The sequence below is a fragment of the Orbicella faveolata genome, unplaced genomic scaffold (assembly GCF_042242905.1).
Source record: "Orbicella faveolata isolate gen_17 unplaced genomic scaffold, um_ofav_v1 contig_26, whole genome shotgun sequence".
NCBI lineage: Eukaryota > Metazoa > Cnidaria > Anthozoa > Scleractinia > Merulinidae > Orbicella > Orbicella faveolata.
In genome coordinates this window covers 18,495,073-18,781,301 of record NW_028301554.1, presented here as the reverse complement: position 1 = coordinate 18,781,301, position 286,229 = coordinate 18,495,073, and the positions used below count along the sequence as shown (strand labels likewise).

At 39.0% G+C, this 286,229-nt stretch overlaps 19 protein-coding genes, 3 long non-coding RNA genes and 1 pseudogene across 31 annotated transcripts; 11 read left to right on the top strand and 12 right to left on the bottom strand.

Annotated features, from left to right (window-relative positions):
• Positions 1–336: 336 nt before the first annotated feature.
• On the top strand, positions 337–14,373 carry LOC110042126 (uncharacterized). Of its 4 annotated transcripts, none has more exons than XM_020747472.2 (6): positions 337–979; positions 8,946–9,218; positions 9,538–9,807; positions 11,055–11,159; positions 11,443–11,621; positions 11,950–14,373. In XM_020747472.2, exons 2-6 carry the CDS (start codon positions 8,981–8,983, stop codon positions 12,319–12,321), a joined length of 1,164 nt encoding a protein of 387 aa, XP_020603131.2. In that variant the 5' UTR covers positions 337–979; positions 8,946–8,980; the 3' UTR covers positions 12,322–14,373. The 4 variants fall into 4 exon arrangements, with proteins under 4 accessions (XP_020603131.2, XP_020603130.2, XP_020603128.2 ...); XM_020747471.2 differs by having other exon boundaries at positions 337–3,283; positions 9,715–9,807; XM_020747469.2 differs by having other exon boundaries at positions 337–3,283.
• Positions 14,374–20,066: 5,693 nt separating this feature from the next.
• Positions 20,067–36,145, bottom strand: LOC149108417 (uncharacterized). Its single transcript, XM_089295240.1, has 6 exons — positions 35,902–36,145; positions 35,015–35,266; positions 32,503–32,757; positions 31,570–31,692; positions 21,886–22,073; positions 20,067–20,900 (listed from the first exon to the last, which is right to left on the bottom strand). Exons 1-6 carry the CDS (start codon positions 36,089–36,091, stop codon positions 20,559–20,561), a joined length of 1,350 nt encoding a protein of 449 aa, XP_089151366.1. The 5' UTR covers positions 36,092–36,145; the 3' UTR covers positions 20,067–20,558.
• Positions 36,146–36,926: 781 nt separating this feature from the next.
• On the top strand, positions 36,927–38,458 carry LOC149108416 (uncharacterized). Its single transcript, XM_089295241.1, has one exon. The coding sequence runs from the start codon at positions 37,031–37,033 to the stop codon at positions 38,180–38,182; it is 1,152 nt and encodes a 383-aa protein (XP_089151367.1). The 5' UTR covers positions 36,927–37,030; the 3' UTR covers positions 38,183–38,458.
• A 2,281-nt stretch (positions 38,459–40,739) lies between these two features.
• LOC110042171 (uncharacterized) lies at positions 40,740–49,096 on the bottom strand. The gene is made up of 6 exons (XM_020747530.2): positions 48,161–49,096; positions 47,044–47,295; positions 45,770–46,027; positions 44,296–44,418; positions 43,063–43,250; positions 40,740–42,064 (listed from the first exon to the last, which is right to left on the bottom strand). Exons 1-6 carry the CDS (start codon positions 48,348–48,350, stop codon positions 41,723–41,725), a joined length of 1,353 nt encoding a protein of 450 aa, XP_020603189.1. The 5' UTR covers positions 48,351–49,096; the 3' UTR covers positions 40,740–41,722.
• Positions 49,097–52,232: 3,136 nt separating this feature from the next.
• LOC110042145 (uncharacterized) lies at positions 52,233–57,265 on the bottom strand. The gene is made up of 6 exons (XM_020747495.2): positions 56,920–57,265; positions 56,199–56,453; positions 55,796–56,047; positions 55,091–55,198; positions 54,306–54,493; positions 52,233–53,750 (listed from the first exon to the last, which is right to left on the bottom strand). The coding sequence occupies exons 1-6, from the start codon at positions 57,164–57,166 to the stop codon at positions 53,403–53,405; spliced, it is 1,398 nt and encodes a 465-aa protein (XP_020603154.1). The 5' UTR covers positions 57,167–57,265; the 3' UTR covers positions 52,233–53,402.
• Positions 57,266–65,203: 7,938 nt separating this feature from the next.
• LOC110042142 (uncharacterized) lies at positions 65,204–84,487 on the top strand. The gene is made up of 12 exons (XM_020747493.2): positions 65,204–65,538; positions 66,933–67,232; positions 68,471–68,722; positions 69,350–69,403; positions 70,142–70,201; positions 72,986–73,033; positions 79,439–79,729; positions 80,372–80,719; positions 81,556–81,719; positions 82,565–82,652; positions 83,240–83,463; positions 84,117–84,487. Exons 1-11 carry the CDS (start codon positions 65,463–65,465, stop codon positions 83,431–83,433), a joined length of 1,875 nt encoding a protein of 624 aa, XP_020603152.2. The 5' UTR covers positions 65,204–65,462; the 3' UTR covers positions 83,434–83,463; positions 84,117–84,487.
• A 1,212-nt stretch (positions 84,488–85,699) lies between these two features.
• LOC110042159 (uncharacterized) lies at positions 85,700–97,313 on the bottom strand. 3 transcript variants are annotated; one of them, XM_089295235.1, is made up of 11 exons: positions 97,073–97,309; positions 96,621–96,958; positions 92,624–92,796; positions 91,609–91,918; positions 91,161–91,235; positions 90,734–90,790; positions 89,938–90,243; positions 89,245–89,583; positions 88,818–88,981; positions 87,869–87,953; positions 85,700–87,473 (listed from the first exon to the last, which is right to left on the bottom strand). In XM_089295235.1, exons 2-11 carry the CDS (start codon positions 96,772–96,774, stop codon positions 87,274–87,276), a joined length of 1,863 nt encoding a protein of 620 aa, XP_089151361.1. In that variant the 5' UTR covers positions 96,775–96,958; positions 97,073–97,309; the 3' UTR covers positions 85,700–87,273. The 3 variants fall into 3 exon arrangements, with proteins under 3 accessions (XP_089151361.1, XP_089151363.1, XP_089151362.1); XM_089295236.1 differs by having other exon boundaries at positions 87,279–87,473; positions 87,805–87,953; positions 97,073–97,313; XM_089295237.1 differs by lacking the exons at positions 96,621–96,958; positions 97,073–97,309 and adding an exon at positions 93,360–93,457.
• A 2,308-nt stretch (positions 97,314–99,621) lies between these two features.
• LOC110040016 (threonine--tRNA ligase 1, cytoplasmic-like) lies at positions 99,622–118,335 on the bottom strand. Of its 2 annotated transcripts, XM_089295232.1 has the most exons (23): positions 118,184–118,335; positions 117,830–118,086; positions 116,358–116,439; positions 116,167–116,266; positions 115,713–115,746; positions 112,809–112,890; positions 111,903–112,032; positions 111,471–111,588; positions 109,030–109,094; positions 108,662–108,740; positions 108,501–108,584; positions 108,151–108,213; positions 107,299–107,397; positions 106,641–106,736; positions 106,086–106,156; positions 105,387–105,549; positions 105,045–105,182; positions 103,758–103,835; positions 102,943–103,043; positions 102,359–102,463; positions 102,187–102,259; positions 101,235–101,349; positions 99,622–100,706 (listed from the first exon to the last, which is right to left on the bottom strand). In XM_089295232.1, the coding sequence occupies exons 2-23, from the start codon at positions 118,022–118,024 to the stop codon at positions 100,558–100,560; spliced, it is 2,220 nt and encodes a 739-aa protein (XP_089151358.1). In that variant the 5' UTR covers positions 118,025–118,086; positions 118,184–118,335; the 3' UTR covers positions 99,622–100,557. The 2 variants fall into 2 exon arrangements, with proteins under 2 accessions (XP_089151358.1, XP_089151360.1); XM_089295234.1 differs by lacking the exons at positions 117,830–118,086; positions 118,184–118,335 and adding an exon at positions 117,498–117,714.
• Positions 118,336–119,558: 1,223 nt separating this feature from the next.
• LOC110039982 (uncharacterized) lies at positions 119,559–133,731 on the bottom strand. The gene is made up of 7 exons (XM_020745167.2): positions 133,513–133,731; positions 133,222–133,351; positions 133,032–133,132; positions 130,505–130,632; positions 129,952–130,078; positions 124,051–124,226; positions 119,559–123,354 (listed from the first exon to the last, which is right to left on the bottom strand). Exons 1-7 carry the CDS (start codon positions 133,661–133,663, stop codon positions 120,418–120,420), a joined length of 3,750 nt encoding a protein of 1,249 aa, XP_020600826.2. The 5' UTR covers positions 133,664–133,731; the 3' UTR covers positions 119,559–120,417.
• Positions 128,257–129,067, top strand: LOC149108415 (uncharacterized). Its single transcript, XM_089295242.1, has one exon. The coding sequence runs from the start codon at positions 128,278–128,280 to the stop codon at positions 129,061–129,063; it is 786 nt and encodes a 261-aa protein (XP_089151368.1). The 5' UTR covers positions 128,257–128,277; the 3' UTR covers positions 129,064–129,067.
• A 104-nt stretch (positions 133,732–133,835) lies between the features above and the next one.
• Positions 133,836–154,327, top strand: LOC110039983 (galactose-1-phosphate uridylyltransferase-like). The gene is made up of 15 exons (XM_020745168.2): positions 133,836–134,278; positions 134,728–134,806; positions 140,425–140,473; positions 140,608–140,737; positions 141,690–141,746; positions 142,335–142,376; positions 142,911–142,991; positions 147,117–147,166; positions 148,485–148,567; positions 148,976–149,059; positions 150,091–150,124; positions 150,610–150,661; positions 151,314–151,379; positions 152,014–152,055; positions 153,053–154,327. The coding sequence occupies exons 1-15, from the start codon at positions 134,027–134,029 to the stop codon at positions 153,059–153,061; spliced, it is 1,110 nt and encodes a 369-aa protein (XP_020600827.2). The 5' UTR covers positions 133,836–134,026; the 3' UTR covers positions 153,062–154,327.
• Positions 135,335–136,890, bottom strand: LOC149108414 (uncharacterized; annotated as a pseudogene).
• On the bottom strand, positions 154,316–161,506 carry LOC110039984 (ubiquitin-conjugating enzyme E2 R2-like). The gene is made up of 5 exons (XM_020745170.2): positions 161,185–161,506; positions 161,008–161,094; positions 160,815–160,912; positions 155,437–155,571; positions 154,316–154,962 (listed from the first exon to the last, which is right to left on the bottom strand). Exons 1-5 carry the CDS (start codon positions 161,359–161,361, stop codon positions 154,746–154,748), a joined length of 714 nt encoding a protein of 237 aa, XP_020600829.1. The 5' UTR covers positions 161,362–161,506; the 3' UTR covers positions 154,316–154,745.
• A 2,600-nt stretch (positions 161,507–164,106) lies between these two features.
• On the top strand, positions 164,107–182,855 carry LOC110040009 (E3 ubiquitin-protein ligase arih1-like). The gene is made up of 18 exons (XM_089295295.1): positions 164,107–164,473; positions 165,901–165,968; positions 169,260–169,350; positions 170,996–171,067; positions 173,029–173,121; positions 173,234–173,289; positions 174,236–174,302; positions 175,088–175,194; positions 175,902–175,944; positions 176,610–176,681; positions 177,323–177,400; positions 178,304–178,356; positions 179,174–179,231; positions 179,316–179,399; positions 180,165–180,227; positions 180,314–180,427; positions 181,155–181,271; positions 181,728–182,855. The coding sequence occupies exons 1-18, from the start codon at positions 164,246–164,248 to the stop codon at positions 181,809–181,811; spliced, it is 1,548 nt and encodes a 515-aa protein (XP_089151421.1). The 5' UTR covers positions 164,107–164,245; the 3' UTR covers positions 181,812–182,855.
• LOC149108413 (uncharacterized) lies at positions 180,964–181,863 on the bottom strand. The gene is made up of 2 exons (XR_016208924.1): positions 181,728–181,863; positions 180,964–181,271 (listed from the first exon to the last, which is right to left on the bottom strand). It is a non-coding gene; the product is annotated as an uncharacterized LOC149108413 (long non-coding RNA).
• A 2,404-nt stretch (positions 182,856–185,259) lies between the features above and the next one.
• On the top strand, positions 185,260–189,124 carry LOC110040038 (macrophage-expressed gene 1 protein-like). The gene is made up of 3 exons (XM_020745226.2): positions 185,260–187,156; positions 187,505–187,796; positions 188,349–189,124. Exons 1-3 carry the CDS (start codon positions 185,395–185,397, stop codon positions 188,653–188,655), a joined length of 2,361 nt encoding a protein of 786 aa, XP_020600885.2. The 5' UTR covers positions 185,260–185,394; the 3' UTR covers positions 188,656–189,124.
• A 5,041-nt stretch (positions 189,125–194,165) lies between these two features.
• LOC110039988 (macrophage-expressed gene 1 protein-like) lies at positions 194,166–197,696 on the top strand. Its single transcript, XM_089295789.1, has 3 exons — positions 194,166–195,873; positions 196,237–196,528; positions 196,889–197,696. Exons 1-3 carry the CDS (start codon positions 194,199–194,201, stop codon positions 197,193–197,195), a joined length of 2,274 nt encoding a protein of 757 aa, XP_089151915.1. The 5' UTR covers positions 194,166–194,198; the 3' UTR covers positions 197,196–197,696.
• Positions 197,697–200,231: 2,535 nt separating this feature from the next.
• Positions 200,232–202,306, top strand: LOC110040017 (uncharacterized). Its single transcript, XM_020745204.2, has one exon. The coding sequence runs from the start codon at positions 200,306–200,308 to the stop codon at positions 202,304–202,306; it is 2,001 nt and encodes a 666-aa protein (XP_020600863.1). The 5' UTR covers positions 200,232–200,305.
• A 2,443-nt stretch (positions 202,307–204,749) lies between these two features.
• LOC110067654 (betaine--homocysteine S-methyltransferase 1-like) lies at positions 204,750–210,175 on the bottom strand. Its single transcript, XM_020775010.2, has 9 exons — positions 210,042–210,175; positions 209,816–209,954; positions 208,246–208,361; positions 207,885–208,076; positions 207,334–207,481; positions 206,675–206,857; positions 206,344–206,474; positions 206,065–206,162; positions 204,750–205,519 (listed from the first exon to the last, which is right to left on the bottom strand). Exons 1-9 carry the CDS (start codon positions 210,048–210,050, stop codon positions 205,318–205,320), a joined length of 1,218 nt encoding a protein of 405 aa, XP_020630669.1. The 5' UTR covers positions 210,051–210,175; the 3' UTR covers positions 204,750–205,317.
• A 1,912-nt stretch (positions 210,176–212,087) lies between these two features.
• LOC110039993 (uncharacterized) lies at positions 212,088–215,363 on the bottom strand. The gene is made up of 4 exons (XM_020745175.2): positions 215,163–215,363; positions 213,713–214,075; positions 213,044–213,205; positions 212,088–212,556 (listed from the first exon to the last, which is right to left on the bottom strand). The coding sequence occupies exons 1-4, from the start codon at positions 215,242–215,244 to the stop codon at positions 212,426–212,428; spliced, it is 738 nt and encodes a 245-aa protein (XP_020600834.2). The 5' UTR covers positions 215,245–215,363; the 3' UTR covers positions 212,088–212,425.
• A 48-nt stretch (positions 215,364–215,411) lies between these two features.
• Positions 215,412–264,335, top strand: LOC110040003 (NBAS subunit of NRZ tethering complex-like). Its single transcript, XM_020745187.2, has 63 exons — positions 215,412–215,518; positions 216,861–216,930; positions 217,480–217,522; positions 217,961–218,044; positions 218,414–218,461; positions 221,820–221,863; positions 222,351–222,426; positions 222,528–222,585; positions 222,696–222,775; positions 222,942–222,998; positions 224,303–224,445; positions 225,215–225,318; positions 225,455–225,520; positions 226,049–226,177; positions 226,508–226,574; positions 226,924–226,970; positions 227,427–227,482; positions 230,275–230,365; positions 230,835–231,008; positions 232,525–232,580; positions 233,245–233,314; positions 233,491–233,616; positions 234,137–234,381; positions 235,229–235,412; positions 235,852–235,988; positions 237,466–237,627; positions 238,434–238,509; positions 239,118–239,168; positions 239,285–239,338; positions 240,023–240,103; positions 241,820–241,945; positions 242,878–242,925; positions 243,248–243,321; positions 243,431–243,490; positions 245,225–245,287; positions 245,409–245,472; positions 246,011–246,069; positions 246,312–246,414; positions 246,855–247,191; positions 247,726–247,805; positions 247,969–248,144; positions 248,918–248,959; positions 249,413–249,500; positions 249,801–249,845; positions 250,844–251,083; positions 251,661–251,796; positions 252,072–252,148; positions 252,770–253,070; positions 253,784–253,850; positions 254,118–254,228; positions 254,730–254,805; positions 254,944–255,060; positions 255,151–255,211; positions 255,968–256,083; positions 256,322–256,423; positions 256,894–257,114; positions 257,620–257,734; positions 258,032–258,240; positions 258,743–259,034; positions 259,742–259,884; positions 259,972–260,095; positions 261,220–261,345; positions 262,279–264,335. Exons 1-63 carry the CDS (start codon positions 215,438–215,440, stop codon positions 262,597–262,599), a joined length of 7,080 nt encoding a protein of 2,359 aa, XP_020600846.2. The 5' UTR covers positions 215,412–215,437; the 3' UTR covers positions 262,600–264,335.
• Positions 264,336–265,175: 840 nt separating this feature from the next.
• LOC110039989 (uncharacterized) lies at positions 265,176–271,774 on the top strand. The gene is made up of 4 exons (XR_016208981.1): positions 265,176–265,963; positions 267,513–267,694; positions 268,186–268,389; positions 270,603–271,774. It is a non-coding gene; the product is annotated as an uncharacterized LOC110039989 (long non-coding RNA).
• A 7,053-nt stretch (positions 271,775–278,827) lies between these two features.
• Positions 278,828–285,833, bottom strand: LOC110040037 (uncharacterized). Of its 4 annotated transcripts, XR_002295610.2 has the most exons (6): positions 285,750–285,833; positions 285,599–285,670; positions 285,494–285,518; positions 283,988–284,094; positions 281,692–281,731; positions 278,828–281,403 (listed from the first exon to the last, which is right to left on the bottom strand). It is a non-coding gene; the product is annotated as an uncharacterized LOC110040037 (long non-coding RNA). The 4 variants fall into 4 exon arrangements; XR_016208980.1 differs by lacking the exon at positions 285,494–285,518 and having other exon boundaries at positions 283,974–284,094; XR_002295609.2 differs by lacking the exon at positions 285,494–285,518.
• Between the last annotated feature and the right edge of the window lie 396 nt (positions 285,834–286,229).

The following is a 286,229-nucleotide window of genomic DNA, read 5'->3' as shown; positions in this document are numbered from 1 at the left end:
TTAGTTCAATAAAGAACAACAATTCTTCGACATTAAGCTGTCCAATCTAGCCAACATCAGAGTATAGACGGCGTACGTTTTGAAGAAGGAAAATATATCCCTGGTACTAGTTTGGAAGTTTATTTTAATTGAATTTTAAGTTCGATGTTTGAAGAAATAAGTTTAACCCTGAAGTCGCTTTACTCAGAGCCTGAATATTCCAACCCTGAAGTCACTTTACTCAGAGCCTGAATATTCCAGAAGATATTATATTCTACCCTTCCTGTTTTGAAATTAATGTAAAGAATTTTCTAGAATACCACCGGTACATAATAAAAAGCGGTTCGACAAACGTACCGAGAAGACGAACAAATTTCGGGAAGTCAGTTAAGAGTTGAGTATTTCGTGTCAAAATGGTGTTAAAAAGCGAAATGGATGATGTGCGAGGGCTGATGTTGGAAGTCGAGGCCATGGACGCTGAGTTACTCTTAAGGTATCTGAAATGAAGCCGCTTGAACAGTGCTGGCTCGATTCGCTGATGAAAGGGTTCAACTCACAGTTTGGATACAAAATCACGTGGATGAAAAAACTAAACGTTTTTCACCGTCATCTTCTCAATCAATTGACAAATGGACGAGATAAATTATCGCATGGAAGTTTAAGTGAAGACACCAGGCGATTTTCCGTTTAAGTATGGATCCGGGTTCTGCTAAATCCGATGCAGAGCCATTAATCACTACGAAATCCACAAACTAAATGTCCACAAACTATTAGTCACGTTTCCCGAGTTCGGCAAGGATAGCGAAAACAGAGCTGAAGCCTACGCTTCTCTCACGTGCGAAAATTTATCCCACTTACTACATAAGGCATGTAAAATAAAATTAACTGAAGGACACGAAACGTCACAGAAAGGTTTGATTACATGCTGGGTTAAAAAGGAGATCATCATTGGAAGCACGGAAATGAACAGACCACAAATATGTGTATGCATCCATCTTTGGTAAGAAACCCTACTGCCATTTTAATCAAAGGAAACACCTCTGAAAGCATAAGTGATAAAGCTGAGTATATCCTGACTCGAGAACATGGGTTGAATTTCGCGTCATCCGAATGTAACACAGGGGTAATTCTGGACATCAAAAGTGAGTTTTGGAGGAAATTAAATCTTTTTGATTTTCGTTGCTATCGTAATTAAGCGATCGTAAACAGTCAGCCATGGGTCACACTCCTCAAATTTTACGGCGGCGTTTTCCTTGTTATTTGTCTCTTTTATCTCCTACCTGTCAAGGATTAAGATCTGGAAAAGATCCGCTCAGTTGTGTTAAAAACTGGCTTAGAAATTGAAACGTGTCTTAACTAAGGATGACCTCTCAGATTAGCGACACGCACAGCGTATCTGTTGTAAGATGCCACTAAGAGATCCCTGATTAGTTTGGTTATAAATGGGTCCACGTGTTACAGAACAAGCTTCATGTCTCCGTCTAAACTGTTTGGACACCCCAACCTGCCTTTGATTATGAAATTGAAGTGCGCGTTTGCTCAGACTCAGCTAACCCATCATGTCATGAAGTAGCCCGGTTTAGAGGTTGTCGGAACAAACGAAACATGTTGACGAGCACGGGCAAGCGAGAATAATAAGCTCCGAGGGTCAAGAAAGTCGTAAATAATCTCCATGATCACATCCATTGGAAGGACAAAAAAACATCAGCATATCCTCGAGTTTCTTTCACATTGATTTAGATGACAATAGTGGTACACTGTGAAATATATGTGCGAGTAAATTTGTTTTGACTGCATACCCGACATGACGTTACTCCATGCAGAGACGTGACTTACAAAATATGCTATGGGTTTCGCAATATGCTGCATTGCGTGGAAGGTGTGACATGCTTACGTCATTGCGGTTCAACATTGTGCAAGGTTTGTAGTGAGTAGACGTCAACAAGGTAACGCGACGTGACTGAGAGACGAGGACCCAAACATGCCTCTTGAAACTGGATTTCGGATACAAGGCTAACTCTGAATGTAGCGAGAGCATTACTACCTTCACTTTAATCTTTTCACTTTTACGAAGGAAGACTGACGGTACGGATGAAATTGTAAATAGAGGCAAAGATGGATTTTCTGACTCGAAACAGTGGGAGCGGTGGGTCACTTAATTGGAGAGGTCAGCAAGGCGCGCCAATTTCGAAGAGCTGACATGTACACAACGCTCTTCCACCCACACTGATTTAAGTATATTTGAATAACGATTATTATTTAACGCTATTTAAGTTTCAGTATGAGATCACTAAATTTATGGACGAGTGTTCATATATTAGCGTTGAACGCTTGAAGTCATTCATAGTAATGACTTACTCGTGACCAATTAAGCCTACACGGTACTTGATTTTGTCCAAGGATAGATCTGACTTAGTTATATCATAACAAAACTGTATTACTAGTATTATGGCGGAGCTCATTCCACCATTAGTGAAAGGTTTAAGGGCAAAAGACATCGGCAATCAAGCGAAGTGGAAAATTCAAAATAGTAACTTAATATAATAGAATATAAAGTGAAATCATGAAAGTGATGAAAAATGTTTCGCTAGCTAGAATTGAAGAGGATTTGTTTTATGTTTGGTTTGGTGAACGGGATTGTTGTCTAAAGTTCTTATTCAGCTTCTGACAATAGAAACACATGTTATCCAACCAATATGCACAACCTATATGAGACTTATAACGTCACGCCATATGTACCTGAGAGCTGCTGGCAAAAATTTAACAATTGAAATGGCAATTGTCGTAAAAGGTGTAATCAAATATGGCTTTTTTTTATAACGAAACATCTGTGTACAAAGTGGCAAATAATGAAGTCGAGATTAAGTCTCAAACATAGTTAGTCACTGAAACAGTACTGGCTAGATAAACAATCACCCGGAAACCACGCTTGAGGCTGGAAACAAAGGCCACATACGTCATATTTTTCCCGTTTGTTTGACATTTATACCGGAAACGCCTCCCACTCTTTGTGAGACATTTGAACTACTCTTGCAAAAAGATTTAAGGAACGACTTCCTCCCAGGGCATAGAAGCTAGCCGTGCAGAGTTTCTATCGGTCCGCTCACCTGACTGGCGTTGGAGAAAATGAGTCAATTCGCCTTCGATCCCGAACTTGAGCAACAGCTAAATGACATAGATGAGTTTATTAGAGCACAGTGCGGAGACGATTTATCTGTTGGATTCAATCAAAGCGAATGGCTTTTGCCTTCACAAACCGGGGAAGCCCCAGCACAGACCATGTCTAGCTCCTGGAATGTAAGAGGTAGGTCTGGAAATTTCATTCTTATTAGACACAAGCGGAACGAAAAGGTACGCCGGTCTACAAACACGACAACTTGAACCTTGTACGTGGCAAGCAACTATAAAATAATCTCCTTATGAGGCAGCGCCATTTTGCCGCTTGCGATTCCAAACTCGCTCGCTTATCAGCAAATAGATTAACTATATACACACATTTCTCTGATAGGACATTATCACCTCAAAAGGTACCACGTATTTTACCCAGGCATAGAGTAGACAAAATAATTACCAAGAGAGAATGATTGCGTTATTTCATTACTGCCTGAAGAAAACTGTTTTATTACTGCCGTCGAACTGTAACCAAATCTGCAAGGCTACAAATATTCTGGACAACTACGTTTCAAGTAATAACAGAAAAAGGAGTATTTAACTCTATTCTAAAGTAACTAGTTTTTAGAGTAAACAAAGGCAGTAAGCTTCTGCCTTTTTAGATGCGTTTTTCTAATTTATTGCGGCATCCATGTGTAAAAGTTCAGTAATTTATGGAGGCTGCTTTTTAAAATGGTTCATCACACTTATTCTCGTCCACGTGCTCTTTAATGTCCGGTTTAGATATTGTTTTTCCTCTTATAAGCAAACTGATGAACTGACATTAATTTTTCCGTGTGTGTTTTTTTAACTGACAATCCCATCTTATTGTTTGACGCACGCGACAACGACCGGTGGGACAAGAAGAGTAGCAAGCAACGTCGAGGTTTAAACCGAGTGACTACTGAATAGCAACATACATGGACATTCTCTCAACATCATGTTAAGTGCCATTGCAATTATACGGTGTTTCCACGGAACAAAAAATGACATTTGTATGTAGTGAACGATCCTGTGTCTTTCCTGTTCCTGTGCTTATCAGTTTAGCAACAACACTGAAAACATAACAAGCTATAACAAACTGGTTCTTGTGTGTTATATACGAATGCCACACTTTCGAGCCTCTCGATAATCAATATAACTAATGGTAACACCTGATCATGAACATTTTCCACTTTTCACTGATTTTACTTGTTTACCTTTCCATGGAAACTTATTGTTGTCATTAAAAATGTACCCTGATTTCGCCAGTTTCTACCGCACCCACTAGCAGGATTAAAAAGATGGCAGCTGACGTATATCACACGTTCAGATAAGTCTAGATCAACCGACTCATTTCGAATAGATGATAATGTCGGAAACCAAGAAATGAACAAAATCCCGCCACCAAGCAGAACAAGAATCATCTACCGAAGTAACTCGAAGGGATTTGTGATTCTGTGCAATGTCAAGGCGTCAGATCATCAGCGGAAGAACTTTCCTCTGAAGCTGGCTGAACCGGGCTCTGGCTGGCAAATCAGTTCAGCTGATCGACTGTTCCGAATTTACCAAACAAAGCAAAATATCAACATAAATGACACAACTAATCGTAGTCATGATGTCAGGAAACTTCAACGTCAAAATTGAATGTTTTCCTTCCCTACAGGTTTGAGCGTGGGACGGTCATACATTCGATAAATATTTTAGTTGGGTTTTGTAACAGTTAAACATTCCTCCCTGGTAATTGTACATCGGGTTGGCAGTGGACAGGCTCTTACTGCCACCATCCTGATTTTGGCTATATTTTTATCACTAATCCCAACGCATTTACGAGGACACCAACAGACTATACTGACAAGACGAATTTTTCCTGAAAGGTATGCACTTCCCTCCTTCTTTAATCGAAATGACTTCACCCTCATAAGAAACATTCAATTCTTATTGATAAATAACAACATTTGTACTTAATAACGTTTCTTTTAATGATAAACTTCTAACTGTTTTATTACTCGACGAATCAAAACCCAGAAGGGAAAACTAGACTCAAAAACTGAAGAGTCAATTCTGCAGATGGGCCACTAAATAATCAGTTTTACATTCTACCCAGCACAAAAACCAGTTTCGTTAAATTATTCAAAAACAGTAGACTCCACACATCGAAGCAGTTTTCAGGGAGGTTTATCTATCTATCTTCATTCACTTCTATTGCATCAACTTGTTGCTATCGGAAAAAAAAATCGTGCAACATATAAAGATCCCTTTGATAAAAGTTCAGAGCAAAGAGAAACATGTAATGGAAGGACTCTACTTTGGCCAAGAAAATAATATAGTCTTACTACAAAATTTCTGAGGACTTTCTTTCGTCCAAATGTCTTAAATTACCACTCTTATTACCGTCCGTTCAGATTTAGAAGTAAGTTATTTTAGATCAAAAGCAGCAGAGTTCTGCTTGCTTTAACTAAAGCAACCACTTGACGGGATAAAGGTATGGAAGTAAATGCAACGAAACTTGAAAAACAGCCACTATTTGGTTTACCTGAACTTTCAATATCATGGCTAAGAAAAAAAAAATTATTTCCATCGTTCTTTTTACAGTTCAACTTAATTCTCATTCACAACAAGAGAGCGTTTGCTCTGTGCATAAACCTAATAAACAACAGTCGTTTTCAACTAACTGATCTTCGGAAAAGAGACAATTGACAATTCAGCAGGACTGACGTTGTCCCAAAACTACGTAAGTACTTGTACAGATGATTATTTTGTTAAACTTCGCCGTTAATACACCACCAGTTCCTCAGCAAGAACACAATGCGATCAAGTAGAACAACAGACGACCTAACTTTATCTTCTGATAAAGTCAGTGGACTTTGGAACTAGCTGAAATGTCCATCGTTCACTCGAGATCATGTAATCCACTAAACAGTCACTTAAATCAGCAAAAATATCACCAATGTAGTTTTCCACTAGTTTTGTGATTCAAGACCAAGTAAAACGATTTTTCATTTTATATTTAGTGCACAACTGATTCGGAGAGTATTGGAAAGGCTAACAAAGGTCCCAGCGCCATAGACTAGCAACCTTTCGTGGCATTCACATTTTTCACCTTCCATATTATACAACATTTAGTTAGAAATTGCACCAACCTTTCCTTATGTCTTTCATCTGCGAAAAATAACTAGTTCAACTTCCATGGGAATCAGTGTAAGTGAAAAAATTACCTCGGTAGCTCAGACAAAGAACCTAAGGCAGAAGACGTGTAAGACAGTAAAGCGTTGTCATCCTGACTATCAAGGGCGTGACAAACTGGATTACTATCAGATTTTTCGTAGCTTTTCGTGGTCCTCTGTTAAGATTTTTACTCATTTTAAAAGGCTACAGCATTTAAATTCCAGTGAGGAATGCTAGGACAAGCTTTAAACTTGGGTTTAATTTGTTAGCTGACATTCAGTCGAGAGTACAAAAGTACAAAGCAGCTCAGTCGTGAAAACATATGCCGGAAAGGATAAAGCACGATTGTCTTAGATTTAAGCACGATTTTGCTTAGAACTTGGACAACTAATGAAATTCAGCATGGTGTTTTCTCAGTCACAGAGGTCGTATTTAACTTCTTACGTATTAATTTCAGCAGGTCCTACATAGCTCAAAAAAAGGAAAGACAGTAAAGCGTTGTCGTCTGTTATCAAGGGCATGACATGACTGATTTCGTAGCATTTCACGGTTCTTCGTTAAATTGAAATAGAACTTCTCGTTTCAGAAGGCGACCGCACTTAACTTCTAAGAAGAAACGGCTAGTACAAATTTTAAACTTGGGTCGAATATTAAGTTATTCAGTCGAGAGAAGAAAATACAACGCGGCTAATAATAACATGTGATGGAAAAAATGACACGATTGCCTTCGGAGAGGGTTAAGCACGACTTTTGCTTACAACGCGACCATCTAATAAAATTCGACAAGGTGCTTTACCAGTCGTAGGTCGTATTTCAATTTCTCCGCTACAGGTACCGTGTATTTCAACAAAGACTTTTAACTATAGCATAATCTACTAACATTACATCTGCCAAATCCTCGCTGTTTTCAATTATGCCAATATGGCTATTGCTTGTGATATGCAAACTACGGCTTTAGTCTGTAACAAACAGGAAGTATGTCAAGTAGTCTTCTCCACCCTTAAAGTCAAAACTATTTATCCGCTTGTTCCATTCGCCCACGTATACTTTGAAGTCAAATCAGAAAAGATTTAATCCATGAATTCTCGGTACAAAGAGCACACACTCGAAGTAACCACCTAATAAATTCAGTTAAAGCGTCTCAGTTCTTGTCGTAATTCGCCTTTGAAATACATTACAAGTGGATTTAATTAATGAATTAACATAACAACAGAGCAGTAGGCAGCGTGCGTTCGACATGCATCGAGCTAGCATATATCAAGCCGCCATATTGTTAAAGCATACCGCCAGCAGCAGCAGAGTGTCTTCGACATCAAATCAGCTTTCATCAAGCCGCCATATTGTCAAAGAGTACGTTTAGCCGCTAACAACAAGTACATTTAGAAAATCCAAATTAGCATTTTTTTACATTTACTAGTGGTACTTAAAAGTCATTAACCGTTTAAACATCAGAAGGAGCCAACCACTCAAATTTTGAAAACAATTTTAACGACTTGAGAAGCTTTGTAACACCGAAATGCGTTTCTGTGATTATTTTTATTGCAGCAGCATTTGTACTTCTTTAATATCAAGTCTACAAAGTTGTGCATCACTATACACCATACTCAGACTATACTCAGAGCGTTTCCGCCGCATTTTCATAAGAAAGGAAAATATTCAACGATATTTTTGTGGACTGACGTGTTCTAATGAAATTTCGAAAACATGTTCTGAGCAGAAATGATGCATTTTGCCCACGCCAAGCGGAAAATAACACCATTACTGCAGATAATGCTTGACTTCAATAACCTGTTCGCTACGAACTGCAGGTGATAGAATTCAAGGTGTTTGTACAGAACGACTGAATATCTCACCGCGCTAATCGACTTCACACGAGAAATCGCACTATACATCTATTAAAGAAAAGTTACAGCTACCACGGACATTAATATCTCTATACTAGATTACAATCGTTTTCGTTGCTTTGAATGTTACTACATCTTCATGCGTGTGCTAAGATCCAAACAATTTTAAATTACATCCGGTTTTAAGGGAGTAGAGTTGTTTTCACTTTGTTTTTTTCCGCTTAATCTAGCGACCTATGATAGAAAGTAGTGTCAGAATATGTGTCGACAAACGTATCTTATGTTATTACTTCAAGTTCCTTCTTGTAAAGCGGAATCGAGAATTGCGCTGGTAATTGCAGTTTCCAAACCGCAAACCCCTTTGCACGCTTCAACTGCAATTACAATATAATTTCATACCAATATAGCTTTGCCCGAGGAAGCAAGCGAAAATAACCCTGACTCAATTGTTACCGGCTTCAGATACGCGTGATGAACACAGCGTTCATTTTGAATAGCCAGGGTCAAGGTTTATATCAACATTCCCGCATAATCCATTTCCAGGCAATATTCGATTCTACAAAAAGATCATTCGAAAGACAAAAGTTGTACTAAATAATTTAAAAGTATCACGTAGAAAGCAGAAGCGGAAAATCCGCTCTGACCGTGATCTGAATTATGTATGCATGGTTACCTTTTCAAAGTAGCAAAAAATAATCTTTTGTTGGACTCATGGATAATCACATAATCTCTTACAGACGAACTATTTGTTTTTGAGTTCTTAGCTGCTATAATGGCTTCCAGGATTTTCAGAGTGCTAAACTTTTCATCTTCTTCTGCCAACAGCCGACCAGAGTTTTCCATCCTCTTGTGGTGCCAAGATGGAAGGGCTCTCTAAGGACCCTCCTCCAAAAGATTTACAGCCTGAGGTAGGGGTTCAAATAATGAACCTTATGGACACCTATGATAAGCGAACAAAGAAGTTGTCTGGAAAGTACGAATATCGACTGGGATCTTCAGAGGTGACTATTGTGGCCCGTGCATCCGATGAAATAAAAAGAGTCCGAGTTTACGTTCAGAGATGTCCTGAAGCAGCAGTTAGAACACAAGACACAGTGGGTAAGTCGACTTCAAAAGCCCATCGCCTTAACATAGGCTTACAAAAGAACCACCACATAGACAAGTTCTCCGATACAACGAGCAATGGGGTGGGCCCCACCCACAATTGTAAACAATTCACTCTGCTCTATCAACAACTGCACTACAACTAGTTCCCGTTGTCCAAGTTTAAGAGAACTCAGAATCTTGCATAAAGATAAAGATAAAGACCCACTGATGCACGACGTTTTTTTACTTGCCGTTTAAAAAAGTCAAGATAATCAAAGCTCGATATAAAATTGCACGCATAAACATTATTACACTATTGCGTTTTCTCCAGGTCCTGTTGAGCTACAGGTAAACTTGCAGCAGCACGACCACTCGCAGACGGTCGTGTCAGTTGATTTAGGCTCAGTGCACAGAACTGACGACGGCAATGCGGTATACCGACTAGAAAAGGCGGATGTCTTGGAGAGAAATAAGTGGGAGCTGATTATTATGATGGGTTTTCATGCAGGAGTCGTCACTACTGTCAAGTCAAAACCTTTCAGAATCACCACAAGGGCTAGCCACAAGACCAGGAGTCCGGAACTACCACTAGAGAAGTCAAGTAAGTAAAACCTTTACTCAGCACGAACGAATCGACCATTGGTGGAGCTTCCAAATGCCATGTTCCAGTACCATCACAGCTTGGTAAAAATAAGTCATGAAAATAAAAACGATTTCCTCTTGGTATGCTAAAGAAATGTACCACATAGGAGAGTATACCAAGAGTTTGGCGCGGAAAAGATAGGGCAAACTGCACGCAGCATAGAGTGCAAGACTACTAATAAAATTTGTGCAAAGATCGTACTGGAGAATGTTTCACTCATGCGCTTATCACGACATATGTGCTAAGTAGTAACAGGTGTCTACATCCCAACCAGAGATTTTCTATGTACGGCCAGCCCGACTTAGTCAGCCAGTGATCATGTTTTGTCGTACTATCTTTTCTTCAGTCCGATTTCGTTACAAAGCTGCCTACTAATGGCAAACCAAAACACGTCCGAGCTGAATTTGGTACGAGGCTGAGTGGTTTCCACCGGATTTACTTCAGTGAGTGGCAAAGTTCCCAATAGAATGACGCAAAACGCATGCAAACCAAAAAAGGTGCGAGCTGAAATTTGGCTGAGTTTTTATTTCTGGATCTATTCCAGTGAGTGTGAACGTTCCTTGTAGAATGACGAAAAACTCATGGTTGTAAACTCGTGACAAAAAAACCCTGCGGGCTGAAAAGTACGAAGCTAGGTTTCTTTCAGACTGAGATCTATTTTACTGAGTGGGAAATTCCCCACAGAATGTCATTAAACTCATGGCATTTTAACTCATGGCAAGCCAAGAAACGTGAGAGCCAAATGGAATGCAAACCAGAAAAATCATGGCAAACCAGAAAACGTGCAAGCTGAAATGTACGAGGCTATGTTTTTCTTTTTTGTATATACGTTTTTTAATTTTGGGGAGGATCTATTTCAGTGAGTGGGCAATGGAATGACGTCAAAGCGGGGGCCTACGATTAGTGCTCTGTAAAACCAGCACGCTTTAGTAATTACCAGGTATCCAGGTTGCTATCGTTAGATGTTAGAATGTTGCCAGTGATGTAAAATTTTCTTAGGCTACTCAGTAGTAGAACTGAAAGCCACTGCATTGCAAACTGTACACTGAGGTACGAATACAACAGCTGTAGCTACCAACGCTAGTAATCATAGAAGTATTTGACAGGTACGCTGGCTTCACTCTCAAAACGTTACAACTATATAAGGGAAGGTCTTTTTCTTAGAGATTCGAGTAACTAGTTAATTGTTCTTTGCCCTTTGTTAGGTGTCGCTGGAAATGACATTCAGAGAATACCCTCGCAACATTGTGAAGTCCAGAATCACTCGTTCAAAGGCTCCAATTTCACAGAAGTTGACGAAATTGCGATAGGTAGGTTATTACCAAGTACTAGTCAAGCAACGCACGACAAAAGAGAAGGTGAAAACACTGTAGCTGTTTAAGCTGTTTGAAAATAGTTCCAGATAGGTAAGCGACTGAGGAGTGCGAGATAACCGAGTTCGAAATAACGAGGTTCACTGAGCTTCAAGGATAAGAAGAGCGAGACACTAAGGCAAAACTCTTTATAGTGCTACATTCGTAGCAACAAGATTGGCGTAGTAATGTAGTACCATAGAGTTTAAAGTTACAACTGACCTATTAAACATTTCTTCAGCAGAATCCCTCAATTCAAACGCTGTTGTTAACAGAGTAGCCTCGAAGCTTCGTCAAGAGCTTTCAAAGCTTCATCTTAATGACGAGAACCCCAGCTCAACTCCAACATGTTTGAAGACAAATCCACTTGTTTTTGGCAAAGTTGTTCTGCGACCAGATACGAAACTTGACAAAAGAAAGGTGAGTCGTCGACACAATGATGTCATGTCACTCTTATATGAAAAGTATCGATCAAGTTGATAGATCATCAAGTTTTTAAACCTGACTGAATTAATTGCAGTACTATTTATCCTCATTTTGATGAGCATCAGTATTTCTTAGTTTTATAAACGCAGGTTCGGGACCCCACGGTTACTCCTACTCCTCCTCCTCCTCCTCCTCCTCCTCACCCACCTTTACAACCCGTCATTGACCAGCTGAAACCAGTCAGTCTCTGCAGATCTGCTAATACATTTATGTGCAATGAAACGCTTATCGTTTGTTTTGTGGACTTCTTTTGTTTCTCCAGGTCTCAATGCACTACAATCGTGATGTTCGCGCTCGGTACGTTGTCGAACAACCTGACCTTCCTGATCTGTTAAAACTTATGAGCCGCCGAACGACTTGCACAAGTGGCGGAAGAAGACGAGCAAATGGCTTCAAAACCGCCGAGGAAGACTTTTGGTGGGCGTGCGGGCTATGTTTCTTTGAGAGGCGAAAGAAATCTACAGTTAAAGCCCACGTAACACAAAGAGTTTGCCAGAAAACATCTTTGAGGAAAGAAATGAGACAGAGAAGAAAGGCGTTAGGTCACTTAAAACGATACGCTAGCTGTGAATTTAGCACTGAAGGATTTGAAGACATTGAGCCACTGGCATGGAACAGTCCTCTTTCCGTCTAGCTGAATCAAATGGTACTTTTAGAACCATCCACTTCGGATTGTGTCCCAACACTTTACAGCAGCAAGACTGTGGTTTCAAACAAAGTGCAGGATCGAAGCCGAAGTGCAAAAAAGTAGATGCAGATTATACTTCGTGTAATTACGGATTTAGATCTGTCGAAACGTAGTCGGCTAACAGCAAAGATGTTCCAACTGCATATGATTTACTGCACTATCTTAATATTCCTACCCAACACCAGAATCGTTGCGTATTGCAGCATCGTGCATCAACATATTACTGAGACGTGATCTACAGACATTTCAGTCTTCTTATGGATTCAAGAGCCCAACTCGTATACTGAAAGCGCGTTTCCAATAAAGGCGAAAAGGAAAATATTAAGAACATGCAGTAAAATCAAATAGCATAGTACATAGACAGAAAAGAAATATATCTAAGAACTACCCCGGAACATATGGCACATAAACATATGTCTATATTATTTAGTAACAATAATTATACTAGTATTTTATCGCAGATGTGGTCACCTTATGGCCCATATTCATATTTATATCGATCGAACTAAATAACCCACTAGCATCGCTTTTGAAGAGCAAATCGGTAATGTTTCTCATCAAAGAAATCACGGCTCAAGGCTGCAAGGATGAAAACATTGCCCATGCCAAAACGGTGGGATGATACCCAAGGTTTAGAAGGAATTGCCCTTTTAACCGGAGTCTTGGGAGTGACTTTAAATCAACTAACCCAATATGCATAAGCTCTGTTGTACTTAACACTATGCCGTACTAGCGCCCACCGCAGGCAGGGTAAGTTTTTCCTCGGGCTTCTAAAGTTCGTCAAGAATCAAACTTTGAAGCACATGCTACTTAATTATCATTCTAGAAGGGAAAATAAGACTAGATAACTAACTAGGCGCTGTGAAAGCGCTATCAGTGCAATAAAAGACAGCCTGCTTACTAGGGTTATCGCTAGTTTCCGACCAAAAGTATATCAAAAGTGCAAAGTAAGCCCATCTCAATATCCCGACAAGCCCTGAGTTTATAATTGCGCAAAAGGTGTTTTAGTGGGCTTATTACCGAAAAGAGTTCCGCATCTAAGGTTGTTTGAGAGAGGAGAGACGTTTCAGAATGACTTAAGGAGAGAGATCTTATATTATTGATGGAGTACTTCCCTAAAATTAAAAATGTTTCGCTCTGAGAATGCATGCCAACTGATTCAATACATAAATTATTAAATGCAGATTTCTCACAGGCGAAGGAAATGTTAAGAACTTTTGACCCTTATGAGACCTAAAAACTGGTTCAACTTCGTTAAACAAATGGTGACGAGCAAATTGACAATAAAGGCCCGCGCAATTTTATGCAACTATTCTGAAGCGTGAGGTTCAAATACAAGTTCAGTTTGGTTTGTAAAGAACGAAACGTTCGACACAAGTTTAATTTCTAATTTTTCACCTAAGTGGAACAGTTATACAGATTTCTAGATTAACCAAAACAGTCAGAACGTGCACTCTTAATTTAGTAAATATTTTGAGCTCATAACACTACACAACTATCATATATAAGTTAGTACTTATTTCGACCACACGAAATGGAAAAAATCTCGTTCACACTAACTCAGCAGGGTTAGGTTTACCACGGGGTTTCAATAAATTAACTTGTACTTGTAATAATGGGAGCTTTGATGTCTATGAACATAGGTAGTAAATGATCTAAAGGCACAAACTTAAGAATTTAAACCACTTTATCTAATGCGAGCAGGGTATTAGCCAAGGTAATGGCAAAAAAGTAGTATTTATTAATAATCAAATAGTTTATCTGGTAGATGATAGATATGCTTACAAAAAAGGTAGTTAGACTATGAAAGGGGTGGTATTGTTATTATAAAAGGTGTCGGGGTACTAATAGTTTTTCCATGTATAAGGTCATCAATAGTCTATCACGATTACAAATTGTCTATTATACCTGACTTCTCATGGCCAACTCATGGAGTTCTTGGACTTTGTTTTACTGAAGTGAGGAGGAAACATTATTCAATAAACCACAAGAGAACAATTTCGTAAGGACATGATCATTACTATAAAAATCAGTTCTCTCCTTCCTGAGCAGAGAGAGAGAAGACAGCCACTAATCATATGTCTGCAGCAAGAAAGTTCAGAAAATCCTAAAGACCTGCTTAATTCATGAAGATTCTTTTATACAGTCATGATATACCTTTGGCGCAGAATACTTAGTTCAGCTTTCCCATCTCCCCATTATCATCCTCCATGATTAAACCAGCTAAAATTCAAAAAATTTACTGCTGGTAATTCGTATGGACAAACATCACCTTCTCTTATGATTTAGTATGACCCCGCTAATTCGAACTTGGTTACTTTGAAATTCCCGTTATATCGAACGCAAATGCATTTCCCTTGGATTTTCCCTTGTTTTCCAGTAATTTACAATCGGTTATTACGAACTCGGCTATTTTGAACTCCCCGCTATCATGAACTGATTTCTCTTTCCTTTGGCCTAAAATAAACCCCACTTATTTCGAGCTCAGTTCCTAGAGTTTGAAAAATAAACATCATCATGGTGTCAGACCACGTTAGAACAAGCTGCAAATTGGGCTTTTCATTGCACTTTAATCTTGTACTGTAATGAACTTCGTCCTCGGGTGTTTCTCTTACGGTCTCTGTGTCAATACAAAAATGTACTCCATCGTGTTGATTACATATTAATTACTATTAATTGTTATTTTAATATTTAATGCTGAGCCGGTTATTTCGAAACCCCGCTAGTTCGAAGAATTTTTTTTTACAACCTTCGAGTTTGAAATAGCGGGGTTCAACTTAAGCTGAAAATTATATATTCTGTGTGGCTGTTTTTATGGAGATTAATGATATCATTAGTGAAGTTAATTCCTATAATAAATCATTTGATGAAATGTTTTGAAAACCTTTATGGAACGACAAGGATCAACAGACAGGATAACATTACTCATGTTTATCTCTTGTAATAATCTTTATCTCTAGTATTAAGACGGGTTCCGCTCAAAGTTCGAGCAATATGTGCAAAAATTAATTACTAAAAATCTACTCACAGCACGGTAGTTTTTGAATAATATTTCAAACATCTCACTTTAATTAATTTCTTTAAAGAAGTGATCCCGCGATTAAATTCTCGAGTGTTCTCGAAAAAGTTAATGTCCAACCTCGTAAGAATGCTCCATTCCTGTGTTATTGTGTTTTCAACTAACGCGAAACGTCCGTTTTAATTGAAATATGGATAACTTCAAGTTCAATTTACTCTCGCGGGGTCAGCTTGAGAGCTTTTTGGTAACTTTATTTTTGCCATTATTGCTCGAATGTTCTGCAGAAATGATCTTAAATAGTCTTTACCTCTTGTAATAGCCTCAGGCACTTTATTTCTTGGAATGGTTTTTATCTCTTGTAATAACCAAGTACAACAAACGTCTAAAATGAACATAAAAATGACATGAATTATTCAATTAATTATAGAATAATGAGAACGCTACATTAACGCAGCTGCGTGGAATTCACTGCCATGATAGCGATAGACTAAAACTTCTGTTTCAAACAATCTACGCGTTTCAAACAATGTCATATTGTAGTTTCAAAAATGGGAGCTTTCAAGTCTATAAATCTAAATACGGAATCAAAATCCAAAAATCAACGAATGTTTAACGGAACTACGTCACGATTTGCGCATTTTGAAAAGTTTAGCCTAGATTTTCCTCGTTCATTGCTTGTAATCCATGTCAATCGTCTCTATCATCAACTCTCTGGTGTTCTTCTATCTTAGCAAACTATTATCATTTTCAGGTTTGCTTCAATTTAAAGATAATTTTGCGCGAGGCAAAAATAACTCGAAATGCCGTGACTAAGCTCCCTCAACTAATATGAACTGGGTGCTAGCCAAGTTAACGGCTTATGGCTCATTATTTATTAACTATCAAATAGTTTGTATGGTAGGCCTGGCTAATAAAAGTAGTTAATTCGGAACAAGGATATGCTTTGCACGGATGTGCAGAATGACCTTGTGTATGTTTTTATGTAAAATATTGGTGCTCCGGCTAAACTGAGTTTATTAACATGACACATGTCAAGTTATCAAGATTTCGCTTCGTGTTGCTTGCGTTTTCCTCGCTCTCCACTGTATCATGTATTATCTCTAGTTTAACATATGCTGAATAGTTGTAACGAGAACAGCGCGATCCTGCATTCCGAACAATTAATCAGTGTCCTGCAGAAAACTCTCCTCAACCCATCGAGCCACCCAGAACGTACGAATATATTCTATACTCGAAAAATAAACTCTCGTTTACTGACTGATATTCATATATTTTAGCGCTCGTTCTCATTAATGGTCTTTCCTCAAACAATGCCCTGAAGGTGTCGGAAACAAGAGAACCTATTGAAAATACCGTCTTGATTTTAAAGTTTTAAAGGATGAAAGTTAAATGGACAGGGCATTTCAGATATCAATTCAATACTTGTATTGCAGTGAAAACAATAATACTTCAATACAAACATCTGCCCACTACAGATTCTGAAAAACAAAAATGATCAACTGAAGTCAAGACCATTGACTAGCGATTAGCACATTTTGATGGTAAGTTATTTAGCCAGTCATTACATTAAAAACAATATTTTCTAAGCATATTTTCTTGCAAAGCCACCTTACATTACGGAACGGGTAAAGGCATCAATGGAGAATGCTTGTTTTCTGGGTGTGATGTGATTTTCATAATTTATGCCACGTGCTATTACACAATTAGATTTTGAGTTCGAGATTTCTATGACGTCAGTGATGGCTGGCGAGGACGAAGGCGGAAACTACTTTCACCGAGAGCGAAAAATGTACTTGATTTGGTATAATTTCCGTCAAAAATTATTTCAATAAATTTATCTAAATATGTAGTAGTGCGACACCTCACGCTCGAGTTTTAATGCTTGGAGGATGACAGATTAATGGATCAGGCAATAAGGATATCTTCTAAGGCTTACGTCAGATTGGAAACAATACTTGCGATGCGTACCTGCTCATTACATACATGAACTCTGAATAAACAGTCAAGAAAGCACCTGTGACCACCGTTCGACGCAGTTCGGACGTCATTTAACCGTTTTATATCTTTCCGTCCTTGTGTGGCATTGTAAGCAATGTTAAGTACATCTTACCACATCTGCTCACAAAGACCTACACATGGTAGCATCACGTCATACCAACTTTGCAAATACTTAGCTATTTACCAATTTTGAAGTTGTTAAAAGTAATTTAGCCCTTCATCAGAACATTTTTCTATGCAGTCTACCATGTGGTGGAGTGAAAACATCACCGTTCTACCATCACCTAAAACCCAATACACACATGCGCAAGCCTCGGCGGAATTAATACAAATGTCGCGTAAGGCGTGCTTGGAAGGCGAAAAATGTCTGCGACGCTCAAAACTTGAGCGGGAAGGGCGCGTGAGGTAGAGAAGCGCAAGCTAAACTAGTTTAGCTCGCAAGAAACGGCATTAAGTGACGTCATTATGGCGCGAAATTTTCTGGCCGTCGTGTGTCAGTAGAGCAGGTTATAAAATTTGTTTACTTTCTATCAAAGAAATTCACAACGTAGAACCGGTGATACAGGTTTTTGCTCTCGCGGTGACGCTTGTGAAGGAACCAATAATCGACTCGCCGCCGAAACAAAAAGTCAGTGTTTCGCCGCTGTCGGCAGTGTTCAACACAGGCCGTGAGTTATTTCAAAGCAAACTACACGTATTGTACTGAGAAACGAGTTAAATTTGAAAAACTTATATTCATTAATCGTCTGCATTACAGATGTCAAAACAGAACATAATGTGTTGAACAAAGCTGTTTACAAACGCATTTTTTCACCGGCTTCTCCGACATGACGTAGTCACAGCTCTGCATGAGGTAGATTTGGGCTTCCAAAACCTCAGGGATATTTTTCGTTGCGAAATTAAACTTCTTTCACTTCGTCAGTTTAAATGAAAGCCAAGTAAAAGTTTCCCTGGCTATTTAAAAGCGGTATAGTGGACCCCGGTTGTTACGGACACTAAATTGACCTGTAAAATTGTCGGTATCATACGTAAGTCCATATTAGCGGGCTCTAAGAATAAACGTCACGACATGCGCTTTATCTGTAAAAGCTTGGAACTAAAGCACCCAATATAAACAGAGACAAAACGACACTTAAGGCCTGGTAACTGCAACTTAAATTGTAACTTAAGCTTGTGCTCATTTAAATAGTCAGATGTCTCGCACTTGCATTAATACTCTCCTGTCCGTTTCAAAAGCGGCAAAATAATCAGTTATTTAAATTGTCTCAAATACCCACGTTATTTAATATAGAGTGCAAAGATATTTTGCTTCCTAAAGGGTTAAAATGGCAAAATGATCCGGCTTGAAAAATGAAAATCTACGGAGCGAAGCGCAAAGCCAGAGTCCGTAAAGGTTACTTAGTATGAGCGTATGTCACTCGTCCGTGGAAAACTTCCGTTATCCATATTAACCGGTTTCCGTATTTAGCGGCTATTAAAAATAAGAGAAAACATGTCAGCCTTTTGTCGGGACAAACAAGACTGTCCGTTATTGGCAGGTTACCGCATTAAGCGAGTGTCCGTAGAGCGGGGTTTTACAGCAGCATCTTTGCTTGTCTTGTTTGAATTCCCCCGGTAAATTTGGCGCGCAAAAGGGATGAAAGTCCACCGCGCCATCCCTTGTAAATTCGCTCAAGGGAATCAAAAGAAGAGGAATCAGTGCGTTCGGGAACAAGTAAATACACTCGCTCGTCATATGCATTTTTCTAATCTCTTCCAGCTGCCTGGGCCAGGCAGTGAAGGACGGATAAGTGCTAGACTTGAACTGGGCCGGGCAGTGAAGAAACGATGTGTAGAGAGTGCAGTGGGCTTTTCATCGCCATGAACAAAAGGAAAAATAAAAGTAACGAATAGTATGAGGTGAAGGAAACGAAAGGAGGATGCATGATGATGATACAAATTAAGGATTAACAAATGTTTCTTTAGAATAGATTCTTGGTTTCAAAAGGTGACAATGCTTAACTGAGTAAAACGTTCCGGTCTTTATTAAAGGGTTTTCTATTGTGTATTTTGAAACCATAACCATATACTACATTTCATACAAGCATTTTAACATAGCATGCATCTAACTCTCGAAAACTGGCCACCTCTGTTCTCATCCCTACGGTACGGTGGCTGCAGTGGAGAGGTTCAACTGCATGATTTATATCTCACATCTCTGGTACAAAAGTGAACGTTTTAGCCACTCTTTATCAGTTGATGCTACAATCAAGGAATCAAAAAACTCCCCAATCATGTTTGTGATAAGATAGGTTACCATTGTAACAGAATGACCTGCTAAAAACACCCTTAACTTTAGATTTAATTACTTATATCACAAAAACGGCATGGTGAAACTCATTTTTCATAGTCCAATTTTGAGTAGCAGGGTAAGATACAACTTTTGGCAAAGTTTAAAAATCATCTGCACATAGGTTTCAAAGCCACCTTAAACTTTTTTCTAAAAACTTGTTCACCAGGTGGCTGGTTTAAACGAGATGGAGGCTAACTCGATAACCACGCGGTTCTATTAGCCTCCATGCACAAACCATATACCATTGTCACCTTTAATTGTTATATATCTATCTTTTTTTTTTCTTTTTTCTCTTTTTTATGCTAATATTGTAATTTCAAAATGTAAGTGCAAAATAAAGTGAACTCGAAGTTGAAGTTGAAGTTGAAGTTGAAGGCAGTGGTAGCCAGAGCTTTCCACCTCTTATCCTTTGATGCATCAGTAGTACCACTCTTTATGAGCTGTTGCTACATAAACAATTTCCCAAGCATTGGTGAATAAATTGTACTCAAAACTTATCTTTAGTGGTTATCATAGCAATGGTATTACTATGCTACAACACATTATTGTATGCAATTATAATTTCTATAGGTTTGTTACTGTCTTCGTGGACCTCCTACTATCTACTAAACAGCTTCATGCGTACAGAGCTTGTAGATATGTTCGTCAATGCGTCATAAATTTCAAATCAAAGCTAACCACAAATACTTTACATTTTTAGAACACCAGCGCCTTTAACACATGCGCGCTTATTGTCATATTTACAACAGCAAAAAAAATGCTGCTGTATAACTAGTCTACACCAGGAAAGTATATATTAATTTCACATATTTTACCAACCAATAAGAAATAACATTATACAGAAAGAGGGCCCTCCCACCAATATCCTTCGAACGTGTCTTCCTGCAACTCGCTCTGACTCAAGCTTGTCGATTTTCTCCTTGGCGCTTTAACGTTTATCGGCCTTTGACAAACCCTTTGAATGATGTGAGCTTTTATACTCGATTTCTTCTGACGTTCGAAGAAACAACGCCCACAGGCCCACCAGAAAACTTGCTTAGTGCTCTTGCGACAATCTGTCTTGTGACCCGCGCTGACCTGCAAAGAGCGTTTTCCAACCAGCTTCAACATACCAGGGAGGTCAGACTGCTCTATAACATGGCGAATCTTTGGGTTATGACCGTAATACGTTGTGATCTGGAATAAATTAATTGATTCATTAGTTCTTTTCAACAGTGCAAAACTAATGGAGAAAAGTATCTTAAGTTTACTTGGGTCTTGTGAGCAAAGATTCTCTACCATGAAAACATTTAAGGTCGAATATGAGGCAAATGGCCTACACCGCCTGAGACCACTATGCAGGCTTTCTTTAGGCTAGTAACGCAGCCATTCCTCTCCGGCTAGTTCAAAGAGCGTCGGTTTAAGAGGCTAACACCCCTACCACTTTCTGTGTAAAGAAGTGAGATGGAGTATTTTTACTCTCTAACCAGTTCATCGGCAGAAAGAGGTAACGACCAGGACCGGTTTTCAAACCCGCTCCTCACTCTCAGGAGTCCACAATAAGCCTCCAGAGAGATATTAAGACGTTAAGTGCTACAAGGTTACATTTCATCCATTCGGCAATGGATTTCAGTTCCTGGTTTTGGAATTTTTCAAGGTCGCTAAAGATTTTACTCGAGAGATGAACGTTAGTATCATCAGAAAATAAATGAAATATTAGAGAGCTGGAGGTATTGGGTTAATCATTACTGTTTGATACCTCCTTGAGGTACACCACAACTCACTGGGAGGGAAGATGAGTTATGACCAATAAAATTTACAAATTGCTCCCTAAGGGATAGATAAGATTTAAACTAGTCATGCACAATGCCTCGTATTCCATAATGGTTACATTTATCTGATGTAATTACATGATTAAAAGTATGAAAGGTTTTTTTCAAATCAATAAATATACCACAACAAAACTCATTATTATCAATAGATTGGCGAATAGATTCATTGATATAAATAAATGCATGGGTAATCAAGCGTTTTTCCCTGAAACCAAACTGAAATGGATAAAGTCATTGAACATATTTGGCCGAACCTGATGGGTGGCTTGAGTCTTACTTGCCACAGGGTTCGAGCATTTTACTGACAGCATACTTTGTCAAGCTACAGACAAGTCATCCTTACCACTTACCATGTGTCTATCTAAAACTGTGTGGTGTTGCAACAAGATCTTCTCTTCAGCCGAAGAGCCTGATCTAGACTTAAAGTCAGTCCCAGAATCGTCAGCAAACTGGCATCGTGCTTCACAATGATCCTCCTCCATTAAGTTAAATGCCATTAATTCGCGATTCAAAGCACACGTTTCATCATTCGGGAACTCTAACAGGAAGATACAAATAATTCAGCAAACTAAGGGTTTCTCTAACGGGCAAACGGGATTCATGCTACTGAAGCCGGGATAAGCTCCGGCCTGATCAGCCACTTGGCTCGTATGCAGACTTGACCTTGACCTTTATCTTTCTGTTTTTGTTTCCACAACAAACATAAACAAAACCCTTATAAAACAAAAAAAATACGCCTTAAGCCATACTTCTATAACGCGATGGCAACACGGAATTAGTAGCTCGAGAAGTGAAGGTTATGGTGGTGCGAGCAACGAGAATGCACTTTTTGATAATCAAAATAAACGAGTGACTCTTCTTTCTTTCTGTCGCAGTGTTTTCTTTAAGAGATAAAAACCGACCATTGCTCCAAGTTTCTATCAAGTTGAAATTGGCTTTAAACAGCTTTTAAGCACATTTTTTTCAACGCACTCGTCTCCTGTTCCCGCAAAATTTCTTATTCTCCCAGACTCCCATTCAAGAATTTGTAACTAAATAGAAACACGGAAAATGTTTTCTCCTTCTTTAAAAAAAGAGGAAGAGGGGAAGGAGGAGGAGAGGGAAGAAGAGTGAGAGGAGAAGGAGGGGGAGGAGGAAGAGGAAGTGAAATACTTTCATGATAAAATCTGCAAGCAAGGCTTGGTGGTGAAATTAGCTGGTCTGATGCCACCATGCAATTGAGCTTTCAACAAGGAATTTGAAAGTACTCCTCGCTTGTTTACAGTAGCTTTACTGGGGTGTAACAAAATTTCCTCTCTGTGGAAGTGAGAATTTTCTCACGTAGCCAATCATCACTTGGACGCTTTGAGCGCTTGAATACTGAAAATTCGATATATTTTGGATCATCCACAAAAATAATACAAATTATCATATGACCCGTACGGCCCCGCGCGCAATTTCCTTGGAAAACCATAACAAAAAAGGTCCCGTATGAGGGCCGTAAGCGTCGAAGTGATAGGGCCGGAAAAACACGTACGGTCCTATTAGAAATGCGTACGGCCCTACTATAAACTCAATGCGAGCTAATGACAAAACAATTTTGTCGCTGCAAAATTTTGTTTTCTTCAAAATGAGTGATAAAAGTGAACATTCTGAGAGCGAAGTTTACTATCCAGGCGAACTGTCTGATGCAGAATTACTTCAGTCTCTAACTCACTCCGAAAGCACAGAAAGAAAGTCAACAGTCCTCACAACTGAAGAAGTTCACAACTTTCTCAGAAGCCAACAACAAGCAAACAGGCAGTCAAGAAAACAACTTTTCCGGATAAATTTTCCGATAATTAACCTTCGGAATAAGCAAACAGTCTTGAGACGAAACTTCTTTCAGTGGAAAGTATCAAAGAATTCATCGTGGGTCAAAAGCAAGAAAACCGGCAAGTCGCGAAGAAAACAAAGTAAATAAAAAAAACAAATTTTTTCTTCGAGTTTCCAGAGTTGGGAGAAGAGAAATCACAAACATACCTTGTGTACAGTAGGATAAATTGTTTCTACATCAGTGTTGTTTGAAGAGAAAAAACTGAGTACGAACACAAGTTCATTACCGTACAGTTCATCCAGAAAATAAAACTCGCTTCAATTTCCACTACACAGCAAATTCATTAATATTCAGTTGGTGGTTCTCCCTTGTTCAAGAGAATCTAAGAAGTCTACAAATAGCTTGAAACGACGCCGACATTTTCTTGAGTCTTCAGATGAAGAAAATTTGTGAACAATTTCAGTGAAGCGTGAAGCAAACTTTTATCACTCGCTAAGTTTTTGATGGTTTTGACATATTTTTGACAGCTTTATGTCAACTTTCTGTTGGCTTTTTAGCATGAATTGTAATTGTAGACTTACATTGAAAAACAACGATAGGGTCTAAAAGTACTTACGAGTGACCACGAGTGACCACGAATGACCACGAGTGACCACGAATGACCACGAATGACCACGAGTGACCACGAGTGACCACGAGTGACCACGAGTGACCACGGGTGACCACGAGTGACCACGAGTGACCTCGAGTGACCATGGGTGACCATGAGTGAGATTACTTCAAAAACTGTCAATAATGTTATTATTACGTCATTATGACGTCGTTGTAAGATCATTTCATCACGATTAGGACATATGCATCAAACTGAAACTATTTACTGGTGTAGTAATCAAAGATTACAGCAGTGGCTGTGCGTTCATGATTCCATTGTTTAGTTCCTTTACAAATATTGGCTGTTGAGCTTATGTTCTTTCAGGCTGAAAGCGAAGAAAAATCCGAGCGGTTTTATCAAACGAAGTGAGGCGCGGACTATGTATATATTTTCTGAACGCCGAGCTACAAAGCATTCATGCTCAGTTACTTGTGGTCGAAAATCACAGCGCCAGACTGTAGCTAGCACTTTGCGTTATTCACACGCAGTGCCATCGGATCTAACTCGTGACTGCGTGCACGCACTCATGTTGTTATTTGCCCCTGCTACAGTACAAGGAGGACAAATCGATGAACACGGTCGTCCCAAAAAATTTTGAACGGACTAGACTAGGATTGCGTTACACCACGTGAACGCCACTAGTTTAACTAGAACACGTCCGATAATTTTTAGCGACTCAGTTTAGAAGAGGTGCATCTCCTCTATGTCTTCCCCCTACTCCTTTGGAGCTGTTCACAATTGTGGCATGTGGACTATAGATTGCAGATTGCATATCATGGAATGAAAGGGAAACCCAAAATATGAATTGAAAAATAAATTTTGCGAGTTGTAGCTCGGCAAATGGCTATGATAAGTGGTCAGGAGTGAAACATTCTTCCGAGTTGTGTAGCTTGCCCAAAAGGCCGTGATTTGTGGTCAGAATGGTTTATTCATTACTAATTTAACAGTTTTCATTTTTGAAAACAAGACGTCGAAAATTCGAACAATTTAAAAAAAATACAAATGCAAAGTAAAATTTTTGGCTATGCGCCCTTTGACTATAAACTTTGTCAAGAAATATTTGTTACAAGCGTTGGCGTTCTGAAATTGAACGGTCAGTTTCGAAAAAAAAGTTTATTAAGGAATGCTTCTCCTGGAAGTTTAGAGTTTCTTACAAGTTTATAGTTTTGCAAGTTTTTAATCTATTCATTGCTAGTTCAACTTCACTTGCAGATCGTTAACTGTTATTCAATCAAACAAAACATGCAAAAGTTTTGAGCCTAACTTCGTTTCGTAAAATCTCGGATTTTTCTTCGCTTTCAAAAATGAAAAAGGTCACGTAATAAGCATCAAATACATAATTTCAACAGCCAATATTTGTATAGGTAATCATACGGTTTCGAGTTCAATTTGGAATTAATTTGCTCGAGTGAGTTTTTCAAAAAGCTGAAATTGCACGAGCCGCTTCGGCGAGTGTAATTTCAGCTTTTTGAAAAACTCACAAGTGCAAATTAATTCCAAATTGAAGGAGAAAAACCGTATGATTACTCATTAATAATATAAACATGAAAAAAATTCGCGCGGAGGAAGTGCCGGAAGATCTTTCTTGAAGCTATTTTTTCTCATTTGAGAAAACTTTTTTCAAAGTTTCGGCACAAAATTTTCGTCATCAGTTTACGTGATATCATTTTCTTAGAAAAGTTCGTATTGTCTTTCGGTCAATCATAATCCAGAATGTCGATGTGTAATTTGCACTGGTGTTACACTTTTTGCACTGATGTTACACTTTTTGCACTGGTGTTACACTTGAACTGCACTGCTCTTAGCCAATCAGAATCGAGTAATTTTTTCATGTGTATTATTAGTAAAGGAACTGAACAATCGAACTGTGAACGCACAGCCACTGCTGTAATATCTGATTACTACACCAGTAAATAGCCTCAGTTTGGTGGATATGTCATTATTTGATGAAACGACCTTACAATGACTTTGAAATTTACGTTTTAATAACATCACTGACATTTATCGATGTAACCTTACTCGTGGTCACTCGTGGTCACTCGTGGTCATTCGCGGTCACTCGTGGTCACTCGTGGTCACTTGTGGTCACTCGTGAGTACTTTCAGACCCTATCGAAAAACAACTATGAGAAAATGAGTCGTGTTTTTCGATGAATTGTGAGTTTCTTGTTCGAGCGAAGAAACAAATGACACTGAGTTTTTATAGTAGAATCTTTTCCGTAGTTTTTCCACGCACGGCCGTCTTATGTTATATAATCGTGTCCTATTTAGAGAAAAGGCGAGTGAGCAGCATGGAGTAAGACGTGCCGTGCTGAGCTCCGCAAAAACGTTTTTGGTTCTAACACATACTGTCCAAAATTATCTTGGTTTTTGATAACTATGCTTCATGTCAGGAAAACGACTTCGGTCGGGAAAAAACTTAGCGCTTGAAAGAAGCGATAAGCAGCATAAATATTCGAAAGCTTTAAATCTTAGCAAGTCGAACATGGCCGCCGCCGAATTACTTGAAGAGTTGAAATCGATGAGACTTGACCTCACAGGTCAAATAACCAAGCTTAGCGATGACCTAAAGGACTTTCAAAGAAACACTAACGAGAGGCTGCAAAAAATTGAAAGCGTCATGTCCAAAGTAGATGAAATAGACGGCTTGAAGACCAAGCAACAGCAACTAGAAGCCGATGTTGACAACATAACGAAATCTCAGCTAAACCTGGTGAGCAACAACGCTGAAGAAGTAGAAGCCCTTCGTAGAAATAATGATGAACTTAAGAAAAGACTGGAACATCTAGAACGATATTCCAGGGATTTTAATAATCGAGTGCTTGGATTTAATGAAGATGAAGGAGAAGAGTGTATGACAATAATTACGGATCTTATCACCTCTCTTGGCTTCGAGAATGCAACTGCGGAAATAGAGAATGCCCACCGCACCGGGAAAAAACGAAACGACAAGCCAAGACCTATCATCATAAGGCTCTACAGCAGGCCTTTTAAAAGAAGTCTATTTCAAGCAGCAAAGAGTGCAGATGGAAAGGCAATACTACAAAGGGTAAGAATTGTAGAGGACTTTACACCTAGTGACTTGAACGCCCGCAAGAAAGCACCTCCACTTATGAAACAAGCTTATGACGAAGGTAAAAAAGTACGCTTCACTAGAGGAAAACTCTTCATTGATGGAAGTACGCTAACAGCTCCGCCTAGCCTAAATTCCTTATTATCTATAGCTTTGAGAAGCGACAGTGAAATGATGAGATCTTTTTGCCACTTTTGCGAAGCCAAGCGCTAAAGACACCCGCGCGATGTCTTCATGTCTGCTGGGATTGCTTGTGCAGAGCTGCACAAGAGCGAATTTTACGCAAAACTTGCTTTTAATGATTTTGTTTATGTAGGCTATAGTTTTAACAGCAATTCTTCACAAACCATATATTTTGCTTACCGCAAAAATTTCTTGTATTAGTATAATTCATTTAAAGGACTTGAAGCGTTCAATTATTGTAATTGTGTGTCTATTAAGCACCGGGAATATAAAGATCCATCTTCTACCAAATTTAGACTTTTTCACATATCCAACAATCACAAATGGTGACAGGTAAATTTATTTCTTTAAATACGAGAGGCATAAGCAACTATCGTAAACGACGGACAATATTTACTTGGCTCAGAAAACAAAAACCCGACGTTGTTTTCCTTCAGGAAACACATTCTACCCAAGGGAATGAAGTTTTCTGGCGAAGAGAATGGGGTGCCACACTAATCTGCTCTCATGGGGCTAATAATACAAGAGGTGTCGCAATCTTAATTAGGAATAACTTTGATTGTGTTGTTGAAGAATCGGTCATTGACACAAACGGTAGATTTATAATATTAAAAGTACTCCTGAGCGGAGAACCCACGTTTTTAGTTAATATATACGGCCCTAATCGAGACAATGAACTGGTTGCCTTTTACCACACAGTCCTGCAAACCATCGTGAATAAAAACTTTGACGATATCGAGAACATTATCATGGGAGGAGACTTAAACTGTGCTTTAAATCCCATTATTGACAAAAGAGGTGGCAATCTAATTCCAAGGCAAGCTGTAATTAAAACAATTGAGCTGCTACAGTCCGAGCTGGATTTGCATGATATTTGGCGAGTAAAGAACCCAACAAAACGCAGCTATACTTGGAGTCAATCAAATCCTTTAATATTTTCTAGTTTGGATTATTGGCTCATTTCAAATTCTCTATCTGATAATGTCTGTCACGTTGACATGATTTCAGCCATAAAAACTGATCGCTCTGCAATAGTAATAGAATTGTAGGATGTTGAAGCTAAGGTGAAAGGTCCAGGGTTTTGGAAATTAAATTGTTACCTCCTAAATGATAAGGAATATGTCAACGAACTAAATCTTCTCCTACCTACTTGGATACAGGAAGGGAAGCACGATCTAGGTGATCCGCGATCCGTATGGGACTGGGTAAAGTACAAGGTTAAGAAATAGTCTAGATGGTATTCGATAAACAAATGTAAACAACAAAATCTAGAGGAACAACAGCTAAACAGACAATTTCAAGAGGCTACAGCAACCTACCAAAACTGCCCAAGTTAAGAAAATTTATCAGCTTTAAATGTTTTGAAAGAAAAACTGGAACATCTGTATGAAAAAAAGGTGGAAGGCGTAATCATCAGATCGCGTGCACGGTGGCATGAACACGGGGAAAGGAATTCAAAGTACTTTTTAAATTTAGAAAAACGAAACCATGTTAGGAAGCATATCAGAAAGCTTCGCCTGGCAGAGTGGAGTTATCTCAACAAACCCTTTCGAGATCTTAGAAGCGGAGCGCGTATTTTATGAAAATCTTTATAAATCTAGACGAGATGGTTCAGAAGTAAATAAACCTAATTTTCACTTTGAAGACTTACCTGTACCAACACTTTCAAACGATTCTTCTTATCTTGGTGAAGGTTTAATAAGCATAGAGGAATGCAAAAAAGTTCTAAACTCCTTTCCGTTAAATAGGGAATTCTACAAGACTTTTTGGGATTTTATAGGTGATCCTTTAGTTGCAAGTTTTAATGAATCTTTTGCTAAAGGAACAATGAGTCCATCACGAAGACAGGCGGTTATTACACTCATCGAGAAAAAAGACCAAAATCGCTGTGATCTTAAGAACTGGAGGCCAATTTCCCTACTGAACGTCGATGCGAAGATAGCTTCAAAAGTTATCGCCAAAAGAATGAAGCGTCTTTTACCTGGATTAATTCACCATAATCAATCAGGATATATTCCAGGCAGAAATATTAGCAAAAATATACGTTCAATTTTGGATATAATGAAATATACGAAAGTTAAGAAACTACCTGGTCTTTTATTATTTATTGATTTCGAAAAAGCCTTCGATAACTTAGAATGGGACTTCCTTCAAAAATGTTTAGAAAAATTCAATTTTGGACCAGATTTTAGAAGATGGGTTCATATCTTCTACAATGACGTTCAAAGTTGCGCAATGAACAACGGCTTATGTTCTCACTACTTCCATATAAAACGTGGAGTAAGGCAAGGGGACCCCCTCTCGCCTTACCTTTTTGTCACCGCGGTGGAAATCCTAGCGATTGCTATACGAAATCAAGAAAATATTAAAGGAATAACTATAGCTGGTTTAGAAACTAAATTGTTGCAATTTGCCGATGACACAACTGCTGTTCTATCAGACTTGGACTCAGCGCGCACCTTGTTTGCATTGCTTGAACTTTTTGAGAAAGCATCTAGACTTAAACTAAATGTAACGAAAACAGAAGCAATGTGGATTGGGTCACTTTAGAAAAAAACTTCAAACAGAGGTTGGAAAAAAATTAAAAACACAATAAATCTATGGAAGTCAAGAGGATTATCAATTTACGGGAAGGTAAATATTATTAAAACACTTTCATTTCCAAAAATGATCTATCCTAGTTCGGTGATATGTACTCCGTATGAAGTCATAAAAGAATTCAATAGTCTGATTTCTCGATTTTTGTGGAATGGTAACGACAAGGTTACCGACTTTCGACATTTGCACCCTATGACCAAGGTGGCCTTAAAATGTTAGATTATGATAATATGGTTAAGGCTTTGAGGCTAAGCTGGTTAAAACGAATAGTCGATCCAGATTACTTTGGTTTCTGGAAGTCTTATCTTGATCATCTTTTGGTGAACGAAGGGGGGTTATTTTTAATTCAGTGCAATTACGATATCAACCGATTAACAATCTCAGCAACTTTCTATCGAGAACTATTGGATTGGTGGTCAAAATTAAGAGAAGTCAAGGATCCCGAAAATATACATAGGTATATATTATGGAACGACAAAGAAATAAGGATTGACGGCAAAAGTGTCTTCTATAAACATTTCTTTGATAATAATATCATATACACAACTCATCTGCTCTATGAGATGACAAATATTGAGTCTTTCAATGTCGTCAGGGGTGCAGGACTGAAGAACTCCAACTTCTTAGTATGGACAGGTCTAAGGAAATCAGTTCCACTGAAACTGCGTGTTCATGAGCCCAATTTCGAGAATATCCTTGATTTAGAAAAATTTAAGTGTCGTGATCATTATCATCTTTTTATAAGGCAAAAATACCAAAAACCAAATAAATGGGCTAAGTTGAAAGAAGAATTTAATCTAGAGGATAAGCAACTTTCGGAGGCATTCGTGATGCCACTGAGAGTTGCAAATGAACCTTTCTTTTCAGTATAAAGTGCTGAATTCTATTCTATATACAAATGAATTACTTTGTAAGATAGGCTATATTTCTGACCCCAAGTGTTCCTTCTGTTATCAGACTACTGAGACCATATCTCATATTTTCTTTGGCTGTTCTTTTTCTACTTCCTTTTGGAATGAGATACGTGAAAAAATTTTAAATAAACTTAATAGTTACGTTTGCCTCTCTTCAGAGTATCGCGAGATTATTTTAGGATTTTTAACGGGGGAGATGGATCTGCAAAACTATATAATCATTTTAGGAAAAACGTACTTGTGGACTTGCCGGTGTAAAGAAACGAAACCATCTTTCAGCCACTTTGAAAGAATTTTATTAAATAAATATCAAATCGAAAAGTATATTTCCTTGAAATCAAATAACATCAATCTGTTTAAGAAAAAGTGGAGAATTTTTGAGGAATCGTTTCTTTTAAACACTTAAGGAAAAGAAAAATTGTACAAGTAGTGTAAGTATAAGTAGTATAAGTAGCATGTATATTGTAAGTGTAAATGTAATTATAACATCGGTAATGTAAGTAGTATAAGTGCTCAGGCTGTAAATAAAATTCGATTCAAAAAAAAAAAAAAGATATATAGGAGTAAAATACCGTAATGTTTGTTTCCAAGAAAAAAAAAACAGGTTCAACCGTTAAGTGGTCATATGATAAAATGCTTATTGACTGAGTAAGGTCGGGCCGGACGGGAAAATATTTGTCTCTCGATCAGGACGCACGGACCTCGCTGCGCTCGCTCCTTACGTCCCGACCTCGAGCCAAATATTTTCCCGTCCGGCCCTCCCACTCAGTCAATAAGTACATATTATGAAAGCCCCCCACACACGCACTTAGCAACAAACCTTGATTCATTCCTCGCTTTGGAAGAAAGTTATTCCCTCTCGAAAGATAAGTCACGTTGTTGTTATTGTCAGACCACGTGAACTTGCCGAAAAACTGCTGTGTCGTACAATTACTAGACGAATCTGAGAAAATAAGCGATAATCGTAATTTATTATTACCATTTATAATATAGATAGGACCCTGAGCGCGCTCTGATTGTTCGAAAACCAATGTTTCATCAGAGTATAAAACATAGAAAAAGTGTGTTTTATCGTTTTTTGTCACATTACCTCTATATCATAAAGCAAATGAAGAAGCCTAACCTGTGTATTACACTGTGATAAAACACTCCGAACATTTGAGAACGCTCCAGAAATGTGGAAAACACTCGCCTGCGTCTCCTGTTTTCTACATTTCCCTCGTGTTCTCAAATGCCCGTCGTGTTTTATCACAGTGTAATACACGGCTTAGGGTTCTTTATTTGTTAAATAATTCGTATGGGTTCATCGAGCGCATTTTATGCTGTTACACAGTGAGATTTAAGGCCCGGTTTAAACGCCGCTCTACCCGTGTGCCGGACCTACTCATAGCTTAAGAGCGGCGTCTAAATTAGTTCGGCAAGTCCCTTCCTGAAGAGTTGGTGCATGAGAATTCCTGTCACCTCAACAGTTCGATTTCCCCATTTTATTTACTCTCCGTTATATATTTTGTCTCATGAGTTCACCTCTACGTTCGCAAATTAAGTCGCTCTCGAAGAGTCGGACAAACCAGTGGACGCAAGCGTCCATGGCAACTTCAGAGACACACGTAAGTAACTTCCCCCGGCCTTTCAATTTCAGATTTGCAACCGTTTTAAGTTACAGTTCGTTATCTACTGCATTTACAGTTCACCCAAACAAAACCATTAAGTTCTACTTATCAGTCTTTCCTGAACAAACTCTGAAGCTACTAACCTCCAACGTTGCTTTTCATCTTGTACTTTGCTTTAGTCGTTACTCTAAATGCTCCTGAGTTAATAGTTCCTTTCAAGCCTGAACTGAACTCCATTGCAATTAACATTTCCCATTTGTTCCTTTCCATGACATCAGCCTTTTCTAACCTGTAGACTACATCACCCTCTCGTGTCTTGAACACCGACCCAAGATCTACGACGACAACTCGACATCCTGGGTCACTTTGAAGAATATTTACATCTAGTTCAACTGGGCCTGTAGGTTCAAAAACGTGTGTTAATGAACTATAGCTATTTCAGTCATTTAATAAGCGAGAAGTGTCCTTAATGACGACCACCAAATACATTATAAGTTAACAACAACAACAACAACAACAACAACAACAACCATTTATTTGTACTCACAATTTATAAGATAATTACAATAAACATTAAATTAGTATAGAGTACTGCCTGCCCAAAATAACCATAAGGGTTAAAAAGAATGGGCAGACATTAAGTTACATAGATTATTTATACAGTTATCGGTCGGTAACACACTTACACACACACACTCACAAATATGAAGATACAAACAGAATGGAAACTTACAGCGGAACAGAATATATCCTTATGAATTAATTAAAATAATTGTAATATTTAATATGAATCAATAAAGTGTATTTTTAATTTCTTCTTTAATTGAAAATCAAGTAATTTTTTGTCAGACTCATCAAGAGAATTCCAGATTTTATGTCCCTGATATCTAATGTTGAAGATCCCGAAATTAGTTCTGGTTTTGGGCAATGAATAGGATTGTTTGGAAGCAAGTCTCGTATTATAGGCATGAATTTCATTAACTGTAGTAAAATAATGATTAAAAGGAGATGGCAATTTCTGACGATGGAATTTATGCATAAAGATTGCAATATTTAAGACATAAAGATCAGGGAGTTTGATTATAGTAAGATATTTAAAAATTGGACTAGAGTGAGCATCAAATTTAGAGAAGGTTATTATGCGCATGGCTTTTTTCTGTAGAATATGTAAAGGTTTCTGGGAGGTTGGATAAGAACTGCCCCAGGCGATAATGCCATAGATAAGGAAAGGATAAATTAAGGTATAGTATAGATTAATTAAAATATTTAGATTTGTAAAATAACGGATTTTAGACAGAATACCTATACTTCTTTTGATCTTTTTAGCAATGTAATTCACATGACTTTTCCAATTTAGATGGGAATCAATAAAAATACCAAGATATTTGGTTGAGTATTCTCTTGTCAATTCTTTTCTATTAATTGTCAACTTAACATCCTGTATTAACTTCTTTTGTGGAGGATGAAATATAACACAATTTGATTTATCTATACTTAAAGACAGTTTATTAGCGCATAACCATATATAAATGTTATTTAATTCCATGTTTATATTAGACTGGAGGGTGAGAAGATTTTTATGTTTATAAAACAAGTTAGAATCATCCGCAAAAAGGTGGAAGTCTAATAGTTTTGAACATTTATTGAAATCATTTATATACAAAAGAAAAAGTAATGGCCCGAGGACTGAGCCTTGAGGGATTCCACAGGATACTGGATGCAAGTCTAATTTTATGTTATTCAATGAAACAAATTGTTGTCTATTGCTAAGGTATGAAACAAACCACTCTTTAGCAATTCCTCGGACTCCATACTGTTCTAGCTTTTTAACTAGGATATTATGGTTAACAGTGTCAAAGGCTTTGCTAAAATCAAGAAATATCCCACAAGAATAGCTCCTTTCCTCGACTGCTAATTGGATTTTATCAATGATACTTAATATTGCATGATCTGTGGAATAATGTGCACGAAATCCAAATTGTTTGTCATAGAGGATATTTTTCTTTTGTATAAAATTGATAAGTCTATTGCACATTAGTTTTTCTAATAGCTTATTAAATATTGATAAAAGGGAAATTGGTCGATAATTATTCAAACTAGTATGGGAGCCTTTTTTAAACACTGGAATAACTCTAGCTATCTTGAAGCTACTTGGTACTATCCCTGATGAAAAAGAGGCATTAAATAATATTTCTAATGGTTTAGATATTACTTGCTTTATAAGCTCCAGTGCTGTAATTGGTATGCTGGAGGGTTCACAGGCCTTACCAGCTTTAAGGCTTGCGATTTCAATTTCAATTTCTGTAGCTGTTACAGGAAAAATAAAGAAACTATCGGGATTTAATACTATTATACTTCTGAAACTTTTAATAATGACAATGACATTATTGAATGCTTTAATGGAAAAAATTCCTTTTCAGCACTAAATTGTAATATTAGGAGCCTTTCTGCCAATTATGACAATCTTGTAAATCTGTTATCTGAATTAGCCTTTACATTTTCCTTAATAGGTCTCACTGAAACCAAAATTAAACTTAATCAAGATCCTATAGTAAACATTAAGTTATCTGGTTATCATTATTTATCACAACCTACTTATTCTAATGCCGGTGGTGTAGGTTTTTATATAAAGGAGGATTTAGAATTTTATCCTACCAACAGTGTCGTGTGTCCTAATCGCAGCCTCGACACATCTTTGAGTAAAAGCACGAATTCTAGTGATTTCATCAGATGCTTGAGCCACGACAGTTACTTTCGAGTCTTCCAAACAGTACTTTAATCCTTTATTAGTTTTCTTCGTCTTTTTATTGTAAACATCTTTGAGGTCAATTACTTGGATTTCTACTTCAACTTCTGAAATCTTGTTTGACGACTCTTGACCAGAGAGGGGGCTGCCTGCATCGTTTCCTGAAACCAACACTAGAACTGTAATATATTTTGATAGTCGAAATGTACTGGTCTAGAACACAACTCCACAGAAAATGGTTGTAGATTTAGTTTGGTATTAATGTTCTTGGTTTGCGGGAATTTTTCTAAGCGATAAGACTTTGTGGAACATACGCCGGGGCAGTGACTTTCGCATTGCAGGTCAGTGAGTTCTTCAGTGCGAGAAGTTTGTTTCTTCTTGGCCACGAACGAAAGAGGAACCTTCCGCGAGAAACCGTTCGTTTCTTCGAGTGAGCCACCGTTCAGCGCCTTGAACGAATAAAAAAGCCGGCAATTGCAAACGGTTGCTTGTAATGCGGGTTTCTATCTCGTTCGTGGCGGGGTAGAATCCAACTTCTCGCAGGGTAGGCGTGTTTAGAATCGCTTCATTACGTTCACAAAATTACTACAGTACTTATTTATGCCGTTTGACAACGCTCTTTATAACACTACAAGGAATAGAGGAAAACAAGTTACGTGAACTGACAATATTTCGCAAAATGCAAAGAGTATGACTGCTCTAATTTGCCAACATAACTTAGCCTTCGTTCTGCACTAAGAATGGTATACTCCACAATATGAGAATTTGAGATACGATAAACAAGAAGTGTACTCACCTAGTATAGCGTTCGAGAGTAATCCGCTCGACGCTCCTTCTGTTTCCAGCATGGAGCTTAAGTTGTGGATTTCTGGGGCAGTAAGTGGTTCTGTGACATTTAGAGGTGCATGGCCCAGCTCAGACTGAATAAACTCGTCAATATCGTTAAGTCTTTCCTCAAGGAAAGCGTCGATCTCGTGGCCACTCATTTGGATTAAAACAAATAGACTCGTGCGTTGAGTCCTTGAAATTAGATTTAGGATGATTTCTTATCTGAAGTTGTCCTTTTGGTCGGCTGCACTGAAAGGAAGTGTTAACCAGTTCGCCTAACGTGTTTTCATCGCCCTCGTGCTTGAGTAGTAGTGCGAGGGCGAGACAGGATAAACAAGCCTAGGAGTTGAGGGGGCGGAAAAATGGAAGCCACACATCTTGACAACGGAAGTGCTACCGGTCAGTTGATTCAAATTTCCCTCTTTGCTTTATTACAACACCTTATCGAAAGAATAGTCTCAATGTCCAATTCTGATGTTAAATACTTTAGAACTTACCGCGCGACTTCCCCGTCTACATTATATAAAATTCTGCATAACTGTATGTAGATAAATGAAGCGTGAAGCCTCAATAGTTACACAGACTGACACAATATCAGTTAATATCATCCCCTGTACACCACAGCTTAGGTTTGTTCGTTTCCCTTTGTACAGTCTTTGAATACACGCGGCCTCACAAGTTAAGTGATTGTGGTATAAATAAAGACGTCAGCGCAGGGGCATAGCGACCTCCAGATCCAGTAAAGTATATGTATATATATATATATATATATATATATATATATATATATATATATATATATATATAATATAAATCTATTGGCGAAACGCGTCTTTAATAATGAAATCGGCTAGTTCGACAGTCTCTAGTCTCGTTACTAAATAATCACCGTTTTAATATTTACTCAGTGTTTCGATTTATGAGATTGTTTCCCGGAAAACGTAGGAAATGTTATTTCCGGACCCCGTAAAATAAATATTTCCTGTTGCAGGGGGTGGCATGAGCATGCCCCAAAACCGCTCCTTGGCGGCGGGCGCCTTCGACGCTCTATAACTTCCACTTTGTTGTTTAAAGGTAAAGTAACGTCTGCCAAGAGCATGAATGCGGAAGAGCTTGCTCAAAGGCTGATTCAGTGCCTGGCTGTGGAGTATGGAATGCAACCAAACCATCTTCTAGCAGCAATGAGAGATGGTGCATCAGTAAATGAAGCTGGATTGCGTCAAGTCATGTTTTTCTTCCCCAATATTCTTAATGTCATCTGTTTCTCACACACAATCGATAATGTTGGGAAACACTTTGAATTTAGTGTCCTAGACGCATTTTCTAGGTGTTGGAACACCATGTTTTCTCTCAGTCCAGCTGCTCGGCTGTTGTGGAAGACAAGAACTGGCACAGCAATGCGACTTCATTCCAAAACCAGATGGTGGAGCAAATGGGAAGTCCTCAATCAGGTCATGGAGTTTTATGGAGATGTTGAGCCCTTTCTAAGAGAAAATGATAACCTGTCTCCTGTTTGCCGTGCAAGCCTGTTGCAGATTTTTGATGATCCAGCTACTGCTAGAGACTTAGACATTGAGCTTGCTGCTATGATTGATGCGGGCAAGCACTTTGTTCAAGCAACTTATTATCTTGAGGGGGATGGTCCCTTAGCATTTACTTGCTATGAGCGTTTGTCCGCATTAGCACATGCAATAGCCATTGAATCTTATCCAAACACTGAGGCCAAAGCTCGCCAACATGCAGGTAGAAATATGGCATTGTACAACCAGTTAGTTGCTCAAGCAAAGGCATGTATCAATCCAGGCTTCCGCTTTTACCAACAGAAATTCAGTGTGCAATTCCATAATACTGTCCGTGCATTTAAGGCTGCACGCGTATGCTGCCCAATACAGGTGCAAGCACTACATCCAACTGCTGCATCAGTCCAGGAACTAAAGCAATTTAGTTTCATTACTGATGCAGAAGTTGTACAGCTTGTGGAAGAGCTGCCAAACTATCTGGCCATTGCTGATGGTGCAGCCATTGAAACAGAGGAAGGCAAAGTACAGTGGAGGGCTACACATGCCGATGCTCTCCCAAATTGGTCTGCTGCAGTCAAAAAGATCTTTTTGGTGCAGCCTAGTTCAGCATCAGCTGAACGAGTGTTTAGCCTGCTGCAAAATGCATTTAGTAAGCAGCAAGAGGCAGCATTAGAAGAAACAGTGGAAACATCGGTCATGTTACGTTACAATGACAATAAGCGCACATGAAATCTTGAATTATATGTCTGTAGAAGACTAGCTGGTGGTGCAAAACATTGACCAACAGGGACAGTGCTCTCTACTACATCCGCAAAGAAGTAAATATTGAAAGACTATGGTTTTATACCACATACAGTCATACACTCGTGTATCTCAGAGAAACTTTATATATTTAATAAGCATATTAGCAAAGTTTGTTTTGTTCGAATACAATCACGTGCTTATCGTAATAGAAAGCCAATACAGAGAATCAGATTTTTATGATTTGGGTTGAAAGAGACTCAGTCTTACAATATTGATGAGTCAGTATGATATAATTATGTATATAATATCTATGCAAAGTTAAATCTATTCATTAAATCTTTATTTAAGTTGTTAATCAATCTCTTACACTAAAAAATTGAAAGCAACTTTTGAGCAACGTTTGGATTTTGGGGCAACTTTTGAGCAACTTATTAGAGTTTTGGAGCAACTTTTGAGCAACTTTTTGAGAAAATTGGAGCAACTTGTGGACAACCCTAGATGGGATGCTAGTCCATCGCAGGGTTACCCCCAGTATTAAGTTCGCCGGTACCCATTTATACACGTGGGTGGAGAGAGGCACTGTGAGAGTGAAGTGTCTTGCCCAAGAACACAACACAATGTCCCCGGCCAGGGCTCGAACCCGGACCACTCGATCCGGAGACGAGCGCACTAACCATGAGGCCACCGCGTCTCACCGCGTCTCTTTGTTGTTTACTCCATAAAAAAAATGCATGCTATACCTCTGCACCAGTTTTGCAGTGCACTTCTTCAACTGTCTTCGTTTGACGTTATTTAACGTTATTCAATCGAGTTAACATTGGCCTTTAGAGCTGTAAATGTACGTGTGCTCGGGCGCGATTCGTTCCAAATCTTATCTTGATTGTTTAACCACTCCAAACCCCTTCACACTACAATCTGGGTTTGTTTGAAGCGTATCAGTATCGTTATGTACAGTCTCGAGTGAAAGTGGCCGCACAAAGAGTCCTACTGTGGAGAGTATAAATGTGGACACTTTTTTAGTCTACTTTTGAACTCTTTCAATGGTTTTCGTCGAGTCTCGGAGCGGATGCAATAATAGTGCTGCGTGAATCACGTGAAAGAAACTTATTTGTCACGTAGTCGGCGCGCGATCACGTAGGTTTCCAATTACACTGTTACTGGAGCGGGATTCCACAGTAACATCTTTACTTGTCTTGTTTGAATACCTCCAGTAAATTTGGCGCTCAAAAGGGATAAAAGTCCCCCGCGTCAGCCCTTGTACATTCGCTCAATGAGAGAAATCACTACGTTCGGGAACAAGTAAATACACCCGCTCTACATTGAATAGATTTTCGCACGAACGTTTTTATACATAGCTCATTTCCCGAAGGTGTCCGCTTATACAGGTTAACCGTATTCGATTGCCGAAAACTGAGATATTGAAAATCAAAACATTGATGAGCTGTAAGAATTTTCGAATTATTATTCAAGCCGTGATTAAAAGTTTTGGACGATCAACAGACAAGTGAATTGAGGAGAATTCGAACGAAGCGTTTCGCTATTATTTATACAATATTGTCAGGGGCACCCAACGGATGGTTTCGGTAAATTATCTGTTCGGAGGTCCTTTAATCCCCTCTGATTTTCTGAAGAGAATTGTCACCTTGAACTTTCGTGATATGAGAAATTTAATGTCTGTTGTTCTCGGATCGTAAAAAAATGTTGTTTTGGGTACCGAAAAAAGGTCAGCTATCATTTTCGGAAAGGCGATAAGACCTAAGGTTTTCGGGGAATGGACAAAAAAGCCCTAATAAATTCGACAATACCCAAGTTCCCCTAGAATAACCGAACAGATAAAAACTTTTTAGCGCAACCTAAAATTAACCTGCAGAGCTTCAAAAGTACTCCAGATAGCCTAAAACAGCGTTTAAAAGCATTTGAGAGAAAACGGTCGTTGGGTGCCCCTGTATTGTAAATAAATGCTATAAAGATGAATACAGACATGGCGAAATGATTTGAACAAAGTAGTTGATAAATAGAAACAAGAGACATTACACAAAACTGGGAGTTCAGCAGTTACTAATATCGCCTTGGAAAGGGACGAAAAAAGAAAAAAAAAAGAAGTTATTACAACTCGGGGTATTCGTATTTGGTAACAAATCCAAGCATGAGCCCACCGAACAGGGCTTAACTTTGTTGAGCGGACGAGACGCGGTGCTGTCCTTGTGGTATTATGACTCTAAAAGTAAAGTCTGCATACGCGACAAGTGGCTCATCAGGCCGGAGCTTATCCCGGTTTCAGTAGCATGAAGCGACTAGGAGTATTTCTATTCCCCCCTGGATGTGATGCTAGTCCATCGCAGGGTTACCCATTCATGGCTTCTCATCGCCATGAACAAAGGAAAGATAAAAGTAAAGAATGGTATGAGGTGAAGGAAACGAAAGGATTCATAATAAATCATTGTCTTGAGATTTTTCAAAGGATTAACAAACGTTTCTCTACAATAGATTCTTGGTTTCCAATGGTGACTATGCTTAACTGAGTAAAACGTCCCAGTCCTCATTAGAAGGGTTTCTATAGTGTATTTTGAAACCATAAGCACATACCACATTTTATACAAGCATTTAAGCATAACATTGATCGAAAACTGGCCACCGCTGTTCTCATCCCTAAGTTACGGTGGCCGCTGTGGAGAAGTTCAACTGTATTCAGTTTTAAGCCTCACAGCTCTGGTTCCAAAGTGAACTTTACTCAGTTACTGTTGCTTTTCGATACTCCTTGAGCGCCCTAAATGATTTAAACTGAACCATCCTACTGTCAGTATTTTGCTTCACTATTTAAATTAAGGAACATTGTTCAGCAGATGGCTGGTAATCGTAGCCAGAGGTTTCCAGCTCTTATCGTTTGATGGAACAGCATTACCACTCTTTAGGAGACGTTGCTACATAAACAATTTCCCAAGCATTAGTGAATAAATTGTACTCATCTACTTAGGGTTACTGTAGCAATAGTATTACACATTTCTGTATGCAAAATTCAAGATGTTAACCATATATTTTCAAAAGCATTATTTTGTTTTTCGACTCAAATGAGTAAGTTTAGTTACACTCCAAGAAATGGAGAATGAATTGAAACCATGATACACTGGGAACCCACAGGAACCGGGCTGGGTGACTTAGAATCGGCTTTACAGTCCTTTACCCACTATTTACATTCTGTGACTGCATTTTTTTTTAAAAAGTCCAAAGTCGTTTGCAGTAAAATGCATATATACTTCCACAATTATTATCTTGTGGACCACCTACTATCTACTAGACAGCTTCATGTGTGCAGCTTGTAGAGATGTTCTTCAATGCGTCATAAATTACAAATCAAAGCTAACCACAAATACTATAAATTTTTAGAACACCAGTGCATAAAGACATGTATGCTTAACTTATTTTCATATTTACAACAACAAAAAAACACATGCTGCTATGTAACTAGTCTACACCAGGAAAGTATATATTAATTGCACACATTTTACCGGCCGATAAGCAATAACCTTAGGCAAAAAGAGAGTCCGTCAACGAATATCCTTCGAACGTGTCTTCCTCCAACTCGCTCTGACTCAAACTTGTTGATTTTCTCCTTGGCGCTTTAACTTTTATCGGCCTTTGACAAACCCTTTGAATGATGTGAGCTTTTATACTCGATTTCTTCTGACGTTCGAAGAAACAACGCCCACAGGCCCACCAGAAAACTTGCTTAGTGCTCTTGCGACAATCTGTCTTGTGACCCGCGCTGACCTGCAAAGAGCGTTTTCCAACCAGCTTCAACATACCAGGGAGGTCAGACTGCTCTATAACATAGCGAATCTTTGGGTTGTGACGGTAATACGTTGTGACCTGGAATATATTAATTAATTCATTAATTTTCTTTAACAGTGCAAAACTAAAGGAGAAAAGTATTTGGAGTTTACTTGGATCTTGTGAGCGAAGATTTCTCTACCACGAAAACATTTAAGGTCGAATATAAGGCAAATAACCTACGCCGCCTTAGACCCCTATGCAGGCTTTCTTTAGCCTAGTAACGCAGGCATCCATCTCCGGCTAGTCCAAAGAGCGTCAGTTTAAGAGGCTAACACCCTTACCACTTTCTGTATAATGAAATGAGATGGAGTATTGCTACTCTCTAACCAGTTCACCGGCAGAAAGAGGTACACCGGCAGAAAGAGGTACGCAACACAACGACCAGGGCAGGTTTTCAAACCCGCTCCTCACTATCAGGAGTCCAACATAAGCCTCCAGATAGCCATTAAGATATTGAGTGTTAGGAGGTTACATTTCATCCATTTGGCAATGGTTTAGGATTTTTTCAAGGTGACTAATGATTTTACTTGAGAAATGAAGGTTAGTATCATCCGCAAATAAATGAAATATTGGAGAGCTGGAGGTGTTGGGTAAATCATTACTACATAATACCTCCTTGAGGTACACCACAACTCACTGAGAGGGAAGATGAGTTATGACCATTAAAATTTACAAATTGCTCTCTGTGGGTTAGATAAGATCTATACCATTCATGCACATTGCCTCTTATGCCATAATGATTAAGTCTATCTAATAGAATTACATGATTAACAGTATGAAAGACTTTCTTCGAATCAATAAATATACCACAACCAAATTCATTATTATCAATAGATTGGCGAATAGATTCGTGATACAGATAAGTGCATGGCTAATCAAGCATTTTTCCCTGAAATAAAACTATAATGGATACAGTCACTGGACGTATCTTGCAGAACCTGATGGGTGGCTTGAGTCTAACTTCCCATTAGGTTCGAGCATTTTACCGTCAGCACACTTTGTCAAGCTTAAAACAAGGCGTCCTTACCACTTACCATGTGTCTATCTAAAACTGTGTGGTGTTGCAACGAGATCTTCTCGTCAGCCGAAGAGCCTGATCTAGACTTAAAGTCAGTCCTAGAATCGTCAGCAAACTGGCATCGTGCTTCAGGATGATCCTCCTCCATTAAGTTAAATGCCATTAATTCGCGATTCAAAGCACAAGTTTCATAATTCGGGAATTCTAAAAGGAAGATACAAATAATTCAGCAAACTAAGGGTTTCTCTAACGGGCAAACAAAAAACTGAAATTTTCCAGTTTTTTGTTTTCTTGGTTTCTTTTGTTGTTGTAGTTGTTGTTGTTCTCTTCTGCTTTTTGCGCGGTGGCCATTAAGTTAAATGCCATTAATTCACGATTCAAAGCACAAGTTTCATCAGTCGGGAATTCTAAAACGAAAATACATATAATTAAGGAAGCTAAGGGTTTCTTCAACGAACAAACAATACACTTTCACTTTTTTGTTTGTTTGCTTAGTTTCTTTCGTTGTTGCTGTTGTCGCCGTTATCGTTGCTGCCGTTCTTTCTGCCTTTGTTTTCTGTTTTTTAAAAGAATAAAAAAGACACTTTAAGAAAGTTCGTCTAAAAGGCGTACTTCTATAACCCGATGGGAACACAGAATTAGTAGCTCGAGGAGTGAAGGTTATGATGGCGCGAGCAAGAAGAATGAACTATTTGACAATCCAAATAAACGAGTGATTCCTCTTTCTTTTTCTCGCAGTGTTTCCTATAAGAGATTAAAACTGACCACTGCGCTGCGTTTCTATCGAGTTGTAGAATTAAGTTAGCTTTAAACAGTTTTCCGCAGTTTTTCAGCGCACTCGTCCCCTGTTCCCACAGCATTTCTTATTCTCCCACACTCCCATTCAAGTTTCTTTAAATCAAAAGAAACGCGGAAGATGTCTTCTCCTTCTTAAAGAAGAGGGGGAGGAGACGGAAGAGGAGAGGGAGGAAGGGATAAAGGAGAAGAACGAGAAGGGGGAGGACGAGGAGGTGAAATATTTTCATGATAAAAGCTACAAGCAAGGCTTGGTAGTGATATTAGCTGGTCTGATGTCACCATGCAATCGGGCTTTCTTTTGAGCAGAATAGACCTCTTTAGCTTGGGCGGTTTTTTACTCATTGTAGACCACGTGATATTTTCCAGAGAATTTTTCTTTTATCATATTAAAATTATTCATTCATGTACATGCGAAAATGAAAGCTACCCACACACGCACTTGGCAACAAACCTTGATTAATTCCTCGCTTTGGAAGAAAGTTATTCCCTCCCGAAAGGTCAGTCACGTTGTTTTTATTGTCAGACCACGTGAACTTGCCGAATAGCCGCTGTGTCGTAAAATTACTAGACGAATCTGAGAAAATAAACGATAATCTTCATTTACTATTATTATCATATAATTCTTATGGGATCATCGGGTTGAACACCGCTCTGCCCGAGTGCCGAAACTACTCATAGATAAAGAGCGGCGTTTGAATCAGTTTGGTTCGGCAGATTAACTTCAGTAATAGGTATAGGTCAAAAGGTTTTGTTTAAAGTGCCTATGAAGTAATAAATAATTGCTGCTTATTTGAAAGGCTTTTCAAAGTAAAGAGGAATGGCGTTTTCCTATTTGGAATATATTTTTTCGTTTTAGAGATATCTACATTTTTGTACTATGCAAATGAGGAAAGTGATGACGTCTTAGGTGGTTCCACCAAAACAGCACAACACTCTTTATTAAAGCAGTGTTCTTAAACTTAGCACCAGAAATGGACATCACAAAAGAAGCATGAGACCCATCGTGCCGTTGCCATGACAACAGTTATGCCGCTGGCTTTGCTTTAATTTAGACTAAAATTCCCGGATTTTATCTTAAACAAGGATCGTCAACTCCCACCAATCTAATGGCGAGAGTTAAGACAACATGGGAACCATGTGTGTTCCGAGCAAGACCCTCTGTCCCACTTTAAAAGGTTGCAAATAGGGATATTTGGTTTTTCACAGAAAGAGACTGGAGCCACGAGTGTTACCATGGCAACAACCTAGTAGGTGTCATACTGTTTCTTTTGTAATGTACATTACTGGTGGCAAGTTTGAAGAATACTGCTTTAATCTTTCTAGAGTTACTCTCGATTGCATGTTGTGCTGTTTTAGTGGAACCACCTATGACGTCATCACTTTCCTCATTTGCATAATACAAAAACGTGAATAGCTCTAAAACGACAAAACATATTCCAAAAAGGAAAACGCCATTCTTCTTTACTTTAAAAAGCCTTTCAAATAAGCAGCAATTATTGTTTACTTCATAGGCACTTTAGAGTCCGCGGTTAGCAGCTGAGTTACACAGTTTTCTCTCATGTACGTCGTGTGATTAGCCGTCCCTCTCCGTCTCAAGTCCTTTCTTGAAGAGTTAACGCATGAGAATTCCTGTCGCCTCAACAGTCCGATTTCCCCATTTTATTTGGGCTTCGTTATGTTTTTTTTGTCTCATTAGTTCACTTCTACGTTCGCAAATTAAGTCGCTCTCGAAGAGTCGGACAAACCAGTGGACGCAAGCGTCCATGGCAACTTCAGAGGCAAATGTAAGTAACTTCCACTTTCTCCGCCTTTCAATTTCAGGTTTGCAACCGTTTTAGTTCTTTTCTACTGCATTTACAGTCCACACAAACAAAACCTTTTAGTGCTACTTGTCACTTTCCTGAACATGCTCTAAAGCTACTAACCTTCGACGTTTCGTTTCATCTTGTACTTTGCTTTGGTCGTTACTCTAAATGCTCCCGTCTTAACAGTGCCTTTCAAGCCTGAACTGAATTCCATAGCAATTAACATTTCCCATTTGTTCCTTTCCATGACATCAGCCTTTTCCAGCCTGTAGACTGCATCACCCTCTCGTGTCTTGTACACCGACCCAAGATCTACGGCGACAACTCGGCGACATCTTGAGTCACTTTGAAGAACATTTATATCTAGTTCAACTGGGCCTATAGGTTTAAAAACGTGTAATAATGAACTATAGCTATTTCAGTCATTTAATAGCATTACAACCCTCTAAGGTTAACTTTTGTCCTTGGTGGCCATTTGGCCACTGAAAGTTTATTTTCGGTCGCCGCACCAGTGAAAAAATTTAGTCACCAAAGTATAAAAATTAATTTATCAATAAATCATTAATTAATCAAAATCAATTAACTAATTAATAGATCAAATAATAAATAATTAATAATTAATAATTAATATGCCATCCCTGAGTTAGATCAATTAAAATTGATTCAGATAACGTATTTTTATTATTGATGATCATATAATGCTGGGCCTCAAAGTAGCTGAAGCACAATCAGAATTCTATTATTGTTACACGAAGAATTCACTAGTTGGTCTTGGCCCTAAATATATAAAAATACCAAAGTCATTAAAAGCGAAGACCAAGACCAATTAGTGAATTCGGAGTGCAACATGCTATAGAATCGCAATCAATTCGTTCAAAGGTAAAATCATCACACGCTAAAGTTCAGTCAAGTGAAACGAAGTTCGTTCAATTTTACTGAGTTAAAAATGGCAGAAGAAGTGAATTATCAACGCTCAGAGCATTTTTTCAGTCTGGATGATAATCCGTTCAAGCTTTCGATTTTAGTCGCCGGGCTGGCGACTTCCGTGACAAGTTAACGGTTGCAACTTCGAGGATTGAGCAAGAAGTGTCTCGGTTTCGTGACGATCATTAAATACATGCGTTGTCTCGCGTTCAAGGGTAAAATCATCACACGCTAAAGTTCAGTCAAGTGAAACGAAGTTCGTTCAATTTTACTGAGTTAAAAATGGCAGGAGAAGTGAATTATCAACGCTCAGAGCATTTTTTCAGTCTGGATGATAATCCGTTCAAGCTTTCGATTTTAGTCGCCGGGTTGGCGACTTCCGTTACAAGTTAATAGTTGCAACTTCGAGGATTGAGCAAGAAGTGTCTTGGTTTCATGACGATCATTAGATACATTATAAGTTATCCTACCAACAGTATCGTGTGTCCTAATAGCAGCCTCGATACATCTTTGAGTATAAGCACGAATACTGGTGATTTCATCAGATGCTTGAGCCACAAGAGTTACTTCCGAGTCTTCTAAACAATACTTTAATCCTTTATCAGTTTTCTTCGTCTTTTTATTGTAAACATCTTTGAGGTCAATTAATTGGATTTCTACTTCAACATCTGAAACCTTGTTTGACGACTCTTGACCGGAGATGGAGCTGGCTGCGTCGTTCCCTGCAACCAACACTACACTCCATTAAAACTGTAAAGATATTTTAATAGCTCGTATATACTTGTCTAGGACCCGACTCCACAGAAAATGGTTGTGGAGTTCGTGATTATTAATGTTTTAAGTTTGTTGGAATTATTTTGACGCGTTGGAGACTTTGTAGAACATACGCCAAGGCAGTGAGTCCCGCACTGCACCCCAGTTTGTCCTACGCTGCTACGAACAAGAGGGAAACCACTGCGAGAAACCGTTCGTTTCTTCGAGTGAGCCAACGTTCAGAATAACCGTTTTCGATATATTAAAATTCAGCTTGGCAGTGAGGCTTAGAGGACACAAACAAAGGAAATTGAATGATCATTTTTATTCATTTCTTTTGTTTGTGTCCTCTATGCCTCACTACATGTATCAAGCTGAATTTTAATATATCGAAAGTGGCCTATTGCATCACTACGTTCATTAAATCACTACAGTACTTATTTATCCCGTTTAACGACCTTCTGTATAACACAAAAAGGAATGGAGGATAGGAAGTTGCGTGAAATGACAATATTTCACAAAATGCAAAGAGTCTGACTGCTTTAATCGGGAACATACCTTAGCCTTCGTATTGCACTAAGAATGGTATACTTTGCGTTCTTTATAACATAGCATGCGTTCTTCATACTATACGCTCTTTGTAACACAACAAGGAATGGGTTTATAACCCAACAAGGAATGCAGGAAAGCAAATTGCGTGAAATGACAATATTTCACAAAATGCAAAGAGTATGACTACTTTAATTGGGAACATAACTTAGCCCTCGTTCGGCACTAAGAATGGTATATTCCACAATATCAGGAGAAGACAACAAACACAAGAAGTGTACTCACCCAGAATATTGTCCGTCAGTAATCCAATCGACGTTCCTTCTGTTTCCAGCAGGAAGCTTAAGTTGTGGATTTCTGGGGCAGTAAGTGGTACTGTGATATTTAAAGGTGCAAAGCCGAGCTCAGACTGAATAAGCTCGTCAATATCGTTGAGTCTTTCCTCAAGGAAAGCGTCGATCTCGCAGCCACTCATTTGGAGAAAAGCAAATAGACTTGTGCGTTGAGTCCTTGAAATTAGATTTGGAATGATTTCGATCTGAAGTTATCCTTATGGTTGGCTGCAAAGGAAGTGTTAAACAGTTCGCCAAACGTGTTTTTATAGCGCTCATGGTAGACGAGTGGGAGGGTGAAATACAAATAAACCCAGGAATTGAGGAGGGGAAATAAAAAAGGTCGCTCAACTTGGCAGCGGAAGTGCTAACGGTCGGTTAATTAAAATTTCCTTCAATGCTTTCTTACCTCAATACTCTGTGAAAGGAATAGTAGTTACCTGAAAGTCCAGTTCTGATGTTAAATACTTTAGAACTCACCGCACTACTCCCCAGCCCACATTAAGTAAAATTCAGCGGTTCGGCCTGCTTTTCAGCATTTAGGCGGATGGATAACCAGTTACCTCTTTAATCTCAAAGGGAAAGTATGTAGATAAATGGAGCGTGAAGTGTCCATAATTGAAAACACTGACATTTGTTCGTTTCCGTTTGTACAGTCCTTACATACACACGGCCTCACAAGTAGAGTGAGTGTGGTATAGATAGAGAAGTCAGCGCAAGGGCATCGCGACCTCCCGATCTAGTAAAGTTATGATATATAAATGAATGAATGAATGAATTAATTAATTAATTAATTAATTAACTTTATTTAAGTGTCTGAGTATTTAACCCCTTTTTCACCTGAGTATTTAGCTTAGAGAACTGATTGTGGACACTCTAATTATTATAATAATAATAATAAAATAAAATAAAAATAAATGAATGAATGGATAAATTATTGGCGAAACGCGTCTTTAATTATCAAATCGGCTGCTTCGACAGTCTCCAGTCCCGCTCCAATTGAAACTACTATCCATTATCCCGAAGGTTGACATACATACAACATAGATTTAAGTTACTAAATAATCACCGTTTTAATGTTTACTCAGTGTTTTGATTTATGAAATTGTTTCCCGGAAAACGTGGGAAATGTCATTTCCGGGCCCCTTAAAATAAACATTTCCTGTTGCAGGGGGTGGCGTAAGCATGCCCAAAAACCGCACCTTGGCAGCTGGCGCCTTCGGCGCTCTACATCTTCCCTTCGTTGTGTACCCCATGAAAAAATGCACGTTATGCCTCTGCACCGGTTTTACAGTGCGCCTCGTTAACTTTCTTCTTTTGAAGTTATTTAGCGTTATTTTGGCCTTTAATGCTATCAATGTTCGTGTACTTGGGCGCGATTCGTTCCAAATCTTATGTTGACTGTTAAACCACCCCAAACCCATTCACACTACAATCTCGGTTTGTTTGAGGCGTATCAGTATCGTTCTGTACAGTCCTCACGTGAAAGTGGCCTCAAAAAGAGTCTCACTATAGAGTGTAAATGTGGACACTTTCTCAGTCCACTTTTGCACTGTTTCAGTGTTTTTTGTTATTTCAATTTAGTCGAGTCTCGGAGTGGATGCACTAATAGTGCTATTGGCCACTATTATCATAAATGTTGGTGCGTTTTAGCGGCAGACAGCTTTCTTGTCTGTCTATCGAAACAATAAACTACGAGTCGTCCCTCTTTCGCTTAGTCCGTCGAGCGTAACCGTAAATAAACCTTGAGGAAACTATGACCGCGCGGAATGGCCAGCTATGCCGGGGAAACCACCAGACAATTTGGTATCAGAGATCGTGAAAATGTACTTCTGGATCATCATCCCATATTTACAAACGTTTGCAGGTTTCAAAGTCTCGTAAGAATCGATAAAAAGAAAGAAAATGAGCTTTTAGTATTTTAGCGTTCTAGTTATGTATTGTATTACTAATTGATTGATGAATTTTTCTTTCTGGAAGATTTTAACTCAATAGAGCTACTCTGATTATTCGAGTTGAAATAAAGAGTATGTATGTATGTTTGTTTGTTCTGCGGTACTTTTTTTATCATGTACTCGCTCCTACTAGCTTCCAACTTAGGACCAAAGACGCCTTCCCTATTGAATGGGAACGCCCCGGGCTGAATAATCACCATCAGACTTGCTCGTTTTCCGTTTCATCATGTGGTTTGTTGTAAACATTGGACATTACAAAATATTTTCACAGTGTTATATTCGTTTCAGGTCTTTTGTAATTCGTTATTTCGTTGCACTCGTCTTGTATGGCAGTACTGACTCTTTTACGATGCTAGGGGACACGCAAAGCCACACTTGTTAGAGAATTTTGATGCCACAAGTTGTTCTGGGCGTGAACAAACGTAAACTGATCATATTATCTTTATCAACCTTTATGCTAGACTACGAGTAGTCCCTCTTTCGCTTAGTCCGTCGTGCGTGACGCGAAAGAAAACCGCGAGAAAAAAATGGCCGCGCGAAATCCTGGAGGCGAGGAGCACGCGAAAGGAGGAACTACCGCCTAAGCCCAAGGGTTTGAATTATGCGTTGCTCTCACAACGCAAAAATATGATTGGCTTATGTTAGGAGCGTTGAAAACGTGTTGTCAACATTCGAGATACCGGTGACGTCCTGCAGGAATGTTTCGGAACCAGAGCAAATCGAAGCGGTACCAGAGCAAATCGAAGCGTTGGAATCACGCTTCGCAAGCCGTGATGTTCTTGCGAATCTGCCAACAGGCGCTTTGGAAAGATTTAAATTTATCCAGTGTTTTGTTTGGCAAAGTTTTCTGCCTCCACCCCGACTGCGAGCGTGTTAGTGATTTCGCCGCTCAACAGCATCGTGTAAGTCAGCGAATATAAATTCACTGAGCTTGGCCTTTCTGCCGTCCATTTGAAAGATTGAACCGGACTCTCACTTGACGCCGGACATTCACCTGAAATTTTCCGCTGCTATCGGCAAACATTTCACCACAGTTGGATGATCTCCTATGTATAATGTATAATGTATAATGTAAATTCTCGGTTGAAACTCTGTTGAAATTTTCGCAATAACTTTTAGACGCAGCGAAAATCGTTACAAGAGGCCTCATTCGCCGTCTTCTTTTTAAAACTTCTTTGACAGTTTCGCTGAACGAACACTGAACGAAGATATACTTCACACGGCATATGTTTTTGCCTGGCTACTTGAAGAGTAGAGTAGAGCAATTTTATTCCGATCTCCCGAGACTATTGATAACAGGCGATAATAAGAGGACGTCAAGATGAGAAATCCTACACCGAAAAATCACTCGGCCGTGAAAGGGCAAACTCTTGGGCTTAGGCGGTAGTCCCTCCTTTCGCGCGCTCCTAGCTCCCAGGATTTCGCGCGGCCATTTTTTTCTCGCGAATTTCTTTCGCGTCACGCACGACGGACTAAGCGAAAGAGGCACTATTCGTAGTCTACCTTTATGCTCGCGGATACATTGTACCCTTCACCAGAGAAAGGTTGCTCAAATAACTAATTGATTGAGCCCGATGTTGCGTTTATAATGGTGAAACGGCACATTGTGGAAAGGTGTATCATCCAAAAAAATTAACAAGATCTAGAAGTACTCATCTCTTCAAAAATGACGTAAACGTAGAATGGCTTTCAAACACCTTTCATATCACCTTTTCCAAATATTTCGAAAACTTATGGCAGCTCTGAATACACAATAACAGTTTTTTTAAACTTTCTTCACGTGTTGATTACTGAAAAATAAAAGTAGTAGCGATTCATCAGAGTTAAGATGCTGAAAAAAATGCTGCTACCAGTCATTACCTCGGCAATTTCTTAAGAAGAAGGTCTCGATGGATCCTATCGTGAACCTATAAAACATCGTTAGGGCTGCATGCTGGGACTGCGAACAGCCAAAGCCATTTCTAGCGAGGTCCAAAGATGAATCAATAATTAACCAAAAGTACATTTTAGGAGCTAAATCATTTTCCCCTCCTCGGCTTCCCTAACACGTTTAAACCAAACACAAGTATCTGAGTTTCATTACTAAACTTTAATTTATAGCTCAATTTGACTTCATGGCCCATAGATATATTAATTAAACAATGGACTCATTTAGTTTTAAGTCGTCAGTATGTTTAGCTCGTTTACATCAATGTAATCAGCCAGTATACAGGTGCGCTACCCGAGTAAAAATGTAGAAAATAGCAATGGAAAATACACAACACTGCTAATGCACGTATGAAATACACAAAAACATAATCTGGTATAAGCTACGGTATATATTTTTTCCAAGTTTAAAGCAATAGCATTTTCTTCCAGCGCACACTTTTTAAAAGCGGCGATCTTCAGGTTGAGCTTCCTGTACATTTTCATGTTAGAGTTCAAAGTAAGTACTGTTCAAATAGACCAGCGATTAAAAATCGCTACAGAAATCGAGAAGCATGCATAACAATGGCGTCCAAATCAATGGTTCGTCTTAAAATGTGGTATCCAATTTTACTAAAAATAATACGTATATCGACGAAATTTATCTGTCTTATTTATATACATACTTTCTTCAAATATACATAAACATTATGTAACTTCTTACGTGGACCAGCCACACACAACGTCTTTACATGTATATGTACAAAACGTTTAAAGACGCGTTTTCCATTGCGTCATAAATTAAAATTCAAAAATTGACCACAAACACTGTAAAACATATACATGGGTTATTGACCAAGCGTTTTCGGTCAAGATGGCTGGATTTTGGCCAAGTTGTTTTTTTTTTTTTCTCTTTTTTTTTTTTTGGCGTGTTTATGAAACGAGACGGAGCCGAGGTCCATAGCCACGCAAAAAAGAACGAGGCCAGTGCTAGGTCAATTGAGGATTTATTGCATGGGATGGAGAGCAAATTTTTCTTGCGGGACACAGTGCGTAATCCCGAGCAGGCAAGATATCGCCATCCTGCCTCTTCGGCTAGCCAATCACAGTGCAGGATTTGGTTTACCTTACCCGCTCAAGGAGCTAGTCATATCATAATACTTCATATCACTTATGTCATTTCAATGCGCACTTAACTAAATTTCAGCTTTGGTAATTTCAAAGAAAGACAAAGTACCAAAAGTTTAACTACCGTATGGTGACAGTGCTGGCAGTGCTCTCCAGAAGGCCCAGGCGAACATTTAACATAACGATAACCTCCCATCTGGCATTATCTTAGACAGAAAGAGAGCTCTTCCACGAATAACCTTCAAAGCTATGCTCCTCTAGGTCGCTCTGACTAAAGTGGCGGGCTGTCAACTTTCTTCTTGATTTTTTATTCTCCACCGACTTTTGACAAACCCTTTGAATGACGTGAGCTTTTATGGTAGATTTCTTGCGACGTTCGAAGAAGCAATGCCCGCAAGCCCACCAGAAATCTTCTTCAGCGTTCTTGTGTCCATTTGCCTTTCGACGCGCGTTGACCAACACAGCTTGTTTCCCGACCAGCTTCAGCATACCTGGAAGCTCAGGCTGTTCAACAACATAGCGAACCTTTGGGTTATGGCCATAATACTTTGTGACCTAGAATAAATCCATTCATTTATTAGTTCCCTTCAAAAAGTTAGACTCCCTTACAGAAAAAGAATTGTCTATTCCTAGGTCAAAAACAGCCCCATTGATGGCTGTCTACAACAATCTTCTAGGGAATCTCGGCAGTTCTTCCAGTGACACTACGAGCAGGACAGGACAGCTGAAATAAAATTTTCTGATGCTTTTCTAAGTTGATATAGAGTTAATTGCACTATTTGCATCGCATTATCACTTGGCACAACAGCTATGTTGGCTTTTATTTAGCGACAACCACTAATTATCTAACTCTTTATACAACATGTGGGCAAAAGTGTGTCCAAGAACCCTAACATCTACTGTAACTCTACTTGTTACAACGGCAACGAATTGATGATGAAAATATCAGATATCCAAAGGGAGATGATTACACTCGGAGCGAGTCTCTTTTACAAGACTATTGGAGCTTAAATGACACCTGCTGGGGCTCCTGTGCCAGGGTTTTACTCTAAGAAAGCCTTGTCAAAATGGATTGATAACAAATGTACGCTAACTCTGATTGCCACTTACCATTTGTTTATCTAAAACGGTGTGATGTTGAAGCAAGATCTTCCTGTCAGTCGAAAGAGCTGAACTAGACTTCAAATCTGATCCAGAATTTCCAGCAGATTGGTCCTCTTTTGCCCAATCATCTTCCTCCTTCAAGCTAAATCCAAATAGCTCTCGACTCAAAGCACAAGCGTCGCGATCAGCAAATTCTGCGGGTGAATACAAATACTAAGCTTGGGATTTTCCCAATAAAAACAATCACAAACCTTTAAACGTCCTCTGTTGTTATAAAGTACGCCAAAAATTGCCATCGCCGAAAACGAAGCACACAGGAAATATCGAAAGATTATACATCTTAGCGGAGTTTATGACTCCTAAAAGATCCAAATGCAAAACGGACATAGCATCTTGAAGTTGTCAAAAGCGATTGTGTTTGTAGACTGGATCGTCACGCGACACTGTTTTCCATCTGTCTCATGGCCGAAATAACGGCTGCCGAAGACAGCCTGCTCTATTCTGGGCATGCTGACAATCGAAACACAGATCCCTTGAACCGAAAATTTTCGCCTTCAGCCTTTTAAAACGACAAATTAGTTACCTTCTTACGGGAGCAGGCGTGACGCGAGCAAAATGCTGTAAAGTGAGATATATACGAAGCTATAATGGTGTCTATATACGAAATGTATACTTCATTTCAACGGGCTTTCACGTTCAGTCGCACCTACGATCATCACTGCCGAGATGTTCAATGACACATTCACAAACACACAACAAAATACAAAATCAAACCACATTCATCAACAAACCTTTTTTAATTCCACGGTTTAGATGAAAAGGAATACCCGTGTCCTCATGGCTAGTGGACGAATTGATTTTACGGAATAAACGCTGCACGTTACCGCAACTTGGCACATCTGAAAAGAAAACAAAGTTTATCTTACTAAGAGCAATTCATACTAACACATTTCAACTAGTTATACGACCAAATTGTACTACAATCTATGAGCGAGGTGCACGTCAAACGCTTAAAAAACAAAATCGATAGAAAATGCAGTGCCAGAAAATTTGAGTTGGACGTTGGAGCAACTTCAGTGCAAAAGCCGGGGCTGGTACCCGTCTCTACGAACGTCTGGAGCGATCAAGCTTTAAATTTTCTACTTACTATGTTACACCAATTACCTTCCTTGCGGCATTTCAAACTACAGTTCGGTTATATCAGATTGATTCTTGATCCCATCAGTTCATCACAATCATGATTTCGAAAAGCGTGAATTGAAGACTGGAGATGCAAGCGTTTACGTTGCTGTTCGCATGTATTTGTATGACATTGTATCAACAATGCGCTCAAATCTTGCCCCTCCAGAAATAACCTCTCCTTTAGCATTACAACATACTTTCTCTACTTTTTACTACTGCATTCTTTAGACTCAGTTGCACTATCGACATTGCATATATTCTGTGGCTCTTAAATGCGATCTATCACTCGTTCCTGTATTAAGTACTACACAAACCTCCATTTCGTCTCATCTTATAACTTGCTTTGGTCGTAACTCTGAACGCTTCTGACGTAACAGTTCCTTTGAAGCCTGAACTAAATTCCATTGCAATAACCATTTCCCATTTGTTCCTTTGCATGACTTCTGCCTTTTCTAGCCAGTACACTGGATCTCCTTCCTGTGTCTTGTACACCGACCCAAGATCCACCGAGACAACTCGACATCTTGGGTCGCTTTGGAGAATATTTACATCTAGTTCAACTGGACCTATAGGTACAAAAACGTGTATTATTATATTATAACCTGGCTCAATATACTAAATTATATATCAGTAATATATATTCATACATTATAGCTAAGTAATTTAACGACGATTAAGCGAGGATTACTACAAACATTATCACTCAAGAACCCCTACCAATGGTATCGTGTGTTCTAATCGCAGCTTCGGCACATCTCTGAGTATAAGCACGAACACTGGTGATTTCATCAGATGCTCGGATCACAACTGTCACTTCCGAGTTTTCCAAGCGATATTCTAATCCTTCGTTAGTTTTCTTGGTCTTTTTGTCGTAAACATCTTTGAGGCCCATTATCAAAATTTCCACGTCAACTTCAGAAACCTTGTTTGACGACTCAGGACTGGACACGATGCTGGCTGCCTCGCCGTTTCCTGCAAATCATAACCACATTTCACCAGAGCTATCGAGACGGTCAAAATGCTCAAGAAAGCTATCACTTCTTAACTAGGAACTATTTTCGTAGCTAAAGGAACTAGATTTAATGATGTAATTTTTTCCCTAGAATTTTATGAAATGCTAACGACTTCTTGTTAGTCTGACATAAATAGTTCTGAAAATCTATGTTAGTTGAGCCGATTAGTTTTGCATTGCATTCAGTCGTGTTCTCGTTTCGCTGCTGAAATCAAAATATTTCATCTTATTTGTGTCATGATACGACTCTCGCTCAAAAAGAAAAACTAGTGCATGGGTGCAACAATGGTAGTTGTTTCACAGATTACATAGACTACAAAAAGCGGCAAGGCTTCGTCGACTGCTTCAGTTAGCTATAGCCTGTGCTCTGCTGTACATGTACCAAATACCTACAACATACGATAAGCTAATGAAACTTGTTCTCACCTAGCGTATTACCCAAGACTGATTCTTCCGACGATTGCCGATTTTGCAGAAGGGAGCTTAAATCGTGTAACTCTGCGGCTGTTAATGGTTCAGTAGCAATTAGAGGTGCAAACCCCAGCTCAGACTGAATAAACTCGTCGATATCGCTAAGCGTTTCTTCCAAGACGGTGTCAATGGTGCAGTTAACACGGCAAAAATTGGCCCGTGAGTTGTTGTTCTGAGAATCTTGGAATGATTTGGGATCCATTTTGCTGAACTTCCCTTGGAATTTCTGTTAAGTACTACTTAGAAAGGAAGTTTGTTGAACTTGACGGTCTTACATGCTTCACTTCCGTTGAGTGGTGGGCGGGTATTTGAATATTATGTTTAGCCGCCCACGCATATATACGCAGCGAAGTTACGTGACCAACCAAGTAATGCCGTTTCATATAAGATGCGTCCGCTTTGTATTTTATTCCACTTCGGGTTTGTACAACTGGGAGGGCTATCATAATGTAATAGGGATCTTTTCGCGTAGGTACACAGTTGTGTTACTGAAATGTTGCAAAGTAGCAAGGCCGAGGTTTTACGTGATTATTTAAACTAAAATTCAGCTGGCATAAATTAGGCCTAAGGGAAATGAAGACGAGTCCTGAATTTATCTCCAATCAAGCAGCAAGAAGACTATTATAAATGACGTGTTCAGAGGTTTCTTTAAAATATTAAGGATTTCTCTCCTTCCTAACGACCGGAAGAATCATAGTTTTACAAAGGTCGAAATTCTAGAGTGCACGTTCTTCTTTTCACGTAGCAACCTGATGAAGGAGATATGTTAGAACGACAGGAACAGGAAACCGCATGTAGATTATTTCTTTACGATTTTTTTTTTATCGGTCTTCAGGAAATGCGATTTCGAAACTCACCTGAGAGAAGTTATCATGATTCTCGCATTCAAATGATGTCGATTGTGCAATACCAGTCGGAACTTGATAGCGGAAGTGCTCACGAAGTCACGCTCTTTATTATTATGATTCCTACGCTCAGGAAGTTACTTTACACAATTTATCCGCGAATGGAAGAAATCATCTTCATTTCTAACGACCAGTGGTAATTTTTACTTCAAAATTCTAGTTTCTGAACGAAATCATTTTTACATCGCACATACATCTTGCGATTTTTAAATACATTTACATCTTGTGAGTCAGTTTGCCGGATATACCAATACAAAAGCTAAATCACTCAAGCCGTCAAAATAAAATGACGACACCTAGGCTAAAATGTGTTGGCATTCAATTATCAACTGGTTTTCAGGACTTGTCACAAATTATAAATTCTTAAGGATTTCATTTTTTGAGGATCGACAATTTGGGGGTGATTTGCAACAAGATAACACTGGATAACAGACCAAGTATGAGATACTACTTTGGGAGTCTTGCTTATTACTTAATTTAGCTCGCATACAACTAAAACAGTGCTATTACGATAAATATCGGTAAATATCAGTGCTGGAATAATATCGTTCTTGCGGGATCTTCAAAAATCCTAGAAAAATCGCGAAACTCGAGAGCAAATTAGTGTAGAGTGTCATCATGCTGTGTATCATGTACCGAGTCGTTGTCTCCACGCGACAGAAATAAATGACAAGCCGAAATGCGGTTTCTTGATGGCCTCCTACCCATTTGTGCATTTCGCCATCACTGATTGCGTGACGAGTCAAAACGTGTCTGTAGGTAAAAATAATTTTTGTGTTGACGAATAATCACTCACCTTTATAGGCACCTGTCATTTACAATCACGCGCGTGCGTCTCTTACCCTTGGTTTCGCCGAACTAAACAATCAGAAAGTAATATAATAAAATAACAATCTTGGACAAAAACGTGAAAATTTAGTATTGTGCCCCTTCCTGCGTTATGTGGCATTGCACACAATTTCTACTTATGCTAAGTGTGTCCCACGCTGGTCAAAGCAATTAGGCTGTAGAAAAAGAGAAACTATACCAAAGATATTAATTCCGTCTGGTAAGAACAATATTCCCTGTCGTGGAAAGGGACGGAAGAAAGAGAACTTAGTTTACGTATTTTAAACGTAATACTGCCTTGACTAGTCAAAGTTGGCAAATTCAATTGTTCTTTGAGCGTCTCTAAGGCGGCACAGGAGGCGGTCAAAGAAAATATTTGACTATGTCACATAGTAATCACATGTAAATACTTCAAAGAGTTTACACAATTAAGCAATTTCTTTGCTTATATGCAGAAACTGGATCGACAGACGACAAAAAAACAAACAAAAATTATTTACATCTTTCATAAAACAATACTACCTTTATTACAACTGGGAAACGCCTTGGAAATTCAGTCATGTGTCAATACATTTGTTAAGTGCTAGCCACGCAGACTGACCATGATGACACCGTATTGACAACGCTAAACAAATTTCGCTTTGACAAGAGGACATAGCTGGAGGTAAAAACTGTTTTCTTTTTCTTTGCTCTTTTGTCAAGTAGCAAACAATAAAAAAAGAGATTTCGTATGAAGTGACATCTTCGACGTAATCAAGGGGCCTTGAAAGTTGACTTTAGAACATAAAAGAGATATCGGAAGAAAGAGTGTCTTCTTTTGAGAGGAGCCTAAACAAAACAGCTAAAATTGGGTCTAATGGACGATGTGAGAAGGTAGAACGAAAAAATAGTTTCAAAGAAGTGTACGGGAATTATCTCCCGGTATTGAGCCAGGATCAAAAGGAAGTCCTGCGCTTATGTCTCCTCTCATATCCTTACACTCGCCTTCGTCCGTGTTACAACAATCACTTATACTGTATTCAGTTACCCCCCACCGCTCGTCTCGTGGCTTATATGCTATGCGTGCTATGCGCTGGTGACTATGACCCTTGTAATTAATACTTAGCGTACGTGATATCCGGCACCACCCTGTGTTAGTAAATAAATGTCACGCACACATGTTTCGGAAATAATTAACCGAACATAATATAACTCCAGACGGGAAGCAAATTTTATTGACTAGAGATAAAGAGAACAATTGCGAAATAATAGGATAAGGAATCTTTGTGCAATAGACGGTAAACGATGCTCGACAGACGTTGTGGTGACTTAATTTCCATTGGCGGTCAGATTCGACAACCAACAAGAGCGTAATTTACTTCGGTTAATCAAAAGGAAATTGAAAGTGAGGTAACAAACATTCGAGAATATAACAACTAAGAAGGATCATGCTCCATTTCTCATCAATCAAAATTCACTTAGCGACTGATATGTCTTATCATTTACTCGTCTTTACAGTCAAGAGATGTGAAATAAGCAAAGATAAAATAAATTAAAACAAATCAGAATGAATGTACCTGAAGAATAACAAAGAAATCATAGAAAAATTATTTAGATTGAAACTAAACAAGGCAAGGTGATGCCGATTAGTCATAGGAATTTTACGCGTAGGGGAACTTTAAATTTTTCCGTCTAATCGTGTATTAAATAAAACCTTATCACGGAAACCCGCAACAAATAAATTAACTCAAGCTGCGATCTTATAAACCTTTACTGTCGAGGGATTAATATTAGCACGACGCAAAATTCGAACACAAATACAACGCAGGAGGATTGATGTAGATGAAATAGTCGATAAGAGAGTACAATTTTAGTACATTTATTCACGCATGGCCGGGGACATTGTGTTGTGTTCTTGGGCAAGACACTTTACTCTCACAGTGCCTCTCTCCACCCAGGTGTATAAATGGGTACCGGCGAACGTAACGCTGGGGGTAACCCTGTGATGGACTAGCATCCCATCCAGGGGAGAGCAGAAATACTCCTAGTCGCTTCATGCTACAGAAACCGGGATAAGCTCCGGCCTGATGGGCCACTTGGCTCGCATGCAGACTTTACCTTTACCTATTCACACATAACAAAGGAATAACCTCACGGCAAAAGCAAAAGACTCACGGCAAAAGAAATAACCTCACGGCAAAAAGAAATAACCTCACGGCAAAAGAAATAACTTCACGGCAAAAAGAATAACCTCACGGCAAAACAAAAAGACTCACGGCAAAGGAAATAACCTCACGGCAACCTCACCGTGAGTCTTTTTGTCCTTTTTCTTTAGTAGGGTGGTTTATCTATTTGCCGTGAGTCTTTTACGGTCTTTTACTTTTGCCGTGAAGTTATTTCTTTTGCCGTGATGTTATTTCTTTTGCCGTGAGTCGTTTACTTCTGCCGTGAGGTTGTTTCTTTTGCCGTGACAGTTGTGGGCCACCCTACAAAACTCTCCTTCCACGCTTCAAATCGCGAGAAAAAAGAAAGAAAAGCAAATATCATCAATGTACAAATAGTTTTTGTCATTATCATATTAGATGTGAAGAGCTTTTTATGTCGCCATAAGAAAGCGCTTAAATGTTCAAATGTTTAGTTTAACGTTTATGACATGACGAAAATGATGATCTTTATCTGCCGAGTGACGCGGATGTTGTGCAACATTAAAGCCTGGTTTTTACTATTACATAAGCATAAGCACAAGCATAAGCATAACGGTAGCTCATACGTACTTGGTTACGCTTGTGTTTTGGGCGTCCTCACTGCCATTATGCTCAGGCTGGTTTTTGTGCTTATGTCGTAAGAAAACCAGACCTCACGCAGGAACTATATGCCTGGCGCTAGGAAAATGCCCGGTAGTCTGGAATTTTCCAATTTTCTACAGAGAGCTTTATTAGTATTCCGAAAACTATTTTGGCTTGCTGTGAAGGAATCTTTTGAGCTTAGGTACACTACAGTTCGGCTGAGTTCGATTGGGTTCGATTGATTATATTTAGCCGGAGTACTTTTTAGTCGCTATTTTCTTTTTTCCCCAATGTCATAAAAAGAAGCAAACCTTCGATCCAACTCCTTATCGGTCGCTCCAGGCTCCCTCACCAGAGGCAGCAATAAATTTGAACATCTACAGGCAGGAATGAACGTATAGTTGGTGCATAATGTACGGGTCAGCTATCATATATTAGTATAATTTCCAGAGGTGAATATAAGAATTGGACGCTATATTTACCACGCTAGGCGGTGAACATAACGTTTCCGAGGTTTGGTTACTAAGCTCGCCATCTTTGCCATCTCGGCAAGTACACACGGCGGACAGTTGCTGAATGGAAATTTCGTTGAAACATTGATTTTTTTGTGTGTGTTGGGAGTTAAAAGATCTCTTGATATTTCTAAATCTTCCTCGAAACCTCGGACACTAATGGCTGATAACTAGTGTGCGAGTAGGTCTGCCAATCAGATTGCAGCATTTGCAATAGAATACGAGTAGAATTCTAGTATTTTATAAATCTACTAGCGAAGCGTTCTATCACAAATGTTGTTCTCTTACTGGCTATCTATTCTATCTATCCATCTATTCTGTTGGAGATATTGAGTAAGTAGCTTAGCAGTGCGCGCTTGTTAACAAACTGGCGGCCGCTTCTTTGCGTTTTCTAAGTGCCTGTGAAGAGGAGAAAGTTTTGAACGACTTACTAAAACAATTAGATTATTCGCTGTCGATTTCTTTGCGTGATTTCAGATGGGAAAAATGTACTGCGCAGCTTTCTGCGCATCCCTAGCTCTAACAAGAATAACACACAAACTGCGGTGATAAAGATGACAATAAAACGCATTGTTGGAAAACAAAATAAAACTATATCATTTAACTTGATTGAGGACTCAAGTAATAATGCAGGCTGCGATGGGTCCTGCAATGGTGGAAGAACGCCGAACTGTAATAAGGTACGCGAGGATGTCGCTCGTCGATTTACTTATACTTCGACAAGCGTGATTTTCTTTTCTTTTTTTTTTTTTTTTGGCATTTCACTGTTAATTAAACAAGGCTCCCCTGCCTACTGGGAGGCTCTCTTGCTTATATATTCAGTGGTGTGATTATGTGGATGCAATATGATAAGAGTCGTAGTAGAAAAAATGTGTCTTCGCACCGAAATTTCTTGTATACTGCGGGGAAATAAAGGGTTCGGAAAACCTTCTTCAGGTTAATTTTGTCCGAAAAACTTTGATTACGCACGACAACAATACACCAGCTTTCCATCTGTGACGTTACAATGTTGTTGCTTACCGGGAAAATTGGGTAAGCATAATAAACTTCGTATCCTTTTTTGTTTACATGGTCGACGAAATTCCCGCCATTTTTTCGAACGCGAGGCCAAAACTCACGTATGCTTATTACGCTTTTCCGCTCTGAAATTCGTGATAGGTGACTCGGTCTGTGTCCTCATTCTCGATAGAAATTTCGAGCTCCTAATCTTATTGTTGATTATATTTAACAATTAGTCAATGTTTCAATGAACTTATGAGCGCGTGTAAACAGCTGCAAGTTTCAAAACATAATTCAATCGGCGCGCGGATTTGCTAAAGCGTGACTTTTAATAGTAAGGAGTACTTAATAGTAGAGAATAATTGGGAATCGTTGTTTCAAAGACCTCTACTAGACAATTAGATTATTCGCTCTCCATTCTAGTTGAATCGGCTTTCGGCCTCATCAACTTTCACCTCATAGAAATTTCGAGCTCATAATCATAATTGTGAAACAGTTTATATTCTGTAGTATCTAGACTAGCGTTAATTATGTAAAATGTCACTCAGACTTCACAGCTTATTGTATTGTTGTAACTAGATTTAGGTGTCTCCAATAAGTAGAGGGCTCCACCCTCGGCTAGTTCACTTACACATAAATAAAATCATTGTTAGTATAATTTCCACAGGTGAATATAAGAATTGAACGCTATATTCACCGCACTAGGCGGTGAATATAACATTTTCGAAGCTTGGTTATTGGGCTCGCCATCTTTGCCATCTTGGCAAGTAAACATGGTGGACAGTTCCGGAATGAAATTTTCGGTAATTCGAAAGACATCACTCCAAGTTTGGGATATTGGAAAGCATGAGGAATTTCTGAAATGACTGTTGTTGCCCTTAGACAAAATATGTTTTCAAGAACTCGTATTCGAGGCATCTAAAAATCGCAAACGCAGTGGTTTCCGCGCGTTGATCGCCAGCAGGTGAGATCGAGTGACCGAAAATTATTTTTCTTCAAACTGGAGCTACATGTACTCTTGTCTAGACGGTGAGTACAACTGGTACCGTTTGAATTTATTTTTCACAGAGTTTGTCTTGTTTGTTTTAATGTCTGACTCGATTAGTAAATTGATTTACAATCGATGTACATTTAAGCTAACTACGGCTGCATATGAGGAAACAAACGAACAATCGCGTCTGTGGTTCCGTGTTTTAATCCGTTATTTTGTAGTTCTCGATATTCACCTCTTCGTCTCGGTAAATATTCACCAATGTTAATCGTTAATTGTTAGTTATAGGCGCGGCGTGACAGTAACCAGGACGTTTTATGAAAGCTTACACGACGAATTACCATCTCCAGTTATGGTGACGTAAACGAGAAGGGACGAGGATATCGATATAGCATGCGGTGCAGCCGAACATCTCACAAAATCCTTGGCGATGAAGACTGCCTCTGATGCAGGCTACGACTAGGAGAGCCACATGTTGTTCCGAAACGTTGAGGACACAAGAATCGAAGTAACTCTCGGAACATAGAACCATTTTCTTCAACATCGCCAAAGATCAACATATCCCACGCGTTGGATTGGAACCAGCAGGGCACAGGGAAACGTGGTAACCTAGAACTACGTGGCGCAGAAGCATCCAGAAAGAACTGATCGAGACCAACATGAGTTTTTTTTTTTTTTAAGTTGGTGCGAGGCCAAGAGAATGGCTCAAGACCAACAGAGCTTTTTTTGGTACGCAGGGGCCCTCTGGAAACCACATATGTGACGTGGGCTCCCTGTTAAAATATCTTTATTATAAAACGAAGGCAATAGTGGACGTCCTATGTTCCCATGGGACAAAGAGGACTAGATGATCAGAGAGAACTGTCACCTGCGATCAGGCACTCCAGTCCTTTTTGACAAGGACTCTCTTTTCTTTTCTACTTTCATTCCTAACCTTCTCTTCGATCTGGAAAAAAGAGTTTGACAATACCAATCGCGGTGAATAGTAATCTCTGCACTGGGAGATTTTTGATGCGATCTTCATTCATCTCTTAGATTACGAGTAGTCCCTCTTTCGCTTAGTCTGTCGTGCGTCACGTGAAAAAAAGGGGCGCGCGGTCATTTATTTCTCGCGGTTTTTTTCTTTTCCCATCACGCATGACATCTTGGATTTTCAATCAACTATTGAATCTCGGATTACACATACCGGATGGGACTGGACACTACTGACTGACTCGAGGAAAATTTGAATATCGAAAGTGTGAAGGGAAGGGGCTTTCCCTGAATATGAGTCACAAGACTATAATTGTCCATTTACGGGCGCTTGAGGGCGCGACCTATGGTTTTTCACTTTCTTACGGTAAGCGTTAAAATGTTCAACCTCTTAACAGAGCGAAGTCTCTGAAACTTTGCAAAGCCTTCCTGACTAGGCGGAAGTTCCGATATCTACCCGGCCACAATTGTACACACTGAGAGGACGAAAGCAAAACAAATTGTTCTGGAACGTTGATCAGCGGGTATGAGTTCAGTAAACATGGAAGCTGATCTTCAGGCGCGTTTACAGGATCTAGACGAGATTCTTGGCGGAGAACAAGGTACATGTAATCGTTACCCATTGTCAATAATATTGGAAATTTCATACACACCAGGGACTGCATTATCTCTGACCTCTGGCTATAAAATACTGATTTTCTAAGACGCGCAAATGTACAGACGGTTTACAATACTAACCCATAATCAATCCATTACTCAGGGAAACCGAAACTGTTTTACATTGAAACAGATGCTAATGTTGGGGCGCTTTAATCTCTCCATTCTGTACAACATATTCACGCCGGCAAAAATTGTCTACCATTGTTAGGCGAAGTGCTATGCAAGAAAACAAGAATTATTTCTACTAGCAATCACAGAATACTTTAATAATAATAAGAAGAAGAAGAACGAAACCGGAGAACACCTATTACCTTCCCTAACTTCCGCGTCTAGTTTTAAAATCGTTTAGAAAATATATCAACGTACTTTCCTGGAAGAAGTGCATATAGATACAGATTGTGCGAATACATACATGTAAATTCAAAACAGCAGAGGATGATTCTAAATCATTAAGAGCTACCGTCGAGGAGAGTAGGATTATTTCTTGAAACATGCCTCAGCTGGCATGAGTTCATGAGAACGGAAGCCTCTGTTATGTTATCATTCATCTCATAACTGAGGTTCGAAGGTAACATACGATAAAAAGTCTTTTTTTTATTTATTTACATTACAATTAATGGAACTAAAAAACGTTAAACTTGCATTTATTTTTAAATTGTGATACTAATTAGGGCTATCGATTAACTTTAAATATCCCAAAAGAAGCGCTACCTAACTACGTAGGTTACAATTAATAGTGTTTCATGTACATGTAGATGTAGATAGATATTTTAATTCATAGCCGGACTTTTTAACTCTATACACACGTTCCAACTTCGCCGTTCTTTCGGTGAGGATCAGGCCAACGTTAGTTTAAGAATTTATAGATGTTTAAAAATATACAAATGTCTAGGACGAACAAAACGAAATAAATTGTTCTCCCCAGTTGATTAGTTGACCCATAAGTGGATATAAAAATTCAAACGAAATAAATATTGAAAACTGCAGTGTGCTGGCATTGCAAAAAACGTAATAATGCTACGTCAACAGATTTTTACCAGGAAACAGGAAAAATTATAAACACCAGGGCTAACACTATTAAAAGACGGATAGCACAGTAATACCTTGTTATAGCCAGCATAATCGCAGGTTCTTCACTTATCACATGTTCAAAGAAACCTTAATTCCAGCTACCAACACGTTATAGAATAATGCGTGAGTAAAGCGACTGCTTAATAAATCCTCTTCTGTAGCAAGCATAGCATCTGCTTCATAAAGAGCCAGCCAACATACAGGCTGTAGTAAACCAAGAACACGAAGTGTAATGTGTTACCTTTTTACTCCTAAAACTACGCAGGAACTGCGTCTGATGACACGCAGCCGCTGCTGCATGACCCCTACCAACATCCATTTCACGTCAGCATGCAAGATCCCCCTGATATTCAAGTTGAGATAACAGACTTGAAAGAAGTCTATGACAAGTTTCAAATCAAGAAAGTGCTTACATCTGAAGAAGCCAAGAAATCTTCTACATCTGAACAACGTATTGCTCAAGGCAAGGTCAATGGAGTAGTTTGGACATCTGGCCAAATTGAGACGATCACAGCATTTGTTCAGCGCACTCCTGAGGCAGCAGAGAAGGTCCATGACACTATAGGTTTGTACACGTCTCTTATGTAAGGTATCTTATAAATCCGGCACAATAAAATTTAGGATTGCATTTCAAGTAAGAGATAACGAGAATTAGATGCAGAAATATTGTGTCACTGGAAGGGGACCAGCATATTTCAGCAGATATATATAGATATTACAGATGCAGTGTAGTTAAAATTTGATTGCATTCTCTTTTGAGTTTGCTTTCTTTGATTATGTAATTCAGTATTACTGTAGGTAATAAGTTCTTCAATGTATCATTAACTTCAAGAATCACCTTTAATTTTGAAATTTTGTCTTCCAGTTGTGTTTGTCGCACATGTAATAGAGGAATAAATAAGACAGATTTTTGTAGTTGTAGGAACTGTATTGTGGTTCTTTTTTTTTTTTCCTTTTAACTTTTGACTGGCTGGGTTGTCTTTTAACAGGATTTTCAGCCATAGCATGGCCAAGTAACCCTCCTGGTCATTTGACATTACAAATTTTTAGTTAGTCAAATTTCCATTATTTGAACCAAAAATGTTGTTCAAATGCCCCACCAAAGGGTTAAACTGCATTGCATGCAATCAAATGCCCCCAAACCCAGAACATACATGGCAGGAGTTTCATTAACGTTTTCAGCAGGAGGGCAACTTGTTTTCACAGGTGGGCAAAACTATTTGAACTGAAATTCTAAAATAGAATAACTTTCCTCCAGATGGTCAAACCAGGCGGGAAAAATCGTCCTCACAACCAGTCAATTTGCCCAGTGCCTGGCCCTTAATATAAACCCCTGACATGGTATAAAAGATTAATGGAAAAGAAAAACATTCTCCCTCCAACACCCACTTTTAACTTTCACTATGTCCCAGGTATTGTTTTTATATACCATTAAAATACAAGTGGTTAAATTTTGACAAGTGAAATTATTTATTTAATTTCAAACACAGCAAAAAGCTTTTGAGGGCCTTTCTTTTCCAGACAAAATGTTGCAAAGAACAGTGCTGTCTGCTGATGACTTCTACCTTGACCTTGACTTCAAAACAAGTTCCCCCTTAACCCTCCCATATGAGCTCATCTGGTGTCAAATGCCCCAACGTAATGACAACCACTGATGTCAAATTCATACTTTCCTTGGTACAACAAATTTTCAAATGCCCAGGGTACATGTATACCCAGGGCATGGATGTTTATGTCCAGTTTTGATCAACACAAATTAGAAACTTAAAATAATTTGATCATAGATTTCTTACATTTTTACAGGACCTGTGGAGCTAAGAGTTAGTTATGAAAAACATGGAGTGCAATCAATTCATTTTTCGATTGATCTGGATTCGGTATACAAGACTCCAAAAGGAGAATTGGTTTATTCACTTGACAGAGTAGAAATGGAGATGCGGAATATGTGGCAACTTGTTATCGTTGTAGAACTCATTGATGGTTCAACACAACAGTTCACATCAAAAGAGTTTCGCATCAGAACAAGACCAAGGCCACCACCCAAGCAGCCTGCAGGTACATGTACAATGTACATACACAGACATACAGTGTATATAGTAGTAGAATTTGTGAAGAATTTGTTTCAAGTTTAAATATGACATTCCCTATTTCGTTCATTTAACTGTTCAGCATAAACACAAGAACTTGTAGTTAGCCAAAAGAAGGGCAAAAATGTACCATTGATCTACACGTGTGCTTCACTAGGATTGAATGGAATTTGACCAATATTTCAAGTGCACACACACAATTTTAAAGCTTCATTGCATGGAAAAGATTATTTTTAACACAATATAAATTATAGAAACCTTGATCAAATAAGGTTACCAGTATATCATATTATTTATCTTAGTTTTAAAGTTCTGTAGTGAGTGTAATCTAAAGTGAATTAAAATGACTACAAGGAAGACCATACATGTATTTGAAACTATAAATATAGTAGGATTTTGTGTTTAAATAAAGACTGACTTGACTTAACTTGACCACAAGAGATAGTCACCTCCCACTCACCAATTTAACCATTGTAATTAATAATTGTTTACTTTTCTTAATACGACTATTAATATTAATATCAATATTAATATTAATATCAATATTGATATTAATATTAACATTAATATTAATATACAAATGCTTGTACTTCAGGATCTACTGATCCAGTGACTGGTAATACAGCTAAAAGAAAACGACCAGAGATAGGTAAGTAAGTGAGTGAAATCTATATTCACTGTTTCAACATAATTTTAACCAAAGCAAAACACTTGAATGATATAATAAATAATTTATAATACTGTAGCTGCTGCTTTTTTGCAGATTATCTTAATTTAATATTCACTTACTATACAGGTAACTTCTGATTGTCGTTCCTCTGAGATGTCCAGTGATGCATAACTTTCCACTGTTTGTTACAGGCAACCTTTTAGAAAAAGTATAGGCAATGTTAAATTCTAACAGCATGATTTAGAGTTTAAATACATTAGATATTATACATACTGGTGTACATACTTTATTGAAGCTCCCTACATGGGTTTTTCAGTATCAAAATAATTGTAGTTGATAGAAATTAAACCTCTATTTAGATAATCTGGTCACTTTCCCATAAACTTGCCTGTATTAACAAATACATGTATACAGGATATTACATAGCCAGGAGGAGATATAAATTTCTCTTCTGGCAGTTGAATCGAACTTTTAACAGATTTGATTTTTTAACTTGACCAGTGTTGTGTTGCTCAAGCAAGGTGATTGAACACAGTTTCAGTTCAAACAGTTTTTTATTGTTCCTTGACACTGGCTACTGATAGGAAAAATCATCCCGGAGGAAGAAAGCTTGTACTGTACATGAACTAAGAACCTGTTGGTAATAAAAACCTACTTTGAAATATTCTGTAGGTTTCAAAATGTCCACTCAGATCAATTACTACCTTTCTGATTCAGATTCTCACATGTCTGGAATAAATGGAAGTCCTCATAATGCCAATGGATCATCATATTCAGGTACTAGACTTTTAAAACAATAACCTACAAATTCACTTTTAGATAAATGAACAAGTAGAGTGTGGGAAACTAAATTTTGACAGCACTCACCATTCGGGTGAGTAACTCTCAAAATCCACTCGGCCACAGTAATTTTCACTCGCCCAGAAAGATGCCTCCCCTCCTCAAGAAAAATCTCCGCAATGATTCACAAACCAATGATATGTTTTTTTGGTATCTCATAATCACAGACACCCAGCTTGCCATTTTGTGTGAGTGGCCTTGTTCTGGTCCATTTACTAGATGCCTCCTCAGGATCGTGGACAGATTTTACTTTTATATATTGTTTTTATCGTCAACTGTTGACACTCCTTAGAAATTTTTCTACATTTCAGTAGTCTAATAACTGAAAAACAGCTAAACAAAGTCAGCTGGCACCACTGAATTGACATATATCCCTAGAATCGATATCCTGACGTACACAACTTGTCAGCACGTGGAAGACTGGCATTTTTCCTTCAATAAAAAATTATACTTAAAGACCTTAAACCCAAAGATGACTACAACAGAGGCACTTAAATTTTCAAAGCAGTTTCTGTTTCAAGATGACACTAGCAGTATCAATTCATACATGTGTAGCTGTTATGTAAATTGTCACTGGAGGAAGCCGTATTTCATTATTTTCTATTTATGAAACACTACGTTCTGTACAAGTGGGCCTATGCCATATCGCGGCCCTATGCCCCACTAGGGGCTATAAGGAATGATGATAATGATGTTCTGTTACTGTATTATTGGCAAATTATTTGGGCATCTTGAAAGAGTAGGGGGAGCAGCTGAAAAATATGGTGTTTAAAAAGGGGCCCACTCTAAATATTACCTTATTGACAGCTTCCACAGTAGTACAAAATGTTCTGCCATAATTCCTAAAATAGCAATCCTGAAGTTCTGAAAATTTAAATATTTCACAGGGGAGCATGCCCTGGGGCCCTCCTACTTTGTTAGGTACCCTACAGCAGGAACTAAGCCCCTAATACAGTGTAAGCATTTGGTTGCTAAATATACAGTACCTCAACCTCCAAAAAGAAACTCCCTTTGATAAAACTGAGGCAACGTCAGCTTTTTGTCATGCTTTTGGCTATTTTCACCTGAATATAGGTATTGTAATGACAGCATCTATAATAGTGCAAAAGTTCTGCCATAATATCTAAAATATGTGTAGTGTTCCTGGGGTTCTGAAAATTCAAAATTTTTCCAGGGGAGCATGCTCCCAAACCCCCCTACTATGCTAGGTACCCAGCAGCAGGAACTAAACCCGTACTAAGAATTTTGTTGCTAAATACAGCTGAACCTCCATGAGTGACCTCCCTTAAGAAAAGGCAACGTCAGCATTTTTTTAGGCACGTTGTCTATTTGTATTTGAATATGGGTGTTGTGATGACAGCATCTATAATGTGCTAAAGTTCTGCCAGAATGCCTAAAATAACGTTTCTGAAGCTCGTAAAATATGATTTCAGGGCTCGGAAAAAAGTGCAGAACAGTCGTCCAGGACAAATAGATTTTCCTTCTGGGCAAGTAGCTTTTCATTCCCACTTGCCCAATGGGCAAGGGATTAGGCAAGTTGTCTGTTAACTAAAGCATTAAAAGAGCAAACTAAGACTTGCCAGGGGAAGCAAAATTTGAGAGCTACTTGTCCCAAGGGTCCAGACCACTCAATTCAGAGTCAAGCGCACTAACCATGAGGCCACCACACCCTGGCCAGGAACATTGTGTAGTGTTCTCGGGCAAGACACTTTAGTCTCACAGTACCCCTCTCCACCCAGGTGTATAAATGGGTACCGACGAATTTAATGCTGGGGGTATTCCCACAATGGACTAGCATCCCATCCAGGGGGAAGTAGAAATAATCCTAGTCACTTCATGCTACAGAAACCGGGATAAGCTCTGGCCTGATGGGCTACTTGGCTCGTATGCAGACTTAACCTGTCCCAAGGCCAAGTTGGAATTCAAATTTTTTTGGGCTCTGAATTTTTCCTGGAGGAGTATGCCTCCGGACCACCCTACTTTGAACACTGTAAATACACTCAAACCTTCACTACCAACCATGCAACTCCCTTTCATAAAACAGTCACGACAATGTAATCTCGGATTTAAGTCCTCTTTGTCTATTTTTATGACAAAACAACTGGTACAGTGTCAAAAACTGCTTAAACCGGCTTGAAAATGGTATCATTTGTTCTTTTATGTTTTTTAGACTTAATTTTCATGGGGGTTAACCCAAAAAGTTAGGGGTACGAGGGAGGGGGTCAGGTAAAAAATTTCTGATGAAGAGGGGGGTCATTTTGTGTAACAGGGACTGTCTATCAAATCCCACCAGCCCCCCTCCACCCATAAAAAAACAAATGGTCTCTGATAACAATATTTTAGCAAACCAGCATCTTAGCACATGCCTTCGATGTTTGCATATTAACTTTTTTAAACCAACAATAAAAATATTTTTGTATGTAACTTCATTGTGATTCCACATTCATGAATAACTGCAAAGATCTTTCTCCAAAATCTTTTACTGACAGTTTGTACAAGTAATTCATATACTATATTATTATTACCCACAGGGGATAACTGAGTTTTTGAACCTCCAATGGAAACAAAAATTGGTTTGAAAAATCAGGTAGTTCGAGAAATCAGGGATAAAATTAGAGTGACTTTTGGTTCAAGTTATTGGGAGGTTGAAAAATCCAGGGTTTGAGAAATCAGGATTCCACTGTACATGTATACTAAACTATTGTTATTATGTTGATCAAGGCACTGGTAACTCTCCTTCTGGATCAGCTACACTGACAGACAAGAACAGTAAGTATTCTGTTTCATACAATTCAATAGATGTCAAAAGACAGCTAAAATAAATCATAATAGCTCTGATTGACTGAATACATCAGTCTCTCCATCCCAAGATGCAATACCATCACATTTGGAGACAGGGCTTATTCTGTGGTACCCACACAGTTTAGGAATTAACTTCATTTAAATTCATATAAAAATGAAAACCTCATCAGTTTATAAAATAAAATCCATTGTTGAATTCACAGTAAATAAATTATATGGATAGCTACACGATGATACATGTAAAAGCTTGAACGTAAATATTTTTTCAACCAAACTTCAATGACCATCAACTAAAATCACATTATCAGAAAGAGTACTTATTCAGACCCAAAATGGGTAAAGATGGTGTCATAAATTATTGGTAGATAAGTAAGCTGTCGCTAAACTTTAGCCATGGTGTCATCAACATGGCTGGAGGGGTGGGCCACTACCTATACTGTATTGACATGTCTATTCATATGGCTTTAATACCTAATAACACAGTGCACCATAATAGCTAAAAACTACAAGACACCATGGATATATACACGTACATGTAGGCAACACTCAGACCTTAGGCGTTGCATGCTAGTCATTAGAAAATTTAATTAATGGCACGCCTAAAGACCAAATTTGTCTCTCACATTAGATGATACAAAGAAAAAGGGGAGAAAAACATGATAATAATACCACATTTTCTCATGTGCTCATACAATTTTCCTAGCCTGAAAAACATAATTAGCTACAATAGCAAGCTAGGTGATAACAATACACATACTACAACAAACCTGGAAGTGCATATCCATGTCTTTGGTACTGGTCCACTTGTAGGCCTGACCAGGTTTTAAACTAATGTTTTCTCAAAACCAGTACAAGTATTCATTTGTTGAGGTTTGACTGTAAAAGAAACCCATTAAATTAAAAGAGTGAACTGTTGAGGACAAAATTTCACATTTATTCCTTTGTCCAGGTTCGCTGTCAAGGAATACAAAGTACCCAGGACAGTTTGACTGATAAGCAAACTAACACCAACACATTTAACAAACAGTTTTTTTACAAGGCCCGGGTTACAAGGGCTGCTCTAGAAATCACTGACAATTTTTTGAGATCCTGTAACCAGTGAAAGCTTTATTTAATGGATCCTCGATGTTCCTTGAGGATATTCATGGATCTTATGCAGGATCAAAAGTGATCCTTGTCAACATCCCAAAGAATCTGTCGGGATCTTAACAATTCTCGCCAGGATCTTCAGAGATACAGACCAAGATCTTCAGGGATCTTCGAGGACCTTCAAAGATCTTGGACCTTTCCAAGATCCTTCAAATAATTTATTAATTATCCTTGAAAGATCCTCATTTTCAAGGATCTTTGGAAGATCTTTAAGATCTGGTAAGATTCTCAAAGATCTTTTAGTTTCACCAGGGATGAAACCATTTTAAAGACCCTTTAAACACCTTAAAATCACGGTACCAGCGACCCACACAGTGTTCACCAGTGTCACAAACAAACAATGACATTTGTGTTTACGTTTACACAATAGTCGCAAGCATATCGAAGATCAGCGAACTGATCAAAACGAACGCGAGCAAAAAAGCTTTATACCCTTATATTAATCTTTCATGGAGTGGCAAAGATTTTGATTCACGTTCATTCAAAACGAGACAACTTACGGGGAACCTGTGCGCAGCGTTGTGCAGTTGCTTCGCGTCCATGCGGCTGCTGTTGATCGCAACGGCTTGAACGGCTTACATACATACATACATACATACATATATTTTTGATGAGGCAGGTCTGCGTCTGGCAACCCAGAGGGCTGGTGTGGACCTGCCATAAAATATATACCTAAAAACTAAAATCTAAAATTATTAAAAATACATCGTTAGGATTCAAAAGCTACTAAAAGATAATTTAAAATGACTTAAAATTTACATTTCTATTAAAATTAAGTATAAAAAGAGTATTTTAAAAATATAAAAATGCACTATTCTTAGATTTAATAAGGCACGCCTCTTTCTCGAACTGTATTTGGTCTACTGTTTTTGAGGCTAGTTTAAGTTTTTCTTTAAAAAGCTGAAGAGAAGTAACGTTTCTTATGAATTTTGGGATGGAATTCCACACTATAGGGCCTCTATACCTTATGCTATTTCTTCCGAGTTCACTATGATAACATGCTAGCGAGAAGTCATTCGAGCGCCTTAATTTGTAACTAGTCTCATTTGTGCGGGTTCCAAGTAGGGCCGTAAGCTGCTCCGGTAGAATATCATTATGCACCTGATACATTATCGATGCGAGCCTCCGCTTGTAGATGTAACTCAATGGCTTCCATTTAGCCCTTTTAAGGGCGTCACAATCAGGAGTTCCACTAGGGAGTTTATGGATTAGTTTTGCAGCTTTTATGTGTAAATGCTCTAGGTCATTAAATGAAGACAATGAACAGGATCCCCATACGGCAATGCAGTAGGTTATGCTTGGAACAATGCCTTTGTAATAGATTTCTTCAAGAACACAGGTAGGCAGTCCTTTCATAGACTTTAGGAATTTTAGTTTTCCTCCAAATTTAGAGTGGAGCATTTTAATCTGAGGTTTCCAGTTCAAGTTGTGGTCGATTACAACACCCAAGCAGGTAGATTTGGGGGTGAAATATATGTATGAGTTGCCAAATGTCAGTGGTCTCATAGGGCCGACAAATGCGTGTTTGCAGATTAACATTGCTTCCGTCTTGCCAGTGTGAACAGTCAAGCGATTTTGGTCGCACCAGCTTTTAAAATCAATTAATATTTGGTTTAACGCATCCACTATTTCTTCAACCTCCTTCCCAATGTAATACACGGTGGTGTCGTCGGCAAACATATGAATAAATCCGGTTGCGGACGAGTTGGGTAAATCATTTGCATAAATTGCAAAAAGTCTAGGACCTAGGAGGGAACCTTGAGAGACCCCAATATTGACTGGTCGCAGCCCAGATCTTACTCCATTTACAGTGGCAAATTGGCATCTATTTGAGAGGTAACTTACGATCCACTCGTGGAAACCACCTGATATTCCTGCAGCTGATAATTTGAGTTGAAGGATGTTGTGGTCGACAGTGTCAAAAGCTTTTTTGAAATCAATAAATAGTACTCCGACTTTGTGGCCAGTATCAATTGCCCTTTTCCATGTTTCAGTGAGATAGACGAGTAATGATTCAGTGGAGATTCCTTTCTTGAACCCCCATTGGTTTGTGTGGACAAGGCTATGCATCTCGAGATGATTGTCTAGAGAGTCGCAAACAATACTCTCTAAGATTTTGCTGTTTAAATTTAGCATTGTCAGAGGTCTATAGTTCGCACAATCTGACTTGGACCCCTTCTTGAAAACTGGGATTACTTCTCCAATTTTCCAGTTACTCGGGTGGAGGCCGCGTTGAATACTGTTCTTAAATATACTGAAGAGCCCTTCAAAGAGGGTGTCGCCTGCCTCCGCCATTTCACGTGACGTTATTTTGTCAGGACCCCCTGTTTTTTGTTTTATCCGAGAGAGTTTCAGCTTAACTTGTTTTTCGGACAGGCCAATTTGGTTTATGGTGGGTGTTATACGATAAATGGTCTCCAATGGCTGAGCAGTCATGGCATCGTGGTCAAACTTTTCAGCAAGCTGAGTTCCAATGCTTGCAAAGTAATCATTCATAGCTTCGGCCTTGTCGAAATCGTTTGTTAGGATGTTATTATCCCTGTCATAGACTGGTGGAATTGGTTTTCTCGTGCCGATGCCTTGTGCATTCTTTACCACTTGCCAGAATTTCTTGCTATTGTCGGTGTCAGCAAATTGTTCCCTCCAGTATGAAATTTTCGCATTATGGATCAATTTCTTTACACGGTTCCTAGCGGCTTTATACGAGCTCCAGGTTGTTGGATCTTTGTTAACTTTAAAGAGCTTTAGCAGCCGGTAACGGTTGTTTTGTTCTTTCTTTATCTCGTTAGTTATCCACGGCAATTTGTTTTCTCTCTTTCTGACTTTCCTGGTTGAGATGTGGTTAGACGCGATTTCCTGGTAGATGTGTTGCCATGCCCATACTTGATCCTCTAGGTCATCAAAAATCTCGCATACACTCCAAGGGGCACATTCGATGTCGTTTTTAAATTTTTGCTGGTCGAATTTCTTGTAGTTGTTTACGGTTTTCGTTACCAATGGATTTTTCTTCTTTCTCATTCGCAAATTTGCATAGACAAAACTGTGATCAGATATTCCCAGGTGGGCGACTCCAGCTGTTGTGATGCTCTCCGCATGGCTAACAATTATCAGGTCGATTAATGTTTGTGCTTTGTCAGATATTCTGGTCGGTTCTTTTATGACACATTTTAAGCCATAAGTGTTTAATATGCGCGTTAGGCGCCTACCGAGGTGAGATTCGACACCTTCTTGCCTTTTTAGAGACAAATCAGAATTTAAATCGCCCATGATTACTATGTTTTTTCGCGTAGACCAAACCTCCTCTAACATGACATTAAACGTATCGTAGAAGGAGAGATCAAGCGGTGGTCTGTACACACAAGCAAATAGCCATGATTGCGATTGGCTTCGTACATTTATCCAAACACCTTCGATGGTATGAGGGACTTGCATTCTAACCTCTTCGTAGGCTGACAAAAAATCTTTGTAATACATTAAAACACCACCGCCATTTCTATCGCGATCTTTCCGGATTGTGAAGTAACCCTCAATTCCGATTTCATCATCGGTAATGTCGTTCGCCAACTTGGTCTCAGTTACAGCTAGAACGTCCAGGCTAGCGTTTAGCAGTAACATGCGAATCTCGGGCAGTTTTCCCTTTAGGCCGTTAACATTGATGTGGCCTATTTTCAGACCAGGATGATCTGAGAGGCAGTTGTTGATCGATGAGAATACATCGGAAGGTTGGGATTCGGGGCTGCTGGCACTGAAAGCCGCGGTTTGCCAAGTACACTGTCGACAAATCCAGCTAATTGTGTTCTCTTTGATGCGAATAAAATCACTTGGTTTAACATTTCCACACTTCATATGGTAAACGCACCCACAGTTCGAACACGTTAGCGATCGGTGATTTATTGCTATCGTTCTTAAGCATTTCTGGCAGCTCGGTTTTGGTAAGGGTCCAGGGTTTGGACAAATGTCTCCACTGATAATTAATCTACGTAGTTGGAATGTAGAATCGGTGTTGGGATAGCGGCTGACCCGGAGACCAAAGTATCTCTTTACTTTAAGTCGCATGAAATCAACATGGCCTCCGCTCGTTAGAGTAAACTTACTTAGTAGTGGGTTGTTTCGTGTTGGTTCTTGTCCTGGAGCTCCTGATATGATCACATTGCGATGACCAGGTACACGAAGATCTCTTCTGAGATTAAAAATACTCCAGAAGAGCGACAGAGAAACTAAAAGAACCATGGATAGTTTCAAGGCACGTCCGCCCGCCATTATGCAGTTAGTGTTGGTCTTCTTCATAAAGAACATCATTTTCCCGAAAATATCGTGTCCGTAGGTGTTATTTTCTCTCAGTTTGAACTTGAAAAGTATAGAAAACGGCAGAAAACCCGATATTTCAGGCGTCCAACCTGGTCATATCTGAGATCATAACTCGCTGACCCATGCACACGCACGCCGCATGGTAGCCGCGTCTCGTATTTCGTTATTTTCGCGCCTTTTTCAACATGCGTTAGTCACGTGATATACGTGGTACAATGTAACTTGATTCTACACTGTACTGACTGAATTAAGAAAATCTGGACATCAAAACTTTGTACAATACATGTGAAATTTAACATTCTCAGTTGTAGGATCTAGGAAAACACGTTGTGCTTGTTACTCAACGATAACTGTTAGAAAGTAATGATGTTTGCGAAAAGCATCCGAAAGGGACTGGCAAAAATATAAACTAAATAAGCTTATAATTAAATAGCGAAAAAACAATCAGGTAAAACAGTTATGCAAATTGATAAATAATTAAAAAGACTAGATAGCTTATGGATCTATGGAAAGTGGATCACTTGCATTCCTCGCTATAAGAGACAAGGAGCCTGAAGAGGTCAAATGGAAACTGTGATTTCTGTCACTAAGAAAATGAGATTTGGGTCACTAGCACTGCACTGGGACCGGCCGATCACAAAAAAATGGAATGGAAGTGGTGTTCTGGAATTTTGGAAAAAATGGGACGGGAAATGGGATCTACACTCTTCCCCCCTCCCCAACCCTTCCACTTCTTCAGGACCGTCAATGACGGCTTCATTCGATTTCACTTTGAGACCAAATAGCACTAGCGTTTGTCTTTTGAGTCAATTCAATTTGATTTTAGACTGGCGCTGTGCTCTACCCAAATATTTTAGAAACTTGATCCAGCCTTAAATCAGAGATAAAATCCTGACTGTCGTGCATTCTGTATAGTTCTAACAGATTACCTGGAGGCACAGAGGGCTCTTATCACAGATTTGAGGGTCGTTAACATGACGACAGAAAGCGCAGACATCGCCTATCACCTGAATCTGACAGAATCAGCACGAAGACGACCTGACCTGGAGGAGGGTGATGTCATTGCCTTCCTGGGAAATGCTAAAACTGGCCAAACCGAAATAGAGAAACTGACACACGAGAATTCAGGACGAGCAGTGATGGCCGGCGTAATAAGCCGATCGGCTTACATTTATGCCCATGCACCTCGCCATGACGTGGAAAAAGGTAAAGTGAAAAATACATTTTGTTTTTTGCTCCTTTCATATATGTCCTTTACAGACAATGTCATTAACCCAGATTTAAAGTAGATGGAGATGGAGCCTCAGTGAGTTCAACAGTGACGTCTTGATGTTCCTACCCTCAGGGTGGTAGTGTGGTAGCCTAATGGTTACCACGTACAACTACAGACTGAGTGGTTCTAACCATTGGTCCTTTTCAGTGATGTGTTTTAAAGGTAAATATTTTCACTGCCATTGCGTCTGTCTCCAAACCCAAGTCTATAAATTAGGATCGACGAACTGACGAATGTACAGTTGTTGGGGTAGCCTGTCAGTGATTTACCTACAATGTACTAGTACAAAAGCAATACTACCGAACTTGCGTCATGTTACATATAAATATGACACCGATGACCAATCCGGCTCCTCCCTTTCATCTCTTGGCTTAGAAAAGACCTGAACCTCAAATAAGCTATGGGAGCTGGGACTTAACACATCTAATCTGGGATGGGTTTTAAGAAACGTTTGTCCTCCAAGTCTAGTAAACTTGTCAAAGGACTGAACACAAAGACTCTCCCTAGTATTGCGGTGCTATGGACAGTTTGGTTTATCTTACTGAATTTTTCTTTTAAAATCATGTTATTTGAAGGTGCGACTGAGACGGTATGTGTTATCGGCCTTGTTAAGGTTAAAGTACTTGGCACGGTCCAAAATGGTGAGCGTGTGTACGCGGCAGTACACCAGCCAGGTGTTGCTATTCCGGAGACGCACATTCCGTTACGAGCAATGGCCGGTCGCACCCCAACGTTACTGGGTCAAGCACTGGAGAGCAAGACGAGCTATAAACAAGACAGCGTTCACTTGGTCCATTGCTTTGTATCGATAGTGCTCGGTATACAGTCGGGACAGCTCGCTAATGCCATTAACGACCTTCAAGAAGGGATGCAGGGCAGATTTGAGGATGTTATGGTAAAGAACAGGTCAAAGTGGCTTAAAGGTCAGGAGCGGTTTGTTTCAGTTTTATTTAGCCGTCCCGGAAGTGACGTACACTCGCGTTGTGCTTTGAAGTGGCAGCCATGAACACTGATCATAGCTGCCACTGACTGTTTTGACTGACTGTTTCGTTCTGGTTTGGGCTTATCAGCATGGTATAACCAGTGCTAAGGAACTCACTTGGCTATGCTCTGTTTATGAGTCTTAGCAAGGACGAGTACCTGTTCATTCCTGCACGCCACGGGTTAAAGGCTTTTCGCACGCGTACAAGTTTTAGCCAGACTCCAGAGGTCTGTAGTTTGACTATGGTCACCATGATCATTTTCTTTTCAAATAGCTTACTTGACTCTCACAGTGCCTCTCTCCACCCAGGGATATATGACCATATATATACAGACTAATCATCATCTCGAGCTGGAAAATTTCGAGGAATAATTATAACATGCGACGGAAAGGCATCCCATCCAGGGGGAACTAAAGAAAATAATATTGCTTCTTGCTACGGAGATCGAGTTAAACACCGACGAGATTGTAAAGGGCATAACCTCTAGTACCTTTATTTGTTATTGCCATTGTAATAAAGTTTTGTGGGCTGCAAAAGTGTGACCATTTTGGGCTGCCAGTGTAGACTACGAGTAGTCCCTTCCTCGCATAGTCCATCGTGCGTGACGTGAAAGAAACCCTCGAGCAAAAAATGGCCGCGCGAAATCCTGGCCATTTTTTCCCTCGAGGTTTTCTTTCGAGTCACGCTCGACGGACTATGTGAAAGAGGGACTTCTCGTAGTCTACTTCCAGTGGTGTAATTCACTGATATCCGGGATGTATCTATATGGATTTCAGGCTTGAGGTGGAAGTTGTCAATATTCCTTGTGGTTCTCGGATTGCTTACTGCTGTGTTTTACGAGTTCCTTGCTCCAGGCACTTGGTACCAGTATCAGCTCTGTAAACGAGGAAGCATCAAGGGTCACGCAGCAACTTTTTCATTTACGACACACGACATCCAAGTATGTATAGCGCAAGATAACGGTGCTTAGGGTAACGTAATTTCCACAAAACAAGTTAATATCTTATATGAACCAGTGAGGGAGCTGTAAGAAACGTAGACCTTTCGCTTCTTTTGGAATGATTGAAGTTTGTGGAAGTCTTTTCTTAATAATCAACCGACTCAAATCACTTTCTAGTATGCGAATTTTTCATTTTAATCGTAAACTGCGTGAAATATCAGAATCAAAATCTGAATTGCCTCCTAAGTTCAAGGTAACAGAAAGAAAGTAATAACATCTCCCCCAGCTTCAATGACATTTTTTCTGTTTTATTAAGTTTTAACGAATCGAGTTAAGGTGAAGAGCACCCAAACGCGCTATTGAGAGTATGTTAAGTCTAGAGTACCATTGAGGTGACACAGCATGGGTTCCTTGCGTCTTGTATCTTGCGTCTTGCCTCGGGACGTGAAGGTTTAAATACTAGGCTGTATCGATCTAACGGCGTTAGTCTGCATTATATTTGCCCATGCTTTGAGAGAAGACTTTGCTATTAAGAACGTTTGTGATAAAATATTTACGCTAAAGAGTGTATTTGGAATGGCTCAGCTAAAGTACGGGAAAAATGTTGTACCAGTTTATAATTTAACTGACTGCTCGACACATTAACGCGCAGTATGCACCAACCTCGTCCCAGGGTCTCTCTTTTACTCTCTCTCACTCTCTCTAGGGGGCGGGGCGGAAAGAAGAAAGACCCCGGGTCAGCTTTTCCGAAAACCTGATAGGCGAAGATTTGTGGAAAAATACCAGTAAGACCCCGTCTGCAACGGACGTACGTTTACGATTTGTTTCGATTTATTATGTTTCAGACTCCCACTATACGCGGGATTGAATTCACCTGGGGAAGGGTGAAGAAAAAACTTGACCTTGACGGTTGTGAACCGTTAAACGCTACAGGTAAAGTCATGATTTTCCATACAGACTTAGAGCAAAGCGAAACAGAACAATTGCGCCTTTTCTAGACGTCAGCGTTTAATAATGCAACATTAAGAGGCGGAAGGAGAGAAAGAGCTACGACAGATTGGAAGCCCTGTTTTCGGTGGTCCTTTTGCCTTTGTTACTTCAAATTGTTTCAAATTTTAATCTTCAAATGGTATCTGTGGTAAAAGCCAGTCCCTTAGTCCTCCGTTAAATGTATTGATTTAAGCTAATTATCTGTCAGCAAAGGCAGAGAGACAGATGAACACACAGACAGACAAGCAAACAAATAGGTCAGACATCCGGCCGGTGCGGGGAGGCAGGCAGAAAGACAACTGCAGACGACATTGAGAACAGCACATTGAGAGACGGATGGACGAACAGACAGAAGGATGAATGGACAAGCGGCCGGACGGACGTATAGACTGATAGACAGACAGACGGACAGACAGACAGACAGACGGACAGACTGACAGACAGAGCTAAACAGAAACATGCTGACAGGACAATTCGAATAACATTTCTGTATGGAAGTGTAATTCGCGTGTCTCTTGCAATCTTTCCAGATGTCCATTATTACCTCAATTTGGATCGATGCGCCTATGGCGAACGGATCGTTTTGGATCACAAGCCACCAATACGTGGACCGGAGGTTTTCGCAGTCAACGCAACTTGCTCGGGGGTATTTTACCTGCACAAGAACAAATGGTTTCCATACGCTACGGCGGAACACGTCACGTGCGAGCCCCCATATTCCTGAACCCGTTTGGTGATGGAGATCATTTAGCTGGTCAGAGTCGTGTAATAGCCAATAGCGCTGTTTTATTACTAGCGTACTACGTAAAACTAGCGCGGGGCCTCGGGGGATACTAGTATAATTTACCAGTGAACTAATGGGGTCTAGTTTTTACTCTGAAGGTGCTTTCGGGCGTTCCCGCGAGGAGCCCGAAGTTCAAGTCAGTGCAACATAGACAAGGAGAAACATGTTTGTGATGAATGTACTTTCCAACCCAACTCCAGCAATGACTAACCAGGGATTTAGCGTCCACCCAAAGTGCTTTTTTATACGTAAATCGACACTGATTCCGTTAGGGTTGGACAATCAATCGTTTTCTTGAAATAAGCAAAAAGCGTCATCTAAGAAAAGACTTATACCTTCCGGCGGCGGTGGGTGGGTTGGGTGGGGGCACTAATATAGAGAAAAATATGGTCTCCAAAGTTGAGCCGACTCTGTCTCTAAAAGTAAATTGAGTCAGAATTAAGCGTAAACGGACGTAACTGGACTCAGGACCCTCGTAACTTACTAAGGGGTTGCATTGGACTCCTTCGTTGAGTAGGGACCAGCAAAGGTCTTGTTTTAGGTAGTTTCAGCGGATGACCTGCACCTTTTTAAAACTTCTATTTTGATTCGTTCTTGTTAATCTGCACCTCTTTTGCTTTTAGGGCCATATGGCTAGGGGCATCGTTTGTGTTGTATACCTACTGTTTCGTTTGGCCAATCACGAAGACCTTGGACATCTTGGAGTACAGTAACAAAGAGCGTGAAATCAGAGTGTCGTTTTATGTGACATTATATTTCAAGCCTAATTTATCAGACGAATTTTCACATATAAGAGCGGATGAAGTGTAAGTTAAAGACAGTTTTTGTCCCTGTTTTTATAAAAGACAAGGGTTTTAGGAATACTTCTAGAAACCGTGTTTCCTGCACGTTCTGTCATAAATTATTTACCATACATGCTATTTAACAAGTTTTGTGTAGATTATAGTATTGACACGTGCATTGTTGTAGGTAGAATAAAGGTTTTTTTTTTTCACTACTGACTGGTAAATTGAACTTCAACCTAATTTGACTAATTTCTAACCCAGATCCCCAACGGAGAGCGAGGTAGGCAGAGCGGGATCTGTGCACGAGAAGTTAAAGAATATACCCTTTAAGGCACTGAAATATCTTCAAGAAAAAGAGTAACAATGAGACATTTCCACAGCTGATCAAATTCGACACTTAATTTACTGCCATAGTAACTACCGTAAAATACATCCAGTATAACTTCATAAAGGTTTGGGTGAGCTTATAAACGGGGGGCGGGGGGCGGGGGCCGCGGGGCTCATATCCGAGGGCCATATAAGCGAGATAAAACAATGTTTCGGAACGACGAGATAAAAACTATCTGAGTAACGAATTAAAGCCAACATACTATTACATTTAGAGCTATTATCCTATTGCCCTATTACCCTATTATCACCCTATTAGCCTATAAAAAAGTGAAGCCTTGGAGCCAACTGGCCATGGCTCATAGCTGCCGGAGCTTATTCCGGTTTCTGTGGCATGAAGCGGCTAGGAGTATTTCTACTCCCCCTGGACGGGATGCTAGTCCATCGCAGGTCACTCCCCCGCAACTTGTTAGGTTTCCCCAACAATTGGCTGGTACCCATTTATACTCCTGGGTGGAGAGAGGCACTGTGAGAGTTAAGTGTCATGCCCAAGAACACAACACAATGTCCCTGGCCAGGGCTCGAAACCGGACCGCTCGATCCGGGAACGAGCGCACTAATTATGAGGCCACCGCGCCTATAACTTGCGATTAAAAATTTTAATGTTTGTAAAGAAGCGCAAAAGAAACCCACTTATACATTACATGGCTTATATCCGGGGGAGCTTATATCCTTAATGATATCTTTGTTAGCAAATAGAAGGGCTTATATCCGGGGGGGGCTTTAACGTTGGATTTTACGGTATATCTCTCGAGATATCAATACACAATAGGCGAATCCAGCAGAACATGGATCGTGCAAGCCTGGCGCGTCCGCTAAAAAGAAAAATATATGTACACAAAGGGTCTGACCCATTCCATTTGTAATCTTTTCGCTCGTTCTTAGTCCATTTTTGGGGGAAATCGAGTTCACGCATTGAACTCACACTGAGGTACGGGCAGCAATTATTAGTGAGTTTCTAAAGAAACTGACTGTGTGGCGTGAAGTCATTAAACGTAGTAATCACCGTAGCGCAGTAAAAACACCAAAGAGTGTTTGTTGAAAAATATGTCACTTTATTTTTTCGGACATGCTCAACCAGCAAGTATGTATTTAATAAATGGCATTATACATCAATAAATTACAGTTCAGGCAAAACTAATTTGGTCAAATAAATCTTTAAGCTTTTTAACACGATCTAAAAAGAACTTATCATGCACTTTTATCTATTTCACGACTTATTCCATACCAGAAGCATATCACTTAGATCGAGGTGATATGTTTCTGTCCCTACTAAATGGTACTTTCCATGAAAATATACATATGATATAAAGGACCAGCCTTCTTTTTATTTCTTCTTTACTTTTTCAACTCTCTTTCCTTTCGTAGTCAAAGAAAAGTTTAAACGATTTGAATCGAGATCAACTCGCGAAGTTCGACTGAGCCAACTGTCATTGATTCCTTCTGGTCAGCAGAGGAGCTCAGCAACGTGACATGCATCATGTTAATAATGGTAAAATTAGATCTTACGAGAGTAATCACGGTGCTGTGATCTGATTGGACAGTAACAAGCAGTTAATGGAGTTCTTACACTTGTATTCCTTGGACTGTATGTTCTATGCGAGTTGTTAAGTATTATATACATTTTTCCTCTTTATACAGTGTATATATCTGGACTGAACTGCCAACTGCGCATTTAAAGTATAGTGTTGAATAGATAGCAATGAATATTCTTCAAACTTAGAAAGTTATTTGATAACAATAATCAATTAAAAAAAATTCAACCCTTTAGTCCTCAGGTCGGAGTTAAAATTCGCATAACTCTTTTTGAAAATTTCACCATTTGAAGTCAAGATATCTTTCCTGAGGTTATCAGATCGCTTACTCTCATAACTTGTGGTAAAAAGGTAAAAAAAAAAAAAAAATGCAATGAATCACTGTTGGATGTTAAGAGATACAAATATCACCTACCCTGGAAATACTAAGGGATAATTATTTTATAAAAAAAATGCTGAAAATATTCCAATCACCGAAAACGGATTTAAGAAGGGTAAACATAGACATACGTCATTCGCATTCCCAGGGCCAGCTCTCCCTCTAAGCCAGCGGAACATTGATAGTTGGAAAGTCACGTGAGCCACCCTTTCCTCGGGTCAAGGCCCCGCAGGCTAAGACAGACAGGCAGGTCTGGGGATGACAATAAAGCATGAAGCGAAATCCAAAGACTAAACGAATGAGCAAACATAGATAATGACACAAACTCAACTGATATAAATACAAAATTACCTAACAAGTATGCTTGGTCCAGCCATCGCAATGCGTAACGTAAAATGTCATAAACAACAATGTTATTAAATAATGCTGTACCATCATTGAAAACATGTTCTTTGTTTCCTTCCTTGACAAAAGTTTCTCTGTTCTTTCAATGTGTCTAAACGCTAACCGTTTAACCAACAAAGCTTCTTGTTTGCAGCAATTGGGCCTCATTTCTCGTGGAATTAAAGCTGGATTCTACAACATTCCACTTTGAATGCCGTCGTTTAAGTTGAACCTCAAAGCGAAACAGTCACGTCTCGCGACAATGCAAACTCAAAGACCTCCAAAAATCCTAGTATTAATGTATCCTGTGTCAGGGATGGGCTGTACACACTAAGTCCCTGCCGGTTTCATACGGAGACCATTCCTCTGCGTGATAATAAACAGTTGTGCAGTTTTGATCGACAGCCACTATTTCTGCACCTCGCACCATCTCTTTGTTGTCCAACGGTGAACCCACGAGTCTAATCCCGCCATAAGCACAACGGTCCAGGTTTAAATAATAGTGCGCGTCTGAAGATAAAAAAAAGAATCAAATTAAAAACAGAATTAATTGTTGCAATTTAATCACTTATGTAGACCTTCAAAAGAAGCTGCGTTTGCAAGAACCGGCTTGACAGTTTTTCTCTTTTAGTATCTGATCCAAATAAACAATTTCTGTAATCTCTAAGGATGGCTGCCCAGTCTTATTAGCCCATAAGGTTATATCGGGCAGTCATGTACTCGTTTTTATTTTAAAACTTATTTTTGTACACTTTAATTTTAGATTTGAGTACAAACAGAGTTGTTGTTGTTGTTGTTGTTCAAAAGGGAAGGAGTGAGGCAAACAATAGTTTCCGCTCACCCTCCCCTTTGATCGCCTGCCACCCGGGCTACGTTTGCAATGGAGATGGTTTTCTTCCTCGTACCTGTGTAGTTTATTCTGCCAAAATTCAAATCCATTTTTTTCTTCAGCTTGTCCCAAGTAAACTCGATACCATGTACACGAGGAATCTGTTTAAGAAAATGAGATTTTCATTAGCAATATACATGTACCACTGATGATGACCGCAGGGTCGAAAACGTTTTGGTTTTTAACAATTTTAGTAACTTTTAGCCTTTTATAAACATACTAAGAAAAATGTATATATACTGTATGGACTACTGTACGTGTTTATAGTTTCTAGCATCTTTCGCTTAGACTTGACGATCTTTTGGGGAGTAGAAGAAACTCGAGCAATATTTTGAATGATCAACTATTGTTTATAATTGTCCATAGCATTACTGTCCTGCAGCTAATTTTAGTGATCTAAAACATGACAACAACGACGAAGTACAAATTAATTGGTACAAAAAATTAGAACTGAAATTAAATTTGAATCAGTGAAAATAAGAGCAAAACGACCACAAGGATCTATTGCAACCTAACACACGGGCGGATCTAGGGTGGATTAGGGCGGTTCGGTCGGAAACCCCCCCCCCCCCCCCTACATTAAAAAGAAAAAATAAATAACACCTTATAACACACTAACTTGGCCTCAGAATGCCTCAAATCCTATTTAAAAGGACCTCAATTTTAAAAATTTTCCGCGGGAGAAAGGTCCCAGACCCTCCTACGGGGCCCCCGCCTTCGGCAGTCCATATCTCGAATCTCCTTCTCTAAAATCCTATATCCGCTCCATTTTACACTATTCGTCGTTTTAGAAACGAGAAGAAATCTGGGGCGAGTCTCAACTTGCAATCGCTTGTGGGATCGTTAGTGAGGAAATCGTTTTTCATCTTTAGTTTTGTCCTCACTAACGGTCCCACAAGCCACTGCGAGATGAGACTTGCCCCAGGTTTCTTCTCGTTTCAGAACGTGCGTCCGAGACGCAATACCTGTAAATCATTAGTGGTGAATGTGAACCACAAATCACTATCATCAATGGATCCCTGGCGACATCTGTAGTAACGAAATGCGGTGCCTGGGGCGAATAACTGATACAGCAACACTGCTACTAATACCGCTAAGATGAAGCCCGCAAACAACCAGCGGCGAAAACCTGAAACAAGTGAACAAGATGTGTTAAAGTGAGATGGGTTGTCAATGAAACTAAAGATTATGCTACGTTATGATGGGAAATGATACACAAATGGAATTAAAGTAAACACCACTTCTAATTGGTTTTAAATTGCCAACCATGCTTTATTTAGCAAATAGATTCCACGTTGCTGTGTAATCACAGATGACGTCAAAATATGGTAAGAACAATATCTATACATTGATATTTTTTGGAACACATTAGAGATTCATGATAACTAGTACCTCTCAAACATTTCTTTTTGATCTGATTCACTTCGGTTTTCACATCCTCCCTCACGTTTTTCCGCAAATCACTGACAGCGTCCGTCACGTGACCAGACGAAATGCTCAACAAGATTGAGACAAAAGACTGCACCACGCTCACTTCGTCAGTCTTAGCGTCCAGGCTTTCAAGAGTTTGACCGAGCAGGACGGCGTCACTGGACACAGCGTCACTCACACGACTCTGGGGTATCGCAGCTCCCGGATGTTCCAAAGAGGCGAAGATTCGCTCACCGTTTTTTACTGGGCCGAGAACTTTAACACCCACCATGCCTATTACACACACGAGGTCGTACAGAGCTGGAAACAGAAAAATTTAGAAATGAAATAAGACGATTTGCATACAAGATCGAACACTGCTGAGGTTTTCAGGGTAGTTCACGTTTTCTCAATCATACATGGCGTATGGGGGATACTAGAACCATGTTACTTATTTACTTAGATTTGTGTTTGCGTCAATATAAAAATCCCCCCTATCAATCTTCAAACAATTCTCAGTGTTTCTTTTAAGAAGTTCATAATACATCACGAAAATCGACTTTTCCTGATTACATGGTGATGCCCGACGATTGTCAAGGGAGAGGACCACAAAGGGCCACAGAGGGGAGGGCCTGAAAATGAACAAACATCATGCACTCCTGTTTCAATCTGTACCTTTATTTTCGCCCTCTGCAGGGGTCTTGGCCTCAAGATACGCTGATCTGCTGATAACTCCCGCCATCGTGGCTTTTGAGGCATTGAAATGTGTCAGCTTCTCGATGTAGCTCTCGCCATCAGGACCTTCAAAGACACCGACGATGTCACCTTCTTCAAGGGGATGATCATGGTCAGCGGTGTCCAGTTTGAAGTGATAAGCAATGTCTCCTCTTTGTGTGACGATAGGCTTGGTCACCCGCAGTTCCTCGATGACGGCAGATTTAGCTTCGAGGCGATCTGTAATTATCTCGGAGGCGCTAACAGCTGAGAAAAACAAATCAAAGGGTTATCAGTTTCATTGGAATCAAATAAATCATAGGTAGTGCAATGAGTAACCAAATGATCTGAGTTTTCCATAATTTTGCTAAAAAACCGTATCATCTCTTTTTACACTTTAAGCCACTTGAAACTTGAAATTAGAACTTGATTGTATTTTTTTCAACCACAGTTCTGTCATCGTCATTTTTTCAGGGGCAAGGGCAATATGACATTAGAGAAAAAGAATTTAAACCTGTATTTTCTTGGGTATATACTGAAGATTCGAACTTGGGATTATAATAAAGTTATTACATTTCTCGCTCTGCCATCGTCTTACAATCAAAGGCTAATGTCCTACCGCTAATAACAAAATGAATGGAGTTGTTCGTTTTTGCCCGCTTTAAATTTGTAATGGCACAAAATGGTTTCGAACAAAGTCTCTGTGAAGATGGTTAACTCGCTTGAAAACAGACAGACAGTGTAGAAGAGAACTTACTGTCACTGTTCATGCCACTGCTCAAACTTCCACCTGGACTGGAATCTAATCCTGAAACTTCAAGAATAGAAGAAAGACAGTGTTAGGTGAGCAGCCGCTGTATGTTTCACTAGTTACTCATATTTGAGAATCGAAAAATATACATCGACAATGTCCAGTGTATGCATAATATGCCACGAACGAGGGGGATCTGGAATGGAAACTGAGACGGAGAGTGCTCTGGGAAGAAAATGTTTGGCGAGAGTCTCCCCCAGGCCATGCTCGGCTCGCTTCGCTCCTCCTATTACTTTCGCGCTCAATGATATTCTTCGCTCGATTTACCAATTGAAAGCCTCTTCACAACCTACTTAAACTGGGACTTAACGTGGCCCTTTTGCCATTATACCTTCACAAAGTTTCAGCAGAATGTAAGATAGAGCGCACTTACTTTTGCGCTTCTTTCTTTTATTCTCTGGACTTGGCGTTCCACAGTAACCATTATCAACACTTCCAGAATCGTCCTCTGCGAAAAAACGCCACAAATAAACGGTATTTAAATTAAATAGTGTAACAGCTACATTTTACTCTCCGGCGTGTTGCCCAAGCAATGCAAGAAAGGAAGAAAATTTATTTAGTGAAAGCCACGCAGTTGATAACACAGTTGTCATACACCAGAAGACGCGAGAAAGGGTCTGGACAAGATATCTCCCATTCAACATTGACTAAATGCCATCTTAAAAAAGAAGTGCCACTTAAAAAGAAGTAACAATTAAGTAAGCGAAGTACTATAGACGTCTTTAGTATTGTATTGTATTATATTGTATTGAAGAAAATAACCGGAACCACAGGATATTCGAAATATCGACTGTTGAGTCACGAGATTTCCTTTCACTAACCTTGTCCTTGCTTTGGGGATTTTTTGCTTTGTACTTGGAAATGTTTGCTGGTAAACTCTTTCGTCGTTCCATCCACAAAATGGAGCACGACAACCAAACGGAAAATATTTCTCTCCTCGCCTTTGACGCGTGAAAGTTCGTAAACCTTAATACCCTTCTGGGATGAATACACGGAGTCGAGGTTAACGGAAAAGTTGGCGGCGAATGGCTCTTTTCTGCTGTATACCACTGGTTCCAGTTCAACGCGGCCGTTCAAGTCTTGTAGAATCCTTGCGGCCTCTGGACATCTTTCCACAAACGCACACACGCCCTGTAGAGAATCGAAACTGCACGAGTATAGAATGAAGCATGCCAGCATATACTGATGCAAGGTGAAAGGAGAGCAACACCACAGTAGTACCCAACCATATAATCACCGCGTTAATACCACTACTTCGTCATTCACAGCCACTTTCGGCCATCGGCGCGAAGAAAAACTCGGTCAGTTATTTTTTGGCTAAGAATCCATTTATTATTTAAACAAGACCGAATTTAGTTGACCCCCACCCCCTCCCCCCGTCCTCAGTTGTCCGTTAACAATCGTAACTCTCTCTCTCTCTCTCTCTCTCTCTCTCTCTCTCTCTCTCTCTCTCTCTCTCTCTCTCTCTCTCTCTCTCTCTCTCTCTCTCTCTCTCTCTCTCTCTCTCTTTCTTTACTATAGCAGAAGTAAACCAAGGTTATACGAAGGAATAACACTAGTTAATACTCGCTTTTAAATTTCCCTCACATATTTTTGGTTAGTTAAACCTTTCCATGATACGCTTTAGCAATATGGCGGGGTAAGAAATCTGAACAAGCGGAAAGAAAACGGAAAAACTGTTAAATGCTACACGTACTGGGATATTAATTGGGTGTTTTTTTCTCCAATTTCCTCTACAGCTACGAACATAACTGAGCGCTATTTAACCCACGCTTTCAAACCGCACGTTCCCAGGACCTACGCGGGAGTTTCTTTACTTGCTAATTAATCATTTACCTGAATAGGTTTTTGTGCCGTTGCCTTAAGGTGTACTTCGGCATTCAGCAATCTCTGTTCTGAGCTAGCATTTCGTCGCATCTGTCCTTTCTCGTAGACATCTTTCAAATCTAAAACAGTGACATTCGCTTTGGTGTCCTCTGTATAACAGGACCAGTCCAAAGGTGGAAACACTGTCAAATAATAACAAAAGTCAGCATGTTTACTGCCAAACAAGACGTATTATGATGGCAGCAATCGTCTAGATATGTTCAGTTTATTTACTATCAGTTACGTAAGGTTTCATTGAGGGCCGGGCACCGAGCAAAGTGACCGGCTGTGAAGATGATTTTGCCCGCCTGGTTTGACCATCTAGAGTAAAGTTTTTCTTCTAAAGATTAGCTTAGTTCAAAAAGTTTTGCCCGCCTGTGAAAACCAGCTACCCTCCTGCTGAGAACTTGAATGAAACCCCTGATTTTAACTGTTACTGAACCATTTCTAGCTGAATATCTGAAAAGAGTGAATAATTCCAAACAAAATGCGAAAGGTTGGCGCTCGTGGCACACATTCCTCTAAAAACGGAGAAGTTTGGTCATCTCACGTTGTTGCTTCGCAGAAAACGGAAAAAAAGGTACCAAGATTATTTTATAAGGCACGTGCAGGGCCTCTATCAATTCCGCTTTAAGCACAAACCACGTAAGCCAAGAGCTCTTCTCTCGACAGCTACCGTGTACCAAGTTCACTTTACTGCTCTTACCAAAATTATCCATTTTCTGTGGTGGGAAAAGATTCTGTTAGGACAACAGTGAATACTGCGGTAGTAACTTAACAGCTACAACGCGACTTCTTGCGCACGTAGCAACTCCAATGCGAAGTTCCTATTTGATGACATGTAGTCATCACGTGTCAGTTAATCACGATTATTGGAAAGAAAGCTGTAACCGGATTGGTCAGGGCTAATTTTCCTTTTTAGCAAGACCTGACTACGAAATATCTGTTCTCTGACTGATTGACGTGTCAGTTGTGAGAGTTTAGAGGTACATCAAAACTATGTGCTAACATTGGGGAGTTTCTTCACTTTCATCCTCTATCCACTTGGCAAAGTGTTGTTCTTGCAACGAGAGAAAATTTCTTGATCAGTCTTGGCACTTCTTATGTCACTGTTGGAAGAGGATCTGGTCAGATACGTGACACTCGCCGTTTTTTTTAGAGTAGAACGTGCGAGTTGTATTTGCCTTAATGAAGGTTTCAAACCACAACAAACACACTTAATGACAAAGGACACTCAGCGCTCAACTGACCTTTTAACGACATCGGTTTTTTAAAAAAAGTCAACAATTAAACAGTCGTTTCCTAAAATCGATGTAGGGCTGAGCCAATAACGAGACATTACAGGACAGGTGACGATTTTTTTTTTTACGGAGAATCGGCGTTGCCTTAAATATCAATATCGTGTGATAAGGAGCGCCATTTTGTTGCGAACACATGCGTCAGATTTTCAACTGCTTTCAAAAACCGGCAATACTGTTGTGAAAATCGGCTTTGCCGCAACAAGTTTGCATGGGAGTTTTCCCCAATCGCCGTTTAAAATGGTCTAGACGTCAGTGTAAGTAATACCTCATATCACACGTCATACTTAGGCATACTTACTTACATCACATGAACGTGAACATCGTCATACTTGGGCGAGAATAATTTATACCAGTATTTAATAGTTTAATATTTGATCATGAAATAATGATATGCAACAACGAAAAAATCAAACACAGTTTGGTTAGAACCAAAAGAGGGTTTAACTGACGGGAATAAAGAATGCTGAAATTATTTTTGTGTGACACACCGACAACCGAAAAGTAAAATTAAACAAAAAGATTGGAAAGAGTGAAGGTAATAGATATTTTAGGCTTGGATCCGAAACGGATAACTACTGAATTCGTGTTAGACAATAATGTTCAAAGGACGAAATGTTTCCGTTGTCGATAAATGATTTCGTTTCCGGCGCAGGTTACACAATATACAAAAGATCTGAGTATTCTTTCTCGCGAGCTAAAATGATAGTTACGATCGCGATGCTATGGATGCCTGGAAATGACAACAAACAAACCACAAAAAAGAGCTTCTGGTACAAGGAAGTACAAACTCTACGATCATTCCCTCCCAGACCTTAACTCCCTATCCTAACCCGGGGGATTTTTCCCCTTCTCTCCAAAAAGACAGAAACATAAACATGGAGACCAGGTTTAACAAAGCACCGAGCCTACAAATGCAGCCGTACCACAACCACATCCACGTTCTAGGGGGAGTGATGAGAGGCGCTTGTTACACCCTATTCCAGCCTTTTTGTGTCTCTGTGGTAGTTTTTTCCCCGTGTTTTTCTTACGCATCAAACCATTTTTTGAATCAGTTTTTCTTATCACAGAATCGCCCATAAATAAGCTTGACGAAACCCAACGAGTGCATGGAAACGTGCTCAGAATTTCAATGACTATACAACCACTTTCAAGATTGCATGATTATAACTCATACATGAGCTATCACTTAAGTTTGGCGATAATTTTTTTTTTCCTGAATTGAAGTGAGTCAAATAACTTTCTAGTCACGTATACTCCAAAAAAAATTGGTTTCTGGGCGAGATAATACCGCTCTGTATCAAGACCTATAAGGAGTTATTGAGTCATGAAGCCCTTTGACCCCTTTACGAAATCTATTCACGCTCCGCGCATGAAACGAGGTTGGGAGATACCGAGTCGCAAACGCACTTATTTTCTTTTCCTAGGGAAACAAATATTGATAACTCCAAGTCTTTATAAACTTCTCACTAAGCCTGACCCTAGTTTCATCTAGTCTCATGAATATATTTTATATTATTATTATTTTTTCTCTTATCTATTGCAACCTTCCGTTCTTATTAATTTACTAGCGTAAAGTCTGCAAAAGTTGACAAAGTAATTGCAAAACTTTAATTTAGAGACTCGGCGCATTGTCGGAAATGAGTTTGAAGTTGAATTCCGAATTTTGACCAATTCTTCGAGAGGAATATAAGTGACTTCAATTTAATTAGTAACGATACGATCAGCGCGACTTAACACGAGGAATATTCGGAAAGTTACATGACATGATTTCCAAATGCAAATAACACGTCGTCGACTTTGCAAAATGCACACATTTACATCTAGTAATTTTCTTGAGATAAACAATCTCTAGACGCTTGACAAGTTAGCCGCCTGATTTATTTCGTTACATATAAAAAGTAAAGTCTCTTAACGGTAAAAATGGTATATTAAAAGCTTGCACTTAGAGCGAAATGCAGAGCGTAATGGACAACGATCAAGCACGCGACGAAACTGACAACTTACTACCCAAGGCCATCCAAGGTCAACAATAGAACCAGCCGGCTATGTTTATTCGAACTGAGTATTAACACTGCTCATCATAACCGCCTTATGATGTTGCTTCCCAACCACTGACAATTCAAAGTACATTAACCGACCGGCTTAGATAACAAATACATGCGAAAACGGATCAGACTCCAACGCCGACTCTTAAAACTAATATTTCTTTCCTTTTGAAAACCTTGTCACAAAGAGGGAAGCATTGTGGATGTAAAAACAGCACTATAACTTCAATTGAAAAAACGTAATTTTCCAACACTCTACGGAACAAAATGTCATCGTTGGAGACATGTAACAACAAAGCATCTCACTTGATTTATATTATCTTACATCATGCCGCTGCGGGTTCCAGCGACAGAAACGGCGGATGTAAATGATCAAATATAAGAAGAGAGCCTGCCACAACTTGAAGGAAAACGACAGATACAGAGCACTGTTCCGTCATTTTCCTGCGGTATTAAACCGGGTATTAACTGGAGGTGTGTGCATTTGAAACCCACAGGCCCACATTACACTCACGCGCTATTCGAAAGTTTTCATATCCTGATAATGAATGAGTTGCTGGATTGGCTTAAACCCTGTCAGAAAAGATCACTACATTTCGTATCGTTAAACATCGTACATACCTTGTTCTGTGGACATTGTAAGAAACGCTGGGTCGAGGAAACCTTGATTAGACTCGTCCAGAATATCTTTGATGTCTAAGCAGTCCAAATTGACCGGTTGCCCGTTGATGTTCAACACTTGGTTAGCGAACAGATCGCTCATTTCCAAACTCATAATGTTTTCCAGTGCGATAACGTTGAGGAAATGTTGTATTCAATTATTTATCAGAAAAAACGGGAATCCAAAAGCTTGAATATATCGTAAGGATGAAATATAATTCTTGTGTTCGTTGGTAACTTGGATCCTCAGACACGCAACTTTAGCAATATTGAAGATTCCTCCGCTGGTTACGATGAATCTGCAAAACGTTGATCAAAAAGACACACTTAAACAAAGTGACTTCAATACAGTCAGCAAATCTGTGTTCACGAATGAGTCAACTGAAAACAGGAAGTTTTCACGAGGTACAAACCTTTATCTGTTCCAAGTGGCCTGGATGAAAATACCTAGCATTGTGTGCTGGATGTCATAAAATGTTCAATCAACCGTGAAACTTCCGGTTGATGGACAAGGAAATTACCATAACACTCCCCTGTTTTCGTGGGTAAATACTCTAGAAACCTAGATCGGAGCTGCCACGTAACCGAAAAATAGTTTATGCACAGAAATTGGTTTTTCCAACGCTGAAAACGCACCCCTAAAAAGTTGATATAGCCAACCAACTGTTGAACAAACAAAACGTGACGTAAAATGGCCATACAAGGTCAGTAGAGGAAGCGATTGCGACGTCAGTGAAGTTTATTTCATAACCTCCCGTCACATGATTTTATTGATTACCAGATGACAATTCTTTAAAATATGCTTTAGTATTGATGATGCACCGAGCAAAGTTTAAAATTATGAACTCTATAAGCGGCGGGTCTATTTTACCGACTTTTTTATTCACGCGACATTAATGGGAACTAATCGGTTTGTTGTACTTCGGTCCATGACGTAATCATCGTACGCTAAACTCCCGGATGAGATATTGTCTGCGCACTGGATGAACGTGACTTTGGGTTCACGGAGACTGCATGAGTTTACTCACGCGCATTGAAATCACGTCAAAACATCGAGTGTGCTGTACGGAATATACTGGCAACCTATAGCCTCTGACAGTTTGAACTTTTTGCTGACAACACGATTTTGACTAACAAAATTAAAAATCCCACGCTTAATTAAAACTCCCCTCATATTTCTCATTTTAAAACAAAAAAGACGTTTCGATGAATCCGTGTCATTACTATCCAGTTCAAAGTACATGACAGTATTGATAATATATGGGAAAAATAAGAATATATATATAATAACAAAAAAAAATATGAATCCTTCTATTAAGTCGGTTGCAAATTTCTTTTAACAAGTAGTGGAATAAGGCTACGAAAATAATTGTTCGTATTCGTTTAATCAAGCATGCAATCGACAAGCCTACGCACAGACGACTTGAAATACGAGACGTCTGTCTGTACACGGGTTTAGTAGTCCTCATTTATTTACACTATCTAAGTGAATAAGCATGTTCTACTAAAACCATGAATAATTGTGTTTTATTCCTCTTTGCATTGAGAACACCACTTTTCCGGGCGGTTAACAATGTAAGATTATTAACTCCCCTACAAACCATTCAAGAATTAATACAACTCTTTAGCATTTCTTCAGGCTCTTAGGACTGATTTATCATTGATAACTGGAAATTATCACAAACCTAATCAGAAGTCTTCCAACAATTTTCACGAATGGCGTACCGTACGATTCATTTGCAGATTTTCTAAAGACGTGACCAAAGCGTGGTTTATCGTGACAATAGTCGTTGCACGCCCTTCCTGGACTTTCAATCAACATTTACCTGAACTATATTTCCTGAAATTCTCAGTATTTTGTCCATTCAAGAAAACGGAAGGAACATCATTCCATTCTCCTGATATGCACCACAAGGTAATTTACTTAACGGTCATGTGGTTCGAGCCTTCTTTTTCCACGACCGTTCTTAGGCAGTCTTCCTAAGGAGATTGCGTGACTAGTCACGCAACGTAACCCAGGAATGTGATCAAATATACAATGAAGGTTCCCGACTCTAAAAGCAAAATCACAATTGTTATTGGTTGGTTACAAGTCACAACACAGCATTTTAACTACATTTTAATCTAACTACGTTTCAAATCAATCTATCACGAAAACTGACGACACCGGAAAACGATTTTCTAGAGTTTTCCCGCGTTCTCGCGTTCTCCTTGAGGCTTGAAATGCGGTCACCTACTGGCTTTTTTGTGAATTTAATTGACATATCGAACAAGATTTCCTACCTCCCGAAAGAGGAAAAAAAATGCCATTATACACTATTTAAACAGGAGCGCTTTAAACATTCCAAGTTAACCACATATTTACCGCAAAATAGAGTACGTGATATGGCTATCAGTTGTTTGTAATAATAAAACTGTATGCTAATTTATCACGATGAGCCATTCCACCGGCGCACGAAACGTATTCTAAGGTGCGCAACTGTTAATGTAAGGGACAATGCAAATAAACTGTGGTGTCATCTTTGGCGCCTTCGAGTGCTGATAAATAATAAGATAAAGACTGAAAAAAATCTTGTAAGACAGGAACTGAATGCTGTTTGTCTGGCTGTCTCGTTGTCTGTGTCTGTTTTCTGTCTCAGTCTGCAGGAAGCGGTTCATCTTTTCATCCCTGAACACCAGTAATGTCCTGGCCTACGATTTAGCATAAGGAATTCTTCAGTGGAAGCGGGAAGATCCAACAAACGAAACAGAAATTAAAAAAAAAACACGATATAACCAAGAGGCGGTGATCTTATGGAACTGATAATTAGGAGAATGTTGGAATGACAAGTTAGACGAGGGAAAGTAGTAGAAAACGGCGCAAAGTAATTAAGCAAGTATGCCAAAAAGAACCCGGAGGAAGAAAGGTAACAAGTCGGAATGAGAGAGCAACTAAGTATTTCTTGCAGACCAGATCAAAATGTCTTTCTTACAAATTGTTTTATTCTTCACGTTTCTATAGTAACACTGAAATCACAATACCGATCCGTGCTACCGCTTTGTTTAACATTACAAGTTAAATTCTAACTACATGCTTACGCTTCAAATGTGTTATTTAGCGGTTTTCTCACAAAAACTACAGCTATCGGCTCCGATCTTATGACTAATTATCAATAGAAAACACTACGCCGAGGGCTTTTCCATTGCACAGAAAAAGGAAGGTAACAAATTCGTGGTTTCAGGGTTGAGGTACACGACACACGACATCAGGGACAAAAGCAACTACGGTATTCCAAATCACGCGGAGTATCTGTTTTAAAACAGGAAGGAACAGGGAGTAGGCGGAACTAACGTGGGCAAGAAAACAACGCTTTCAGCTTCATCGTTTAGTCAACTGTGCTTCGTTACGAAATAGCAACAATTTCTAAAATTTTGCTACATCCACGTGATTCCACGGTAGCTGGAGGTTTCGCATCCAAGCGAGTTCGCACCCACATCGGCTCAACTAGCGATCAAGTGCTGCAAATTTATCTTTGTCTTACCGAGCAAAAAAGACAACATTGTGGGTATAACGAAACGAAATCACACAAAACATGTTTACATCTCGTTCTTTAATCTACAGAAGGTGAAGACGAACTCGAAATAGAAAGTATATAAATGACTTCAGGGGTGCAAACTCAGTGCGTGCGAACTCGATTAGGTGCGAAACAGGTAGCATTTGATTCCACACTTGACGAAAGTCTTCTACGCGTGTGCGTAGAAAACATTCTTTTTCCATTAACGACTACTAAGAACAGTGTAACACAGTTCTACCCCTACCATTCCCCTGTTCACTTTTTTCCCCACCATCTGCGGTTCAAGTCAGTAATTCAACTTGAGATTTTTGGGTACATTTTACACTGATCTGCATTATTTTAATTTAAAATTCGTCCTCACTGTCCTTGATTCGTTCTTTGGCGAGGAAGGCAAACTTTTCTAGCACTTGATCGATGGTTTTCTCTCCATGAACTTTGTTGTCGCGCGTACGAACGTTGACCGTGTTGGAATTTTCTTCTTTTTCGCCAACAACTGAAAGAAATGCGATGAAAAAAACATCAAGCGCAATCCTCGGAGTTCAAAAGTAATTTAACCAAAACGGACATTTAGCAAGACAAAGGCGTCATATGACCATTAAAAGTTTTGCCACTGTCGTTGTTAAATCTTCGAAATCAGCGAAGAGTTTCGTTATTGAAATGGGCTCGTGGGGCGTTTGGAAATCCGCCATCTTGGAAACTAATTACCTTCCAGCAAACGACAAATTAATGTTCGCTCATGTAAACTACACAACTGGAAACTGGCCGATTTCTGACCCAGAAATCGACCAGTTTCCAGTTGTGTAGTTTACATGAGCGAACATTAATTTGTCGTTTGATTTCTCTATCAACAATGATTTCCTTGAAGTTTAATATACCAAACATCGCTTGAATTGTGTTCGAATTGTGTTCGAATTGTGTCTGTTTTGGTGAGCGGCCAGTTAGTTACCGGTCATGTCTTACTGTCGTCGCAAGCCAAGTTACACGCTTTTTAACATTTGAGAAACAAAACAGCAAAACCTACCGAATATAAAGTTGTACTGAGCAAGTTGTGCGTTTCGTATCTTCTTGTTGAGCGTGGTGCCGTGATCAAGATCCACATCGGTCATATAACCTGCATTAAACACGGTCTTCTTGACCTGCAGGAGGACACAACAATATTCAGCACTAAAAACGAATCAAGAACGGGCATATGCTTCGAATCTCAGTTCAATATCTTCCCAGTTCAACTACTTTAGACGCATGGTTTGATCAAAGGAGGATAAAAACTTGAACTTGGAGAGCAAATGTGGCGCGCAGTTGAAGGTAGAATTGTCTATAACACTATTTCTTCAAAACCATTCGCGCGCGTTCAACACATGGTTCTTTCTCAAATGACTCAAAACACGTGCACACACGTCAGGTCGTTGTCTGAAAATCCCTTTCAAAACTATCAAAAGACGAAAAAGAACAAGACGCGATCTCCAACACGTGCAAGAAGCGTGTAGACGTGCGTGGCGTCTAGACCTGAAAAGTTTGTGTAAACATGACAGATAAAGAAGAACAATAGCGTGATCTCCTGCACGCCTCTAAACTCTTCTAAAACCATCTTCCCACACGAGCACGTAGCGTCTAGACGCGCGTGGTGTGTTGTAGCGTTTCACGATTTTCGCATTCAAAACACGTAAACTAAACAACACGGTCAATCTGCGCAATACTTCGCAACAGTGACGTTACTAGTACAAATAAAAATAATTCCATAACTAACTTCTTATTAAAACCTGTGATCCTATACATAAGGGAGAAAGGGACCACTTAACTTTGAAAATGATTAATTTTTGGTATTTTTTTTCTTCTTTAAGGTGGTCTGCCTTGCATGGGGATTAATGATTCATTTGATGACCATCGTTATGGCACTTTTCTTTCTTTCTTTTTCTTGTTTTTTTTTTTATTGTATAGTATCTTACGTAGTTTTTGTAGCATAACTAAATACATACTTTGATTGCATACTCCTCATATTTCGGAGACACAGGAATCACAATGGCCTGAGTTGGTGACAGCCAGAACGGCCTGGAATTCGAACAAAAACAAATGAAATCAAGACAGAACGCACAAAATATACCTTGTGGGAAGACACTAATGATTTTATGGCAAAGTGAACCAGATTACCACTTTCCACCAAAATTCTCTGTCAATACAGCGATCATTCTCTCTACAGAGCCCAGAATTGCACGGTGAATAATGACTGGCCTTTTCTTTTCATCGCCTTCACCACTGCAACAACAACAACAAAATATATAAAAACAGAGGTGAAAAAAAAAACATTTTTTGAAGAAAGATTGAGAAAAAAAAAAGAAATGGAGTGAGAAAATGTTTGAAAGCTTTTTTCCTTTAAGAGGAAAACAATGGCCTTGTTAGTGCAGTACAGAAAATATTTGCGTGAAATACCATAAAAGTAAATCCATCTGTCACGATGGTGGTATTTTGGCCATAAAACATTTTCTGACCAGACTAACAAAGATTTTGCACTCCAGCTTAGCTCATCAACTTACAATAGTTGTTGCAAAGTCAGTAATCCTGGACTAATAAACGCTGAGCGGGTACAAACGAAATGTCCATTTTGACTGAAGCCTCATTAGTTACAAAGTATAAGAGCTTTCCAAAGAAAAAAGTTCAAATGTAAGATAACACAATAATAAGGATTTAATCTTTTTTGATGGTCTGCTTGAATACTAGAGGCAAAATGCTCTAACCTGACGTAAGTTAGGTTGAACCTTTCTGGAAGCTGGAAGTCCAGCTGAATGGTAGCACATTGATGATAGCGGCGCAGTGCATCTTGAATCTGAATGTCAATCTGTAAAGAGTGGAACAGGGTACACAGTGAGTCATGCATAATTAGGCAAATACAACAATGCAGAGTCGAAACCAGGAGACAAGTATTTTAAAATTGCAAAAGAGTATTTTTGGACAAAAACCATTCCTGGACTGACCCCAGCACCAGCATAAAAATAAAATTTCTGCTTATGACGGAAATACACTTTCATTCTCACTGACCATAAAGTCATGTTCTGTCGTCTTTGTAGTATCACACCCTGGATGTATGCCTACCTTAGTCATAGTGGGTATAAGTATGGGGAAAATAGACTTGTTTTCTCGGAATTAAAAGAATTATCTCATGTGCCACTTAGCAAAGAGAAGATAGGTGTCAGTGAAAAGAAAAACTTTTTTGCACTGACGTAATCCACACCTAGGCATTAAGGATTTAAGCAATAGCATTTTAAATAAAGCAGTTTCAAGTTTTCAAGTAGACGAGGCCCCTCAGCCTGGCTGGGGACATTCTGTTGTGTTCTTGCGCAGGACACTCTACTCTCACAGTGCCTCTCTCCACCCAGGTGTATAAAATAATGGGAACCTGTGAATTTAATACTTGGGGGTAACCATGCAATGGGCTAGCATCCCATCTAAGAGGGGTAGGGGGGTGGGTAGAAATACTCCTAGTCAACTCATGCTACAGAAACCAGAGATAAGCACTGGCCTGATGGGCTATAAAGCTATCAACTTACTGTACCTTTGGTCCATAGAATGCTCCATCTCCTGGGTTCAATGTCCAAGGCATTCCAAATTCATTCAAAGACTTTTCCAGTTCCTAACATGAACAGAAAAATCTTTGAGACTTTATAAAGATAAAAGAGAATTTAAAGAGGGCATGAAAGATGCCTGTATAGACGTATACCACTGACCCATTGAAACAAATGGCTGTCTCTGTTTCTCAGTGTTTGAAAGACCACAAGCATGTAAAACCACATATTTTGTAAAATGGTAACTATAGACCCAAGGACCACACATAGCATCTGTTTGAAAGAAATTATTTCTGGGATACTGTACATCATACTAACAGCCATAGAGGAAGCCTCAGTTACAATTGAAAAGCATTCAAAACAAAAAAAGAAAAACATTAAAAATTATCTCACTCCTTGTATAGTTGAGGTGTGCCCCTAAACTATAGCTTAATATGCAGCTCCTAATGTGTGGGTTATTGTCAGATATTAACTTGACATCAAAAGCCTAGGAGGACAAAAATGCACAATTTGTAGGGGTGGTTTATCAAGTCTCATTAAGAGGAAGATACGATTTTATACTTTCAAATGACGGATCTATCCAAGACCTTTGGGCTGTTCAATTTTGATAAAAATTGACCAAATATGGAGCATGTAATGGTATTTTGTATCACATGGCACTCTTGGGAGTGAGAGGGTTAAGGGCAGTTATTTTCAAACAGTCTGTATATAAGGTGTGGAGAAACAACAGGGGCAAGCTATTAAAGACACAATGTTTGAAATCTCTAGGTTTAAAATTGCAAGCGTTTTGATTCACTGTTATGAATTAAGTCTATGCCTCGGGTTTAACCAACTGTTCCACCAATATGCATTTACCTTGCTGAACAAGAGGTCCAATCATACAAAGCAAATACAAGGTTTTCAAAATAAGTTGGTGCCTGATGCAAGGTCACCAGCTACTTCAAACATTTGCGTCTGGTACTTTTTAACACAAAGTTTATTAAATTAATGAGCAGTTTTGTTTCACCAACGTAATTATGATAAGATCTTTCTGAGGTTTAGTGAACAAGTGAAAAATCAGTCTATGCTGTCTTTTAAAAGCTGCCTCCAACAAAATCACTTGTGTGTGCTAGAAATGCACCAGAATGCAACTGAACTTACAGGACTGAAACATTTGGTTAACACCGGGGCACTTTATCCCTCAGCTATCACTTATCAACATTAGTATAACTACTTTCTGCTGTCTGAAGATGACGATCACTGTTAGGATTGAAGTGCACAAGATGTTAGCATCTCACCTTCTCTGCACTGTCCCACAGCTCCAGTTTACCCATGTACTTGTCAGGTCTTGTGGACAGGAAAAGTTTGAAGGAGAAACCAAACTTGCTGTAGACAAATTTGAGGAAATCCAGGCAGCCTTTAATTTCATCACCAATCTTTAATTAAACATAAAATGGAATCAACAACACAATGAAAGAGAAAATAATGCCCTTAAGTAAATCATCAACTATTATAGGCACCTATTGCATGCAAAAGAAACCTTGGACCCAAAGGTAACTCTTCATTTGTTATGTACCTATGACAGCAGAAGTATTATTAGCTGCATCAATAGCAGCGCTCCAGATAAATATAAAAACTACCTGATCTGGTCTACAGAAGAGGTGGGCATCATCCTGTTGGAATCTTCTCACCCTGGTCAGTCCAGTCAGTGTACCAGACAGTTCATTACGATGGAGAACTCCAAAGTCAGCCATCCTTAGAGGAAGTTCACGCCATGACCGGGGACGGTGATCAAACATTACACTGAAAAACAATTGAAAAGGTTAACTTGTACAACAATGATGACCTCCTGCCGCAAAAGTAATTCACAGAGTGATCTGGGTAATCTTTTCATTGATAAATATCAAATTAGGTGATGAGTATGGCTTATGTGAATTAAGGAACAAATCATGGGAAGAAAATTAGAGAACTGATCATGTGACGTGATAGTGATTATCATGTGGATTGACAGCACATATCCCCATTGAAAGATTACAGAGATAACAATTGGGTGAAAACCACTGCATGTTTATAACACTGTCTGTGTGAATTAAGTGATGGGCAGTGAAGGCTGTAGAATGATTCTATCTCAGGTCTGTTAGCTGACAGATCAAAATTTTGCTGAGTAGGCATACATTGTTATAACAGCTTTTTATCAATTTTGTTTATATTTTAGCTAATAGTTTCTTACAAATTTGATATTCTTATGAGTATAGACCTGAGTAATGCAAGTCCCTGGGACAAAAGCCCCTGACCATCAACACTATGGTTATACACAGACAAGCAAGCCAAAAACTAACCAATGTCCTGGACAATTCATGGGCTTCAAAGCATAGCGCTCCTTCTCCACCTCAAAAGAGAACATGTTTTCCTGGAAAACAAACACAGCCATGTTAAAAAACCTGACTAATAAATATAAAAGTCAGGGGGGGGGTACTCCCTTATATGGGCTATAAAGGTATGTGCAGCCCTAAAGTGTAGGGTTTTTCAGCTGTTTTGGTCATAAATAGGGTATTGATTTTGGCCATTTTGGTCTTAGATAGGGTATTGCAGCACTCTAGTCTTGAATTGGGAATGTTTCTTAGAAGAAGCTACTTTTTCATCATTATCAATAAGTCCATCAACAAAAGCCTTTCATAACTTATGTTTAGGGCAACTGAGCCAGCTACAAAGGTCATAAATAAGGTATCAAATTTCTGGCCAGGTCATAAATAGGGTAGCATAAATGCCAGATTTTGGTCATAAACAGGCTAAGGGTTTTGGGAAGTGGGCTGCACACCACTACCCAACTTTTCTGGGAGTGCCCCTCCTAGGCATAAAAGCAGCAACATCAATGAACATCCAGTGGTCCTTACTGAGTAATGCTGCCAGTGACCTGATGTTTCCCACAGCTTGGTACTGTAAATGTTTGGTGAAATAACTTCCTGGAATCCTCGCTTGTTGTACTCTTCCTGATTACAAACAGAACAGATTGATTGAAAACGTTCAGAACTTGTATCTTTCACATAAGATCCCCTGGGTTTAATTTCCCAGCATGCTCTCAAGAGGAACAGGAAAATTGTGCATTTTGATGTTTTGCTAGTTCTTGGGGATCAAGCCATAGTTTAAAAGAAACCTGCACCATTTACAAGGTTCTTAAAATTGGAAAAAAAAATGAAACAATAAACACAGAGCAAAGACAATGCACCTGGGCCTTAGAACAAACAGATTAATGGGAACAAATGAGAAATAGGGGCTTTACAGTGGTCCAGATCGACCACATAGTTTGGTATTGGAAATACTATCGTCAAGCTTCTCATATATTCCCCTGAGAATAGTCTTGTACATTGGTCAACAAAGCTTGTTTTTAGCAGCCCATTTGTTGTATACTAATACTGTAAATGTATAAGGCATTAGGTGTCACTAATCGATTGTACAGGTGAGGTGTATATTACCATTCAGTTCAATCAGCAATGTATTATTTTAGTTTCAGTGACATTTTTCGTTGCTAAATGAATTACACAAAAATCCAACCTTGATGAAGTTAATAAGACTGTTGTAGATATGAGCTCCTTTTGGTAAAAAGAAACAGCTGCCAGGACTCAACTCATGGAAGAAGAACAGTTCATGATCCTGTAAGTAAAATCAATGTTAACAGTCAAGATTTTATTTAAAAAGGTTTAGATAAAAAAGCTGTGAAAACTATGTAAACACTTCATGTTTTTGATCATTAAGATCCTCCTTCGTCAGGGTGATCATGATGTCACTGATCAAAAGTGTATATGCAGTTCAACCCCTATTGAATGGCCACCCTCGCAGAAATGGATAATGACCACTTAAAAGGGGCTGGCTGCTTAATAGAGGTAAAAACAATAGAAAAAAGCTCATCAGGACTTTGATTACTGGCTGCCTAATAGGGGTGGCCATTTAATAGGAGGCTGCTTAACAGGGGTTCGACTGTAGTTTTAACAGCTTTTTACCTAATATTTTTTGCAATTTTTTACTTGGTGAAAAGTCCTTAGTTACACTCATACTAGTTTAATACAATTTTCAGCACTTGTTCGTTAATCAATAGCACAAGTTTATTTCTTGTTCTTCAACAATACTCCCTTTTCACGACCCCAATAAAGAAATATTGTGTACCTAATGAGTTTGCTAAACTCAGCCACTTAAGTTTATTTCAGAAAAATTCTTTTTTGCCTAACTTATGTTCACTATTTTTATAGGGGTTAGGTTTCCAAAACTTTACACAACCTATAAAACCATTTTCAAAGACAAGAACAAAAACTACAGGCCTTTACAGGATTTCCAGAGCCTGAATGAGCACCTGCTACAATACCGGTAATAGAACAAGAGAGTAAACTAATATTGAGAAGCTGTACACACCCTTCCTAATTTTCTGTGGTCTCTTTTTGCAGCCTCCTCCTGAAACTTCTTCCATTCTTTCATCTACCTCAACAAGAAAATATTTTTTAATGTTTTTTTTTTTTCAGTGTCCAAAACAGATGTTGTAGGAAAGGTAAGGTAATTCTTAAAATAGACAGTGTTGAAACTCGCTTCATGTCAACAATAGAACACTTATTTGTCAATGTTTTATTATTTCTGAGAACAGAGAATTCTTCACTCTAGGAAGTAGAGGAAATGAAAGGGATTTTGTGATATGTTACAGACTAAATACAGTGTACACTGTACACATACATTCTGACATGACATTTACACACATAATTTCAATACACCTGTTTATCATTTGGGAATGAGATTCCATAAAGTCTCTGAAGAGATTCTGCTTCACAGTTTCCTTCCCAGTATGTAGCAGAGTTCTGAAAATAAAAAGACAAACAAAATATTCAAGAGGACTGCAAAAAGAACATCCATAGTTCTGTAACTTTGTACATACCTTAGTGACTTGCATAGCCTTTATCTTTCCAGTATGCCTTACATGAGGTCCTCGGCACAAGTCAATCAGTGGCCCACACCTTAAATAGATTAAAGAGATTATCTCTGACGGTATTTTAACATCTGATTTACTTTTTTTCCTTATACAGAGTAGGAAAGAACACCAAGAACTGCCACCAGACGAACAGTAATGATGAGGGGGAAGTTATGTAACCAATTCCAAGTAGATCAGTTACTGATACACAATGTAGAATTTGGGGAAGAGGCAGAAATTACACTCAAAAAGCACTACATCAAATATCAATAGAAATCATCATTCAAAATCATGTTAGATTACAAAATCCAGTGATCAATCCAATTTATCCTTACTTGTACACAGTGGTAGTTGGTGTTTTCACCTTTTCCCTTATAATCCTGCACTTGAATTCATTGTACTGTAAAAATAACATATTAATACTTTGATAAATAATAAATTCAATCAAGGATAGGTGTGCAGCTAGGTAGTATAATAGAACACAAGGTCTCTTCCAAGGTTAACAATACTAAATTGCTTACCACTTAGTTCACAAGTTAATATGTCACATCATTTTGTCTTAAGATAAAGAGATCACATAGGTGCACAATGAGCAGGGTCTGGCCCCCTTTTTCTCTACCAGACCCCGCTCATCACTCGTCACCTGCCTGCTTTTTTTGATCGTCCCCACTGACCAAGAGCCTGGAACAGACTAGTTTTTTTGAGTACCAACCCAATATCTTCCAAAAGAGATTTTATGATTCCACTGGAACAATTCCATTATCAGGGCATAACCTACACAAGGACAAATGTTGGTGCAGGTGTGTGAAGGGAGGGAAGGGAGGGAGGGGTGACAATGATCTACACACAACAGAGTTCCATATGCAAGAGAACTAAAATCCAACTCATTCTAACAAATTATGTACCGTATTTACCCGTGTATAATGCGCACTTTTTTTCCAAAATTTATAGTTCGAAATTTGCACTGCGCATTATATGCGGAACCTTTTGTTTGTTGATTACACCGCTACACTCATTTGCATGAATACACGAAAGAACAATAAACTTGGTTTTAATAGGCTGTGATTAAGACTTTTGTTATAATGAAAACATAACTAACCAATAACAGCTGTTTAAATATGATAGATTAAAACAAATTGTTTTGAAGCATCTTTATTGGAATAATTGTAAACTTACGGGCAATCATGGCAGCAGAAAACACGAAGCAACAAAGTTACACCACAGCGGAGAAGTTGAAAGTTATACAATTTGCAGAACAGCATGGAAATCGTTCAGCCCAGCGAGAGTTTGGAATTGCCGAGAGCAATATCCGCCTTTGGCAAAGAAGCAAGGAAAACCTAGAGAAAATGCCGCGACTTCAACGTGCGAATCGTGGAAGGAAAGCGGCTTGGCCTCGCCTTGAGCAAGATCTGATGGCTTGGATCACAGAAAAGCGAAACAACGGACTGGCGATTTTACTGGCCATGATCAGGCTAAAAGCGATGGAACTTTCTAAACATCCGCAGTATGACATCGCTGCTGGCGAGTTTAAGGCTTCCAACCACTGGTGCCAAAGATTCATGAAGAGGAATGGTTTGTCGTTGCGACAGAAAACCACGCTCGCCCAACGTCTTCCACGGGACTACGAAGAGAAAATCGTGCAGTTTCACCAGTTTGTTATCAGGCAGCGAAGAGCCCACAACTATCCTCTTCATCTTGTGGCAAACATGGATGAGAGTCCAATTCAATTTGACATGCCATCAAATCGAACTGTCAGCACAATCGGCTATAAAACAGTGAAGATTCGAACCACAGGAAATGAAAAGAACCGCCTGACTGTCGTTTTGGCATGCACAGGAGATGGCTCCAAACTGAAACCGCTGGTCATTTTCAAGCGCAAGACCATGCCAAAGATCCAAAACAAACATGGCGTCGTAGTTGCTGTCCAAGAAAAGGGCTGGATGGACAGCGAAATCATGAAAATTTGGATTGAAAAAGTTTGGCGTTGTCGAATTGGAGGTCTAAGTCGGCGAAGAAGTCTACTTGTGTTGGATTCCTTTGAAGCACACAAGACGGAGCAAGTGAAACGTTTGCTGAAATCGGAGGACACGGATTTGGCCATAATTCCTGGCGGGCTCACCTCAGTACTGCAGCCTCTAGATGTCTGTTTAAACAAACCTTTTAAGGACAGAGTCAGGCAAAGGTGGATGGCATGGATGGCTGAGGGAATCCATGAACTGACAGCAACTGGAAGACAAAAGAAACCATCCGAAGAACTCATGTGCCAGTGGATCGGCGAAGCATGGCGTGATATTCCACGAGAAATGGTCGCGAGATCTTTTTTAAAGTGTGGAATCACAAATGCTCTGGATGGTTCCGAGGATGATTGTGTTTTCGACAGTTCTTCAGATGATGAATCTATTTTAGAAGATGAGGTTGTAGACGAGCTCTTCGCATCTGACTCAGAGTCAGAGGATTTTTACGGATTTTGAGGTACTGTTAACAATCTTAAAATTATCGCTCACTTCGAAACTGTTGTAAAAAACTGCTTTGTGATTCAGGAAAGTTTACCGGCAGGTCAACACAAATTACCTGAGTATTGTAAGCTTAAAAGTTCATGTTATTAAACTGTTGCAATGGAATATACTCATTGTAATGTTTGTCTTTTGTTGAACAACGATTTTTTTGTTTTTTCAAAAATTGTCCGGAAAATCAGGGTGCGCATTATATACGGGTGCGCATTATACAGGGGTAAATATGGTAATAATTTATTACCAAAATGAACTTCAAGTGATACCTTAAACATCACTAAGAGGTCTTCCTTTGATATCTCAAGTCTTACAAAAGGCTGTTTCTCCTTCACAATGTTTTTCGTTAAAGTATCCAAAGAAGAATAGTCGTTTGAGGACACCTGCCTGCAGTCAAAACACACAAAAAGGTCAAAAAAATCAAGACTATAAAACTTCAAAAATATACCTCAGCCACACAGCTATATTCTAAATATAAGTTCACAAGCATTGGCCTTAATACTAAGCCAAGAATCTTTCTACTTTGGTATAATAAACATTATAGTGTTTAAGTAACCTGGAATTTATTTCTTAAGACTGATTTATTAAATCTTAAAATTCCAAAGTAATATGCCCGGACATCGAACCAAACTTTGGAATAAAGAAAACAAAACTGAACAAGGTGTCAAGCTTTAATAAATTAAGTGTGAGTCCAAGCCAACCTTCCATCCAAGAACATGTCATAGTAATAACCCTCCTCTATCGGCGGCCCATAACACAGATGACCTCCATAGTGTCTCTCCATTGCTTCACCCATGATATGTGCACTAGAATGCCAGAACACTGCTTTGGCTGCAGGAAATAAATATTAATATCAATAAGTATTATTAATTACTAAATAAAATAATTATTGTCACCAATGCATTATCATTTGTAGGTGTCATCAAAGCATTGGCTGGTTTGATCAGACACCAATACATTTGCATTTACCATTCTTGTTTTCTTTCTTCTTTTGGTATCATTATTGTATATAATAACATGTCCTTTACAGATGGAATTATGAAGGTAACATGGCTGAGTGGTTAGGGCACTGGACTTGAAATCCAGAGGTCACAGGTCCAAGTCCTGCTCTGACCACTAAGCTAGAGTTGTTTCTCGCTAGACCCCAGTTCAATGCCTCAGTCATGCTTGTAAATAGCCAACTGGTCTACCTCCTGCCAGCTGGGATTTTTAAGCCTATTATGTTTATTTGCAATATTTGTTTCTTTCAGTTTAAGTGGGGCGTGCGTGAAAACTAGCTGGTTGTAGCTAAGTGCATCGACCACTATAAACATTCAACAACAAAAGAAAGACCTATGATGTTTGCAGTGACTTCATCCATATGTAACTCAACAACTCGTACACAACTTACATGTACGTGTGTGCCAGCAACTTAACTGACACTCTCACAATTCAATGATGAATACTACAAAACAAGAACCACACAAACAAGTTTCATTCCTGACAGAAACTAGTTCCTAAACTCCATGAACTGTCATGACCTGGCACAGCCTGCTGGCTGGGACATAATAAAACAAAAATAGGATGATGTACAGTGAAATTCATAATCTGCAGCAGCCCTAGTTTACCTTCATCATCTTCAAATTTAAGAAATTCTAGGGTGCAATCTCCTTCCAAGACTCTATCCAAGTCAAAAACTTCACCATTAACCTGCAAAGCATTGATGTTTGCTTACATATAATTGGGTGGGTGTTTTACTCTGTTAGCTGGCTATACTACTAAAATCTTATTCATTTACTCAATTAATGAAATACCCTGGCTTGTATTGTACATCAACAACTGAAGAAGCTAGTCATAAAAGGGGATAAGTGACGATTTTGGTTGCTTTTCTTTTTTCTTGCTCCAAATTAGCTGAATTTTTGCATGTGGTCTTCAATGTAATAGAAAAACGTGTTCCTGTATTTTTGCCGCTGGTTTTTGCTTCGCTTTATAAAGACGCCGCTAGGAAAACCGAGTGGTTTTTTGCATACACAATATCCTGAAAACAAAGCAAAGTTTAGCAGAAAAACTACGGGACATTGCTAAACATACCTAAACAAAACTCTATGCGAAATTTGGAGCGTTTTCGACAAAGTTCACTTTTGATTAAAATACCTAACGCCCTTTTCCCGCCGAGGCTGCAAATAAACGAAGGCGAGCCTTTGTTATGATAAACAGAGCCGATCCTTTGTTATAATAACCAAGCCAAGCCTTTGTTATAAGTCGAAGTCTCGCCTCGGTTTATCATAACAAAGGATCGGCCCGCTGCGACCGCAGGGACTTTGATCTCACTTAGAAAGCAGCAAAATGTCAATTTCACGCAACGTATAAGCTCAAAAATGTTAATTTTAGGTCAAAAAAGGTTTAAATGTTGATTTCACGTTAACGTGTGACGGCAAGGAGGTTGATTTCACTTAGAAACAAGCAAAATGTCAATTTCACGCAACGCATAAGCTTAATGATGTTGATTAAATGTTGATTTCACGTTAATGCGTGACGGCAAGGATGTTGGTTTCACTTAGAAACCAGCAAAATGTCAATTTCACGCAGCGCATAAGCTCAATGATGTTGATTTCAGGTCTAAATAGGTTAAAATGTTGATTTGACGTTAATGCGTGACGGCAAGGATGTTGGTTTCACTTAGAAACCAGCAAAATGTCAATTTCACGCATCGCATAAGCTCAATGATGTTGATTTCAGGTCTAAATAGGTTAAAATGTTGATTTGACGTTAACGCATGACGGCAAGGATGTTGGTTTCACTTAGAAACCAGCAAAATGTCAATTTCACGCAGCGCATAAGATCAGTGATGTTGATTTCAAGTCTAAATAGGTTAAAATGTTAATTTCGCGTTAACGCGTGACGGCAAGGATGTTAATTTCACTTAGAAAACAGCAAAATGGTAATTTCACGCAGCGCATAAGCTCAATGATGTTGATTTCAAGTCTAAATAGATTAAAATGTTGATTTGACGTTAACGCGTGACGGCAAGGATGTTGGTTTCACTTAGAAAACGGCAAAATGGTAGGAGCCCATGATGGGCTCCTGAAAATGGTAATTTCACGCAACATATAAGCTCAAAAATGTTGATTTCAGGTCAAAAAAAGGTGTAAATAAAAATAAAATGAAACAAATAAACATTTCAATAAGCACTTTTCCAAATACGGCAACGTCTTAAATGGCTAAAAAATCACGAGATAAAACATAGTTTTCGACAAACGCGATCGTAGCTTTATGTCACGCACCGCCATAACTTCCAAGTTCAAAATGCGCTGGTACCTCTTATGCCTGATGAGGATAACAACTTTGGTGGCTGTTTAGTTTTGGATTTAAGAATTCGATGACTCCACGTGAAAACGCTCTATAAATAGGGCTGACAGATTAACAGATTAACCCTTCTGCGCAACGTACGGGTCTCCATACATCTGCATGTCCCCTGATCCCAGAAGCTCAAAACACTACAAATCATGCCGATTTGAAATAAAATCAACGCAAACTGGATCACAGATCTGTTACAATCGATCGCCACTTGCTGGCCATTATTATGTTTAAATCTAGTCACCAGTTTGAGAAACATCCGCAGAACGTAATCGCAATGCATGCCGGGAAGGGTCTTTACACCTCGTGCGCGGGAAAACATGGCGGTCGATACAAGACAAATTTTGTAAGTCTAAAACCAGTTCTCGCTTTCCAAACTTTGACGTTAGCAACGCTTGGCAAATGGGCCACAACTCACCAGAGGGTATTTTTCTTGGGCAAGAACTGCTCTTGGACTTTGCTACCTGGCTCGATCTGACTTCAAACGCCGATAACACGATTACGGTATATCAGCTGCCTTCGAAGTTTCAGAACATGTTTTGATTCTTTAAAATGTGCTGATGACTTACGGGTTTATCGAGGCTTTATGATGCCTCTCAACCACCAGGCACGCATACAAGGTACTTTAAAACAATGCTTAAGATATTAGTTGACAGAGCTCTAATGCGGCACATCTATTTTTTGTTTGATGGCATTTCGTTTGACGCTCGATCGATTCACGTGTTCTGTTCACGTCACAATAACCGGTGTAAACAATCCGTTCCCAGATTTCCGCTCTATATGCTGTGGGATTTGGTTTTGACTTCATACACTATAAACAGTCTGCCTGTTTGCTGTTCAACAAATGAACTCCTAAAGACATGGCTAGGAAAAGCCAAGTTTTTTGCCTACGTTTTAACTCGAAAACAAAGCAAAAACCAGCGACAAAAATACAGAACCACGTTTTTCAATTACATTGAAGACCACATGCAAAAATTCAGCTAATTTGGAGCAAGAAAAAAGAAAAGCAAAAAAAAACGTCACTTATCCCCTTTTATGACTAGCTTCTTCAACTACAGTATATTTTAAATTAAGTACAAGCCGTGTCAACTGACAAATTAAAGAGCTCTGAAATACCTGAGAGATAAACTGATGCAATAGAAAATCTGAATACAGGCACAAAATAAATCACTGACCTTACAAACAACAGTGTTATCAGCAAGCCCTTGGCTAGAAAGAAAATAAAGAATTGTAAACATTTGAGAGATTTGCTCAATTGAGGTTATTAAGAAATGCACAATATTTGATAGCAACATTCAACTGTTTCTCTATATTCATCTTCCAGACTGTTAATTGAGCTATCCTGAATTCAAGTTTCAGTAAAGCATACAATCGAAAATTGCATTGTAAATTCAGCTGGCATCTCCATAATCGAGGTTTTCAACAACAGAAATAACCAAAAAAAAAATCATTTTCATGTCTCCTACATGTACCTTTTAACCAAGGTGTGTGCTGAAGAGGGTATTACACAAGATACCAATTTTGGGACCAGACTTAGGGTGCGCTTTGTAAAGGGTGTCCAGTTAATCAGGAGTCCTGTCACGTAAGATAAGTTTCACTTTATTACAAACTTAGACATAACATTTATACCTGATGGAGCTTGCAATTTCATATGGTGTAGTCTTCCATGCCAGTCCATCTACTACTTTACCATCCCGTAATGTGATCTTGATAGGTGTCTTCTCTTTGGCTGGTGAGAGTAAGGAAGCACTAGAATCAGTATTTGTAATAACAAAAAGAAGACTTATAATATGATTACACATAAACTTAAACTTTTTTACCTTCAATTTTGGCATCATACTCTGCCTTCAGCCTGTCAAATAATATGTCTCTCTCAGCTATAAAGGCTGGAGGTGGGTTCAACTGTTGAATAAAACATTTAATCAGCAAAGAGTGCCAATAATTTTATTAATTTCACTTCTAGTACACTGTACATGCTTCAAGAAAACATGAAATGAAAAAGCTATAGCTATAAATACTACTGTACTCTCGCAAGTAAAGTTTAACATGGAAAGTTGTCATTCAATATAAGAGAGTAAGAAGATGCATACAGAGAAATGGAACCTGAGACTACAGGTGCAGGAAGAGAAGCCGAGAAGCAGAACAAATGCAAGATTTTCATTTTAAAATAAGTTACTGGGTAATATCTTCAATTACAGTCAAGGGAGTCATGGGATGGTACAAGAAAAGGAAGAGAAGAGTATGAGAAGCAAGAAACACTCTGCTCCCCTCCCTTGATTAATGTTTACAGTGATAAATGTCTGAATTAATTATACTGATTGACACTTCATAATTGACACTTGACACTTCATAATTTCAAATTTGAAGTCCAATCAAGGTCACCATAATTCGCATAAAAGGGTAAATAAAATTAATTGATTTTTTTGATTCATAACCGTGAACTTTAATTGCATCAATATGCACTTTAATGGCCCAGACAAACAAGTCCTCGCCCCTTGGCGTAAAATCAAAATATTGCATCAGCCTTTCAGACCAGACAGGGAATTCAAAATATCAAGTTAAAACTGTGTTCAGTCTCAAGCATAATTTGGGCAAACAATATTACTTGTGTTTTAACAGTATCTGCAGTATTCCAAACAAAGACAACCGTGACTTCTTTTAAAGGAAAGCTACTCAATATTTCTGATCGAAGCACGTGAAATATTTACTACTTCAATCGCGAAACCTTAATTGTAAGCTTACTCTTGATCTCACGAACAATTGCATGTTGGTCTTGAAATTATCAGTAATAAAAAATAATAAGTCTCCTAGATCCTCTTATGGATGAAGTGAAATGTAGTTCATCTTAAGGCTAATTAAACATTACTCCACAAAAAGAAATGAATTTTACGATGTACAAGTTTGTAAAGGGGGTGCGACATGACCGAAGTCTAGTCTCGCGTGAATGGACTTATGCTTACTTCTAAGGGAAATCCACTACTAGTATCTTCTTTCTTTTTCTTCTCTCCTTTAGCTTTCTCTCTGCCTTTCTGTGTTTTAGGCTCTTTTTCTTCCACATTCATATTTTCCACTTTCTCCTCTAAGCCTGTTTCCGACATATTTTACAACGTGGATTATACTTTTTTTGGAGCGAAAATAATGGTGCTTGCCGATCATGCTCAAATACCAACACAGCTGAAATTTCGCGGACTCAAGCAAAATGGCGGATTATTTCAAATCTTGAAACTACTTTCAAGCGTCGTTTCAAGCACTATTTTCTAATCACTGAAATGATATTATTGCTTTTACGTACCTCTAAAGGATATTCCACTGCATCGTCAGCAGCTTTAATAGGTCCAGATGCACAGTAACAAAACGATCGCTGTGGTCCTCCAGGTCGAAATTGGCGAAATACTCCTTCATAACCAAACGTGATTTTCGACTTCTGTGGTTTAAAAATCGTCGAGTTGATTTGACGTCGCAGTGTAACAGCTAAGATCCTGATCATAATATCCTGCAGTGTCTGATATTGACATAACAGGCACAAGTGCCCTCCACGACTATCCAATCCTAGTGAAAATTTAAAACAAATACCTAGCAAAGTCTTGATGTTGTTTTGTAATGAAAGAAAATATATAAAATGTAAACATAGATCATTTGCACTTACAAAAGCATCTGTCAGAGCGGTAGTGTTCCTTAGTCAGCCAGGGCTTTCGTTTTTGTTCCTTTTAAGACTCATGATTTGGATCCAAAAATAACTCAGTTCTCCATATTTCTCCATGAAGTTACTACATCCAGTACTCGTTACCAGTCTACCATGTGTTTAAGGTAAGCTGTGACGCAATCGCTTGATCACGCCTTCTTTTCAATTTTGTACAACGTGTTGTCTTAAGGTCATTCCACTGAAATAGAAACTACACTGAGATTTTTGTCAAACTTTGCCTATTGATTGTTTACATTATAGGAACTTAAATTTTGAAATAAAAATGAGGGGTCCCCATGTTCGTTTAGGAGCAACAGCACCTTGTTTATACCCATATAAATCCTTATAATAGCACCATGATTGTAGTCACGATTGCTTGCTAAATTCACGTTTCCGACGATTGCTTTTTGTTCTAACTGAGAATTGGTCCATATTTATTTTACACAGAGAAGTTTATTACTCAATTCAAAACAACAGAAAATAATGATAGGTCACCATACTCGTTTGCGAGAAAATGACGATTTACCTCTATGGCGAGGACCAGCTGTAAAGAAAAAGCCGTCATTTCTCTAATGCGCGCGCGCTAATCACGCGTGAAATTATGCGCAGTAGGGATGCGCAATGCAATACTGGGGAATAACCTTAAACAGGGGCTATTTTTGTCTCCACTTCACAACGAATGAACACACAGCTAATAGGCAAATAAGTTTATTTGGGAAGGGCCTGGCAAGAACAACCCAAACAAGCTCAAACCCATGATGCACCGGCCTGGAGCCCAGGCCGCGTTATGTTCCGTGCCGGCAAAATAGTTATTTCGGCCTTCTTCGCAAGCTCATTTGCCAGAAATAACATATTTTCTCAGCTTCCTTGTAAAAATAATCGCATAATAGCGTGGGTGAAACTCTTCTTGAACGAAAAGCTAAGGAATGCAGGAATCCAGAGCCTTACAAAACGTTATAGTAACTGAAAATATGGAGCTGAGAAAAAAATTGTTTTTTGATTATTAAACCATCACATACCATGCAAACATATCCAGAATTAACCACCACTTCACTACGACCTGAATTGCCTGAAGGAGAATACTACACATCTGTGTAAGTACGCATCTTCGTGCATGCGGAAACAAGGGATGGATAGCAGGATTCAACAGAATTAACAATTATTCCACGAGCGCGCGTCGGATATGAGATGAAAGATCGCCAGAGGCGCGTACAAGCACGACTGGAATATCTGTTAGTTTTAAAAACGCCCCCAACATATCGAGAACTAAAGCAAATAAAAATAAAAACGCCCCCACCACAAATAACGCGTACGCTTACCAAATTTTCAGAGCTAAGCCAATGATTGATCCAGTTTTTAATAATCACCATTAACAATAGAACAATGACGGCAGTAAGGATATCTTTCAGTACCATTTCTGGAAACCTCGAGTCAATTCAACAGATAAAAATCCTCACATAAGTGTTCCTTGTAGAAACTTTCACTTTTCATTTCGTTGAGAATTCGGCAAATATTCACTAATTGCTATCATCCTATTAACAATACGAGAGCAACAGATTACCGTATCGGGAGCATCCCTACCAAGCATTCGAACGGCTTCCAATTCGAAATTAGAAATCAGGCGAGTACTTAGCTCTCTTTTACGCCAGCTCTTCCACCAGACTATATGTTGCTTAGCAACGTCTTGATGGCAAAAGGGGGCTCTAACAAGACGAATGGAGTTGATTTTCTTTTCGGAGAACAGAGATAACCAGATGAAAGAGTACACTGTAACTAGCTACTGCAGAAACACTGATTATATAAATTCACTGAAACTTGACAAAACGTACCACGCTTCAACACTGAAGAAAAAAATCCTTATGAACGTGTCATCCCTCCCCACATAAAGAACTAGATTGTATTGTTTCGTTTTCATTCATTCATTCATTAGATTTTTCTTGAAGCCTATAAGCCCATAACGTAAAAACGGTTGAGGAAATAGTCAATGACGGAAGCAAAAGGAAGTCACTTTGTTACAAATAGAGCGAGTTGCTTTTATCTTTCCGTGAAACACAACGATTAGAATAGCTCAGACATATCGCCGTACACAGGACGAAATTTCTTCGCTAACCTTGGGTGACTAGATCACAGTTTGGTGTCTAAATAAGATTAACAAAGTAAGGGAGACAAACGTACAAACAACGCACTGCCGAGAGTGATTAATAATAAGGGCGCTTTGCAGGCCCTGGAAATGGGACCGGCGGTGGCCCAGGTCTTTTCAGAGGAAAGTGCATTCGTTCACTTTCAAAGTCTCCTACGGAGTGACGCCTTCTACCCGGCGGCCCGTAACCGTGAAATCTATCAAATTCAGGGGGGGCTTCTCGGAATCCTTCGTAAGTCCTAGGCGACCTTCCTGGGTTTTCGAATGAAGTCCACATGGAAGGATCGTCCTCGCGAAAGTCCGCTCGTTTGGGGTCACCACGAGGTGATACTGGCGGTCCTCTCCAGTCAGGAGGAGGAGGGCCCGGATGATCATGGGGAAAGTCCCACGGTCCTCTTCGATGATCAAAGAAAGGTTCCCTCCGGTGTTCTTCCCAACGCTCAAACTCTCTTCTCCGCTGTACATCATCCATCACTCCAGGATAAGAAGCACGGTGAGGCGGAGGGCCGTCACCTCTAGGAACTTGTTCATGAGGTGATTGTCGAGGATCAGGCTGGTGAATCGGAGCTCCTTCAATTGGGGGTCTTTTTATCCCTGGTGGGCCATCAACGAAAGCCTCCTCGTTATTACGAGGCTTCCCCGCATGTACGTCTTCCAATGGCATGTCAGGGGGATTGGTGGGGGCTGTTGTTTCAATATAATGATGCTCCGGATGAACATTTGAAGTGTCTGGAGGCCTTCGAAGAGGACCATCTCTGAAAGCACCTCTAGGGGAATGACCGCAGGATGGCTGTTCAGGAGGTATCCGCCTAGGCATCTCCGGCGGACCTTCATGTCTTTCAACCGGTGGACCAGCATTATCTCTGGACTGTTGGAAATGAGGACCATGAGCATCTTGGAAAGGTAATCTAGGCCCAAATGGTGGCATTCCACGGGGTGACATGTCCAACGGTCGGTCAAAAGGCCGCTCCTGGGGGAACCGAGGAGAACCTCCTCTAACAGGAGGACCTTGGAAATGGGTACCTGGACGGGGGAGAGGGCTTGGTGGTGTTGCCGCAGGTGTGCCGTCACTAACATTTATCCTGTTACCTTGTTGCTGATTATGTCTCGGTCCTGGCTCTGTGTCATTCCTTTCATTTTCCACTAGCCGTCCCATAGGTCTCTCCTCTGAGAAGATTGAGGTCGGGTCTGCTCTTACAGGACCCTGGTGTGGCGCATTAGTCACGGGAGCGTGGTTCATGGAATGCCTTTCAAATGCGCCATCATTTGGTCGAAATGCTTGGGATGTCTGACTAGGTACGAGGACTTCATCATCAGATTTTGCTCCCCTTTTCAAAATGCTCTTAAGTCCTGACTGTGGAAAATCTGGTTGCTCACTAGCCACATTGGAAGGATGTGGGAAATGACTTTCACTGGGTAATGGCTGGGCAGGTAAACTTGTGGCAATGACTGGAGAATTGAATTGCGATGAATTAACAACTTTTTCCTTCTCTTTCAATGTTTTTATGGAGTCACTCAGTTTTGGGAATAATGAATCAATCAAGGACAGAAGAGGTTTACTTTGTGGCTTTTCAGAATTCTGTTGCGGGGCTACCGGAGCAGCAATAGAGGAAGGAACTGGAGCAGTGATGGGGACAGACTTCGTATCGGCATCATTTGGTTGTTGCAGTTTCCTTCCTCTACTTAGTAACTGAGCCAAAATGTCTACAGCACTGACTTTCTGTCCATTGTCCTTTTTCACCAAAGCACTATCCTGCCCTGTAGCTTGGTCAGGAATGGAAGGTGTGCTGCTGGAAGATGACGGCGATTCAGATGAAGTTTTGGACACTGATTGTGTTCCGGAAAAGCCAGGTACTAGACTGGTTGTTGGGTTTTTCACCGGATTTTCAAAAAATGACTTGTTTGTCTGAAAACCAGTATTGCCATTTACATTCACATCACCGAGGGGAGCTGGAGTCGTTTCTGGTGTCTCGTCGCCTTCCGCCAAATGTAGCTCGGGGGATTCTACTGGAGATGGGGCAGACGCCTCTGAATCTGGCGATCCAACATCAAGAGCAACTTGTGGACGACTTGCATTATCTTTCATTATGTCAGTTACTGCCGCAGAGTTAGTTATGACCTGAACAGGGGCTGGAACAGTAGCTGCAGCAACTGGCAGTGGCGCTTGGCTGTGTACGAAACCATTACCAAGTGGAAATTGTTGCAAAGTTCCCATGCTGCCTGGCAGGGGTGCATTTGAACTGGGAAGTAACCCTGCTGCTCTTGGTATTGATGAAAAAGGTTGCCCTTGGCCTGTCATTTGCCCAGGACCAGGTAAAGTTCCTGATGGCTGTAATAACTGATTCTGAGCCATTCCAGGGAGAGGCTGTATTGGAGGAACTCCAGGTCTGAATTGCGGTGTATGTGCTGGAAAACGGACACCTTGTACTCCCATGAACGGATGAGTTACCATTCTAACTGGTGGACGAGGAGGGACAACTTGAGGCTGACTGGGCAATATGGAGCCTTGCATTGGCATCATGGTCCCCAGATTTGGAGTTAGAGGTCGAGCAGGGGCTACACTGGGAACAGGAGAAATCACCGGAGTAATGTCAAGCTCTTGAGTCATTGACTGTGTTGGTTGGGAATCAGAACTTCCTGTGGAGTTGGGAGTTTGATCATTGCTACTCTTGGGATCCTCGGCACTTGCCTCCTCACTTGTCTCTGACTTCTCACTGTCTGAATCATCCTCGATGTCCATATCAGCAACTTCAATGTTGTCCACAGTTGGATCAACAGCTTTAGCCTCATCTGAAGTAGCTTGTTGCGCTTGTGTTGGAGTTGATGGTGCTGATCCTTCTGCGACATCAGGAAGACCTGATGTGAGGAATGAAGCTTGCGGTGCTGACACAGGCCCAGTTTTTGCTTTCTCTGCTTCCTTCTGCGCAAGCCTGTTCACCTTGCCGTCAACCTTTTTCTTTAGGGAAGTAAGGCGATTCCCAAAGGTCTTGTAAGCCTACGAATGCACAAAAAGACAACACACTATTAGTTCCTTACAACAAAGAAACATCTTGCAAATAAACCTCTACTGTCTGTTTCCTGACTTACGGTCAGCATGCAAAGAACAGTCACCGTTGATAGCCCAGGACTAGCAGATTTTGCAAAAAGTGGCTGTTGTAGAAAGGTTGCCGTTAGTGGTTCGACTGTAGCTTTACAAATATATCAAGACACGTTTTGGTCAGGAGACAGACACAAGCAAATACATATGACACAGAACACACAGTGAGTGCTAGAGCTGTTCTATAAGGTAATTCTTCAGTGAATCCACTAAAGAGAAAAAGATCTCATGTCACAATGTATGGAGCACCATAAAGACTAAAAGATCAGCCACATCACTTTCTTTTTTAGCACTACAGTTACATGTACAGCCTGTGAATGCAGACGTATTTCCAGCTGCCACTTGGTAACGCTGAACCAAGTGACGGCCGGAAGAAATATGTCTTTGTTTGCAGGCTAGTACATGTAAGATTGGTAAGCACATAAGCACTAACTAGTCATTGATTTTGCATGCTAACAGTGGGCTTTGCTGCTGTATATTGACCTTCTAAAATTCAGGGTATGGCTTGTCTGCAAGCATTCACAGTATACCCAAAAAGTAGGCTGCCTTCCCTTCAGACAGACATGAACAAAAGCCCTGTGACATAGCACTTACATGAACTATCACTTTCACTTCTCCATATGAAACATCACAGAAAGCCTCCCCATCTTCCAGAACTTTGATCATGTTTCTCCTCTCTTCCTGTTCACGCCTCAATGTTTCCAAAAACTCTTCAAGCGTGGCAGTAGCCAATTCATACTCTTCACAAAATTTCCCACCACCAGTGCGATCTAACAAGAACAGATGGAAAACATACATTATTAAAGTTAACTTTGTTTACAAATTATTAGTTTTAATTTGCGATACCAACAAAGCCATTTTAATAGTCCTGTGGTAATAGATAACACTTAATTAAGGCCCCTCCACACTGATGCATTTGCATTTGAAAATGCATACTCTTTGATGCATTTCTGCCTATCATCGACACTAAAATGCCCAAAAACACTGATGAAAATGGAGACTTTCAAAAACAGTTTTAAAAGTGGAGTCTTTGGAAAATGTATCATTTTGAAAACACTGTTTCTAGGGCAGACAGGTGATGAAAAAAGAGTCATATACTATTGCTTCCATCAACGTTTTCGGGGCTTTTAGTGTGGACAATCAGCAAAAATGCATCAAAATGTATGAGATTTCCAATAAAACTGCACTACTGTGAAAACAAAATGACAAAGCTGCTGTGGACAACAATGTTTTGCTTCATTTTTGTTGAGAAGAAAAATGATACTTTTAAAAATGCAACCCAAATTGAAGCCCAAGTAGTTGGTGGGAGAAGTCAGTATTTAGGACAAAATGTCTTGCCATAGAAACAACCCAAGGACCTTGGCCAGCACTTGAACATATACTGCTCATTCTGGAATCCACATATAATGCAGTTAAATGCAATTTAACGGAGTTAACAACAAAGAGCGCCAGTGTTGTCTGGAGTCAGTGGCGTTTCGTACATGGGCATGCGCCAGATCCCATGTGCTCTTTGACTGAAGTGTGTTTAGCGTTACAGGCGCTAGCGTGTTATTTGCGTGGCAGTTCATGGGACCTCATCTTCAAGGCTTCCTTCCGGAGTAGCGTGTGCATTATTTGTTCTTCGTTCGTCGTTTTCGAATCTTGCCGTTGTTTCTTTCGTTTGGTATGGCACATCGTCGTGCAACAAACAACAGTGTGGCCGCCATGTTGGATTCAAGTCAGCCTTCTTCTTCAGCCGATTCTCCCTCTTCGGTCGTACGTCCTCCCATTTCTTCGACTCCGGTGTCCACTCCGCCCTCCTTCGTCCTCTCTCAACAGGACCTCAGTCAAGCGTTTTCACAAGCCTTGGGGGATACGTTACCTCGCATTTTGGCGGCTTTGCAAAGTCACTCATCGAGTTCTTCGACAGCGGGAAACGCGGCGTCGGGCACGACGTCATCCGGTTCTGTGGTCATTAACCAACCACTGCCTTCTTCTGCAGGCCAGTCCTCAGGTAATTTGGTCGTTCCTCCCTTTATTTCAACATACTGCACGTTAGGCAATTCTTCTTTATCTTCGCCATCATTGTTTGGTTCTCGTGGTGCTGCGAATGGATTGCCATCTTCCAACCAGTCTTTCACGCCATTGGTCTCCTTTGGTTCTAATTCCTCCATCGCCTCTACCTCAACATCCCTGAATAGGCCGTTTGTTGTTGGCCCCGGTTATTCCCCTATCCCGGAGAAGCTGGTGACAAAAATTAGGTCTGGACAATTTGTGGATCTTGCTGACTTGCTAGCAGAGAACTTGAAAGCCCAGGAGACAGAGCCCCAAACGTACCTTGATGGCAAACTTCTCGTGAGTTCTTCCAAGAAAAGGGTGCAAGAGATCACTGATATCGTGACATGGGTTGAAGCATTCACTGTGTACTCGTGGATCTTCTGCTGTGCTCATTCTTCCAGATGGCAGGACATGACACAATACAAGCTGCTAATTCTCAAGACGTCGCGCCAGTTCCCTGGGAAGGCTTGGCTCCATTACGATGTTGCATTCTGCAAGGACGCAGCTGCTGCAGGTTTGGTGGACTGGTCTCACATGAACCATGATTTGTACAACTTCCATACTCTTTCGTCACCTCTTCCCCAGTCAAGCCAGCAGCCAACCACTTCGTCCTCAGCTTCAATTTCGGTAGCCGGTTCATCCACCTTTTGCCGATCTTGGAATGATGGCACCTGTCGCTGGACCTTTGGTCAATGCCGGTACCTCCATCGCTGTGAGAAATGTGAAGGTGATCATCCACGTGTCAACTGTCCATTTCGGGCCTCAACCTCTTCCTACCGGCGCTCCCAGTCAACTCCCCCATCCCAAAGCAAACGTCTGCGGCGTTGAAGTGGGATCCAAACCATATGTAAATAGCGTACATTCATCTTGTTCAGTTTCCTTTTCAAATTTTTTGATTCCTGTTCCTGTTAATGTTGTTGTTCCTGCACCACAAGATGCTTTTGGTAATGACATGCCCTCCGAAGTGGCACACCATGCTTTGCCCTCTTGTTCTTTGTCCATTTTGGGCGCCCCGCAGCAAGACCTGGTCCCCCCATCCAGAGTAACCCCCATAGATGCGGAGGAACTTCGGCATGAACTGTGTTCTTACCCCGACCAAACGCAAGTGGAGTACGTGATTTCAGGTCTCACAAATGGTTTTCAGCTGGGTTTTGACCCTCGGGCAGTATCTTTAAAATCGGAGAATAAAAATATGCCTTCAGCATCCCTTCAGCCTTCAGTCATCGACCAGTATCTCCTCACGGAACTCGACAAAGGCCGCGTAGCTGGCCCCTTTGCTATAGCCCCTATCCCAAACCTCCATGTGAGTCGCTTTGGAATTATCCCGAAGAAGTACCAGCCTGGAAAATGGCGGCTTATCTTGGATCTGTCTAGTCCTTTAGGCCATAGTGTCAATGATGGCATTCCAAAAGAACCCTTTTCAGTGCAGTACATGAAGGTTGATGATATCATCGATGGGATCATGCTTCACGGCAGAGGAACGCTGTTGGCAAAGTTCGATGTGGAAAGTGCTTACCGTAATGTCCCTGTCCATTCTGATGATCGTTACCTACTTGGTATGAAGTGGCGTGGGAAATATTTTATTGATATGGCGCTTCCATTTGGACCACGCTCTGCTCCTTTCATCTTCTCGTCCATTGCAGATATGCTCGAGTGGATCCTCAAACACAATTATAATGTGAATTTTCTTTTACACTACCTGGATGACTTCCATACATTGGGCCCTCCTAACTCACCTGTTTGCCAGAACAATATTGATACTTGTGTTAAGCTATTTAAAAAGTGGGGTATTCCTCTTCACCCGAACAAATTGGAGGGGCCATCCACTTGTTTAACTGTGCTCGGTATTGAGCTCAATTCTCTCTCACTTCAGGCCTGTCTGCCGCAGGATAAGTTTGATCGTATTGCTGCACTTCTGGAAGCCTGGTCCCTCAAACAACATTGCACACGGAAGGAGCTGGAATCTCTCATTGGCAATCTCCAACACGCATGTAAAGTAGTTCCTCAGGGGCGTACCTTCTTGAGACGCATGATCAATTTATTGTCAGCCTTTCGACATGATAGCCACCCAATTAGGATCAACCAAGACTTTCGCTTAGACCTCCGTTGGTGGCGAGAATTTTTCCATTCTTGGGGTGGTCTCAGTTTCCTGCTTTCCCCACAGTGGGCGACCTTGCCTGAATTTTACGTTTCCTCAGATGCTGCTGGTGCTCGGGGTTATGGTGCAATTTGTGATCATGAATGGTTTGTGGGTGAATGGTCAGCTGTTCAGCATCCCTTGGCAATTGCCTACAAAGAGTTGTTTCCGGTGGTTATTGCAGCTTCCCTATGGGGCCACCGATGGGCTTCTAAACGAGTTGAGTTCTGCTCCGACAACATGGCAGTCGTTAGTGTTTTGCGTTCGGGCACCACGAAGGATCCGAACATGATGGTTCTTCTCCGTCACTTGTCACTTGTGGCAGCCCGACATTCCTTTGCCTTTACTGCCTCTCATACGCCGGGTAAAGACAACTCGATTGCTGATGCCTTATCTCGTTTTGATTTTCAGCGTTTCCATCATCTTGCTCCTCATGCAGCTCCTGGGGCGACTCCAATTCCGTTAACGCTGCTGGCTCAGCTGCCCGTAATTTGACAGATAAATGCCAGTTCTATTTGACCAATGGCCTCGCACCTTCTACTCGCCAAGTTTATGCTTCGGCTCAACGTCAGTTCTTAGATTTTTGTAGTCAGGATACTCCCTTCGAGCCAAGTCAGCCTCTTTTACCAGCCAGTGAACAAACTCTGATGCGCTTCTGTACCCACTTAGCAGATCGTCTTCACCATTCTTCCATTAAAGTATATTTGTCTGCAGTCCGTTCTTTACACATCGACTATGGCTTCCCAGACCCAATTGTCAACCGTCTTCAACTTCAGCGTCTCTTACGAGGGATCAAACGTCATCAGGGCCCAAATCTCCCTCAGCGCCAACCAGTGACAGCCGACCTTATGTCTGTTTTGCACAAGTCTTTAGATTTTATCAACCCTGACAGTGTCATGCTATGGGCAGCCTGCTGTCTTGGCTTCTTTGGGTTTCTTAGAGCTGGTGAATTTACAACAAATGGTACCTTTGATCCATCTGTTCATTTGACCGCGGCAGATCTTCAAGTAGATTCCTCCACCAATCCCCAAAGCTTTCGAGTGTTAATCAAGTGTGCAAAGACTGATCCTTTCAGGCAGGGTTGTTTCATCTATCTTGGCCGTGGTTCCCTTCCTCTCTGTCCTGTGACTGCATTAACAAACTACCTTCATCTTCGTGGGCCAGGCACCGGACCTCTCTTTATTCACCAAGATGGCTCTCCTCTTTCTAGATCTCGGCTTTCCTCGTTTCTTCAAACCACTCTACAGGCAGCAGGTATTCCTGGAAAGTTCTCGGGTCATAGTTTTAGAATTGGAGCCGCTACAACTGCTGCCCAGAGAGGTGTTCCTTATCATCTCATTAAGACAATGGGTCGCTGGTCGAGTGATGCTTACTTGTTATATGTGCGCACACCTGTGGAAACCATCCTTTCAGTAGCTGAACGACTTGCCTAACAGGTATGGTTTTTGTCACTAATTTGCCAGTTACTGGGTGCCTACGGATTTGGGCATTTTTCTCGGGGCTCTGGCCTCCCCATCCATGAGCCCCTCTCTTCTCCGAGCTGGCTAGCGCGCTGCTCGGAGGTCCTCCGGCTTGGCGTGGGGGCTCATGGCTGGCTTGCCAGGATTTGCCAGCCATGGGAGCAGTCTCCATCTAGGAGCTGGCTGCCAATAGTGGAAGCTCCTGGATATCACAGGCACCCAGCCTCCATTTTGCGATGCAGTTGTTAAATGCAGTTAAATGCAATTTAACGGAGTTAACAACAAAGAGCGCCAGTGTTGTCTGGAGTCAGCGGCGTTTCATACATGGGCATGCGCCAGATCCCATGTGCTCTTTGACTGAAGTGTGTTTAGCGTTACAGGCGCTAGCGTGTTATTTGCGTGGCAGTTCATGGGACCTCATCTTCAAGGCTTCCTCCGTCCCCCCCATTTCCCTCCCTCTTTTCCACTGTTCACACAGTGTGACGGGTGCCTGCTCTCCCTTCTGCGTGGGGGCTCATGGCTGGCTTGCCAGGATTTGCCAGCCATGGGAGCAGTCTCCATCTAGGAGCTGGCTGCCAATAGTGGAAGCTCCTGGATATCACAGGCACCCAGCCTCCATTTTGCGATGCAGTTGTTAATATGTGATAGCCATTATCTGGTAATGAGACAGAGGTTTCACAACTCCTTTTAGCTTCAATGTATCCCAAGGTGACCCCGTTTAACTTCTTCTTTTTTATTTTTTACTTTTTTACTTCTACAAATTTGTCTTGCACACAACTGGAGCCACGCCAGGAAGAACAAATAAACAATGAACTGGACAGGCATAAATGCAAGTAAATACAACTACATAATTCAACAAACCTTTTAACTGACGTACACTTTCCAAATCTGATGCATCGATCCTCAATGAATTCAGCTGAGATTCCTTAAGGGTTAGCTCCCCTTCAAAATCCCTCAAGGCTTTCAGTGCATCTATCAGTTTTGATGGCTAAAAAAACAGAAAACAGAAACTCGAGGCATTACTGTCTAGAATGTAAAAAAAACAAAACAAAGCATCTTTCTAATAGACTCAAGAAACAAAGAGTTCAGAAAACTTTTGAATTTTAAAAACGCCCTCCAGATCACTCTTGAAGATAAAGCAAAATTGTTGCATTATAACCACCTATAGGATAACACAGTAAGTCTTAAAGATATTAAAAATTACAACTGATGCATAGCAAATTATCTTAAGTTATTCTTATTTCAGTTTTTGATAATTGACCTGGATCACTAACATCTGGAAAAGTAACACTCAGCTGTTACTTATCTGTTACTCATCTGTTACTTCCATATTCAATTTAAAAATCCCTTCTAAATATATGCTATTGATTAAATTTAACAGGTACCCAGTTCTAACAGGATCTAAAAAATATACCTTAAAATCTGCTGGGGGTAACCTCTTTTGCTTGGCTGGTTTTACTTCCTTCTCCTTTTCTTTCTCCTTCTCTTTTTCAATGGGCTTTTCCTTTGGTTTCTTGATTATAACTGCGACATCACCTGAGGCTATAACATATGAAAAACCAACATAAGTCTCACACAACACATGACTGACAGATAATTGCACTCAAACAGGTTTCCCTAACAAGTGTCTCTAATAATGATTTGTTCTATTTCATTGTGTGGCCAAACGACATGCTTCCTTTCCAACTCGTCATGATTTGATTAGTTTTATTCCAATTGTACATACACTATTTAAATAGTTGTCTTGTCATTGGTCAAACTTCTCATTCCCACATTGACAGAACTAAAATATTTAATATGTCAAAACATCTTCTAGTATCCCTCAGGCTTGTAGTTTGAGATTATTCAAACCCAAAACAGAAGTCCAAACACTATAAACAGAAAACCTTTCCACAAAGTCACAAACCTGAAATAATCAAAATTCTTACTAATCATGGGTTAGCTTAATCGGACTTTGAACAACCCAGCCCAGGTCACTACTACTACAATTATAAAGTTTGAGTCCTTCCTCATATCAGCAATACATAGCAACAAGGTAACAATGTGGGCCAATACCGTAAAATGCCGAGAAAAAGCCCTGGGCTACTATTTTTGGAGGCTTGTTTTCCAGAAGATTTATTATGAAGTGTTGAGGGGATCTAATTATCAGAAGGAATTTTGCATCTCAAAAATGTTTGGGCAATAATAGGAAGGCCGGATGATGCATGTGAAAAATTAAAGTTGTGCACAAGAATACCACATAATAAAGCCCTCTAAGCATAGCAACATAAAACACAAAACAAGTTCTACAGTCATTCCAAAGGATCTTAGCATACTCTACACAGTAAGAACATAAAATGTACACAATGTTTTCTTTACTGGAGGACAATACCAACAACGAGATGTTATAACTCTCTTAGAGATTTAAGGTGACTCCATTGGGTAATCACTGTATTGCACACCTTAGTGATGTTTTGAAAGCTACAGTGGAAACCCACATTATGGCCACCTTGTTAATACTATCGCCTCGTTATCACTGCCACTTTTTCATGTCCCAGCGAAATGCCCATACAAATTCTTATAAGAAAACCCTGTTAATGCAGCCACCCTGTTAATAAGGCCAATGGCCACATTCTAACATCCCAACCTGTATAATCCTTTATAATTTTACCCTGTTTGCACGGCCACTCGATTCAGGTATGTTCATCTTTCCATCGTTAATATTTCATACACTGATTCAAGTTTCAGTTTTATTTAAATTATATCCACATTCCTAATGCTAAGTAAAAAAACAGTTGTTTAGAGGTACAATATTATTATGATATATCTGTTAAGACAGATATATCAATTTTGACCAGTCACAAGGTTTGATCCTACCCTGTTAATACATCCCATTAGCAATTGGTTGAGAATGAAAACTATGTAGCAGTCCTGGGACATCCAGAAAATGCCTTGAACTTCGATTGTTTATGAAACTGAAGATGATAAAAGGTTTTCGAGGCTTCTCCAAGAGAAATTCAACTTGAAATGATGTGTACTGACAGGATTTTTCCAGATAAAGCACTAATTGTTTACTTTGTTAAAATTGTGCTGCTTTTCATGAGTTATGCGATTTTTTGTAAATTGTGTGATCAGATTCGATTTGAGGTTGATTGTGTGAAATCATACCATCGTGTAATATCAGAAGGCCTGTTCATACATGTCTTTAAATTTTTTGGTCTTACAGAACCCCCCAAGCCCCAGGAAATTCCAATCCCTTCTGTATGATAGTATGGATATTTCTGGAACTGCACAATTTTAAGGCAAAAAAGTAGGGGTTGTAGTAGCAGTTTCTTCATCATTTTCAAATTTATGTCCTTTTCCTTTGCACAAAAACTAGTTGGACAGATCTTCAAAAAAAAAACAGTGCCAAGTAAAGTAAAATAGTCATAAACAGTCTGCTAAATTTTATGGATTTTCCCTGATGGAAACAAGATAAAACTCACTGTTGCTTTTGCATTTTGTGTTCATGTTGACATCATAACATAGCAGAAAACCCCAATGTTTTTTGTGTGGATTTTAAAGGTCATGTGTGGTATGTTCCTGTTACCCAGTGCACATACTTTTTACAAAACTATAGACTATAGGTAGCCACCTTTCAATCTTGATGAAAGTGGCTTATATTTAGGGGGACGGGGTGGGCAACAGGGTAACATGTTATTGCTACAATTTTTTTGTCTGTGATTTGAGAGAGTATTTTCCATGGGACTACTACTACTACTACTACTACTACTTTCATGGGACTTGCTATCACAATTTTTAAGGTATGTTGAAGACAGTTTCAAGCCCAGTATGAGGCCAATAATTCAGGCAGGTCATTGGCTACTTCTGAGGTTGATAATAGTATGTGATTATTATTCCTTGTTGACACTGATATGCATATGAAAAGCTACCAATAAATTCAATCTAACAAATCACCATACCAAGTTTACTGCGGAGCGCCTCAAGGTAATCCTTTTCAAATAACTTCCTCTCTTCCCAAATCTTGATGACTCTTTCCACGTTTCCTTTGATGGTTTTCTCGCTGAAAGCAAAATTAAGAACTCATTTGAGATACTGGTTGATCTTTCAAGGCACGTGAACTGGTCGGGCAAACAAACGATTGACACAAACCTGAGAAGCTGCATAGCATCTCGCAGGATTTTGGTAAAAGCATTGCTGAATTCCTTCCCTTTTTTACGGCTATTCTGAAGAACATCGTTCGCCAAGTAAAACAGGACCAGCCGTCGATCGGCCTTTGAAGCTGAAAAGACAAAAATGTTTTACAGTCGATCCAAAGGGCAGCTGGCCGGAGAATCCGAAATTTCATCAATCAGGTAGGTTTTAATTTTAAAACCCGACACCTGATCGACAATTTTGAAATTCGTTAGCTCGATTGAAGTAAACATCAAAGTTTAGCTCTACCTTTCTTAAGCTGGTCCAACCACACAACCACCATATCTTCAGCATGCTTTTTGTGATGAATCATCCACAGCGAAACTGTTTGCACACTGTCTTGTGCGGACGACATATTTTGCAGCTTGCGTTCAAACGCTTTCCGATTGAGGAGCGCCATGTTGCTCCTGCTCAAAATGCTTGCCTCTTTCGCATGCGCTCAAACGAAATCCACTGACAAAGTTACTCGCGAAGGGACCTTCCAAAGTAGAGTACAAAGAGCTGTGCAGCAAAGATGTACCTCGTCACCAGGATGTTCTCCGTCAAAGTGCATGAAACAAAAATCGAATTTCCAGTCGGAGTCTATATAATTCTTGACCTTTCTTGGTATGGTTTGTTTGTTTTACAATTTCTAAATGTGCAAGGTTTTAGATCAGGTTTTAGTAGACTTCTTGGACGGAGACATGTCGTCAAAACGAGGCTCCCGCCCCTCACGTGAAACGGACATGACATCGACGTGACTGGGACTGGATCGTAAACAAAGATGGCGGACGGCAGCAAGGCGGAATGTTTGAATGCGGATCACTCCATCCCAGAGAGTAAGGTAAAATCCTTTGATCCAACTGAATATCAGCACACTAGATACAATCCTCTTCGCGGAGACTGGATTCTTGTTTCCCCTCATCGAATGAAAAGACCGTGGAAAGGGCAAGTTGAAAAGCCACAAGAACAAGAAATTCCACGCTGGGACCCCAAGAACCCGTTATGTCCGAGAACAGTTCGTGCTAGTGGGAAGGTAAGGATTCATACACTAACTCGTTAAGATTATATTTTATGACAAAAGTTTCAGTTTCAGGGCGAAACTGTGGCTTTTTAGGTGACTGATGTCCCTTCCCCCACTGCCATTATAGTCATTTTTTTTCTTTTTTTCTTTTTTTCCTCTATTTTTTTAACATTCAAAGCACCACGAAATACCACTTTTAAACCACATGGACGTCCAAGTTTCCCATTTCAATTCTAAATTCATTAATTACTATCAATTATTATTATTTTTTCTCTCTATTTCTGGTATCATAAAAAGTCATAAACAATGGTCACGTGAAAGGGTCTACTGTGGTACATTATGCTAGTTGAGACAGAATACAGTAATTTGCACCTGGTCTCAACTTGGCTCAGTAAATTTAACATACAAATTCGACAGCCATTTTATAATATTTATGGTTTATTTTTGATGATTTTATAAAGGAAAATCCTGATTATGAAAGTACATATGTGTTTGAGAATGACTTCCCTGCCCTGTTACAAGAAGAAGCACCTTTACCAGGTACAGCATGAAATAACATAGTATTTATCACTTATCTCCTGGTGGCCAAATTCTAAAATATTATGACACCATAACGTTAAGAGAACAGGAAAAGAAAGATGGAGGAATGTGGAAAGTGAATTTTATATTGACAGAGTTATTTTTTAATAAAATAGAAATTCTCAATTGAGGTAAATTTGTACTCAAAACAGGGACACCTTAAGCCCAATAGAAAGTTTGAATTATCATTAAATCCTGCCTAAAACCATGAGATAGAATCTAATTATTTCTAAGGCAAGATTAGATACAAGTTTATTGGGTAAAATAATATGCTTAGCTAAAAGAGTGAGCTACCACAGCCCAAACTTAAAGGGTCAAGGACTGCAGCAGCTCACAGGTAGTTAACAGTCCTCATTGCAAAATCAACCAAGAAAGAGTTGATCAGATCACTTAAAAATAATCTCTGTTATTATATGGCAAGGTAACCTTGAAGTAAACCCAAGTGTTCTGATTGGTTCTTTCTTGGTTGAGATTTTGCAATGTGGACCATTTGGTCATTAACAACTGCATCGCAAAATGGAGGCTGGGTGCCTGTGATATCCAGGAGCTTCCACTATTGGCAGCCAGCTCCTAGATGGAGACTGCTCCCATGGCTGGCAAATCCTGGCAAGCCAGCCATGAGCCCCCACGCAGAAGGGAGAGCAGGCACCCGTCACACTGTGTGAACAGTGGAAAAGAGGGAGGGAAATGGGGGGGAGGGAGGAAGCCTTGAAGATGAGGTCCCATGAACTGCCACGCAAATAACACGCTAGCGCCTGTAACGCTAAACACACTTCAGTCAAAGAGCACATGGGATCTGGCGCATGCCCATGTATGAAACGCCGCTGACTCCAGACAACACTGGCGCTCTTTGTTGTTAACTCTGTTAAATTGCATTTAACTGCATTTAACAACTGCATCGCAAAATGGAGGCTGGGTGCCTGTGATATCCAGGAGCTTCCACTATTGGCAGCCAGCTCCTAGATGGAGACTGCTCCCATGGCTGGCAAATCCTGGCAAGCCAGCCATGAGCCCCCACGCCAAGCCGGAGGACCTCCGAGCAGCGCGCTAGCCAGCTCGGAGAAGAGAGGAGCTCATGGATGGGGAGGCCAGAGCCCCGAGAAAAATGCCCAAATCCGTAGGCACCCAGTAACTGGCAAATTAGTGACAAAAACCATACCTGTTAGGCAAGTCATTCAGCTACTGAAAGGATGGTTTCCACAGGTGTGCGCACATATAACAAGTAAGCATCACTCGACCAGCGACCCATTGTCTTAATGAGATGATCAGGAACACCTCTCTGGGCAGCAGTTGTAGCGGCTCCAATTCTAAAACTATGACCCGAGAACTTTCCAGGAATACCTGCTGCCTGTAGAGTGGTTTGAAGAAACGAGGAAAGCCGAGATCTAGAAAGAGGAGAGCCATCTTGGTGAATAAAGAGAGGTCCGGTGCCTGGCCCACGAAGATGAAGGTAGTTTGTTAATGCAGTCACAGGACAGAGAGGAAGGGAACCACGGCCAAGATAGATGAAACAACCCTGCCTGAAAGGATCAGTCTTGCACACTTGATTAACACTCGAAAGCTTTGGGGATTGGTGGAGGAATCTACTTGAAGATCTGCCGCGGTCAAATGAACAGATGGATCAAAGGTACCATTTGTTGTAAATTCACCAGCTCTAAGAAACCCAAAGAAGCCAAGACAGCAGGCTGCCCATAGCATGACACTGTCAGGGTTGATAAAATCTAAAGACTTGTGCAAAACAGACATAAGGTCGGCTGTCACTGGTTGGCGCTGAGGGAGATTTGGGCCCTGATGACGTTTGATCCCTCGTAAGAGACGCTGAAGTTGAAGACGGTTGACAATTGGGTCTGGGAAGCCATAGTCAATGTGTAAAGAACGGACTGCAGACAAATATACTTTAATGGAAGAATGGTGAAGACGATCTGCTAAGTGGGTACAGAAGCGCATCAGAGTTTGTTCACTGGCTGGTAAAAGAGGCTGACTTGGCTCGAAGGGAGTATCCTGACTACAAAAATCTAAGAACTGACGTTGAGCCGAAGCATAAACTTGGCGAGTAGAAGGTGCGAGGCCATTGGTCAAATAGAACTGGCATTTATCTGTCAAATTACGGGCAGCTGAGCCAGCAGCGTTAACGGAATTGGAGTCGCCCCAGGAGCTGCATGAGGAGCAAGATGATGGAAACGCTGAAAATCAAAACGAGATAAGGCATCAGCAATCGAGTTGTCTTTACCCGGCGTATGAGAGGCAGTAAAGGCAAAGGAATGTCGGGCTGCCACAAGTGACAAGTGACGGAGAAGAACCATCATGTTCGGATCCTTCGTGGTGCCCGAACGCAAAACACTAACGACTGCCATGTTGTCGGAGCAGAACTCAACTCGTTTAGAAGCCCATCGGTGGCCCCATAGGGAAACTGCAATAACCACCGGAAACAACTCTTTGTAGGCAATTGCCAAGGGATGCTGAACAGCTGACCATTCACCCACAAACCATTCATGATCACAAATTGCACCATAACCCCGAGCACCAGCAGCATCTGAGGAAACGTAAAATTCAGGCAAGGTCGCCCACTGTGGGGAAAGCAGGAAACTGAGACCACCCCAAGAATGGAAAAATTCTCGCCACCAACGGAGGTCTAAGCGAAAGTCTTGGTTGATCCTAATTGGGTGGCTATCACGTCGAAAGGCTGACAATAAATTGATCATGCGTCTCAAGAAGGTACGCCCCTGAGGAACTACTTTACATGCGTGTTGGAGATTGCCAATGAGAGATTCCAGCTCCTTCCGTGTGCAATGTTGTTTGAGGGACCAGGCTTCCAGAAGTGCAGCAATACGATCAAACTTATCCTGCGGCAGACAGGCCTGAAGTGAGAGAGAATTGAGCTCAATACCGAGCACAGTTAAACAAGTGGATGGCCCCTCCAATTTGTTCGGGTGAAGAGGAATACCCCACTTTTTAAATAGCTTAACACAAGTATCAATATTGTTCTGGCAAACAGGTGAGTTAGGAGGGCCCAATGTATGGAAGTCATCCAGGTAGTGTAAAAGAAAATTCACATTATAATTGTGTTTGAGGATCCACTCGAGCATATCTGCAATGGACAAGAAGATGAAAGGAGCAGAGCGTGGTCCAAATGGAAGCGCCATATCAATAAAATATTTCCCACGCCACTTCATACCAAGTAGGTAACGATCATCAGAATGGACAGGGACATTACGGTAAGCACTTTCCACATCGAACTTTGCCAACAGCGTTCCTCTGCCGTGAAGCATGATCCCATCGATGATATCATCAACCTTCATGTACTGCACTGAAAAGGGTTCTTTTGGAATGCCATCATTGACACTATGGCCTAAAGGACTAGACAGATCCAAGATAAGCCGCCATTTTCCAGGCTGGTACTTCTTCGGGATAATTCCAAAGCGACTCACATGGAGGTTTGGGATAGGGGCTATAGCAAAGGGGCCAGCTACGCGGCCTTTGTCGAGTTCCGTGAGGAGATACTGGTCGATGACTGAAGGCTGAAGGGATGCTGAAGGCATATTTTTATTCTCCGATTTTAAAGATACCGCCCGAGGGTCAAAACCCAGCTGAAAACCATTTGTGAGACCTGAAATCACGTACTCCACTTGCGTTTGGCCGGGTAAGAACACAGTTCATGCCGAAGTTCCTCCGCGTCTATGGGGGTTACTCTGGATGGGGGGACCAGGTCTTGCTACGGGGCACCCAAAATGGACAAAGAACAAGAGGGCAAAGCATGGTGTGCCACTTCGGAGGGCATGTCATTACCAAAAGCATCTTGTGGTGCAGGAACAACAACATTAACAGGAACAGGAATCAAAAAATTTGAAAAGGAAACTGAACAAGATGAATGTACACTATTTACATATGGTTTGGATCCCACTTCAACGCCGTAGACGTTTGCTTTGGGATGGGGGAGTTGACTGGGAGCGCTGGTAGGAAGAGGTTGAGGCCCGAAATGGACAGTTGACACGTGGATGATCACCTTCACATTTCTCACAGCGATGGAGGTACCAGCATTGACCAAAGGTCCAGCGACAGGTGCCATCATTCCAAGATCGGCAAAAGGTGGATGAACCGGCTATCGAAATTGAAGCTGAAGACGAAGTGGTTGGCTGCTGGCTTGACTGGGGAAGAGGTGACGAAAGAGTATGGAAGTTGTACAAATCATGGTTCATGTGAGACCAGTCCACCAAACCTGCAGCAGCTGCATCCTTGCGGAATGCAACATCGTAATGGAGCCAAGCCTTCCCAGGGAACTGGCGCGACGTCTTGAGAATTAGCAGCTTGTATTGTGTCATGTCCTGCCATCTGGAAGAATGAGCACAGCAGAAGATCCACGAGTACACAGTGAATGCTTCAACCCATGTCACGATATCAGTGATCTCTTGCACCCTTTTCTTGGAAGAACTCACAAGAAGTTTGCCATCAAGGTACGTTTGGGGCTCTGTCTCCTGGGCTTTCAAGTTCTCTGCTAGCAAGTCAGCAAGATCCACAAATTGGCCAGACCTAATTTTTGTCACCAGCTTCTCCGGGGTAGGGGAATAACCGGGGCCAACAACAAACGGCCTATTCAGGGATGTTGAGGTAGAGGCGATGGAGGAATTAGAACCAAAGGAGACCAATGGCGTGAAAGACTGGTTGGAAGATGGCAATCCATTCGCAGCACCACGAGAACCAAACAACGATGGCGAAGATAAAGAAGAATTGCCTAACGTGCAGTATGTTGAAATAAAGGGAGGAACGACCAAATTACCTGAGGACTGGCCTGCAGAAGAAGGCAGTGGTTGGTTAATGACAACAGAACCGGATGACGTCGTGCCCGACGCCGCGTTTCCCGCTGTCGAAGAACTCGATGAGTGACTTTGCAAAGCCGCCAAAATGCGAGGTAACGTATCCCCCAAGGCTTGTGAAAACGCTTGACTGAGGTCCTGTTGAGAGAGGATGAAGGAGGGCGGAGTGGACACCGGAGTCGAAGAAATGGGAGGACGTACGACCGAAGAGGGAGAATCGGCTGAAGAAGAAGGCTGACTTGAATCCAACATGGCGGCCACACTGTTGTTTGTTGCACGACGATGTGCCATACCAAATGAAAGAAACAACGGCAAGATTCAAAAAACGACGAACAAAGAACAAATAATGCACACGCTACTCAGGGAGGAAGCCTTGAAGATGAGGTCCCATGAACTGCCACGCAAATAACACACTAGCGCCTGTAACGCTAAACACACTTCAGTCAAAGAGCACATGGGATCTGGCGCATGCCCATGTATGAAACGCCGCTGACTCCAGACAACACTGGCGCTCTTTGTTGTTAACTCCGTTAAATTGCATTTAACTGCATTAAGCTGTGTATTTTTCATTTTAAAAATCCTGCATATTCAAAATTTGTGATTTCCATGGAGTGCTACAATATAATAAACTACTTAACTGGGGGATATTGGCCCTCTGTAATTTGTGTACAGACCATGCTGTACTCAGTTCGTACTGCACCAACCTCAGTCCTGTATTCCTCAGTGTGGCCCTTATGCTCGGTTAGTAAGAGGTTAATCTATTTTCAGGTCCCTCTGGTCATCCTTTGCTGAAATGTGAACCAGCTCAAGGAACATGGTAGGTAACAAATGAAAAGGCACGAGGCTGTGAATTTTTTCTCCAAACTTAGAGGATTAAAGATACTTACATGTTCATGCAAAATAGATATTTTTAGTGACCTAAATTTGATTTCTGTTGTTGTCCTTTTTTAGCCGAGTGATGTGTTTTCATCCATGGTCTGATGTCACTCTTCCTCTTATGTCCACTGATGAAATCTTGGAAGTCATAAGAGAATGGATTCGACAGTATCAGGATTTAAGTAAAACATACCGTTGGATTCAGGTAATAATCAGTTGTAGAATTTTAGTAATCTTTGCTAAAATACTACTAAACTACATATTAATATTAAATATTAAATTTCACAATAGCAATGATAGCTATAATGGCAGAAACACTGACAGCATAGACAATAGCAATGTTGTGGTTAATTTTTGATCTCAGTTAATTTACATTTCAACCATATGTGGCTCATTTTCTTCTAGTTAGTAATTTTTTTTTTACAATAATATCCCTTGTCAATAATGTTATCATTGACTGAGGATAAATTGAAAAAAAACTAACTTGAAGAAAGCAAACCACATATAATTAACTACAACAGTAACTATAAGAAATATTATTATGATGTAAAGGTGTGAATGATCATTGCAGTAACAGTAAACGTAGATTACGTGCTTTCTTTTGTTTTCTCATAGTTAGTAGTACTAAGTATGGTTTTCTCGTTCAGTTTTTTACATCATACGGCACTAAATTTTGATCACCTCTTTTAAACTGTCTACCTCTATTAAGCGGTCACCTGGCTATTTCCCGAGGGTGACCACTTAAGAGAGGTTTGACCGTAACAAATATTTTAATTTTCAGTTCTAGGAGATTTGAATCTTATTTTGCCTCAAAAATTAACTTCCAACTTCAGAGTGACTGTAAATACATGTACTAATTTTCAGACTGAATGATGCCATCCAACAGGCTCCCATTGTTAAAAGGAATATGTAATTATATGAATGCCAGATCTATCACTATCCAGTGGATGGTATGGTGTGCTTTGTTAACACTTATCCAGTGGACAGCAACTTACATGCCATATAGCATTTTCCATACGTTGAACAACTATGCTCAGATTAATCTCTATTCATTGGATAAGAGTTGATAAAAACCATCTGTAGACACTATATATCTTTTGAACAACCTGTTTGTGAATTTGAAATGAAGGCTTCTGACCACTTAAATAATATTTTAGATTTTTGAGAATAAAGGTGCTGTCATGGGATGTTCAAATCCTCACCCACATTGTCAAGTAAGTCATTAGAGTATGTTTTTAGGAGACATTCCAATAATGGGAATTCAATTATTGAAACCTCATGTTCTTCTCTAGTGACTTTAACGTAAAACTGAAAACAAAACAATCGGTATCATCTCATTTAGTCCGGTGAACCTATCAGAACTTGAGACAAACCAGTGAGAAAAATTGTGAATGTGTTATATATTACCTATATTGTGTGACGAAAGTGTGATTAAAAAGCTCTTTCTCAAGCATCTTTCTTACATCAATTCACTAGAAATTGAAGTAGCTGTGAAAATTAAGATCATTTAGTGTCATTTCCTAAAAGTACACCATTCATTAAACTGCTTTTGTCAGACATAAAAGCTGCGCAACCAAGTGGCTGATAAAACATACTTGTTTTTATTGAATGATAAAACCATGTGATGTTTGATTATTTCAGAACTGATAGCAAATCTAGCATTATGATATTATGGACTGACTTACTTTAATTTGTTACTTGTAACATTCAATTAAAACTGCTTTTTTTTACAAATTCCAATCCAATACTGACTTTGTCACAATTGTACTGTCTCTTACTATATAATGTTTCATTTGTTTAAGATCTGGGCAAGTTCCTTTCTACCAAATGAAGTGGCTGCAGAGGTACAGTTGGTACTTTTGCAGGTGTCTATATACATGCATGTGCTTAATAAATGAGAAAGAAGTTAGACCATTACATCTGCTGTTTGAGATTCGTGCAATTCAGTACTGTAGAATTGCAATTCAGTACCATACTGTTGCAATTCAGTACTGTATAGTTGCAATTCAGTAATGTATTGTTGCAATTCAGTACTGTATAGTTCCAATTCAGTACTATACAGTTGCAACTCAGTACTATACAGTTGCAATTCAGTACTATACAGTTGCAATTCAGTACCATACAGTTACAATTCAGTACTGTATAGTTGCAATTCAGTACTATACAGTTGCAATTCAGTACCATATAGTTGCAATTCAGTACCATATAGTTGCAATTCAGTACTATACAGTTGCAATTCAGTACCATACAGTTGCAATTCAGTGCTAAACAGTTGCAATTCAGTACCATACAGTTGTAGCAAGGAAGCTCACAGCCAACTGGCCATTTTTGCATTAATTTTTATAAGTGATCTAAATTTATGTTTATATGTATGGTAGGATCGTACTCAACGGGAATATCTAAATGAACAGAAAGTGCCAATGCTGGTACAATATGCAAGACTGGAGGCAGAACAGAAGGTAAATGTTTAATGCATTGCTGATGCTAAAAATATGTTTGATAGGGGGTTCATTGTCACTTTGCTACTAATGTAGACCAGATGCTTTTAGTCCAGTTGAAAGTTCAGTCTGGGCCTCTCAATTTGGCATGACAATTTCAATGATTACAGCCTAACACCTCTAATAAATAACTGCTCTCCACAAGGGCCAGGATTTTTTGTCCTGAACAAATACCCATCAACAACTTTTATTACAAAATAGTCCAAAGAAAATATGTGCACTGACTGGTTGAAAATCGTGTTTCTATTTAACAATTAGATTATGAGCTCAAAATTTCTATTGCGTGCTGGTTGACAAGGGTGCGGCCTGAGACAATTATCACACAATCGAGAGTGAATAATCTAATTGTTTTAGAAAAAATCTAGTGGTTGTTCAAAACTTTAACCTAACTCCTCTTCAAAGACACTTCGAAAACACAAAGAAGCCGCCTCCAGCACATGCTGCCAGACTGACTTACCATCTACAATGGAATAGATAGTGAGTAGTGTAGCCAATCAGAGAACGGTGTTCACGATACAACGCTAGTAGATTTATACTAAAACTCAATAGAAACACAGAACTAGCACAAGCTGTTGATGTAATGATGGTGCAAGCAAGCAAAATTTACAGTTTTTTTGATGATCAAAGTACACAAGTTGTTTTCCTTTATTTTTTCATTGAGGAATTTTCTAAAGGAAATAGAAAACATGTTCTCTGTGTTTCTATCGAGTTATAGAAACACTCGTGGAAGTTTGGGAGAACTCAAAAAGCTGTGGAAACACTTGCCTGCCGGCTCACATTCCCATAGCATTTCTTGTTCTCCCAAACTTCCACTTGTGTTTCTATAACTCCTTAGAAACATGGTACATGTTTTCTATTTCTTAACTCTTACTGAAATGTCTGTTGTATGGCCCACCTCTAGACAACAGCCAGTTCATCCTACCCTACAGTGGCTTTTGTAGAGAGGCTGAACATTATTTCTGATTGTGTGGATCCAGAAAATATCCAGAAACACAAGTGGAAGTTTGGGAGAACTCAAAAAGCTGTGGAAACACTCGCCTGCCAGCTCACATTCCCATAGCATTTCTTGTTCTTCCAAACTTCCACTTGTGTTTCTATAACTCCTTAGAAACATGGTACATGTTTTCTATTTCTTAACTCTTACTGAAATGTCTGTTGTATGGCCCACCTCTAGACAACAGCCAGTTCATCCTACCCTACAGTGGCTTTTGTAGAGAGGCTGAACATTATTTCTGATTGTGTGGATCCAGAAAATATCCATACCCCCCCACGAAGGGTTTTTTTCCAGTATGACCCCCCACCCCCTGGAATTTCCATGATTTTTCTACTTAGGCCCCTCGTACCCCTCAGAAATTCTGTATCCATAAATAACAAGACTTAACTCATTAATTGTAATAAAATTTAGCCACAGCTGTTTATAGTTACATTGTAGACGAAGACATACTTTTTCACAGTAGACTGCAGACGTGGTGCATTCCTTCATGTCTGTTAAAATGTTTGAACCGGTGTTTGAACTAATAAACAACTGACTTAGAAGTGCTTCACTCCCAAATGGCATAGCAGCTGACTTTTTCTTCATTAAAAGAAGTTTTCATACTGTCAAGACTCTCGAAATGTACATAAAGCTCATTCAAATCACCCAGTCGAAGTTTTAATTTATGCATGCTCAAAACAACATATCAAATTACTTTACACATGCGGTAAAGTCGTCACACAACATTTTTTTAAAACAGCTGTTTCTCAAATGTCACTTCATTGTTCCCTTCACCAAAGGAATACATCAATAGTAGCCTGCGTAGCAAGCGTTTCTGTGGGGTTCGGGAGCAAAGAATTACTGCGCCAAAAATGGAGCGAGTAAAAGAGGGGGGAGGGAAAGGGGAAGGAAGGAAGGAAATGCTTGCAGACAAACCCCTGGATTTTGAAAACTGCCCACTTGGCCTTTCATGCCTGAGTGCGCACACTGAGATTTCATGCTGTCATCGGTTGTCATAAATTAACCAATAAAATCTTCAGCCTTCTGTAGCGGAAGTGAACTTTGAACCAAAATAAACTTTACTTGTCAAAATATGTCTGAAACAACGAGCGCACAGTGGGAACGATGAATTAAATTTGGTAATTTATAATCAAGCTATATTTCTACTCAATCCGTCTAAAAGGAAGGACTGCAAGGGTGAAGTTTTTGCACAAATCTGCCAGAAAGTTAAAATGTGAGAAGTATTCCAGTCGCGTTAGTAATCCTTGTGCTCGCATGATTCGAAATCTTGGATCACTGTATTCATTCGTCCAGGAATCGATACACAGTAAAATTAGCAAGTCAACTCCCATAAAGGCAATTCCAGTAAAGAAGCGTTTGCTGGAAACGCCAGTTCCACAAATCGGTTCGAGTGTTATCACCTGTAGCAAAAACAAACAACAGAAAGTCTTCTCGGCAAACTTTGGAATTTGGACAGGAGAGGCTTCAAACATCTGAGAGGGGAAATAACGATAATCTTGACCAGTATCTGAATAAAGGTAATCTTCCCCTAGGCAGCCTCCAAGTCAAAGTTGTTTATAAAATGTCCTCGTAAGAATTCCCCGCAACGAGACAACTAAATTTTTGCTAATGCAAATATGTGATTAAAACTGGCATGCCGCAGCTAACACTATAACAAATCATTCAGAATTGTATCCAGAGGTTCTAAATGCTGTCAACAAAAATGCTTGTAATGAAATGTCAGAGTACCTACGACAACATGTTGCCATGTAACACGCCAGACGAAATCACTAGGTTTTCCCACGCAGCAGTGCGAATTTTCTGTCTTGTGGTTTATTATCTTGTCTTTGGCGCATGTGGCATTCAAGAAAGTGATGTTTAAATTAAAGGAACAACTGCAAATTGTGTGGCGCTTGCTTCTGCAATGATGTGCAGACTTCGAAAAACCAAAGCGTCTGCATTGCACTACAGGATTTCTACTGTACTGTTGAAGCTGACGACTAAATCCTCGTTCAGCGAGAAAAGTTAAAGCGTCTTCTAACCAAGCTTCAAACACGTCTTCCCCGTTTGTCTGGCACTCAAAGGTATTAAAATACCTTTGATCGACACATGTCAATAATATTGGACTAGCCTAGCCAATCACAAGCTCCGTTCGCTGGCGAACGGAGGTTTTCAAAATCCAGGGGTTTGTCTGCAAGCACTTCCTTCCTTCCCCTCTCCCATCCCCCTCTTTCTTTTTTTTTGGTCCTCGCCCCATTTTCCGCGCAGACAAAACACCGAAAATCCTGTTCCTCGTTCTTTCTTTGCTTCCAAACCCCACGGAAACACTTGCTATGCAGGCTACATCAATAGCTGTCATTGCAGTTATCAGCGGCTTGATACACAAATTAGGTGAAAGGGTCAATTCTGCATTGTATTGACCCTTTCGCCCCGTTTGCATGCCTTTTAAAACAAAAGAATATTTGACCACAGACTCAACTCCAATAACAGCTATTAAGTCATACGCTTTGTCTCTGTAGTTTGTAAAATGATATTAAAATCATTTTATGCCTTAGTTTTTTTTTTTAATTTGTCATACATTTCATGCGTGAAACACGTATTGTTCAGTCGTTCTATAAGTGACTGAATGAAATCTCGGCTTCCACTCCAATGCTCCTTGCTGTCTACGGTTACATGTACTAGTAAATACAGCACAATCTTCAAAGTATAAAATATCATCTTTGTTCATGTATTGCTGCACCTCTTTGTCGGCATTTTGTTCGACTCCACGTCCAACAAATACGATGCTCAGGATTCCCGTCTGTCGTACGATGTTGAAAGAAAAATGGAAAGTATATGACAAAGAATTGAACGCTTATTTCAACGGATGGAACATTTCTGTTGGTTTGGTTACCTGAATCGATTGGGAAAGTACAATAGTGTTCATTCAATCGCATTTCACACCCACTGGAAAGAAAACTCTTTGAGTAGCCCCCCTCCCCTTCGGAAATTTACCTATGTCAGACACCCTTACCCCTGGGAATTTCCGTGATCCTCCGAGGGGGGGTATGGATATTTTCTGGAACCACACATTCTTTATTAGGTTTTCATTGACAAAGTGACTTGCTTTTCAGGTTCGCATTGTTGTGGAAAATAAAGACTGGATTGTAGTGGTACCTTACTGGTATGTAGCAGTTGTCTAGCTATCAAAGTTGCCACAAGCTGAGAAGATTTGCCAAATCCTAATTGACGTACCATCCCCCACTTATGGTCCTCAGAGATGAAATTATTTTATTGTCAAGATTTTGGATGCAAATTTCTCAAGTGCTTTTTCTATTGATTTGTGCTGTTTAGTGCAAATTTGAGTGTTAAGTTGTGTAAAAGATCTATCAACAACAGACAATAACATATATTCAAAAAACAGGCATCATTATCTAATTAACAATTATTCCACAAGCACGTGTTGGATATGAGATGTTAGATACAAGGATCCATATTGTTTTTTTCTCCAAGTTGTCAGCTGGGCAAGTATGCGAGATGACATACTTGCCCTGGCAATATTTTACTTGCCTGTTCAATAGGAAAGAATTGCAATAGAACAACATGTAAATAGAAAGTTTACTTTTTTAGTATTTTCACGTGACCAGTCTCGCAGAACATCATGTCCATAGTTGCAGCAGTTGATGTTGTTGAGTCGGTGGACACAGAAAATCCAGGTCCAAATGAAAACCAACGCTTTTTCAACCGGCATGAAGGCTGAAAAGATCGCTTTTGCTCTTCCAGCTCGTATTTTGATTGTTTTTCCGAATTGTTAACATTACTAAACACCATATCCTGATTAAAACAGCTGATGTGATCATGTTATGTGTGTCCGCAAATGTAGATGCAGTGCAGAACATCAGCAGTTGAAATGAAAATTGGAAAATATGGCATCATCCAAGATGGCGGAACAAAATGATGATTTTCATTGCAAAAGAAAGCTGCAAATCTTAGAATGCAGGGAACCCATAAGAAAATTTAAGAAATGTTTTATTTTTTGGTTAAGTCAAACTAAACTCATCCAGCTGACGACTTTTCGTATTGTTTTGGTCGTCCGTATGATTTTTTAGTCGTCTCGAACGACCAGAAGACTGCGAATATGGAACCCTGTTAGATATCCAACATGTCACATCCAATCAATGTGAGTGGAAATGCCCCAAAAAAATAGACATAAAATAAAATAAAAATAAGATCGCCCCCAAAAATTAGGTGTACGCATACCATATTTGTGGAGCATGGTATCAAGCCAATGAAAAGTCTTGAATTGCATTATGTAATGATCCAGTTTTTAACAAATTATAACAACTTATTAGACAATGGATGTTGGTACACCCTACAAGAAGTCCATTCCCCCGTGAATGGCATGGTACACCTCACGCTTACCAGGGTGCAAAGCAATACACAATATTTCTTCCTTTCACAATATAATTAGTAATAACTTTATTCCTGTTATTTTCTTATAGGGCAACTTGGCCTTATGAAATTCTGCTCCTTCCAAGAAGACATGTCATGAAATTATCAGATCTTACAGAAGAAGAGCAAAAATGTAACATTTATTTTCTACTCTTTGATGTGATATTCAATGGTCTGGTGGAGACTGAAACTTCAAACAATATTCCATAAATTATCGTGCTCAAAACTAGTTAAAGAAAGACTTCATGAGAAATCGAACATTATTGACAGAAGATGTTTATGAAAGCAAAAAATGCACTCCCCCCCTTCTCCTGTTCAAATTTTGGTGGAGAAGCTACCATTCTAAGCAATAGGTTATAAAGATCAAGATAGCATTGATAAGGGGGAGGGGGTCACAAACCATCTTTGACAACAAACTGTCACATGTAAAAACCAGAATGATGTTTCTTGAGAGTTTTTTCCAGGCCGGGTTGTAATAATAATAATTTATTGTGAATTACATTTACTTTAGTTGTATACTGACTCTGACCCTTTGTTGCAGGTCTTGCTGACATCATGAAGAGATTTCTCACAAAATATGACAACTTGTTTGAAGTTTCATTTCCTTACTCTATGGGCTGGCATGGTAGGTGAACCACACATGTACACTAAATGACCTGCAGTTTTAAGGACAGTCAAGTTGGACCAATAGAGACCTTAAGATAGAGGTTTGGCAACCTTACCACAAACGGCAAGCCGCAATTTGCGGTTAGCGGTTTCATGTTAGCCGTCTGCCCACGTTTGGGACTTAAGATTCGAGGGTTTACGGTTAATTCAATGGCTGCCATGTTTGTTTTCATTTGTTCGTTCACTTCTGTTTTAGCTGAGAAATCGTCTTCAAAATTTTGTTTCTATGAAAAAGAATTCAATAGTTAATAAGCAAAATAGTTTTTAAAAGTAGAATTTTTCCTCAAACATGGGATTGTTATGTTTTAGGGTGCAAAAAACCTTGAAGTAAATCACTTACCTCTAGAACCTGGTCTAGCCGCACAGACATTCGCGGTTCGTGGGAAATGCTGAAAAACCTTGAACTTAAGGTCTCTACTAATAAATATGTATTTACCTGTTGAGGGTGTCATTTTATGGGTTAATGATAGTAACTAGGAATTAAACTTTTACAAAACAGAAAAAAAGAGAATTTGCATGTGTGTAAAGCTTTTTGGGGAGTTGAGAAACACTTTAGACACAAGAAGAAACCTTATCTCACGGTGCCTACTACTGGGGACAAAACAATGATGAGAAGCTATAATTGTCCTCAGTAACTATCATACAAATGACTCCAAAGTGTTTCCTCTAATTTCTATAGTGAAAAACTTAGGTTCTATTTCCAACAATTTGCCAGACTTGATAAATGACCATGTAATTTCAACAGTTGACTCCATAGTAAAGATATGTCTATACATATGCCAGTGACCCAAACCACCAGTCAGAGTTTACCTCTGTTTCTTATGGGAGTGTGGCTACATTTAGTACACCACCCTTACTTGTTCTACTGTACAATGAGCATATTCAAAAAATTCTGATCTCCAAATTAATGTCTGAAAACTTTGTGTCCATTTTTGAATGGCAGATTTTTATCATTTTTGGGTTAAAATTAGGTTAATTTGTCCTTTACAGGGGCACCTACAGGTAAACAGGATACAGACTGTAGGTGAGACTTCTCAGTACCATCAGGTTACTCTATAAAATGTAGCAGATGAACTCTCTGTTCAAGCCTAGTGCTCCATCAGGTTGGCATGAATCTCTGGTCTCTATCACATTAAGTGGGTCAGAGCATTCATACACTCCCTGGATGGGATGCTAGTCCATTGCAGGTTTACCTTGAGTGTGTCATTTGCTGTTGCCCATTTGTAAACTTGGGTACAGATACTCTGTAAGAGTAAAGAACACAATGTAATGGTCACAGCCAGGGCTTGTAATGACCCCAGCTGGTTCTTGAACTGAGACCATTTGATCTAGAGGCCAGTGCACTTGTCTAACTTTTTGCTAGTCACGCTGCTGCATTCTGACTAAAGTCTTCATGCCTAATGGCTTTCAGCCTATTTGTTGGCATCCAAAGAAAAGGGAAGATCCTCCAAGCATGTGCATGTATTAGTTAATTGAAGTGGAACTAAATCTGTTTTTATCTCTTGGCAGTCACTGGCACTTACACGCTCATTACTACCCTCCCTTACTTCGTTCTGCCTCGGTAAGATCGTCTGATTACTTTGAAATGGAAGGAAACCTCAAAATAATTTATAACTTTCTGGAATAGAAAAACACCGAAGAATCAATAACAACATTGTAAAATAAATATTTAGGATGCAACCTGGAAAGAAAGTTGTGTCCAATTTTTCAGTCAGGCTAGTGGATTATCTCCATTGCTTGCCCGACAGGCAAGTCAAGTTTTTTTTATAGGAAATACTGTAAGAGATGAAATTATTATAAGTATTAATGGTAATTATTGCTTATTAGATTGGGAAAATTACTTCATTACATGTATTTGTGATTGTCTGAGAGCATGTCAATTTGTCATTAATTGTTAATTTGCATTGCAGTGCACGTGAATGTATGCTCATTCGTAATTTTCTCAGTCGTATAATGAGTAATCATATGAAAGCTCACGCAATTAAGAATTTATACCACTTGTGATATTTGAAAATTCCTTCAACTTACACTTGCTGAAAGGCTCATACTATTTTGAGAGAATTTTCAAATCTGACTTCTTAGTATACATCCTTAATAAAAAGCTCTTGAAAGTGTCAAATAGTTAGCGTAAACTAGATATTTTCGGCTTAGCTCCTCTTTCGTGAGACTGGGTAATACATGTAGTTATTTTTAGTTATTATAATTTTTTTCAGGTGAAGAAATTCATGGTTGGTTATGAAATGTTAGCTCAGTGCCAAAGAGACTTGACAGCAGAACAGGTACATTAATCATTGTAATCTAGCTGTCTATTGGGCAAAATTACTTGGTAACCTGAAATGACACCCCAAAACAACAATGGCTTTTTGACATTACTTGCTGGTTACTGTGGTGGAATATAGATACACTGCTTGTGGGCTGTTTTCTCCCAAAAATCAGGAAGGGAGTGAAGAACAAAGGTTTAGGACGAGAAGGATTTGGACAAGACAAGAAAACACAAAGAGAAAAACTGACTTTCTTATCTTAACCCAAACTTCTCCTGTCTGTGCTGCCTTTTTTGCATTCACACATGGGGATAAACCCTTCTTGGACCCTAACAGAAAAGGCTGTCCACAAGCAGTCTAGAATTTAAAAAAAAGCATCTAAGAAACAAAGTATAGCATCACGACCAGACATGTGAATGTGGACAGCGAGAGGTCTCTGTTACTGGGAATTTTACTTATGATTTTATATGCTGTGGTTAGGCAAATTTCTCCATGTTCCCATGGACTCCTCTGTGGTTCTAGTTTGTGACTAGTGTCAAATGTGGTTACCGCTGATAGGAAAATAAGTCCATGAGATCCTTATTGAGAAAACGGGAGCTTTCATTCAATTGATTATTGTTTTAATTTGAGTGCATTTGATTTGACTTTATAGGCAGCAGAAAAACTTAGAAATCTCTCAGAAATTCACTACAAGGTATACAACTGAACACAAGGGCAACTTAATTTAAAGTCTGTTGAAATGGCTTTCAGTTCCTGAATTGCAATCATGGTCAAACAATAGTTGCTCAAGCTATGTAGCTTGTTAATACTTAAAGGAATACAATGATATAATATAAACTAGCAGAGATAAAATATGTTTCAACATGGAAAGTAATGTTGATCAATACCAGTAATAATATATACATGTAGCCTGATAATGGATTAGATTGATTGTGAACTAAAAAATCAGTACGCACTTTTCCTTCATTTTCGCAATGACTGACAATAGAGGGATTTGTACATAATATATCAAACATGAGAAGTGTTTCATCGGCTATCCAAACACCTCAAATTTCGTAAAAAATACTCCACTACACGTCCTATCTTCAACTCTGTTCTCAGAGTTTGGATATCCCAATGAAAGGCTCTCTCTCATGTTTGATATATTACGTACAAAACCCTCTATTTCAATTGTTGCATAACCCGAGTATTATCTGTACCAAATGTATGTACAAGGGAAGCTCATTTGCGAGCTTGGGCTACAACCATTCTCAGTGAAAAAATATAACCTTCAGCCTGCAGATTGATAACACCTATTTCTGCCTTGATTAGTCATTAAAAGCTAACTGTATGAGTGAATGATTAATTATTAAGGATTTACATCATGAGCGATATTTGGAAGACTCTCAAAGTAGCCCTTTTCATGATTAGCTATTTCTCATTTGCATTACAATGTAAATCGATGTGGATGCGAAGTAATTTGGGATTGAAACTATAAATTGCCTCATAAACATTGGATTATATTGTAATGCTAATGAAAAAAGTAAACAATGAAAAGGGCGTGAGCCTTTGGGAAATAATTTTCAAGTATAACATGGTGCAAATCTGCAATAAATAATTATATTACTGTTCAAGCTATCAAATGATTTTCTATTTTATTTGTTTGACTGTTTTAACACATTAACACATGCATTTTTTTTTTTATTCTACAGAATAAATAAGTAACTGAAAACAAGAATGCCACTTGAAGAATTGGTCCACAAACTAATGGTCACTGATCCAGCATATCCACCAAGGCATCATGACCTGATTGGCCACAAGCAACAGAGTTGCACTAGAACTCTGGACACAATTACACGTTATAGGGCAGGCTTTTTTTTTCAATTAAATGATATAATTATATTATAGAGTTAGATTTTCAAAGCAAAGGGTTTGGTAGGATTCAATTAAAATTATCTTCAGGTTAATCTGAGGGACTGTGCTTAATTTGTCTGAAAAGGCTCTGTCCAAAAATGTAGCACATAGAAATGACATTTAGGACACTTGTGAAAAAGAAAATGACTAAAAGAATAAAAACAGTTTGCAAGATTCTTAACCTTAAGGAAGAAGCAACAAGTTTATTACAATGAATTATTTAAAAAAACAACAAAAAAATTAAATCATTTTATCATCAAAATCACAGTTTTTAAAAATGATATTTTTCTGGAAAAAGCAAGCACATGCATTTTAAGATTTTCTTAATAATTATTTAATGCTACAATTCATAATAATTAGTATTAATATTTTGTTTTCTACTTTGTGAGACATTGAGTAGAACTTCCCACTTCTAGGCACTTCTAGGCACTTCTAATTAGTGCACATAGTAAAAACCAATTTGTTCAATCTGTACATCCAAGTCAAAACAGGTTTGGGATCCTGTGGAAAGGCCACCTTTTCCTAGTTCCAAGGCCCTTTTGGCTGGACAAATATCAAGCCTACATCTTAACAGTACAGAGAAGTCAAGCCCTGCAACATCCATCAAGAAGATCAAGGCCTAGTTTTCTCCTAGTACTTGTAAATGGGGGATTTATTAGATTACTAGTTATTACTGATTTGTAAAGAAGCTGTAGAGGAGGGTCTATGTCTCACTTAATGATTCGAAGTAATTAGCCTTCTTGACTGTCTAAGTGGTGTAATTAGTTAATTAATATTTTATTAAATGATAGAAATAGCATCAACAGAAAACTCGGGGGGAAAATGGGAGTTCCAGAAGGGATTTGAACCCATGACCATACATGATCTAACCAGATGCTCTAACCACTGAGCTACTGGAGACTCTATGGAGAGCAAGGGTGAAACATTTTATTCTATTTGATATTATTACTGAAGAAAATGTCTCCTGCATGCTCAACAAAATTCACATTCCCACAGACACACATGGGCATTGTGGACGAAATAATGAATCCATCATTCCAAGCAGAGAATAAAACAAGAACTTTAAGGGTTAAGGTTGTTAATTTATTTCATGACATAGATACCACCACAAACAGGAAAGGCTACACGGCACTACTTTCAAAAAATTCCGATCTCAAGGAGTGGAGTTCATGACTGACAGTAAAGCTAGTAAAGCTTTCCATGACTTTCTGATAACTGCACAAAGGTAGAGCTGTGCACAGGAGTAACATGACATGCATACCACAGTATCCCACACTTGTGAAAACCAAGGGTAGCAGCTCTTACAGTCTTTGCACCCATGTATCACACTGCTCAATGTATCACAAATATAGTTTTACAAAAGAAAAAGGTTTTTCCAAGCTTTTTAAGCCAGGTAGGTTCTTGTACATCTTGCCATGGTTCAAAGGGTCTCTTATGTTACACAGTACAAAATATACATTGTGACAGAGGTCCAGCCCTTAGTCACATGTATCACGTCTCTTCATTCCCCGAGTCTTCACTATAATCCATGCAGTCATCGTCATCATCGTCATCATCCACATCATCGGCATAGTCATCATCATAGAAATCTGTTAAGTCCTCAGGTTCAGATCGTGAGGGTCTAGATTTTACACAGTATTCATCGACAGTTGTTGGTACTTTTATGTTTTCTTTTTCGGCCTCCAGTTTGGAACGTTGAACTTGTTTTCTGCAAATATTAAACCATTAAATTATTAAATACTGTGTGTGTCACCTCTTCAAAAAGTGCTCACTCTTGTAAGCAGGCAGCTCTACTAACCACCATTTGAACTCTGTATTTACTCATTCTCATAAGCAGACATAATTTCCCATTCAAATCCGTTGAGGGCTTAGGATTTATACTTTTCCTTTGTTTTTACCAGTAAGCTTCCATAAGCAGACGCCTGAAAGGAATTGGGCCTAACTATGTATCACTGCTTTTTGTTGCAGTGAGACTGTTTATGTTGCTTGCAATTATGATTTTTTTTCTCTTTTTAAATCAGTATGGAGCAGTCCTATTATTGTAGTCTACATACTAGTTGTGCAATGCATAATGCTAACTAGTGCGTTTGTTCTCAAGCCTCTGTTCTTGCTTATGTAGCATATGCTTGTGCTGAGGTATTTTTACACTTCAATTCCCAGTGGAAACCAATATCCAACTTACTTAACAACTTTTTCATAATCGCTATCCTTTCCTTTACTCTCTCTCCATTTTCTAAACATCACAGAGGCATCCACATTTGCAGGAGAAAATGTGTTTGGTTCATTTAACAAGGAAATGACACTCAACAGTATTGTTCTGTGAAGATATAAATGTAACCTTTATTTTAACATTAGACTATTAGAATCTTCGTAAAAAAAGCAACTTACATTGTTTAACAATATATGTTTCTTTACCATACCCAATTCCCAATTAGCCAATCAGAAGCTGTGTCTACTGTCCTGATATCCTGTGACATCAAGTCACTGACCTTATATGGCTATGATGTCATGCTCACTTGGCCTGATAAGCCACAAAGCATGCCAAAAAGGTATGATTAGGTATATATAGCATGGAAGCCAAGCAAATATATTAATCAGATTAAGTGAAGAGAAAGACAAAATAACTTTCAAGGGGAGCCTGATTTAAAGTTACCGTATACCCTTAGAGGTGTCTCATGTCCAAGCGATGTAGTGCATCCGGATTAAACTGTAGATACCTAACCCCATATCGAATTAAAGCTTATAACGCTGACTATCAAACTATACCAAGAAGTCTGAAATAACATGAATTGTCAAAAGGGACCCAAAGGATGATTTGGATGCTCACATTTAAAGGTCGTGAAAAATTCAACAATTCATTTTATGTTAAAGTTCTTGCTATTGTGTAATAGCCAGCTCTTTAAGCTTTAATTTGATATGGAGTTAGGTATCGACAGTTTAAACCGGACGCACTACATTGTTTGGATGCAAGACACCTCAGTCTACAGGAGCACTGAAGGTAACGTATATGGTAAGTAAACCTTAACACTGTTTAAAATCACCTCAGTATACAAGCAAACTAATCTTTGATACTGGTCTGTACTGTACTTCTGAAATATGAACTTTTTAGTGCAGTTATACTTGCTTGCAGCTCCTGTTTCCAGATTCCAAATTTAAAACATTTTTCCTTGTACAATTTATTACTAGAATCAAGAATTGTTCAAAGATTCACTTACACCTTTTTTAAAATCTAATTGCTCACTTTGGTAAACCGTCATCATTTTAAGCTTTGTACTTACTCAACATAATTTAGCACACCCAAATTAAATTTGGGATGGAGCTATACTATAACTAAAGATGAAAGTAAAGAAGTGACTATTAGCTGTGACTATTTTTGAATCTTAGAAGATAGTTAGAACTAAAATTAGTTTTACTACGATCAAAACAAAGCTTCAACCAAGTCAAAAACAAGAACAATATCATCATACCATGCTTCACCCTAGCTTTTCCGCATTCTGGCAACACATATATTGGAGCAAGAGCAAAAAATTGACGAGGCAGGGGATGGTGGGGCGAGTGAGGGAACACTTGCCCGCAAACCCCTTGATTTTGAAAAACGCCCACTGGTTTTCACCATTGAGTTCATTTATTGAATGACAACTTGTCACCAAGCACTAAAATTAAATTTTTGAGAGGTGCCAGAATAGCACTAACAATAAAATACCCCCAATTGTTCAGAAATAAGGAAAGAAATGCTTTCTGTTTGTTCATAGTGTAGAAAGATTTGACTGCAAGCTTTTTTATAGTGCTATCTACATACTCGTTTGGAGGGCAACATCAAATTCAAATGTCCGGCTTAAGGCCAGCTTTTCCTATGGTTTAACTTCAACCATTCATTGGCTTGACAGTTATTTCATTCTCTTGCTGCTAGAAAATTAAAAATATTTAACCGTTGAATTATAGAACCAACCAGAAATCACAAGCCTTTCTTTGAAAATTGTCAGTGCGAGTAAATTCACTTTTGTAGGGAAAACAACAACCAGTCACTGGCTTCTAAAATTCGGTCTGGCATTATCTGGGCACAAAAATCGACTCAGTAAAGCTAAGCGAGGTTGCAAAATAAGACTTTCAAAGATTGGTTCTCCTTCCCTGGTTCCTGTTTGATTTTCAAGCACGTTCGATCAATTGAAACAGCAGCTGGAAGATTTTAAAAGCTTTTGTCGAATCCAGTGGTAATACAGCCACCAAGTCTTTACCCTCTAACAGATGGTGTCTTCTGAGTAAAATTGAATACCATTCACCTCAAGTCTAATAAATCTTCACTGAGGCTAGCACAATTTCTCAAACCTTCCACCACAGCATTGTGCAAGTCACACTTGAGTTAATTCCTGAAAACATTCAAGCGAATTGGATACACTTGTCAATCGTGATGACAATGCCACACCAATCAGGAACCCCATACTTGGGCAGACAGGTTTTTCAAAATCGAGAGGTTTGCGGGCAAGCATTCTCCCACTCTCGCCCCACCACCCTCTGCTTCGTCAATTTTTTGCTTTCACTCCAATTTACACACAGCCAGAATGCAGAAGAACTCTTTGTATGGGAATGCTCGCTATGCTTCTGCTGTGTACAATAAGTGTCAATCTGATTATTAGTGGAATGTGAATTATTAATTGCTCCTGAATTTCCCCACAAATGAGGGGTTTGGTAAAAAAAAACCTAAGCTTCACAGAACACAACATCAATTTTGGTTATTTCCTCTACCAGTGTCCTGTCTTCAATCAGAGAATTAATTCAGTTTTTTCCCTATTTCTTGCCATTGTAAGTGGATTTGTTTTAAAACTGGTTAATGCTCTAAGCTGCATTAATTCATCAAGTTACATGCCAAGCACACACTGCTACAGTATTGACCACTTTATGCTTCACAGGAATCAAAGGTAATCAGGGTTTAAATGATTTGGAATCCAGTGTTTAACGTCCAATGTCCAAATACAGTGTCCAATGTCCAGTGTCAAATAATATCCATAACACCGGCTCACTAATAAATTACATGCAAAAATCAAAGATATTTGACAGGATAACAAGAAGATCTTTTAGATCTTATAACCGCGCTTTTAAAATTTAACTGTTTGCTTAGCACTACCGTCGGAATGTAGTGCACATTTGAAAGCAGTCAGTGATGATTCTTTTCTTACTGTAGACATCACATCACTTGATCAACACAAACTGTATTATTGCACCATCAGTGGTAGCCGTTGACAAATATCCGATGACGTAATGGTCCTAATCTAGAACTTTCTTCGGGATATGTATGGTCATGAACGATATGAGCCACACGATAATAACACTATTAACAACAGCTTTCTTTCTTTAAAGACATGATTAAATTTGATTGGTGTTTTCCACGAGTAAAGGGCTAGCAAAGTAGTCACACAAGTCATGTAATTTAATAATGAAACTCTATCCCGACCGATGTATCGATTTTGGTCACTCCAGTGGCTACAGATTGAAAACGTGACAGAAAATTGGCGTTACTTTCGATTCTCACCAAATTTGGACAGTGGGAAGATCTCATCATTAGCCAATTACAGGCCATTTTTCAGCTCTTTTCCTCACATCCTCCCCCATCGGGAGAATTTTGTCAAGTTAGCTAATTTAGCATGCAAGCCACCGTAATGGTGGTCGCTATCGGCGAAATGTTTATTTGCTCAAAATTGGGGCAAAATCTTTTGGAGATGGAAGTCAGGACATTTGTAAGGATACAGAAAGTAATATGGGACCAGTTGGTGGCTTCTAAGGCTCAATTTATCCAGAAGTAAGCTGTATTTTCGTTTTCGTGCCGAAAGCCACGCGGTGAAATATTATCGGTTTGTTCTGCTGTCTTGTTCTGTTTTTTCTCTTGGTCATTTTTGTAGCCCGCTGAGGCCATTCTTTCGTCTAAATGAGTTGAAAGAAGTTCGAAAAAGATGTTCCCATTCAAGTTTAAGCTCTCAGGCGATAATTCTGGAGTTTTTTGGCCGAAACGTCGGCTTTGTTATGTTCGTGTTTTTCGGTTGCTATGGGCGACCGTTGCTCCTTTTGTTAGGTCAAGTCTGGGGAGTGAGGTCACAAAAAAAATTTTAATTAATTCTGGCTTTGTTCGATTTCGCTGAAATTTAGCACGATAAAGCTGGATTTTTAAGGAATAGATTTACCTTCTGCCAATGTGTGGTAGCTATTAACGCTAAAGTGATATATCGCGTCGATGTCAGGGTTTTGAAGAGATTTTTTGCAACGTGTAGGTTCGGCGTGATTTTGTAATCTGAGATTTCTGTTGACCCTGAAGAAACAAGGTTTGGCGAGTAAACATTACAGATTGCGTAATTCAAAGTTGGCCGAGTGGAGATCTGCGTCTGGTCTCCGACAAAAAAAAAAATAAAAAAAAATAAACCAAGGGTAGAACATGAACCGCGCTCGCCCCATGGCCGCGCGGTTAAAAATTCAAATGGCCAAATTTGAAGGATGTTTATGAATGCAGTGGTTTATGTTTCCATTTTCCACATGTCTCTTTATCCATACTCATCAAGAACTACAATTTTGTTTCAATACATGAAAGCGTGAAGAAAAAAATCTGGAAAATACCACTGCATGGTCCTACATCAAACATGTTCCCCCAATTACCAGTGACTGCTGATTAAACACAATTTTTTTAAAGATTATTTTTAAATCTAAAGTTTTCTCACCCTTTGGAAACAAATACAGTAGTAATTAAAGCTATGATTTATTTCCTAATAATTTTGTACTGCCTAGATCTAGTCAGTCACAAGGATTTCTGTTTTAGCATCCAAGGTTTACAATACACAATTATCATGTTATTAATTGCAAGCAAATTTGGAAAGCATTAAAATATTTGTCACAGCCTATTAGAGGAATATCATTTTTGGCTCAGAACTTAATTTTAGAGCGGTAGGTGCAACATTCTGTCAAACTGTACAATACACTACCGGCAACCTGCAGAATTAATAAAAATTCAGAACCGGTGTTTATTCAGAAACTTTAATGTTGATATACATATCTGCTCCTACGATCCAACTGAGATTGGTTTTATTTCAGTGATTTGTGATAGATACATCTTTAAGTTTATACTAAATGTACAATCGCTAAGAAGAACTTGTGCGTAATTCATTGGGCTGAAAATGCAAACCAAAACGACCACAATACATGCAAAATCCTAACCACGTTTTGACAGTGTGACAAGAAAACATGCCGACAAATAAACACACCAGAGCATAGAATTATCATTCAAGCGTCCAAAACACAAAACCTTGATAGTCTCCCTTTGATAGACAAGCTGAAAAACACTTTCTGGCATAAAAGCAAGCAAAATAACATTCGAGATATCAAGAAGAAATCCAATATAAGTCGTATGCTTTAACGTATGTACATTTCTTGTACCAAAAATAATATGGCGTTTGGTTTGTGATGGTATTACAATCTAGTTGAAAGCTATTTCTGTATGTAACGGATACCTTCTTGAACACTAGAAAGCCTAAGTCTTTTTCAGTAAAAGAAAAACTGAGTGGAAGGCTATTTTATACGTACCTGACATTTTGTGTCGGGTTCCATCGCTCGGAAGGTAATTCACCACTTTGCGGATCGTCAACCGGGGGATGTAGAATTGAAATACACACATCACCGGACTAAAGAATCGAGAATAAATCATCAGCCGCTGAATAAAAATTACAAGAGTAAAATACGTAGAAAAGAATTGCAACCGGCTTAAGATCTATCTTACCTCGTATATATTAGGATGCCACATTTTCGTGAGAAAGCGAAACGTTGGTGGTGAGTATGGGTAGCCAGGAGGGAAGGACATGTGTGCCTGTAGCGAAAATGAGGTATGTCAAAAAAAAACTTAGCAACGCTTGCTTTCCAAAACAAGAAATTCTGCTCTGTTAGATTACAGACTTACCTTAAAGTAACCACCCTCGTAAAGAGTACCTGGAGGACCAAAAATCGCTACGTCCCATTCGAATAAGTTGCTCTCATCTGGCACATTGACGACGAATCCTTCGACTGGTTCCTCGGTAAGTTTCTTTAGCTCCAGCTGTAACGCTCGCACAGCCGATGAAGGTGGTTGAGCGGCCATTTACTTTATACTCTTCTTTTCAATGATCACGGCTTTTCGACTTGAATAAGCCTAAATTTCAACAATAAATAGGTAAACTTTTTCACATTGAGATCACCAACTCTTTCACCAAAAGAAGTTTTGTTGTGTATTTACTAGTCCCAAGCTCTCACTCTCAATTATACGTCACAGAAAACCTCCAAATATGGTAAAGCAAATATATGACCGGAAGCTAACAAACCGGAAGTGTGTTAGAAATAATCAGCTGGAAAGAGCTAGAGATAGCCATGATACTCCTCGGTGAAAAGAAACTGTCATTACAGAATTTTTCCTTTCTAATTCATACACCCTGGCCTTGAAAAGAGGCTGAAACGCGCACGAGGCAGTATTATTTTGAGGACAGTGATGCTTGGTGCCATGCCGCAACCATTTGCGAAGAGTGACGTCAAATTAAATTTCTCTTTCGGGACAAATTTAGCACCTGTACTGGATAAAAATACATGAACAACCAGAATATAAACCTGTTTCTTTTTTTTTTTTACATTTGAGATGTTTCCAGTAACCCTTGGGCAGCTGCAGTTCTGTCTCAATTTCTCACTTCACGTTTCTCTCTCAAACAGTGTTGAGACTCCGGGCATGAAGCTACATGAGTATGCAGACATATCGTTTATCACAAACATAGAGATGAACCTTTATGACCAAACCCTATCAACCCAAAACGGCCTTGCCATTACGGGGGGTCCTTTTATGCATTGAGCGCTGATACCAGCAAATGCTCACACGTCATATTTCAGCTTATGTCAGCTTACAATTTAAATATTACGAGCCATCTTTTTCTAATTTAATACAATACTGATAAATTAGAAATATGACCTATGAACGACACAATATCGCAATTATGTACTCAACTTAGACAATTGCGAAAATGAGCCTGAACTTTTTTTAGGCTTGATTTTCGCAACTGCTTACGTTGCATGTCTTAAAATCTTTCAGTGTGGTTCCCTGGCGGATCCAGGGAAGGGGCTTAGGGGATTGCACCCCCTCCCCCCCCCCCCCCCCAGCATTTGAGTGGCATTTTTTGTTATTTGTTTGACTCTTCATAAAAATATTGAAATAAAATTGTTTTATAAGAAATTGTTTCACTTCCACGAATTGGCTGATTGTCAAATTAGGAAAAGATAATGTACATTTCGCGCCTGCATTCTTTTTTTTTGGTTTTCTGGTTCAGCTGAATAAGGTAAACTACAGTTTTAATATCATGCCTTCACGAACACTTTTCAAATGTCGAGAATGCTGGAAATGCTGTTTTACTAGAGGGTAGAATCAGAAAAACAAATTCCAGGGAGGAATGACCCCCACCCTCCTAGAGGGTCTCGCCTGTGGCGCTCGCCATCCACGCCAATGGCGTCAAAAGATATTAAGGTGTACAACCTCCCCCCCCCCCCCCTCCTCCTTTCTGGAATTTCTGGATCTTCCCCTGAGTCCTGGCCCTATTGGATAACATACCAGCTTATAAATCTGCCAGTCGCCATCCAGTTTGGTTTATTATTATTTACACCAAGTGACTTCTGGTACCGTACTCTTCTATTAAATTATTTGGCAAAACGAAGCTCGAGCCAAGAGTACCTGCATATTTCTTAGTCTGCGAGCAGGCTGTTCGCAGAATCGGAGTGGTCACGCATTAAATAAAGAATTACTTACTTACATTATAATTAAGAGCTACACATTTCTGTGTCTGATTTCTAAACGTTTTTACGTGAATGCTACCTGTTTGGTCAATCCTTTAGTATCTGGAAGTGAGAGCTGTTGCATTTTGTTTCTTTTCCGTGTGAAACAAGAGCAAGAGTTGACGTCTGCACGTAAAAACACCACCTAACACGACATGCTGTTGTTTCCTTGTTAGTTTGTCTGTTTGTTTGTTTGTTTGTTTGTTTGTTTGTCTGTTTGTTTGCTCGTTTGTTTATCGTTATCAAGACAATGATCATCATCTCCTATCACTGTTCATGTTTAGGCAAGATCGCAATAGCCTCCCGTGGGTCTCCTGTATTCTGGTGCAAAACGGTTTTCCGTGAGTCCATGAGTGCTCCTGAACATTATAGAGCCCTATTTCATTGTTCAGTGCATTGCCTGAGGGAACCCGCGGGTACTCGACTGAGACGAGCCACATGTATCCGTGCGCAGCCCCCAAGGAAAAATTTTTTTCTTCCTAAGAGTGTGGATACGGATTACTAAGACAAACTTTATCTCCATGTGCAAATTATCTCTGATCGTTCAAGAATCGTGATCTGGAAATCCTATTCTCTAGCGAACCCTAGCGTTGTTTTCACTTGGAGCATCCGACCTACTTAGCTACGTCATAGCGCTATATTAGCGAAACATGTATGCAGTCCTGCTTGCACGAGTGACATCATAACGTATTGCATTGTATTACGTCATAGCTTTTTCGAGACCCGTGCCGCGTGTGCTTGCCGCGTGCAGATCTTGAGACGTGGACGGTGAGTTCCATTTGCACTGCAGTAAATTTTTATTAAATTAAACAAAAAGCCGAAGGTTCCTTAGATAACTTACAGGAGCTTATGATTAAAAAATTATTATTATTTCCAATTCCCTTAAAAGCGAAATCAAAACTGATGTATATTTGTAATGCTGTCGAAGCGAGAGGTCAGATTCCTTGTTCCCAGACCTCTGTCTTAGTCGCGAGAAATTACTTATATTAACGACGTCACAATTGGATTGTATTTTAACCAATCACAATAGAATTTGCATCATCATGTGACCAAATCCCAAAGAGTGTACATGGTTTCCTCCGTATAAATGAAAGTCAGTGTTCTTCTGGAAAATTTGTGGCGATTATTTACTGCTTTTCAACCTCTTTCCCCGACACGTAGATATTATTAATACGAGAATGGACTCGGAGGACGATGATGCGATCTATGACGACGAACACGAGGATAGCTACAACGAATCAGGCTCCGAGCAAGGCGATGAAAGCGACTTCGATATCGATTGCGATGAACCCTCTACTCCAAAGAGACCTCACATAAATGACGATTTCCATTACGAATGTCTAACCCCTGAAGCTTTAGTCTGTTATATGAACGATATTATCGACGAAGTTAATAATGTTTTTCAGGTAAGATTCCCGGGTTTCATGGAAGTACGTCAGACTTCACTTATTTCTCAATGCAAACATCAACAATGAAAATTTTGCTCCTCTTGTTCAGATCTTTTGGTTAAAGATTCTGAAATTTAACTTCGCGGGCACATCAACCCCGTGTTAACTACATGTATGAATACAAAGTCTCTTAATCTTATTGCGTGAGCTATGAATGGTAAGTTTAATACTTTGGTGTTGAGCTTATTATTATTTCCAGCGTTACTAATATTATTTTTAGCTTTTTGCTAATTCGAAATGTTATCACAATTTCCTGACGACCTAAGCAAAAATCTGAACAGGAACATTAGTTTCTTGCAAAGTTTTTTTTCCTTGTTTATACTCACTCTAGGTGATTTTTTCAAGTTAGAGGCAGTATCAGGATAACTTGCTATTGTTTTAAGCAAGATATTACCTCTTATAAGATGAGGACATTTTAAAGAAATGCACTTAAATTCACACTGATTTTTTCACTGATATCCTGCCTTAGCCTGCTTTTCTTGCTTAAACTTGTATTGATTATTTACAGCTAAAACTAAAAGGGTTCTTGGAAATGCAAGAGAAAGCTACTATGCATACATGCACTTCATGAAGTTGAGGAGTAAATAACTTATAATATTGTAATTTGGAAAGGTTGGATGTAAAGAAAAAATGTTTCATACATGAGGATTTTTCTTTCAAAAGAATTGACATACCATTGACCACTAAACATAAATTGATTGATAAGTGGGAAGAATCTGTATCAGAGAGTCAAGATTCAGTCATTGGTATTCAACACTGCATGATATCCTACAGAGTTAATGATTGACAAAGTATCCAGTGTTTTTATAGGATTGAAGGACAATATAGTACCTGCACTAAATTAAACTTATGTTGTCCTGTAAAAGTCTAACAATATTCTATACTTTGTCACCAACTATTAATGTGTCAGCCTGGTTCCTGTCGTTTGTTGTGACAAAAATGTTTTTCGCAGTTAGCAAACTTTACAGTAATGTTTTGCCTTTTTACAGTAATTATTGTACTAATAAGATGTGTGAGTGGCCCAGTGATTAAATGTGATGATCAAAATGCTTTAAATATTTGCTTGTCCAATGTTCTCCACTGGTTGTACAAGGTAAAATTTCCACAACCTTAAACAAATAACAAAGTCAAGACGATAAATCCCTTGTTCACCATCCTGGACAAATATTGACCATTGATTTCCATAGAGACATTGCTTCATAGCCCTAGGTAATATTACCCCAATAGGGTCTAATGCTTGCTTGAAAAGATATCATTTTGGAGCATTATTAAAGTTGTTCTTGCTAGTTAAAAAGCATGAGGGAAACATAACTTTCATTAGTTAGAGTTGTAGTGTCTTTGTTTTCAGTTAATTAATAACTTTTTCATTGTTTCTGTTGCAATAGCTACCAAGACCAACAGCCAGGATTCTTCTTAGTCATTTTAAATGGGATAAAGAAAAGCTACTAGAAAGGTTAGTTGGGATTTGTTCTGGCTCTGTACCACTATGTGCATGTAAGTCACTGGAGTTAAGTCCTCAGAGTTGGAAGTTGTAGTTAGGTTAAGATTGCAGACAAAATTATTGAAACACTTTGCTGAGTCTCGGGGCAAAGATTTCCAAGAAAATGAATGAATAATTGACTGCAGCCTAACTCATATTTATGTTGTGACTTGTTGTTGTTCTATATAGTCTTTTCTCATGGCCTCATGACCAGTGTGTGTATTAAAGTCCCCAAACATGAATGTTCCCTCCATTCAGTAATGAATTCTTTTCTCATGTAAAATTTGGTATTGCATGGGAATGTTAATCTGGTTACTATTAAATTTCGTAGACAGGACTGTCAATTGTCTGCAGTCATTGTACATGAAATTACTCTGGAATTCATGGGTCAGTGAATGATAATTACAACTAACAGACATTGCTTGACCTGTCAGGGTTTGGACTAAAAGAGTGCAGTCTAGCATAAAGTATTACAGGACAACGTAAAAAATGCATGTTTACTTCTTCAGCGTAGTAAACTTTCTAAATGCAACAGTTTTATGTAAACTTCTAATCGCGTGATGAAACATGAAAGCGAAGGGTTCTTTATTTAGTATTTTGCATTTCTTGTGATGTCTTGCCTCTAATTGTAACATCATTCTGTGTTGACTTTGCTGGCATTTGTAGAGAGATTTCTGTGATCGGTAATACATGTATATCAAATGCGGGAAACTGTTTTTACCACATATTATGTGTAGGAGGCATTTTTTTCTAGATAAATCTTGAGGTCTTTGGAACTGTAGTTAAAGACAGTCTTGAGTGTTTGATATATCTTCTCAAACAAAAGTAAAGTAGAGGAAAATGGAGAAATAAAATCCTAAAAATCTATGCTAAATAGGATCAGTTGTGCAAACACTGGTGCAGTCATGATTTCCTTTGTTCCAACCTGATGAATTTTTATGAGTTTGTGAAGGAAGTTTGAATGATAGTTGGGAACATAAAATCCTGCATTAATATGGAGCTAGCCATTTATGGAAGTTAAACTGTCAGTAGCACTGTAAACTGACAAAGAGCAAAATATCTTCTAATGAGAGGTATTGGCTAAAGTTTGGTTTCAATGACAACACAATTTAATTTGATTCCAATGTTCATTTGATAGTTGAGTGAATCTCAGCTGCAAATCAGAATATTGCTGACAAGAGATTTACACTGTAGTGTGATTATCATGTGACCATGACATTTACAAAGGGGAAATAAACTTGAGGGACAAACAATGCTCTTACTGGAAATCAAAAAATATCATCAGTGCTTCAAGAAAGTGACAGACAATGCACCATACATGTATACCTGCCAACCATTTGCTAGTAATATTGAGAGCCTTGTTGCCCAAAGAGAAAAAAAGCAAACAACCCAGTTCAAAATGAAAACTAAATCCAACATTTATAACATCACACTTCTGTAACTGTTCTGTGGTCAACAAAGTCTGATAGTACAAACTAAGTTAATTTAATATTAAATCAGTTCACTTCAGTGCAACATTGTACTGCATAAAAGATGACTGCATATTTTTCCTAAGCAATGTTTGGATGTTGAAACAGAAGAGGCAAAGATAGTTTTATGCAGAGAATGGGTTGAAAAAGAACTTTACTTGAATGGAATGTCATGCACAAAAGAACATTGGAAGTTTTTGTACTTTTAATGTTTGATACTGTTTTGATACTTTTAATGTTTGATACTATGTGGCTGTTTTTTGGATTTCTTTTAATAAAGCAGCCATCCTTTTTTCTTTGAGGATATTATATTTAATCAGTCAACAGTACTACTCAAAAGTAAGTTACCACCTCGCATCTCATTTCTCTCAAGAAGCATCTCATTTCTTGTGAGAACGTACCACCTGCAAGAAGCTGATGCACATGTAATTAAAGACAACTGCTCTGCAGTTCGTTGTATCAAACAAACATATCTAACATTCGTAATGATAATTATTCAGCATGTAATTTGCATTATCTCGAAATGTGATTTTACTACCATAAGTTACAAAAGGAAAGGAAACAGAATAGAGAAAAAGTGAAGGTCAAACATATCTCTATGTACTATAACTGCAAATTTCTATCTTCTGTGTCAATTTTGTACTTCAAACCAAGGTAACATCTTGGTGTGTTTTACTACATACATTGATGTTTTGTCTCCTCGCAGTATTCTAACGTCATCGAGAATGTTGTCTCCTCTGTCCATAATTTATCGAGTTACAAAGAGGTACAATGCTACATGTTGAGCAAAATGAATTATCTATGGTGTTTCAAAAAAAGACCCCAGTTCAGTTCACAGATTTTGTAACCCTTGTTAACAGGGAAAAAAGTCAGTCTTAGAATTTACCACAAAGCAAGGGAAACAGTTTTCATATATTTTCAAGGCAGCAAACATTTGAGATACATGTATAAGCAGCTTTTTGACATCCTAAACTTCAGGTTCTTTTTAAGACAGCGAAGATTTCAGGAGAAGAGGCACATGAATAAAAACATGTTATAATTATATGATAGACCTACAGACGGAAGGTAAACACAGAAATGACACATTGTTTTTCACTTGATGCATTATTTTTATTACTGTATCTGCTTATAACTTTTGGTGTGTTCAACTGGTTTCAAGTCAATCATTCTAGAGAGACTGACATGAATGGTATATTACAGTTCAGCAATCTTTTTTCTGGTTATATCAGTGCTTGCAAATCCATAAACATTTCCAAGAAATGTTTCTGGCCATTAGGGTTGACTGTTAAAGAAGAATTCATAACACTCAAATGTTGCTGACCAACCCATTTCTGCAAGTGAATATATGAAATGTCATATATTTGAACTGCGAGAAAGATATGAAGACATGATTGATCATCACAGTTGTACCCACGACTTAAGCAGTTGTGAAATTAAGCCTGAAAGAAAATTCAAGTTTGAACGGGATTCGAACCCATGACCTCTGCGATACTGGTTCAGTGCTCTACCAACTGAGCTATCACAATTGCAGTGCCTTAGTAACAATGATCTTGTCTCAAGGCTCCACAAAAACTTCCACTTTGAGTGGGGCTGGTGGGATTGGATAAAAAGTTGCTTCCTCATAAGGATTCACAGGGGCAACCAAATTTACAAGTTTGATTGTGCAACATTCAAAATATGGACTATCAGGAATTTTTTTTTTTTTTAAATTTAGGGCTCTGCAATACCAGGGACTAAAACATGTTATGACTAAGCCAAGCAAAGCACATAAATTTGTTTGATATTGCTTTCGTAGGTACTACAGTGGAGATCAAGACAGACTCTTCTCCGAAGCACATATAGTTAGTCCAAATAGAACAAACTCCAGACCTGTTTCAAGTAACAGGGTCAGTATTTCATGTTGATCAGTGTATGTTCTTAGTTTATCACTCAGAGCTTTGTTGTATAAAGACCTATTAGTTCAACATGAAATTAGAAGGTACCATAGCCAAAGGTTTCTACTTCTGATTAAAGGGTACAGGTTAAGACTGCATGTAGCAGGTTTTAAAAACTCAAGCACAGACTATTTACAGTCCTTCCTGTAAAACTGTGAACACCAGAGAAAATTTCTGGAATGTTTACTGTTTTGCGACCAATCAGATACAACAAGATGAAACTGCAATGGACTTAAAGGTTTGGATTTTCTCTGGTGTTCACAGTTTTATGGGAAAGACTATAACAGGAACACCTAGCAAAGAAGTATCAACCCAACTAAGGGCTCAAAATAATGGCCAGTCAACGGACAATGTCTGGCCAGAATGGTCACTTGACCAGCCAAAAACTTCACCCACTAGTCATGTTGACTGGTCATGTCATGTTGACACAGTCATGTTATTCATTCTTGAATAAAAAAATCAAATCCTCAGCTGTAAATCTTAAATTTTGTCTCTTTGTAAAAATACAATAATGATCTCTTGTGTGAAAAAGTACTGTTCAAACGGCTTAAAAATTGTTCGCTTGCCGTTTGTCATGCATTCAAGATCATCAGGCATAGTCAATCAATAAAAATCTATATTGGAAATCAATGGATATCAATTGCCAATTGCTGTCAATTGATATCAGCAATTGATAACTCACAGAAAAATTTCTTTATCGATTGCTATTGTTTGGCAAAAATCGATAACCATTGATAATTCCTGTTTTCAGGAATATCGATTGTTATCGATTTAAAGAAATCAACAATAACCACCCGGACTATTCAAAGATGGCTTTGTTTATGTAAAATAATACCTGGAACTATAGGAGACATTCATCTTCAGCATGTTACTAGATTATATTTTCCTTTTGGCCTACTCTGAGATCTATTTTTACGTTTGTTTCCTAAAGCAAATAATTGAAATCACTAGAACGCTCACTGACTCTGTTGTTTATTTTTTAACTCGTTACTTAGCACGCGACCAAAAGTGGTAAAATCTACTGAATGATTAGTGATCATTAGTTCTTCCTGAACGAAAACTCTCTCTAAATATGACTACATCAGAGTTTAGATTTTTTTATGGTTTGCACTTTACATCATTAGGAAACTTCCTAACACTTGTTGTGTAGCTGTGGCCATATTCCTAGTAAAGTGACGATTTGTTGTGTGTTGGTATGGGTGAGAATCAAGGAAACAGAAACCGTTCTTTGTATTAATTAAGCCACTTTTTAGACAGTCTAGCATCGACTGGAGCAAACAAAGTATATTTTTGGGTTTATAGGCCATTATTATTGTAATTTTTTGTAAAATATGTGACTGGTCAGAAACAAGACATGACCAAGCTAAAGTTATCTTGGTCAGTCAACATGACCAGCCACAGTCCGAAAATTATTTTGAGCCTTGTAACTTCAAACTAGATTCCACAGTCATCAATCAGGCACTGATTTCCTGAAGCCCCTTTAAGTTCATTTACGGCTTATTTACATAACTTAAAATAAGTTCGTACACCATCCTTTTCCCAATTCGTATTGCAGAGTTGTGCTAATAGTACTTGTGTTTGTGTGTTTTTTCATTAGGTAAACACAAGATCATCTTCAGCATCAACAGACGCAAACTGTGAAATCTGCTTGACAATGACACATACTTCAGTAAGTACCGTAAAAACTCGTGTATAAGCTGCACTCGTATATAAGCCGCACCTCCTAACTTTCGAGCTTGATTTTGAAAAAAAGAAAACTCTTTAAAATGCGCTGAGCAAAAGAAAGTGATTACTTGTACATTGTAAGCTTGGTCAAATCTGATGCTGTGTATTTGCTGCGAGCTAAATAACTCTTGAAATACCTTTTACAAGCTATTCTTCAATGGAATTTCCGATATCCTCCTAAAGAGAGGCTCTTTTGACAAGATGTTGCCTTTATTGCTAAAGGCGATAGTGGAAAACGATGAAATTCAAACGGAAATCCAAGCGAAACAATCTCTGACTGATCGATGCAAAATGATTGCTTAGTAACCACGCAGTCATTTAAAGAGAGAGTCTGGACACAAGAGAAATACACACGCAAATAAATGGACTTGTAGATTATATGACATTGGTGGATACGCCAGTGCCAGCTTTGCGTTTCTCGGTTATCCACGCAGCGACTTCTTTTTCAAGTTCAGGAAATGCAGCAGATTGACCACGTAGAGCTCGCTTGTTTTGCGGTGTTTTCAGCAGCTTTTCATGTTGCGAGCGCCAGGGACGCACACAGCTTTCATCTATACTGAACTGCTTTCCAGCGGCACGATTTCCTTTTTCTACAGCATATGCAACAACTCGAAGTTTAAAAGACACAGTGTACGATGCTCTGGGAGAACCCCTTTCTGACATGATGACAATAAACTGACAGTATGAAAACACGTCTCGAATGTTTTGACTCTTGCGCAGATCAAACAGAGTAAAATCTAATTGGTTTAAATAGACAATAAACAGACAATCAGTTAACCATGCTCAAGTTGCGAATGACTTGATCCTTGTGTTTTCTTAGCACAAGTTTTTGTGACATTTCACGATCATAGAACAAATATACCTACAAAACTAAAATGATTTAGGATCCATGCTACATAGGTAACCGTATAAGCTGAGCATATTATCGAAAATTTGAATATAAAGTTCCTTGAGAATCAATTTTCATGCAAAAAAAACAGGTTTATTTACAGCGACAAACATGCGGCTTGGTTAGGTCACTTAGCAACGCCTCACAGATGCACTCTACTTTGATTGGCTAGCTAAAAACCGATAAGAAGCCTGGGCCGAGTCATGTAGATCGATCGAATTGAACAATTGAACGAACGATAAACAACACAGAAAAGTTCCATTTCACATCAGCTGTGCGTGGATACCATGTTTATAAACATGTATGGAAGCCTTCAATTGTTGAAAAACTTGTTGCTCGACGCAAGTTTAACAATCCTATGGATAAACACGCGGTTCAAGTTGTGAAGAACACCGAAACAGTCGGTCATTTGCCCCGTGAGTTCTCACGAATAGCGTGGTATTTTCTTGCACATGGCGGAGAGATCAGTATTGAAGTGATCGGTCGCAGAAGGCATTGTAAGCAGCTTTGTGGAGGAATGGAGATTCCATGCCAGTTAGAGTTTAGCTGCGCAAAGGAAGTACAAATGAATCGCTTGAAAGAACTACTCGTGAAGAAGATTCAGGTTTAAAACCTGAAGAGACAAACGCTCCTTTAGGAGCCACCACTTCTATCAAAAGCAATGATCAACAACAGCAACAGGTTTCAAAATGTTGAATGTTTATTTACTTACGTTTTTAAGTCCTATATCTGACCCCTACCTAGGCAATTAGCCCCCTCTGAAAGCAATGGTCTCGTATATAAGCCGCACCCGCCATTTTGAGCCCAAAATTTCAGCAAAAAGGTGCTGCTTATACACAAGTTTTTACGGTACTTAGTTGCTTTGATATGACAAGTAGTGTGAGCAACAGGGAAATATGTATAATTTTCTGTAAGCTGATATCAGTCCTCTTCAAACTTCCCATAAATTCCCATTAGATACATTCTATTTTGTTTGTGTAATGTTACAACTGTGTGTTGTATTGTTTGCCCTACAGATGTTTGTTGGTTTAGAATGCAGTCATAGGTTCTGTCCTAGATGTTGGAAGGAATACATTACTACTAAAGTTATGGATGAGCATATTGGAGAGGTAAGCTATTAACTATTACATCATATAAACCAATACTCTACTTTATTACTTTATTTTTTAATTACCATGTTTCATTGTTCATCAGCACTAAACTGTCATCTCCTGTTTTTAGAACATTTCTTGTCCTGCTCATAAGTGTGACATCCTTGTAGATGAAGTTTTTGTGGGGTAAGTATTTTAAGATTTTAAGGACTGGTTCTGGCTCTGGTTATACAATTGTTCAAAAACTGATAATGCAATCCATAAGGTAATAGGTCATTTTCGACATATTAAAATTCAGCTTGGTAGTGAGGACTAGAGGACACAAACAAAAGAAGTGAATAAACTTAGTCATTCAATTTCCTTTGTTTGTGTCCTCTAAGCCTCACTGCCAAGCTGAATTTTAGTGTATCGAAAATGGTCTATTCACTATCCACTTTATAGTGTAGTGTAGTTTGTGAACATGGTGGATGTTGATTTTATCTGGTGAATAGCATTACCCACCCTTTGAACAACTTGGCCCTGATGATTAAGCAGGTGACTCATTTGAAAATAACTGAATAAAAGCAATGATTGTCATATTATGGGAATGGAATTAAATTGTATGCTCAAGTCTTTATATGGATAAATCAGTAGTATGTACATGTAGACCCAGGTAATATGGACATTTGGGCATGTTCCTTTGATAAAAAGGTAAAGGTAATGGTCTGTATACAAGCCAGGCCAGTACTAATCTCCAGTTTCTGTATCATGATGAGGAGGAGTATTTTTACTCTTCCTTGATGGGATGCCAGTCCATCACAAGGTTACCCCCTAGCATTAAATTTGCCGGCACCCATTTATACATCTGGGTGGAGAGAAGCACTGTGAGAGTTAAGTGTCTTGCCTAAAAATACAACGCCTTGAACCCGGACCACTCTATCACGAGTCGAACTCACTAACCACAAGTCCACTTCAACTCCAACAAGGTGTCCCTTTTGAGGCCATATTAACCAGGTTCCACTATACCTGCAACGCCAGTATAATTGTGGGTTTGTCGTGTCTGTCTAGTTGGTCGGTTACCTTATTCAGTCAACAAAGCAAAATACAATCAAGATATCAAATTGGCTAATGTAAGTTATGTTTTTAATGGCAGGCAAGTAGTAAAAGACACTAAAGTAAAAGCGCGATATCATCATCTGATAGCTAACAGCTTTGTTGAGGTAAGTGCTGTATAAAAATATTGTAAAAGTATCCATTTGGTGACAGTCTTTGCTGTTGAGTGTTGTTGGTCCACAAGGAATTACATTTGCATTATACATTTCTGTCCACCATTAATAATTGTCCATCCATCCAAATTACCCATCTTTTGATGTTAAGGATCTTGCTTGTTTGTTTCCAAGAATTGTAATGAACTTGGTATAGCCTGCAAAAATCCTTAATGCCATTAGATGTGTTTTTTAGTATCTATGGTGTGTTTGTATCTATGATGTGTTTGTAGAATGATTGTGCTGATAAGGTTGTGGCTTTCAGGGTGACTCAGCTCCTGTTTGAGTACATGTAATGTGAACTGCGATAATCGTGACATCTATGCCCCTTTGGTCCAACACTTTTTCATGATATTTTTCCGTAATTGTTCTGAAAGTCATGAGTAACAGTGGCTACTCTTAATTAGACCAAATACTTATCCAGGAGTATTGTTGAGTTTGAGTAGTAGTCAAGATATCCCACCAAATTGCCAGTGTCTATTTGTATACCTGGCTGTAGAGAGGAGCTATTTGGCTAACATGTACATGTGCAGTGACACATGAATTACACCTGCAGGAATGCTCAAAGTCATAGAAGAACTCAACTAACAGTACTAAAACAACAACTCGTGTCAAAAACTGTGCCAATGCTCAGTGTTTGTTCATCTCTCACAGCCAGGGTTATCAAGGTGTGTGTTGATCCTGATTAGAGGTTAGAATACGTTTTGGTACTAATCAATCAGGCTTTCTTGTATTTGTAGAGCAACCGATTGATGAGTTGGTGTCCAGGGCCTGACTGTCAAAATGCTGTGAAAGCTAACTACCATGATGCTTTACCTGTGACATGCCTTTGTGGGTACACATTTTGGTGAGTTTGTCTTCATTATTCAAATGTGCTTTACAGTGTGGAGCAGAAGAAGTAATGTCCCCTGAAACAGTGTGCAAAGAAAGTTGTGACCTAAGGGCCAGTGGATGCTGGCTATCCTTTATTTGCCCAATGGGGAAGTGAAGTACTGTCAGAGATGAAATTATTGTTTAATTTAATGTTTAAAAAAATTGATCTTGCTTATGAGAAATGTGGGGAGGTAGTGACAAAGTTAGTCACATTTTGCACAAGCTTGGAAATCAGTCTTTGTACCCTGCCTTGCTTTTGTTAGCGTTTTAGTGACATTCTGCTAACACACTTCTGGCACTGAAATTTTATATGTAGGTATGCATCACATGACTCTCACACCATTAAAAGTAAATAAAAGCCTTATCATCTAGAAACTAACCACTAAACTATGAAGTAATGATGTTGTGTTCTAATGGCTGCCATTGTATGTTCTACAAAATGCAGTGGCAGGTAAAAACTTCATTTTTACTTACATGTTTATCTGGTATTTGTCTGATCTTGCATTGGTATATCATAAGAGTTTTATCAAATGGGTTGAAAAGTGTGTTTTAAGCATTGAACTATCACAAGAAAGCTTATTACATGACAGCTTTGGATGGGAAGAAAAGTAAAGTTTTCCCCACAGTTGAAAACATTGAGTACCAGCAAGAGCCTAATGTTGTTGTGTTTTACTTGTTCAGCTTTGGCTGTGGAGAACCTGTTCACGAGCCTGTGAGATGTGCTGTAAGTTACTTACGTTTTTGTTTGTTGCACTGAGCTAGAAATAACAGCCAAACAGCCGGTGTATGTGCCACCAAATTTGTAAATTACTAACTGTAAATCTTTGTGCTGGAGACATTACTTAGACAGTCTGACATCATTTGTGCACATTTCCAAAAAAATGTAGGTTAGGAAGAGCTCTTAGCCTGACGACTTCAACACGCATACATTTACAACTCTTTTCTGTTAACTAAATGTTGTTGTCACAGGACATGAATTGGGACTTGATATGGTTCATGAAATTTTTGAAAAGCCTATAGATCTACTTTACTTTCAATCTTGGCCATTCCTTCAATTTCTTTCACAGTCAAGAGTGTGTCTGCTTTGCTTTGGCATTTTCCAAACACTTTGGTTGAGTTCATTGTTGCCGAAAAGATAAAAGCACACATGGTTTTTATAAATAAATCAGATCCAAAACTAATGGAGGTTTTTGCAACGTAGTATCCACACATTTCAAATGATGGACCTGGCTGCATGCACAACCTGTATTTGAATTCAGTAATACTTGCATTTGTTGTCTGTTGATAAGATTATTTAGAGTTTCAGAACAGGTAGGTTACAATAAGACTCTAGCTGGTTCTTTCTTTTTATTGTGTGCATGTTATTCACTGGTACATTTTGTCCTTTAGTGGCTTAAAAAGTGGATAAAGAAGTGCAATGATGATAGTGAAACATCAAACTGGATATCGGCAAACACAAAGGTTTGTTTCCTTGTTGTAACTGTATGTAAAGAAAGTTAAATGTATGTCAAAGCTGCTCTTCACACAATGTATTAGTAAGCTTCAATTGCTCAGGGTTATTTTTCTAGTGTGAAACATGTTAAATCTACTCTCAAGCTTATGTTAGTTCCTTTAGTATTAGTCAATGAGGAGAATTTCATGTGGTCCCCCTTAGAGCTCATACTCCTGGGTGAGGAGAGCTGCTGTGAGAGTAAAGTGCCTTGCCCAAGAACATAAAACAATGCATGCAGTAGCTGAACTTAGGTCTGGAACTCTCAATGCACAGTGATTAGACACCACACTTTCCACAGTGTACAGCAATACAGTCTAACTTCTGCTAATGAAAATCCCCTGCAGGCGAACACCTCCTACAGGAATAAACTTAGCTATAGCCAGCCACATGCAAACACTACTTTGTTAACTCCCCATTGGAAGACGTCTTCCCTGATCAGACACTTCTTTTGGTGCCAAGTCTTAATGTTTCCACCGTAACACTGCGAAGTGTTGCTTACCTGGTAACCTGGGAAGATTAAAATCATTTTAAACCATCTGCCTATGCTTCATTCTCTCACCTTTTGTACTTGAGAATTTATTAATATTAAATGTATTTCTTTTTTTGGTAGGAATGCCCCAAGTGCCATGTTACTATAGAAAAGAATGGCGGCTGTAATCACATGGTTTGTCGCAACAACAATTGCAAGGTAACATTCTTCACTGGAATTATGTTTGGCCATGACAAACATTTTTTTTTACTGTTGTTTACCATGATAGCTATTCCCGTTACTGACAGTTTGGAGAAACAAAAATTTTCTGTGTTTCTGTCAAGTTATAGAAATGCCAGTGGAAGATTGGGAGAATACGAAATTATGTGGGAACATGATGTGAACAAGATAGTTTACACAGCGTTTTCATTTACTTTAATTCTGTCACAAGTGCTTCTACCACGCTATGAAAACATTTGAGACAACTTTTTTCGATTCTTTTAGAAAACACTGTAAGGAAGCGATAGGAAAATGGCTTTTTAAGGAAGCGATAGGAAAATGGCTTTTTGATTGTGATTCATCAAAATGTTAATTCTCTCTGTTTGGACAATCAATGCGTCAACAGCTGTGTTTCTAGTGAGTTTTAAGAATGCAAGTGCTGTATACCTGCTATTGGAGCTGAGCGTGCATTGTATTTTTCACCACCCCTTCTCAGGTGCAAATATTTTCTCCTTTCAGTGCTATATTCTAAACCAAATAGATCATGGTGTTCCTATGTTGAAGGCAATAATGCACTTTTGGGGTCTAGAAAAATTGATGAACGCACTCGCGTTCCGCTCGTGCGTTAGTTAGTCTCCTCCGCCGTTTTTTTTTTTTTTTTTGGGAGGGGGGTGGATGTCAAAAAGGCTGCTGCGGAGGAGACTACTCGTGCGTCCACCTGCAGTTTTGCTTGACCTCAAGCGTGAATCATTTTCCTAGAGAACGTGGAACACCATCTTCTATTTGGTAAGTAGAATCACCGCTTTATGTGCCAGCAGGTATTTTGTAGCTGAGCATGTGATTTTGTATAGTTAACGACTCTGAATAATTGGTGGTCTTTGTTCTTGTTCTTTCTTTCTAAAGGCTGACTTTTGTTGGATGTGCCTGGGGCCTTGGGAACCACATGGATCAAGTTGGTTAGTGTCCCTTCCATTTTGGATACCATTAAGCAGTTCATTTTAAGACGAAATCCAATAGGAAATCGAGCAAGTTCAGTTTTGAAGGGACAAAAACCTAGTAGCAGAATAACTTTAAGCATGCTACTGTCCTTTTTACATTTTCTAAAAGCTAAATATATAAATAGTTGCCTGAGGTAACACCAAAAACAATTTCCTATGGAAACTCGAGAAAATGTGTTTCATAGATCAGAGAAATTGTGCAAACACAGGTAAATTTTCCTCATCAGTTTCATTTCACCAGTACTTTCAAGTGTTTCATATGAACTTTAAAATTTGTTTTCGACATATGGTGTTGTTAGAAATGATTTCTTTTGAGGAGATATTTAGAACAGTCGCACGGAAGTTTCTAATACCGTGTAAATAATCTTGGTAAAAAGTTTTTGTCCGCTTGTTACTCGAACTTGTGGTGGATTCCTTCTTGACACAATTGAGGATCTGTGATCGATATTTTGAACATTGTTTATTTGGTTTGAAATGAGATGAAAAGAAAATGGACAAAAAAATTCAATTTATCTAGTTGTCTGCGATAATTCCCAAGTATTTCACTCGTATGCTATAGGACTTTCAGTGGAGTGTTTCACTCATATTTCTTGTCCTCACAGACGTCAAGCACAAAATCGTGCCATAAAATAATATAAGTTGCGTTTATTTATGTCACCTCACGGAGTTAGGTAGTGCATCATTTAAATAGTCCTTTGTTGAATTCTTTTTCGGTTTTTATTGATCTGCTTGACTGAGCTCCTTTACTGTTCTCTGGTGTGTGATTTGTTTTCAGGTACAGTTGTAATCGTTATGATGAGAAAGATGCCCAGGCAGCCAGAGATGCCCAAGCTGTAAGTACTGATACTTACTTTCAATTGAGTGATCACTTTTCCAAGGACACTTTCCCAAGACAATCATTTTATTATTTCTTTTAGAAATCACGGCAAGCCTTGGAGCGTTACTTGTTCTACTGTAATCGCTATATGAATCATGCCCAGAGTGCCAAATTTGAAACCAAGGTGAGAAAACGAGGAATCAACACATTTTAAAATGCTGATAAGTTTATTTGCTGCGTCCGTAGGGTTTGCAATGGAAGGCGGCGTTGTTGAGTGGCTCAGGGTGCTAGATTTGAAATCTGGAGGTCCCTGGTTTAAATCCTCCAATCTACCACTATCTGGATTTGTTCTCGCTTGTCCCGAGTTCAACTCCTCGACCGTGTCGTGTAAATAGCCAACTTGTCAGCCTCGCACCAGCTGGGATTATTAATAGTTAATGTTCTGTTTGCAATATTTGTTTATTTAAATACGGTGTCGCCAGTTAGCTCAACAGTGCTAAATACATTCGACTCTTAAATAAAGTGATTTATTTTATTTACTTTTATGCTATCCTTATTTGCTCCTCTTTCTTTTCCTTTTATGTTATTCCTATCGTACTTAGTGATGTTGCTTGTGTTTATACGATTTCTTGTTACGGTGAAAAGTATTCTTGTGCTTAGCCTGTCAGAGCTCTCTTTTTCTGGTCTGTTATTTTGTACCGTGAAAACCGTCTCCTTTAGGCCATATTTTCTACTGGCCTTTGATAAAAAAAAAAAGATTTAAATGTCTGCGTTTGCTGCTATGACTGGATGTGAAGTTCATGTATGGAAGACCAACAGAAAGACATCATGAAGTTGTCAAACATTAAGCGAAACTTGAAGGAACTGGAAATAAACGTGGCGTTTAACTTAATACTGGTTTAAAGCGTTCATTTAAGGGCTCTTTTTTTTTTCATTTTTGACATGTTAGTTGTATGCTCAAGTCAAGCAGAAGATGGAAGAGATGCAGCAGCACAACATGTCATGGATTGAGGTTTGTATCTTCTCCAATTTTGTGAATTGTTTCTGTTTAATTTGTAAGGAAAGCGCGATTAAAGGTTATATATGCTCTACTTTCAGGTTCAGTTTCTTCGAAAGGCCGTAGATGTTCTGTGTTTGTGCAGAAACACACTGAAATACACTTACGTGTTCGCTTTCTACCTCAAGAAAAACAACCAGTCCGTCATCTTTGAGGTACAGAAAACTGCTTGTTTCTTACTGTAGCCTGATTTATGCTACAAAACGTATGCTCACTTTCCAGTCCTTTTCTTTCGGCGTTTGACACGTTTCTCATTGAGCTTTTAGAACATAAAGAGGGAACAACCTAGTCTGTTCACACACCCTTTATTTTGTCTCGATCTCGTCGAGATTACAAGCAAAACATTAACCGTGTGGGACATGAACGATCCAAAATGCAAGGGTATGGGGCTGGGTAAAGACACAAATAGAGTTTCTCGAAGAATAAGTCGCGAAAAATAAGCCGCAGAAAAAAAAAAACGCCTGTGGACAGACTAGGAACAACATGTTTATCGATGGATGCACTGAGTCCTTTATGTAATCGGTAATCTACACTTTCCTCCTCTTTCTTTCTTCCCCTTCCTTCCACCATCCCACGGTCACCATCTCACCATCTCACCATTCCACCCTCCCTCCCTCTCTCACCCTACCCTCTCATCTTCTCGCGCTTGTAGATAGATAGATAGATAAACTTTATTTAAACACGATAATAATTAAAGCTAAAAGCTTGTGGGGTCGTGTATTTAAATTTAACTTTGCTAAAATTTTAAAATTACGATTAAAATGTTTAGATTACAATTCCTAGATTTACAATAAAATTAGTTATTTAATTAATTGCTAACTTTTTGTGTTTGAGAAATAGCTCAGGACACTAATGTGTTTGGTGTCTTTTGCTTCAACACAGGACAATCAAAAAGATCTAGAAATGGCCACAGAAACTCTGTCTGAGTACCTAGAGCGTGACATAACGTCCGAGTGTTTATCAGATATAAAACAGAAGGTCCAAGATAAATACAGGTACCTTATTTACCCGCATCCCTACTGCTTTCCTGTTTTCCTTTCCTCGTTGATCCTTGGTGATCCGAGTTTTCAATCTATGCTTCCCGTAACAATGGTTACTTTATTGTGTTTATAATAATAGGTAGACTTCGAGTAGTCCCTCTTTCGCTTAGTCCGTCGAGCGCCATCGTAAAGAAACTGGCAGAAAAAAAAAGGCCGCGAGAAATCGCGGGGGGCGAGAAGCGCGCTCCTTGTCCCCAGGATTTCGCGCGGCCATTTTCTCTCGTGTCACGCACGACGGACAAAGCGAAATCGCCTAGCGCACAACGGACTAAACGAAAAATTGGTTTCTTTCTTGCCTAACACACGACGGACTGAGTGAAAGCGGGACTACTCGTAGTCTACTCTATAGATAAAAAGGTAGTTTTTCTCTTGAAATTTACTCAAAGTGCTGTTTCTTAACCATATCCTCAGGTACTGCGAAGCGAGACGAAAAGTTCTTTTAGACCACGTATATGAGGGCTACGAAACGGACATATGGGAATACATCGATTATGACTAAAGCCCTAGATTCTTAAGATAAAAAAAAAAGACATGTAATGTAATGTTAGGATATAAAAAGGAGTTAACTGGATCAGATTACTTACTGTTATATAGTTAAAGACGAAGTTCGTATTTGCAAATGTTATTAGAAAATTACGTAGAAATGTACATAAAATCGAACAAATTCCTTGGTAGATTTCTTCCTCTCGTTCCTGTTTGTGGCTCAGTGTTTATCTACTTCATGTAAACTGTACTCGTGGCGTACCACCAAGCCAAAACCTATACTTGACCATTTCCAGACTCGCTATTTCCTGATGTGACGAACACAGTGCAAAGACAATATACATATAACAAAGAAATACATTTGAAAGAAACAAAATCTTTCATATTAAGATGCGAGTCAGGGAGGCGCTTCCTTACGTAGTATTCTCGCAAAGTGGAAAACAGGAAAACCCGGTTTGACCTACCGGACAGTTTCAATGTTTTATACTTGTTAATCGAAAGTCTTTTTGACAGTTTTTAAGACGGTGTGAACATGTGCAGTCGCGTAAATCATGTGTTGTATTTCTGTGGTAAACGAGTTTTAGCAAGACTGAGAAAGCGCTTATGTTTTTTCCGAGTGTCTTTTTAACAGGTGATTAATTGATTGATTTGTTGTCGATCAAGTTACAGCACAAAGCTGCGCACCTGTATTCCGATTGAACTGTGGCTTTAAGCGGCAAGGAAAGCTGCGTATTGTTGAACAAACAGCAAAGTAAGAATCGAGCGGTAAGATGTATTTGTTGTGCTCTGGGAATATATTTGTTTCAGTAAAATTCGCACATCGTAGCTATCACTGAGTTGAAGCTGCACTGATTTAGAAAAGGCCTGATGCTATCATATACAGGATAGATTACTGATACCTTAGCGACGTCTGACGGTTCACCGTGTTTCCTCCATGTCTAGGATGGAAACATGTTTTCCTTAATGTTGACTACTCTCTTGTCAACCTGATGTGTGTTTCCACGTTTCTTTTAACTTACTTTTTGAAATGCTGTTGCTGTAAATAAACTCAGTTATTAAATTGTTGTCTTTGCTCTTAGTTCCTCCCTTCTGAGTTTCCAAATATGTGTTTACAATTAACACACGTTCAGTTTTCATCTGAAAAGAATAGTAATGAGTATTTCTACTGAAATGGTTACTTAGACAGTAAGGCCGACATCTCACAAACAGGGTCACATCATGGGAAAATTTGTGAAGAACAGCAAACACAACAGGCCGCCATTTGGCTTTTAAAGTATAACCCATATTTTGCTTACAGACACTATCTGGCACTAAGTTCTGTCAAACTTTGTTCTCGGAAATGTTTGTTTTTCGTAACAGATATATTCGAGATTATTTTCACTCATGTCTGTTTCTTGAAAGAACCTAAACCCGATCTGTTATGGCGCGCCTAGAACCGAATGGCAACCAGACGACGAGGAAAAGATCAGTTTTTTTCCTTATGTCGTTAAGTTCATACTGTTATTTTGCTGTTATGTTATCATTTCAGGATGTTCGCACTGCAGTCAACGACATCATGTCCTTATGTCGTTATGTTGCAAGTGTAAACCACCCTTACTTCACAGGGTCTGTGACGCCTGGAGCGAACTGAAACTCGCATCATTCACTTAAGGAGCATAAGGGTCAAGTCCCCACGAACATTGCATAATACAGTAGGACTTAAACTACAAATGCCAAAACCGTCGTCAAGGGATGCACATTAGCAATTTACATTCGATGTTGTGTTTGACAATGACCCTACTGAAAAATCGTTTGTAACAATTTATAGAAAGAACATGTTCGTGGGCTGCATTTCTGTGTCTCCAAGAATACAAAGAGAAAAGTCTCTTATGGTAATCACAAACCTGCGATCAGGCGTTCTTTTAATCACGAGCCTTGTCCACCATAGTGCGGTGATTTAAGTCGATGTCCTATAATACATACATAAATATTGATTTCAGTTCTCTTTATTATTTCCGGCATTGGGTGCGTTCAACATACAGCAATGATGTCCTTGATAGCTAGGTTTTTCCTGGCTTGTGCACTTTTTTCTACCGTATTTGGCACCAGTTTTGTATTCGCTCTCAATGATTCGTCATTGGTTTCCTTTTGGTGATCCTGGGAGCTGTACTGTTTGAAAAGGAGGTCATCGATTCGAAGTTCTATCCGGCAACGGATGGGAGAATGAGGAATAAACATATGGGTGTTGTTTCATTGCTGAATTACTCCCAACTGTACAACCTCAGATGACGGCAGGTATCTTCTGCCCGATAATGTGTTCCTTTATCCTAGTCAAGGAAAGCAAAGTGCACACGTTCGCCGAGCTCACTGGAAGGTCTACGCTTCCACAACAACAAAGTCTATCAACGCTGAATCCTTAAGAAAATTTTCGTTTGGCAGGACAGGCGGTTCGTATTCTTCTGAATACTGTAAATTTGTACTGAAATTGTTGCTTGGAACGTTAAGGACAGTGAACAATAGGTGACCAGTTGGTTTTTAATATAACAAATGTTTGCTTCGGAACACTATTTGTTCTTCAGGGCTTTCAGTTCCTCTCTTTCTCGGAAATGTTTGTTCAATTCGTAGCAGATATGACAGCAGATATCACCCGGGGGGAGGGGTACTCCCTTATCTGGGCTATACAGGGACGTGCCGCTGCACAGGGTATGGTTTTTAGGCCTCTCTGTCCTGAACAGGGTATAATATTTTACTCGCCTCTGTTCTAAATAGGGTCAGAACCTGTCCTAAACAGGATATGGTACGAGCCGAGAGACGTTAACCAGCCATTACAAGGTCATCAATCAACATCAGATCATTTTCTGGACAAGAATGCTATTGTTGTCGGTATCCTTAAATTTAACTGATTATTTTTCCACTTTATATCAGAATTATAAAAAGCGCACTGACAGAATAGATCGTACCGGTGTTGTCCTACACTGGGTAGGGCTTTTAGAGTATTTCTGTCCTAAACAAGGTTAGGATTTCAAACCCTCGGCGACACCCTGCACCCATGTACCGAAACATGGGTCAAGTACCCCCCCCCCCCCGGTAGATATCAATGTGTACTTTCGCGCAGGACGGAAGTTGTTAAGTTAATACTCGACTGTTGACTGAACATTATTATTTTCTTTCCTAAAGTAGACATGACAAGGTTGTCATCACGCCAGATATTAAATTTAGACAAATTCAAAATGCAATATTGTTCTTCTAAACCGATTTGTTTTCATTGTTGATCTGGTGAAAAACCCTTGTAGCTCATGACACCTGAGATTATGCAAACTTTTTTGTCTGCAATTGCGCATCAATTGTTGGGAAACCGAACAGTTTGTATGAAAACGTTTGTATAGATTAGCATCTTAGTAGCTAGCGGTTGACTTGTGGTATTTGTGGAACCTTCTAGTACCCATCTGTTTCGCCAGCTGGACAATATTTGCATTAATTGAGAATTAGGTGCAGTTGTTTTCGAGTTCAATTTCACTCATGTCTGAACTCATCTGTGACGCTGCGGTAGGAAACCGAAAACATGACGTGTCTGAAATCTAAACAGGATCTGGAACACCTGGAACGAAACCGAAAGTCACATGACTGGCATAAGGGTCAATTCCCAAGGAAATCGCATATTAAAGCTTGACCGCAGAGTTCTCTTTATTATTTCCGGCATTGGATGCGTTCAATATACAGCAATGGTGTCCTTGATAGCTAGGTTTTTCCTCGCTTGTGCACTGTTTTCTGCCGTATTTGGCACCAGTTTTGTATTTGCTGAGAATAATTCTTCATATAATTTTCCTCTTGGTGATCCTCGAAGCTGTCCTATCTCAAATGGAGTTTATCGATTTGAAGTTCTTCCCGGCGGCGGATGGGACAATTTGAGGAATAAACATATGGGTGTTGTTTCATTGCTGAATTACTCCAAGTGTAGAACCTCAGATGACGGCAGGTATCTTCTGCCTGATAATGTGTTCCTTTATCCTGTAAAGGAAAGCAAAGTGCACACGTTCGCTGAGCTTTACGATCACTGGAACAACTACTCCTCCACAACAACGAAGTCTATCAACGCTGAAGCCTCGGGAATGTTTTCGTTTGGCAGTATTGGCGGTTCGTATTCTTCTGAATTCGAGTCAGTAAAAAAGCATCAAGTAGAAGACAAAGCTGTGACGACTCGAGTCCAAATGCGTCATGTCCTGTACTCTGCCAAGCTTCAGCCCGACAGCGCTTTTCAGCCCGAATTCAAATCGCGTTTACTCGAGATCGCCTCTCATCTGCAACACAACAACACTGCATACGCGAACTTTCTGGGGCAAATACTGGTACGCGACTTCGGAACGCACTACATTACAAGCGTCAAGGCGGGTGCAGTTCTCGTTAAAGTTGATCACTTGACAAGAAAATTCGTCGCAGACTTTAGTGAAGAGAAAAGCAAGATAACGGCAGCAGCGAGTGCGTCATTTTTCGGATTTTTTGGAGCAAAATTTAGCCACTCTACGACAAGCGACGTTAAAGATTTGGATCAGTACACCCAGAATACTGTTTATTCCACCGTATTAACGTTTGGAGGACCGCCCTTCAGAGTAAATTTTACCATCAATCAGTGGGAAGATCAACTGATTGACGATCTTGTTGCAGTTGATCGATCGGGCGATCCGCTGCACTACGCCATAACACCGGGAAGTTTACCAGAATTGTCGGAAGAGTTGACTTTTAAATTAGCCAATGTGGTTGAGCGAGCTATTAAATTGTACTACGAACACAACACCATCAAAGGATGTACGAAAATGGACTCTCCAAACTTTAGCTTTCAAGCCAACCTCGAGGATGGATCTTGCGAGAGTCCCACGAACAACTACACTTTCGGGGGCGTTTTTCAAACGTGCCAATTCGAAGGCTCTCCTGATGGTAATCCATGCGAGGCCCTGCTTCAGAAGAACCCTCTAACATCCGACTACACCTGCAGCGACGGTTATGAGGCTGTCCTGGTTCATCAAGGCCGCACTCCCCAAAGTTGTCATCGTGACTGTCACGGCTGCTGGCTTTTCTTTAAATGCTGTGATACTCACTGCGGATTCGCGACTTACTCGACCTTCTGGTGCGTGGCTAAGGGAAAGGTCCCTACCAATACAGGTTATCTCTTTGGAGGACTCTACAGCAAGGTGCTGAAGAACCCCGTGACACAGGATCACAGCTGTCCACTCAAGTTTTACCCCCTGCGTTTTGGAGCCACAATGCAGGTGTGTGTGAGTGATGATTACGAGCTTGGCTACCAGCAGTCAGTGCCGTTTGGTGGTTTCTTCAGTTGCAATGCTGGTAATCCGCTTGGAGTCCCGAAATCCGCAGTCAACGGCCAGGGTATGTAGATACGTCATGATATAGATATCACGTGACTTAGAATAATGTCGCACATGCAAATTTTCCTTTCAGCTTTGGAATTTCACGGTGCTTACCATTTAGCTAAACTGATCCGAAAATTTCGGTTGAAAATCAAATGGACTAGACAGTTTCCAGACATGATGTTCGAAAACTTTGGACCGCCACAGAGGTGCTCCTCTTTTTCCGTTTAACACGGAAATCTCGTTATCATTAATTCTCTTCTCCAGTTTCCAGTCTCTCATCCACGGAAAACAGTAGATGGTTAAGGTTGTCCAACCAGGCTGCTATTATTTAATTGTATTTTTGTCGTTTCTTTCTTCTTTATAGATTCAAACCTGGCGTCGTTTGTCAGTCAGTCTGGTCCATCTGGTTGGCCGAAGTCCTGTCCAACCGGTTACTCTCAACACCTTGGCGCCATCGAGGAAGATTGTGAGATCAACTTTTGTGTCAAAGCGAACATATTCAACAACCAGGGATTACCAATCATCAAAAGACCTCCCTACTCAAGTGCGCCTAAAATTTTCAACTACTCTGTGCCTTTGCTCTTAGTTAACCACGACACTGGCCAGATCTGGTTTAAACGTCCCGGCTCTCTTCAGTGGACTTTAGCAACTAAAAGGTATTTGAGGATTTATCTTTTGGTCTCACGATATGGTCACGACTGTAATGTTCTCACCTGAACCCTCATCCCTCCCCTCCCAATCCATACTTGTTGCTCTCAAGGCTCCAGTAGACCTGCACCTCTTCAAAACTTCTATTTTGATTCGTTCTTGTTAATCTGCACCTCTTTTGTTTTGGGGGCTAGGGGCATTGTTTGTGTTGTTTGCCTATTGTTTTGTTTGGCCAGTCACGAAGAACCTTGTAAACGGTGCAGGTCGGCCCCAAGGCTCTCGCTGAGGAAAAATTCGAAGGGACTGGGGATCAGGGGCAGCAGTTATGTATAGTTGGTTGCCGGTTTCTACCACTGATGTGGTTCGGGTTGTCGCCCTGTTTTATGTTTTTTTAAGAGGCTTATTCTCTGGGCTTTCTACGGTTTTGTCCCCCTCAAACGATGAAACCAGCACTTCAAAATTCAAAGATTGCATGCATGGAACCAGCTACAACTTGCGTGGCTTCCATCTCTTAAAATAATAATTTTATTATTGAAATATTTATCCGCTTTGTCACTCAGCTCTGTTGCGGAGTTCGCAGCTGTATCCAGCATAGACGGACCTGGTATAGTTGGCATGAATCTCGCCGAGACCAACACGCAAGACAAACAAAAGTCTTCCCAGGGCACCCCTGATAAAATGGGCGCTGGAACTGCGGCTGGTATTACGTTTGGCGTTACGGCTTTTGTCGGATTAGCTATCGCTGCCATGGTGATCGGCTGGCGCCGGCACAAGAGCGTTCACAGGGACAGCAGTGGTTTGATGGAGCCGCTGAATTCGCGCATTGGATATGGCACTACCAACGATGAAAGCAGCCCACGAGTTTGATTATAAAACTTGCTGCTGAGCAGCATGTTTCACTTTTAGCAATCTGATGATGATGACGACGACGACGACGATGATCATGACGACGGCGACGGCGACGTCGACGATGACGATGATGATGATAGCAATAATAATATAACATCCACAGAAAGATGTCTAGTGTAAGCAAGTGGGTCAGTTTGTAGCTGCATGTGTCGCGGTCATCTTGAGTTCACCCACCTGCTGGAGACATTTTTAGACCGAATTTCTAGAATTCCTAGTACATTAAATTAACATGGATAAAGCAACTCAGATCGTTTAGCGTAACTGTAATTCCAGTCACCACAATCATGTTAAACTTTGATACTCTTCGCCTTTTTAGGACGCGTGCAATGAGAGCGCGCTCAATAGAGAGTTAAGCATGCGCACGTTGTAATCTTTGAAAAACTATCGCATGATACTAATAGAAATAAAAACAAATTGTTGCTGTGTAGCACTTTGAATTGAATTGCATTAGATAAAGTTTACAAAAAGTGCTTTAAGGTATTTTTATTTTTAGAGACTTTTCAGGAAAAACCCCTATCATCAGTCGCAAATTTGTTAAACAAACGTTATTGTTCACGCGCGGCTAATGGCGTAGATGCTCTTGAAAATGTTCCGCGCGCGCGTGCGAGTTCTTAGGCCCGGTTCAAACGTCGAACTTTTCATGAGCCGAACCTAATATAGGCTCGATTTCCGCCGCTTTCTCGAGTCCGGTCTACAGCGGCTGGTAATCGAGCCTAAACCTAATAGCCCCAATTAAGTACATGACGAGATCGACGTTTGAATCAGTTAAGTTCGACACATGTTATTTGCGTCGACCCGAGAATTAAGTTCGACATGGCCAGTCGTTCAGTTCGACAACAGAGCGACTCCGATTTAAATGTCGAACTTTTCATGTACCGAACCTAATGCATACATTACAAATACATTAAATAAATTAATTTTTACCCAGAGTTCTGCATGCGTACACAAGTTGTTTTGATCTTTTGGAACAAAATGGCGGGAAGAGCGGGAAGATATGTGTTCCTCCTGTTTCGAGAGCACGAAATATACTTGCTTGATGTGCATGAATCATTTCTGTATGCGGTGTTCCGTATTTGACAGCGACAAGAGTGTAGCGGGTTGGAAAGTAGGTAGTTCGGTTGCGTACTACGAGTCATGTTTTTGAGAGAAAATGACAAAATAAATGAATCTTGAAGAAACCGACGACAGGAACGAACTGGAGGAGCCTCGTCACATGCAGTTGAACTGTGATGTTCCTTAGGGAATAAGCAATAATAGAAGGCAAACCAAATTCAAAACTCGTCTTCGGTTGTTAAAGGCTAACTGTATCTGGAGTCGCCTTCTTCGACTTGTTCTACCCTCCTTGATCGCACTTGCAAGAAAAGCAAGCTCTTCATTTCCACAATTTGTCTTTCCCACATTTTTTCCGCCATTTTGGTCAGCGATAACCGCCGTTTGCATTAGACTTAATTATTTGGGTCGACCCAAATTGGTATTAGGTTCGGCACATGTAAAGTTCGACGTTTGAACCGGGCCTTATTCATAAAGGAGAATTCAACTGAACTTGAATTCAATGTTCCAGCCCTTTATTAGGAGCTAGTGATCCCAGTCGGAAGATCAGCCGTATCTCCTCGCGCCGTCTTACAGTCGTTCCACCCTGTACCTGCCTTATCACGGAGAACCTCATGTCCTGGATTTTATTGTGATCAGGAAGTTTGAAGTGCTCGCCAACGGAAATCCACCGACTTGGTAGCGAGGGTTCTTCTTGTAACCCTCCACTGAACGCTGAACGAGGGTGCACCCCGAAACGGTCCGCAAGCCGCCTACGACCGGTTTCCCCAACGTGCAACTTGTGATAGCGTTGGCAAGCGATAACAAGCGATGACATACACTACGAAATATCCTAAAATTCGTGCCAACACTATAAAATCGGTGTGCGGTGTACGCACTTTTGGCAGTTGTCGTTATGGCGTATTTCAAAATACCCACTATCAAATTAGTAACATTTGTTCATGCCGTAAAAAATCATTGCGCTCACTGTTCGAACAAACACACTTTTTTGTTTACTGACTTTTTTTTTCAAAAAAGATGTAATTATATGGGATTACATTTCCTTAGTTTATATTTTCTTTACAGAATAACGTGTACATTCGCGTTATGTTGCTTTGCGCTTTTGTTTGTTTGTTTGTTTTTTTTATTTCACTTAAAGCGAATGTTCTGAATCACGTTTTTCAGTTAGAATGACTTTGTTTGAAACCTAACAGTAAAAGAAGTGTTGGGTTTATACTATATTATAAATTAAACACCAGCATTATTGAGGGATATGTTTGGCGCGCGAAGCGAACGCGGAAGTAGATGTTGGTTTTGCAGTTCAATGTCGACGTTCCATTTGAAACTTGTAGTGCATTAACGATTTTAAGGAACTAGGTATAATGGACCTTTTCGTGATACGGCGGCCATTTTGAATTCTATTGTTTCGAATAGCTATTATGGGATGCTCAGGGGGTTAAAGCGTGGAATGGTCCCCTGAGCATCCCATGATAACTATTTGAAACAATAGAATTCAAAATGGCCACCTTATCGCCGAAAAGGTCCATTGAATAGCAATTAACCTAGAATGTTTGTAATCGGAACAATTTTTGAGCTATGTTCTTAACCTGAAGGTTACCATATGTTGAATTGTAATAGATCTTACTCGCTTTCCCGTTTTCCGTTCTTGCTTCATTTATTATAAACCATGTTATGATGCTCTTGAGAATTCTTTCTTTCAAATTTTCAGTCGCGTGTATATGAATGAACAGTCTGCCTTAATTGGATAAAAGAACAATTGTATAATAGCCCGCAGAACAGTTGGATTAGCGGGGCAGACTGAGCGAACTGCGATACACGAGCGTGCAGCGTGACCACTTGCGCGAAGCGCGAGTCACGCTCCGCTAATCCGCCTGTTCAACGGGCTATTGTGTAAAGAATATAACATGGTCTTTAATAAGGAAACAAACCACCCAAAATAAAGCAACATGTTTTATTTCTTACTTCTGCAAACAGTAACGAGTGTTTTTAAATGGAGGAGAGTTTGCCTTAGATCGACACGGTCGTGAGCGCTGGGAGGCGGGAAAGTGAGGTGTGCCCCGGCCCCCAAAGATAGTATTTCGGCAGACAGCCAAAAGCAAAAACGTATAAGAAAAAAAAAACACTTTCTAGACTGTTTCACATTCCAATTAAATTTTTTAGGAACATAAATTTTATGGGTCATGCAATATTCATAATCGTTGCACTTTTCACAGTACGTCCTAAGTACGTAGACAAAGTTTTTCCGATCGCAATTGGAAGGTGTCACGTAACAAAACGACGCTTTCTTATGATGCACGTCACGTTGGCTTAAAAGTGTTTTTGTTTTTCCCCCACACAATATGTGTAATTTGCATTTTTGATCGAGAAACGCGTTTCACGCAGAGATGCTGAATAGATTTTCATTGCAATTTAAACCAACAAAATTTCGACTTCTCATTTTAGTGAGGAAAATTCATATTTTGGCCAAAAAAGTGGTACCCCGCGTTTTCCACTTAGACCCCGTGTTTTCCACTTAAACCCCGTGTTTTCCCCCAGACCCCTTGTTTTCCACCACACCACGGGACCCCGTACTCTGGGACCCCATACCCCATACCCCAGGACCCCGCCCCCGCGTTTTCCATCTACTATAGTCCCCTCAGCCTGTATAACGATGCTTAGGTGTTCAACCTGCCAATCACAAATCCCAACGGGTCACCAATGCTCCCATTTGATTGGCTTACTCATTCAAGTCTAATTTTAGGGCGTAACGAGTTGCCACAAAATTCTGGAGAGCGATCGGGTGTAATTTTCGGTTTTTGCTTTAGAATTAAGGAATTCCTTTTGAATTAAGCGAGCGATAGCTTCAGGAGGAAGAGTTTAGAAAGATAATATTTTGAGAGTTACATGATTTCTTTAAGTTGAGAATCTGCTTTAGAAAAAGTTCTCTTTCTTAATTTCTACAGTGTATCATGTGATGTTGAACGTTGAAATATGCCGTTCAACATGTTGAAAGTTCAGTTGAAAGTTGTTGAACGTTGTTGAACGTTTGTTGAACGAAAATAGAGCTTGGCTCTATTCCGTTCAACAAGTTGCCGCTTGTTGAGCGGCTTCAACCAATCGTTTTCGAGTTTGGTGTCACGTGGCTTCGTGGAAATACCAACATGGCGGCCAAAGAGTTGGAATCAGCTGAGTTCGAATGGAGTTTTGATAACACCGGTTTTTTTCGTCTTTTTTGTCGACGCTTCATGTGATAACGGCGACAACACTCGAAGCACAGAGCGACAGCGACATTTCCTCGTCTACCATTTCAACTTCGCGCCAAAATGTGTCGCTGTTGCTCAACAAAAGTTGAATGAGTATTCAACAAGTTGCAACAACGTTTCAACAAGTCGCAACAATATTCAACATTTGTTAATCAACAAAAAGTTGAACGATGTTGAGCCGTGTATCATTCGCTTTACGAACGCAATTTTTGTTTTTATTGCGGCATTCAGCCATAAGTCTTCCTTCTCCTTTCTATAAACGTCGATACTCAGGCGAAATGTTACTTTGACATTTTTCAAGTTCTCTCTGTTTTCCTCGTGGTATTTTTTTGTTTCGAATTTCTTCGCTCTGAATGAGCAGTTTAAGGAATAACAGTATTGTTCAATTTGCGTTTTGTTTGCACAATCATCACGCTAATAAATCCAAATAATTTTGAATATCTCATCAAAATCACCTCTCGCGAGATTTGCTTTCGTCCTCGGCATGCTCAGATAAGTCGAAACAGATAGCTCGTTGATCGCAGCTTTGTTTTCAGTTTTAGCAGCGAAATTTGAATGTTCCGTGAACTGAATGCCAAACGGATGAAGAGAAGTCATCGTTTTTGTTCTTCCAAAGGCATCTTCCAAAGGGTTAATGTAAGTCTGTTTTTCACTGTATTTTCGGTTATTATTTACCATATTTTATTCTACGTGAATGAACCCGTTTTCTTTACTGAGCCAAAAACTACTTTTTCTTCACGACTTCTACTGTTGTGCGACCGCTGTTTCGGCTTTCCTCCATTGCCCCAAAAAACAACGCCAACAAAGTTACCTTTTATAGGCTCGCTCCGTGTTAAACTGCTAAGACAATCTATATTCATATATTTTATTCCCTACCATCTATTTTTCTCGGGACAAAATAAAAAAAAAAAATCAAAAAAGTTGGCTTGACTCGGGGTTGACTCGTTGTTGACTCGTGACTCGCGGTTTACTTGGGCTCGCGGTTGGCTCGTGTCACGCTACAACTCAGACAAGATGTTGGTTGGCCGCATTTTCTGTCCGTCTGGGAATACCAAGAGAGGTCTATTATGGTAAACACTAACGCGTGATCAAGGGAACGTCTGATCACAGGTTAGGCAATCACGAGTTGTGTCCAAGACAATGGCGTGATTAAAGTCTATGTCATAATATGGATTGATCACGGTTCTCTTTATTATTTCTGGCGTTGCAATGGTGTCCTTGATCGCTAGGCTTTTCCTGGCTTGTGCACTGATTTTTGCCATAGTTGGCACCAGTTTTGTATTCGCTCACAATGATTCGTCACCCTATAATTTTCCTTTCGGTGATCCACGACTCTGTCCTGTTCCAAACGGAATTTATCGATTCGAAGTTCTTCCCGGCGGCGGATGGGACAATTTGAGGAATAAACATATGGGTGTTGTTTCTTCGCAGAATTACTCCAAGTGTAAAACCTCAGATGACGGCAGGTATCTTCTGCCTGATAATGTGTTCCTTTATCCTGTCAAGGAAAGCAAAGTGCACATGTTCGCTGAGCTTTACGATCACTGGAACAATTATTCCTCAACGACAGCGAAGTCTATCAACGTTGAAGCCTCGATATCATGTTCGTTCGGCAGTATTGGCGGTTCGTATTCGTCTGAGTTCGAGTCAGTAAAAAAGCATCAAGTAGAAGACAAAGCTGTGACGACTCGAGTCCAAATGCGCCATGTCCTGTACACAGCAAAGCTTCAACCCGACAGCGCATTTCAGCCCGAGTTCAAATCGCGTTTACTCGAAATCGCCTCTCATCTGCAACAGAATAATACTGCATACGCGAACTTTCTGTCGCAAATACTGGTACGCGACTTTGGAACGCACTACATTACAAGCGTCAAGGCGGGTGCGGTTCTCGCTAAGGTGGATCACTTGACAAGAAAATTTGGATTCGTCGCAGACTCAAATGAAAAGAAAAGGAAGATAACGGCAGCAGCGAGTGCGTCATTTTTCAACAGTTTTCAATTTGAAACAAAATTTAGCCACACTACTGCAAGCGACGTTAAATATTTGGACCAGTACACCAACAATACTGTTTATTCCACCGCGTTAACGTTTGGAGGACCGCCCTTCAGAGTAAATTTTACCATCAATCAGTGGGAAGATCAACTGATTGACGATCTTGTTGCAGTTGATCGATCGGGTGATCCGCTGCACTACGCCATAACACCGGGAAGTTTGCCAGAATTGTCGGAAGAGTTGACTTTTAAATTAGCCGATGTGGTTGAGCGAGCTATTAAATTGTACTACGAACACAACACCATCAAAGGATGTACGAAAATGGACTCTCCAAACTTTAGCTTTCAAGCCAACCTCGAGGATGGATCTTGCGAGAGTCCCACGAACAACTACACTTTCGGGGGCGTTTTTCAAACGTGCCAATTCGAAGGCTCTCCTGATGGTAATCCATGCGAGGCCCTGCTTCAGAAGAACCCTCTAACATCCGACTACACCTGCAGCGACGGTTATGAGGCTGTCCTGGTTCATCAAGGCCGCACTCCCCGAAGTTGTCATCGTGACTGTCACCGCTTCTTGTTTGTCTTTAAATGGTGTCATACTCACTGCGGCTTCACAACTTACTCGACCTTCTGGTGCGTGGCTAAGGGAAAGGTCCCTACCAATACAGGCTATCTCTTTGGAGGACTCTACAGCAAGGTGCTGAAGAACCCCGTGGTACAGGATCACGGCTGTCCACTCAAGTTTTACCCCCTGCGTTTTGGAGCCACAATGCAGGTGTGTGTGAGTGATGATTACGAGCTTGGCTACCAGCAGTCAGTGCCGTTTGGTGGTTTCTTCAGCTGCAATGCTGGTAATCCGCTTGGAGTCCCGAAATCCGCAGTCAACGGCCAGGGTATGTAGATACGTCATGATATAGATATCACGTGCCTTGGAATAATGTCGCACATGCGAATTGCCTTTAAGTTTTAGAATTTCACTGTGCTTACCATTTAGCTAAACTGATCCGATTTCGGTTTGAAACAACTTCGGTTGAAAATCGTATAGATTAGAACGTTTCCAGACATTCTGCTCGAGGATTTTGGACCGCCACAGAGGTGCTCCTCTTTTTCCGTTTAACACGGAAATCTCGTTATCGTAGCTCTCTTCTCCAGTTTCCAGTCTCTCATCCACGGAAAACAGTAGATAGTTAAAATTGTCCAACCAGGCTGGCTTTTATTTAATTGCATTTTTGTCGTTTCTTTCTTCTTCTTCATAGGTTCAAACCTGGCGTCGTTTGTCAGTCAGTCTGGTCCATCTGGTTGGCCGAAGTCCTGTCCAACCGGTTACTCTCAACACCTTGGCGCCATCGAGGAAGATTGTGAGATCAACTTCTGTGTCAAAGCAAACATATTCAACAACCAGGGATTACCAATCATCAAAAGACCTCCCTACTCAAGTGCGCCTAAAATTTTCAACTACTCTGTGCCTTTGCTTGTAGTTAACCACGACACTGGCCAGATCTGGTTTAAACGTCCCGGCTCTCTTCAGTGGACTTTAGCAACTAAAAGGTAACTGAGTGTGCATCTCTTGGTCTCATTATAGGATTACGACTATGCTGTTCCTACGTGACACCCCCTCCCCCTCCCCTGCTCTCCCGTAGTTGTTGCTTTCAAGGTTCTCGCAGATGAAAAATTCTACAAACACTTGAGTAAACTAGTCAAAGAGATAAGGATCAGGGACGTCAGTCGGTACAGTTGGTATGCGGTTTCTCCCACTAATGTGGTCCGGGTTCTCGCCTTGTTTTATGAAAGAGTTTTATTCTCAGGGTATTCTCGCGATTTCCCCCTCCCTTAAACGATTAAACCAACACTTCAGAATTCAAAGATGACGCGCATGGAACCATAATATTTTTCCGTTTTGTCACTCAGCTCTGTTGCGAAGTTCGCAGCTGTATCCAACATAGATGGACCTGGTATAGTTGGCATGAATCTGGCCGAGACCACCACGCAAGACAAGCAAAAGTCTTCCCAGGGCACCCCTGATAAAGTGGACGCTGGAACTGCGGTTGGTATTACATTTGGCGTTACGGCTTTTGTCGGATTAGCCATCGCTGTCATGGTGATCGGCAAGCGCCGGCACAAGAGCGTTCACAGGGACAGCAGGGGTTTGATGGAGCCGCTGAATTCGTGCGTTGGATATGGCACTACCAACGATGCAGGCAGCGTACGAATTTGATTATAAAGCTTGATAATTATATTGAACTTTGATACACTTCGCCTTTTTCTTATTACTTTAATGACGCGCGTAATGAGAGTGCGCTTACTTGGTAACGGGGTTATTGTTTTATTTAGTGTCGTCCTTTTCGATTTTATTTTCGGAGTGAGCTCGTCGGTACAATTCTTTTGTAATGTGTTCCTTGCTGTAAAACAAAAAGCTATGTTTCTTCGTAAAACATAAATTGGAACTAAACAGAATACTTATCCATGGCAATTTCCTTTTAGAAGTAAGCCTTTGCAACTGAGTCGATTTGTTTTGTGATATATCGGCAATTACATACATACATACATACTTTATTGTTACCTCCCCAATGGGGCTTTTCAGGAATTAATTATTAATTATTAATTAACTTTAAATTTTTTTTATCTTTATTACTAGGTGTAGGTTTTTGATTGAATTGTATTTTGCTTATAGAGAGCCACAAGTTTAAATAAACAAAATAGAATGAAATAAAATAAAGTCCCTTACTTACTTACTTTATCGAGCTGTATATGATAAGGTAAAATATCTTTATCATGTCGATAAATTCGGTGATCTGGTCACTTTGTAAAACTCCATTAAAGTACCTATGAAGTAAAAAATAATTCCTGCTTATGTGAAAGGCTTTTCAAAGCAAAGAAGAATGGCTTTTTCCTTTTTGGAATATCTTTTTCCGTTTTAGAGATATTCACGTTTTTGTTTTATGCAAATGAGGAAAGTGATGACGTCATAGGTGGTTCCTCTAAAACAGCACAACACTCAATCGAGAATAACTCTAGAAATATTAAAGCAGTGTTCTTCAAACTTGGCAGCAGCAATGTGCATCGCAAAAGAAACAGAATGACACCTACTATGTTGTTGCCATGGCAACACTCTTGGCTCCAGTCTCTTTCTGTGAAAAATCAAACATACCCATTTGCAACCTTTTAAAGTGGGACAGAGGGTCTTGCTCGGAACACACATGGTTCCCATATTGTCTTGACTCTCCCCATTAGATTGGTGGGAGTGGATGATCCTTGTTTAAGATAAAATCTGGGAATTTTAGTCTTAATTAAAACAGAACCAGCAGCATAACTGTTGTCATGGTAATGGAGCGACGGGTGTCATTATGTTTCTTTTGTGATGTACATTTCTTGTGCCAAGTTTAAAGAACACTGCCTTAATATTTCTAGAGTTATTCTCGATTGAGTGTTGTGCTGTTTTAGTGGAACCATCTATGACGTCATCACTTTCCTTACAAAAACGTAAATATCTCTAAAACGAAAAAAGATATTTCTAAAAGGAAAACGCCATTTTTCTTTACTTTGAAAAGTCTTTCAAATAAGCAGCAATTATTTTTTACTCATCCTTTTGCCCCACCCACCCAGAGTCATATTTGTCTAAGTGTTGGTTAGAGGCGGCATTGAGAGTGCGCGCATGCAGCATTGATGAAACAAGCCAACAGTTTTGCAACCCCAACCCCCCTCCCCCCCCCCCCCCCCATCCCCTCAGTGGCTACCAAATAGCGGATAAAACTTTAAGAGACCGTACATTAATGGGAAAAACCTGATTTGATCAGAAATGTAATGGCCAAAATCTTTTACTTTCCTTGAGGTAGTCTTAACACCTGGTTAGATAAACAACAGCTAGCCTTTGTTTGGATATTCGTCCACGGACATAATCTGCTCCGAGAAGCAAACAGTTTTCCGAGGGCGTAGCTCGAGGAAAACTATGAACTTTGAGGAACAGATAATGTCCAAGGACAAATATCCGAGCATATTTTCGCGCCAAATGGAGACTATTGTGTTTAGTATCCTTCGAATATTTTTCGTAACACGGGCGCTTTTGGAATTGGGGATTCCCAAGTTAGTTGGGAATATTCAGTCACGTGACGTGTTTAGACCAATCGTGCGCGAGCGAAAACATTTGCAAGATAATTAACGTTATAATCCATCAAATATTTTCGCTCACGCGCGATTGGTCTAAACACGTCACGTGACCGAATATTTCCCAGCTAAAACGGGGGAATATCCGAGATTATTTTTTCCTTAAGCATCTGAGTGGGCCGGAATCCTAAATCCTAGAATTTCAGCGGCTAATCATGCGCTCGTGACCGGTCTAGCTTTTTACGATACGGCCCACGGACCGGATTTTTTCCCCGCTGTGGCGATTATTTCGCTCCTAAAACGGTTAGCGGTTATCGTCAATCTTTTGCCTTTTTAACACTTCCATCCACGATTAGTCAACGTAAGGTTATCTCTGTTCACATTAAAATGGCAAAGAAATTCATTGTAAGTAAATTCAATGGAGTGTTTTGAAGTTGTGAGAGTTTGCTTGGTTGTTTGTAGCTTGGCGCTGTAATGGCGCGTAATCCTATGTTTCTCTCGCCGTAAAATTTGAGTCAATTTCGGTCGAGTATACCTCTCTGATCATATCGTTGCTGTATTCAGAAGAATTTCGGTGAAATACACTTAACGAATTTCCTCGCTTTCTGCCATTCAATTTAGGGTAGAAAAGTCTGATTTCAAGTGATTTTAATAGCAACGACTGACAGATATCTGTAAAACCAATTTACTGCAGGAAAAAAACATAAATATGTTATTTGCCGGCTTAGGGCCTGTCCGTCTAGTGAAAAACTGTGACCTCGGGCTTGAAAATGCTGCCCTCGGTCTGCGGCCTCGGGCAGCATTTTCAAGACCTCGGTCACAGTTTTTCACTAGACGGACCTCCCAGCTGGCAAATAACATATATATTTTTTCGCGCCAAATGAAGGCTATTCTTTATATATTTTACTTCCGTTACTATTCAAACTTACTTGACGCAATGCAGTATAACGCAAATAACGAACTTTGTAAAAGAATGCTATATAAATTCAAACGGATTGTAATTACCGTTACACTGAAAAGGGGACAGATGTTTGTCGCCACGTTTGTGCTTGACTGAAAATGTCATCTCATTTCTGAAGTTACTTATTAACACTGATTTTACGGTTTGTGGTTTAACTAAGGTTTTGCGCGTGCGTTTTTCTCGCGGATGAGTCGATGTATTATGACGTACGACGCACGCGGTGTATTGTAGCTTACTGTCTTCAGTGATCAAAAAGTTGAACGATGGATGCCCTACCAAATGAACTGTTGGCGCAAATTCTCGCGTTTTTTCATCCAGTGTACGATAATTTGGCCCGCCTTTCAATGGTGTGCAAACGATGGAAGGACGTGATTGAAAATACTCCGTCTCTTTGGAAATGTATCCACTTTACACGGGCATACCCGTTATGCGTTACAGAATACGCGAGGCACAGAGATGCTCTTCGGCATTGTCTCTTTAAGTTTGGACATTATGTCACGTGCTTAAGAGATCACCCAATAACGAGAACCTTCACGGATCCATCTTTACGAGAGCTGCTCTCTCGCTTGACAAGTTTAACCTGCTTAGATGTGCCACTGTTAGAATGGGATCCTCGATTCTTACAAACACTGCAGTGCGCAAGCGTATTGGAAGAGTTGAATCTCACTGAATACCTTCGTTCCGAACCTCCAGAAATCCAATGGTTGTTCCAACAACCGGAAACGTTGGAAAAAAACTTCATTACGCCTCAACATCTCCAGATGGTTATTCTTAGATTTCCTCAACTCAAAGTTTTGAAACTTGCGCTGGACTCGATTGCGTTCCCGCCTTCCACATTGATCGCGTTTCTTGACAAGGTAAACCTGACAAAGCTCGAATTATCTGGGTTTGGTCTTGTACCAACACTACCTCCGCATATTATTCACAACAGAGATATGTGCTTGAAAACAATTTCTTCCTCTCAGCGTCTAGCTGCTGTGGTGACGCGTTTGGAGCTAAGAACTTGCCCGCTGTTTTTTACAAGCGACCACTTGCGTATCATGCTGAAGCTAATGAAGACACTCCGTCATTTGTTTGTTGGTGCTGGGATGGTTCACCGTGACCGGAAAAGCCTGCTGTCCATCGAATCTGCGTCCCTACTTACACTCGGTTTGGATGGACTCTCGACACTAAGAATGCAATGTTTGCGTTGTAATACGCCAGCCTTGAAGGAATTTCAACTCGCAAACTGCTTTGATCTTACTGCTTTGTTTGTCTATTCCAAGTCATTGGAATCAATGTGTTTGCGAAATCTCTCAAACTTTCATAACCTGAAATCCAGTTCAACTCGACTAAATCATCTGGAGTTGGTGGCTTGCCCTGCAATGCCCATTACAACATTGCGTAATTTTTTAAAGGGGCACCAAACAATCAAAAAACTCTCCATCATTGGTGAACTGACGGGCCTTACACTGTATGGAGCTATGTGTCCGCAACTAAGAGTGTTGAATCTGTTACTGTGTCAAGCTCCCAGGCTAGGAAGTATCAAGATTGACTGTCCTACGTTGGAAAATTTTCTCTGTGATGTGTACAGACGAGGACCAGTCACGGCAGACGAGTTCTGTGGATTTCCTCAAGACAGGTCAACATGCGCAATTTTCATCCGAAGTCGGAAGCTCGAGCGCGTGTCGATAAATTTGCCCAATGCGACTGCCATTGCGGTGAAATGCGAGGAGCTCAAACATTTAAGTGTAACGATGGGTGAGACTCCAAACGACAGCAAGGCTGCCCTGGACTTCGAAGTCATTGCTGGTACTATATCATTCATCCGCACCACGAACTGTAAGTTTTCGCGCTATCATCTTCAAGCGAGGCGTATTGGTAAAATTGGGCTACAGCTCTGTGAAATGGAGAGCGACGAATCCATACCACGGTTAGATGTTGAAGCTAAAGCCATAGACAAGTTAGTACTTGACAATTGCCATCATTTGCAATGCGCTGAGCTTCGTGTTAAACCCGACAGGATCGCGCACGTGTCTTTCAGCGAATGCAACAATCTGCGCAACATCTTCTTGTCACGTGCTGTTGTAAAGAACCCACCCGAGATGTCTGTAATCAAATGTAAGCATCTCGAGAGCATTCTTCTCTCGTCAGGAAGACAGATCGACTTGTCAAACGTAAACGTTGCCGGCTGTCCTTATCTGAACATTCCCAAATTACCACAAAACGGGAATAGTAATATACGTTTTGTTGGCGCAGATGAAAACACCTCAGAAGCTCAATAAAAAGAGCCCTATCTTCAGTAACAAGTTTTTTTTACAAGTTGAACGGATTTTATATTTTTCATTAGAAAATCTGTGTATTTTGTTTCTGTGTATGACAAATGTACTGTTGAAAATAGGCGTTAACAATGCTGTATTCTTGGCTCCTGGTGGATGCTTTGAATTATTTGTAGTCAGAGTAAGTCATTAAACACAACGAAACTCATCTAGTTCTCTGTGGTTTTTTACTGAAAGAATTACTAATTTTAGTAAAAAATCAGTCGTGCAGAAGTTACAGGAAAGCAATCTGCTTTAGTCAATATAGCATTCACTTTGCTTTTGCACTTTATTGGCCATTTACCTCTTCCTTCTCGTTCTCCGATTAAACACACGGTATGTTTATTTTGAATCTAGATTTTTCGAAAACTGGTCGAACGTGGGAGGGAAATTTCACAAAAACTGGTCAAAACTTTCCCAAGTTTACACGAACTCTCGTTGGAGGCTTGGGTCTAGACCGAAAGCGTGGTTACAAAGTCATATTAATCCGCCATCTTGTTTTTGATCATGGAGGCCGTTGCTGAAAATTCTGAAGAAAAAATTCAGCAAGAGACGCGTGGAACGGAAAACCCAGAAACGAAGGAGGCGACACCAACAAGAGAGATCACACAAACAGATCATCTCAACAGAAGGCTGCTCGATGCGTTTCTCACAAGACTGAACAGCTCCGAATCAACCGAGGTGTTGCACGCGAACGTCCAGCAATTAGAAATTAACGATGATCAAGAGTTTGAAAATGATCAGAACTTTATTGATAACGATATTATCGAGGAACAGAACACTAATGAGACTTCAAAAAGTACTTAAACACTCAATGGACAGTGGCTGACAAGTTCTGACAGTAGCCGTCAAGTTTGGACCTATCAAGTGTAGCCAGACTTCAACGGGCCCTGTTCAGAATTTTATTCGTTAAAGAGTTACTCTGGCTTTATAGACAAACGTTATTCATCATCGAAAATACCAGCTGTGAAGTTTCTATACTCTGTGGAAGTATAATACTCCGAGATTCGCAAGACTTTCAATGTATCCAACGTCAATTTTCAGAGAACTTAGCTTGCCTCAAACAGCCAGCCCGTGTGACTAAGAATATTTCGTCTTTTTTATAGCTGAAGAAATTGCAGATATTTCACAGGAGGGTCAGGAAGAGCTGTAGTAATGTTGAACTCAGATCTTCCACGGCACGGGGATGTGGGAACTGGGACGTGGGGACTTGGGGATGTGGGAACTTGGGGACATGGGAAGCAGGGACCTAAGGACTCGGGGACGTGATAAACAAGCAACACCTGATTTTTGTGCTGAATGTGTTTAGTACAATTTGCAGTGCTGTCAAGTTAACAAATTCACGTCAGTTTTTCATGCGTCTGCCCTGTTATTGATCGTGAATTTTGTCACAACGTGGTCAAAGTAGTTGTGGATCCACGAGGCAATAGCAAGTCAATAACAGGACAGATGCATGAAAAACTGACATCATTTGTTTTTTACAATAACAAATTGTCAAATTGTTCGCTCTGGCTCTTTGATGCATGGCATAAACAATAAATTCTTGAGTCTGTTTGGTTATTGACAATGAAAATTAGCCAATGAGCATGCGAGAATTTCTGCAATTATCGTAAAAATGGTATTACATGCTGAAGAGCACATCACTGAGCAGTACCTGATGATTCCCAGCATCCATGGTTCAGCCCAATATGTTTGCATGCCTATTTTACTGTGAGAGTTCAAGGTTCAGAAAAGGTCGTAAACCTCATGGGCAGGCATGGAGGATTTTCGTGGTAAGTAACTGTGTTTTCTAGACTTGCCACAAGTTGACCTTTTCTTAATCCTTGACTTATTTATCTCCCTCGAGCAAAGTGAGAGGGTAAACTTACAATCAGGCCAGGGAGGAATTATTGGAATGACTTTTAGAAAAGTCTATGCGTTTTCATGTTAAACCTGTAACATTCGTGTCTTATCCACCACTGAAAAATGTACTTTACACATTAAGCACAAATATCAGGTGCTGTTTGTTTATTGCCTCCCGGAGCCCCCAAGTCCTTGTGTCCCAGTCCCTACATTCTCCTCCCATGTTTAGTCATAGCCACGGCCACGTGTCAAACCAAGTGAGATCTGGGTATGAATATTAACAGTGACCCTGACCTGTAGCAAAGGATGGACACAAAAATAGCTGGCAGTGAGCTAATCTGGTGCATCTTAGCTGCAGCTCCTATGTGCATTCCCTTTCATTTCCATTGTCTACTTTGAATTGTACTTTCTCTGCTGTCTAAACTACTTTTAGAGACTCGGAGGGAAAGTGTGATGCTCAACATTTTAGCATTGATTTCAATGGTGGGGATAGGGCGTAGGTGTTTATAAGGGCACATCACCTTTTAAGTATTTCATAGAGAATGCATTGATTAAGTTTGACAAAGCATGACGTTATGCGAGACTACATTTATTTTTAATTTACAATCTTACAAAGTGCAATTTTGAATCCCATATGTTACAGAAAACATGACAGCATTCGTATAATACTTATTTACACAACTGACCCGTACTGAAATTCATTTAGCAAAGAATTTAATGAAACATTTAACAAGGGCAATGAAAGATAAAAAAAATATCTAATTTGTTATCTTAATCAATCATGGAAATCATGTACGGAATTCAACCACGTCACTGCTAGGTATTTAGCTGTGGATTTGCCGATTAAAAGAGGATATATTATACAGCACTTGTTTTCTTTGGCAAAATTCAAATCTTTAAATAGAGACCAGCCGCCACTAACTGCAAATATCATTATTGCAATTGCAATTTAAAAAGAATATTAAAATACGATCCAAGTAGGACTTGGATAACATTCCATTTCAATCATCAAAATATGTCAATGACATTACTACTGACAAGTACAATTTACCGTGGAAAGATTCCCAAAGACACTCTTCTAAACTCCGTCTATGATACAGCAATTTTTATAGGCTATTTACAATGACTTCAAGATCTTAGTTACTTCCATTGACAACTTCCTCTTTGTTTGTGGCTCGGTTGATGACAGAATCCATCTCTTCTTGAGTTGTTGTCTCTTTGTGTTGTATCAAGTCTTTGTCTCCCTGAGTAACACCCCAGTCATCTGGTTTTGACATACTAGAAGAGAATGGTCGGCCGCTTGATGGCTTGATGTTCTCCCAATAACCTCTACGTGCCCTGTTAGTACAACACAATTTTATTTAGCTTGTAATTACACAAGCTCCATATCCTTTGTGAAAAACAATTTTGTATTGATTTAAACTGCTATAGTAACAGCTTATTTGGTTACCTCTCAGCCATAGAATTAATAATAATTTTATCAACTTATAAGTTACTTCAGTGCAATAGAAGCAAAACTTTTGATACCAAAGACATCCTGAAAATTAATTTTTCCTGATTGTCATTCCCATGAAATGTTTAACATCATATTAGCACAAATGCAATACTGCATTTTACTATAGCTAATAAAGAGGAATGGGTATGAAGCCTGACAAGGATCTTTGTTGTAAGTTTTTGTTTGCTTTTTTGGCCTTGATCGTGCATGAAAAATGGTTATGTAATTCATGGATTGTGTATGAGCAAAAACCAAAGATTGTGCACAGTTGTAGGTAGAACTTCCATCATAAATCTTGGCATCTTTGTTTTCTCCTTTGATGTTTGCTGGACTTCATAATCATCCCCTCTATTAACTATGATTTTTAAGTCACAGACATTTTCATTACCTGGCTCTAACCCATGGCTTAGTGTGCAACCTTAGCCCCTCTCCCCAAGGGCCATGTTTTTCACTTGCTTTTGGCAGCTTTCCTCTCTCCTTTGCCAGCTGAGTAACAAACAAGATGAAAATTGTTGACTTGTGCATATTGAAATCCGGGAAATGGTTAGAGAGAACATTTTTTGTACAAATCACAAATAGCGGGAATTCACAGAGAGCAAATCACACTGAAACACATCATGACTAGCAACGTACTGTTTTCCTTTGAATTGCAATAAAGGGAACTCACCTCTTCTGCAACAGCTCTGATGTGGTAGGGTTCAATCCCACAGCAGCCACCAATGAAGCGTATTCCGGCATTGTAAGCGTCACGACCAAACTTGTGAGCATCCCATCGAGTCATCAGTCTTGGCTCTAGAGCTGCAAAGAACAAGTTTGTGGTTAACTGGCATTTTTTTTACTGCACTCTCCAACAACTTTCCGAGAAAAAAGCTTCAGAAATTGTGTGAAAAAAGGAATCAAACCACACACCCTTTTAAAGTGAATGATGTTCTTGTTTTGCAAGTTTGCTCTTTTACATAATATACTCCTAAGAGAGAAAAACAGTGAAAGGAACTAACCAAAAGGAAATTCTGGAAGATCTATGAACCCCTGTTTGCCAGCATCAGGAGTAAGGTATCCAAGAGGTTGAACCATCAAGTGCTTTTTAATCCCAGCTGCATCAAGGGCCGCCTTCATCAAACGGCATGCTTCAATGGATTCATCAGGGCCAAAATGACAGTTAATACCAATAATATCTGCACCTAGAAAAATGCAACACTTTAACAGTTAGACCTTGAAAATCAATTTACGTGGTTTGTTAATGGACGGAACAAAGCATGAGACTTAGAAGAAATGAGTATGTATTAGCATAAATGAGGTGTAGAGAATATTATGCATTAATTAAGTGTTAGGTGAAAACTTTAAGCTCTACGTAGTAAATGTAAGGATGTTTAAGTTGTATCATCAGGTATGATCCACAAAGACTGAAATTGATGTACTTTGACCTTTTGCTTTGGTTAAATGTCACATTAGGTAAACTGAATGTTTAAGAAACTGCTGGTATATTCTATTTTCAGAATATTTAGCATATGGTATCTTTTTGGAATCATTGGTTTGATTTGCAAGTTTATATGAAATTTTCAAAAACAATTAACATTGGATTGTGAAATATTGATCCTAACCTGTCTTAACCTTTGCAATTTTGTTGTTGAAAACTATTCTGGACTCATTGATGTACCTGCATGAGCCAAGCGCACCGCACATTCCCCAGTAGGAATGCCGTGCAAATCTCCTTGGGGCCCAATGCACAGTGAAACGGCAGTAGGTTTGCCCGTGGCTTTACACGATTCCACTGCCCATTCAGCTTCCTCCACATGTTCAAAGTACTGAGAACAATTTTACAGTTTTATAAGTTAGAAATAAAATGTATCACAATCAAATGTGTCTGCTTTCTTCTGGAGCTTCTGAGCTAGCTAGTTGAGTATTGCTTATTGGCCCAGCCAATTAGATTTTTGCACTCACTAATAACAAGAACATATCGAAAAATGTTTTGAGTTGAAGAATTGGAAATAACACAAGATTTCAAATAAATGTAAACAAAAATACCTGTAACTCTTCTTGTGGTAAGTGTAAAAATACTTATTAGACATATACACTAATTGAATGGATTTTATCGTAATGTTAAATTGTTTAGCTTTAATGATCTGTAATAATTATTGCTGGCAATACCATCTCGTAATCAAAGGCTTACAGTCACATGCTTGATTTATGTACTACTGTGAAACTTACTTCTGCAAGTAAGAAGTCTACATCATTCTTGAGGAAGATTTCTATTTGTTTCTCAAATTCTTTCTGGCAAGCCTCTTTTCCTTTACCACTCAAATATGTTGGTGTTTGACATACTCCGCCGCAAACCAGAGCATCTCCTTCATTGGCTACCTCAAAGGCAATGTCACATGCTGCCTGGTTGATGGCTTGGCACTGCGTAACAAATACTAATAATTATTACAAACGTCAGAAGTTAAAAAATCAACCGTTACAAGTCCCAAAGCAGACATGTGCAGTCAAACATCTCCATAGCAACCAAAACTCTCTTTTTATAAAACTCAATGTACAATAGCTACATTGAAATGAGTAATGTTAAACTCACCCCAATCTGTGCTGCTGTGTTTCCACGATTCCCAAGTTTGTCATCACTGGCATAAAAAGTAAATGTTTGCATCACATCTGAGCCAGCCCGCAGAAATTCTCTGTGAAGTTCTTTAACTGTGGAGTGGAATGAGATTGATTAATAAGGAGCAAATTAATCAATGGAGGGGTAAGGGTGGGGATGAAATAATTACCTAGTCAAGGGGAAAAAATCTCTTAGTTTGCTTGAAAGAGTTTTTTGCTGCTCAACTGCTTGAAGAATTTTTATGAGAGGAGAATAATATTATTGCCCAGGGGCAGATCAAGGATCTTTCTAAGGAGGGGTGCACCACTAAGGAATGGTGTAACTGACTGGCGAAGTAAACAAATTTTGAAAGCAAATATGAAGAAGAAGGCTCCATCTCAGTGGGAGGCGGGGTGCACACCCCCTACACCTTCTCTCTAGATCCTCCCCTGTTGCATAATATTATTTTTTGGGGGGTGGGGAGGGGGTGGAGAAATTATCCCCTCCCCTAGTTTGATTTCTAATAGGCCACTACAGTGTTGCAGAGTCCTAGGTCCTAAGTTGTGATGGGGGTGGTAAATATACATGGGACATGTCAAAAAATGTACTTATACATATTGATAGGATAGGATAGGAAGCCTTTATTTCAACATGATGAGATATAAAGCTAACAGCTTGTGGGGGCTTGTGATGTAATACAATGGGATAACTTACGCTTTCATGCAAAAAGTGACAAAGGATGTCCTTAATTTTTGACTAATGAGAAGCTATAGTTTCCCCTTCTAAGAAAATGAAACCACAAGGTAAGGAAGTTGAATTGTGCGATTGAATTCCGAATTCCGCTTTTGTTCAGAACACATGCACGACTTCTCTATATTCTCTCAAAATTTTGCGACCGGAGCAACCGGTTTCCTCATACAAAGACCTAGACAAACGGTGAATAGATGACCTGTTAGGCACGACGGTAGCCGGTCAGGTCCATCAACCAAAGTTACAGAGAAATAACCCTTACTCCAGTTTTCGGATACAAAAAAACGCGTTGCCGATTTGAGCTCCGTTTGTGTTTACTATGATTTAGAGTTTTGCTAAGAACTGTCCTTCCACTTTTTTCAACAAACCTCAGAAAAATATTATTTTGTCAAATGCCAAGCTGTAAATATTTCAGTGTTAGGTTTGGAAAGAAAGTTAAGTTCGGTAAGAAGAAGAAGAGTAACTAAAGAGGGCCGTGCCATCAACTTATCCGCTAGGAATTTGGCGGTTTTTTTCCGTTTTTAAACTGCCGATTACTTCGAAAGTAAAATAGCCACAAATTAAGCTAGATAAGCTTACTAAGTTAAAAGTAAAATTCCCGGCATCCTTGTAACATGTTTTGAACATAAACACAGGACAAAACGATTGATTATACGATGAAGTACAACACCCTCGTCCGACCTTTTGCTCCATTTCAATAACTATACCGCGCGATCAAAGAGTGTTTGTCGATCAAAACAATGTGAAGTCACGATTTTCAAAGTTTTACTCAGGCAGGAAATATTTCACGAAATTCTAGTCAGGCTATCAAATTTACCTGCCGAAGGATACTCTACATTAACTTCTGGCGTCCAAGGACCAGCTCGAACATAACCACGTTTCTCCAACGCAAAGACGAAACCGCCATCGCCAATAACAACTTCCCCTGCGTCAAGTCTTTCAAGAATACCACGTTTCTATGAAACCGACATGAAATAGAATTTAGATAATTCACAACATTAAACAATCACGGAAACATTAAATAATCGAAAGTGAAGTCTTACCGGAGCCATTTTTGTCTTGGGAACAAGGAAAACCGAGCATGCACTTCTGCACTCTTCACCACAAAGCCAACTACGACGTGTTCACCTCTACTACGATGATGTAAAACTTGAATTTATAAACAGGAGAGCGTAGCTCGTTTTACTCGTCTTGAAACCGGTGCGTTGAAAACTCGCGTTGTGATTGGCTTAAACTACCCGCCAAAAACGCGGGTTTGTCTTGCGTGACAGGCTGGACAAGAATTCCATTCACCGTTGGACCATAACAATAACAAAACTCGTGTCGCCAGTTTCTACGCGCATCAGGGATTATTTTGCCCAGATCGGTTTATTGAAAGAAATGTTCTTGAGGACTTTTACTCTGATCTCCTCTAGAATCTATAACAGAAAACTTTTTAAAGCGAGATTGTGATGCATACTTCGTATCAATGAACATGATCGACATGGTCATAACCGGGTTTTTTAATATGCCTGCATATTAATATGTACATGAATGCGTCTTAATATTGTAATCAGTTGTAAGGTAATCCATCTCTAGCTAGGAACAGTTAAAATCCTGCACACACATTAACAATTTGGTGTAGCTGTGCATATAACACGTGCACAGGTGTCTGAGCTCAAGCTATGGACGTGGATGTTGAGCTCCTTGCTAAGGCAGATCGAATTATGTAATAGCAGTCACGTTGAAACATTTACACATAGACTCCTTGCAGCCGGTCTTTTTTTTCTCAAGGTCAGATGAGGTTCATCCGTGAACGCGAGAGTGTCGCACCCATGTCTCGTCCCAATCCCTTCTAGTCTTGATTCTGTCTGGTCTGAAACATCTTGCCCCATACTGCTAGCAGTCCAATTTAATACATACCACCCCAAGATGCCTAAGATGTGAACGTGAGTCATCAAAAGCTATCGAAGAACATGTTATATCAAAGCTTTCACGTTAAAAATATACAAATTTGCACCTGACTTGTCTCCAGTCATCTCTGGAGAGTCCATTGAATGGGCAACATTTTAGGGAAGGAAGAAAAGCAGAGAAGGAGAGTCCCTTCTTCCTTCCTTCCTATCTGCCCTCGTCAATGGCCAATTCCCTCTGTGAGATGTTGTTGCTCATAGTAGATTTTTTCCATAGCTTGTACACAAATATCATTACTCATAGTTAGAACAACCTACCATAAGTTGTTAAGAACGCACCTAATGTGCCATAGATATGAGAAGTATTTTTAGCTTTTCAAACACTTTTATCATGAGCCTCTGGCTCACTGGGTAACCATCCCGTGTATATGACTTTAAATAAATTATCTTATCTTTCTTATCGTATGCATTTACAAATCAACTAAATTTTTCCATGGTCTTGACTCTTATGATCATCGTTGTCATCATTATTGTTATCTAATCCCATTTGTGCCATGGGGAACATAGAGCATGCAATAGTGCCTTCCATTTCTGTCAATCTTGAGCTGTTCTATTGGCTTGGCTTTTTGTCTATTCTACCCTCCTATATATAGACTCTAGAGATGACATAAAATGTTCACTGTAGGGACACTCAAACTGCAAACACTCTACATTCATGTTTACATTTCTTTTGGGTTTGTAGAATGAAGACTCCTCGGTTATAATGAGCAATATAAGTGCTTTTACAGTTTAAAAATGCTTAATACTCTTGTTAATATGAAGAGTCCTCACTCTTTTGTCACTTAAACAATCAACTGTTCACCATTTGAGTGTTCTCACTATAAATGCAATTGTAGTCACAAGCTGCATGTGCGTAATCTCCTTTGCAACCGTTATTAGAGAAGCATTGTGTGATGGCTGCGAAGGAGACTACCATGTGAGTGGTTTCCAGCTGAAAAGTTCTTTTAAAAACTGAGTTACACAATCCCTGGAAAACCAGTTAGTAGTTTGCATCTTTAGCATTCATCTTTGGCATTCATCTTGAGAATAAAGGTGCTCTCCAAGTCATTTATTAAGAACGAAGAAGCTAATTTGTCCAAAGAGAATATTGGAAATGTTTGACAAGGAGAACATGCAGGGTCAACAAAGACAAAATGCACATTTATTCACAGCTTTTTTCAATGTTTATTTCAATATTTCAGTTAAATATTACTGGTAAATAATAACAGGGGATCTCAAATGGAAACAAAATAAGGCAATGAAATTAAAAGAGACTGTAATCTCAAGTCTAGAGACAATGGAAGTGGTAAATTTTATTTGTTATTACAACAGTGAAAAATAAAGGATTTACAACAGGAAAAAACTTGTTTCAAAATATAGGAAAAAAAAGAACACCAAACTAGAAGATGGAAATTCTTGACACAACAAAACAATCTATTTACAGCTAATATAAATTTACAGTGTAATTTTCAACTAATGTATAAAATAATATTCTATTTCTACAACAAGCCAAGTCCCAGTGAATCAATATCGATAGGTGGTAATTCTATATCTGGAAGACTGAGTGTATCAAAGCCTTGAGTTAACAAATCCAGTTCTCCTTCAAATGGAAGTGAATCAAAGTAGGTATCTAGAAACACCAAGACACACACACATTAGGGGCTTACGCAGTAACTTGGGTCTCATGCGACTATAATAATAAGAAAGACTCATAATAGCAAAGCTGGAAAAAACATAAAATGAATCTGTTAGCAGTTGCTCATTAAAGCATGCCCAGAAATGGATAGATTTCATTCTACAATATTCTGCAGGTAACATCAACCATGCCACAAAGTTTGTAAAAATTTTAAAACAGAAAACCCATGATTTTCAATGTCAACATCAATAGGATGTTTCTTCTTGGCATCCTTGGGCCAATAATTTTGTTGAAATCTTCACTGAATCTTTGCAAGTTCACCATTTTGGATTTCACACAAGTGTCTTAGTGGAGTGGCATAACTCTGCGCTATGAGCTGAGTCTCAAAGCAGGCAGAGAAGGGAGCATGAGAAGGCCCTACACTGATAAAAATACAAACTGCTGTTTCTTGAAAGAGTTTAACTTTTGGAGTTTTGTGTACCTTTTTTTGGTCTTCTTTCATTTTCAAAGTGCACAAAATTTGCTGGGTCGTCTTCAGAATCTGAATCAATGCCAGTCTGGGGTCTAAACTGACAGCCATAATAAAGAGCTCCAACATTCCTCAAGATTGCTGAAACATAGCTGGGTCTTGGAAGAGCATCCTCTGAACAGAATAAAACAGAACAAATATTACTCCTTCAGTTGATGAAATTCTTTCAAAGATGCACAAAGATTCTTGTCAAAATCTTTGAGTATCCTATTGATGATCTCAGTACTTGCCATATAATTTTTAAGAGTCTTGCCAGAGATCTTGAGGGATCTTTGAAAGACCCTTATTAATTCAAGGACCTGTAGAAAAAAATCCTTGTCAGATCTTTGAAGACCTTTCTTTGTGCTTGTGTGACAAGGAAAACCTGCATATTTATATTTAATTTGTATCGTGTGATTGTGCATCAGTTTGATTTCTTTATTTTCCTTTGTCTAGTATGCAATATTCCACATACACATACATGTGCATGTGGCTGGATGCAAGCAAGTTAAAAGAACTCAAAAGTCCCTGAGTGTACAAGCCTGGACAAAGAACTGGGTCTCCCTAACTGAAATTGTACATGTACTTTTGTATACCACACTAAGTTTTTCTATTTTATAAATATTACACCTTTGTTCATACCTTTATCAGTAAACGGAAGCATTGTTTCTTTTTGACACTGGTCTTGTTCGGCTTTCACTCTTTGTTTCTCTGTAGTCTTTACATGAATTGCCTGCTTCTTTTTGCTACTTTGCTTAAGACCTGCAGAGCTTATTTGTTGTAAGAGTGGCAGTCCTTTACTTGCTGGGGTTCCTGCACGATCTTGGAAAATCTTTGTGGTTGTAGATTTCTTGCCCATTAGCTTGTTGGCTTTTAATGCAAGTCCCTTCCTGGCTTTCATAGTGGATGGTTTGATGGTGTTCCCTACATCTCCAAGAGCACGTCGTGGAGTTGTTAAAGGAGCATTGTCTGACTGGAAAGATTTTGCAGCACCAAAACTTCTCCCTGTGTACCAATATTTGGATATTAAAGACATACAACATTCCTACATGTAGTTTTTAGGTTTTATAACACTGTAATATACATCCTTATAAGAGAACATTTCGAAATATATTTGATAATGAATATTAAAGGAATAAAACTACGACATTTCAAAGTTATTTACATTAGAATAATAAGTGTTTCGTTTTCATTACTGTTTTATTATTCTAATGTACTCTATCACCTTTATTTGTATTTAATCTCGAAACTACAGCTAACACCTCTGCTTGATAATGGAGTCAAGATGACTTTGAAACGTCGTAGTTTTATTCTTTTAATCATTATCAGTGTAATATACATCAACATGAAAAAAAAAGTAAAGGTAAAGTCTGCATACGAGCCAGGTGGCCCATCAGCCTGGACCTTATCACGGTTTCTATAGCATGAAGTGACTATACATCAACATGTAGAGGTCCCTTTTCAATCTTTCAGGAATTTTTTTTTTTTCTGCAAGCTACACATGTAGTTAGTAAACTCACTTTAATTTATTGTTGGACTGAAAAGATTTAACAGCACCATTCTCTTCTGTTAAGCCACCTGGCCCTCTTGGCCAGTAAAGCCTTTTCACAAGGCAAAGGTGGCTCTGAAGACAGATGATTTGATTGGCTAGATTCTCAAAGTAAGATTTTCACTAATTTAATTCTTGCTCTATTGCTGAGAATATATTAGTTGATCTCTACCTAAAACCATTTGATTATAGCACCTAAAGACATTAAGAAAGTTCAAAACTGGCTCATTGGAAGAATTTTCATTGAAGTCCTCAATAGCAATGAATGCCACTTCCAATGAGAATTTTGCTTCTGTTTTAAGCTTAAAATCCCTTTGCTAAAATCCGTTCGTCTTTGTGCTTTAAAACTGTCGTTAGATTTTCATACATGTGTCTGCAGAGTCACCTTTCCATCGGTGTACCGATATTTGTGTATTTAAGTCGCAAAGTATACTCTAGTTCCCGGCTTTTAGGTGTGAATAGAAAGGTCGCTTTTCAATCGTTCATAAAATGGTGACATGTAAGACTTTGTGCAAACTAGAGTTAGTAAGCTTAACTTTATACCTGATACATTTCCACCCTTGATATCCAGGGCTGAAGCATTTTCTTGATCCACGCGAGGTCTGAACGTTGTTTCTGTCGCCATTGAGAGCTTGATCGTTAAATTGTTGAAACTTTTGTTTGTCTTCACACGAGATGCAATTTACTTCTTGTTTCGGAAGGAACACGCAACTCAATTCAAAGATGGCGGTTTTCTTACGGTGGCATCTCACGTGATCTACTTCAGCCAATGAAATGCTAGTTCTTAGTCTCTTCGCCTTCAATTGGAGAATTCCATCATGGCTGCAGCGGTCACGGAGGACCACATTTTGTACGACGTGTTTATACGTGCAGAGTGGTCCCTCGGGGGAGAAATCTTGGTAAGTATTTATTTGTGTTACTTGAAAGGTATTTAGAATTTACTTTCCGTTATTTCAAGAAATCCTCTGTTTCTTTATCGCCAGTGTAACATGCAAAAGTTACTACGTGGCGTTGGTTTCGTTCAAATGATATAAAATTATGAGATTTCTTAAACAGATAAGCTTATATACGCTTAACCAGATTGTTGAGAAACTCTCGATCAACTGAAAATCTTTCAACCATTTAGTGTATTACCTTGGAGACCTTGTTTCAATACATTAAAATTCTGGGTTGGGTGAGGGGGGGAGGGTAGGTAGGATGCGGGACGAATGGGATGATGAGGAATAGAAGGGGACGGGGCTGGGGGAGATGAACTACCACTGACCTTTTGACTGTGAATTGCTATGAATTATTAGGCATGAAACAATGAGGTCAAATCACTGTCAACATTGGGGGGTTTGACATTCCAATACATACAGTTACAATCAGCAGTCTGCTACATTACTTGCAAAAATATTTAGATGATTTTAATTTCGGACTTGAAAATAAAACTCTCCAAAATTTTTAAGCATCCCAACTTTTAAGCAACCAAAACATCTCCTTCTGAATAAAACTTTTAAGTGGTTCCAAAGCTCCTCGAGTCTTAGTGCCCTTATTGTCTGAAATAAAGTGTCTGAAATTTTTTGCAAGTAATGTATGCCTAAATGTTAGTAAAAGTGTAGGCTTAATGAAGCTAATATTTTGGCAAGGAAATCTAAAATTTTATGTCCTGTAAATTTAAGGGTCTTATCATATAATATTTCATAAGAGTCATGAGCACATCAGAAAGATAAAGCTGGGACAGGGATTATTTGAGGGCATGATTTCTGTACAGCCCCATACTCAGTTGAGGATATTTCTTTTATACTATGTTTTGCACACAGACAAAAAGCACAAATAAAGCAAAACTAGCTACAGTTTGATAAGCATGGGATTATACAGGAATCTTGCCAAATTGAGATGTTGCTTAGACGTTTTGCAATACTAGTAGGTGAAATTAGTGTTATGAGTGACATAATAGCCTGGATAACATATTTAGAAATATTCTTCAAATAGAAGGCTATCACTAAAATATGAAAATAACACAACATTAATTAGATGAAATTTGAGTTGTTCCTAAGAAGTTTTGCAATAGTAGTAAGTGAAATTAGTGTAATAAGAGACATAATAGCCTGGATAAGATATTTAACCTCATGATTTTGTTATAAATATTCTTCAACTAGAAGGCTATCACTAACATATGAAAATAACACAACATTAATTAGATGAGGCTCAGCATGGGATCAAAGATTAACTTTAAATGTATCTGGTGTTTTCTTCTAGAACAAGACAGGATTTGATATTGGTCAGCTGAGAGGATCTCTGCCAAAGAAGTTCTTGACAGTTGCACAAAGTATTTTATTATTATTTTTTTAAAATTATTAATATCTTACCCAAATAATAACTTAGGCAATGGAGAATGGCAAAGGATACAATTGACATCTTTTATTTTAAGAAGTTCACTTCAACCCTAAGGGACCCAAACTTTTCTAATCTCTTTCCTGTACCTATAAAGTGCAACAGGACCCAGGGAGTTGACAACTTACTTTACCTACTCGTATGATACAGACATACTGTATCTATAATTTATATGGATAACCAAGACTGTTCTTTATTTCTGAATTAGTAACAGTAATAAGTTTTGATGATGCATACTTAAATGCATTGATATGCATTTTTTTTTTTTAGTAGTGCTCATCTGGCAAGTAAGTTTGGTGATGAATAGGTACATGTACGAAGTATTCAGCCCCAGAGTTTTGTGTCACACTGTATTGACTGAACAATAATTATTATTGGTACAATGCAGAAATGAATGTACAGGCTATTCATTCATGTGCTAATTTTGATATAGGTTTGTTACATTCCATGTTACCTATTATTTATTTTCTTTTTCTTGTTGTAGATTCCTTTTGGTGGTTGCTGAGGGGAATTCAGTATACTATTAGGTAATTAAATGTGGCACCAATTTTTACAATGTTTGACCCCACTTGGTGATCTTTAAATTAATTTAGATAAAATATTGAATCAACATCAATAGACCTTTCCCGCATTCTGCTTCAGTGCATTTGAACAATAGCATCAGAGCGAGGTTGGGGTGGACATTTTCATACATTTGCTGTATTTTTGTCCACCCTGACCTTGACTCAGTGCCATTGTTTGTTGGAATGCGGGAAAGGTCTTTTGGAAACGAAAAACTCCCTTGCGACCAGTTTTAGTGTTTTCAGTTAAAAAGATTTTCCTTATGAGAGTCTAAAATGTGTTTATTTATCATTAGTAGGTTTTGAAAACTGAGGGGTAAAAGTAATTTTGTAAAAAATAATTTAGTACATTAATGGTGTATAATTTTATAATAATAATTTATTGCTACATGTATTCAATTTCAGTGGCAGCAATCAAATTCTTGGCCTCCCAGCACAGCTGTATAAAATCATCAACAGTTCACTCAGTTGGCGGTTTGCCTTGTCCAGGTACATTGTGTAGATAAAAATCATAAAAGTTTCAATTGAACTGAGAGTGCAGTTCAGGGTCGATTAATTGGGCGAACGATATTAAAATCAGCTGAGCTTGTAGTTCAAGGTCAAGTTGAATATATGACCATGTTTACTCCCTGAACTGTACAGCACAAAGTTCAATAAATGACCAATTACAATTTTGCTGCATGTTAATTGATCATTAGAGATAAATAAATTTTGGGACCTTGGTTACCTCTTAAAATATGGTCCCTTTGTTGTAACCAAGCTGTAAACTGAAGAATAGATCTCAAGTCAAGGAAATAAAATGAACCTAAGTCAGATTTAAACCACAACATATACACATGCAATTGTTTTTTTCTTTAGTGATGGAAAGCTCCTTGCAGTGCTTCAAGATAGTTTTATTGAAATAAGGTAATATCATCAATTATTATGCGTAAAAGTATTCTTCAATAGCCTTATTTCCATGGTCAGTGCTTTCATTTTCATTGGGAAACATGATGGAGATAACAGAAAAAAGTGTGCTAGAGTTAGAATTTGCCTGAAAATCAAATGCTTACAACTATTTGCTACCTAGAGCTGAAATACGAGCTTACTGATTTGGTCAGACACTAGTTTTGTCCCTTAAATGTATGTTTTCAATGCATTTACTAGCTTAATTTAGTGATTTAATACTGTAGAAGTCAAATTAAATTTGTTGATATTTATGCAATATATCAAATGAGAGAAACTGTTTTTTTTACCAAATGTGTAGACTGTTCACAGTCCCCTATTTTTCCGTGAGATCGTAGATGTTGATCGTTGAGCTCGACGGGCTGCCATCTTGATCTCTTGATGCAAGCGAAACTGGAGAGAGTACAAGATGCCCGTGGGTAGGGGTGGTGGAGGGCACGGCTGGCGGAAATAATAGGGAGACTGCAACAGCTTCACTCTGTCTCGTGTTAAAGGGGCGCAGCCGCCAGTTTGGCGCCTCCGTTAATCAAATCAATTAATAATCTCCTCCCCTGAGAAAAAAACCTGTCAAATCAGGGATGATGATATGAATACATGTTACTGTGAATTTCGAAACATTTTGAAGGTTTACTAAGTTGAGTCGAATGAATGCGGGACGGAAGAACTCTTCTCTGACTCCAAAAAAAGTGGCAAAGCCCACAGAGAATTCCAATTATTCAGATGCGTGCTGTCTTTGTGGCATTAACTGTAAAATTTCAGTTGGAAATAAGAACAACCAATGGAGCTTTCAGCCATTTCCTTCGCCAAAATGAAACTTTGATATAGTAAACTCTTGCCAAAACCAGTTGGAAGAACCGCCAAAACATCCTTTCCTTTGAGTAAACGAGAAACGGTCTCCTTTTGCTTGCGCTTTAACACCAATCCTCCAAGACAAGAAGCAGACAGACGATCAAAATCAAAACATTTTCCACAAAATTCTCTTGAAATCGCTACCATTTTGGCCGAGCCGCGAAGTGATGAATGTCACTTTCTGTCACTCAAGTTGTCAATGCTCTGCTACGCTCTGATAAACTCTATTGTCCCTTTGACCAATCAGGTGTTGCCGTTGCTGGAGCAACTAACGTAGTGAACACCAGACAAAGTGAAGCTGTTACAGTCTCCCTATTTTTTCTGCCCTGTCACCCCCACGGTATTAAGCCCAACCGCCACTACCCATGGGCATTTTGTACTTTCCCCAGTTTCGCTCGCATCAAGAGACCAAGATGGTGGCTCATTGAACTCAACGATCGACATCTACGATCTCACGGAAAAATAGGGGACTGTGAACAGTCTACTAAATGTGTGGTTCCAGAAAATATCCACACCCCCCACAAAGGGTTTTTTCCAGTTTGACCCCCCACCCCCCAGGACTTTCCATTCCAGGTGGGCTTCACGGTACTGCCCCCACCCCCTGGAATTTCCATGATTTTTTCTACTTGGGCCCCCCTACCCCTCTGAAATTTGGTATCCATAAATAACAAGACAACTCATTAATTGTGCCAAAATTTAGCCGCAGCTGTTTATAGTTACATTGTAGACAAAGACGTACTTTTTCACGGTAGACTGCAGATGCGGCGTGTTCCTTCATGTCATGTTAAAATGTTTGAACCAGTGTTTAAACCAATAAACAACTGACTTAGAAGCGCTTCACTCCCAGATGGCATGGCAGCTGACTTTTTCTTCATTAAATTAAAATAAGTTTCATACAAGAATCTCGGAACATACATAAAGCTCTTTCAAATGAGCCAGTCAAAGTTTTAATTTATGCATGGTCAAAATAACATATTGAATTACTTTACCCACGCAGTAAAGCCGTCACGCAACATTTTTTCCAAACAGCTGTTTCCCAAATGCCTTTTATTTCTTCTTTCACCAAAGGAATACATCAATTAAGTCATATGCTTTGTCTGTGAAGGAGGTAGTCATTTTGAGAGAAATTGTTTTAAAATGTGAAACTGAAAAGCTTCCAACATGTACCAGTTCTCAAATATCATAGGTATGCCCCTGAACTATAGCTTATTTAGCAGGTCTTAGTACATAGCTTGATGTGAAACAAGTCTTGCATTCCATGCACATCTCAAAAAAGAAATTGGAAAGTAATGGGGGTGGTCAACCATGCCTTAGATAGGAGGAGGTCACAATTTTGTGCCTTCAATGAGCAGATCTTTACAAGGAAATTTTTGCAGCAAAAATTCATAGAAATCTCTCAAATATTTACAAAGTTACGACGTTGTGTGCCAAATGGCACTGTTAGGAAGTAAAGGGTTAAAGTTTAGTTTAGTTTAAGAATCAGTTTGTCTGCTTATGTTCCAATCTTCTAGGAACAATTTTTAAACATCATCGCTTCAGCATGCATTGTGTGCCATTTATTTAATTTGTCATACGTGAAACACGCATTGTTCAGTTGTTCTATAAATGACATGAAATCCCGGCTACTGCTCCAATAACCCTCGCTGTCCACGGTTATATATAGTTCAAGACAAATGGCTTTGAATTGACTTTGCTCACTTAGCAAACTATTTACTACATGGATAACAATGAAAACATGTGATAACCTAGTTATGGCAAGACCAAAGCAGGGAATAATTTTGTGCAAGTATCAAACGAAATAATCAAAGTACGAATTTCATTTAATTGATGGTATGATTAGTGCTGGAAAAAGCATCTGAGCTGCGTTTAAGCTAAATACAGCATGATCTTCAAAGTATAAAATCAACTTCATTGTTCATATATTGCTGCACCTTTTCATCAGCATTTTGTTCAACTTGATGTCTAACAAACATGATGCTCAGGATTGCTGTCGGTTGTACAATGTCGGAAGAAAAATGGAAAATATATGACAAAGAATCTAACGTTTATTTCAATGGATGGAACATTTCTGTCGGTTTGGTTACCTGAATCGATTGGGAAAGCACGATAGTATTCATTCAATCACATATCACACCGACTGGAAAGAAAACTCTTTGAGTAGCTCCCCTCCCCTTCGGAAATTTACCTATTTCAAACTCCCCTACCCCTTGGAATTTCTGTGATCCTCCATGGGGGGGGAAGGGGGGGGAGGGTATGGATATTTTCTGGAACCACACAATTTCCAAACACAGAGAAGAGAGTTGAAAATATAATGTTCAGTGGAGTATTTGTCACAAACTTTGAGGTGTTTGGAATGTGGTAAAAAGCATTCTTGAGTGTTAGAAGAAAGCAATTTTTTTACCTACAGTAGTTTCTTATCTGTTTGATATGTCATCTACCACATTTACCAATTTATTGTTTTCTTATGTAGATCATTCATAGACGACTTTGAATCAGTGGTTGCAAAATGTGTTGGTAGGTGCACCATTTTGACTTGACCATTTTGTTGCAAGCACATCTGACATTATTCTTCTATGCTAAGAGATAATTAGTGCCAGTAACAAACACATATGTTAATAATCTTGAGTACAAACCGTGACATGGAACATTGTCATAACTAACTCTAATCTTGTGATAGGAAAATTATAAACTTTGAATGAATGCCTTCCTTTATAAAGAATGATTGTATTTCTAAAAGCTTGCCATCAGATGTACATACAGCAGCCCTTTATTGATGGAGAATTCAGGAAATGTTAAACATGTTAAGGATCCCTTTTGTCAAAGCTTTTCCATACTTTTTGACTAGATATTATGTCAATGCTACCTGTCTTTTGAATTACAGCATGCAAGAGTATTGAGTTGTTAAACCAGTCATTAACTTGGGTTGTGCTGTTTAATCCAGCAGATGTTACTCTCTGGAAACACTTGGTAAATGCATTTTTCCTTGATCTTTTGGTTTCAGTTGATGATGACAACTCTCCACAATGGAGGAAGTTGGCTTGGAGTCAGGACTGTTCTATGTTGGCTTGTTCTTACAGGTTTGTAATGTATTGGGTTGACCAGTTTGCTTACTTACATGTTTGCAAGGCTGTTAGAACATCATCAATATTTTAATTTCTATTTAATTTTCTTCAAATAGCTCTGGTGACATAGTAGTGTTTGACCTTGCTGGAGAGCTACTCTTTACAATTTCTCAGGTAAGTTACAAAATGTCAAGACATGATTTTAATTAAAATAAATGGATGCTTTTAAGTGGAGCTTGTTTGAGGCACTAACTATAGATGCTGTTTTTATCATTTCAATCTAGACTGTGGGAACTATTCCTTCAGATCTCAGTGACTGCATAGCTGGATTGGTTTTTATTGAGCATAAACATAGCTCACAGTGGTAAGAAGATGATTAACATTAATTGACATTAATTTATTTTTTTTGTGTTGTGATTTAAAATTTTTTGAACCTGTTAGTGATATCGTTATTTTTCTGACATTGATATATGACTGGTGTCTGATAATAAATTAGTAATTTTCACTAAACTGAATGTCCTTCTTTGCAGGTCTGCAGAACTGTTAGTGATAAATTATTGTGGTGAACTTAAGAACTATTTGGTCAGGTTTGTGTGCTGCATCACAATAAAGAGATTGTGTGGTTTTTTTTTTTTTGAGAAGAGAAGCATTTTCTCCTTATATGTACTTTCTTCATCACTAATTGAATAAAAGATTTTACTCCACACATGATGATTATGATGTAACCCCTGGAAATTGAGTGGAACTGAGGTAATCTTGAACAGTCAAAGATTCTGATGAGGTTAACATTGACTCAAGTTAATCGGTGTCCAGAGGAAATACTCCCCCCACCCAAATATCAGGATAGAATTAGGTTAGTCATAGGGCTGCAAAGACCACCCAGGACAGGGAACATTGGAGGGACCTCATGGGTGGCTTATATGCCATGTGGCGTGAGAAGGCCTAAGGAGGGAATAGGGCATTATTTAAGACCAAAACTTGCTTATTGTTGAAACTTATTGATTGAAATTTGAAGAAACAAAATGTAAATAAAAAGGTAATTATCTTATTTAGGTACAATGTGTGGTTCCAGAAAATATCCATACCCCCCACGGAGGGTTTTTCTAGGTTGACCCCCCACCCCCCAGGATTTTCCGTTCCTGGGGGCTTCACAGTACTCCCGCACCCCCTGGAATTTCCATGATTTTTCCACTTGCCCCCCCCCCCCCCCCCCACCCCTCGGAAATTCCGTATCCATAAAAAAACAAGACTTAACTCATTAATTGTAATAAAATTTAGCCGCAGCTGTTTATAGTTACATTGTAGACAAAGACGTACTTTTTCATGTTATAATTTTGTACGAGTATCAAACAAAATAAACAAAGTATGAATTGCATTTAATTGACGACATGATTAATGCTGGAAAAAGCATCTGAGCTGTATTTAAGCTAAATACAGCACAATCTTCGAAGTATAAAATATCACCTTCATTGTTCATGTATTGCTGCACCTCTTCGTTGGCATTTTGTTCAACTTGACGTCCAACAAACAGGATACTCAGGATTGCTATTGGTTGTATGACGTTGGGAGAAAAATGGAAAATATATGACAAAGAATCTAACATTTATTTCTCAACAGATGGAACATTTCTGTTGGTTTGGTTACCTGAATCGATTGGGAAAGTACCGTAGTGTTCATTCAATTGCATTTCAGACCCACTGGAAAGAAAACTCCTTGAGTAGCCTCCCTCCCCTTTGGAAATTTACCTCTGTAAGGCCCCCTACCCCTCGGAATTTCCGTGACCCTCCATGGGGGGGAGGGTATGGATACTTTCTGGAACTACACAATGTATATTCAATATCATAATGATGATAGCAAGGAAACCATTGTAATATTAATGTCTTTCTTTTAGCTCTACCAATGGTTTCCAAAAGAACCACACATTCTCCTTTGCCAATGTTCTGCCTCATGGAGTTTGCAGTGTTGTGTATCATCCTCAGCACAGCCTGTTGATTATTGGCAGTCTTATTGGTCAGGGGCAGAGAAATTCGACAGGTGAGTATAAAAAGAAACTATAATCTTAACAAGTGGACAGCGGATGTAAAACTTGTTGTTCCAGTGGGAAATCAAATAGAACGTTCCATTCCACTGGAGACGTTTTGGAAAAAAAGAATATCTTCAGAGGTATTTCTCTTTTCTAATTTAAACTAGAGGAATTGGAAAATCACTTCACCATTTCCTTTGGTCACACTATTCCGATGCTTTTTTCATGAAATACACAGCCATTCTCTTGGGAAATGAAATTGCATACTGTGAAACTGTTAGCATACTGTTAGTCTTCTGCGTGTTGGTTATTTGGGTTGTCATGCAATGGTCCTCCCCCACTGGGAACATTGCATGGTAAAGTCTGCATACAAGCTAACTGACTGATCAGGCCGGAGCTTATCTCAGTTTCAGTGGCATGAAGTGACTAGGAGTATTTCTACTCCCCCCTGGATGGGATGCTAGTCCATCGCAGGGTTACCCCCAGCATTAAGTTCGCTAGTACCCATTTATTCACCTGGGTGGAGAGAGACACCATGAGAGTAAAGTGTCTTGCCCAAGGACACAACACAATGTCCCCAGCCAGGGCTTGAGCCTGGACCGCTTGATCCAGAGATGAGCGCACTAACCGTGAGACCACCACACCTCCCACAACATTGCATGACAACCCAAATAATGGGTGCATAGGAGACTTGTAACTTATTTTAGCTATTTGTCATCATACATTTTAAAAGTGTAAGCTAATAATTGCTAATATCAAGATTTGTTTGTGTAAAAACAGATGAGTCATGCCCAGCCTCTCGGTGTGGTTTGACAGCATGGAGGATTCTTTCAGGGTATCCACATTACAATCTCATTGAAGATGAAGGCACTAAGTTTATTAAGGTTGGTCGCAGCGTCTGTGAATGCAGTGAGCTGACAAGTTTGTTGAAGTAACTTTTTAATTTTCCTCCAAAGCTAAAACTTATTGTGATGATGCATCACTTAGAGATGTTTTAACATAGTTGTATTTATGATTCAGGCTGGATCTGGGATTTTAAACAAGCTTAGAAGTCTCCCGCTACTTAACCCAAGAACTGAGGGACAGGTTAGAGACCTCTCTATAGTGTTATTCCTCAGTAATCTTGAGATGAAAAGCTTGACATGCATCTAACTCCAAAAAACATGTCATAAGTATTCACTTTTTGTTGAAATTTATTTAGTTTTAGTGTTAAAAAAAAAGTGAAGCCTTGGAGCCGAATGGCTTATAGCTGCTGGAGCTTATCCCGATTTCTGTAGCATGAAGCGGCTAGGAGTATTTCTACCCCCCCTCCCTGGATGGGATGTTAGTCCATCGCAGGTCACTCCCCCGCAATTTGTTAGGTTTCCCCAACAATTTGCCGGTACCCATTTATACTCCTGGGTGGAGAGAGGCACTGTGAGAGTTAAGTGTCTTGCCCAAGACACTTAAGGAGGTAAGTAAAAATGATGGACATAGAATTGAATTAAAGGTTCAACTCCCTGTTTACTTACAATTAACATACACTGTAAGACGAAACCTGCTTTATTATGTCAACTAACGCTAATGTTAGGAACTCATCACACAAAGATGCATGTACATCTTGGTTTCCTTTAGGATGGTGTGGTTCACATGTCCCTGTCCCCAGATGGTACCAAGCTGGCAGCCCTTCATTTGTCAGGAGCCTTGTCTTTGTGGCAGGTGCCATCACTTAGGCACAAGAGAACATGGACGCAAGATGATCAGGTACTTTTTAAAGGGGCTCTTGGTCATTAGCTATTGCAGGTTTCAGTGGTTTTTGCTGGCAAAATTTACCACACCTCATGAATTACATCTAAGTGTAGTGAACTGAATTGGTAGAATAACACGAATTGTATATTAGAATCTGGCTTTAAAAGTATGTCCAACAGTCACAATGATGCAGCTACAATGTATGTCATCTCTTAAATAACTGTAACATACAGGTATAGCAAAGAAATCACAGACACCAGCCATAGTTTTAGGTTATTTTATTTGGCATCTCTGCTGTTTTTTTTGTGATACATGGCAGTTTTTCTTATGTTCAATTCCTGGCAGCCTCCAGTCAAACATTACGAAGAACGTCCTGGATTCCCAGCATCAAAACCATTGGATTCTACCAAGGGTTGGTTTTAAAAAAATGCACCTTTTACATATTAGGTGGAACAGTTGATAAAATATAGCTGAAGATGTTTCCCATCATTGATGATCAGTGTTAATTAACTAATCACAGATTTCTGGTAATACTGATAGAGATTATGATACTAATAGTGAATTTCAATAACAGCAAGGCAAGCCTCAACTTATGTACTGTAAATTTCTTTGTACTTTTCCAACTAAGGCTTCATGTAATAATGGAAAACATCTGTTGTATTATTGGCTCTTGTAACGTTATTTTTATTAGGTTTTTCTGGTCTAATTGAGGGTTTTATAACCTTTAAAACTGATGTTGTTTTAATTGTTTACATTCTTAGATACTTCCTTTTATGGTTTAATGGATGTTAATTGGTGGACTGAGGAGGTGAGATGAACCTGAAAAAATAATGTTTTAGTGTTACTTTATCATTCATGTGTAAATACTTCAACCAAATAAATATCAAAAGTAAACAAATGGGAATTAAATTAAATTAAACAAAGATTATGGACTACTAGCACAACATGTGTACTTTGAGCGGACAAACTTGTCATCTGATGTATTAAAACCAAAGACTTCTGTGTGTTACTTGTTAGAATACCAAAGATTCTGTTTGGTCAGATACTTCTACAACTAACAATGTTGTCCAGGTTCTATGTACCCCTGTAGGTCAATGTGCACTGTCTAATAGGTTTTTTGACCCAGTCCATGACTGTAGTTGTCGTGCAAGGGAGGGGAGGCATAGGTGACTCATCTCCCACCCAATCTACCCATGTGCCAGCATTTCAAGTGAAAAATTTGCCAAATGAATGTGTTAAGCTTATTACATTGTTGTCCTACCAGGCTTTAATTCTGTCTCACAGCATAGGAGCATTAACTGTATCATCCACGGAACAAAGGTATGGAGAATAAATTAACATTTTTGTGGCTTCTGGTTGAAAAAAATCTCAGTTAGGCCTGTGCTTGGAATAGCCATGAAATGATGACTAATACTAATGTTCAAAACAGCTCCTTCCTACCGTGAGTTTTAAAGTGAGTAAAAATTGTAATATTTTAAGGATGGTGCCTACTAAATACAAAAGTTTTTGTCCCAGATTAGGACCATGCGGATAAAGTAGATCTTTGCAAGGTCTATTGGAATCCACAAAGAAAAATGGGGGTAGCCACACATTTTTTCAAGATAATTAGCCTTGAGTCTCAACAAAAATGCTGACATCAGCATTTTTCTGGAAAAGAAGGAAAGGATATTTCTTCACAGATTCCATTTGAATTTGCCCTTACATACAGAAAAGCAAACACGTTTATAAAGATCTTAAAACTACATGGTAACTGGTAACATAAAAACCACTTTTGGTAATTGCATCAGTGCTTTTAGCGTCTATGACAGCCTTCCTCTGGTTCAGCTAAAATACAGTCTGAAATAGCTTTTCCTTACAACCAGAAACTGATCATGTGTTGAATAGGCTTGCCACCTCCATTTTATAACATAAAATGTAGGGGTTACCACGTGTTTTTTAGTGCAAAGTGGACTATTGGGATGGTTTTGGGGGCTGCCATCCGCTAAGGCACTATGGAACTAAGGCTTTATGGAAAGTAAGTCCTAAGGCGCTAAGGTGTAAACTTTAATGTTTATTTTAATTAATTAATTAATTAATTTCAATTAATTAATTAGTCTAGAGGCAAGGAAGTGGTTGGGGGTGGGGTGGGAGAGGTACTTGTGCACTCTATGAAAGACATGTCCCACCTACGCCGGTTGAGTATGAACATCGCAAAGCCATATATTTGTTTCAGAAAACCCCTTGCTCTCCTTGTGGTACTATTCTCTGTAGAACAAAACCAATTTGCTCTATAGGCATGACAGATAAGTTAGCATTCGTATCTTCTATATATTAGGCAGAGGATACATTACATACGGATTACACAAATGTTGAGTGGTTTTCCTTATGGTAGAACGCAACATGTAAGACGCATGTGTTCTAACATCGCTAGTGTTATACACTATGTTTCCATGCAGTTTTAGTTTTATATCTCATGTGATGTGAACGAGGACGGCAGTTATATTTCAATTAGTGCCACTTCTCCCTTTTTAGAGCAAAACTGAAATGTTACTGTGGATGCATATCTTTTAGAATTACCCAAAGGTCAGTTCAAAATTTTCAAACTACAATGGTGAGTTTGTCAGGGTTCAAATAAAGAAGGGAAATGTATCACTTCTCCTTAGCAGCTTATTTATTTCTTGCCTTAATTGCATCTGTAAGAGAGACCAAAAAGTTTCTGAGATGGTCGCTTTAATACTCTTCAAATTGTAAATTTGTGACAAAAGAACCAGGAAAGTGCTCAAATATTGCTGCAGATGCCGTATGATCTAATGAAAGCACAAATTAATTTAATCAGTCTTTGAGGAGACTCATCCACCAATGCAGAATATAATATCGGCCAAGTAGCACTGTTTACCTTCAATACTTCTTGTTGAAACACTTCTCTGTTGTTCTATCGACACTGTTGTGTATTAATTTTGAATTGTGTTATTGTTTACAACAAAGGTGGCCCCAGCAAAAGAAAAAGAATGTGGTATTCTGTGACTATCTGATAATTGAATTAGCTCTTCTTTATTGCTGAAAAAAATTATGTTTTGAGTAAAACAAAATCGTTTCTCTTCCATTTCTTCATCAGATATTTAACTTTCTTTCATTTACCTCCAGTGGTGACAGAAAAAACAAGCAAATCCTCCATGTGTTTTCGAGAAAACGAGGGTTTTATTTTGTTATACCTTTGCTACAAGTTGGCATGAAAAGCTACAAGTACCAAGCTACAAGTTGGCATGAAAAGCTAAATTGTCATGTTTACTGCTTAAATGTAATATTGAATTTTAAATGAACAAAAATCAAAGTAAAACACCAGAGTAAAATTTAAAGACTGTCGCGACAGACAGTAATAAAATATTGAGTAATTTTTGGACCTTGAATGAAGCAAAATACAACCATGAAACATACACACTGCTTAGGGGAAAAGCCTTAGCAGACTACCAAGGTAAATACAAACCGGAAGTGAACTGAGCAGGGGTGGAGTACTTGTGGGACTGCCATGCCAGAGCTACAGTATCAATACAATTGCACTCTGCACTATCTGAGATTGTCGCACTAGTTATTAGTTGTCGCACTAGTTGCATTAGTTGTCGCACTAGTTATTCATCTTTTTCGAAAACTTTTACAGTGCCCATTACATTTTTTCCTGTCACCTCCCCACAAAGTGAAACATTTGCGTCTCTCACACTTGTTTTGCGTGCGCATTACGCCATCTGCAAGTACATGTTTGCAGTTGGATTTCAGTATAATTTTCAATAGATAACAGCTAGTTTTTCAGCTGGAAGCCGTTAATAGTTAGTGGTTAGCGATATGCTGCTATTCTGGCATTCCTGGTTTTAGTACAGATTCATTAAACTTGATTTAGTCACAGTAGAAAAATTTTGCTTTCATTTTAGTTGCATACTTGATAACGTAGTTGATTACGTCACTGCAAACCTTAGCGGGTGCGTGGCTGTTAAACCATGCCTTGTGTGATGCACAGAACGTGTGTGCACTAACAAAAGTTGGCACCATCCTTAAGTCACTTCTATCCCAGCATTGATAAAATATTAGATAAGAAAAGTAAATATTTGTTGCTAACATAGCTTTCTGTGTCTCTATGTCAGTCTTCATAACTTGCTTGGCAACCGTCCAGAAAAGTGTGAACCATGGTCATGCATTACTGCTGCTTATGATAAAGGATTCCTTATCTTGGAGGTAAAGAACCTAAGAGATTGTTTAACAACTTGTCATTGGTAATGGTATTGCAGTACAACTTTGTATAGCAGGTACGCTGCAACGTTAAGATAGTCCAGGTAGGATCTGAAGTCAACCCAATAGCCCTCGGGATCATCAACTGTAAAGATCACTTTCACTTGTGTTCTCTGTCCTTTTCTTGTAGATGATCAGTATGGCTCAGGTCTAGAAAGAAACAAATTTGTCGTCAACACATTATTTTCCAAATTTTGTGTTTTGTTTATCTTTTAATTTAACTATAATATTGCTTTATAAGTATAATCCACAAAGAAAAGGTTAAATGTTTCAAAAAATAATGTCATATTGAGCCGAATACTTTGCATTTCTTGAAAATTGAAATTGTCAGCATGGAGTTTTAATACTACAACAAAAGGAAAGCTCACTGTCAGCAAAATGATGATGTTTTTTTTACATTTCTTTTCTTTTGTAGTGTGAAAATGAAATCAAGAGCTTGCGATCCAAGCTTGTGCTTAATAATGGGAACGATGATGAGAATGAAGAGAAGGGAGCAGGCGAGTTAGACAGTGATGAGAATGACGATGACGAGGATGATGATGATGATGAGCCAACTCTGATGTCAAGATCAAAACATTGTGCTAAACAGGTTTACTTACTAGTTTCCTCTTTTGTAATATTCCCATACGCTACAACCTGAGGAATTAGCAATACACATACTGTATTGTTCTTCAGCTTTTTTCGTAAACTTAGCTGAGATGCTTTCTTTACTATGCCTTTCAATATCGTGTGAACTCTGATGTTCAAAACCATAGCCTATGATTGCTTTTTTGCTGCCATTAGTTATAATTGAAGGTTTTCATGTAAAAAGGGCCTATATAGCTTTTTGGCCAATTTTTATTTTTTGCAGGATCGAGCTAATTTTTGGCAGACTGACTTGTTTTGGCATGAAAAGCATTGCTGCATAATCATTTCTGTTGATTTGTGCTTCGTTTCCGAGAAATAACATATGCAAAAAAACTCAGTTTTCCAAGTGGCATCTTTTGGAGCGAATCCTTCGAAGGTGGATTTTGACGCAACACGAACTTAAATGGTCACTTTTAGCAGCTTCAACAGCATGGTTTTTTTTAAATAGATGTTTTTATTTTTGAAAGAAGTAGAGAAATAGACCAGAAAAAAAAATCGACAGACCTCGTATCGAACTGGTGTCACGACAAAACAAACTCAAATCCGGCCAATTCAGCGCCTTATGTGCTTGTGCTAATGAAGCAACAGTAAGAGAATAGCGTAATTATATTGACTAATAAAACTAGCGGCAAATGCCAAGCTTCTATGAATTTATCGTGTAGCAAAACAAAAGGTTTCTTTTGTTTTTCATTCAACAAAAGATCTCCAAAAAATACCCTTGGAAAACTGAGTTTTGCATACGTTATTTCTCGAAAACGAAGCGCAAATCAACAAAAACAATAAATTACAGAACGATGCTTGTATTGTCAAAACAAGTAAGTCTGCCAAAAATTAGCTCGATCCTGCAAAAAATAAAAATCTGCCAAAAAGCTATATACGCCCTTTTTGCACGAAAGCCTTCAATTATAACAACAATCAGTAAACCTTGAAAAAAAGAAATCTTCCAGTCACAACCCATAGTGATAACCTTCTGAATGCCTTTAAGTTGATTGATGGCCAGGTAAAATGCAGTGTCTTGCTGAAAAGCAAAGTAAAGGGCAATAAAACTAGCATTTGATTGACTGAAAAAAAAACTATTTTTACTCAAAGCTGTATTTGTTTTGTATGGAGGTTATACATTCTGTTTTACCCTCATGCTGTTATCTTTTGGATGATGCTAGACTAGAATGTTCAGATTAAAACATCAAGTAGTGTGCACTAGAATCTAGCATTCTGATCATTGAGAAACTCTGGTCTGATCATCTCAGGAGAGTTGATGATATTGCAGCATCTTCAAGGGGCAGCTGCTAAACTGAGCTGCATTTGCCATGCTGTCAAATTACCATGACAGCTGGTTTTTTAATGAAATCTCCCATTGCTCTGATGACATACTTCAAGTTTGGCACCACAGAAGGTTTTTCTGTCGCTAATATTTTGCTACATGTATGTGCTGATTTTAATAGAATTTGTTTTTAACATAATAAGTTTTTGTTTTTAAGGTGATGTTTTTCCTAACTGAAAGTGAAAGATTTCAACCACCTATTAAGATACGCAGGTAATGAAAGGACTCAAGCTTTGTGCCCAGTTCACTTCAGTGCTTCATTGATGCCTCTATATTTTTTGTTTACTCCAGATGTAATTGTAACAATCAATTGAAAGAAATCTGCATGTCTTCGTTTTGAATAGAACTGCTAGTATTTAAGAAATAGAAACCATGTACCGTGTTTCTATTGAGTTACAGAAACATGAGTGGAAGTTTGGGAGAACGAGAAACACTGTGGGAATATGAGCTGGGGGCAAGTGTTTCCACAGCTTTTTCGAGTTCTCCCAAACTTTCACGAGTGTTTCTATAACTCAATAGAAACACAGAGAACATGTTTTCTATTTCTTTTAAAAAACACCACGATGAAAAAAAGAGAAACAGCTTGTTTACTTTGATCATCAAAATGTAAATTCTCTTTGCTCATGCCTTCATTCGTCAACAGCTCATGCTAGTTCTGTGTTTCTATCGAGTTATAGAAACACGATTTTTAACCAATCGGCACACGTATTTTCTTAGGGCTGTTTTCTAAATAAGATTATAACCTGTTACTAACCGACGACTATGGCCATACTGGGGAATATTGTATATGTTTATATTAGAAGGTTTTTAACTGTAAAGAAACTCTTCAATTACAGTTTAGAAAATTTACTTATTTCTGGATGTTACTTTTCTGCAGAGTTCTTCACCGCACATATCGACTAGTGTGTTTAAGGTCCACGACACCTGAGGAACTCTATGCTAGGAAGGTAAAATTGTTCAGTGATCTTAACAGTGATGTTTCTTTAGTGTTGTTTCTTCATACAAGATCTACCTTCAGTTCTGAAACCCTTTTTTAAAATGAGACATTGAAATTAAGGTTTTTTTGTTACTTGGCAGTTCTAATTTTCTATGACATTGAGCAAACTTTGTTTTGTTGTTTCAGATTGAACACGAGGAATATGGCGAAGCACTAGTCCTTGCACAGACATATGGATTAGACAGTGACTTGGTTTATCAGAAGCAGTGGAGGAAATCCAGAGTTTCTGTAGCCTCAATCCATGACTACCTGGTACATGTGATCAACAATGAGAATTTTGTATTAGTTTATTTGAAGGTTTTGAACACAAGATTATACAGATGTTCATAATATGTCTCGCTCTGAGAGCAGGCGAGTTGAACCAAATCCTGAGGAGGAAAGAAGGGGGTTTCTCAAACTCATTAATAACTCATCAAGTTTAAACAAAAGAAACCATGACCGTGACAGTGTTTGGATATCTGATCTTAATTTGCAAAGATTTTTTATGATAAATTTTGTTTCTCCATTTTCTCCTTAGTTTTAGTTTCAATTGAGGAGATATTTCAAACACTCAAGACAGTGTTTGACCACATTTCCAAACACCTTGAAGTTCGTCAAAAATACTCCGCTATGCATCGTAGTTTCCACTCTCTTCTCGGTGTTTGGAAATGTGGTCAACCACAGCTTTTCATGTTTGATATATTACATCATGTCTGAATGGGATTGTCTAGTCTAGTGCTGAAAATTATCATCAACTGGAGACATGTGACAGAGTATTATGGTATTATTGCAGAGTAAAGTCAAGAATCGTTTGTGGGTTCTGAATGAATGTGTGGAGAGAGTACCAGAAGACTATGAGGCTGCAAAACAGCTGCTGCGCTATGGTCTTCATGGAACAGATGCCAAGGTAGTGGACAATGTGGGTTGCGAAAAAGGACCCTTGCCATTTATTATAAAGGCAAAAGAAGATGAGCTTGAAGATGACGAGGAGAGAAAGAAGAAACGTAGAGAGCTTGAGGAATCCTTAAAGTTTGTCAGGTACTGTTCAAACACATAGATTAACACATCAAGGAAAACATCTGCTATAAGTAGCCCTGCTCATAGTTCTGTTTTGATTAGAGATAAACAGAAAAAAACAGTAAGTGGTCTCTTATGGGAGGTGAATTTAAGTTAAAGCATCAAGCTCCTTTTGAGTTGAGAGCTGTCTCAAAAGAGGGTTGGTATATGTATAGCAGAGGTTTCATTAAGGGCTGGGCACCAGGCAAATTGACCGGCTGTAAGGATGATTTTACCCACCTAGTTGGACCATCTAGGGAAGGTTTTTTCATCAAAGCTCAGTTCAAAATGTTTCGCCCGCCTGTGAAAACCAGTTGCCCTTCTGCTAAAAACTTTAATAAAACCGCTGATATACATGTGCATGGGGATCCACCAGCACCCCTGGATAATCTGCAAGTGTCATGAATGAAACTTTCAGGTAACTAATTGCTTTGTGTGAATGTTGACTTTTGTTACAATGCAAATAAGAAAACTTACCTAGGAGAGGGCTATTGATCATCACCACTATAAAGAAAAAGGCAAGAAGTGTCCCCAGTGGACACTATCTTTTTGAGTAATTCAGGGGTATACATGTAGTACATGGTACTGTAAAATGCTGAAAAATGAGTGATGTAATTTGGATCAATCAAGAGACCTTTAAGTTTGATCATCCATTGTTTGGTTCAACAAGAGTTATTTATTTCTAGAGTGTATCATCTTTTGGATTAGGATTTTCTCAGGTTGCCATCTAATTTATGCACATGATGATGGGTAATCTACATTCTATTTTCTAATATATTCCTAAGCTATTTTGCTGATATTTATTTGAAGTAAATCCTTTTTTTATCAGTTTCAATCTGGAGCAAAGAGACATTTGTATGTACCGTCTGAAGCTTCTTCAATACCTTGATCGTCTCTCCACCTATGAAGTTATTTTAGGTGGACTCCACATAGCTCATGAGGAGTACTGCCACACCTTCTTTGAGAGATTTAGAGAGTTGAACATTATTCAAGCTGCTGTGGAGTATGCTAGGGTATGTTTACTATACATGGCTCTGTATGATCATTTTTCTGACTTGCTAAAACAGTTATGTGAGATATTTCTGCAAAGTGCAGGGAAACCCTACTGACAGACCATCAAAATCTACTTGCATTATAGTGGGTGGGTTCCAAAATAAGACAATGACTACATTTTTGTTGGTGGTTGTTAGGTACTTTTGCTTCTGATAACAGAAATAAAAGCCAACAGAGAGAAATCTGTCCATATTTTTCAACCAAATATCTCTGCACTGAGATAATTGCGCAAATTTGTAGCGATCATTGTTGGATTTTTGTCAAATTTGAGCTTGACAGAGCAGTGGACAATTTATATGTCCTCCCATTTTAAATGAAGCCTTTCCCTATGTACCTTGGGGTATATACTACTGATTAGCATACCACAATGCCAATATTATTTTTGTGTAATTTTTTTAGGAAGGAAACTGGGAAGCATTGGATGCAATCTTCACATATCATGGCCGAGAGACCCTTCCACACAGGCTTGCTATTCTTTCTAACTTTGATGAGACTTTGCCCCCATCGGAGTATAGATCTCTTCTTCCAGAGGCAGGGTGAGTGTTGTTTACATTACATATAATTTCTGCTTGGTTTTCATTACTTTCTTATTTTTGAATTAAGGTGACTACCAGTGCACGTATATTAAGGCTGGCATTATTGTGTGTACCTCTGCAGCTTGATCAATCTTTATGGTGTTTTGTAAAATGATGTTGTGTAGACTGATTGTGACATAAACAAAGCTGTTGGATGGACGTCAAACAGAGTGACTTAATTAGACTAACAATAGACAGATCAAAAGTTACTAGAACCGACCAATTTTTGTTGACAAACTTTACACAAGTCTTACAGCCAATACTATCAGAGCTTAACTGAGTGACCAATCAGTTTCAACAGGCCAGACTTACAATGCCATTGACTGACAAACACTTGACTCTGAAAATGACTTCGGGTCAGGTTGTTAAAACGAGAGTCGCCAACAACAGTTGCATAAGAATTACTGATACTTCTGGTTTCAAACTATCTGCTATGAAACTGAAATTTGGGCGTATATAGCAATTTCATACAACAATTTTAATATTTTCAGGATTGAGCTAATTTTTGGCAAACTGACTTGTTTTGACATGAAAAGCATCGTTCTGTAATTGTTTTTGTTGATTTGCTCTTCATTTTCAAGAAATAACATATGTAAAAACTCAGTTTTCCAAGGGTATCTTTTGGAGATCTTTTGTTGAATGAAAAATAGAAGAAACCTTTTGTTTTGCTGAAGGATGAAGTCACCGAAGCATGGCATTTGCTGCTAGTTGTTCGAACCGGTACAAGTTTTATTATTCATATAATTACACTATTCTCTTACTGTTGCTTTGTTAGCGCAAGTGAATAAGGCACTAAATTGGCCGGATTTGAGTTTGTTTTCTCGAGACACCGGTTCGATATGAGCTCCGTCAATTTTTGTTCTGGTCTATTTCTCTACTTCTTTCAAAAATAAAAACATGTATTTAAAAAGAACCATGCTGCTGAAGCTACGAAAAGTAACTGTTTAAGTTCACTTTGTGTTGAAATTCACCTTCGAATGATTTGCTCCAAAAGATGCCACTTGGAAAACCAAGTTTTTTTGCATACGTTATTTCTTGAAAACGAAGCGCAAATCAACAAAAACAATTATGCAATGATGCTTTTCACGTCAAAACAAGTCAGTCTGCCAAAAATTAGCTTGATCCTGCAAAAAATAAAAATTGGCCCAAAAAGCTATATATGCCCTTTTTGCATGAAAGCCTTCAAATAGGACAGAAGAGTTTTTATTTAAATCCTTGTGAGACAGGGCTAAGGGTGTAGAAAATTGTTCTATGACTAATGGGAAACCACTTGATGACTGTGGTTTCCTAGGTCTCAAGATCTTGCATGTGATTTCTCACATTACGATGAACATTCTTTGCAAGTAGATGTTCACACCCCTATTATGCCGACAGCAACTCTTTTGCCTGCAGTTCTCATTTCTTATTATATATTCATCGTCTTATGTTATTGTTTTAGGTACTCATCAGATGATCCAGATATTTTAGAATGGGATGAGAAGTCCTGGAGAGATTCCGACTGGGTGGAGCAGGCTAAGTGCAGGCAAGCTTTAGGTTGGGATGACAGTGGAGACCCAGCAGAATTTATTTACCTTGAGAACCCTGATTTGCAACAGTACAGGTGGGTAAGGGCATGGCCATTCATTAGTGTTACATGTGACTGTTTCTGGTTTTAAAATAAACACAATGATTTAGCTGTACATAGATGTATTCAAAGTGTTGTTTAGGCTAGATGGTTGTGAAATGGTGGAAAATCATTTCATCTATTTTTTCCCGGAGATAGTTAAACCAACTACAATCATGGACAAAAGTCTTGGGACAAATTTGCACTTTTGACGCTTTTGCGTACACGCCAGGCATGAATACAACTTCACCTGCCTAACCTCGCCCCTCACCCCTCATGCAATGTTGAAAACTAGTACGTGCAATTTCACCTATTTTCAACATTGTGTTGGGTGGGGAGGGGGGACAGCAACCCGTTTATAAAGGATATATTAGCGTTTTCTCCATACTTCAGTTCTAAAACACAGATAATCCATTACATTACATAAGTGTCCCAAGGACTTTTGTCCAGGATTGTAGGTCTTCCAAAGTGCACGGTAAATCCTTTACAAGAATATCCCTCTTCATGTTGCTAACTTTATTGTAATAGTGATGGTAGCTTGAAGTGACAGCTGAATCAGAATTGTTTATAGAAGTGCTGGTAACACGAAATTTTCAGTATTAGAATATAGCAATTACATCTCTATTAGCAACGCCATAGCTTTTAGAAATTGCAATTCCCTTGGTTTTCCAGGTTAGCTTTTCAGAGCTTAATTTTGTAAGCATTGCTGCAGCATGACAGAGTGTGAGGGAAAATGTCCTTATGCCATAGTAAAGTAAATTTACCAACTAGTGAGTCTAGTGATGTTGCTTGTTATTCTGAAGGTGTGAGCTTTCTTCTGATGTTGTGACACAGTGGTACAGGAGCAGAGCCTGTGAGATGGAATGCCTCTCCAAGCAGGTGGTTGTTTTGACCTTTGCTCATAAATATACTTCATACTAGTGGTTGCAATCCATGTAAATTAATAAGGATTGTGCCCACAAGGAAAAAGAGTTTGTTGTGTGGATGTTATTGCACAAACAGAGCAGGTTGATTATGCCAATACTCATATACATGTATTCCTAATCATATGTTTCTGGTACACTTTGGTAGCAAATCAGGTGAGATTGGTTCAGCCATGGTTTGTATTTTGGTGAGACCAACCAAGCCTGATATGCCGTCAAAGTGTACTTAGAAAGGTACCATTAGGTATTTACCCCACCCACATTTGGCTAAGTGAACATGATATCATAGCCACATGAAGTCAGTGACTTGATATCCCAGGATATCAGGATGGTAGACACACCTTCTGAATGGTTCAGATGTTGTAAACTTGGGTATATATGGTACTATTTATATGATTGCAGTGAAGTAACAAAGTTTATTTTTTCTATTGAGAATTTTTCTTAGTGTAGTAAATTGTTGCAGAAGATCTGGAATGTCCTGCAGCATTAGCAGTAGCTGGAAAATTTTGATATGTCAGTTGGCAGTATAAACATGATTTGGTGTTGTATTATTTCTGTGAATAGGTTGGAAATTCCCTGGAACTAATAAAACTTGGAATGGAAAGAGGCATCAAGGTAAATAGTCCCAAGAGTGATCAATCTTTTTGTTTTCAGAAACTAATTGCCAGATATTTTAGAATTGAAACTAGTTGTGTTTTTATTAATCCATGTATCTCTTATTGTTTATCTAGGGGCTTAGAGATCTTCATGATGACCTTGTTACACTTGAAGTGTTAGTTTATGAGGTAGGTTTGAGTCACATGGTCACAATCATGCTCATGTATCGCTGCTTCTATAATGTTACAGACACAGCCAATCCAACTTTGAATAGAATTAATAAGAAGGCATGTTACAAAGGTGTTAAAAAATTTCCCCTTAATTGCTCCAGCTCAGTTTATAAATATTCACATGTTCACATCACAACACTAGCTAGGATGCTTACATGTACTGTAAGAGCAAACCTCCTATTAACAGGAGATTTCCTATACATTGTAGGTGGAACCCTCCCCTAAAGGAGCAATTTTTTAAGACAGCAGCTCCTAAAAGTTAATGTTGCTTTATTTATTATGCGAGCAAGAAAATTAGTTAGAATATTAATATTAGTTCCCATAAAGGGATACCTTTTTAAGAGAGCACCTCCTAAAAGTTAATGTTGCTTTATTTATTACATGAGTGAGAAAATTAGTTAATATTGTGATTGACTGAGAGCAGATAAATTTATCTGCGCCATACTGCACAGTAATGTGTGTGCACTTATGAAAGCTTGAGCAATTAAGGATTTACTCTACTTGTGTTATTTGAAAAATTCCTTTAAAGGCGAGTGCAATTTTGAGAGAATTTTTGAACCTCTTTTACTGTATATGTTATTGCACTTTTATTCATGTGATTACCTTAAAGTATATACTAATTTTGGTCTTTGCTTGTTTTAGAGTTGTGCAGATGTTTATCTCAGTTTGGAAACATTTCAAAGCATGACAGAACTGGACAAACTAAGGATGCTACTTAAGAAGGTATGTGGATAAATTTATTATCTGCTTAGTACATGCATGTTTTGCACTTTTGAGCATGGCCACTGGGTAAGTTATTTACACAGAAAATTGATCTCTGGTTTCTGTAAAGATTGCTTACATTCAGTTACTTCCATTTGTGTCCATCCATGAAGTGTGAGAAATTTAGCACTTAGTTTTACTTTTCAAACATTTAAGGTTTTGTCAGTTATGTGTCACTTTTGACCAATGAAACATTGACGGTTAAGTTGTAAACTTTAGGACGTTTGTGGTGCCATTCAAACATATCCTGTTCACCTGATATGTGAACAGGTAATAGACAACTTATTTATTTTATTTGGAAATTTTGCAAGTTGTAAATTATTTCAATTAAAAATTGCTAGGAAAATTAGTATGTTATCATAGAGACAATGAGGTTTTGTGCAAACCACCAAATACACTATATCCCTGTTTCAACACTGCATTTTATTGTTATCTATGCCTGTATTCAAATATATGACTCATTTGCTAGTCAAATATTTGCATGCGGTTGTAGATCATAATTCACACCATTTGATTGATTGGTGAACATCATGTCAGTAATGTTTAAACAAATTGCTATAAGTAAACAATTGCCAGAAGCTAAGAGAGGATTGATACTGGCTCTTGTAGTGTTAGAATTAAGTAATCCTTAACATAACAGGAAAAGCGAGAGCAGTAACAGTTTTTGCAAGGTCCCCAGGCTTACATGATGACCACTTAGGCATCTCTAACTTGCCTTCTGACTGAGTGGTGTTATCATGAGCCTGGGTATCCTGTGGTGTATGACAGTGTTAGGATAGTGAATGACAATAAATTGTGTGTGTTGTTGTTGTTGTAAACTATTGTTATTTTTCTGCTGTGTTTTACTTCTTTTTTGTGGTTGTCTGTTTTACTTCTTGCAGCAAGTATTTTTTCTAATATTTTTTCTACTTAAGTTTTGTATATTTATATGCTAATTTCATGATTAGGTTGCCCATTTCACTGTGCTCTACCGTGGAATTCAGGTGTTTGACCCAATTTAATGGTTGAATATCTGGATTCTATTGTAGATTACATTGTACATTGAGGCATGGAGTCATGAGTTATAATTATGTAAAACAGTAAACTGGCGTGTATTGAAAAAGGAAAATACATTATGAACACTAGCAGTAGAGTTTAGCATGGAAGTAATGTTATTATGAATATATATTATGCTGTTTTGTTATGTCCAAGAGTTCTTTATGACCCTTCAGTTTTTGTAATGTACATTTTTCTTTTCTGTGTATTTCTAAAATGAATATAAAATATTAAAAGTTCAAACCCCAGTCAGTCAACACTTGTATCATCAGTGATATCTTTGGTTTCACTGATGACCTTCTTGACTGGGAAGTAGATAGTCACTGACAGTATCCTTGTTTTATATGATTTATCTTCACTCTTTATTAACATATCTGTGGATGGAAGAAGTGAACTCCGGGTCCAAGAAGCATTACTTGAAAATCTCCCCACATTGTTTTTCCTTAAAAACATAAATAAAAAAATAAAAAAGGAAATAAATGGGGAAGCATTGTAAATAACGAAACATTCAAAGTTATGTTGAGCCCCACTGTTGTCTGTAGCATTTTTCAAATCTTTCAACAGTTAACACAAACCTCATAGCTGTGTTATTTTAGCACTGATTGTCATTTCCTTGTACTTTTTCTTCTTTTAATTTTGAAGTCTACAGAGGAAACATTCATTGCGGACTTCAGGCGCTGGGTCATTCCCTTTTTGGAACGGCTTGGAAAACGTAAAAAGAAATCTCAAGTGAACCTGATCCGTCAGTATTTAACTGATGTTGCCAAGGTAGTGCGTTTATGTGAAGGGTTGACTTAAGTAAATAGACATGCACCCAAATTCCTGTCCCCTCTTCCAAAGAGATATTTGGGCTTAAACCCAAAAGATTCCATATTGATGGATTATGAGTAGTGTTTGCTTGGCTGTACTGAATGTTGCAAGGGCATGAAAATTCTAAAACTGAGTAACAGTCATTAAAGGATAGTCTATGGATCTTTGAAGTCAGGACACATAAGGCAACATGTTGCTGTGATAGGTCTCTGTGGCAAAGTACTTTTACCATGTATAAATAAAGTTATCAACCAATACTCCAGGGGCAAATCCAGGATTTTTCAAAGGGGGCAGGGAAGGGGGTTGCAGCTGGTACCTTGGGGTTGCAGCATCAATAGGGCATGCCCACAAAATGTTGCAATTTGAGAATTGGGCCCTGGCTGAAAACTATTACACCAGAAATACTTGTCTAGCAAAAATGCTACAAAGTGGAAATTATAATGAGGTACCTATCCATAGTGTTTTCCTTTATTTCTGTCATAATATTCACAATCTTTTTCAATTTTATTTTTATTTTTTTACTTCTCTGAGAGGGGTGGCTAGCCACCCAATCCAACCCCCTAAATCCAGTTTAACCAGTCTAGATATTCTTTTCTTTTTGTGCTTTTTTGCATTCATAAATAGATATTTTCACAGTTTACTCTGTACATCCTGGGAGGAGTGGGGAAGATTTGTTATTAAAAGTAGTGGATTGCAAGACAACACCTTCAAATAAATATGATAAATTTGCAAATTGTTTTGCTATTAATAGTTAAAAAGACATTCCTTTTTACTCCTCTAACTTTTCATTTAAGAGGTGGTTGCTGAATTCCAAAATGTGAGAGACACTAATTCAGATTTTGATAATGTTAGGCGAATGACTTATACTATATACTGTATTTTTTCTGCAGACAGACCTGACACATGTGTTGAAAATATTCCAGAACTCTACACCAGAGGTAACTAGGATGCCTTATTAGTACTATTGCCTTAGTTCCAAGTCTTGTTTAGTCCAGAAATGCTTGAGTATTTTCTATTCATAACAATTCCTCACAATATTTGGCAGCAGTTTGGTGAAAGGATATACATGTACATTCTAATGTTTAGTTCAGTTATATTTGTTATGATTTTATCTTCTCAAAAAGTAATCACCAAAGAGCAATTTCAAAATCACAATGGCTAAAACAGTTGTGTGCAGTAGTAAGGTACAGTGATGCCACTTTTTATCGTTTCAAATGTAGAGGCACTTACAAAATAATGTATTTGTTGTTGTGATTGCAGTTAAAAGAACCTATCATAGTAGATACAGCCCAACTTATGAAGCTTGCATTGGATTGCATTTATATCACTAAGAGGTACATTTCTATTCCTCTTTTAATGTACTTTTTAGTGAGATTTAATATTTTTTTGTGGTACAAAAAGGAAAGAGCCTGTTTAAGGTTTTCTGTTTGTTTGTTTTAATAGATTTGATCAGTTGGATTTGTCCTTCAGTATACTGGAATGTCTGCCAGCCAGCAACGAAGAGTAAGTCGAATCAGTCATTAAGAAAGCTTTATGGCGCGAGCAGTAAAACGCAGTTAATGGAGCGTGATGTGTAAACCTCGGAAACAGTTAGTTACTGTATGTAATTATTGTATTTAACTATGTTAGAACGCTCTCAAATCATGTTTGACACCCGCAGAGATTGAGTGAGATCTTTGAATGCGTTATTGTGTCAAGTGTTGCAAAAGATTGTCTCGTCTTATCACAATATGATCTGCATCATGGCACCTTTCTATTGGTTACACCCATAGTCATGTCTAGCTATAAAAGCACCATTATTCGGTGTAAAAGCACTTCCCTTCGGTGATGTGCTGTACTCAGTTAGCTTTGTTCAAAAGTAAAGAAAATTCCTACCCTTTCTCCCTGTGTGGAGGATGTTTTGTTTGTCAATAAACCTGGGGTCACTTCCTTTGGGGTTAGCGGTTAAGTCTTCGGGTAGCAACTTCCCCCAAGCTTTGGGCAGTGTTTTGCCCCTTTCATTTGTGCACCGGCCAATAGTCTTGTCCGATCTGGTGCTGGCTTCCTCAGTGCCGGGGAGATAAGTGAGGCTTTCAAGGTCATGCGTTCTAATTTGACCTGCCAATACTCTTGTCCAATTCCAGTGCGGGGTAGTGCTGGTCATGAGTGAGGCTTCAAAGGTCAGCGTATTTGCTATTATTATATTGTGATCAAGTTGACCTGCCAATGCTCTTGTCCGTTTCCAGTGCGGTAGTGCTGGTGACAAGTGAGGCTTTAAAAGGTCACGCAAATCAAAGTCGCTTCCCATGCCAACCGCAAGGTTGTGTCCCCCCACATTATGCCAAATGATCTGTGACTTCCTTATTTATTGATATATGTGCTATAATAATAATGGGCTATAATAACACACAAAAGTGAACTCTCATGGAACAGTGATGTTAAGCAGGTTTTTTTTATCATCACTGTCAAAACTAAATAGCATTACTATGATTTAGATATTAGTATAACCCTTGTATAATGAGGTAACCACATGTAAAAAATGAATTGCGGTCTTTTCACCAAAAGTCAGTTTGCTCGAATCCAGTTTGCCCGAATGGATAGTCAGTTCACCCAGACTGTTAGCCCCGTGGTCAATGGATTAAAGAACAAGAAATAGGCATTTTTGTGTAATTTTGTTTCATTATGCCCACAATGTTGTCTTTTTCGCTAGTTTAGTTTAAAGAAAGAAAAGTTAACACATCCTTCGGTCCTTGATTTTTCAGTTTGGCAAAGGGACTTCTAGTTCAGGTGAACTGGTTATTAAACAAAATGACCAGTTGGCTAAGACGTGCTGTTCAGTACGTCAGCCCCTGTGGCACTCTAGATTTCCTTTGCAGGGCTTAGCAAGTTCGCGGAAAAGATACAACTCTCACTGTTTTGCAAAGTTTCGGATAGACATTCACCACCCCTTGATTATTTCTAGGTTGGACTTGGTGACCACAAGTAATCAGTGACTAACTGTATCAACAAAAAACATCCTAGTCATCTAATTTCAATTTTTCCTTTTCACTGATATTCCATAAGTAACTACTGAAAATGTTAGTAGGCATTGCAGGTTTATGTATCAAAATCCATGTATTGAATATTGTATAGGACGTAAAAGCAAAAGCAAAACAAAAAACAAAAATAAAGAAAGAAAGCAACTGAGGTCTGTGATATTTGCTATTGTCCTCATATCACAACCCTACTATTATTTGTTTTTCATTTGTTGTATTTCAGTGTGCTCTCAGATCAGATTCAAGAGCTTAACATACAAGTTGATCAACTGGAGGTTTACTTGTGGTGAGTTTTATGCTATTATCTGCCTCAAGCAATCTTACAGCTGATGTAGATCTATCAAGATATTGCTTGCAAGACATTGGTATTGCTTTGCTTACAATAAATGTGTATATTCTTTTTATAGTGCCTGTGAGACCCTTGCCAAACATGGTCTTCAGAAGCCAGTGTCCTTTGTTCTGGAGACACATGTATGTAGAGTAGATCTGATCATGGTTCTGTCTCCATTGTTAAGTCTCCATTAATAATCGATTATTTGTCATAATGATTTTATTTAGCACCCTCCTTCCAATAAGCGCCCCCTTTCTGATAAGTGATCCTGCTCATGATGTTTTTAAATAAGTGCCCCTATTCCAGTAAGTGCACCTTCCAACACTAAGCAGGGAACAGGAATGGGCCAGTGGTGACAGCACTCGCCTCGAACCAATACAGCCCAGGGTTGAGTTTATTGTTAGTTTTCGCCTTGCTCCGATGGTTTTTCCCCAGGTTCTCTGGTTTTCCTCCCTCCGCAAGAAACAAAATTTCCAAATTCTGATGCGACCCGGATAGAAGACCTGCACGAAAACCAGCCAAGGCTGATGTGGCTTTTTCCCTAAACATTGATGTATAATTTATGTTCAAAAAGAAATAAGTGTCCCATCCCTTATAAGCACCCCTCTCCAATAAATGATATTTTCTACTTCAAGTAAACCACCAATTTCCCTGTCTTGTTGGTCTTCCTTGATACAGGGTAGTCTGGACGAAGCTAGAGCCCTTATGGTAACCTTAACGAAGGCTGCAGCCAAACAGTGAGTTTAAAGTATTAACCCTAAGAGCCTGTCAAGTACTAATAATACACTTTCTATAATCATAGAAAACGCTGTGCCTTAATTGGTCTGTTCATTTTCCACAACAACTTTTACAAGTAAACTCTTTCATCTCGCTTTGTATTAGGCTTGATTTCTCCCTAGATTATTTTCACTTATGTAGAATATATATAGAATTCTGGTCTTAATATATAGTTGTTTTTGTGGTGAAAACCTTTTGGTAGGAGTCCACCATTAAAGGAGAACAACTGGAGTGCACTTCTTGGTGACATGTTGACCCTTCAAAGAGAAGTTTACACTTGCATCGAGCCATCAGTGTGCTATGAGGTTAGTACAATATGATCATGACTCAGTGATATTTTTCTTTCCTGAGAAGAGAAATACAGCACTCACTGCAAGTGACGATAGCATAACTAAATAAATGTAGTCTCCTGACAAACACCATTCTTTGCATGAGGTCATAAATATGTGATACCATTCATACCTCAGTGAGAAGGGAGCTCTTACGAGTTAATTTAATGTAGGGTATAATTTTCCATTACAAAACTACTACACCATTTGTGCTGAAATTCAGCTTTATGATATTATTTCTGGTGGCTTCCACTGTCACTTTCATTTAAAAATGGCTTCTCAAAGCCTAAATGTATAATATGACAATTTCTGTTTTAAGATCAAGAAAATAAATATAAGAGATTCAAAGAGTCCACAATGAAGAAGTTGTTTCATCAAGAAATAAACAAGTATTTTTCAAAACCTTTAACTCTCAGATCTACACAGAGACTCTGCTCCACTCTGGTAGAAGAGAGTGTATTCAGCTAGCTGGCCAGATGATCTGCAAGACAGCTATGGAGGAGGACTATCCTGTACCAGCCAACCCTGTTCTTGGTCCTCGTATCAAGTGTACAAGAGGCACAGAGCTTGTTTTGGATGCTGCTAAAGAGTATTTCAACTCGTCTGCTGATCTGTCTGATAAGGTTATGGACCTAGCAAGGGAATGTTTAAATCTTATTGAGGATCGGTCACCTGCACTGCAAGAAGAGTTTGATTTGATTGCTGCCTTGGCATTGCTGGATGATTTTGGAATCTCAATTCTTCCTTTGCAAGGTATCTGATAAGGAACCTTAAGTATACAGGAACTAAAGTAATGGCAAAGCCAAGAATAGATATCTTTTGGTGTTTTTTTGCCTTTTTGACAAAGTCCTTTATTGAACCACTTAATCTGGTATATTTTAAAGCTGTATGAAACAATCTTTTATATTTACAAATCGATGTAAAGGTAGAGCTCGTATGAATTTTGCTACCAATTTTACTTTCAGTCATAATGAGTGTAAATGATTGACCTTGTGCTTCCCTTTGGTAATCTCATCAAAGACATGGAAAAATACTCGATCAAATCCAGCCAACGTATACAGCCTGAGCATTTGTGCTACCTTTGATTGATAATACGGGGATGCTAATTGATCAGAGGAATACAGAGCCTTTGCCACCTTTGCATGGTAGTTTTCAAGGGTCGTCTTTTTAGAACAATAAAACAGGTACCCTGCACAGTAATACAACATCCAGTTGTGCTGACACTGCCTCGTTTTGTATTTCATTTCTTATTTAGTTCTTTTGCTAACCTTTTTACTTTGCTTGTAGTTCGATTATGTGAAGACAAGCTCACCTTGGTCCGTCAAATGTTAGAATCAACGACCACAGCTTACAAAAAGAAGAAGAAGGTAATTTAGGTTGCAATTCCTCTCAAAGTTGACTGCATCAGTTTCCATTAAATTCAAGTTTTGGTTACCGGAGTGACGTATTAGATTTTGGCAAATACAATGTACATGTAAGCTGGGCAGTTCTGCTTAAAACCTGATTATATTTTTGTTTTTGTTGACCCAGATCCTACATCTTGCCAGCTTGCTTCAGATCTCAGGCTCTGATGAAAAATCAAGGCGTGGCCGTGTACTGATGCTGACAGCTGAGTCTGCTATACAGGCACTGGACTACTCAGTTGCTTGTGAAATATGTCAAGGTCTGATATCAGAGGAATATGCTCCTGTGTGGACCATCTGCAGGTAAAGACACCTAATTTATCGTTACAAATGTGAGCCTGCTCACAGGCTAATTCATGATGGTAGACACATGGAAGAAGTTGCAGTCAATACTTTTTTGGTGATGTCAATACAGTGGAACCCCGCCTTACGGTCACCTCGTTATTGCAGCTATATTTTTATGTCCCGGCGAAACGCTCAGACGTTTCCTTATAAGAAAACCCGGTAATCCGGCCATGACCCCGTAAACGTTAATACGAAAACGGCCACATTCTGAAATCCCAACCTGTAAATCCTTTGTAATTTTACCCCGTTTATACGGCCACTCAAATCAGTTATGTTCATCTTTCCATCGTTAATGTTGTATGTACTGATTGAAGGTTCAATTTTTTAAAACGTATATCTGCATTTCGGATGCTCATTATTTTAAGAATTGTTGTTTACAAGTGCAATTGTGATACATCTGTTAAGACTTCACACAATTTAGACCAGTCATGAAATTTGTCCCTGCCCCATTAATTCGGCCACTCCGTTAATATGGCCAAACTTTCATGACCCGTTGGTGACTGCACTAACTGAGGCTCTTTTGTAACTGAAGAGATACTTAGTCTGCAGCTGTTTTGTCTTTCTTTTCTTACTTTCTAATGTACCATGCTTTAATTACTCAACCCAAACATTTGGTTAGTGTGTATGTTGTCGGTCAAGTTGTTTGGACCTGCAACATTGTAATACTCGTAATCTTCCTTTGAGGAGGAAATGTTGTTACAGATTCTGTTAACACTTTTGTTTTGTAACAGGATTCTTGGAGAATGTGAAGAATTCAAAGACCTGAAGGCAAGGTAATTATTATAAAGAAATAAAAAAAAATAATAATAGAGTGCAACACCTTATTTGTGGAGAGTACATCAAGTGGGGAATGTTCAGTCATGACTGTACAGCGACAAGTGTGAAAACTCTAGGTACACAAGTTTCCGAGCTTTAGCACTGACCGTGGCGTAATTAAAGAAGTAAAGTTAGTGGAAACATTCTTGTTAATTTATAATTGAATTTCTTCTTCGCATGACAGTTCGGGTAGTGAACTACACAGTTGTTTGTATTTCCTTTCTGTTATTTTTATTTGGTGTGAGTTTCTGTATGCATGAAGTTTAGCTTTTGTGAAAAAAGATAAAAAAGTTAATGAAGCACAAGTTTAATATTATACCTCAAATATTGCTTGGGGTTGTCCTGCCGTTATAAGAATAAAGAAATGGTCTACCTATAAATTTACCTAGATTTACTGACGTTTTTTCTAGGCAAAGTCTTCTTGCATTTACCCTGACTCACTGCTTGCCAGATGAGTTGGAATCTGTTCTTAAATCCAGAAGTCTCCTAGAAACTCAGGTGAACTAGCTTGTGTTCTTGTGTGAAAAACATTGTTAAAAGTAGAAAAATGAAATTCATCGTGTGCGTGATAATTGTTATGTACTTTAAACTTACTTTTACTACACACAGTAAGGCTGGTGTTTCTTGCTTACCTACTGTATTTTAGAACTTTTAATTGATTCCGCGTTTTATGCGATGGTTGCACACGAGTGAGCTTTTTTTCTAAATAAAGGCCAATGCATTTAAGTCTCTGTACTATTTTAAATTCATGTTTATCTTTATTTAATTGTTTTTGAATTTTATTTCTCAATATGGCAGATTTTATATCAAGAGCTGCATCAACATATGCAAGTGACAGACGAGGTAATAATGTTTGGGTTTTTGGATTAAATTTGGGCACAAAACAAATGGAGAGGTTAAAAGTTTGTGGGGCTCTGCACCTACCTCCAACCTCCACACAAGCTTCAGTTTTGTAAGCCCCTTTCCAACCCTCCACCTCCAAGAAGAGACTTCAGGGGAGGATCGCGATCAGACCGATAGTTCCAAGACATAAACACTCTATGATCTTTCTTGTTCGCCACTAAATTTTCTTCCGCGCGCCAGTTCAAAAATCATATTGAATTATTTTCAACTTTTTTAGATGAGAGCCGTGAAAGCCAAATGTAAAATTTGAAAAATAAAACATAGAAATTGCGTCTTTGAAAATTTGTTTTTTATAAGCCCGCTTGTCTACACAAAAATTTTCACGGACGAGTACTATCCATCCGGGTATTTTCCTTCGACGGGCACTATGGGCAGATAGTGTCTCTCCGCCGATGAACACTATCGCGTCAGGTGATCAATTTAAACGAATAAGAATCGGAGAAGATGTAGTGGTGAACTATAAAGTCTCGCAGTGCCTCTCATCCCAGGTGTATAAATGGGTACCAGCGAACTTAATGCTAGGGGGTAACCCTGCTATGGACTAGCATCCCATCCAGGGGGGAGTAGAAATACTCCTAGTCGCTTCATGCTACAGGAAGTGGGATATACTCCGGCTGTACTGACCACTGGCCTGACGCAGATTTTACTTTACCTTACCTTACCTTCAGTAATTTTTCTCAGTTCCTAACCCCTACGCTGGCGCCAATTCTCTAGCAATTCTATGCGTGCGTTCCACCATCGAATAAGAATACGAGAAAATAGAGGGCTGTGAACAGTCTAAAGTAAAGAAAAACTATTTCACTTTCACCTGTTCAGACTACTGGTCCAATGTAGCAAGGTTATAAAGGCTGTGATCAACCGTCTCATGTGAAGTCCAATGTATAGTTCATCCTTCAGACGTGTAAACAATATTTATTTCTTGCTTATTTATTTGCTAGGAAACCAAGGACTCGTCTATGGACCAGGGTCTGTTGACTCACCCCAAGTCCCTCTTGTCAGCTGTTGGGGACCAGAAATTCTGGAAGAATACAATGAAGTGGATCAGACCTCTGCATGATGAACAGACCACACTATCAGACAGTGAACTAATCAAGCCAAGCTCACAGACTTTCAATACGCATGGGTTTCATCCATTCTACAAGTCATTGGTGGAAAGAAATGTTACAAGATCGAAAAGGGTAGGTTGAGCGTAAACGGGTAGTTATAATGGGTGATGGGTTGTGAGACAATGTAGGTTAGTGTGTACAAGTGCAATGTAGATTGCATGGGACAGTTTGTACGCATTCATTATAATTCATCTGCAAATAAATAAAACCTGTAGGAGAAAACACACGTGCAATCAAGAAGCTGAAGTTTCTTTGCTCCAAAAACAGTGCAAAAAACGTTATCAAGCTAATGTAATAAGCCTGAGGTTTTCATTCCTTGGTGACCAGGGTTCCCAGCAGTCTGATGAACTGCCTCATTGTTGTTATAAAATGGCTAAAACCAAGCATTATAACCAGAGAATGTTATGTATATGTTATGGTTCAATTTTATCATTGGTAGAATTTGGTTTTTTCCTTTGTTTTGGTGTATGGTGATATATGATAATGAATATAAAACTACGGGGAATACCAAGTTGTATGTACCAAGGGTAAAATTGAATCACAACACATATTTTAAGAATGGTTAGTTATGACGGATTCCTAAGCTCGATATGAGAACAGAACTCTGATTACATCTAATAATTAATTAATTTTGTTTTTCTTTGTTTAGGACAGATTACCATATGAGCATCACATTTCTAAACAGATGGCTAACAAGCCTCTGCTGTTCAGTCGCTGTCTGTTAAGAACACAAAAGTTGTCTGAGAGCAGGTCTGAAGGAGAGATTATTGAACCCAGTGGTGAAGGTACGGAAATGTTAAGAACGTGTGTTCAGAAATCAATCTGTTTTAGTTGTTTCAAAAACCTATAAGTGCTGTTCAGTGAGTGTTTGTAAGATCGGGCAAATTGAAAAGCAAGAAAGTAAATAAAGAAAATGATGACCGATTGATAAGATATTTTACAGCTAAATTTAATGTAGGTAGTTTTCAAGATTACCTTACATATGTATATTGCTTCTCTGCCGACTGAACCAGGATTTCTTCCCTGACAGCTTTTGACAATGTATGTTTGTTCCATACAGTTATGATCCGGTTGGCAGAGGCAATTCTAAAGGAAGACACAACGCTTGGGATTGCTTATCTACTGGCACTTCATGAGGTTTGTAACGCCCTGTCATGCAAAGTGTTTTTTAAAACATCACATTTCCAATTTTCCAAAGGAAGCATTTTCCAACAAATTTATGATCTTTGATATATTCACTTGTAAAAGGCTGGTATATAGACATATACCTGCAGTATGCTAGAATTGACGATCTGAAGTCTATATCATGATGCTATTTACTGCCAAAGACTGAGCAGTTTGTTCTCATGTGGTAAAGTTAAGCGATGTGGTTGTTAATGGTATTTTGCGTACCCTTAAATTTAGGTTTCTACCTAATGTAATTTATATAGTACACGAAAGTCTTTGTATTGGACCAGAACATTGACGAAGGAAAGTTTGCTTTCACAAATATTAAACTTAAACTCCATATGAACCAATTTCATTTGCACTGTATAGTTTGTACTGTTGTTCCCCAAAGACAAGCGCAGTCTCTTTGGTATGAGAGAGTTTTAAGACGTCAAGTTGACAGCTTATAATCCGAGCCATCATGTTGTTACCAGTTTGAATTCATAGTAAGTTTTCAGTGGTCGCTCTTTCTTGTAACCAGCTAACTGATATAACAGGGCATACCAATTTGCTATAATCTAGTTGCTGAAGTTCTTATCATTCATATTTCAGGCATCTGAGGTCGATGAATTTTTCAGCAGTTTTGGAAGTAGTTACCTGTGTCTTCACATGGCAGCATACTGCTTTGCGGTTAATACCTACACCAGCCTTCAACCTTCACTGTCGACTCATCAAGCTGATGTTTATCATCATCTACCCTCTGATCTCATTGATCATGTTATGAGTCACGTGACTGCTGGTGTGCACCATAACTGGTCTGAGGAGTCACAGCACTTTGCAGGCTTCCTGGTCCGGTACCACAACCATATGGCAGACTTTGCACAGGGACAACTGCTCCAGAGCTTAGGAAAGGGTATGTGATTGTAGTGACATACAATTTCCGTTTTATCCTGATTCGCCACCAGCTAGGCTCGATTTCCGCCCCTTTCTCGATTTCGGTCTACATTCCTCCCCGAGTAGAGACTTCAGGGGAGGATCGTTGCCTCTTTTCCCTAACAGCGGCTGGTAATCGAGCCGTCTCTTGAAAAAAGATGCAATGAATTATGGGAGTGAGAGAACTGGAGGAACCTCAAACGTCATCTCTGTTCCTCCTCCGTCTCCTTCCCATCATCCCCGCGTCTTCATAATCTTTTTTCGTGAGAAACGACTGGCGACAAGTCAGTCTTTTATCTTCCAACTTTAGGCAAGAAGCCATTTCCGAGTTGCTTTTTACCTCTGTTTCAAAACGAGTCCTGGTGCACACCCTGTCATATGGAAATGAGTTTGACTTGCAAGACAATGAACGTGCAAGAAAAATTCATTTCAATATGAAGGGTTGTGCACCAAGACTCGTTTTGAAACAGAGGTAACAGCAACTCGGAAATGGGTTATTAGAGCTCTTGACTTACATGGCTGGAAAAGGCCACGCATGTTGATATCCCCTTTGCATATGAGTTCAGTTGCCACTTGAGATAATCACGGCATTGGTGAGCAATGGAAACAAGGATCTCATATAGTTTAAATTGGGATCAGTTTTAACGTGTAATCATTGTCTATCCATAATTTGTAGTTTGGTGTTATTTGTAGGAGTTGACATTGGTCGTTTTGCTCAAGATCCTGAATATAAGCGGGAGACCATCCTTGGTTTAGCAATGTAAGTATGAATCTGTGTTGTTAGAAAGAGATAAATAGTTAGGAGCACAAGCAGATTTTTTAATTATTATTTTCTGCAGGATGTCTTTTAATTTTGCTGACAAATCAAACGATTTTCTTATAAAGTTATAGACAAAATAAATTTCCTATCGGTGAAGCAAATAACAGGTGGTTTCATGGTATTTCGTTCTCACACTAATTGATGTCTGAACGTGAACAAGCTTACTCGGAAGAAACGTGTTTCACAATGCAGTCTTGTTCCTTTCAGGGCACTTGAGGAAGAAGTATTCAACACAGCCATGTCATTAGCAGAACGTTATGATGTTTCTAAGTGGGAGATGCTTATGACACATCTGGAGTGTCTTTTTTCAGACAGCAAGTAAGTCAGAAAGGAGAATATTTCCTTTATGCTTGTTGCCGCATGCCTCATTGCTGTTTCAGTGTACTTATTTTCACCCTACCTAGATTATCCGATGAAACACTGCAGATGACTGCAAAAAAAAACACCTTCAATGCGCATTTGGCAAAGTCAAATTATTCTCGCATTTTGATTGGTTCTTAGGATCTATCGGAGGACAGACGCATAGATGACGTCATTAACATTCTTTTTTGTTTCTTTATTGTATAAAACAAAACAAAGTGAGTGTGTCACTGATGGTCTTACCACATTTTGACGTCATCTGTGATCTATTACTGAACAGACGCACGGGAACGTGGAATCTTCCTGTTAAAAATTTCGTTATAGCAATGTAAAAATAGCCAGTGGTTCCAAACTGAGTCCTTTGGCGTCGTTATAATGTAATTCACCGTAGTAAGACGACAGTGCACTCAAAAACCAGGCGTCAATTTATGGTGCGTAACATATTTGTTTTTTTGTCAGCCTGTCAACGAAAGAGATTCAAGAGAAAGTCAACAAACTTGGGATCATGGACACCCTGCTTCAGGATCCATGCAAAGTAAGTAAGAAAATAGTCATGCCTTACAGGCTTGTGGTTGCATCCTGATAGATCTGCCTATTCATAGTCATGGTACACAATTGTTAGATGTTGACAAGCGCTCTGCCTTCACAGCTCTCGCCCGTTCATGTCTTCCAGGTAGCAGAACGAATGCAGGAGAATGTGTATGTGACTATTGATGGCACCAAACATGCACGGTTGATTTACTACTACATGCTTCTGGAACAGTGTGAAGACAAAGATTCCACTTTGAAGGTACAGTGCTGTTGATGTGAGAATTCTCATAAGGGATTCATTACCTTCTTGATGAAGGTACAAGTAAATTGTATCTTTTGATGGTTTTAGGATGAAATAGATGCTCAAACTCACCTCAGAATACTGAAGAAAATAAAGTCAGCTGCTCCTGGTGAGTTATGATAACTACTGTCTTTCCCTTTTCACGTAATATATCAAACACGAAAGACCGTGTTTGACCACACTTCCAAACACCGAGAAGAGAGTTGAAAATACGACGCGCAGCGGAAAATTTTTGACGAACATCGAGATGTTTGGAAAAGTGGTCAAATACTGTTTTGAGTGTTTGATATATCTTCTCAATCGAAACAGAAACTAAGGAGAAAACAGAGAAATAAAATCGTAAAAATCTGTGCTAATTAAGATCAGATATCATATCCAAACACCGTCACAGTCATGATAACTTTGATGAATTATTATTCAGTTTGAGAATGAAATTTCAAATGTTTAATGCGGCTTTTAAATTCTCTCCATGTGAAATAAAAGGCGTATTTCTTTAGTAAAGGACAAAGAGGTGTATTTGTGTTGTTAACCTTATTTCGGGTTCTCTGACATAAAAGAAAAATTATTTGTAACGTTTGTTTCAGATTTTTTCGATATTGTCCCTGATAAACCCCAGTGGGTAGTTGTCGATAAAGATGTTTTTTAAAGTTGTTTAACATGCTTTGTTCTATATATCAATTTTGTCCCTGACATTAAAACATAATAGTTAAGTTAAAATTTGCAAAATAGAATCCCCGAAGGATAAGCCAGTTAATGAAGATATGAGTACGTAATGAAAGTATTAAACTGCATTATTCTTTGGCAATTCTTAAACATGTGAATGAATGGTGATTTTTTCATTCAATACGTGATTTTCTCATTCCAGGCTTGGACTACAAGAAACTTACAACAGCAGACTCACCTCTGCAGGTTTTGAAGCCTGTGCTCACAAGTGCAAATGTACATTTGTTAGCTAAGCTAGCAACAAAGATACCAACCAAGGTGGGTTATTGTACCTCCTAGTGGAAGAAGAAAATCAATTCTACAGTAAAGCTTCTAAAAACATCAACAGGAGAGTTTTCCCTCCTTTATCGCCATTCGTTTCTAACATTTTAGCTATGGTGCAGTGTTGAGCTGAGGCCTTTGATATTTTCAGAGGTCACTCTGCCACAAACACTTGAGTCAGTATGTCGTGTTGTTTCACTCTTTCAAAGCTTATCAAACACGTGTTTTGTTACAGGATGGCAGTTTTATAGAACCTTCAAACGTGTTTAGGATCTATATAGAGAAGCTGTTTTGGGAAGGAGAACAGAAGACCAAAGAAAGCGAAGTGGATCAACCAGTAAGTAACAGATCGTTTTGTTTCTCTTTGCTACGTACGTTAGTAACTGTGCTCTTTAAGTATAAATCATTTCCAGTCCGTGTGCAGGTTGTTCAGTGGTATCACATATATTTAATTCATTCACCTTAAAAGACCTAACAGCAGTGCAATTTAAGCCTTAAACTCCATTCCAGTGACATTTGACCGTTCACCGCCTGTAAGTGCTAAAGGCCATGTTCAACTGTTGCCTTGTACGAGGTGACAATTAGTGACTGTTGACAAACGTAATAGTGTTAGTGTGTCGGGATGATAACTAGTGCCTTGTTAGGAAATGCGTCTGCTTGTGGAAGATATACCAATGCAAATGCTGCAATCTGATTGGCTGAGCTATCGTACACTACCAGTCATTGGTGTGCAGTGGTTGGGGCCATAGAAATCTCGAGCTCCTAACCTAATTATTAATTATTATTTTTTATATTATTTTGTCACAGGTTGACTGGAATAAGCGTTATGACGCTTGCCACAAAATGTTAGCTCGTCTTTCAGCTCATGGCGTTCAACAGTTTGTTGACTCTGTAACATTCGGTGAATCAGCTGTGGATAACATACCAGTAGAGAACAGAGTAGAGATTGTCAACAGAGCTTTGAAATTTGCTCGACAGCAAGATGCTGCTCTAAAGAAGAAGGGAATCAGTGAGACACGGGAAGAAAGGTTTGCCTATTCTTTACTTGACAATTCATTTATTTTAATCTCCAATGTGAAGTCGACTTCCTGCTGTTGTCAGAACTGAATATTAGAATAACATTAGTTAGCTTAATTACTAAATTACTGCTGATGGAGGCCATGTACGTCAACTTTAATACTGCCTTGGTCTTAATGTCAAGTTCTGTGCTTCAGTCGTTATGTTTTTTTCCCATAGATCATGATTAGCTATGTATTAATTCGCAGCCCTAAGCAGTAAGGTTGATATAAAGAAAAAATTCCACAGCCATTTTAACTTTAAGTCAAAGTGTGTGCCCATATCTATAGTAGGTCTAAGCCTAGTCTAGTCTTTTGTAATCAAGTCTATTGTAAGTGCAATAAGTACCGTATTTACTAAAGTATCCTGTTTTGTAAGCAGCAGATCTAATTGTTTGTAAGTAGCAAAAAAGTGTGTTCTAAACTTTGTAGTTTGTTTCAGTCATCTGCAAACATTTACTTGAAGTTCTCCTTGTAGTGGCCCAGAAGGAAACATGAGTTTTGAGCAAGTTATTAACCACTTGGAACAGTCCTGTAGACACCTGGAATCTCTTGCTGATCCACTTATTTATGAGCTGACTGAACATGATGAGGTATGTTGAACTCCGGTGAAAATTATCAGTGAATCACATCAAGTAAACAGTGTTTTGAGTCGATGGTGTAATGAGCAATAAGTTTGGTATATAACGTCACATTATGATTGGCATTGTAGATTTAACCTGTGAACGTTCCTGTGGAAAAAGTAGCATATTGAAGTAATACTGTTTTTGGAAAGTTATCTCTTGAAGGGATATAAAATGTGACTCTTTTATATTCCCCCATTTTACACTTTATTTTCCGTTATGCAATATGAACTTGGCAACATTTGACCGGTTTTTGCTCTCTTGTAGGAGATGGGTACAAGCTATGCTCGGCTGTATGCTCTATCCCGCTCAGAACCAGATGAGATATGTGACCTGGTGTCCCTTATGCTGATGGGTGGTGCATCTTTAGATACAATCAATGAGCTTCTCTTGCTTGCCTCAAGACAAAAACCACAAACAGGGAGGGTGGGAAAGACCGTGCAACAATCCTTAAAGGTTGTCCTGGAGTCTTTTAGGTGAGCTAATGAGAAAGGGTAATAACATAAGTTTCCCATTTTTTTCTTCAGACATTTGACTTGCAGGCCCTATGGTGTTTTTTTCTAACTTTTTTTGGTCATAACCAATCTTATTTTCAGACAGAATCATTAACCTTAAAAGTAAATCATTGAGGAGTAAGGATGTTTGCTTACGGGGAAAGAATGAGAGGCAGATAATTAATCTCCAGCGAGAACACAAAGCATTTACGAATGTAATAACTGTAAATCAGTTTCTGTTTGCTCTAAGGATTGTTCCAAAAATGCATCGTCTGCTGTGTTTTTGTTCTTACGTACTGTCATCAGTGTTCAGTAAAGAACTGTTTGTCTTTCTAATGCTACATAGAGTGACATGATTGAGTTTGACATGGCGTGACGTGGCTTGACGTGATGTGACGTGACTTAATGTAACGTGACCTGACGTGACTAAACGTGACGTGACATGACACTAATGTTGTCTTTGTCTTTCTTTTTTCTTATTCAGTGAAACAACAAACCCATCTCATCCATGGCTTGGCGACCAGAACCCAATGGACGTTTTACGCATAATTATAAACACGGTTAGCGTACACGTTCAGAAAGGAGGGACAATGACCACTCAAGAGGATGTGCTCGAGTGTTTACGACCATTTTGTGCGGATGTAACTGTGTCTGCTGCAATAAAAACCACTGTTCTTCAGTTAATGGAGGAATCTTTTGACCTCAGTGGAGAAGATACGTTTCTACTGTTGTTTTATCAAACAGATGCTGTTGTGTCCTCAACATGGAACAAAGAGGTAGCAGTTTCTATTGATATTCTCTCACGTGTAAAAGCTCAGTCATCCTTGATAATGCTACTGTTGTATGCTTACATACCCACTCTTACCCGTTCTCCGAGTGGACGTAAAGGAGTTCAGTCACGGTATTTTTAGTTATTTTGGCCGCATACAAAATTACCTTTAATAGTAGCTCACTGAGATAGAAAAACACCAAAGAGATATTAATGATAAACCATAAGGGAACAAGGATGGTTAAGGATGGAGAAGATTAACACGGACTTGAAAAATTTAGGCCAAACTTTTCAAGATGCGCAAACCGTGACGTAGCTCCTTTAAGGGTTGACCAAGGTGAAGACAAGTCTCTTTCTCCTTGGTACCAATACCAATTGTCCTTATCCATACAAGCCAACTTTTTTTCTAGAGTAACTGCCTTGAACAGGTGAGATCGCAACAGAGATTTTTATATTCCCAGTGACAAATAAGGTCACTCAACTTCATCTTAGCCTGCGAGCAGGCTCACCTTTGAGTCACACGCGCGAGCGGCGAAGAGCAAAGCGATCCGGCGGGAAAGAGTCTGGTGAAGAGGCGCCAAGAAAGCTCGATTTCGCGCTCACGGCGCGAGCTTGTGCTCCAGAACGTGAGCCTGCTCACAGACTAACTTCATCTTAGAAGTTCAACTTTTTTAATCGTTGTTTTTCTAATTTCATATTCACATTCTTGTGCAGCTCACACCAGAAGACATTGACAGTGACACTAAAAGACACCAGCTTTTTGAGACCCTCCTGAATGAGAGCCTCTCACTTTTTCAGCTCCTTTGTCTGGCGACCCTATTACAGATATGGCCCGTGCTTGCAGCTACCGAACTGAAGTACGTGTCAAAGTCGAGCTTTTGCTGATACAAGGATCGTGGAATAAACTATTTAAGCACTTTCCCTATTTTGTTTGTTTTTAACAGCGAGGAGCCATCAACTAACCCTTGGGTTCAACTCATGGACAAAATAATTCGTTGTCATGGAGATGGAGAACATGTTGTTGATATGCTGAAACAGCTCTGTTGTACTACAAGTCTCAATGTAGAGGTATGAGTTGTTTCCGAGTGGATTAGGGCCACGGTTATTGAAATACCCCCATGAGCTATGACTGTGGATGCTTTCATTATGCCAGACCGACCGGTCAGAGACTATCCCGGTCGGGACTACCCCAAGAAAAATGGAACGACATTTTCCGATCAAACCAGGCCAACCAAAAGGAATGGCTCTTTCTATTTTTTATTCCTTTCCCGAATTCCCAGTGTAAGTGAAAACTACTGAAAACAGGTAGGGCAACGAACCGATTTGACAAAATGGAACGGCAATTTTCGGTCCGACCGGTCCGACCGATCAAAGTGGACCACTTCGGACCGTACCGAACCATTTGACTTCCGATCGAAATTTCCGAAATTTTTGGCATAAATGAAAGCTCCCTGTGTGTCAATGAAACGACGTTTATACTTGATACTTATTTGTACAGTGTTGCTTTATGATTTGATATAATGAATCAGTTTTAATATACGGTTTTGTTATGTTCTCTTCTTCATAGACTTTTTATATTGTAGTAGTCATATGTTACGCAGGGATACTGCTGATAGTGTATAGTGCTGACAGGGCCACCTTGCATAAATAAAGATGACTTGACTATACTGTTTGCTGTGATAAAGTCATCTCTCTGAAAAAGTTGCTTGTTGTTGAACAGTAAGGCACTTCGGATGCTCATAATATCCGAATTACCAGAATAATGAAGTGATGGAGGTGAGATTCAAGTAATTAAGCCTTTGGAACAGAGTGAGTTCATTAATCCGTGTTTGCACTGCACTTAGAGCGGTTTTCATTCGAGTGTCGAAAACTTATTGGTTTTGCATCAACTACGCTACACGATTGGCTTAAAAAAGCTCGCGCCACTTTGTCATCCAATCAGAAGTAAAACCAAAATCAATCGCGACTCGTTCGCACACGTTTTCCCGCGCTTTGCGTCCACTACTTGTAATTACGTCGAGTTTTGATTGGTTCACTGTATTTTCTGTCCTTTTTGATTGGCTAGAGTGATTACTTTAGTTTTGGTTTTGCGTCACTCAATTGAAAACCGCTCTAAGAAGTTACATCATGACTTAGGGAAGAACCTTTCCCTACTGTTACTCCTGCTGATTGTGGTACTATTCTATTTGCAGTGCTGTTCTCATGTTTACAACTTGATGCTGCTCAAGTGCCGGACCCTTCATGCCTTAAAGTTTGCTTTGGTTTCAAAGAGTGAAGCTATGCATCACCTGGCATTGGAAAACATGAAGAATCTTAAGGTAAACGTACCGTTTGTGGCAATTAAAAAAATAGACCTCTACCGGACTGACGTCTAAACAGTTCTACGTGTCCTGGTGAGAGACACGACAGAACATGTTACATGACGTTCTATTCAATATGGCCTTCTTGTAAGAGTTGATGTATTAAGGTCCCAGCCACATGGATTACCTTTTGAAGAAGAGCGCTACATCAATGTCATGTCATATGTCTCATGTCACATTAGATATGTCTGGGGGCAGTAAGACATGTATGTGTTTCATCAGTGATATTTTAACCCGTGTATTGCTCTCAGAAGAAGTGGAAAGACTTTCTTTGTAAGCACTGTGTTGGGAAGAAGATCCATGGGGGTCAAGTATTGATTTACAGATCAAACCTGTTAAAATTTGACCAGAGTGCATATGCTTAGGCCCGGTCCACACGACGGCGGAGAAATTTAAAAACGCAGCTTTATTTCTCCGGTTAGGCCTACCGTCCACACTAATCCGTCACGAAAACGGAGCTTTTCTTAAGTGCTCTACAAACCGGAGGAATTTGAAAACGCTGGCTTTGCCTTTTAGTGTGGACCAAAAACATTTCTAAAACGAAGCTTTTCGGAAACGGTGACGTCAAGACTATCGTGGCATTTCCCTAACCGTGTTTTTCTCAAACACAAATCCAAAATGACCGTTGATTGTTGCGTTTCAGTTCAAATTCCTCCGGCGTAGTGTGAACTGAAAACATTTGATGCGTTTTCAGACTTCTCTGGCGTGGTGTCGACGGGGCCTTAATATACACATTTGACACTTAAATAAAATTAGTATTTTATTTTATTTAGTGTCTTTAAGGCTGTCATGAACAGCTTGTCCTATCTGATTCATTGTGCTTTGAAAGTCTCGGTGATTCTTCTTTCCAAACTGCTTTTGTTTAATTTTTTATTCGTTCTGTCTTAACAGCCCAATTCAAGTTCTTATGATGATGAACTGCTGGAACTTCTTATATCACATGGCCTAACAGCAGAGGTGGCACAAACTCCCTTCCTTAATCCCCTCATTAGCTTTGTTGTCAGCCACCCTGATGGACACACAGACACTCAGTCAGGTGACACAGCAGCATCACAGCCAGGTACACGAGTCAAGCTTGTCGCCTCTCAGTTACATGCAGCAGGGCACTGGGGAGAAGCAGGGACGTTAATGTTGAATTACCATGGGACACATCCTGCTTTGAGGACATTTGACTCTGCTGTAGGTGCCCTGTCAAGGTGGCTTAGGAGATAGTTGAAACCATGGCAACCGAGCCTGGTCCTCTGGCATTCTGGCAAGAACCATGCAGCAAACTCCTGGCAGGAACCAAAATTGATTTTGAATATGGACAGTTTAATATTAGTTTTTGGCATTTTAAGTACAGCAACACAAGAGGTCTTTCAAGAGACTAAAAAATAATAATTAAATATTTTGCATTGTGAAGTGGTGAAATGTTTAGGCTTAAATACCACTTTGAATTGAGACAGGACAAAAAATCTTGCTTTAATATTTAGCTCTTATTAACCGAGCAGGAGGTCTGTATGGGAGAATCTTGACCTCGGTCGTGAGTACAGACCGAACGCAGTGAGGTCTGTACACACGACCGAGGTCAAGATTCTCCCGTACATACCGACTAAGCTCGGTTAATAAGATGTTTATTATATGGCGCAAACAAATATAATTTAATTCGTAATGTAACTGGTTTGTACTAACTGTCATTTTGCTTGCGAACGGCGATGAGCTGAATTTAATTCTGCTAAAGTTTGCTCGTCCTCTTTACTTTTTTTTTCTCATCAGGCTTTTTGCCACTTCCATAAATAAATATTGTTAGACGAAAACAGTCAATGACTTTGCATTTTAGTTTGCAACTTTGTTACGGTAAAACATTACCTGTCTAGACGCCGGTCTAGATGGGAAAATCTAGACCGCTTTCAATATCGATTTCAGCCAATGAAATTTGTGAATTCGGTAGTTCTCAGTCCTTGTGAGACGGAGCCATTTAATAAATATAATTTATTTATGAGATTCTAGATCTAGAGAAGTCAAAGCACTAGTTGAGGGATATTTATTGAGAGTTGAAATGTGGTGGAAAACATTTTCCCTGAACTGGTTAATCGCTGATCAAAGTAAAATGATATATTTTTTTGCATAAAAAACAACTGTTTGTCATAATATTAATAATTTGCGATAAAAATTCCAAATCAAAGGAAATCAAAATTAGGAATGGACCATTATATTTTTAGGGGGGAGGGGAGAGGTGGGAAAAGTTTCTGAACAGGAATTTTTTTCTAGGGTCAGGTCGTGCAAGGTTTGTTTCGATTTGCTCCATATATTTCTTTTATGTGACTCTTTTTGTGCGACTTTTTTTTTTTTGTCGCTTTGTCTTGTGCGAGAATTTCTTTCTGGTAATTTGCACCCCCTCATGAAAGGATAAAATGGTCCATTTCTTATAGTAGTTTTTGAACGAAAATATTTCATCCAAAAGCAACGAAGATGATGCTGTCTCGTGCAACATCTTTCATCAGGAGCCCATTACCCTGCTTTCACATGAAATTCAGTTTATTAATATGTTTTGCTTATCCAAATCAATCTTGCTTTTTCTAGATGAATTGTTTTGGCTCGGGACAAGTTTTTAAACAAAGGTAATTTCCTCCAAAAACGTGAACGTGAGGTTTTCTTTCTACCCCCCAATCTGAGTGTATTTAAACGTCTAAAATTGGAGGATGGTAAACTTGGTCTAAACCTGACACTAATAAAATCTTTCATCAAAAAGTAGTGTTTTTTGTGAGAATTTTGTTTTTTTTAAGGACAGTTATGTAAGATAATTCTCTTAGTAAACCCACCCCTTAGTCCATATTCCATGTATTTGTATTGAGAATTCTTTAAACGTAATTTTCACTTGATTCCATGTGTAGAACTTTGCTTTATTAGTTGGGACAGTTTGGTTGTAAATAACTTATTGTTCTCCTGCATAAAGGTTAGCAATTACAGACTTGGCCTTCTGACTTAGATTAGTATCTTTGCAGTCAGGGAAATGTGCAGCTTTGATAAATCTTCATTGAAGCACTTAACGAGGCATTACCCTATTCTAAGCAGCGTGACACTGGAATTTATCACACGGGACAGTGTGGATACGTTTTTTTTTTTGCTTAGCGACTTCAAGGTCGAAACTCGCAAGCGCAGTCAAGCTAACTGATTGGTTGTGGAGCTGGGAGAGCCAGGCTCTGAGAACAAATTGGTGACGTCAAGCTCATCAAGATATCACGGTAGAGTGGAAAGAAATAGAATTCACACTCAGCTTCATGGATAACAGATGTATTTCTTTTGTTTCATTCAATCCCCCCTCCCTCTTCTAGACCAAAAGTTCAAGTCAAAATAAACTGCTTTCCTTGAAAACACTACAATTTGTTAGGACCACCGTAACAAAATATTAGCAGTACCGGATCCTGCAACTATATAGGATCTCATCAGCTTTAAGGATGGTGCCTTCTAAATACAAAGGTTTTTAAGCCAGGTTGGGACCACGCGGAAAAAGTAGATCTTTGCAAGGGCTATTGGAATCCACAAGGATAAAATGGGGGTAGCCAAGAATTTTTTTCAAGATAATTGGCCTGGAATCTCAACAAAAATGCTGCCATCAGCATTTTTCGGAAAAAATATATCTTCACAGATTTCCTTAGAATTCGCCTTTACATACAGAAAAGACATTTATAGACTACATGGTAAGTAAATAGTAACATAAAAACCATTTTTGGTATGTTTTTAATAACAAAATTGTTGCAACAATGCGTTAAAATCAATGGGCTTGCGACTTCCATTTCATAACATAAAATTTAGGGGTAACCACGCGTTTTTTTGAAGTTATTCATCTTTTTTGAAAACTTTTACGGTGTCCGTTACATTTTTTCCCATCACCTCCCCAGTAAGTAACATTTGCGTCTCTTGCACTTGTTTTGCGCGTGCACTACGCCATCTGCAGGTTAACAAATTGACGTCAGTTTTTATGCGTCCGTCTTCTTATTGATGATAAATTACGTCATAACATTGTCAAAGTGGCTGTGGAACCACGAGCCGCAGGCGAGTGGTTCCGCAGTAAACTTTGACAATGTTATGACGAAATTTTTTTTTTGTGATTGATTTGGTCACAGTAGGAAAATTTTGCTTTCATGCGATGACTTTTATTTTCTTTATTATTTGTAATCTCTTTTTAATAACGAGAGACGAAACGCGAGAGAGCAGTGCGTGTGGAGAGAAGTAAGTTTATCTCGTACCCCATCTTGAGGATGCGTCTGGAGAAATAACGCGATCTTGCGTGATCCCGCATACGTTCCCGCGCAAATTTGTGAAACGATATTCCCGCGAGTTTTTTCCGTGAGATGTTCGTGTACAAAACGAGATTCAACATCCAACATGGCAGTGGAAGCGGGTTTATATGAACCTATTTCGAGGCCAAAGCTACGACAAAGACGCCACTTATGTATCATTTGTGTTTTTTAAACGCATTTTACTACGTCTGGTGGGATTTGGGTGCAGAGAAAAGATCTGCAGTGCCTGCAAAACACTGAAATAGCAACCATGTTGGCAATTCCTGGCTAATGCAAGACTCCTACTAAAGGCGGTAAGCTGAAGCATAAAAGCTGCTATTTATCAAAGTTTATAGTACTGTTCATTGCTCACTTTTTAATCCCTAAGTAAGCATTTAACTTGGTTGAATAAAATACTCCTAGTGCGTTTTGCTCTTTGCTCCGCGGGAAATTCAAATTCTTTATACATCTTGCACGCGCGCCGTTGCTTTGAACAGAAATATTGGACAGTAATCTTTGTTTGAGTTTGTAGTGAACAAAAGTGAATTCCAACTCCTTGAAAGATCGTTTTAGAGTACACTAGAGGTGCTAAAAGATGCTAGAAGGTGCTAAAATTCTTTATTTTAAACAGAAAGGATTGCAAGTAGTTTGCACGTGGCAAAACAACAACAGCAACAACGGGCATAAGAGTGAAATAAAGACAGGTTGTTTTGAACTTCTGTAAAACCGTTGTATTCCTTTTGTGAATTACAAACTCACGCTGAAAATGAACTAGCATACAACATGTCCTGTGATCATGGCCCTCTGTGCTAAATAAGATTTTTTGTCGAAAAAGCTTAAGGTCCAGCACTTAGAGTTTTGATTGGTCATTACAACCACTCTTTATCACTTGATGCTATAATCATGGTTTATTATATGGCTAGCTCCGTTAGCGGGCAAGATGAATCAAATCCTGTACTGTGATTGGCTACTCGAGCGGGCAAGATGGAGCTATCTTGCCTGCTCAGGACTACCCACCATGTCCCGCAAGAAAAATTTCCCCAAAAGCCATATAATAAATCCTTTATGGACCAAGCTTGTTCGGTCAAGATGGCTGGATATTAGCTTCGTTCTTTTTTGTGAGTTTATGGACCTCAACTCCATATCGGTCCATAAACACGCAAAAAAAGAACTTGGCCAATATCCAGCCGTCTTGACCTCACACTTGGTCAATAACCCTTACATCATACAACTGCTCAATCATTTGTGAACACGTTGTTATCATTTTCTTGACACAATAGGTTACCATAGCAACAGTATGAAAATTTAAGGTGGCTCTCAATCCTATGTGCAGAATTTTTTTAAACTTTGCCAAAAGTTGCATCTTATCATGCTTATCAAAATTTGAAAATATAAAAAAATTTTACTGTGCTGATTTTGAGTTATAAGTCCCTAAAGTTATAATTAAGGGTGTTTTGTTTGTGGGAAAGAGGCAATTTCTTAGCATTGTCAAAGGGCCACCAGTGGCCCTTTGAGAATGCTAAGAAACTGCCTCCGTCTCACTCCCCAAAGTTTTCTGGTCTCCATTATGTTAGTTCATTTTCATATACTAGGGGACATAAATTGTAAAAATTTAAGGTGGCTCTGAGTCCCACATACATTTCTTTTTAAACTTTGCCAATAGTTGTATCTTATCCTGCTAATGAAATTTCAATAATAAAAATGGGGTCACTGTGCTTGTTTTTGAGTTATTGGCAGTTAAAGATAAATTTAAAGGTGTTTTTAGCAGGTTACACTGTTGCTATGGTAATCAAATCATTATTATCAGGTCTGTGTTGCCAAGAATTTCACACTTACTGTATGTATCTTTGTTGAATGTCACAGTACATATGTAGCCAAAAATGGACAAGTCTAAATGGGCATTGTGCAATCTTGGATGGATATTTCCATGAACTTGGACAAGACATTAGTCTGACAATATGGTGGACAAGTCTGGATGGTTACTAGTAAGACAAGCCTGATGGACAGTGGGATGGAAAGTCAACAAATCAAACCATTTAGACCAGGTAAATACATTCTTTTACTCCCACTGATACACTCTTTGCCTGACATCGAGACTGCAATCCATCAACACTTTCTGTTCAACCAAAAATTAAGAAAACAAAATAATTTTTTATAGGGAACTGACATCTTAGTGAGAAGGTTTGAAAATTTGAACTTTTAGGCAGGGATCCAATCACCATTATTATTGAGTTTCTCCTATATAGATCAAAAATAAAATTTTCTTTACCTCGTGCAGCCTTTTCTTTGGCCACTTAGAATTCAAGGAAACTGGCCACTTGGTACTTTAGTTAATATTTAGCCCTGACTATACAATAGGTCTTATTTTGTCTCTGAACATAATTTTTTGATGACTACTATGGTTGGCAGTTTATGTGTATGTGTATGTGTGTATTGGGAAGAACAAATTATTTATTGATTGATTGCTTTTTCCAACAATAATTAATTGGTCTGAGTTGCAAATGACTTCACACCCACAAATCTTTTTTGAATATAGTCAACAATGGACAAGGCTGGATGGATACTTTGACTTGGACAAGACACTGGTCTGGATGGAAACTGTGACATTAACCTGACTGTATGGTGGACAAGTCTGGATGGACAGCAGACAAGACTCGATGGACAGTGGATGTGCAGTGGATGGATGGTATACACTTGGAGATGCCTGGATGGAAAGTTAACAAGCCAAACCATTTACTAGGTAAATACACTTTGTCACTTTGTTTCACCCTTAGCCTGGCATTTCTGATTTGGGAAATCAAAGAAATGTAAGACAAGACTTCAATCTAACACTGCTTCCTGTTCAACCAAAAAAAATATTCTAGAGGTCACTGAAATGTTTTGTTAGTAGGTACATGTAGGTAAAGTCTGCATATGAGCCAAGTTGCCCATCGGGCCGGAGATTATCTCAGTTTCTGTAGCATAAAGCGACTAGAAACATTTCTACCAGTACCTATTTATGCACCTGGTTGGAGAGAAGCACTGTCAGAGTTAAGTGTCTTGCCCAATAACACAACACAATGTCCCCAGCTAGGACTCGAACCCAGCCCACTTGACCCGGATGTACTATCCATGAGACCACTGCACCTCCACTAAATGAAACAAGAAGATCTTTTAGATCTTATAACCACGCTTTTAAAATTTAACTGTTTTCTTAGCACTACAGTCACAATACAGTGCACATTCCAAAGCAGTCCTTGATGATTCATTGATTACTGCAGACACCACATCACTTGATCAACACAAACTGTATTATTGCACCATCAGTCGTAGCTGTTGTGGAATCTCCAATGACGTAATGGTCTTAATCTGGAACTTTCTTCGGGATACATATGGGCATGAACTGTTTTCTTAGCACTACAGTCACAATGCAGTGCACATTCCAAAGCAGTCCTTGATGATTCATTGATTACTGCAGACACCACATCACTTGATCAACACAAACTGTATTATTGCACCATCAGTTGTAGCTGTTGTGGAATCTCCGATGACGTAATGGTCTTAATCTGGAACTTTCTTCAGGATACGTATGAGCATGAACGATATGAACGATACGATAATACTATTAACAACAGCTTACTTACTTAAAAGTAATGGTTAAACTTAATTGTTTTTTTTCAATGCAGAGTAAAGAGCTAGCAAAGTAGTCACATGAGTCACATAATTCAAGAATTACGTTATCCACGGCCACATTATCCTGCCAATGAAGTAATCCTTGCACATTCTGACACGTTCTTTGCTTGGCTGGCAAATATTTAATTGTTCTTCCGATCTCTGAACTCGCTGCGATGAAGCAGCCAAAGAATCCACTTCGTTTGCCTAAGGCCACAAGAAATACTCGTGAAATTGCAAATAAATTAATGACCGTCTTGCAAAGTAAACATGTTCTTATTTGTCACGTAGTGAAAGTGGAAGCTGCAATGTCAGCGCATTCTATGGCCGACGTAATACCCTTTTTAGCGAATTTATTATTCCCTTCAAATCCAACGCTTCGATAAAACCAAAAGAAAATATATTTTACACACAATAAAGAAAACAATATCCGTAACATTGTCTGTGTATTAATGTTTCAGCAGCTTTTGGCGAATAAACATCACAAGCTGCGTGATTCAAAATTTGGCCGAGAGGAAGTTTGGGTCTGGTCACCGACAAAACTAAAAAAAAAAAATTAACCCTGTATAAACCAAGAACCGTGCTCGGCCCATGGCCACATGGTTAAAAAATGCTTGTAAGAAATGTTTTAAATCTTTAGTCACAGAACCATGTTCATCTTTTTCCAAACTTGCACTCTCAACAGTGTGCTCATATGATTTATGATTTAGAATATATTATAATGTGGTGTTTTGAAACAAAGTTTTCAAAATTCAATCTGGCAGTTTTTTCCATGCATTGAGTCCAGCAAACACTGTAGCTTGTTCGTTAAATCAACATTACATTCAAGTTTGGTATTACAACTTATTAAGCTTGTCATGCCACTCAACTCTAGTCTGATGTTTGTTCAAATGTCAAGCTACAGTTGTCCTGAAGTCAAATGTTATTTTTCATTTAAATTTTGACATTATGATGAGACATCTCAAGCTTGACATTTGAACCAGGCCTTAAATGTAAATTTTTCTTGTCAGTCCAAGGATAGAGTGGGACTGTACATGTAGTTTCTTTATCTCATATGCATTATTTTATGTCAGATCCATGGAAACCAAAAGTATTCATTTGATTCCAGTTTTGTAGCCCAGTTTTGTTTGATCAAGCCACCAAACCAGTGAAAAACAATGTATTTTGTTGGTGACTTAATTTATTCCCAATGGATTTTGGAAAAGACAAAGATTAAATCCATACCACAGCTGGGACAAAATCTGTTTGTCTAGCTCTCTCTTGGATAATAACTAAACTGATCAAATGCTTGTTTTATCGCAGGTTGCTAAACTACATTTGTTGTACACAGACAGCATCCCAAGACTGCAGGAGATTGGGGAAAGGGAAACAGGCAAGAACTGGAAGGCCAAACTTAGAGATTGATTGGAATGACAAGATGTCAAGATGATTTATGGCTAATGGTATTAATAAGTAAAGGTTCTCTATTTATGATTTAAAGTAAAAATATTTTTATTACTAAAAAGATACAACATTAATGGTATATGACATACATGAATAGAGTGGTTTTACTTAACCCGTGAAATAGATAGTGGAATTTTACATGCCACAGCTTCCTATTAGTTCCTACTATTCCCCTATAGTTAGTAATTCTTTTGTTTTCTAGTCTTTGTTTTTGCATACCACCCACTAATACTAATTGGCAGACAATATTACACACTAACAAGTAGTTTCTTTTTCACGGGTTCAGAGAAAATCACTCTATAATGGCATGAATTGCTGCCATTTTTCTTTATTTCGTGATATCGATGCAAACCTCTGAATGTAACAAAGCATGCAACTTTTTTTCCAAATTAATACTAACAAAAATTTGTCTAATCCTGGGATTGAAAATGTTAAATTCAAATGTCACTTTAAATGAGGCAAAAAAAATATTTTCTTTGGTCTTTTTTTTTCTTTGAAAAAATAGAGAAGATCTTAATAATAGATTACATTTCTCTCCGTAGAATTATTTGAGCTTTTCTAATTTCGAAACAGTTCTCAAAATGAAACTCTTGCAAATATTTGTGCAACATGCACAGGTACTGTGTATGCACAGAGTACTCTTTTATGTGCATGTTTACTCATTTTGTGGGCATTAACTCTGACTAGCTATTTAACTTAGTATTAAACTTTATTTGGCCCAGCCCGGGAGGCCTTTGAACATGGGGTACAGCTGGCCCGGGGTTTTCCTCCTAGTGCAAGTGGACGTAGAGGGAGGTTTTTCACCCAGCTGTTGTTCCACAACCCCAGTTCTCATTTACTATCGTAAGCATATTAGTTTTTGACTGACCAGATTTGTGTAATTAGAACTTGGCATTGGTTGCACTGGCTTGAAACAAGCAAAACTGACTCTTAATGCATGACACACACAGCCATTAAACTAAGAACAAACACCACTCAACAAGCAACTGCATAGACTCTACAAAATGACATATTAGACAACAAATTGAAAACTTTAACTTCAAACAGAACTAATAGATTTTGACTTACAAACAATACTTTAACGATACGTAGATTTAAACTGACAAATGACTGTACTACATTTGCACAAGTCTGAGCTACCAGCAGCAGCACTGTACATGAACTACCACTTATCAGTTTCAAAGGACCAAGTACTATACATGAACTTTAAAGTTACACCATCGACTGACAACAATGTTTCACTTGACTCCTGAGTGAAGATGACTGCTGCTCATGTCCAGGTTGTCAAAACATCAGACACCAACAAATGTCCTTCACACACCGGATGAATAAATCAACAACTCTGGAGTTTAATCTTCATCTTGTTCCCAATGGACTTGTACTGGAAACCCTCTGGAATACTCATCAAGAGGTCTTTCAGATGGTCAAATCCCACCTGTCACATGTAGCAACTGACAAAACTTAGACAAATGACTCCTACAGAAGGCAAAACTTCTACAGCTACAGATGACTGACAACAGCTACTTAACAGACTTAGAGAACTGATACTAACTGACTTCATATTGCCTACAAATGAGCCGGCATAACAACAGCCCTTGGTTATAGTGAACACAGACAAAAATTGACATGACATAACGTACATGGCACTCTCCTATGGACTGAAAAAATTGTGTAACTAACTACACTGTTGAGGTTTGTTTTGTCTCTCCAGTGAGACCTGTTGGAACCAACCAAGGATACATAACATCAGAAGCAGAATAGCTTCCAATCTACAAGCAGACTCTAGCTATGCTTAACGACAACTTGATGAAAGATTAACAAAAAGAGCTGATACTTAGACCAGCCGTTATGGACTTGACTGCCTACTGAACGACTTTGCCGATGACAAACAAACCCACAAACTGCTTATACAAGACCTGACTTCAATACCTCATTGCACACATAATAGGAATCCAATGAAGCTCAAAAGACTGCCATTAACATAGAAAACTACCAATATTTACAATACTCTTTACAACAACTGTCAAAACATTACAGACTACCAAACCTACAAAAACTACATTTACATGCAGTGCAACCCATAACCCCACTACTCAACGATGAGCATTATTCCAAGATCATTTAAACATGTAGGTGTGTGTGCCACCATTGCTCAAACAAGTGTCTTTTTTGTGTTGCAACTGACTATTGCCCCAGCGGAATGTTCAAGTGATTAACATTGGGTTATTGTTTGGAGTGACAGGTCTTTGTTACAGTATACTGTTTTCACTGCAGTATGTGTTCTACATGTTTTATTTTCTTATTTTGTTAAGTGGTTTCTAGACATACCAACAGAAGAGACAACTTAAATTCAGCAGTTTTGTATACAAAGAATGACATCCAATCCTTTGGTGCATGGTTTACTGCCATGTGCATAGTTATTACTAACAATTTTGACTGATTGCTAAGTATTCTTGAAAAGCAACTATTTTTTCTTCCTTTGAAGATATTTTATTTAACCATTCTAATTCAACAGGAAATTCTCTTGAAAAGCCAATGGTATATATTTCTGATCTTCACTGTGAATCGGCTCAATTTTTCTCATTCTTGAAAATTCAATCAGCGCAATGAAACATGGAAAACATTTAAGACTCAGTGGGTAAAATGTTATTTTAACTGGCAATCAGCAATCAATCCATCTGGACAATCAACTTCATAGGTTTTGAAACAGGGACAAGCAGAATTCTTAGACCAAACAACATTACACTTTATGATGAGCGACAAGCTTATCTTTCATAGAAATTTTTTTGCTTGATACATTCATACGTGTACATGTACTGTTGTGGGAACTACATTTCTGCAGTAAAGACCTCTGACTCTAAGCAATGAACCAGTTACTCACAAAGGTTCAGCTGATTCATATAGCATCCATTCCATTCGGCTATTTTGAACACATTGGTAAATATTACTTTTGCACTTGTTTGTTCAATTTGAGAATAGTTTGAATACTCAAGCATAAGAGTCCTCTGAGCAGTGGTTTCCTTTTACCCTTATGTGTAGAGTCCAGATAAGTAATATTTATCATTTAATAATTGTTTTAAAAGCCCCCAAAGTATGTCAAAAATTAATGAAAAAACCTTGTTGAGCTCAACCGTGAGAACCATAATTACCAGCATAGAAATTCTCCTCACCTGTCATAATTCTTTTTTTAAGGTTCTAATTTATTCCTTCCTAAAACAAAGGCAATTTTTTTAATGCTCACCTGAAATGTGTAGCTGATACTGTGAGGAGAAACTAGTAACTGATCTCTCTTTCCAAATGGGGCTGAAGGATTACTAAGTATCAGAATTCTAAAAGCAGCAGCTAAAAAGTCTTGCAAACTACAACTTTTTATGAGATTTCTTTTATTACTGTTTTGCAACTTTTGAGAGCTTTCTAGAAGCTTTGGTCTCAAGTTTCAATTTTGCAAAATTATGTTTTCTTACTTCATAATGAAAAGCAACATAGATGCAAAACTGCTAAACCACTTTTCTTTCATGGGACTAACATAATTTGGCAAACTGAGGAAGTAACATTTAGGTAAAACATGACATTAGAGTTATTCAGCATGTGCATAGGACACCAAATTTGATGGTCACACTATTTTGCTTTTCCCAGTTGGCTTTTCATTACATAGGACTGGAAGTGATTGGGCACTAATTTAACCATTTAATATATTTAGTATATTTTCTTTGCTGCTCAGAGGATTTTCATAACTTTGTAACACTATTTCTTACCTTTGTTATAGTAGTTTACTTTGTATATTAAGTGGATCAGCAAGCTCTTCAGCACAAAATTTAAACTAAGCATAAATTGGTACTTAACATTTTAGAGCACTGCAAACAATTAAGGTGGCTCCCTAGAGTATTTCCAAACACCCTCCCTATAGAGTGCAAGTTAGACGAGGAAAATTTCTCTTAAAGTTTTCCCTGTAGAGATTTACCAGTATGGGTACTGTTAAAGTAAGGCTTACTTTTTGGTTGTTAATTTTTGGATTAAGGCCATTACCATGACAACATATCATCTAATGACAGGCAGATGTATTCCTCATTTTGGCCTTTACTCCTTAATATTTATACTTTCCTTTGGTGAAATGTTTTCATACGTTGCCACATCATGGAAATGATATTGCCTGACATTTTGAATTGGTAAAAACTCAAGGTTGTTCAGATGGTTTTTCCAATATCCTGTAATTTGTCATTCTTCTAAATATATCAGATTAACTCTGACAGATTTTAACAAAATAGGGTATTTTATAGGAATTGTATGTAGTTACAACTGAGCCAAATTTAAAAAATTCACCAAAGGAAACGCAGGAAAATTCACACTTGGTTTTGCTTTTTGCACTCATGTTGACGTCATAAAAATTGAAAAACACTAGCGTTTTCCTTTGAGGGTGCACAGATTACTTGAGCTTTCATCCTATGTGCATGTGCAATCATGAAACTATAGGGAGCCACCTTAAGACTCATTGTTGCCACCACATTATTTTTACCCCCCTGCAAAAATTACCATTTTCTTAGCCAACTAAACCACAATATAAAATGCACTTCTTTAACTTGCAGAAAAGCTTTCAAGTAGTTATCTTTTGGAAGGAAAATTGTTCTTTAAAAAGAGAACAGCAATTTAGACTAAACAATATCATTTTAAAAGGTCACATAGGAATTTTCTTTGAATCAGGCTATTTTTAGTTTCCAAAGCTTTTATTCTCATTTTCAGATTGAATTTCTTAATTTTTCAGGGTAACTCCATATTAGTTTTTCTCATAGTTTAATATAAGGATAGACATATATGTAAAGGTTAATTTATATTTATGACCAACGGTCTGCATTTAAACTTACAGCTAGGTTTGATTTTACTTTACAATAATTGTATTTTACATGTAATGTAGAAACAAAATTTTGATACACCCATGCAAGTATCACTAAACCTCTTACCACTTTATACAAATGATCACAAAATTATGCCCAAGACTTTCATAATGCAGACTGTTGGTCAACTTCGATCAATATATTTCCTTTACTTTCCATGAATTTCTTGGTTCTTTCTTGGTGTTGCAAGTCATTGTATTTTGAACACTCTCTTAAGCTTCTTGTGCTTTTTCCTTTAAACTCCACAAACTTTATTTTTTTTTTTAGGAATGCACTTTTAGGCTGTTAGGATTTTTATGCTCAGTACTCTGAGCACAACTCTTGCACACACTGAGTTAATTAAGGTGTAGGTGCCAACGTTTTTTCCTTGACTTGTATCACCAAGAAAGAGCTATTTTTTCTTTTATTGCAGCATACTTTATTTTTGATGCTAATGAGCTTGTATGTATCTACTAATAATATTAGTTGTTAGGTTATTATTTAATTCCAGGACAGAAGGTGGCACACACACCAAGACACAAATCTAGCCAATCATGTCCCTACTGAGTTGTGGAAGCTCTGCCTCTGAGAAGGTGTATGTTTCTGATGTCCTCTGAAATATTCTGACTGAGAAATCCTGGGAAGCTTTATCTGATCCTGTAATTCAAGCTGGGAACAGTTGGGCACTTGGAAGAGTGGGTCGTTTGCTCTCAAGTGGGGAGGACAGTGTGAAGGAAGGTGAGAGTTTGCTTTTCATGCCTTCAGGGTTTCACTTAATTTCTTACAGTACCACACACTCAATTTCGGCCCAATGAAGTGCTTCTTTGCAGTCAATGTATCCAGAAATGCTCCATGACTGGGGACATAAAATAGGAGTGCTGAATTATGGTGCTTGAGGAAGGTGCATCTCTAGAGAAAGCATGGACAGAGGAGGGCACTGAATTTCATCACTCTGACTTGATTGGATTTTTACAAATGACATTAAATTGAGCTGATGGTCGCTGGGTCTCTCTGACGGGTTGCTACTGGGTCAGATGTTCTCTCTTCATAGGTTTTCATTAAAATATAACCTTTAAAACTAAAATAATAAAATAATATAACAATAATATTCCTAGGCCCAGTTATAAAGAAATCAAATATTTCTGAAAAATGTTTTAGCAGTTTCTTACTAAGTTTTGTTTTTTCTTAATTTTCCTAATTCAGTTACATTACATTTTCTTTATAAAACAATTCACAAAACCTAATAATTTCAATTCTTTATTTTAATTTTAATTCAACTTGTAACTTGTCCTAATTTATTTGTAACTCATAGAATAGGTAACTTTCATTACTTCACCACTCCAGAAACTGGGGAAACACCAGCCTTCTGCACTGGGATTTCTGGGGCTGTTTAGGAAACCAACATGAGAATCTATGTTTGGCCAATATTATTGTTTGTTTGAAAACTATTTCTTGTGTTAGTTACCAAAACAAAATCAGAAATCTTAGTGCTGGAAGCTGTTGCTTAGTCTCCTTAAAGGTTCTTGAGTGATAACTAAATTGGGGTTTCGGGGTTTAGGCTTAGACTTGACTATAGTTTTAAAGGGACGTTGTTTCATTTCATAGTTAATCAGTCTATTGACGAAGGGTTATCTTTCCACTTTCAATTGATTATTTCTGTATTTTTTTCCTCCTACGAATCTTGCAAAATTTAAAAATATAAATTAATTTACATAAATATAGATTAAGTTAATATACTTTTTCTTTGTGAAATTGAAATTTATTTTTTCTGTTTGAAAACCAAGAAAAATTCACTATCACTATAACTGTCGTTTTTGGTTAGTGCTTTTCAGCTAGGCTCGGTATTTCTGTATTTGAGTAAGCATTAACCGGCCCCATTGTTTTCAAAATTTTAACTTTTCACTTGCTTTTTTTACAGAGTAGAATTGCGTGACAAACAAAATAACAAAGGAACTTAAAAGTTCTTTGCAACAGTTATGTTGTTTGTCACGCAATTCTACTCTGTAAAGAAAGCAAGTGTTGCAAAAGCTCTTAAAAAATATTCAACTTAAAACTGTAACTTACTTTAAATTTTTAGTACTAAGTCTTCAAATATCGAGTCAAGCAGGATTTTAAATTAAAACCCTACCAAATAAGATAAAAAGCGACAACAAAATTAAGCAATTATTTTTTTGCATGCGCACCTAAACTTTTAATATTCAAATGCCACATAACTTTACATCTAATTTCATTTTCGTTTTTGACGTCCACATTTTAAATGCTAAGCAGCAGTACGCCTTATTTCTTTAGCACAGTTTTATTTTACAAATAACGACAGATATTCTTCTTCGCTTCGTATGTTGATTGCTCGTTTCAGATTACGGATGTTCCCTGGAGAATCGTTCCTTTGTTTGGCAAAAATTATTCATTCATTTGCACGAGCTTCTCTGAGTAACGTCACGTAATCCGAAATGGGACAATAAACAAACAAGCCGAATAAACCAAATAATTAACCTTTTCCCAATTTTTTTTTAACGATTATTAACGACACTGAACTTTTTTTCAACATAAATATCGGCCAGTGTTTTTCATCCAAATTAAAGAGAGAAATCTGACATCGGTAGCTTCACAGATGAGAGACTTTAGGCGACTTGTGCTCTTTGGTGAAGTTTGTGGAATGACGGTCCGCCGGTGGTTTGGTCGGGAAGTCAGACTGGCGAATTCTGTGTTCAAATCTTTCTTTGATTTCAACGGTTAAGCACTGAAATTAAGCGCCATACTTTAGCGCTTCGGTTTTTCTTCTCCAGGTCGTGGGCATTTCCAACCTAATTTGGTTTTCATCCAATTCTGGGAGGGCGAGCTAATTTATTTGGCGGCCGCCTCGGCAAATCATCTATTTTTTTCGATGCATGGACTTGCGGATTAGCATCTTCAATCAAATTACAAATTGGCATATTAATTTTTTTCACTTATCAATTCCAAAATTACTCCAGTGTGGCATTGTGACAAATTAAGACTGAGACCCCGGAGACATGGGGAGTAAACTCTCACTTTCCTTTACACTGTCCACCCCACTTGGGAGCAAACGGTCGACTCTTCCAAGTGTTCAACTGTCCCAAGCTTGAGTGAAGGGATGAGATAAAACAGACCAGGATTTTAAAGTTGGAATATTAAATGAGGACTAAAGAAACAACACTAACTTGGAGCACCAGAGTGGAAGCAACACAACAGCAGGGATAAGATTGGCTAGGTTATTTTTTTTTATTTCATTTTTTTTTTTCATACACAACAGAGGCAGTTTTTATTTCAATAAAATGTTGTTGACTTTGCAATCCAACCATTTGAGTGAACCAGATAAACTAAAATAAGCCAAGTTCAGTGAAGTCTCCACAAAACTTTGCAGCACGATTAAGACTACGTTTTAGTAAACAGCTCGTTTTTCATGACAAAATACGCCACAGATATGTCCCTTAGTAGTTCAAAGCGAACGAAATAAATTGTCTTTGGCTCAACGCAAAGTGTTACGTGAATTTACTATCTTCAAATCCCTTTTTGTGGTCTTCAAGCTAAGTAGATAGGTGACATGATGTCACGTAAGCGTGTGTGACTATCCTAAGAAGCACAGAATTTGTGCCAAGGTTGCAAATGCAGTTTAAAACTCCAAATAAAATTTGAAACGTATCGTGGCGTCCATTGAAACAAACCATTTACTAAAACCTACTCCTAAAAGTATCGCTAAGTTTTATAGAGACCTCAAGACTACTGTAAACATGATAGTTTGTTCCAAGTTGGACATATTAATTCTCCTTACTTATTTCTCTCAGTGTTTTCGAGTTAGTTTTGAGAATTTGGTAGTATATCAAGACTATCCTAAGTCGAGTTGATGATTTTCTTTATTCTCATCATCAGTCTGCTTGGTAATGTATCGATACAGTGAGGAGAAATAATATGTTCATCACTCAGGACTGGATCAGAGTACGTTTTCCAAAACCTCTAAATTATGCTTCCGTTTTACGCTCGTTTCCAAATAACCGCAAGTGAACGTGAGGAAAATCGAAACCGGAAGAGAACTGAATTTCATTCGGCGCTTGATCTGTTTATATTCGCTTTCACGAGAAAGAACTCAGGAATATTGAGGGTACACCTACAGCACGACCAAAATAAAAAACGAGCGATCTTATAGAAACCAAACTTACAACTGAAGGTTACGACTTCAGGTGCGGAATTTATTTCAAAACCAATTAGAAAATCGGGAAAATAATTCAAAATTACCATGAAATTTTATCGTACACTAGTAATCTACATGAAAAAATCCTTGAAATCATCGTAACCAAAAGAGCATGCAATTTTTTCTTGTACGCATCGCCCACAAAGTTTTGAATTTCAAACGACCGAAACTACAACCAAAAATTGCCATTTTTTTACGTTTACAAAAAACAATTCTCCTGATCCGTTGAAACTTATAGTTCTAGCCAATTAAACAGACATGGAAAACAAAAAAGAATATTTTCTCTTCAATGTTTGGTTAGTTGCTGTGCGAAATTGTAACTGAGAAAATAATTAGTCTGCTTTAGCTGAAGCTTTCTGCTCCAAAGCTAATGCTTCTAGCTCTCGACTTTTGCTTTTAATTGTGGGTGATATCTGTTTAGTTTTTTTGGTAACACGTAAATCAGGGGAGATGAAACCAGGAAAACGTACTCGTCAAGGTTTACCTTAAGTAAAGATATAATCAAACCACCCATAGGCAACCTCTCAAATTTTTTTAAACTAAATTGGATGCTTTTGATAGAATTCTCTCAGAGACTTTTTGGCTATACATGCAATTTTGGAACTTTACCACACTCATGTACGGTCGCCAAGTGAGGTTTGACCATACTGTCTATATTTAATACCCCAGACATGCAATGTACTTCGATCCAGGTTTCTTTGCTTTGTCCACAATTTTTGTCAAGTTTCATTCTCCTTCTAAAGCCTTCAGAGATAACAGAAGCCGCAAACAGTCTACACCATGAACAAAAGAATATACTGAGGCTCCCGATGAAATACAGGTTTTCAATTCATTTTGTCAAGTCAGACCGTGTTTCTGTCTGTCTGTCTATCTGTTTGTCTGCTTGTCTGTCTGTCTGTCTGTTTGTCCATCTCGATCTGCCAATGATCAGTGGTCGGTTAGTTTGTTGTTTCATTCATCCATTCTACAGTCCATCAGTCTGCATGCATGTGGCACATGTCAGTAGTAGTTTGACAATAAATCCAACAAACAATTTGCTAAGAAATCTGTCTGTCAGACAGTCTGTCAGTTTGTCAGTCTGTATCTCAGTCATTCAGTCAGTCAGTCAGTCAGTCAGTCATCAGTAGTCAGTCGATGGGTCAATCCAGCTGTGAATCAATCAGTTAGCCAGTTTGTCTTATCTTTTAAACAATTACTCTGTCACCAATCAATCAAATAAAATTTTGTAATCTTGTTATCACTCACTCAATGAGCTCTTCAAATAAGTGTTAGTAGTAGCCTAACAAGTCACTTAGTTATTTAGTAATGGTTTCAAAAATAAAGTGTTGTTGGAAAGCTGTTCTTATTGACTGTGCAAATCAACCTTGGTGAAAATACATCGCATGTCAGAGGACAATAAGTCAGAGCAGAACTTGGCTTATTTGATAGCTTTGTTTAGACCTGTTTACCGTGTTCACCCAAAAGCTGGATTGCAAAGTAAAACATAATGCACTACTAGAGATAACTGCTCGAAGACTTGATCCACTTCATTCCTGTTGACATCTGATCTCGAAGGGCAAGATGAGCATCTGTTAGAGTCCTGTTACTGGTGTAAAAATAAAAGTTAACTTATTACCAGCTAGCATACACTAAACATTTGGTTAACCAAATAAATTTTAAACCAAAACAATGCAGAGGTTGTGCTGATGTTTGTTCAGTGTGTCAACCAGTCAGTAACAGAGATCCAAGATGGCCAATATTTTTCAATGTAAAGCCATCAAGGTGTAAATATGACATTGTGGATGACACTTTATCCCTGAAGTGCACATTTTTGGATGTTTTTCATGCCTTATACATTTGATCACTATCAAGCAAATAAGTTGTAGATATGTACCTGTACATCAAGAACCCCCTCCCCAACCACATAGAAAAACCTGAGAAAAGAAAATAAAATAAATAAATAGGGTCAATGAATGAATCAATTAATCCATCAATCAATACGCCTCTCAGCAAATCCCAAAAACTAAGACCATCCCCTCCAAATTTCAAAAACTAAGACCTAAAATCCCCTCCAAATTTCAAAAACTAAGACCTAAAATCCCCTCCAAATCCCAACAACTAAGACCTAAGATCCCCTCTAAACTCACATAACTAGGACCTAGGTACCCCTCCAAATTTCAAAACCTAAGACCTAAAATCCTCTCCAAATTTTAAACACCAAGACTTCAGACCCTCTCCAAATTTCAAACACTAAGACCTAACATCCTCTCCAAATCTCAAACTAAGACCTACAGTAAGATCCTCTCCCAATTTCCAACACTCAGATGTAAGATCCTTCCCAAATTTGAAAAACTAAGATCAAAGATCCCCCCAAATGTTAAAAACTAAGACCTGAGATCCCCTCTTAACTTAAGGTGATTCCTTAGCATTGCATTGCGCATCCCTACTGCGCCCAATTTTCGCATCATTAGCATGTGTACATGAGCGCGTGCGCATACAAAACGTAAGAGATTTCCCTCAAACTAAGCTCAATAGCGAAATAAATGCTCCTTTTCTCTTAACCGAGTATGGTGACCCCCACTTTTTATCTCATAATTTCAATGAGAACAGTATAATCAAAAACTGACAAAAAATCAACACAAATCTATGGCTACTTTTTAGGCAAATGAAATAAATACTACAGAGGGAGACATAATGGGCCCAACAGCGCATGTCCAAATTATGTTTCCTATAAAGGATAAAAAAATGCAGGGTATTTGAACACATTTTTTTAGGGACGTAGATGAATACACAATCAAAGAAAGTCAAACTCTGTGTGATATAACCTGCTGTATTGAAAAGTAATCGAGCTTATTTGTTGCGCATGGAGATTACCAAAAGTCACCTAAATAACCATATTTGTCAGCATTGTGGCATGAAAACAAGCATGGTGACCCCCTCTTTTTATTACGTTTTTAATATCTCCTTGTCCTGTAACAACAGCATACCAAGTTTCATTGGAAATCTATTGCAGGTTCTTTTACTAGGGAATCACCTGAAGACTCAAGATCCCCTCCGAGTTTCAAAAACTAAGACCTAAGATCCCCCTCTAAACTTACAAAAGTAGGACCTAGGTACCCCTCCAAATGTTAAAAACTAAGACCTAAGATCCCCTACAAGTCTTAAGGACCAAGACCTAAGATCCCCCCTGAATCCCAAAAAACTAAGACCTTAAGTCCCCTACAAATTTCAAAAAGTAAAACGTAAGATCCCCTCCAAGTTTCAAGACTTAACATGCCCTCCAAATTTTAAAGCTAAGACCTAAGATCCTCTCTGAACTTTCAAAACTAGGACCTACGTACCCCTCCAAATTTTAAAAATTAAGCTCTAAGATCCCTTCCAAATTTCAAAAGCTAAGACCTAAAATCCCCTCCAAATCTCAAAAACTAAGACCAAAGATCCCCTTCAAATTTCAAAAGCTAAGACCTAAGATCCCCTCCAAATTTCAAAAATTAAGACCTAAGATCCCCTCCAAATCCCAAACACTAAGAACTAAGATCCTCTCCAAATTTCAAACACTAAGACTCAAAATCCCCTCCAAATTTCAAAAACTAAGATCTAAGATACCCTCCAAATCTTAAGGACTAAGACCTAAGATCCTCCCCCCCCCCCCCCAAACCCCAAATACTAAGACCTAAAGTCCCCTCCAAACTTCAAAATGTAAGACTTAAGATCCCCTCCAAGTTTCAAAAGCTAAGACCTAAGATCCCCTCCAAATTCTTAGAAACAGTTATCCTGCCCTCAATCAACAAATCAGTTGATCAGCCTGTCAGTCAGTCCATCAGTCAGGAACTGTCCATTCAATTAGTCAGTCAATGAAGTTAATCATTTGATCAGATTATTGGTCATTCTGTCCATCAGCAAATCATTCAATTTATTAGCAAGTCATGCCAATCAAACACTTAGTCAGTAAATCAGTCTGTCTGTCATTGAATCAAATAAATTAGTCAGTTAATCAGTCAGTCAGTCAATTAATCTGTTACATGCAATGAGCTTGAAAGTATGTTAATCAGTCAACCAATCATCTAATCATATGCCATTCAAATAGTTAACTTAAGGTTAATCAATTGATTAGCCTGTTAATCACCCCCTGGTTTTAAAGAATCACTTGTAGCGTAAATCCTTAATTACACTCACATTTGTATGATTACCTACACTAATCAGCAGTACAAGTTGTAAATCACTTTGCTTCCCTGGATATTATATTGCTACATCCTAATTACAAGGTTTTGATCTTCTTGGTTCCCTCTTCACACATCTGGAAAACACATTTTAAGCCCCTCTTAAGTTTCCATTGACCTCAAAATACTAAAACATTTTTCTAACCAGCTGCAACAGTATTGAGAATTCTATTTTGTAAAGCAAGCAAATATATCTTCAATGTTTCCTGAACTGTGTGAAATTCCATTTCAGAGAGTTTACACTGACAGAATCATACTACACAGGTACAATTATTTTCTTTCAAGTTGTAAAAGGGTAACCACAATTGAAAATTTGTCATTTGGACATGCAACTTGGAAACCTTTACAGCAGTCAAAAACATCTTCCAATACATCATTTAAAATAGCAGACCTATGCAGCAAAACATAATTTCCCATGAACAAAGTAGCCTATCATACTACTTAACATCAAACAAATTGGAAGGCTTTTTCCCCAGGGGGAAATCCCATATGAAAAGGCCAGGGATGCTTGTTGGAAAATTTAAATTAAACCCTTAAAGGAGACCAATCTGGGCGTGGCTAGAGCTCTATTTGACCCATAAAAGATATCAATTAAAAAAGAAAAAGCTCGATTACAAGATGCTGTTCAGGAAAGAGGCCTAGGCTAGTAGACCACACTCAAGAGACCGGTGGAAATCAAGCTTAAAAATAGAAATAGGAGTGTTTTAATGATCATTATTTCTTCGAGTGCACCTTAAAGTAAAAGATACTTTGACAGCTAAATAGCGATATTTTGTCATGGACACCCTAAGTGAGACCAGAATCATTGATTTATAACCATGAGTGAGATGAGGAACATCCTGACCTTTTCATATAGAAGTCCCCCCCCCAAGGAGGGGGGGTTGCATGCGAGATGGATATTTCCAAAATTCATTTTCTTTACCACTGATACAGATACTACATTAACTTGGTATGCCCAGACAGGGAATGGGGAGGAATTTTGATGTCCCTAATTGAACAATAAATTACTTGTACTTTTTTTTTCTTGCATTGATTTTAGTCCACATAGTAATGGGAAGTGTGTTGGTAAAGGTCTGGGTTAAGGCTGTAAAAACTCAAATTTTTGTTTAGGCATAAAAAAAATTGATCTTTATAGGCAAGAGATCAAAGTCTTTAACACAAACACACGAGAGTCACATCTTAGGAGTGGGGCATCCCATTTTTTAGTTACAACCCTGCCCCCCCCCCCCCCCCCCCCTCCCATGGAGGGATTTCATTAGTGGTCAGCATAGATTTTTGGTGTCAGCACCTTTGAAGTTTGCATCTGAGGGGTATAAAATTATTTTGGCTCTTTTGACAATTTTCCTACAGGCCCTTTGTCAGAGGGTACCCTCAATAGGAGGGGGTGTGCAGATAAAAACAAATGGATTGTCCCAGTGACTCAAGTAAGAGTTGACAGGAATAACAACATTTAACATACGACAGTCATATTTATACCTTGTCTAGCAGTTGTTACATCAAGCTGAAATAAAGAGCAATTATATTATAAGATTAAATTTATCCTATGAGCTTTGTAAAGGTAATTTTACGAGCTAAGCTTACCACTGTTCAGGGGTTGTCTTCAGAGGTCAACAAAACGCCTCTCAGTACCTCATTCCCCCTTGTGGCTCCGACCTACGAGCAAAGCAAGTTAACTAATGTTTCACAACAGGTAACATTACTGGTTCAAGTCGTTTTTAGACAGAGAACAAACCTTTGAAGGTCGGCAATCTCCATTTTCTACTGTTTTTCTTGCACGCGTGTTGTAAAATGGCCAAGGGAAACTACACTCGCAAAGACCAGTGGGAAAACCGTGGTAAGGCGGCAGGGGAGGGGAGAGAGGGGACAGACCTAGTAACAGTAAGGAGGTTAAAAAAGACTGAAAAATACGTCTTGATTGTTGCTTGGGATTGAGCTCTCTGGCGCACAGATTACTATCTTTGCATCTTTTAATAATTTGTTTAGAAACTACAAGCGAGTTCAAACATTATTTTCGAAAATATTTTTTTGCTCTAAATGGAATGGAATGTCCACAAAAGGTATCACTGAGACTCCCCCCGAGAGTATTTTATCTTTGTCAGAATATCCCAAGCCGTTATAAATGACGATTATGAGTAACGTCCGGTTTTGGTTTTGAGGACGAATTCTCCGAGCCTTAGCATCACATGTGGGGGGGGGGGGGGGGGGGGTGGAA

Bases quoted from the DNA above. Each gene is read 5' to 3' on its own strand.
- LOC149108417 (XM_089295240.1), bottom strand. From the start codon at position 36,091: ATGAGTGGCCACGAGATCGACGCTTTCCTTGAGGAAAGACTTAACGAT. The intron at 32,758-35,014 runs GTAGGATAAAAT...TTGAACCTACAG, and splicing joins TAGGACACACGACACTGTTG to GCCCAGTTGAACTAGATGTA. The intron at 22,074-31,569 runs GTTTGTTGCTAA...TCTTCCTGTTAG, and splicing joins AAAGCGAGGAATGAATCAAG to AGTTCCCGAATGATGAAACG.
- LOC110042159 (XM_089295235.1), bottom strand. From the start codon at position 96,774: ATGAGTTTGGAAATGAGCGATCTGTTCGCTAACCAAGTGTTGAACATC. The intron at 89,584-89,937 runs GTACAGATTGAA...TTCTGTTTCCAG, and splicing joins TGCAGAGGGCGAAAATAAAG to CTCTGTACGACCTCGTGTGT. The intron at 88,982-89,244 runs GTACTAGTTATC...CACTTGTTTCAG, and splicing joins CAAAAAGAAATGTTTGAGAG to GTTTTCGCCGCTGGTTGTTT.
- LOC110039982 (XM_020745167.2), bottom strand. From the start codon at position 133,663: ATGGCGCTCCTCAATCGGAAAGCGTTTGAACGCAAGCTGCAAAATATG. The intron at 130,079-130,504 runs GTATATTTTTTA...CTGTTTTTTTAG, and splicing joins TACCCCCAGCAGATTTTAAG to CCATCAAAACTGATAGATGC. The intron at 124,227-129,951 runs GTTTGTTGAATT...TGTTCTTGTTAG, and splicing joins AAGTGTACGTCAGTTAAAAG to ATCGCACTGGTGGTGGGAAA.
- LOC110040038 (XM_020745226.2), top strand. From the start codon at position 185,395: ATGACTGGCATAAGGGTCAATTCCCAAGGAAATCGCATATTAAAGCTT. The intron at 187,157-187,504 runs GTATGTAGATAC...TCTTCTTTATAG, and splicing joins ATCCGCAGTCAACGGCCAGG to ATTCAAACCTGGCGTCGTTT. The intron at 187,797-188,348 runs GTATTTGAGGAT...TTTGTCACTCAG, and splicing joins TGGACTTTAGCAACTAAAAG to CTCTGTTGCGGAGTTCGCAG.
- LOC149108416 (XM_089295241.1), top strand. From the start codon at position 37,031: ATGAATGCGGAAGAGCTTGCTCAAAGGCTGATTCAGTGCCTGGCTGTG.
- LOC110067654 (XM_020775010.2), bottom strand. The intron at 208,362-209,815 runs GTAAATTTGATA...TCCACTCCACAG, and splicing joins TGTAGAGTATCCTTCGGCAG to TTAAAGAACTTCACAGAGAA. The intron at 206,858-207,333 runs GTACATCAATGA...GCATTTTTCTAG, and splicing joins GGTGCGCTTGGCTCATGCAG to GTGCAGATATTATTGGTATT.
- LOC110042145 (XM_020747495.2), bottom strand. From the start codon at position 57,166: ATGGATCCCAAATCATTCCAAGATTCTCAGAACAACAACTCACGGGCC. The intron at 56,454-56,919 runs GTGAGAACAAGT...TATGATTTGCAG, and splicing joins AGTCTTGGGTAATACGCTAG to GAAACGGCGAGGCAGCCAGC. The intron at 56,048-56,198 runs GTAGGGGTTCTT...TTGTACCTATAG, and splicing joins TAGAACACACGATACCATTG to GTCCAGTTGAACTAGATGTA.
- LOC110039988 (XM_089295789.1), top strand. From the start codon at position 194,199: ATGGTGTCCTTGATCGCTAGGCTTTTCCTGGCTTGTGCACTGATTTTT. The intron at 195,874-196,236 runs GTATGTAGATAC...TCTTCTTCATAG, and splicing joins ATCCGCAGTCAACGGCCAGG to GTTCAAACCTGGCGTCGTTT. The intron at 196,529-196,888 runs GTAACTGAGTGT...TTTGTCACTCAG, and splicing joins TGGACTTTAGCAACTAAAAG to CTCTGTTGCGAAGTTCGCAG.
- LOC110040009 (XM_089295295.1), top strand. From the start codon at position 164,246: ATGGACTCGGAGGACGATGATGCGATCTATGACGACGAACACGAGGAT. The intron at 175,945-176,609 runs GTAAGTTACTTA...TTTGTCCTTTAG, and splicing joins ACGAGCCTGTGAGATGTGCT to TGGCTTAAAAAGTGGATAAA. The intron at 181,272-181,727 runs CTTATTTACCCG...ATCCTCAGGTAC, and splicing joins TCCAAGATAAATACAGGTAC to TGCGAAGCGAGACGAAAAGT.
- LOC149108415 (XM_089295242.1), top strand. From the start codon at position 128,278: ATGCGCTTCTGTACCCACTTAGCAGATCGTCTTCACCATTCTTCCATT.
- LOC110040003 (XM_020745187.2), top strand. From the start codon at position 215,438: ATGGCTGCAGCGGTCACGGAGGACCACATTTTGTACGACGTGTTTATA. The intron at 231,009-232,524 runs GTTTACTTACTA...TTTGTTTTTAAG, and splicing joins CAAAACATTGTGCTAAACAG to GTGATGTTTTTCCTAACTGA. The intron at 238,510-239,117 runs GTGGTTGTTTTG...TTCTGTGAATAG, and splicing joins TGGAATGCCTCTCCAAGCAG to GTTGGAAATTCCCTGGAACT.
- LOC110040016 (XM_089295232.1), bottom strand. From the start codon at position 118,024: ATGATCAGGATCTTAGCTGTTACACTGCGACGTCAAATCAACTCGACG. The intron at 107,398-108,150 runs GTGTGTACAGCT...TTTTACTTACAG, and splicing joins ACCACAGAAAATTAGGAAGG to GATCATGAACTGTTCTTCTT. The intron at 100,707-101,234 runs GTAGGTTTTGCT...CATTTCTTTCAG, and splicing joins TCAGTACAACTTTATATTCG to TTGTTGGCGAAAAAGAAGAA.
- LOC110039993 (XM_020745175.2), bottom strand. From the start codon at position 215,244: ATGGCGACAGAAACAACGTTCAGACCTCGCGTGGATCAAGAAAATGCT. The intron at 214,076-215,162 runs GTATAAAGTTAA...ATTGGTACACAG, and splicing joins CAAGGGTGGAAATGTATCAG to GGAGAAGTTTTGGTGCTGCA. The intron at 212,557-213,043 runs GTACACAAAACT...TGGTGTTTCTAG, and splicing joins TGAAAGAAGACCAAAAAAAG to ATACCTACTTTGATTCACTT.
- LOC110039984 (XM_020745170.2), bottom strand. From the start codon at position 161,361: ATGGCCGCTCAACCACCTTCATCGGCTGTGCGAGCGTTACAGCTGGAG. The intron at 160,913-161,007 runs GTAAGATAGATC...TCGATTCTTTAG, and splicing joins GGCATCCTAATATATACGAG to TCCGGTGATGTGTGTATTTC. The intron at 154,963-155,436 runs GTAAGTTGGATA...TAATATTTGCAG, and splicing joins GATTATGAAAAAGTTGTTAA to AAAACAAGTTCAACGTTCCA.
- LOC110039983 (XM_020745168.2), top strand. From the start codon at position 134,027: ATGGCGGACGGCAGCAAGGCGGAATGTTTGAATGCGGATCACTCCATC. The intron at 134,807-140,424 runs GTACAGCATGAA...ATCTATTTTCAG, and splicing joins AGAAGAAGCACCTTTACCAG to GTCCCTCTGGTCATCCTTTG. The intron at 142,377-142,910 runs GTACAGTTGGTA...TATGTATGGTAG, and splicing joins CAAATGAAGTGGCTGCAGAG to GATCGTACTCAACGGGAATA.
- LOC110042171 (XM_020747530.2), bottom strand. From the start codon at position 48,350: ATGAGTGGCTGCGAGATCGACGCTTTCCTTGAGGAAAGACTCAACGAT. The intron at 46,028-47,043 runs GTAGGATAACTT...TTAAACCTATAG, and splicing joins TAGGACACACGATACTGTTG to GCCCAGTTGAACTAGATATA. The intron at 42,065-43,062 runs GTAAGTGGTAAG...AATATATTCCAG, and splicing joins CAGTTTTAGATAGACACATG to GTCACAACGTATTACCGTCA.
- LOC110042126 (XM_020747469.2), top strand. From the start codon at position 3,106: ATGAGTCAATTCGCCTTCGATCCCGAACTTGAGCAACAGCTAAATGAC. The intron at 3,284-8,945 runs GTAGGTCTGGAA...TTCTGCCAACAG, and splicing joins TAGCTCCTGGAATGTAAGAG to CCGACCAGAGTTTTCCATCC. The intron at 11,160-11,442 runs GTAGGTTATTAC...ACATTTCTTCAG, and splicing joins AGTTGACGAAATTGCGATAG to CAGAATCCCTCAATTCAAAC.
- LOC110042142 (XM_020747493.2), top strand. From the start codon at position 65,463: ATGAGTTCAGTAAACATGGAAGCTGATCTTCAGGCGCGTTTACAGGAT. The intron at 65,539-66,932 runs GTACATGTAATC...AAAACTACGCAG, and splicing joins GATTCTTGGCGGAGAACAAG to GAACTGCGTCTGATGACACG. The intron at 82,653-83,239 runs GTAAAGTCATGA...CAATCTTTCCAG, and splicing joins TGAACCGTTAAACGCTACAG to ATGTCCATTATTACCTCAAT.
- LOC110040017 (XM_020745204.2), top strand. From the start codon at position 200,306: ATGGATGCCCTACCAAATGAACTGTTGGCGCAAATTCTCGCGTTTTTT.